Source organism: Lissotriton helveticus, chromosome 7 (genome assembly GCF_964261635.1).
Source record: "Lissotriton helveticus chromosome 7, aLisHel1.1, whole genome shotgun sequence".
Taxonomy (NCBI): domain Eukaryota; kingdom Metazoa; phylum Chordata; class Amphibia; order Caudata; family Salamandridae; genus Lissotriton; species Lissotriton helveticus.
This window is the reverse complement of record NC_136068.1, coordinates 99,027,947-99,316,304: the sequence shown is the minus strand read 5'-3', so window position 1 is coordinate 99,316,304 and position 288,358 is coordinate 99,027,947. Positions and strand designations below refer to the sequence as shown.

Sequence of the window (288,358 nt, the reverse complement as noted above, 5' to 3'; positions counted from 1 at the left end):
TCGCCGTTTTATCAGCAGTTTCCTGCCGATAAAACGGCGATAATTTTAACACCGGTCCTTGATAATATGCCCTGTAATTCTGCCAATGGGAGCAAAATAGGCATGTCGTACTGCAAGCGCTACAATTTAGCGCCGGTAGTGCGAGCTGCACTGAAAATCAGCACAAACAGCACCATGCACTCCGCAAGAGCCCATGATATTTGAGTTGATTTTTCGGCTGCTCAAATAGAAAATCTACTCAAGTTACGGCAAATCTACTTGAACGGCGGACCACTTACTGCGACCGCTCGTGAACACTGGCAGCCAACTACACTAGAAAATCACACTAGGGGATGTGAAATTTCGCTCACGCTCGCCAGAACGCATAGTCTGGGGCCTCACGGAGAAGAATTCCACCACAAAGCGATTAGTGGAATTTGTCTAGGATGCCACAGTAAAGAGGAACTCTGATTGGACAAAATTCCGCTAATTTCACGGGCAGAACAGGACATTCTGCCCATCATTATAAATGACACATTTGCATGTGATTTTGAGTACTGTTGGAGAAATTTTGCATAGTGATGCAAAAGCAAATCATGCAAATTCCACACACCCCTACTAGTTTTTTAACAATACTTTACAAACAAGTATTGGCAAAAGCCAAGGACTTAATACTCGCATTCGAAAGGCATATTCTATGGGATTTGCTGATGTTTGTTTATACCTCACCTGCTTCCCACCCCGAGCTACAAAACTCAGCAGCAAGGGCAGTTGCCATGGTCCCCAGATGGAGCCATGTCTTTCCCACTTGCAAAAATGTCACAAGCTGCCAGCTCTTGCATGAAGTTCTCATTCTTACATAAATATGCTTGGTCTTCAGCCCTAGTCCTTCTGAAGAGTCTTCTGACAGGCAGAGATTTAAAAGCGCCACTGGGATTCTAGACCCAGAGCCTCCCTGTGCACTATGGTGATGACAACCTAGCTACATGCAGTACCAAGTGCTATGTTCCACGCAGTGCCTAATTTTTTTATGGAATGAGTGTCGGTGCCCAAAGCTCTGCTCTTAAACCTGCGACCGGTGCAATTAAATGTCGGCGCAGCGAATACCAAGGCTGCTATTGTTGAATCTACTCACTCCTCTTTAATTCACTACCAGGTACTCACTGTCCTTTTATATCACTCCTACAGGCTTCTGCTCTCTTACTTTATGATGGTTTTCCCATCTTTCTCTTCCTCCATCTTGCTGCTTTTTTTGTTTTTCCATCTCTTGCTCTCTCAAGCGAAAAAATAGGTGGCAGTCTCCAAAAATAAGTGCCAGGGCCACCCACTGGCAACCACCAGCTCAAATTAAGCACTGGCTCCAAGCAGTCCAGAACAAGGGCAGTCTGCAGCACTTGCTGCACTTAGAAGCTGTTTTAGTTGTAAACATGTGCTGTTCAAATGCCAGTAACAAAGCATCACTAACTCTGGCTCATCTGCACCATTCAAACACACATATCCCAGTCACTTGCTTCATGCTTCTACACAGCAAATCAGTGGATTTCTAACTCTGGGTGCCCTGCGTAATGAACATAAACCCCTAACTCCTGAGGCATCTGAACAGAGCGTAGAAACTAATCCTTACCTTATTATCCTTCCGTGCAGGGAATTGATGGAAACCCAGTGCTTTAAATGGGCCGGTACTCACCGGTACTGAGTACCGGCACTTCTGAATATTTGGCCCTCAGTACCAGCACTTCTCATTAGCCAGGGAGAGTACCGGTACCCTAATAGATGGCACTGCAAGCTCTGGTTATGTATCTCCTCTAGCACAAGGTAGATGCCGCTCTACTTCTTAGGAGCTTGTAAGCATGCCAAGCGTCTTGCAGAGTCTGAAATGAAATGAATTCGTACTTGTATAGCGCACTTATACCCTGAGGTGTCTGGGCGCTGTCCGCATACCGCTGTGGAACCCTTCCTGGCTTTTCCCTGTGAAATGCCCACTCCTGGGCACCCCCAAGGTGAAGCCAGGCATCCCAGCGCTGTTGGGGCCGTTGTGGAGATTAAGCAAGCTATTGCCCAGAGTTGCAGAGTGGGACCCATGATTAGAATAGGCACCGAAGCGAGAATTATCAGGTCCGAGGTAATTGAGCCCAAGACCCGCCGAGGCGGGAAGTGAACCCTGGTCCCGGGCCAGACCTCTGCATCAGGGTCTGCCGCTCTAACCATTGAGCCACGCTGGAGAGTCCAGCAGCGCCCATGTGAATGGCCCGAGATGCAGGGGTCTAAGAGGGCTTGCCGTGAGTCACGCTGTGATTACCAGTGCAGGGTCTAGACAGACCCTTCACTCTTGATCAGGTGCCAGAGAACTACTCGGCTGAAAGTGCTTTAGCCTCACCCCGCCCCTCTCCATTAGGTGTGAAAATGGGTTCGGATGGGCAGTCAGTTAGTAATCCAGTCTTATTTAGGATATTGATTGCACTGGCCGTTCTAAAGCGAGCGACAGCCCAACAAAATCCTCTGCCCTCGCCAAAGCCGGTTCTCTTATCATCTTTTTGTTCAGCACAGGAGCTGCTTCTCTTTATGGACGGGAGGAGTAGGAATGAATGTATAGAAGTGAGGGGGCAGGTTAAGGTAAGATTTCCACATATTTTCAGATAAAAATACCAGATATTTGAGTTTTGAAATCATGAATCGTCTCAGAAATGCTATTTTAACACACATTTATGTAAAGTCATAAATCTGGTGCATTTCTGAACTTTGATTTTCCAGACGGCAAATTTAGGGGATGAGTAGAGCATGAAGGGGAGAACAGGAGACAAGTACGGAAAAAACAGGGAGAAAATGTAAGACTTGTGGACAGTAAGCAAAAGGTTAGAAGCGGGGTAAAGATTAGAGGCAAGTGGAGAGAAAAGGGAGAGAATCAGGACACTCAGTAGATTTTAGAGGGAATGTGGAGAGGGAGAGAGAGAGAGAGAGCACATGCGTGCGTGTGTGTGCAGGCTTGAGAGTATATAGTATTGTGCCACATAACAGTATGGCATTAAGAAAAAGCAAATATTACAAAACGAGAAATTGTTCACATATCATCCTTTTAGGGTTTCATTTTGTGTAATGAGTTAACCTGTTTCGTTTACATAAACACATTTCTCATGTGTTTTTCATAGGTGCTGCATTATGTATCGTCATATGTTGCCCTAAGCCCCACCCCTAGCCCCGCCCACTCGCCTCGCTTCTAGCTCATATTAATGAGTACCTACACTTATTTTTTCTCATTTAAAGCACTGTGGATACCCAAATCTGGGTGCCCTGCATAGTAAGACAGCAAAAATATTTGTCTCTTAGGGGGGCCCTGTAGACTGCCTTGACCCCACTACATTGTGCCTGCCCATACCATATATGCACATTGACACGTCTTATAAAAAAGGTTTGCTAAGAATTATTTATTAATTAATTGCACTTGTAACACTTTTCTTTTTTATGTAAGAGGTTTTTAATTTATCATCTATAACCTAATCAATATGTTCAACTCATTTTAAATGCACTTAATGGATTATTAAACCTTTAATTTAAACCTAGTACATCTCATGACTCTAATTCTTTATTTATTTTAAAATGTATGTATTTTTCATGCCAACCCTAAACCTATTAATAACATAAAAATCTCTACATTATTATTCAATTAATTTACTTTCTTAAATCTTATTTTTATGTTATAGTAAACCCAGCTTTAATTATGGTACAAAGTATTTTAATGACATTAAAAATAAAACCTGTAAATAATGTATTTAGGGGCACCCCTGGACCACTTTATAAAATTTACATTTAATAAATTCTGCTTTATTTATTGTTTTTATAATTTTTCTTAACCTATTTTTGTTCATTTTTGGTTGCCCTATATCTTTGCTAGCCCTTCTTCTTAACTATTTATTTCAATGTTTAAAAATAATAAATTAAATATGTAAATATTATATTTTGTGGAACCTCCCTAAAATGTTGTTATTCTGTTTTATTATTTTAAACAGATTTCATTATTAAATACATGTAATTTAATTTAATAAAAAAAATTACTGACTTTAAACCCCAAAGAAATAATGGTGTTTCCATTTTATTACGTATTGGTCAATGATGTAGTTGCTCTAGTGATTTAAGTGAGTTGCTGCATAGACAATGATCCATAATTCCTGGGGAATAATTGACATCCGATTACAAGTCCGGCCCTGATAATGGGGAATAACATGCAGATTTGGGTGGCTCCTATAACAATATGTGCATGCCATGGTAATTAGTGCACATTTCCCCCCCCCCCCCCCCCCCACTAATTTTGGCAGGCTTGACCTGCTGAAATGTATCCAGGGAAAACTGAGAGTGCAGTATTAGCCAGCAAACTCATATTTTCTGTATGTGTGGTAACTACTGTTATCTGCTCGTCACAGATTTGAAATAACAAAGAACTGTTTAGAGGGCTAAAATGCCCTCTGCAAAGTTGCACATGTAACAGTGCTTATTTTGAGCTGGTAGCTGCTGTTGCTCAGCACCTGCACTTAATTGTCAGCACCAGCTCTAGTGACAGTCCACCTCATGGTGGCGCTGTCTATCCAATTTTGAGTTGAGCACCACAACAGTGTTGAATAAGTCAACATACATTAAAAAAAGTATAATACCTGTAGCTCAAGCCACTATTACAGCTTTGGGGGCCTGATATAGTCTGAATTGTCACTCGTGTAGCAGTGTGATGGTTAGTAGTTATGTTGGTACTATCATTGGCAGCGCTGGTAGGGTCAATGGGCGATGCAGGCTGGAGTGGATCCCGGAGAAGGGGCCTTGACTTACCTTTTTACTTGTCTTGAGTAAGATAAAACTACAAGTTTCAGTCATAGTAAACTAGCTCAGTGTGTTGCTTCCCCGCTAAAAACATCTACAGTTCGCCTGTAAGGGATACATTCACATCCTTGTTTGATTAACCTCACTATTTTGTTCTTTTAAAATTGTTAAATAAGTAACATTTGATTGTCCAGTAATTATTATCCATTAGTAAGTGATAAAAGCATCTCATTTTGAACTGTGTGCTGTGTGAATGGCTATTAGTAACATAATTGTACCCATTCTCATATGAGCATATGATAAATTATATATTTTCTGTACCAATTAGACATTTTGCTTTTTTCCCACTCCTTATTTTAGTTGCCTTCTTACATTTGCATCCGTCTTCATTGAAAAACATTTGACTTTTATTAGAGAGCTTGAAAAAGTAGAATCATTTCTTATATCAGCTTGTCTCTTGGGCTGCTTGTTAAGTAATTTGCTAAGCACATCTCTGTTTCCCCTGATGGGCTGCTGAGTCTGAAGAAAAGATGTGGCAAGATCTATCTGGCTCCTTGTGACTTACAGCACATGCACCCAACCAGGACATTCTAATAACATGAATTACTGACTGTCCTTGAAGTGAGGCATTTGGAGCAGGACACACTGGGATGCAGGGAGGAGAGGTTTGGGGAGGGTGAAAAAATTCTTATTTTCCTGCACACCGGCTGTAGGTTAGCGCAGTGCTACAAATACTGAAAGTGCACGTGTCTGCAAAGGTCCCGCCACAAATTGAACGTGAAGGTAACTATATGTAGTCAAGCATAGATTTACTATTCTTAACACCACAAATACATACCTTAAAGATATTTATGTTGTCAATGCACATATATGTGGAGTTCAGTACAGCACATCTATATTTAACTATATATATACTTATCTTCGTGATATGTTTGAAGTTGCTATTTTGGTTACAATATTCTGGCAGTATACCCAAGCAAGAGCAACATATCTCTGTAGAAGTGGCAGCGGGCCTAGCCTTGGCTTGGATGGAGTGACTGGTGCTAGGACACAGTATTGAAATCCAAAATGGCTTCTAAATTCTAAAATGGCTCAAGAAAATTCTGTGGATGTTGCCTGTTTCCACCCAAAAGACCGTAGTGCACACCCTTATCACATCAAGACTTGACTAAGGCAACATTCTCTATCTAGGGTCAAACAAAACCGAGGTCAGTAGACTGCAGCTAATCCAGAATTAGGCTGCCAGGTTGCTTTGCAGGATTCCAAAGACCTCCAGCATTTCGGGATATCTACGTGACCTACATTGGCTCAGGGTGGAGAACCGTATCAAGTTCAAAGCCCTGAGCTATCTGTTTAGGATAAAAGCAGGTACAGCTCCTCAATATCTCCAAGCCCTAGTACATCCTTACGTGGCTTCCCGCCATTTAAGATCTGAAACCTTGGGCAACTTTTGTGTGCCCAAGGTTAAACTCTCCAGAATGGGAGGGAGATCATTCTCCTATCCGGGCCCCTCCATCTGGAATACTCTTCCCACCTTGATCCATAAAGAAACTAATTACAACGTTTTCGCAAAAACCGTAAAACCTGGTTGTTTGATCAGTAATGTCAACTGAAGGACCCGCTTGATGCCTATGTCCGTCCTGGCGCCGGCAAACCCTTTTTGGGTAGCTGAGTGCCTTACAAACTCAATAAATAAATACAATAAATAAAGCTAAACTCGACACCAACAAACTGGGGATCCAGCACATATGGTGACATCTTCATGTGTTTCTCAGGAAGCAGTGGCTCCTCAGAACATTTCACATCACTTCTATGACTTAGATGGTATATTTGAATGAGATGGGTTCAGATTAGATCCATCTAGCCACAGGTGCAATGAGATGCCCTTGTCTTGGAGAAATGTATCCGGGAGAACCTCAGAGATGGCTTCAACCAGAATCACAACAGTTAAACCTGGCAGTGATGACTTTGATTGGCCTAATGTTGAAACCTTTATGCGGAAGAAAAGAGTTTGGGCCCACTCCGCACCTCAAACAAGAACAGAGTGCTTTCCAACCCGAAGGTTCAGTGCATCATTTCATCCAAGGACTGCCAGAAGAGGTTCCGTCATTGGAAGAGAAGGTCTATAGTGATCTCCGTTTGGATTACTTCCAATCGCGCCTAGACTACTGTAACAGCCTCCTGGCAGGGGTTAATAAATCAACCCTGAAGAGGCTACAGGTTGTGCAGCACGCAGCAGCCAGATTGGTTTTAAAACTTTCCCGTAGGGCTTCAGCCTCAGCAGCGCTGACATTTCTTCACTGGCTCCCGCTACACAAGAGAATTTTATCCAAACTTCTTCACCACCTTCAGAGCTATCTGCCGACTGGGGCCATTATAATCTTTCCACAAGAGTCACACCATACACTACAACGAGGACACTCAGATCTTCGTTTGCAAACCTACTCAAACCGCCTGGTTTTAAACTTAAAACGCGGGGATGGAAAACTGCAACCGTGTTAGGTGCAAAGGCCTGGAATCTTATGCCAAATAAATTGAGATCAATAGAACCTGAATTACAGTTTAGGAAGGCCCTAAAGACCAGGATTTATGGAACATCAGACAAACTCTGTCAAGCCCTCATCTAGGTCTCCATTGCTAAGTTTATTATCTGTACAACGCCAGGAGGCTCCTTTCGGAGTGACAGTTTGCGCTTTATAAATATTACATTTCATTTAATTTTCTGACTACGCCACTCTTCAACTTGAAACCATCAAACCCTCTACCCAAAAGGAAACAGACCCTCACTCTGTGCCATCTGAGTAAGCTCAGTCTTTGCCTAAGTGAATAACCATGGAAAATGTTCGAAACTCTCTGAACAAAGGTCGGGATATGCCATTGGTCCTGCTCAGATGGAAAGTTTCAGCCGATCCTAGTATTTACCCAATCAGCATCCCCCCTTTAGTCACAAGACTTCTCTCTGTTTGCTGGAGTTGTATTTAGACAGAATATCGAAAACACAAAGATTGTGGCACAAAATATTGCATAAAAAATATTAAGGACAAAAATATTATCAAGAAAAGTTTCTATAGGTAAGTAAAGTTTTACTAAATGTAACTCCACATATATGTACCTTGATGATATTTATATCTTCATGGTATGTAGATGTGGAGTTGAGAGAGAAAATCTATACTTAAATATTTTAGTCCTCGATTTTTTGACACAATATTCTGTCCACACGATATTTTTGATTTCGATATTCTGTCAGTGTTTCGCTGGAGACAGGGAAGAGAGACCCAGCCTTTTCACCAATATTGGATCCACCATAATTGCCTGTGGAAATTCAGAATCAGCTCTCTTCAACTGGGGGGACAATCTTGCCATACACTTGATAATACCCATCTTGCCTAAACCCTTCCAATATTGGAGGAATATGGCTTGCTGTTGTGAATGGTATGGTACCAGAACATTATAACAAAACTATTGATTACAGGACTAATATGTCCTTGATATCTATGACAAAAATATTGCCCCTTTGGAGGTATTAATATCTAAATTCTATAGATCACTTTTTTTGTAAATATTATTTAGGACGTTATATCGTCATCTGCCAATAATTTTGCCAATGATATCCTGACATGCACTGGTCCAATATTGCATAGAAAAATTGACTGCCACAAAATCATTAAGACAAGTGCATATAGTAAGTTCAGGCTTACTATTCTTAAGTGCTCAGCTACATACCTCAGTTATATATATCATCTAGGTACATAAATGCGGTATAAATAGTATATCTTTGTGCACCTATGTACATTTACATGTGCAATATTGTTGTAGCTGATTTTGGGGCTATGATATGGTAGAATGATATAGAAACATGATATTCTGGTACAATACAACTTGAGGTTCTCCACCACGGTGTAACACTCTGTTCTACATTGCTGCATTCTACAACGCTGCATTATACACCGCTGAATTCTATGCCTCTGCACTCCACACCAGTGCACTCTATGCAAGTATATTCTGCAACACTCTACGTGGATGCACTCCACTCCAGTCCACTCTACGCGACTCCACTCTATGCCACTCCAGTACACGACAATCTATGCCACTCCACTCTACGATATTCTATTCTACTCTTCGCCATTCCACTCTACCACACTCTACACCACTCTCCTCTATGCCACTAACTTTTAGCCATGCTCAACAGCAGCCACGCTGGTGTTTAACATGGCTAAAAACATTTCCAAAGCCAATAGCTCTTATATAGGCATTGCCAATGCTTATTTTTCTTTACCATGTGTGGCGAGACATGCCTCACTTTCGCCCCACTGAGTTTCGTCCTTTTGATATTTTTCTGTAGGGGGTGCTGCCCCCGGCCCTCCAATGTATTGCTATAAATCGTTTGCGAGTAGAAGGGCTATATGGATAAATCGGTTGCTTTCTTGCGTCTGGGTCTTGTAAATTGTCCAACAAGGCATGCTTCTGGTAAATGTACACCTTCACTGTTTAATAGCCTTTCCCGCATACCTTGCTATCTGTTTACTGGTCTTTCCATCCACATATCGAAGGATAAGGACATTTATAAAGCACATTGATTCGGGCACAGCCTGCAGTTGCTGGTCATCAGGAATGTATCTGTAGCAGGGAGGATGGCTTAGGGCCTGATCTAAATGTTAGCGGAACTGGACCCCCCGTTGCTTTTTCGGTGGTTGTCCCATCCGCCGGCTTGGTTGCACACCTGTTGTATTTAGATGTTGGTGGGTTGTTGGAGGAAAGACGGTCACAGTCCAGCCGCCTTCGCCAGGATCCTTTTACTGCGTCGATAGAATCAGAGTAAGAAGCGGCTTTCGGAGGGAGTGCCAGCAAGATTCCCTCCTACCTGATTACAATGTGCCTCGAGGCAACTGCGGCGGGGAAACCTCCAAGCTTGGGTTGACAGAAACGATGAAAAAGAGGTAATAAAGTACTTCTTTTCGGGTTTCCACTTCCGTTTCCATCTAGAATGCCATAGTCTAGGTCCTTCCTGCACTGCTGCCACTTCATCATGACCCTCAGCCACCCTGTTTTCACCGGAATCTAAAGGTGTGCTTCTGTGTGACTTGTCTCACTGTAAATCGTGTGGTAACATTAGCTATCTCCTTGTGTGTTTTTGCAGAGCTCTTACAATAATTTTGTTATGTGTACTGTATAAGTGTACATCTTACCACTTATTGTGGTAAATGTACCACTTATGTTTATAAAATGCACATCTTAGCACTTATCGTGGTAAAATGTATTGACACATAAAAAAATATTTTTGTAGTGGTAGTGGTAGTGGTTGTGGGTGTTGTGCCTGTGGTGTAAATGCAATAGTGTGTTTATGTTGTTGTTGTTGCGCAATGCTAAATGTACATTGCCTCCATTTACATTATGACACATTCAGAACATATGTATGTGTATTGAGATAATGATGAGTAGTACTTACCTGCCTCCACACCACCATTGCCTCACTACATAAGGCCTTTGCCGCCAGCACACCACCAGCGTATCAGGAACATCTAAATCATCTCTGTGAAAACTCACCAGCCTGACGGCGACGGAGTACTACGTGCCAGCTGAGAAGACCACCACAGAGGCGGGAACCTGTCTATTGCTGCAACATCTAAATACAGCATGGGTCCGCCATCAGCTCAATGGAGTACTTGGGACCGCGGCCACGGCAGGATGATAGTAATCCCACCAAGATACAAATCAATCCCTAAGGCTTGAAAGTGTTAGGCTGGCCCTTGTAGAAATTTTAAGAGAGGTAGAATTCTCTAGTTAAGTCTCCAGTGTTCGATCCTCGTAACCCCAAAAGAACCCCCCAAACTCCTTCTGTATTTAAAAGTCCTGGCTAACTGCTAGAACTCTATGTACCTATATCTTCATCCATTCACCTGTACAGCCATTTATATCATCTTGTCATCCACCCATCTGACATTCTGCCCATCTTTTCACTAACCCATTGCACCCATCTGCTCATTAACATGGTGAAGGAAGCTGGCGCTGTATATACTATAGCAAAAGAGGTATAGTGTGCAGAGTCCAGAGAGTCCCCAATGGTATGGCAGAGGTATTAGTAGATAGAACCTTACTCTCAATTTAGTGGTGACTGGGCTGAACAGTTAGGTTTATCAGAGGGTAGTGTTTAGCATTTGTCGTACAAACTCAGGCAAGAAATTATGTCACACACTCCAAGACTGAATCCAGACCAACTGTTTGTATAAAAAGTTGCTACTTTGTTGCTTTTATTACTAGAACCAAGAATCACTTAGTGCAGGTAAGTTATACAGTTTGTCACTGGCAAGATTTTTCAGGATTGCAGTATGATGTTGTAAATGCAATAAATACTTTACAGTGTTAAGAAAGATTTCTGTACATGTCAATCAAATACAGTGTTAGACCTGTGGTAGAGACTGAATTGTAAGATTTCCAGAAGAAAAATGGTCAACGATTCCTCATAGTTGTTGTTCAAGAGCATCCACTCTACCGCCTCGATACCCTCTCCGTGGGGGAATTGATGTATACAATGCTGAAACATCTATGGTTCCTAGCCAAATTTCAGTGTCCGGTGATATTACAATTTGTTGTGGTTTATTGAGACAGTCTGTGGTATCCTGTACGTAAGTCACCCATTTCTGCACCAACGGTTGAAGATGATGGTCCAAAAATCTTCCTATGGGCTCGTGCAGAGATCCGCACCCTGCCACTATTGGTCGAAACGATGGATCATCAGGATTCTTATGCATTTTGGGTAGCATATATAAGTGTGGCACCATGTTCATCCACATAATCTCTTGCAAGTCGCACGTCATATAACTCCACCGGTATTTTAGTATCACATCCATTTTTTCACGTGTCTTATTGAAAACAGCACATATTGAAAAGCACTAAAAATAGGGTATTTGATCATGGCACTTCTGTTACTAATTTATGTATTGTTAAGCTGGGGAACCAAACGCAATAATTGTATTGATACATTAAGTACTTGTAACATTTGTTTCATTGTATGGAAATCAATCTTTGAATTGACTATATTTTGAACATTTGTAAAGCAACATAATTGCATGTATATTCTTGCAGTTCCCTTGATGAAGGTGGCATCACCGAAATGCATTGGTAGATATTGTTGACTCCACTGAAGCATTGAACCATGAAAAGTTTTCCAAATATAAAAGAACTGTATATGAGGACGCGTTGATTTCTTGTAGTGTTTCATATTTTCTACGCTGTTTCCAGCATTTAATGCATATGTTTCTTTTGCTTAAAATCTGTTTTCTAAAAAAAAAAAGCAGTACACTGAAACAAGAGTGTATATCTGCAGTTTAGTTCATTTTCGTGTTTGATTATAATAAGGTTCACATTTTTGATAACACAGATACGTTTTTGATATACATTCCAGCACCCTAAGGGGCTAGTGAATAGTGCACCTTGGTATTTAAGCAGATTCTGTTTGCACCTTCGTTTGTTATAGTCACCTGACAGGGGTTGGTCAGGGATTTTCCAGGGTCGCACCAATTGTTTAAAAAACTGATTAAAAACATTTCTCTAAAAACAAAGCTACTGCCTTTTTGAATCAAGAAAAAATAACAAATAGGTGTGCAGGTTAGCGATTCTTTGATTTTGTAGCAATGATAAAGATATGCCATGCAATGTTATGCTACACTTCGATGTATTCCTATAGGGGAAAACAAGGTTAGAGACTTACAGATAGTACTCGGTTTTGTAGTTCAGTCTCAAGCTGGTAGCACTTACACCGGGCAGGGGTCACGTAGGTAACGAGAGTGCACCCTCACGGCACAGGGGCAGCTGGGTGCAGAGGTCAAAGGAGAGGTTGGGGCCCAATGTAGGGCTATGGAGACGGGGGTACTGAGAAGAGCACCAATCACAGGTAGGTACCTGCAGTTTCTGGGTCAGAGTCCAGGGATCAAAGGTAGGCGCAAACGGAGCCACAAGTAGAAGTAGGCACCAAATGTGCTCCTCTACTGGCACTCCGGCAGCAGGGTGCAGGGTGCTATTTAGGGGTCAGGCTCCCAATGCAAACTAAAGGAGGACATTGGTTGGGAGGAAACACTGCAGGCTTGGACCAGGAGGCTGGACAAGGACAACCAGTGGATGGACAGGTAAATTGGATAGCGGAGGGACACCTGGGCACCATAGGCTGTGCTCCCTAATGTCGGGCCGGAGGATGCATGGGTGCCTTTTAGTGTCTGGTTTCCGTAGCTGAGTCCGGTCCCGGTCAGGGGGACCCTTCAAACAGAAGCTGCAGGTATCGAGGAGGAGTCTTGGAGAGATCAGGCACCGGTGCCTACGAGGTCAGGATCACCGGGGAGACTTCTAAGGGTAAGTGGTTCACTCGAACTCGGGCTGTGGGCATCAGGTGCATTGTCACGGATCTACACAGATCCAGAGACTGGGATTGCTTTCTTTGCTGAACATATCCGGTGTCCACTGGAGACAGGAGTCTTTGTCGAAGACAGCACAGGTCCTTTGGGTTTCTTGAAGTTGCTAGCTGTGGGCCACTCCAGTTTCTGGAGGCAGGGTTGCTGGAGGAAGAAACAAGCCAGTAGGGCTGCGGCCAAGTCAGTCGTCGTCTTCTTCTCTGCTGCTGCACAGCTCTTTGGTCTTTCTTCTTCCGAGGTGGTTGTATCTGAAGAGGCAAGGTTCTGGAGTGCACCTAAATCCTAGATTTAGTGGTGTTACAGGGGTTTGCAGGTCGGGATCAATGGGTTTCTTCCTGAGGATGTCTAAACACCCTGGTATGCCACCTTCCAGTGGTAGAGGGACATAGGCCTCTTCCTGATTGGGTGAGTCCCCCTCATCTTAAAGATGGAGGGAACTGAGATGTGTGCTTCACTTTGCCTTCCCCACCTGAGGGTGGGGTTGGCAAAGGTGGGCACACCTCTTTTCCTGGTCAGGTTTTCCTGCTGGTTCTTGCGCACACATGGGGGTCAGAACCAGCGGGAGCCAGTTGCTGATAGTAGCAAAAGGCTGGGGGGTAGCTAACAAAGGCTGTAGGCCTTTGTATCTTCATCTTCATGGACCCTGCCCATCCTGGGGGAGGAGGTATTACACCTCTGCCCAGGATTCGCTTTGTTCCAGGACCCAGAGAGCGGAGGACTCTATACCCAAGGGTCCAGAAACCGTCTGGTGGTGGCAGATAGCTGGGAGCCAATCGGGAACCACATCAGAGTGGTTCGTTTTTCCTGGGTCATCTCTAAGATGCCCTCTGAGTGCATTTTTCATTTAATCCAATACTGGCATCAGTATGGGTTTCACTGGTAATTTGGTCCCCCACTTCCTAGACTTTACTAAAGCCATCATGGAGCAGTGGAGTACATGTTGACAAACTCCCAGCCGATGTACTCAAAATGGCTCCCCCACACTTACAATGTCAGTGAATGGCACAGACTTTGTTATAGCATATTATTGATACAGTTATGCCCTGTGGTATGGTGCACCCTGCATTTAGGGTTGTAAGGCTTGCTAGAGGGGTGGCTAACCCATGCCACAGACAGTGTTGGTGGGCATGGCACACAGTGTGCCATATCGACTCCTGTTTGGTCTGCACCAAAACACGCAGCCTGCAATGGCAGTGTGTGGATGTTAAGGTGAGGGGACTCTGAGCATGGCACAATATGTGCTGCATCCCTCAGAAGCCCTCTCCAGTCACAAGGGGAACCTTTTAGAAGTGACTTGCATGTGGCCCAGAGGTGTGCCAAATGTAAAAACAAAGGTACAGTTTTTGGAAAGAACACACATGATGGGGCCTGGTTAGCAAGATCCCAGCACACGCCCAGTCATGTTGGGATCAGGTATCTGACAAAATGTTAGGGGGTAACCATGCAAAAAGAGGCTTTCTTTTTGTTTATCCGTCTGTATGATTGTCTGTCCAGCCATCCATCTTCCATCCACCTGTCCTTCATTTATCCATTAACTTAGCATCCCATCTGCTTGCCCTCTGCAACTCCTTGCATCAGTCCGTCTGTCCATTTGTCCCTCCATTCATCCATCTATCCATCCATCCAACTCTCTAATACTAGTCCTGCCCACGGCCTCATTGAGGCTGGGACCGGATCAGTTACTCCTCCCTAAGTATCCAGAGTCTGCTTGTGTCATGGTGGCGTGCTTTGGGAGTTCACTGCATTCCTACAGCGACAATGATGCCCAGGAATGCATTCTAAAATCTAACAGGCTCTGATGGGTATCAATGTGCTTCAAGAATTAGCATGAGAAAGTTCTGATTCTAACAATTTCTCCCAGACCTTTCCCTGGGAATCAGGATTAACTGGCTTAGCTGGGCTGAATGTTGCATAGCATGCATCTCTCTGACATAATCAGTGCTCGAGAGAGAGCTTACCAATGTCCCACGCTCCTTGCAACTGATTGGGTGTTGAGTATTTTCACTCTTCCACCAAGAGATGTAACAAGCATTGGCAAAGCCCTTGATCTCGCCTTTGAAACGTATTGGCTTTGCCAATTGCTAATATCCACGTTGCACACCATCTCTGATGCTTTGCAGGCAGTGCTTAATTTGTAAAACAATAAGTGACAGGGCTCTCGTCAGGAGTCCACTGAAGCTTGCATTAACCATTGCCGCAATATCACACACAGTTACTTCACTCGAAATCAGGTACGTATTGTTATGCTATGTTGTCAGCAGTAGCCTAGCACATTGCTGCCGTTTGTGGGGCCTCACAGCACTTTTGACCATCCAGAGGGTGCCTTTCCATGGAGTCGTGTTGCCAAGTTATAGCTGTGTCTGGTCTGTGTATCAATGAACCTATTCTATGTAGTGTTTCTATGGTTAAGGCAGTGATACTCAAAGCACGGCCCAGGGGCCGCATGCGGCCCTCCTGACCTTTACAAGCAGCCCCCTTTGTCAACAGCAGCTGTTGACTTGACTGAGCACTAACCAGTTCAATGTACTAAACAGGCAGGCATTGATTTACAGAATAATTTAAGTTAAAGAAAGGAAGTAACTAAGGTGTCCTGCACTGCTTAACTTTAGAAGCACCTTCACCTTAAAAGAAATCTTACAGCAAAAGTGAAAAAGTATGATAGAGTCTGTTCAAAATAAAAACATGTATAACATTAACATGAAGAACCGTTTCACCATAGTACATCATACCAATTGATTGAAAAGCATTTATTTAAAGTGATAGTTTTCAAACAAGAATTTAGAAACATTCAGTTCAGTTTAGTTCAACTTTATTCGGATACGAAAGTACCCATAAAAGCACCAAAAAAAACACAAATTCATCACAATGATTAATACAAAAGATTAAAATTACATATACATATAACCAAAGTGCCTTGTGCAAAAAATAACCATCATGTTAATATATACAGTTATTAAACAATTCGAGATTATGACATACAAGATCAGGGGTCCATCACAGATCTTCTCGCCCTTATAGCAGTTTTAAGGAAAGTGCCAGTGCGGAAAATCAATTCAACATCATCTAAATCTAGTATTGATCGGTACGCTGCCTCAAGAGTAATTGGTCTTCTCTTGTTAAAATATGGATAAAAAAACAGTTTGGAGTATTTAATATAATATTTACCGAAAAATATAAAGTGCATGATAGTTTGATCACTCCTCCCGTCACAAGAACACAAGTTTAAGTTCAAATTTGGGCTATACTCAAGTGGAAAACAAAGTGCAAATCGAATTGAGCCAGCTCTTAGTCGAAACAGAATGCTCATTTACCCAACGGCTAATCGATAGAGTCAAATACGTGTGAAGCGGATAACAGTACTGTTCAATAGCCATATAGTTACGCACAGTTGATTTCGTAGACTCCACCACCTCCCGCTCGTTATTATATAGGGAGTACAAAGTATTCTGCAGTTCCTTTTTTGGGACTGATGCTGCTAATATGGGATCCAGGAAGACATTTTCTCTGTTCACACTGCGTTAGCTTCTCAACACACCGCTTAGCCATGGGATTTCTAAGCCTTTATCACAGTGTAAGCAATCCTTGATAATCAGCTGTGTCAAAGATGCCGCCTCGTTCTTCCACACTCATACCCACATAAGTGCCAGTCGTGCCCGAATAAAATCAGTTATAAAATTAATGTTAAGCTCCTTGTGACATATATATTGTGGGCAGAAATTGGGGTGCTCAGTAATTTTCTGCAAAACCTATTTTCTTCCTGCTGGATTACTGAGCAGTTGACCGTTCCCCAAATCTCGGCACCATATGTGGCCACCGGGGTGCACTGAAGTTTATATATTTTCTGTATTGCTGAAAGAGCTCCCATAGTTTTAGGACGAGATAGACTGTTGGACTTTGGCCCTTAGGGCAGGTTCACCCCTAGACTTTTTGCTTTTAAATGGTGACCTGACAATGGTGATTTTTGGGGTTCTGCGCACTTTCACTGTGTCCCAGTGGAAAGTGCGTGCGCACTTTGAGTGCATGTGCTGAGATAGGCCTGCCCGCCCATAGGAATGCATGGGGAATGTATGTGTCCCTGGTAGTTCCTGATGCGTGGGGTGTACAGGCTCGAGTTTGGTATGTGTGAACTCGTGGGAATGAATGCTGCGCAACGGTATGTGCGGCTTGTATGTGTCTAGTGGGGAAGTGTCATTCCTAGACATGGCTGTACGTGTGCAGTGAGGGTGCTGGAGTGTGATTGGCTGGAGCTGGCTGGCATGCCAGGCTCCAGGGAGTCTGGATGGGTCTGCCCGGTGGTGAGTGGGAGATTAGCATGCTGATGGGTGGGGAGGAGTGTACCTGTGTCCTGAATGAGGCTGGGTTTTCCCCTGACAATGCTGGCTCCGCCCCCCTGTGGTGCGTCTAATGACCCAAGCCCTGCCAGTGAATAGAGAGGGTGGTTGAAGTAAACAGAGTACTCAAGAACCAGCTGCGACTGGTTCCGCCCCACCCTGCACCTACAGACAAAGGAATATGGTGTATAAAAATGGGGCTGTGTCCCCACAGAAGTTGTTCTCTTCCAGGATCCTGTCTGAGGGGGCTGCTGCTGTCGCTGGGCCAGAGGACCGCCACTTGGAGTGTCTCCCTGCCTGGAGACCCAGTGTGCTGGCTCTGGGCCCAGCCTTGCCCCCCTGCCTGCCTAGAAGGACTGTGCTGGGCTTGTTGGCCCCTAGCGCTTGGGAGCGCTTTGGATTGCCTTTTGGCGCTTGAGAGCGCTCTGGGTGCTTTTGCCGGTGCCCACCCGGCATCTTTTGCCTGCGTGCTGTGTGGCTGGCCGAGCGAGTGCCCACCTCGCTTCATATTTTAACTGGAAGCCGGTGCCCACCCGGCATTGCCCCGTTTTATTGAATTATTTACGAGCCGGTGCCCACCCGGCATTTCGTGCTTATCCCCCGCCTACGAGTGCCTGGAACGGGCCGCCGCGCTGCCCGCGACGACCCGGAAGTGGTTGGCCGGCCGGCCAATCAGGGAGCAGGCCGACCGGAAGTCCCGCCCCGCAGCCGGCGTCCCTCCCCCGGGGCTCCCGAGGACGAGGGAGAGCCCCGGAGCACAGCGAGGAGCCGAAAACCGAAAGAGAAGTGTGGGGAGAGTCCCGAGGAGCGGGAAGCTCTCCTCCGACTGCCGCCGCCCAGGAGAAAGGACCGGAGTCCCCCACGAACTGCCCGGTAAGTGAAGGAGGGCTGGTGGGGGCTCCGTGACTGTGCAAGACTCTGGGGGCAGTTCCTATTTGTTCGCCGAGCGGCCCCAGTTGGCAGAGGGCCGCTCCAACCCTTCAGGCGGCATCTTCTTTTCGAGCCAGAGGCTCAGGGGGCAGAAGTGTGCTCGAGTGCCCCAGAGGGGGGACTCCAACGGCGGGCCCCCTTGTAGTAGAGCCCTGAGAGGGCTCCGTGGGCCTATTTGTTAAAAGAGCCCGGAGAGGCTCATGGGGCAGTGCTAATCCCCGAGTCCCCAGGAGGGGGGACTCCAACAAAGCGCCACAGCTGTCTAGAGCCCTGAGAGGCTCAGGGGGCCAATTTATTTCTTGAGAGCCCAGCGAGGCTCCCACATTGGCCCCATTGTTGATTTTGAGCCCTGGAAGGCTCAAACCTTGTTGCACCAGTTGCCCAGCACTTTGTTGGCAACTGCTATGTTTAGGCCCCTGGACACTGGGACACAGGGCGTCCTAGCCCCAACGAGGCCAGTTGGCCTAGGGACAGTCACAGGTGGTGACTAATGTGAGTTTGGCGCTATTGTGTTTTCTGCACCTCTGAATGTGTTTTCACGCGTCATGTGCCTCGTTTTTACACCTCTGAATGTATTGTTGATGCATCATGTGTTTTCCTTCTTTACACCTCTGAATGAATGTTATGCATTGCATCATGTGTTATGTTCTTACACCCCTACAGGTATTGTGATACTTAGGTGGTTGTTTTCTCCCTAGTACAGGTGGTGCTAGTGAGGTCCTGGTTACCAGTGATTACTGGTTGTGTGCTATTTTTGTGCTAAAGTAAATTTATATTCTAAGTGCTAATTTCTGAAAGTGTTACTTCTGATTCCTGACAGTGGTCCAGGTGGCCCTGTCTTGTACATATCCCCTGTAAATTCTGCCCGTGCCTCTGGCACATTGTAAAGTGTGTGTTTTATCTAATGTGTTTTGGTGTAATAGAAAGGCTATTTTTATATAACCTTGTGTGGAGTTTCCTTTGTGGTGGGTCCTGGATGTTGTTGCTGGGGTGCGTGCGCAAATACTTAACTTACATCGCCTCCAAGTTTAGCCTTGCTGCTCGCGCCACGTTACCTAGAGGGTGAGCAGGGGTTATCTTGGCGTGTAACTCCCTTGCCCTGACCTTGGGAATGGTGGTCTCTGACTGACTTTGGCGAAAGCCCTGGCCAGCCAGGGATCCCATTTCCAACATTGGCGGCAAGCGGTGAGGATAAGGATTTGTGTTTGCGTTGTACCACAGTAGCGGCTGGCCGCACTTCAAAGCTCTACATTTTTAGATAACCACATTTGGGGATTATTGTTTTTGGTGAAATTCCATTGTTTCTTCTCCTGAAGAGTGTCATTTTATAATTGTGTCCTGTACATTTGTCCCCCGCCCTGCTTCCAGAGTTCGGTACCTGTGTCACTTGTGGTCAGGTTGAGGAATCAGGGGTGGTAGAAACTGCCTTACCAGTCCGAGGGGAGGGCTGTGTGTGGATGAATGGTGTGTGGCACTAGGCAAGTGAGTGTGAGTTCTCTGGGGTAGAGAGCTTGCGGTATACCTTGTGAATTGTGTACTCCTGTGTTAGCTCAGACCCCTAGGTTCCCTGTGTAATCTTGTCTCTAGAACGTCCTGCCAAGATGGAGCTTGTCTTTGATCTCAGTGATCTAGTTTGGTACAATACGCAGGAGTTGGAAGGGTTCTGTAGAGAGAGAGACATAGGGGTGGATGGGTCAGATACTAAGTACGAACTTAGGAACTACCTGGTCCAATGGTGTAAGGTACAAAGGGATCTTGAGCGCAGTGAGGAAAGGGCCCGGGCTTCACACCAGGAGGGTGGTGGGTCTGTGGGGAACCCTGAAGATTCAGAAGAGGATGAAGAAGATGACAGCACCTGGACGCCAGTAGAGAGTAGAGACCCCATAGATAGGGAGTCCCTTGCTGGGTCCAGCGTAGGAGGCAGCGCCTCATCCCTTTCCCTGTCCCCAGAGGAGCTGGAAGATAGGAGGAGAGAAAGGGAGCACCAGCTGGCTTTAGAAAAGCTCAGGTTGGAGCATGCCCAGGCTATGGCACAGCTGGGCGTTAGAAAGCAACAGCTAGAGACCGAGAGGGTCTTAGCGCAGGAAAGGATAGAGGAGGCTGCGAGGGCCTCCACCAGAGGCAAAGTAGCTCTGGAGGGTAGACTATCGCCTGCGCGCAGTTTTAATTTTCTGGACTCCCCAGGGAGGGCTGAGTCCAGTGGTGGCAGCTATTTAGACTTCAGTGCAGGAAGTCCCCTACCCAGTGCCCAACGTATGGTCCCTTGTTCCCAAGAGGAGGAGTTAAGGTTGAAGTTCAGGGGCAGTAGGAAACTGCCTCACCAGAGTTGGTTTTTTTTTATGGATGACTGTTCTGATGCAATGTGGGATTGGCTGGAGGCTAGCTCAGATGATGAGAGAGACGGAGTACTGAATATGTTTCTCAAAGAGCAGTTGCTCAGTGTTGTTTGTCCAGAGTTGCGCCAGCACCTGTTGAAGTCTGAATCCCTTAGTCCTTGGGCGCTTGCTGAGGAAGCAGAGAGCTGGGAAAGTGCTAGAGGTTCTCCAGAGTGATTGGTGAGTGACTCCAAAAGTAGTGGTTCAGGTATCTTCCAGCCCAGCGTGGTGGAAGAGGCTCAGTGTAGCCCACCTAGGTCCCAGGATAGCGAGGAGGGTGTAGGGGCTCACTGCCTGGCTCAGTGGAGCAGGAGTGAGGGGGAGACCGAGGTTCCCCAGACGCCCGAAGCCCTGCCTCAGGACTTGGATGGTTTCTGTAGGGAACACCAGGTTGGGGACCTAGGCTGTCCTGTTAGTCCATTTGAGGGAGATCTCCCAGTGAGTAGAGGACCTGGAGCGTCTGTAACCAGAGCTCCTGTGGTTCTAGAGTCTGGCAGTACCGCTCCGGTAGGGAGGGTACAGGAGTCCAGCGTGAGGAGTGATTGGGGGATGAGTTTCCCAGTGGATGCACCAGTGGACCAGGGACTAGCCAGTTGGGCTAGATCTTCTTGGGGGGACCCGGGTGGCGCCATTTCTGGTCTGGGGGATCGTCACGCACTGTCAGGTGGACAGGGGACGGGAGATCTGTGCCAGACAGACAGTCACGCAACATATGTGTCATTTGTTAGCCTCAGGGGGATTGTGTGTGAATCCCCAGAAGTCCTGGAGTGCCAGGCAATTGTTCCACCGAAGGTTGTAGACCAGAGGTTGGAAGGCCAGGTTCAGGATCAGCCTGACCTGAAGGGTAGGACGACTGTAACCAGTGTCCTGACCGGTTCTTCTTCCAGAGGAACTTCTCCAGTTGGGAGAGGGCAGACCTCTGGAAGGGGGTGCAGAGGGTGGGAGAGCCCACCTCTGACCCCGGTGCAACTTGAGGGGTGAAACCCTGGGTTGGAGTGGCTTTGTAAGGGTACCTCTCGCAGGAGGAGGAGGAACCCTAGAAGAAGAGGTAGGGGGAGGACAGCCTTCCCTGAGACTCCTGGCCCACCTGAGGTTGTAGGCCCTAGGCTGGGGAACCAGTGGCAGTCTAGTCCTGTCTTGCAGACAGGAAGAGTGGAGAATGGCTCTTATGTGCCAGGGGTTACTACCCCCCGCTCTGTGAATTGGCAAGGACCAGTGGCACCTGGGTGGCCCAGGGCCTGGTCCTGGCCGCAGACAACTTGGGAGTACCAGTGGGGTAGCCCAGTTGGTCCAGACAGTGTGTTTAGAAGGAAACCCATGGGTTCACCGTGGCGTAGAACAGGAGGGTGTCCCTGCAGTTGAGGGCCCGCGTCCGTGTTCTATCGCCCCAAGCAGGGAAGTCCATCATGGTGGTGATTGTTCTACCCTGCGTTTTGGCTGGAAGGGGGTTGTGTTGGACTTTGGCCCTTAGGGCAGGTTCACCCCTAGACTTTTTGCTTTTAAATGGTGACCTGACAATGGTGATTTTTGGGGTTCTGCGCACTTTCACTGTGTCCCAGTGGAAAGTGCGTGCGCACTTTGAGTGCATGTGTTGAGCTAGGCCTGCCCGCCCATAGGAATGCATGGGGAATGTATGTGTCCCTGGTAGTTCCTGATGCGTGGGGTGTACAGGCTTGAGTTTGGTATGTGTGAACTCGTGGGAATGAATGCTGCGCAACGGTATGTGCGGCTTGTATGTGTCTAGTGGGGAAGTGTCATTCCTAGACATGGCTGTACGTGTGCAGTGAGGGTGCTGGAGTGTGATTGGCTGGAGCTGGCTGGCATGCCAGGCTCCAGGGAGTCTGGATGGGTCTGCCCGGTGGTGAGTGGGAGATTAGCATGCTGATGGCTGGGGAGGAGTGTACCTGTGTCCTGAATGAGGCTGGGTATTCCCCTGACAATGCTGGCTCCGCCCCCCTGTGGTGCGTCTAATGACCCAAGCCCTGCCAGTGAATAGAGAGGGTGGTTGAAGTAAACAGAGTACTCAAGAACCAGCTGCGACTGGTTCCGCCCCACCCTGCAACTACAGACAAAGGAATATGGTGTATAAAAATGGGGCTGTGTCCCCACAGAAGTTGTTCTCTTCCAGGATCCTGTCTGAGGGGGCTGCTGCTGTCGCTGGGCCAGAGGACCGCCACTTGGAGTGTCTCCCTGCCTGGAGACCCAGTGTGCTGGCTCTGGGCCCAGCCTTGCCCCCCTGCCTGCCTAGAAGGACTTTGCTGGGCTTGTTGGCCCCTAGCGCTTGGGAGCGCGTTGGATTGCCTTTTGGCGCTTGAGAGCGCTCTGGGTGCTTTTGCCGGTGCCCTCCCGGCATCTTTTGCCTGCGTGCTGTGTGGCTGGCCGAGCGAGTGCCCACCTCGCTTCATATTTTAACTGGAAGCCGGTGCCCACCCGGCATTGCCCCGGTTTATTGAATTATTTACGAGCCGGTGCCCACCCGGCATTTCGTGCTTATCCCCCGCCGACGAGTGCCTGGAACGGGCCGCCGCGCTGCCCGCGACGACCCGGAAGTGGTTGGCCGGCCGGCCAATCAGGGAGCAGGCCGACCGGAAGTCCCGCCCCGCAGCCGGCGTCCCTCCCCCAGGGCTCCCGAGGACGAGGGAGAGCCCCGGAGCACAGCGAGGAGCCGAAAACCGAAAGAGAAGTGTGGGGAGAGTCCCGAGGAGCGGGGAGCTCTCCTCCGACTGCCGCCGCCCAGGAGAAAGGACCGGAGTCCCCCACGAACCGCCCGGTAAGTGAAGGAGGGCTGGTGGGGGTTCCGTGACTGTGCAAGACTCTGGGGGCAGTTCCTATTTGTTCGCCGAGCGGCCCCAGTTGGCAGAGGGCCGCTCCAACGCTTCAGGCGGCATCTTCTTTTCGAGCCAGAGGCTCAGGGGGCAGAAGTGTGCTCGAGTGCCCCAGAGGGGGGACTCCAACGGCGGGCCCCCTTGTAGTAGAGCCCTGAGAGGGCTCCGTGGGCCTATTTGTTAAAAGAGCCCGGAGAGGCTCAAGAGGCAGTGCTAATCCCCGAGTCCCCAGGAGGGGGGACTCCAACAAAGCGCCACAGCTGTGTAGAGCCCTGAGAGGCTCAGGGGGCCAATTTATTTCTTGAGAGCCCAGCGAGGCTCCCACATTGGCCCCATTGTTGTTTTTGAGCCCTGGAAGGCTCAAACCTTGTTGCACCAGTTGCCCAGCACTTTGTGGGCAACTGCTACGTTTAGGCCCCTGGACACTGGGACACAGGGCGTCCTAGCCCCAACGAGGCCAGTTGGCCTAGGGACAGTCACAGGTGGTGACTAATGTGAGTTTGGCGCTATTGTGTTTTCTGCACCTCTGAATGTGTTTTCACGCGTCATGTGCCTCGTTTTTACACCTCTGAATGTATTGTTGATGCATCATGTGTTTTCCTTCTTTACACCTCTGAATGAATGTTATGCATTGCATCATGTGTTATGTTCTTACACCCCTACAGGTATTGTGATACTTAGGTGGTTGTTTTCTCCCTAGTACAGGTGGTGCTAGTGAGGTCCTGGTTACCAGTGATTACTGGTTGTGTGCTATTTTTGTGCTAAAGTAAATTTATATTCTAAGTGCTAATTTCTGAAAGTGTTACTTCTGATTCCTGACAGTGGTCCAGGTGGCCCTGTCTTGTACATATCCCCTGTAAATTCTGCCCGTGCCTCTGGCACATTGTAAAGTGTGTGTTTTATCTAATGTGTTTTGGTGTAATACAAAGGCTATTTTTATATAACCTTGTGTGGAGTTTCCTTTGTGGTGGGTCCTGGATGTTGTTGCTGGGGTGCGTGCGCAAATACTTAACTTACATCACCTCCAAGTTTAGCCTTGCTGCTCGCGCCACGTTACCTAGAGGGTGAGCAGGGGTTATCTTGGCGTGTAACTGCCTTGCCCTGACTTGGGAGTGGTGGTCTCTGACTGACTTTGGCGAAAGCCCTGGCCAGCCAGGGATCCCGTTTCCAACATAGACTTAAAATTGAGTTGGTGGCCTTTGAGAACTTGCTACTGGCATGAGCTAGATGCTCACTCCAGGAGCCGTTCGCAGCAAAGGCCAATTCCAAAATAATCGAAATAACTTACCGAAGTAATTTTTTGGCCATCTATCGTGATCGAGCCTATTTGGCGCTTCCCCGGGCCACTACTCATCAGAAAGGATTTCTTAAAGTTTACCCGCAGGTCTAACTTTTTCATATAGTTGTTAAAATTTAGGACAAGAAGACGCAGTGAGTTTGGGGTGCGGCCTATAAGAACCGCATCGTCTGCGTAAAGAAGCACAGGGATGGGCTCTTCATTAATGTATGGGACATCTTGTGTAGCCGTTTTCAGAGAAGTGTTGAGCACATAAATATATATAATAAAGAGCAGGGGGTCCAACACACAACGTTGTCTGACCCCCCTGCCAATATCAATTGGCCCTGAAACCTCTCCTCCCGTCCCAATCCTTTCTTGGGCCTTGAGGTCTCTATGTAAATATGCTAAGAAATTTACCAGTGTTTCATCCAACCCACCCGCCAAAAGGATTGCCCACAGCTTTGTCCTATTCACTAGATCAAAAGCTCTGGACAAATCCATAACAGTCATGTAGATGGGGACCTCCTTGCAATAGTATATTTACCAACTATTAAGTTTAGGTTGAGGCATTGTTCCGTTGTACCGACCTTTCCCTAAAACCCAACTGACACAGGTCCAAGATAGCATTTGTTTCTGTCCAATCCACAATTTTATTATACAGGACTCTTCCTAGGATTTTAAGGGTATTATCTATTAGGAAGATGGGTCGATAATTACACGGAAGAGACCTATCTCCCTTCTTGAAGATCGGAACTATTATACTTCTTGTCCAAGTGTCAGGTATTTTCGCCAAAGTTAGATTATTAAAAATATTCAAGAGCAGCGGGGCCCAGAAGTCCGGGTTCCACTTAATTAAATCAATAGGGAGCCCGTCTGGGCCCGGCGCTTTATTACCTAAGCTCTGGTTAATGGCTTCCACGACTTCTGAGATGCTAATTTCTATGGGTACCGGGCTACCTGGATTAAAAGTTGACTCACATGGGGATGGAGGGGAATAAATAGCTGAAAAATGATCAACCCATACATCGCTAGCGATGTTACAGCTGATCGGCGTCGAGGACTGGCCCATAGAACGGACCTCCCTGACTTAGAAACATTCATTCAACCCCCCCTCCCAACCCATCCACCCTCAGAACAATGCCAATAGTGAACTAAGAGGCAAGGCAGTTGTTATGTGCACTCTTTGGGTGGGCTGGGTTTCTGTTATACATGAACAACATTATAGTTCCTAAATCAAATGCAGGACAAGGTGTTGTACAGCACACAGCCTAAAGTCATGTATTTCAAGGTCTTCTTATGAAGAAAAATGAGGGTAAGTGAAATAAAACTATTGCCTATGATCACACAATTTGGTTAGTTGGAGAAGCTGGGATTCATTCCAAGTTTTTGGTTTCACATTGTGTAATTCAGAAACAAGCTACATGCTCTTTGCTCCCTCTAACACCCAATTCACCTTCCTGCCAACCCACTCCCAACCAGTGCTTAATTTGAGCAGGTGCTTTCAGGTGCTCAGCACCGGCATTTCTTTCACAGGGCCAGGGCTACAATTTCTGACCCTGCAGGTGGTGTTCTCAATATTAATTGTTCAAATAAAAAATAAAAAGAACAACATACATTGCATGGTGACTGGCTGGTAAATGTTCATAGACAGGCCAGCATACGGCTGTCCAGGCAGGCATGATTGTGTTTCACCATGTTAGTGATGATGTCATCACGCCGATCACAAATCCAAGAAGTCATCGATAAACTATGTATTGCATTCTATTCCCTGAGTCTGCGGCACCCTGCCACTGCCAGAGCCTAAGCCTCCCATTGGATAATTGTTGCTGGGGGCTGGCTCATGACGAAGTTGAAGCAAGGAAGCTGCGAGAGCGCATTTGGAACTTGGGAGTGAGGGCTCTTGAGGAAGAATAAACGAAAGTAAGTGTAGACTTTCCACTTGCTGTGTAGCCAGAGAAGCATATCCTGCAGCCCTGCATTGCTGCTATACTCAACGTGCTCGATGCGGCTCTGGCCCAACACAACTTTTGTGCGCCATGGCATCACCTGTAGAATCTGTGTGCTGCACTCCAGCATGGTAATTGCTGAGCGTGAGTGAGTCCAGTAGGCACCACAGCCATTCTTACCAGCATTGGCAGCATTACTACTGGGGACAATGCCTGTGCTGTAGCAGGCAGGATCACAGCAAGCTGAGCAGTGGATGCCGATGCCGTCACCTTCCCTGGACCTACTAAGTACAGGCAGCACTACTAGTGACATCAACTGCTGTGCTCGAGCAACTACCTGTTCTGCAAATAACCCAGTTATACTGCACTGATTAATATATGCAGAAAAAGCATTTTCATTTGGTGTACATTTTGTTTTTGCACTCGGTGTAGGTAAGAAAGTAAAACACGTCATCTTCCTCTTCTTTCGGAAAGACAACTGGAAAACGCAGAGTTCAAAGTAGCAGATACATGTACAGGCTGACGACAGGGGTCACAGGCAGCAGCAGTGTTATAGATGAGAGAGAGAGCAGGAGTAAAGAGGAGAAAGAAACAACAAGAGAGGAGAGAGATAAGACAGAGCTAAGTAGAAGAAAAGGAAAGCAAATCAGATACAAAGAGAAAGCAGCCATGATGTGAAGAAGAGAGCATTAAGAAGAGAGAATGAAAGGATGCAGAGGACAGGACAGAGGAAAAAAAGCAGACAAATGATAAAATGGAGACATAGCTAATCACTGCTAGAAGAGTGATCGTAAAGAGCCAAGATCGAGGGGAGAGAGAGCTGAAAGTATGGATGGATAAAAGTGAAGAGGAAAAAGGGTAGGGATAGAATGAATAGAGGGCAAATCAGAAATGCAGGGAATAAGGTAACACACCAGGTGTGACAAAGATGATAGAAAACAATTAGAGAGGTGAGAGGAAAGACTTAGGGGACAGATAACAGATTAAGGTTAGAAGATAGAGACTGAGGCAGTGAGAGTGTTGAAAGTGAGGCTCACCGGAGGAAGAAGTGAGCTGTGGACACCTTGGCAAAATGTATAGCACCTGCATTTCTTTTTTTTACAAACTAAGCACTGCGTCCCAACCCCCATCGGTGACCACCAGCCTGCTGACACCAATGCAGCTCTCGAGCACATCACAGATCAAAATTGATGGCTCTTGGGAAAATGTTTGTGAGTACCCTTAGTTTAAGGGGCCCACCCCTGTGATGCCCTATTGAGTCTGGCCTCCCCTGGAGCCTCTGAGGAGGGTGTTGCTGCGTGCGCCTGCGCAGTTGAACTTTGAACGCTCTCTCGCACGTGCTAAGGTGAAGCTACAAACCTGGTTAGCATCTGGTGCTTGAAATGGCTCTGGGTTAAGATGGCCCCCTGCCCTCCCTTGGAGATCTTTCATTAAAGCACCCCCTTTTTGTTCCTCACTGCCTCTGAACATCAGCAGCTCACAATGTCAATCACACCAGGAGTGACCACGCCCACTCGGCAGACACGCAGGTCTCACATTTAAATGTAGCCGGGGCTGACTCAGCCCTTCTTTCTTCTGCAGTCGGTTAAATTGTTAATACAAAAACCGATCACCAGTGGAAACGGGTAAAAACACGTGCAGGATGAGCTATAAAATGAGTTATTTCTGTTGTTATTGTTATTTGTATAAAGCAGCGGTTGGAGCAGTATCCGAAAATCGTAGTGCTTGTTATTGCATGCACCTGCTCCTGTTTTTCACTTCTCCAGCTTCGAACAAAGGCGGCAGGGCGGCTCCAGCATGTGTGTTAAGTTATGAATGAACACTGCACGAATAGTGCGTTCTGTTTGGGCAATAACAGCTGGTGACGAGTACACAGCAGTTTTCCGAATAACAATGGCACGTGAGGTTCGTGCTGGAACGGGTGCCAGGGAAGGTGTGAGGCGCCCTCCAGTGGACAGAATAGGGAACTGAAAGGAAACAATGGCTGACTCATCGTTCGGCCCTCTACGTATGGCGGTGTGTTGAATAGCAAGCAATAACGAACGGAAGGATGAAAAAAATGACAGTTAAATAAAACGGCCAAGAAAGTCGACAGACTAGGAAAGGGGTGAGCTAATGACTGATCTTGCAACTATGTAAAACACTACGTGACAGTCGAGCTCTAGACAAAGTATGTCAGTCAGTCAGTCAAATTAACTTATTCGATTTGATAAAATCATACAAAGTACATAAAAACAGAATTTTTTACAATTAAAAATAGATTAAACAGTTACTTTGTAAACAAGTTAATTTGGCATAATTTTCCATTAAAATCTTTAAAAGCGAGTTATATACACTGGTTTGGCAAATTCATAAGTCTTCTAGATCTGGATGCCGCCACTAGGAAATTGGCCATGGCAAAAGTAATGCATATATTTCCTAGGGATTTTAAATATAGCATGGCTGGTCTCACCTGGGAGAAGCCAGCTTCTCTTAAGACTGGTAGCAGATGTTTTTTCCTTTGTGCAGAGAAGAAATCACAAAACATAACAAAATGCATGGTGTCCTGAACTGAAAAATTGTCACAAGTGCAAGGGGAAGCAAACTCAGGTTTCATCCACATATTAAAATTACCCAAATAAAAATGAATAAGGTTAAATCTAAATTTAGTTAACAAAAATCTATGAAAGGGGTTTGTGACAAAACATAGATAAGGTTCAATTGCTAATGACTGAATTGACAAATAATGCATTCTAACAGCCGGCTTTGATAATTCTGATTCTTCTCGCAACAGGCGTACCCTAGACATAAACTGTTTTTTGTGGAAATCACATCCTGCTTTGTGATGCCAGGAGGGAAGGTGAATAGGTCTGGGCGTCCCAGGTCAGTAAAAGATTTTTTCAAATACGCCAACCAAGGAATCGTATGACTATTCTCCTGACTCATCACGTCCCTCATGATCATGTGATTTAACATTAATTCGGGGTTTAGCCAAGTCTTAAGCCAATATATTAGTGGTGCCAATCTTAGTTTATCCTGAACATAATCCAAACCGAGTTCTGTATGAATAGAAAAAACCGGAGAGGATTGGGGGAGGGACAAAACGGATCGTAAGAATCTATTCTCTACTACCTGGATATTATCCAGGCGCACATAGCCCCATAGAGATACACCATATAAGGCCACAGGGAGGGATTTGCTATTATATACATTGATGATGGCCTTCATAGGTCTATGACCCAATCTTTTTGCAAAACCTAAGATGGCCATAGATGTCCTTGTGACCGCTAGGCTTTTGGCACGTATCTGGGGCCCCCAGGTGCCCCTACTATCGAAAAGAACTCCCAGGTAGGGGAACACAGGGACTCCCGAGACTACCTCTCCTTTACAAAAGAAGGTTTTCGTCTTCGTCTTAGCCTTTTTCCCCTGTGGGCCTACGACCATGGTGTGGGATTTAGAGGCATTAACCCTCAGGTCAAGCCGGTCCATAAAGATCCCAAATGCATCTAGCAGTTTTTGGAGGCATACCCCTGTGCGTGCGATGAGTACAGCATCGTCCGCGTATAGGAGAGCAGGGATCTTAACTTCTCCTACACGCGGTACGTCACTTGCTGCCCCAAGTAAATGCTTGCCTAGGTCATTTATATATATGGTGAATAACAGGGGGGCTAGTATGCAGCCTTGCCTTACTCCCCGCAGCGAGCTGAAGCGTGAAGTGCATCTGCCCTCTTTGGTAACCCTTACAGCGGCAAATAGTTCCCGGTGCAGGGATGCTATGAACGCCACCAAATCTGCATCAATCCCCATCTTCAATAAGATTTCCCATAACTTGGATCTATTGACCAAGTCGAAGGCCGAGGAGAGGTCCATAAATGCTAAATACAAGGACCCCTCCCTGGCCACCGTATACTTGGCAATCAAAAGATGCAAGTTCGAGCACTGTTCTATCGTGCCTCTTTTTTCCCTAAAACCATATTGTATATCGGCCAAACCCCCGCACCCCTCCACACTATCTCTTAACCTGGCCAACAGGACTCTGCCCAAGATTTTAATAACAGAGTCCAGAAGGGATATAGGGCGATAGCACCCTGGGTCATCCCTTTGACCCTTTTTAAATATAGGGACTATTGTGGAGGTGGCCCATGATTTTGGGGGGGGCGAACTTCAGCCGCCTACCTTGGTCTGTTGGGCGAAGGGTAGGTCCATGTTTGATCTGCCTGGCCTAGGACCCATAGAGTCCCCCCACCGGATGAACAAAAGGACAGGATTGTGATCACTGAAGGGAGATAACACAGTGCCGTAGGAAATAATACACTCGCGGATAGCAAAGGTCACAAAAATATAATCAATAACAGTCCCCGGGGATGCGCCCTTAAACGTCGGAGTTCTATGGACCCCCTCCCCTGCTGGAAATTCAAGGAGGTTAAAGTTGGCCAGGAGGTCCTCCAATTCCTCGCCAGCCCTAGTATGCCAAAGTATGTTTTCTGGTTGTGTTTCTAATCAGTGGTACTGGAACAATTTAGGGGAGTGTGTGGGAGGCGGGGCGGGGGGGAGGCGTGGGGGGTGGGGGTGGGGGGAGTAGGAGGTTGGACGGCCATCAATGTAACTTCACTGAAGTCATATGGGTTGTGAAAAATGCAAGGGCCTCATTTATGAAAAGTGACGCATCGTTGCGTGAAAACAGCGATGAGTCACTTTTCATTGCGCCCTCCTTCTGACATGCTGCATCATGCGTCATATTCACAGTATGACGCATCATGTCGCAAGGAGTTACAGATACGTCAGTATTTCTGACGTATCTGTAGGCACAAAAATGACGCATTACTGGAGTGTGTCACAAAAGTGACGCAACTCCAGCAACGGGTCATTACACATGGGCAAGTCCCATGTGAGATGTGCTTGCATCAGTCTTAGCCTGCCATGAGGCAGGCGTAAGATATAGACGCATTTGCGTCCTAGAAGTGACGCAGTGCAATCGCATAGATTTCACTGTGTCACTTCTACGAGGCTTACTTGCGTCAGAACGCCCACCCTGCATACATTATACCTGGCGCAGGTATAGATGCGTCACTTTGTAAATATGATGCAACATGGCACATTTTTTACCCTGCTGGTGCGTCCCAAAAAGAGACGCACCGGTGGGGCAAAAGTGACGCAAGGGCTCATAAATAAGCCCCTAAGTGTTTCACTATGAACAAGTGGAGCAAATGAGCCTCGTCCACTCAGCAGGAGAGTGGTGTGTACCCAGTGGTACATTATGCAGCACGCTGTTGCAAGTTTATGACTAAGGCATGGTGTGATAGCACACTGATATGTGCAGATATCGCCTTTTAAAGTGCATTTTCAGGCACCGGTGGGAGGCGAAGAACTTTGCCTAGGAGCAGAGCATCGGACGGGCCCTGGGAAACAGTGGTAGCAGGCCCAACTCTTCAAGGAATCCCGAACAGAGCTTCTGGTGGCTCACAGCACTAGAGCGGCAGAGCGGCAGCGTCTTTACCACGAGGGAGCCGGGCCTACTGCCCCAGCAACGTGCAGGTCTAAGGGAAGGAGTGTGGGTCCGGACCTTTGCTGAGGGGTGGCCGAGGACTGTCGCCCGGCCCTGGTGGAGCAGGGGTGCCGTAGTGGCGAGGTACAGATCATAGCGAGGTTCTTGGACCCTCCTACAACAAAGCGATGAACCACAGTACTGTGGGCAGTAACCAGAGCGGCCTCTTATCATGAGCGCAGTAGGGTGGAAGCGCTCAGCTGACCTTTCAGATTTCACACCTGGGTCCGTGAAGATGAGTGGCCCGGCAGGGCCCTGGGAGTGAGTGTAGTGCTTTGAGACTCTGGGCCCTCCCGCATTTGCCACAGAGAATTTGCCACCACATGGGGTGCTTAAGCTGGCATTGGATAGCAAGCGGCGACATTCTGCATGGCCTTCTTTCTGGAACTGGTTCAAGCTGCCCCTTGGGACTCCTGGTGGGGCTTAGGCTCGGCTCCTCCAAGCGCTGATTGCCTGCGACCCCAAGCAGATCGGGTTTGGTGGCCTCTGAGAGCCTGGTGTGGATGGGTGCAGGGCGAAAAGTAACAACCAAGGCACTTAAATGACAAATTAATAATATTGATGAAGGATTACACAAAAGAGGAAGGAATGTAAGTAGGTCTGAAGACAAATTTTATTACTAATTCAATTAAAAAGAAAATCACATACAATAATACAAATCATATATATCAAAAAGACTTTAAAAAGAGAGAAAACATTTTTTTCATAATAAAATCAATGGAATCAGAAAGAGAAACATTCAAAACATATTTATGAATTCTCAAACAAATTAATTCTCAAACATAGAATGAGAGAACTTTATAAAACTGTGGCATTAACTAATGAATTCTCTACGCGCGTTTCGGCGACCAGCGCCTTCTTCTGGAGTAGCCACGTGTATCCTGATTGGTGAAAACAAAAAAAGGGGGGGAAAAAATATAAAACCAGATTTAAAAATAATACTAACCTATAACATATGCACAAAAAGTTATCATCTTTAAACAATTTTATAAAAACATTATGTAAATCAACCTACATATTACATCATTTTCATATAGTCAAACAATTACATTTTATTTTTGCCTCTTCTTAGAGGACCTTCATTTCTTTGTGCATTTCAAACCCAACACACCCGATGGGGGGGGGAGGTTGGGGGGGAGTGGGGTGGCGGGGGGGGGCGGGGGTAGCGGAAAAAAGAAGATACTGATATTAAAATGAAACTTTCATGGATGGTGTCGGATATCTTATAAGGGGAGAGATGAAGATACTGATATTAAAATGAAACTTTCATGGAAGGTGTCCGATATCTTATAAGGGGAGAGATGGGCACCCATTCTTCAAAATATACTTACATAAATAAAACAACAGCGTTACAGGATAAAGTCATCAAATGCAGACTCGTTTCTCTGTACGACAATGATCTAAATCAGAATATAAGGAATGAGATACCAAAATTCTATAATTAATAAATAAAATGTTTACTGACAAGAGTGTCAGAAGATGATTGTACTGTGTGATTAGTAATCTTTACCTAATAATGTTTCAATAAGGTTCTGAAATCGTAGATAATTGCTTCAAATTTATAGCCAGGGAATTTGGATTGCTATATCGGATAAGAGAAACATATTTTAAACGGTTGGATGAATGATAGACAGGCATCACTACATTAAGCAAAAAGTATAAAGCTGTTTTTTAAAAAAAAGGATGGGCAGGTGATTAAGGAAGAGGCTAGTACATATAGGCATATGAATATTAGATATTCATCACTACATTAAGAAAAAAGTATAAAGCTGTTTTTATTAAAATATAAAAAGATGGGCAGGTGATTAAGGAAGGGGCTCGTACATATAGTAGTACCTGGATAAAACCACTATGTACCGCAGTATTTTATGTTCTTTGTTGACGGTTCATGTAAAATTAAAAGATCAGTCAGATTCCTATGACAAAAAATAACATGAGACTGAATAAACTCAGAGTTATGAGTGGTCATCAATCAAAATAATATATAAGAATGCTTTTGAATAAGCATCTGCTTTTAAATGGGTACCTGATCAAGTATAATAACGTGCAACACTCGCTCTTCAAAATATATTGGTGAAATCTATAAGTAAAGGAACAAGAAATTGCTCACACAGTCTCAATAATTGCAAAGTAAGTCTTAATTTTACCGCGTTAAAAAGAGGCATAGAACATACCTCATAAAGTTAGAAAAGGGTTCCTAGTTCGTAATTAGCAGAGGAGCCTTCTTGATGAAAAGATCTCCTGTTTGGCAGTGCAATACTGTGACTAGAAAAAAGATACGAAAAGTTTCAGAGTTTAGCTTGAAACTATCCTAAAATAGCTTCTGATTAAAAAGCGGCAGAGATATTAAGCGCTTACCGACTAATTCTGTCCAAAACTGCTGGAAGGTTTGAAGAGCGAGGCGCGGGTTCTCTGGCTTCTCGGATGTGGAGCAACAAGTGAATGGTACACTCGCGGTAAATATAGTGTGCGCGGCACAGTAATTAAGGCGCAAGTACGTGCACCTGAGGATGAAAGGAGGTCATGAACAGAGTGGAGGGACTGGCGATCCCTACCTGTTCGTGCTCCTCACGCTAGAAGGTGCAGGTGATGAACAGCGTTGAGGGACTAGCACCCTCTATACTAAACCTGAAAAACGGACTGTCAGGTAAACAGTCGGATTTCTAAACGCATATGAGTAGAAAGAGGTAATGAAAAAAATTGAAGGACTGGCAATCCTTACATATCCATTCACTTCGAGGGGTTGCAGGCTGGTGGTAAACAGCTGCAAAAAATATAACACTACCTAAATTAAAACTGAAAGACGGACTGTTAAATAAACAGTCAGAATCATGAGCTGGTTATAAGCCATGTACAACAGACTGAAAATAATTAGTAAAGGTCACGGCACGGTAATACACAACCTTTAAGGAGTGCTATCTAGAAAGCTATTTAAAAAGAAATAAACCACTTATTATTAAATAGAACAACTTGTAGGGGGAATAAAATGTCTCATCTATATATATATAAGTGGCCATCCAAAGTCTAAATGGAGAGAGAATCTGGATATTCACATAACCAAAGAAACTTTGGGAATTATATCAATACAATCATTTATTCACTAGTGCATGATAATAATCATATTAAGTAATATTTTATTTATTTTTTCCTATTACAGATTAATTTATTGCAAGTTAATTTATTCCAAACTAGATGTTAATCATATCAAGCAACAAACCTTTCTTTCTAACTGTCATGTGAAAAGGAGGCTGTTCTTGTGGGTATTTTCACTTCAAGGTTTTATAGTTAATGCCGAATTCAAAATGATCCCTACATTTTTGGGTTTAATGCAAGTATAGGTACACTAGCAAATCGCATTTTCCCAAGGAAGGTCGCTATTAAGACCTCGTCGAAATGTATCAAAAGTAAAAATCCAGTATACCTCCCTTTTCTTTCTTATTGCAGATCCACCCTTGGAATCTTGTGTTTGAATTTTTTCCAGTACACGCCATCTTATATCTTCTGGGCTGTGATTCAGGTCTAGAAAATGCTTGACCATTGGTGCAACCATTTTCTTTGTTCTGATAGCAGAACGATGTTCGGTCAGACGCGTTTGTATCATTCTTGAGGTTTCCCCTATATAGCCTAGTTGACAGGGGCATTGTATAAAATAAATGACGTTACTGGATTTACAATTCCACATTTCTTGTGCTTTAGTGGTGTGTCCATTACAGCTAAATTCCTCGCCTGTAATGATACCTTTACAAGATAAACAGGTGGAGCATGGAAAAGTTCCTTTGATCGGGTTATTAGTTAGAATGGATCTTTGTACAGTTTTCGAATGGTCGTGACAATTGGGAAATCGAGAATGCACAACAAAATCCTTAATATTTTTATTTCGTCTATAGGCGAACAGTGGCTTCTCAAGTTTTGTTTGTGCTGTGCAATTACTATTAAGTATATGCCAGTTTGAGCTAATGATCTGTTTCACCTTAGCATTAATGGTGGAATGCTTGGTGATGCAAACCAATTGTTTGTTACTGTCAGTCGATTTTTCTCTTAGAAGATGGTCACGGTCATAATATCTGGCCCTCTTGTAGGAGTTCCTTACCAGCCGGTGAGGGTAACCCCTCTCCAAAAATTTGGATCTCATGATCGCGGCCTGCTTGTCGAAGTCCGCAAGGTCCGTACAGTTACGTCTTACCCGCAAAAATTGCAAGAAAGGAATACTGTCCTTTTGTGTTCTAGGGTGAAAACTCCTATAATGTAGGAGAGTGTTCCTAGCTGTTGGTTTCACATGGAGATCCACCTTAAGTTTATTTTGATCAGTCTTTATTAGTATGTCCAGAAATTCAACTTGATCTGAACTCACATGTGTGGTAAATCGCAGGTTAGTGTCTGCTTCATTGATCCAGGATATAAATTCCTTGAGGGATTCTCTCCCATCGGTCCAGATAAAAAAGATGTCGTCTATATATCTGGACCAATGGGAGATGGATTCAAAGAAAGGGGCAATTTCGTTCTGTATGTATTTGCTTTCAAAAGCCGCCATATAGATATTGGCGACCGAGGGAGCAACTGAAGCCCCCATACTTACTCCTTTGGTTTGGTGATAAATATGGGATCCAAATCCAAAAATATTTTCAGTGAGCACAATTTTTAGACATGCCAGTAAAAAGGTAGACGGACACTCTATGTGATGTTCTTCAATGAACCAGGCGGTAGTTTCTAAGGCTCCTGCAATTGGTATATTGCTATACAAGGACTCTACATCCATGGTGACCAATAAGTCACATGCAGAATTAAAAGTGAGGCCCTCTATTTTAGAAATCATGTGACCAGTGTCACGTACATATGATTTTATTTTAGGAATATGGGGACGAAGATAATTGTCCACGTATTTCGACAGTGGTTCTGTCACAGTTCCTATAGTAGAAACTATAGGACGATACGGAGGGTTGTTTGAATCCTTGTGTATTTTGGGTAGGCCATACACACAGGCTAATTTACCTTGATTGAAATTTAGGTAGTCATATTCTTTATTTGATATGTGACCATTGTCACGGGCTTGGTCAGTCAAGGCTCGTATATCTTTTGAGATTGTCAACGTGGAGTAAGATTGTACAGGGCTATAAAAAGAGGGATCTTGTAGCATCTCTATCATTTTTGTTTCATATAGTCTAGAGTCAATGATAGCAATGCCTCCACCTTTATCGCAGCCTTTTATAGTAAGGTTTTTATTTTGTGAAAGGGAATGTAGAGCTTGATGTTCGTCTTTACTTAAATTGTAAAGGGGTTTTGGTATAAAACGGAGGGCTTGATCTAGTTTTTTTAAAACTACCAATTCAAAAGTGGCTACCTCAGGACCCAGTTGTTCTAGTGCAGGGCTAAAAGTGGAAGGGAGACTAAGACTAGTTTGTATATCAGCATTTGTATACTCTTCTAGAGGACAAGAGGCAAAATATTTTTTCAAGCGAATCTTTCTGAAAAAGGAAATAACATCGCGATGTAATTCAAACAGATTAACTGATGAGTGAGGCACAAAGGAAAGACCTTTTGAGAGCAGTTTAACACAAGAATCATCTAATTCAGATGTTGTTAAATTGAAAACAGGGATTAGACTCCCTGTTTCCAATATTGTCTGCTCCTCGTTTCGCGGACAAATTGGGGCTCCTCCTGCTGGTGATGGTGTTGGGGCTCATAATTCCCCCTGTTGTGTGGTGAAAGTGAACTCTCGGACGTCCTCTGCCCATCCCGCGATTCCCTAAAAAAGGTTGCCGTAAATTACGTCTTCCTTGATTGGGATTATAGCTAACATCTGGTTCATAGTAAGGTTCATTGTTCTCATTCTCAGAATCTGTAGTGTCTGAAAAGGTTTTGACACGCTGTTGTTGATTTTTATTTTCTTCTGAGTAGTGATTGTGCTGATAAAAATCAACATTCAGGTATGGGTAGGTATTTTCTATTGTGCCAAATCTCTTGTCTTTTAGGAGTTTGTCATTCTTCAGTTTTTCTAGATACTTAGAGAAGGACTCGAGTTCCTTGTTGCATTCCTCTATCCCTTTCATCGCCTCATCTATGTCTCCTAACCTTTTGATTTTATCTTCTAAATCTTCTATTTCTAGTCTAACCTCTGCTGCTAATTCTTTTGCTGTTTCTATGATTAACATCATTAAATCACGTGAACATCTGCTGGCAATCATGCTCCACTTTTCTAGGAAGCTTTTATAATGTACAAATAGGCCAGGTATATTTCGTACACGTAGGCCCATTGGGATAATTCCTAAACGGAGGTATGCCAACATGAACTCTCCATGGGCCTCTATACGTTTCAATTTCTTCTTAAGATCTAAAAGTTTCTTGATGTCATCATTATTGCGACTTGAATTATCAGGACGGCTACCAAAGGGGGCAGATATGCCTACTAATGTAGCAAAGTCTTCATCACTGAAGCCAAAGGTTTTCTGCAAGGCCATTCTGGAGGTAATGGATGAAATAAAGGGAGCGGGGGGGGGGGGGGAAGGGCGGGAAAAAGGGGGTTTGCGCTAGAAAGGAGATGCACAAAGAAAATGAATTACAAAAAAGGGGTCAATAATAAACAATATTTGTACTGTCAATTAAAAAAGGTTAGAACAGCCCTACACAGGCAAGCTGTGGGAAATGGCATAAAAGTAACAAGGACCCCCTGAACAAATTGATATTGTAAGTCCTAGGTCAGGGATTAACAGAGCGAAAAGTAACAACCAAGGCACTTAAATGACAAATTAATAATATTGATGAAGGATTACACAAAAGAGGAAGGAATGTAAGTAGGTCTGAAGACAAGGTAGCGCTCTTGAGGACTCCTGGCTGGAGATGCTGGCTGCAATAGCGTCTTGCATATCGTGTTCACCTCTTTGCGGACCCGTGTGGAACTCAACAATATGGTCTCCAATAAGTCAAAAAAAGATCGCACACTACAGGATATGCTTGTCAAGGCTCCCGGTGAGGCCCCTGGTGAGAAGTCAGGGATAACAGAATCGGGATCCGGGGTCTCTATTTGGCTCCCTCTGCGAGGATCTCCAGGCAGTGAAGAAGGATCTCTCCTCAGACCTGAGGAGGGTACGCAGGGATTTGGATGAGGTGGGAGAACGTGTGGCTGCCCTGGAGAATGGCTCCACAACGAGAGACATGGAAACCGAGAGCTTAGACCAGGAAGTAATTTGCCTCCAGGAGCAGCAGATTGACCTACGAGCACAAGTGAAAGACCTGGAAAACAGGTCCAGGAGGAACAATATACGGATGCAGGGGTACCCACTGCCACAGAAGAGTCGGATCTAGGCCAATATGTCCAAGCACTGTTTCACTTGGTTCCGGGCACCCTGGCAGTAGTGGAGATAAAACTTGACAGGTGCCACCGAGTTGGGGTGCCAAGAGCGACAAAGCAACCGCCAGCGGATATCCTGGTTTGCATCCACAATTTAAAAACTAAGGAGGCTGTCCTACGCAAACCGTGCAATGTCCATCCACTGCAGCTTCGGGGCCATACTCCCCAGCAAAATCAGGATTTGGCGACGATTGCATTGTAAAAAGAAGGGATTTGCGCCCTTTCACATCTCACCTAAGGAACGCTGGAATTCCCTACTGCTGGTGCCATCCCTTCAGACTAATGTTATGACTGGAGGGCAAAACCTCTGGCTGAAGCTTGCAAGGTCCTTGTCATTGATAATTCACAGCAAGTGACGAAGTCCACCCCCTCAGGGATCATACAGTTGCAAGTGGGCAGCGCAGTACCCACCATAGATGTATCCCACAGGGCCTTCATCCTAATTTGGATACTATTGCACAGGAGTGTGTAGCTGTTCTTCGCTCCCTGTCTGGGGATGGGGTGGACACTGCCGGATCTTGACCCTAGGAGGGTTGATGGCCAGCTTGGTTTCAGTGGGTGGACTTTAGAGGGCTTGGGTGGGCGACAAGGCCTATTTAGGACTTGTTTGATTGATGTTCCTGCTGTTGGCACCATCTCGCTAATGTTTCCACATTTGATGGACTTCTTATCTGTTTTCTTTAATTGCTTTTTATTGTTGGGGAGTTGGGGTTTTCTACAGTTCCTTCCTTCCCTTTCTAATGCACACAACCATAGGAGATATCTTGCCTAGTGGTCCCAGGCGTCTCTTGGAGGCCTGCTCATCGATTCCCATTGTCTGACTAGCCAGGTGGGTGGCCTGAACAGAGCAATTATCGCCCACACACTCTCTATGGAGCTTAAATTGCTAAGCCTCAACATCCGCGGCTTAAACAACTCCACTATACAATTAGCTGTCCTCTCACTCCTTGAACACATAGGTGGGGGCATTTGTCTCCTTCCGGAGACCCACCTGATGTCTAAAGATGTCCACAGGATGCAGGTCAGGGGTCACCTCTGGGCCCTCCAATGACGGGGGCACCTAGCAATTCGCCCATGCCAATGTTTACGCACCTAACGAATAGCAAGAGAGCTTCCTGATAGAATCTCTGGCTAGAGCCCTCTAAACTCCGGACACATCTGTGGTAATAGGGGGATCTGAATCAGGTGATAGATTTGGGGCTGAACCATTCTAGTCAGAGATCTGCCAGACCAAAGCTTTCTGACCCAAGGGTCTTCTGTGGCTTGCAGATTGCAGGTTGAACGACCTGTGGCATTGATCACACCCAGAGAGCGGGATTATATCTTCTGCGCACAGGACGTATGCCCAAAATGACCACTTCTTAGCTTCTGCAGATCTGTTAGAACATGTGGCAAATACCACTATTGAGCCCTGTTCTCTTTCTGACCGCGCACCTATAACCCTGATGCTCCAACTGCCTTCCTCCCCCACTCAGAGTTCGGGTTGGCGACTTCAGGATACTATGCTTCAGTCCCCCACTATGGTGGATACAATTCGAGCAGTGCTTGAAGACTATCTTGCCCTTAATGACAATGAGGCGATGCCACTAGCTTCGGTCTGGGAAACCCTAAAGCTAGTCACCCGGGGAGAGCTCATTGCTCCTGCTGCAGCAGATAATCATGGGCGATGTGACAAGCTGGGAGATCTAGAGAGGAGAGTCTCCGAGCTAGAGGTCATCCATAAGAGAGCGGGTCTCCCCAGGGTGGGGAGGGAATTGAAAAAGGAACGCTTGCAGCTGAGGTGATTGGATGTTGACCAGGCAAATTTATTTGCTATGTTGCGGCTTAAACACAGATTCTACCTGAGTATTAATTGGAATGATCACTTATTAGAGCACCAAATTAACAGCAAGCAGTATGCTGGTTCGGTTCGAGCTGTCGCCACCGACTCCAATGTCGTGGTTAGATATCCTGAGAGTATTGCAGCGGCCTTCCAGGCCTTTTATGCCTCATTGTCTTCTACAGCGGAGGGGCTGGCCGTCGACTGTCTGGACTTCCTTAAAGGTACTACTCTTACTCCCTGCCAGCTACTGAGGCAAACAGGCTTGATTGGCCAATCCGCATGGAAAAGGTGATCTCGGCTATTGCCCGACCGAAGCTCTTGAATTCTCCTGGCCTGGACCGCTTCAGCTCCTCGTTTTACAAAACCTTTTGTGGTCATCTAGCGTCTTTGCGCAAGCGACTTTTAAACTCCTTCTGTAACCCGGGCACTCTGACAAAGTCTATGCTGGAGGCCACCATTTCAGTGATCCCAAAGCCAGGCAAAGACCCGACCCTATGTGGGTCCTATAGGCCCATCTCGCTGCTGAACATAGATGCGAAACTCTTCTGTTCTGGGTCACCATCTCAATCCCCTTATGACTGGATTCATCGATCTGGACCAGTTTGGCTTCATTCCTTCTCGTCAATGCAGTGATAACACTAAATGCATTTGCCATCTTATAGATGAAGTGCACCGGTCAAGTAAAGAAGCATTACTGCTTTCTATCGACACAGAGAAAGCGTTTGACCGCGTACACTGGCCATATATTTTCAAGACACTGAAGTGGTTTGGCATTGGCAAGAGATTCTAGAAGTGGATTCTGTGTATTTATAGTGCTCCCCGAGCAGCGGTGAAGGTTAATGGAGCCTGGTCTAATATTTTCCCATCTGTAAGGGCATCCGTCAGGGCTGACTGCTTTCTCCATTCCTTTTTGCGTTATACATGAAGCCATTTGCTCAAAAGCTGCAAAATAACCTCGCTGCCACAGGAATCCCATTAGGCCCTGAGCACCATCTGATCCGCGTATATGCCAACAATGTTATTTTCTCGGTCATAGAACCATTGGCCTCGCTCCCAGCTATCGTTGCAGAGCTCCAAGCGTTTGGCTTGATCTCGGGGCTTCGGGTCAATATCCAGAAGTCGCAGATTTTTCATCTCATGGTTACCCGGGAGACATAGCAAGTTTTGAAAGCACTATTCAGTTTTGAATGGGTGACCAAGGGCCTTCCGTACCTAGGCCTCTCCTTGGCACAAACGTTACCTAAGACTGTAGGGGTGAACCATGCGTCCCTACATAAAGACCGACCACTATGGAACCATCTGCCCATGTCCTGGATGGGACGGGTTGCAGCATTTAAGATGTCCATCCTTCCCCATATCCTCTACATCTTGCAAACTTTACAGCTGAATCCGCCTCCCAGCGCAGTTTGCTCTCTCCAACTTGACATTCACAATTTCATATGGGCGGTAAGAAGCCTCCGCTGCAGAGACACCAAACGTACTGTGCAACGATGGAGGGTGGGTTGGCGGTGCCCTTACTGTCACACTGGTATCAAGCCTCCCAGCTTGGCTACCTCATTGAGAGGAATAGATCCTTTTCTGAGAAACACTGGGTCTTCATGGACCAGGCTGTGGCTGGCACTCTAATATGGAAGGAGATGTGGCTCCCCCGCAGGCACAGAGCTTGGGGACTATACTCATCACCTGTGACAAGCTTGGCCCGGAAGGTATGGGACGCGGTGGCAGTCAAAGCGGGCCTGACCACTTTTCCCTCATCCATGGCACCTCTTTTTACCAATCCAGGATTTTCCCCTGGGATGGAACAGGGTGGCTTTTGAAGATGGATAGAAAGGGGCTGTAAGCGCCTAGGCTGCTTATGCAACTTGAATGGTCTCTTTCTGTTTGACCAACTCATTCTTGGCTACTCCCTGACGGAGGCAGACTTTTTCCCATTCCTACAACTTCGCCACTGGGTGTTGGATCCTGACACGCAACGGGAGGCGGGCCATCTGATGACTCCATTTGAAAAGTGGTTGTTTCTCGAAGCAGATGACAAGCGATTGGTCTCGGAGATCTATGCTCTTCTAGACAGGAATGGGCTTCGACCCTGAACTCCGGGCCAAAGGAGATGGGAGGCTAAGATGGGTAGATCCTTTCCATATAAGGAGTGGGAGGACATACACTGTAGGGTTCACCATTTATTTATTTATTCATTTATTATTTATATGGCGCACAAATCATCCCCAGAGGGATCTCTCAGTGCCCGAGAGGCAGGCAGCATTATTCAGACGTCCATACACTAGTATAGCCATGTTTTTAGTTTTTTCTTAAAGGCCATAAAGGTGGGACAGATCCGCAGATCTTCTGGTAGGGCGTTCCCATGCTTAGGTGCAACATAAGAGAAAGCACGCCCACCCATCCTGTTTTTTTTATTCTCGGTATTTGGAGAAGCTTATGGCCGCTTGATCTAAACTGACGGGAAGGAGTGTACCATATTAATTTTTTTCTTAAATATTCTGGTCCTGGCCCGACCACCGCTTTAAAGACCAGACACAGGAGCTTAAAAATGTATTAAAATTTTTAATACCATACAGCGCATACGAAAATAAACCCCCAAAAATTGCTTCATATTGGTACTACACCTCCAGTCGCATGCAGAATTGGAATCTGGACCATTCCGAGGACTGTTGGAGAGGCTGCGGGAGTGCCGGATCCTTGCCTCACCTCCTATGGCATTCTCCAAAACTTACTATTGGGAGCGAGTATTAGATGACATCTATTTGGCCTTGAAAACTACCATTCCATGATTTCCAGCATACACTCTTGGGGCTGTTGAATGCGTTGATGTTCCCCCTGCGTTCCCTGAAAGGGTGGTAGATGGCCCTGGCGCTGAACGCAGATCGCGGGCTAATTCTTCACTCTGGGGCGCAGACAAGACACCGGACCACACTGCCTGGTTGCATCAACAATGGTCCCTTTTGGGAATGGAGAAGCTATCCTTGGCAGGTACTCCTGAGGGTTCCTCTTATTCAGAGCTGGGGGCCCCTTTTATCTATATTCTTTCTGTGGAATTTCCAGAATTGACATGCCCGTCCTATCTCCGAATTTTACCATTGATCCCCCAGACCTCCCCCCTCTGAGAATTGATGGGCTTTTTTGATGTTGACTGGATTGGGGATCCTTGTTTCTTACTATTTGACCACTGCTTGTATCTCTTTTTGTAAATAGCATTGAAATAAGGAGGGTGAGGGGTGGTAGGAGGGGTTTCTCTTTTGTCTTGTCTAATTTAACATATTCAAATCTCAGTCCTGTTCCACTTCGTTTACTAAAGCCAGTGGCAGCGAATCATAGCGTCATGTGAACGTGGCCAGCCCGGAGGGGTTGTAGGCGGCATGCTGTGTTACCCTATATGATGACTGTGCTAATAAACAGAATTGATCCTAAAAGTATCTTTATTGCTCATTCACATTCAGAGCCAAAGCATGTATATTCTAGAAATGTGCAGCAGCACACCATGCATCCCTACTTCCAAGGCCTAAACTTCTAAGGTGAATGTAACCCACTACATTGCTTTAATAAGGCCATAAATACGTTGCAAAGAAATTATGAATTGAACTAACATGAATTGATTGGTTGATTAGGTCTAACTGTGTATCTACAGATTACAATAATTGGTTTTCTGCTTTCTTTGCTTCTGTTTTTGTTTCTGAATGTATGTGTCAATGACATCTTTGAGTGGGAGAGCACAGGAGTTAAGAATGTGTGTGAGAAGACAATTTGAGGTCTGTTCACAAAGGCATTTTCAAGTACATAAAGTACTACTCCTATAGTACTTTTTTACATACTTTTAAATGCTTTAATACATTTGCTACAAAATATGAAAAATGGGATTATTCAGGAAGTATTTGTATGCCATTGTTAGTGCTGGGTGTGAAATTCTACTCACCTCGCATAGTTTGCAGAGTTTTTCCCCCTCCACATAGCGCGCAGAGTTACGAAAAACTCTGCTCTGAATAAAGTTGCAGAATTTTTTCCTTGCTCGCGCTCACCAACAGTAAATTGGCAAGTGAGGAAAATCTTACCCCAGACCACCTCCTGGCGAGATTTCCAATGTGGGAGGTCGCGGAAGGCTGCTACTGCTCGCGTTGAGACACCTTCCGTTCGCGTTGAGGCAACTGCCGCTCCAGTACTCGAGCGGCACAAAGGAGTAGTTTTCTCTTGCGCTGCGCATGGTGCCATTTACGCTGATTTTGCAGCACAGGACAAACACCTGGTGCTAAAAGTCAGGGCGAACAGTGAAACCTAAGGCACTCTACTACTTGCGTAACTCTATGTTGCTCAGCAGAGTTGTTTGGTCACCGTGGGGAGTTCCGCGAACTCCGCCCAGGCCTGGCCATTACTACATGTAGAAAAGCCAGTGCTCTCTTTTACTAATAGGAAGTTGGGAGTTTCTGAGCCAATTCTCTATGACATGTAAGAGTGCATAAAAGAATACTCCCATTGTACTACTTCCTTACTCATAAAATATTTTGTGAATCAGCCCCAAAATCCACTCTGTGTGATGTGTCAAAAACCTGTTCTGTGAACTATTTGGTGCGATTTGCTGGAGCTATCAACACACACCTGGTTTTGTGCAGTCCCCCGGCTACAATGCTTATGTAAGTTTCCAGAACACAGACTGGGCATGTGTGTATACTAAGAGTCTCAGGGTCCAGCAACAGCTGGACAGTTGTGAACTAAGAACTGTGGTGGCTTTGTTCTCAGTGCTTTCATGTTTAGAGCATTTTTTTATGAAAAAACATTCAAAGGCACAGAGATACCCCTTTTTCGTCAGGGGTTGACAACAATTTTATGGAAATATAAGCTGTTGGACAAGACTTTTACTGGCCAGTGAAGGCCAGAGTGGGGCACTTCAAGGTGGAAACAGCTGATGTGAAGCAAGAGGAAATAGGAGCAACACTTTCACAATGAGAAGGATCTGAACAGGTGCCCTTCATCTTTGTCCCTACCCTTGTCTTTATTATCAGTAGGAGGACTACAAGGAATTACAATGATACTTGCATTTGTATTAATATAAAAAAGTTGTTACCATTATTCTTATGTTGAGGAGCATTCGTATGACTCTTGCTGTCATTAGAAGTAGACAAATTATCATCTTTATACACATCTTCACCACTTAAATGTATTATTATTATCTGAAAGGGAAGCGCGGCCTCAGACTGAAGGCCACCACTAGCTGAGATAGTCTAGTTTGTCCCAAGAAATAAAGCCAGTTGATTTGGTTTAAAAGGGAAATACTAGTGAGTTATTTCTTCCTTGTGGAAAAAGCCATTAACACCAACAAATATTTGCACGAGTCAAGACGAAATTCAAATTGCTGGAGCTAAGTCAATATCGCCATGTAGTTGATTTGCAAATGCCAATCAAACTTGTGGGCGTAGCCATACACAGGCAGAGATAACAACATGATCTCAGGAAAAAACAAGATTTAAATTGCAGTGTATTCTCTTTGAAACTGGAAAAAATCACATGACAAGACATCACGTGACCTCGAAGGCTGCGTATGTATCTGAGTCAACAAAGCATCATGGTTGTAAGTGAGAATGAATGGTACATGTGGTCCTAGAAAACATTCAGTTTAATAAAGGGACAAGGTGTAGGAGGTTAAATAATCCAGGAAATCCAGTAGGTTAGAAGAAGAGTTTATTAATAACCAACTCTCCCTGATCGTCGCCAAATGTAGGAAGTTAAATAATCCAGGAAATCCAGTAGGTTAGAAGAAGAGTTTATTAATAACCAACTCTCCCTGATCATCGCCAAATGTAGGAGGTTAAATAATCCAGTAAATCCAGTAGGTTAGAAGAAGAGTTTATTAATAACTAACTCTCCCTGATCGTCGCCAAATGTAGGAGGTTAAATAATCCAGGAAATCCAGTAGGTTAGAAGAAAAGTTTATTAATAACCAACTCCATCCAGCGTACGGAGCATCCGCACAGCGGGAAGCACGAACGGTCACTCAAGACATCGTTCGAACCACCACCAAACGGATCCACCATGCGTGAGCCACATATTCAAAACATAACAAGATTTATTTACTGTACATGAAACATCACACGCGTATAGCGCGTGAACAAATAGAATACAATAGAGCATCGCGCGCTACCCGTGCAATGCACGCTAACCACAACACAAGGTTATAGAAAAAGAGAAATTCTGGTGATCTTGTAGTTAAAGAAACATATTGATAGAAATTACTTTTTAAACAGAAAGGATGTTCATTCACATGCCTCAAACAGGGGCTTACAGCGTAGTGTCCCAGTAAAAGAAATACAATCACGGGATGCACTACAGCTAATTTGTCAGAGGGAGGACTGATTAAGTTATAACAACATAAAAACAAGTAACATTTAGTTGGCTTGAGTCCCCAGGGCCATATTAGGCTTGTGGCCCCCCTTTTATGGATGGAGTCCCCATTGCCATGCCCAGTAGCCAACCCCCTCGGTGACCAATGGCCCTGTGCAGTGTGGTAGTTGGCTACCTTTGGGGGGGTTGGCCACAGGGCTTGGCTGTAGGCCAGGCCTTGTCGACAACCATTCATTGCACACAGTAGAATGCCGTGTGCAGCGTAAGGTTGGCTGCATGCAGTGGGGTTGGAGGCAGGGACTTGCTGGAGGCCATGCCCTGCTAGCCAACCCCTGCCGCGCATGGACAAAGCCGTTGCACAGCAGGGTTTCAGATTCACGTATGGTAATTAAATATTACTTTGCGTGAAGAAAAACCTAGAAATTCACTGAAAAACACAACTGTTAAAGTAACATTATATTTAGTAACAACGTAACGTTTTAAACTCTAAAAACTACTGAAATTCACCTGTTATAGTTATTTGAAGTACAATATAACTTGTGCTCTATGGTAGCTATAACTCGCCATGCGCTGATAATTACCCCACATATTACATCACTCATGACATCTTCTATGACATCATTGCTAATATTACTGCAACATGTACGCTGAAATTATTGATGAGAAAACTGTGCGAGGCAGGGACATAAATTATAGTTACCTTAGGGCATGTGTTATAGTTACTTAAGCTAACTATAGCTAGTGAATTACAGTGGTTTTAGAGTTACAAAAAAAAAAATATATATATATATATATATATATATATATATATATATAGATATATAGATAGATATATAGATATATATATATATGCAGACCCAGAAGTTTCCGTGAGTAAATTAGTTTATTCTGCAACACACGGACAGCATAACGTTTCGGCCACCCAGAGGCCTTGGTCACATGGCATTCCAGGGCGGAATAGCAGAAATTTAAAGTGCACATGCATATGGCAATAGCCAATCAACGTAGAGATATGTACAACGGTGCAATAGACATGGTAAACATACTATGCGCTACCATGATGTTACAAATAACATTGCATCGTAACCATCTAAACGAAAGTTTTGGGATGAATCCCAGAAAATTACCAACAGCCAGTAGTTGCATTTGACAAAAACCCATGTACTGGCGTAATGCCAGATTAACTGTAATAATATAAGAACAGAAAAAAACACACATAGTATCTGGATAAATCCATTGATCAACAACCCAGTTTATGATTGTTAAATTACCTATGACTCTCAAGTTAAATAAACCTATGGGTCATGATCAGAACGCCTGTCATATAAAACCATCAAATTGTTAAATTCATAGCCGTTAACTGTCAAAAACATGTACAAGCGTTAGACCAATATACATTCACATTCCAAAATTCATTATATACATTGAAATAATTCATGTTATAGTGGTCACTGGACAAAGACAATACTCATTAACATGCGACCAGTGAGTACATTGGTCTGATCTATACAATTATGGATTTACTGGCCAATGTATAAGAAATCACATCTCTACGTTGCATAATAAAATTACAGTAAAATAAAGTGCTGGGTGATATGGATAAAAACAAGACCAAAACCTGATCACAGACGTGAAACTAACTGTGATCAAGCCTGTCTATCGCAGTGGCAGGACTGCTGAATGTTGTATAGAACACTGTGACACCAGTCAGAGAAGTTAAAGACACATGGCAAGCTGGAATTACATATGAAGAGCCATATAGTGTGTCTATTAAGGTAATTCTAAAGTGGTGTCATTAAAGAACAAAGGGGCAATTGTGGTCAGGTAGAACAATCTAAAGACAGGTATACAAGTCTTCCGATGCATTAAGCCCATTCGGTGCCTTGCTGTCTAACATGAGGATGTACCTAGTTTCCAATTTCCGAAGTGCGGCTTCTCTGTTGCCTCCCCTTCTCATGGGTGCGATGGAATCAATGACATAGTACTTCAGTAATGCACTGTTGCTATTATGTTGTTCCCTGAAGTGCCTGGCCACAGGATACACCGGGTCGTTGGTTTTAATGGCCCTAAGATGTTGTAGGACTCTTTTGTGTACCTGTAATTTAGAACTGCCCACGTATCTTAACCCACATGGGCATTCCAACACATATACTGAGAAATCACTTTTGCAAGTAAGCTTCTTACTGATCTTGCATGGAACATCGGAAAAAGGAATACTGTATTCTGTCTTGTTCACTCCATGTGTGCAGGCTTTACACGAAGCACATTTTCTGAAACCTTTGCTACCTGTCAGCCAATCTTTGCTTACTTCTAATTCAGGGCTAGATTTAACTAATGCATCCTGTAAAGAATAAGCTTTCCGGTAAGTGATTGCCGGTTTTTTGGGCATACTATTGCCGATGACAGGATCGCATTTCACCAAATCCCAATGTTTGTTAATTATCTTCCTCAAGGCCCCATGCTGACTATTAAAGGACCATATTAACCTGACTGGTTGTTGCACAGGTGTTACAATGAGATTGCGTGAGCTCTTCTGTAATAAGGCTTCAGAGCGAGGTATTCCGTTGGCTTTGCGTATTGCTGCAGCAACCACATTTTCTTTGTAGCCACGAGCCAAAAACCTCAATCTGCACTCCTCTTGTGCTGCTCTGTATTGAACCTCAGAGCTGCATGCTCTTCTAATCCTCAGCATTTCCCCGTAGGGGATGCTTCGGATTAGATGTGGTGGATGGTGACTGTGAGCATGAAGCACTGTATTGCCTGCTGTGGGCTTCCTAAACAAGGATGTTTCCAAGTGCCCATGGGAACAGTCCAGCCCGAACTGCCAAGCCATGCCTTCCCTGGACCGGAAACAAGCTTCCGAGGACCGGTTTCTGGCATTACAGCCGTCTTGGCAGTTCGGGCTAGACTGTTCCCATGAGGCACAGGGTCAGACTGATTTGCATATAGCCATGTCTGAACTGGGGTGGCAGAGTGGGCTAAAGAACGGTGATGGATTAAACCCAGATCTTTTGACTGGGTGTGAGTGTTTGATTGATTCAGATGCTCCGTCCATCACCACCCCCTTTTGTACCGCTTTTGGCCGCCATAAGTGTGGCAGGGTATGCTCAGACGTGAGTCCCTTGCTCACTTTGCCACTGGATTCAAGCAAGCCGGGCTGAAGACGGCTGGAATGCCAGAAACCGGTCCTCGGAAGCTTGTTTCCGGTCCAGGGAAGACATGGCTTGGCAGTTCGGGCTGGACTGTTCCCATGAGGCACAGGGTCAGACTGATTTGCATATAGCCATGTCTGAACTGGGGTGGCAGAGTGGGCTAAAGAACGGTGATGGATTAAACCCAGATCTTTTGACTGGGTGTGAGTGTTTGATTGATTCAGAAGCTCCGTCCATCACCACCCCCTTTTGTACCGATAACCTTGAAATCAGCAATCATCAGAGATTCAAAGGCATCAATACTGCAGGTAGGTAAGGAGGGGTTAAAGGTGGACTTAGGTTTGAAAGGATTGGGGCAATTTAGATTCGTGGTGAAGCCTAAGGTCTTGGCATCAATTGGGTCAGTTTCAGGGGTTCCAAATTCCAGGCCTTTGAGAACAATTAAAGATTCCACTTCATTAATACTTTCACTGGCTGGTTTAGTAATTGGAGGAGTGGAAATCGCATTTTTCACTTTAAGTTTATTCCACTTGTGTAACCGCAGTTTCCTTGTGAATTTGAAAAGGTCTATGCGTTCCTGTGAATCGCAAAAGTTAGAGGTGGGACAAAAAGATAAACCATATTGCAATACATCATGCTCGTTTTTTTAGAGAGTACGGGATGATAAATTAATTACATTTCTTAAATTCATTTTCCTCTTCTCTTTTGACCCCGTGTTTCCACTCCCATAGGGGTTGTATTTCCACTTGCAGCCTCCGCCCCGCCTGATTTGTGGCTGGTTGTGGTTGCGTCTTCTCCTTCATTTCCTCTGCCTCTGCCTCTTCCTTTGAATCCTCTGCCTCTTCCTCTGCCCCGATCTATCTGCCAGTTCTTCTGCTGTTGCGTTTGATTCATTCGCTTGAATTCTTCCCAAAAATTTGTTGATGTAGTGCGGTTCTTGGTTGTTTTGTCTGTTGTTCCTGGTGTTTGTCCATCTTCGGACACATCACTTTCCACCACCTCATCTCCAGATTCAGTTTCCACCTGAGTTTTATCAATATTAGCCTGCACTCCTTTCCTTGTCACATAGTCATATTTTCTGCTGAAGGTAAACACCCTTCCAGAGCTATAATCAATTTGGTCTCTTAAGAATTTTCGTTCTTTTTTGGCAACTATTTCATCTTCATGTTTGCCGATTCTTTTGTTGATCTCCTCCATTTTTTTGCAGAAATCCTCCGCAGTTTCATCTTTACCTATCTCGTCTTTGAGATCTGAAATTGCCTTCAATAATAACAATCTATCCTTCCAAGCATGTTTTATTAGGATAGATAGCATCCTATTTGAGCAATCCATCAGGTTTTCAGCCCACTCTTCTGCCAGCTCCATATCTGGTTCCTCATAAGAAGGAGCTATCAAAATTCTTAGTCCTCTAGGGACTCTTTTTTCTTCTTGATATTTTTCCAGTGTAATGGCTTCCCACCACTTTGAGACTTCTTTACGAATTAATTTCTCCAATTTATGATATTTGTTTTGTAAACTCGTGGGTGCTGACTGTGGCTCTTTACTGGACTGATATGTGGCAGTGTGTACAAACATTGTCTGTGCCCTGAGCCGCCTGAGAGACTCGGTGTCCTCATCCATGATACCGTATGACATGGCACCTTGGTGAATGAATTCTGCTGTGTATAAACACTATTCTTATTTGAGTGTATTAATTTGTGTGATGTTCTTGAGCTGGATTTGTTGCCCCAATTATGCCCATTTACAGAATACAATATTTAGAGCCCCAGCGAGACAACGTAGAACCTCTGGTTTTTTAATATGGTTGTTTTAAATTATCACAATTGATTTAAGGTGTAGGCACTTTTCATGGGACAAATAATGGTAACTTGTGACGAGTAGCATACAGTATGCAGTTTTCTGATAGGTGTGCACTTTCTCTTTTTTTCTCCCATTTATGCACAAGACCATGAAGGAGCACTATCGGGTGTGGAATATGTTATGATCAACTACATATGATATCCCATGTGAGACTTTCCTTTTTCGTCTCCCACTGGGGAAGTTCAGGTCATATTCGAACAATTTCCTGATGGACATTAGCATGATGAACTGGAATTTCACTATATGAACTCTTACCCCACTTGGGATGTATTGACATATCGATACATTTAGACTCACTTGCGCTCAATATTTTGAATAAGATTGTTATTCACATAATTTTGAAATATATGCGTTTGGATAAAACCATATGATTGTTGAAAGATTGCAGGAGAAAGTTACATACTACAATTCACCCCAATTCGGATGATAGGGGATCATTAGTTGGAGATATCATGAAGTTTGTAGTATCATTGACGATAACTTTATTAAGACACATACAATAGAGAATGTGTCCGCTCTACATGGGATGAATTTGCCACTTGGAATATTATTTAATATATAATGCTATAGACATTATGATGTAATAATGTGAGAAGAACTAAGTCTGGGAATGATTCACAAACAAATGTACAAACATTTCATTTTGCGCTACACACCATTACAAGATGGCCGCCATTGCTAAATGTTCCATGTCCTTTGTTTATTCTTACACGTGCACTTAGTATCACGATAACTTTATTTAAAGGTTCATTTTCGAAAGCACTAATTACCCGTGACCAAGGCGAGTGTGTTTCGCCGAAACGCGTTGGGTTTTGTGATTCCGATTGATATCATGCTGGAACCGAAAGAATAAATCTGATTTTTAGCGCATGCGCTTCCTTGTCTGGATACTGTGAAAAGCTGTTATTGGAGTGCATTGGCATAGCGGCTGCTTTGCTGAGTGAGAAGGAATATATATATATATATATATATATATATATATATATATATATATATATATATATATATATATATGCATATATATATAGAATTCCACAATCCTGTAGTGAAAACAGCCAGGCACGGCTCCGACACAAAACCAGGTACAGACCACAACGAGAGTTTCGGAATTCAAGTGAAGTGCTTTATTCCATCGATGGGAACGGCAACATGACGCGTTTCGTCCAGGAAACCCGGACTTGATCACATGAGTATATATATATATATATATATATATATATATATATATATATATATATATATATATATATATATTTAGCAGTTATAGTCAGAGCCACTGGAATTATGCGGCAGGGGAGGGCCAAATTATGCAGCAGGGTTGAGTAAATTATGCAGCAAGAAAAGGCAAGGTGCGTGGTGCAATGCTGCACGTTTTAAAGTATTATTTCATTATTTTGTTCTTTTTACAGCAAGGTGAACAGTCAACCTCTGCAATAGACCTTCCACTGCGTCTTTAGTAACTTTTGAACCGTTTGAGAGGGAAACAAAGTCTTTTTTTTTGTTGCAGATGACAGATTATGTGGCAAATGTAGCAAATACAGCAAATCTATAAATATGCCAAAATCGTGCACAATCGTATAATTCCAGTGGCCCTGGTTATAGTTACCTGAGCTAACTGTAACTTACGCCCCAGCAATGTACTGCTTATGACCTCACATATTACGTCACTCATGACATCGTCAGTGACATCACTGATGACATTGCAAATGACATTACTGATGACATCCCTAATTACATCATCCAGGGATTGTGAGTGTTTTCTAAAAGTTTATGAGTGTTAAAGATATATAGGAAGATACTACAAATATTAAATTAGTAAACTTTGTGTACTACTAATGAGTGATACTATTTGTAACACTAATTATGTGAGTGGTTGTGTAACTGTGTGCATCCATGTGGGGGTAGGTGTTTGAGTGGTTCTATGGGTGTGTGGGTGAGTGAGTGGGTGAATTGGTGTGTGAGTGGATGTACATGTGAGTGAGTGGGTGTGTCAGTGACTGTATAGGTGAGTGAGTACATGTCTTAGTATATGTATGAGTAAGTGAATGGGTATGTATTTTAATTTTATTTAATTTATAAACTTGTAAAGTGCCCTTACCACCCCTGAAAGGGTATCTTTGCACTGGAGCAGTCCAAGACGTAGTGTATGGGGCAGTTGATTCCATAACAATGGGGCCAGATAAGAAAAGACTTTGCCTCCTGTACAAGATTTCTTGAAATGAGGAATGGTAAAGAGACATTTCTTTCCAGACTGAAGGTTCTAACCGGCTGGTAGGGAATGAGTTTCTCGACCACTGCCACTTAAGGGTTTATGTACAATGCAGCAAACTTTTAATTTAATTCTTAGGTGAATGGGCAGCCAATGCAGATGTTGCAGGAGGCGGAGAGGGGCCATTCTAGGAGGTATATTAGTAACAAGCTGCAATGCCGTATTCTGTACTATCTGTAGTCTATTCAACAATGATTCATTGACCCTGACCAAAAGGGCATTACAATAGTCCAGGCAACTGATGACCAGTGCCTGAACCAAGGTTTTACATACAGTTAAAGGAAGGAGGGGTAATACTCTGTGCACAAGAGCATCACATGGAAGCAAGTCCCAGCAGTAGATCCCAGTTGGTCCTTCATAGACAAGGTCTGATCTAAATACACAACTAAATTTGTAACCACTGTTTTAGGGATTGGAGCAGTTTTCATCATCACCAGCTACCAATCATGGGCCCAAAGTATGTTGGCATTACCAAAGAGCATAATCTCAGTCTTTCCATCATTTAGCTGTAGGTAGGTATCCATCACACATTAAGAAATAGATTTCATGCCCTCTGAAAAGCGAGATTTTGTGGTGAAGGAACTTTAGTTAAAGGATAAGAGAAGTTGGGTGTCATCCGCATAAGAAATGGGAATGAAATCAAATTCTCTCACAATCTTTGCATGTGGGCCACATATATGTTGAACAAAAAAAGGGTTGAAACAGTAGCCCTGAGGCACTCCCTTGGTGAGGTACATGACGCGTGACAGGAAGGAGCTTAAATTGATGACCTGCGTGCGGTGAGTAAGAAGACTCATAAACCATTGAAAGGCACATCCACAAAATCCAATCTCCTCCAGTCTTCGCAATAGGATTCAACGAGACACTATAGCAAAAGCTGCAGAGAGATCCAGCAGCACTGGCAACACAGCTTGATTATTATCGAGAGAGCATCTGATGTGATCTTATACCGCAATCGGTGTCGACTCCGTGCTGTACATAGGCCTAAAGCTGGACTACGAAGGGTCTAAACAATAAGTTGACACTATGTGTTCTGTAAGTTTTTTATTGATATATCCTTCCAATAATTTGCTCATCAGAGGGAGAAGGGAAATGGGGCGGAAGTTAGACAGAGCCAATGAGGATAGGTTGGCCTTTTTGCAAATTGGAACTACCTGAGCTGCCTTCCATTCATGGGGAAGTTGGCCTTCACTCAACGAGAGATTTAATACAGCGCAGATGGATGGGGGAAGCTGAGCAGATAGCAATGCAGCAATCTTGGTATGATATCAGTAGGCAACCCAGACTTAGCGGATTTTAACATTTCCTCCACTGCATGTACTTGTAAAGGGGTGAAACTATCTAAATAAAGAGCATTTTTAATGTATATATATATATTTTTTTGTAAGACCTTTATTGACCTTTGTTAAACATACATGGCCATGAGCCTACAACCCTGGGGTCGGCTGCGAGTTATAGCGTTGATTGACGTTGAATTCACACAGCCTTGGAGCCGACAACGCTAGGTCCGGCGGCGTGATGCAGTGCATGAAGTCTTACATTTTCTGATATTTGTAGGTTACAACAACAAACAGAGGACCATAACTTAGAGACCAAAGATACATCACAGTACATTTAGCAGCGCTAACAGTTCTAACCTGTCGATTCCCGTTGTGCCTTCCTGACTGGGCTTTACGGCACACTACCCTCACAATATCCGCCCTCACCACTCAGTAATTATAGGTATCTCATTCATCCGTGTCCTTTTGCAATGTACTCATGTAGTCCGTGAAGTAACTCCAAATGTCCTTGGGTCTCGATTTCGCTGGGAGCTCTTCCTCATATGTTAATAACTTATCTCTACAACCTGACATGTCCTTCAGCCATCTGGATGTCTGTGGCACTTTCCTACTGTGCCAGCATTGCGCAATCTGTCTTTTGGCCAACAATAAGGATATTACACAAAATTTGCGTTTGGTGGCTTTTAATTGCGGTACTATTCCCAGCAGGCAGGCTCTCATTGTGCATTCTACCTCCACCTCTATCATAGTTGAGATCGTATTGGTGATATCTGCCCAATATTCCCGTATCTTAAGACAAGACCAGGCTAAATGTATGAAATCTGCGCCCTCTTTACCACATCTCTTACATCTGTCGTCCTCCTGTAGGCCAAATTTAAAGCATACGCGCGGGCGTGTAGTATGCTTGGTGTATAAACTTAAAGTGTATAATTCTAAGGTTGCCATTAGGGGTGAGTATGTGTGTTAATGCGCACGTTTGCTGCCATTCTAGATCTGTCAATGAATCTACTAAAACCATATCCCACCTCGCTCTAGCTTTATCAGTGTTGTGTGATATTTCGGCCTGTGCTGAGGAGTATAGCCTTGATACTAAGTGCGATAGATCCTGGGTGGTGATGATCATCTGCAGAGTGCACAGACTCTCTGGTTCGTCGGGAAATGTCGGATAGTGTTCTTTCAGCGCCCGATTCAACCTGTAATACGTGAAATAGAACATGGGCGATTTATTTTGGATATATGTTAGGTTCTCAATGTCTAAGAATTTGCCCTCCTGGAATAGATCCCCCATTCGACCTATCCCTGCACGTTGCAGTAGTGACATGCCCACTTTCTCGCTCGTTACCGATATCGCTTGATGGTAATGCAATGGCATTGCAGGTGCGTATAGCGGTGTTTTGTGTGCAAGGTGCCCCAGTTTCTGCCAGGCTTTGACTGTGGTATCTATAGTGTTGATGTCTTGGGCATGAAGGGGCTGTCTGACATGAGATAAGATTGCTGTCAATGGGACGGGTTCCGCATCGCCCTCTTCGATAGCAGTATGTGTGAGATACGGTATCTCATGATACCAATAAGCCGCGTATTGTGCCTGAGCACACAAATAATACAATAGAAAATCTGGCACCCCGAACCCTCCGCGTATATATGGAAGAGTCAGTGTTTGAAGATCTACGCGAGCCTGTTTGCCTGCCCATATGAGCTTCAGCACAAGCGACTTTATGCGGCGGAAGACCTCTCCAGGGGGTGTGATAGGGATGTTATTAAAAAGGTACAATAGTTTAGGCAACACGTTCATCTTTACAATCGCTATACGGTCTGCCAAGGACAATGGAAGTTGTATCCAGCGATGTATTTTGTCTTCCAATTTGGAGATGGCTGATCCATAGTTTGACCTTATTACCTCCGCAGGGTCTCTATGATACATTACGCCCAGGTATCGTATGGGATCATGCTGCCATTCCAGTGGGTATTCAAGGGCAATGGGAGTTGTCGCATCCGTTAGAGGGATGATGGAGGATTTGGACCAGTTTATGGCCAATCCCGAGTGACCCCCAAATTTGATGTATTCCCTGAGCAGACTGTTGAGGTGTGTGTCTGGGTCGCGAACATATAGTAACATGTCGTCTGCGTATAACGAGATATGAAGAGGTCTGGAATTGAATCGCAGAGCCGATTCTTTGTAGTTTTGTCTTATGAGGCAGGCCAATGGTTCTAACGCAAGCGCAAAAAGTAAGGGCGACAGAGGGCACCCCTGTCTTGTGCCTCGCTCTATAGTAAAGACGTCTGACACATATCCATTTACACGAACCCGGGCGCACGGTTTGGTGTATATTAGCGCCACCCATTGCACGAAGCGTTTGGGGAAACCCATTCTATTCCAAATGGTAATCAGTTAGCGCCATTCAATGGAGTCAAAAGCCTTGGCGGCATCAAGCATGACCGCTGCCGCTTTCATGGAGGGCTGGAGTTAGTGCGATAGGGCAAAGAGTGACCTAGTGTTGTGCGATGTTATTCTAGTAGGGATAAAACCTGCCTGGTCTGGGACGACCAGTTTCGTCATCAGTGGAGTCAGCCGAACCGCAAGCAGTTTGGCGAGTATTTTGGAATCCACTTTTATAAGCGATAACGCTCTGTAAGAGTCACACATCGCCGGGTCTTTGGAGGGTTTCAAAAGGGTGATTATCACTGCCTCTCGAAGTGTGGGGGGCAGCTCTGATTGGTCAAAAGACGCACCGCACATTTCTACCATATAAGGTGCAAGGACATCCGCATATTGTTTATAAAATTCGTTTGTGTACCCATCGGGCCCAGGTGCTTTTCCATTAGGAAGCGATTTGATTACGTCAGTCACCTCCTCAACCGTGATAGGACGTGCCAACCATTCCCTCTGGCCATCTGATAGCCAGCCTATTGCCACATCATTCAAATAGCTGAGTATCTCCCCCTCTGATTGTATTGGCTGTGATTTGTATAATGTCCCATACGTGTCAACAAAGCTATTCAGTATGTCTGTAGCATGTGTCTGTGGTGTACCATCTTTTGACTTTATGCGCAGTATAGCAGTGTGTCCCTTACCCTCGCAAATTTTGTTTGCAAGTGCGCCGCCAGGTCGACCTCCCTCACCGAATAACCTGGCTGTGTGTTTCCTATCTAGGTATTTTATTTCATCTTCAACAAATGTTTGATGTTCCGTGTGTATGTTGCGTAATTCCCCCAGTAGCATAATATCCTGAGTGGACTCATAGGCCACCTCCAATTCTGTCATTCGTGTCTCGCAACGCTTTATCTGTTGCCTAATGTCCCTCAATATGCCTATTGTGGTGCTCATGCACACGCCCCTTATCGTGGCCTTAAAGGCCTCCCACAGTAGGCCTGGGTCTTCGATCACTGGCGCGTTTATCTGAAAGTATTCTTTAATCGCTGTATAGATGGTGTCAGCGTAAACAGTGTCAGTTAGAGCACGGGAATTGAATCGCCAGTGAAACGGGGGTGGTGTGTAGTACGGTATCGTGAGTTTGAGCAATACAGGGTTATGATCTGACAGTGTCCTTGGCAGGACGCACAGATTCCGTGTCCACAATGTAATGCTATCTGTGCCTAGCCAGTAATCCAGGCGCGACCAACTTTTGTAGATCGCAGAAACGTGAGTGGCTCCTGGTGTGTGAGTATGTCTATGTCTCCATATATCTGTTAACGACAGGTCCGTCATCATATGATCTAATTTCGCCCTTGCCTGTTTGTGTTGTTCTGATGAGTGTAAGGAACGACCCACCCCATCCACCCTAGTCACGTTCCAGTCTCCCCCACATATGATATGTGTGTCAGTGAATGTCTGTAATTGCCCCCACACTTCTTGAAAGAATTCTGGCCATCCACATTCGGACCGTATACATTGAGGAGCGTTATCCGTTGTCCACGTAACATACCGGACACTATAACGTATCTCCCATTAGGGTCCTGAAGCACATTGTGTACCGTGAAATGCATGCCCTTTCGGATCAGTGTTATCACTCCCCTCGAATAAGAGGAGTACGTGGCAGTGTAAGACGATTCCGCCCATCGTTTGCCTATATGCTGGTGTGTATTAAGCGCAATGTGGGTCTCCTGCAGTATAGCCACATCTACATCCCATCTGTTCAGATAAGCAAACACCTGCCTTATTTTCTTAGGTTGTGTAAAGCCTCTGATATTCCACGTTAGGAAATTTAAGTGTGTTCTGCCTGTAGTTTTACCTGCCGTAGTCATTGAAAAGGCCATACAGTACATGTCAGGAGCAGATAACAATCAGGATCAGAGTCCAAACTCACTGCAGTGTGTGAGGCCATTCGTGGCCGATTAGCCCTTTGCCAAGCAATGCACAGGATCGCATCAGTGTTCAAATTTCTTGGTCCCGTAACATGAACAACATCCCTACTCCCCCCCCCACCCACTCCAGCAACCCAGACCTGCCGAAGTCATATTCCCATTTGAGACTCACCCTTCAAACTAGCGAACTTCAGGTCAGTGCCTGTCATAACCAAAACTTATGTGGGGAATACCCTTGTGGAGGGGGGCACAACTCAGCACCCAACTGAATGGATGCGGACGACTCTCTTGTCTATCTATGCATACACGTTTGGTGTGGTAGGCTGCCCTTACCCCATACACCTCCAAAAAGAAACTCGAGTCCGGTCTGAGAACAGCAGCCCCAGTACCCATGCAAGCAAGGCACTCATGTCGGCAAGCGGCCACCGATTCAGGAGCGTCCATCTCCCGGCGGTGTCGATCAGGTGCTCCGACCCACACGCTAGATTGGTAATAAATTGTGAGGTTTGCAATTACATGTAACATTTACACCTGTAATATTGTAGTTTTGAGGATATCAGTGATAGTACAGATGACACAAACTACGCATATCAGCGCCTCTGACCCGCCCAGGAACACGGCACTGTTTACGTGCGTCGATAGTCCGGACAGTGTGGCATAGTGTTCCACTCTCCCAGTGCAGCACATCACAATAAGTGGTCCGTGGAAGGTCCGGAATCAGTGAGTTAATGCCTCCCTGGACGGGACTTTGAATGCATAAGAGAATTCAGGCCACGTTGTGGGTGAATACCATGTTCAATGACTTAAACGCTACATCAGTTCTACGTGACCAAAGAATCAGTGGGCTTATTTGGTGGGCATAGTAAATATAGAATGTTCCTTGCAGTGCATGGGCCTCCATCCTGATGTGGGAGGTAGCACGATCCAACTGTTAATGTATCTCGCAAGGACATCACCAAACCCTGAAAGCAAGCATGTGATATCTTACCGCATTTCACCAGTGGTCCTTACCAGCACCTTCATTCCGAGTCCTGATGCTGCTCCACCCTAGCATTAGTCTTGTTGTGTTTCAACACTTTTTTTACAAACTCCTGCGCCACTTTGGGAGACGACAACAGCACCGCCTTGCCTTCCCATGTTACACGCAGTCTGGCCGGGTACAACATGGAATAAGTGATGTTAAGATCTCTGAGTTTGGCCTTCACGGATGCAAATTCCTTCCTCGCCTGTTGTACTGCTATGGTGTGGTCCGGGTAGAATTCGAGAGTGTTACCCTGGTAGGTGATTTTTCCTTTTTCACGTGCCAGACGCAAGATGGTATCCCTGTCGCGATAATTTAATATTCTCGCTACAATTGGTCGAGGCGCAGCTCCAGGTGGTGGGCGAGGCGCAAGAGACCTGTGTGCGCGTTCCACTATGAAGATCTGGGAGAGCGCATCTTCACCGAAGAGGTCCCTGCATAGTTTCTCTACGTATACTTCCATCCTCCCAGTTTTTGTCGACTCTGGAAGGCCTGTGATGCGCACATTATTGCGTCTCGAACGCGCTTCCAATTCCTCCTCCTTCGCTTTTATCACTTCCAGGACGCGTTCCATGCCGGCGCATTTGGTAGTTGTTGTGCACGATTCATCCTCTATGGCTGAGATGCGATTTTCGGCCGTGTCCAGTCTCTCGCCATGTTTTTCTTGTCTGGCAGCCATGCTGTCCATCCTGCACGTCAGATTATCCAGTTTGCCGTTGATGTCCTGCAGGTTCGCCTGGATAGACAGCAATATCTTTTCTATATTGCTACTCGGCACTGGGTCTGCCGGACCCCCGCTGTCCGCCATTTGCTCCGAGGGTTTGGGTGTTTTTTTTACTCTCTAAGGATATCTTTTGCTGTTGCCTGTCAGGTTTTACCATCGTTACTGGTAGCGACGTTGATGGTTTCGCAGTGTGGCTTGAAGACCTGGTGACTCTGACTGACGTCGCCGTCCTGATTCTCAGGTCGGGGTATGCGCCTGGAGGCTACGTGTATGCCCGAGGGCGAGATGTCCTTCCTGCTATGGCCCGGTAACAGCACCCTGCTAGTAGATGCATGCCACAATTCGATTGATCCCCGAATCCGGCTCCGAGGCCTTACATGCAATGCCTGTGCTCCCAGTTTCACGGTGCATACATCGGGGAGAACGGTGGGCAGTCGCAGTAGAAAATGAGGAGCTTCAGAAGGGTGTATAAGCGCCCGGTATGACGCTCGTAGTGACCCCCCCTGGTCTGACCCCCAGCAATGCGCACACGTCACCCTCTTCTCATTCAGGGCGCTCCAGCAGATCTACCAGGAGTCGCGGGCTTGTCGATAGACGCGGCATATGGTTTCACGTCATTTTACCAGCCTTTCATCCGAAGCAGCATTATCCATTCATGCCACGACGTCACATTCTCGTGGACAAAACCGATGCACACAACGGACCGCATAGTCACCAGTGAGTTATGTCCTGTTTTAATTACTCGTGCATGCCGTTGATGGTTATCAGAAAGAATGTGTACACTTGTTGGGCATCGGCCACTCGGGCGCCGCCATCTTGTTCCTGCGCATATTCGGTTGCCTAACGGACATCGCAGTACGGCACCCGTGAATCGGTACTCGTTTTTGAAGCACTGAACGTGGCCCACGCATTGCAGCTTTTTCTGCCCCTTCAGCGTCCACTGTGATTTTGTGCCACGCTGTACTCACTGTTGCGCTGTGGTGGTGTCCGAGACGGTAGCCGCGTCCTCCGCCATCTTAGACTCCGGGCAGCCGCGCTCGCAGACCCAGGCTGTTTTCTCCGCGTTGCGTGCAGTGATTCAGTTCATCGCTGACCCGAACGTGCACGGTGTGTTTACACACCTTGGGGAGTGGTTATCTGGTACTTTAGAGGAGCCAGAGGCAGGTACAGGCCATAACGCTGTCGGTCGTCCTGCGGAGTTGCGGATCACCCAGCCATTCCGCTGTGCGCCCCCTAGTGCCTCATTTTTAATGTATATGGGTTCAAATGGAAGGGTCTTTGGTTCCCAGTATTTTGGCATAAATTACATTTATTTTGTCTTCTAAGTGGTTAGCGATGTCATCACAAAGTGCTTGAGAAGGAGTGAAATTATCAGCTGCAATGGGATTAGTGAAGGATTTGAGAAATACAACTCTTTAGAAGAATTATCCGCTTGACTGACTTGGGAGGCTATACCCCTTTACGTGCTTTTCTAATGTTTTTATGATAAAGGGGTAGTGCGCCTTTACAAGTTTCTCTCTTCGTTAAATTCTGAGATGAACACCAATGTCTTTCCAATCGTTTACCCGCAAATGTATCTTTACCTGACTCCGGTGAATACCAGGACCTCATCTGTTTTTGAGTGGATTTGTATTGTTTTAAAGGAGCAATACAGTCAATAGCAGATTTTAAAGCCCTGTGATAGTTCTCCAAACTTGAATTAAGATCCCCTTGTTCTGTTCTCAGAGGAGTCCAGAACTTCATTTTTAAAGCGTCCTGAGTAATTCTGTACCAATGACTCTTAAAACTGTGTGAGGTAGTGTTGTAAGGAACATCCACAAGCGTTCTAGTTATCTGTAAGTCAATTAAGGCTGGGTCTGACAACACTACCTGGCATGGATTTGGAAGTGAGGGGAAAGAGGTCCCAATCCCTTACTCGCCAGAAAGTGAGAGTGGATTTCTTTTTCTTGGTTCTTGCCTTTGACAGGGGGAGTGCCCTTAGCCCCCTAGGGTAAACAGATTTTTGCAGGTTTGTCTGGGCAAGAATTGTTATGTCCCAGGTATCCTGGAAAAAATTCAAATTTTGCAATGGTTTTTGTATTTCTTGATAGTGAGTTTATTTGTACTCTATTCATAAGAGTCGGCGAAAGAGAAAAGAGAAACAGCCAGCACGTGTTTCGCCCTCTTACATGGCCACCCGGCCTGGGGCTTCCTCAGAGCGGGTAATTTTTTATTTTAGTTTTATCAGCATCGTCGGTTATTTGAAAAGAATAATTTTCTGAGGTTCTCAAATTCTAAGCACGATGTGACCAGACCGCCGCTTCCGCCCTGGCATTATGCTTAGAATTTGAGAACCTCAGAAAATTATTCTTTTCAAATAACCAACAGCGCTGATAAAATTAAAATAAAAAATTACCCGCCCTGAGGAAGCCCCAGGCCGAATGGCCATATAAGGGGGCGAAACATGTCTTGGCTGTTTCTCTTTCGCCGACTCTTATGAATAGAGTACAAATAAACTCACTATCAACAAATACAAAAACCATTTCGAAATTGGAATTTTTTGCAGGATACCTGAGACATAACAATTCTTGCCCAGACAAACCTGCAAAACTACCTGGCATGGAGCCTTGGAATATAGATGAGGAGAATTGGTTAGAATAAAATCTAACGTGGGGCCAGCAGAATGTGTAGGGCCCACATTGGTCTTTTCCAAACTTAAAGAGGCCAAATCAGGCAGGAACTGAACAGCTTCACAATTGGAGATGTTTTCGCTATGTATGTTGAAATTACCCTAATAAGACAAAGTGTTTTGATGAAATATCATGAATGGCAATTAGATCCAGCAGTTTAAGGGTGAAATCTTGGAGAGAGGATTGGCCTAAGCGTTAGCAACTTGCGCTACCTGGCAGATGGGGAGCCTTTACCTGCGCTCTCCAGCCCCAGCAATGCAGCTAGAGCTGGAGAGAGCTTCACTGAGCATGAGGGCTTGGCCGGCCTGAGGCGGCTGGCCAAACCCTCATGTGCAGTGAAGGTAGTGCACTATCACTCCTCCACCAGCTGTGTCATCCCCTGGACCCGCCCCCAAGACTCGTCAGAGTCTTGGGGACAGGTCCAGGGAATTTAAAAAAACCAATAATAAAACAGGTTTAAAACCTGTTTTATTATCGTTTTATTTGAGGGTGGTGACAGGGAGTCGGCACTCCTCCACCCTAATGGTGGAGCCGCCGCTGGTATTTATATGTGTTTCACAGCACCTACTTGTAATACAAATTTCTGATGCTAATATGTAAAAAAAAACTGTTTTTTGTTTTTTATATTCTCTTTTTGGGCCATATGTATCAAGATACCCATTTGCAATTCTCAAATAGCGATATTTAAGAAATCGCTATTTGAGTATCGCAAATGGGTATGTATGTACAAAATCGCATTTTTTTTGCGATTCCTTAGAATTCCTTAATTGCGATTAGCAAATTGCGAATCGCAATTAAGGAATACTTTCCTGTTCATTTCTATGGGCCAGGAGGCCCATAGGAATGAATGGGAAGTTATTCTCAATTTGCGATTCGCAATTAATTTCACGGGTGCAGGGGTGTCCAAAGGACACCCTGTTGCACCCCTGAAATATGCATGGGTGCACATGTGGCGCACATACATGCCCTAAGGGCTTGTATGTGCGTCACAAGGCACTTTGAAAAATGCAAACATTTGCATTTTTCAAGGCATTCGCAACTTACCACCAACTACAAGTTGGTGGTAATGTGCGATTCCTTAAGGGCATTTTGCTAATTTTTTTTGCTACATACATTGCATTCAAGGAATCGCAAACTTTGCAATTCCTTAAATGCAATTGCAAAATAAGGAATCGCAAATTTTGCGATTCCTTTTTTTGCACCAGTTTTGCTTCATACATTCCATTTAGCAAATTTGCATTCGCAAAGGCCGAAATTCTGCTAATTTCGACCTTTGCGATTACGAATTTGCATGATACATATGGCCCTTTGTGAATTTGTTAATAATGCCCTGAAGAAACTCTGAATTGGGCACTGCAAAACACGTTTTGCCCATTTTTATCTTCACTTCAGCGCCTGGATACCCTCACGAATGACACGAAGCGCTCTACAAATTTACTGATTAATTCAAAATCAGCTGACTAACGTTCTCTTATGGAATCAACTTGAGAACCTTGGATGACATGCTAGGTATAAGCCACCATTTTGGAAAGAGCCACTTATGAGGCCTGGACATGCCACTCTTCTGAAACTCCTGGTGTTGCTTACGTACAAGAAGACGCATAAGTTTGACATTGTTTGCTCAGAACTGAATTCTGCAGTCCCACCACCACATTCATGCCTGGTGCTTCATGCAGGGCATGGAACACTCCTCCAGGTGAGTGTGAGTGCGGAGATGTCACCGCGGTCTAGGGGGTGCAAACTTCACAACTCACTAAGCACGGTGTCCAGCTCGTGCTGGCTGAGAGTGCGAGGAGCATTCCTTCTTCCCCTTGACTCATACAACCTCTGCTAAGCTCTTGGCACAGCTCTCAGTGCAGATGGAACACTAACATGGACCAATGATGGTCACCCCTGATTTAAAATAAGTCAATTCACCACACAGGTGTGGGAAACAGAGTGAGTGGTTGCAGGCCTTGTCAGCAGTTGATAAGTTCTTGTCAGCACTATCACTGATTTTGGATGCTGAAGCCTAGTTTTGGCAGTACACTTGGATTAAAATCAATCAGGGACTTATAAAGCATGACTACTCACCTGTGAGGGTCTCAAGGCGCTGAAAAGGATGTCTGTAAACATGGGGTGACCGTAAGCACCATTAATGCGCCAATCACTGAATGCAAGCTTCTAAATCAGCTGCAGCTGAATAGAAAAGGTATGTTTGAATGTATTTGACTACTACATTAACTCCATTGCCGTGAACCAACAATTACATCTACTTTTTAAAAACAAATTAAAATGATCTGAAGTGAATTCAATTGGATTAATAATGCCATGGTTAACTCTAACCTTTAATGATTAAAAAATATTATGTGCTTTAAGAATGGTTAACCCTGAATCTTTTTTTTTTTTAATTAAGTGAACTGGACCATACTCTACTCATACATTTACATTTCATTAAATTCAACATTTGTCCTCTAATTTTAGTTACTTAATAAAGTTAAATCAAATTAAATAAAGATCCCTAACCTAAATATGCTAGTAGCCCTACCGTAGTCCTGTCTCCATCCCTAATGTAATTTTATTTTTATTACTTTAACTATGTAAAACAACTTTAATCTAATCACTAACATGAGAGAACACAAGAAGCAAGTATAACCTGAGAGCACAACACTAACACAAGATGATGAACGGAGCACTGAAACTTTTAAGACACTCACCCCCAATCACAGAACTGGGTTGAATCTATCATTGTTCTTTAGCTCACTTCACCATCCTAGTTCAGAACCAGCCATGTGCAAATCATTCTTGACCTTGTGCCTCATAGGGACAGTCCAACCCAAACTGCCACACCAGGTCTTCACTGGACCGTAAACGAGCATTTTGGGACCGGTTTCGGGGTAACAGCCCTCTTCACCAGGCTAGCTTGAATCCAGTGGCAGGGTCAAGACTGATTTGCATATGGCTGGGTCTAAACTGGAATGGCATTGGGAGCACAAAAACCAAAGGATTTAGGCCCAGATCTCTGTACTGGGATGAGTGTTCGACATTGATCAGCATTCCGGCCATCAATTGTTCTTTTTGCATTTATTACCCCAAGTGGGACGGGTATGCCCAGATGTTGGTCCTGTGCTCTCTCTGTGCCACTGGGCCAAGCTAACCTGGCTGATGAGTGGTGATGCCCCAAAACCGGCCCCAGGACGCCTGTTTCAGGTCCAGAGAGGACATGGCCTGGCAGTTCGTGCTGGACTGTTCCCATGGTGAACAAGGTCAAGACTGATTTGCCTACTGCTGAGTCTAAACTGGAATGGCATGGGGACAAAAAAAAACGATGGATTTAGGCCCAGGTCTCTGTACTGGGGTGAATGTTTCACATTGATCAGCATTCTGTCCATCAACGTTCTTTTTAACCTAAGAGCACACAAATGACATCACTAACTTGAGAGCACACAGCTGACTTCACTAACCTGAGAGCACAGAAATAGCCATACTGGACTGGATTGTTAATCCATAGCCAATAGAAACCTAGGAGCAAACAAATCAACTCGCAAACATCTCTAACCTAGGGGCACACAACTGACCTCACTAGCCCGAGAGCTCAGAACTAGTCTCACTGACCTGAGAGCGCACAACTAACCTCACAAAGCTGAGAGTGCAGAACTGTCTTCACTGATCTAAGAGCGCACAACTGGCCTCACTGACCTGGGAGCACACAGGGGCAACAAGCGCTATATAAATACAAACCTTTGTCCTCCTCTATCCTTCTGCTATCATTCCAAATCCAAATAACTGACTAACCTATCCACCACTTAAAGTGTACTTGCATGTTTCACTATACTAATTCAACACTAATCCTCTATGGGTCCCGGAGTAGCGTGCTACTCGCCGAAAAAGCGCTTTGACGCCTCGTCAGGGGTAGTAAGCGCTATATAAATGCAATTACAATACAATACAATACAATACTAACCTGGGCAGAGAATAGTATATATATATATATATATGACTCATTGTTTGCTACTGTTTATTCCCTTTGAAAATGTAATAAAGAACTGACATAAAAAAAAATAAAACGCCATTACTAACTAGTGTGCAGACAGCTCAGCTGTCCTTACTAATCTCACATCAAAGTGCCCAATCGGAACCAGGATTAGTAGCACGTTTACAGACATGAGTGACGCGAAAACACGGCCCCGCCTCGGTAACCCACGAGCCTGGACCGGTGTAAACACACTGTAAAGATGAAGCTGAGGCGGATAAGATGTTCAATGAATGGTTTATTCATTCCTTAAACCATAGACCCACCGGAGCAGCTGGGCAAACGTCCCGACTCTCCAGAAACCAACCGCCTTCTCCCAACAATACACCAAGCTCTAACATTCTAAATTACATCACTACATTCTAACTATGACATATGCATGTAATACAGTTTGATTGGACATTACATTTACATTGACTCTAATAAAAGATATAGTCAACTACCACATGTCTCTTTTATACAAAAATAACAGAATGAAATAAATCAAACATCTAAGATGTAATCGTCAAATTTCTTAGGAACTTTAGGAATCCTCTTGAGGGGTAAATGATCAACCTGAGCAGATGTTCCAATAGACTCCTGAAGATTGGAACCACCCTCACAAACACTGGAACTCTCCGAAGAAACAACAGTTCCAGTGCCAGCATCGTGAGTAGAGTCATCAGAGAACACATCAGCCACATCAGCAGCATGAAACTTCCCATCACAACCAAGGTCATTCCAAGTGCAACCACCATCCTCATCTTTGTCAAAAAAATGTTCTTGCCCAGGTTTGAGAAGAATAACTGAACCCTTGCTCCACCAACCCTTCTCAGCTAACAGAACAGCAGACTCAGTTACCCCTTCAACCTGAAACGGATTGGAAAACTTGGAAGAACCTTTGGGAGACATGGTAGGTTTCACCACACGTACCCAGTCACCAACCTTGATGCATTTATCTTTGGACTTGAGAGAAGCATCATGATAACTTTTACCAGTGATGCGAGACTCCAGAATGTTTTGTTTGACTTCATCAATGATAACTTTCATGTTAACTTCCTCCCCCACGCTTTTAACAAAGTTGGGCCTTAATACAGATTTAGCTTGTCTGCCTCTCATCAATAGATATGGAGAAAAACCCGTGGAGGAATTTGGAGTGATGTGGTAACTCCATAATTTATCCTTCAAGAATTGCAGAACATCCAACTTGCTCTCTAAGGCAGCCTGAATTCCCTCCTTAATAAATCTATTGGCCCTTTCCGCTTGGCCATTGGCCCTGGGACAATACAAAGGAGTGGTTTCAGACTTTACTCCAAACTTTTCCAAAAATTCTTTCATTTTCCTGGATACAAATTGCACCCCATTGTCAGATAATATGAAATTTGGAGCACCCTCCAAACTGAAAACAAAATTCAAAAAATCAATAACAGCATCAGTATTGGGATGTTCCACAAAGGTGTAATAAATCCATTTGGAAAAATTATCAATCAATACAATGGAGAATCTTCTCTCCCTTCCCAAACATTCAAAGGGGCCAGAAAAATCAATAGAAATTCTATCCCAAGGGCCAACAGCTCCTTCTTTAAGAGACAAAGGTTGGGTTGAAACCTTCCAGTGCTTATCTGCTCTGACACTAACAGAACAGTTGTCAATGACCTTCTCAATACCAGCATCCATACCAGGCCACCAATAGTGGTTCTTGAGAATCTTCTTGGTACCAGAAACACCAGGGTGACCAACATGAGCAAGCTTGATGAGTTTACTTCTTAAACCATCAGGAGGAATAAACAAGTGTTGACGCAACAAAATATTCCCTTCAATGCTAAGCTCATCAGCAACCTGGGCGAAACTCCTGAAACACTCCTCCAAATTCCTAATAGGAGGCCAACCATTACCTACAAAATTGTTAACTCTATTGAGTACCAGATCCTTGTCCATGGCCTCAATCCAACTTTCCTCTGAAATGCCTGATTCAAATGTGCTCACAGCATCGACCAGTGCCACTACACATTCATGTTCATCCAAAATATCATTGTTATCTTCCTCACTTGGAGGAAGCCTGGACAAACAATCAGCGGTGAAATTTTTTCCGCCTGGAATGTGCTGCGTTTCAAAATTGTATTCTTGAAGTCTGGCAATCAACCTCACCAGTCTGGAAGATGCTTTGCCGCTCTTTACACCATCCATCATAAATACCAGCGGTTTATGATCCGTGACAAGTACAAAAGGCCTGCCCCACAGAAAACTCTTGAATTTTTCAACGGCCCAGACACACGCTAAGGCCTCCTTTTCTATAGTGCTGTAATGCTTTTCAGCACCCCGAATAGCTCTTGAAATAAAAGATATTACTCTCTCTCTGCCCTCAACCATTTGAGAAAAAACAGCACCGAGACCAACAGTACTGGCATCCACGGTGACGAAGGATTTGCCCTGAGGATCAAAGGTTTTAAGACCCGGTGCTTTAGAAATAAGCTTCTTTACATTGACAAAAGCTTCCTCATGGCTCTTGTCCCAACTAAACTGAACCCCCTTTCTAAGAAGCTGTCTAAGAGGCTCCACCACTAAAGCGTACCCTTTCACAAACCTTGAATAATACTCTCCCAAACCTAAGAAAGAGCGCAAAGAATCTTTATCCTGGGGTGTACTGATGTTATCTAAAGTGTTGACCAAATCCTCTTTTGGAAAAATGCCATCGGCCGTGATTTTGTGCCCCAGGTAATTAAGTTCTTCAACTAGGAATTTACACTTTTCTTTGCTGACTGTCATGCCTTTACTACCAAGAATATTGAGAACTTTGTTGAGAATAACATTGTGTTGTTCACAAGTCTGGGCAAAAATTAAAATGTCATCCTGGAATGACTGAACACCAGTGATGCCTCGAAACAAATTCTCAATGAGCTTTTGAAACACACTGGCTGCAGACGCCAACCCAAATGGCATTCTTTTAAATCTATACAACCCATAGGGAGTAGTGAAAGTGGTCAGATCTTTCGAAGAATCATCCAGGGGTACCTGATGGTATGCAGATTTGAGGTCTATGATGGAAAAATACCTGGCACCATTGACCGCTGACAACATATCCTGAATGCGAGGTAACGGATGCGTGTCAACGACAATGTTCTTGTTGAGAGACCTCAAATCTACACATAGCCTCAAATCTTGATTCTTTTTAAGTGCCAAAACTATGGCCGACACCCATTCAGAACTATCAGTAGTCTCAATGATACCCTCTGAGCATAACTTGTCCAGATGGACCTTCAGTTTCTCACGAATGCCCAGCGGAACAACACGCACTTTGTGTTGAATGGGAATGGCATCCTTCTTTAGCTTAATTTTACGCATATACCCTTTCACTTGACCAACAACATTTTTGAACACATTGGCATGTCTCTTTATAATCATATCTAAACTACATTTGTCCATGTAGATATTATTAACATCAAATTCTCTGAGTCGCAGGGGACGATCAGAACCAGGACACAAAATTACTCCCAGCCTTCCTAAGTCAAACCACCCAACTAAATTCTTACCATCAATGGCAACATAAATTTTGGTAAAAATTTTCCTAGACTCAAACTGAAGGGAATCTTCAAAGTAACCTAACATGGTGATATCAAAGTTCCCAAATGCTTTGGGATTGATGTCAGATTTATGGAGAACAACATTTTTCCAATTGTCCCTAAAAAACACATCAGACAGGATGGTGATCGGTGAGCCAGAATCAGCCATGGCTTGAAAAGAAATATCACCAACTAAAACCATGCCTAACGGTGCTTTAAACGGAAAACTGACATTGTTTACAGAATAGTCAAAAACACAGTCATAAATGGTTAACAACATATTCTGCAGATCTTCATCAACAACGTCAACATTATTGACCCCCGAGCTTGAAGAACTAGCACTCCTCCTAGGTGCATGGCAAACAGAAGAAAAGTGGCCAACTTTCCCACAATTAACACATCTTTTTTTTACAGCAGGACAGTTGACATTGTTGGCAAGATGTGCTTTGGAACCACACCTATAGCAGGCAGATTTATTGACAGCAACCTGTTTAGAATTTGACTTTCCTTTGTTGGACAATTGCACAGCACATACCGAAGAAGCAGAAGATGAAGAATTGAAAGACTTGGCATTGTCAGCAGAAATGACTTTAGAAGATAAAATGGATCTTTCAATCCCCTTCGCTAGATCAACAGCTTCACTTAATGTGGGATTTCGACAAGCCAGAAGTCTTTCTTGGACCTTTTTTGATTCACATTCAAAAATCAATTGATCTCTAATACAATAATCCACAGTTGCCCCATAGTCACAATTAGCAGCTAGCACTCTTAAAGCAGCCACATATTCCTCAATTGTTTCATCAGGAAATTGTTTCCTCTTATGAAATGCATGTCTTTCAATAAGAACATTTGGCTCATCCTGGAATTGTTTTTCGAGTCTGGCTACTGCTTCCTTGTAAATATTCCAACCATCACCACCTCCACTGGGTGGAGGAATGGGAATCAAGTTTTTAAAAATCTCAATAGCTGCAGAACCCAAATAACTGAATAAAATGGCTTTTAATCTTTCAGCTGAAAACTTGGACCCATCAATAGCCACAATATAATTTTCGAAACTTTCAAACCATTTCTTCCATTCTAATTTAGGCTTACCTGGAATTTGTAGAAAAATTGTGGGCTGATTGCAGATTTGAGCATTTGCCATGTTACAAGTCTCTGAAACCCTGAATAAGGAGATAAAGTTAGTAGTGGCACCCACCTCCTAAGGAACTGTAAATTAAATAGACCGTGGAACTAAATCAGAATTACTCAGAATAAACTCTGAAGGAGTAAACAATGCGCCAATCTCAGAAATAGCTCAGGAAGACCAGCATATCAATTACATTGAGCATAAAAGTGAACATGCATTTGAGTGAAAGTCATCAAGTTGTTAAAGTGTGCGCATCATTGAAAACGCGCTGTTCAAAGAAATTAATAGTGTGCGTATTACTGGTTAGGAAAAGCTAATGAAGTAACACCTTGAAATTTGAAGTAAGATGTCAAAGTGCGCGCATCACTGAAAATGCGCAAATGAAGAAAATGGCCTGAACCATGCAGTAACACAATGACTTAGGATGAAAGTGTGCGCATCACAGAAAATGCGCTAATAGGCAAAAGCACGGAAGCGTGCGTATGTCTATTGCTGACGTAGTAATCGATCGGAGCCACAAGAAGAGTCTCACCGTTAATGATAAGTAAATAGCCTTGGATAGATACGCGAGGCAGCTGGACTGATCCTCGGTGAATTGCAGAAAATGGCCGTCAAGCGTGAGCACGTGATGACGTCACTGAAGCGCAGACAAACAGCAAACACCCCACAAGATGGCTGAAGCAGCGTAGTGACGTTATCAAGTCACTGACGCACGCTGAAACGCACTGCGGGGTTATTGATGACGCTGTCAAATGCTGTGGCGGTTACTCACGCGCTGGAACTCCGGGCTCGATTTGAAGTTAACGATGTTAACTGATCCCACGAAGCAGGTAGGAGACTTCCAAATTAGATTAAAATGAAGTAACAGTACCTGGAAGATTGTAGAATGCAGCTGAAGTGATAAAAAAATTCAGATGAAAGAATTGAGTCTTGGGTTAGAATCTCCGGTAACTGGTGGCAAAAATTACCGAAAGTGAAAATTCGCCGATCAATCCAGTGGGTCTAGTTGAACCATTTCCCTCGTCGCCAATGTAAAGATGAAGCTGAGGCGGATAAGATGTTCAATGAATGGTTTATTAATTCCTTAAACCATAGACCCACCGGAGCAGCTGGGCAAACGTCCCGACTCTCCAGAAACCAACCGCCTTCTCCCAACAATACACCAAGCTCTAACATTCTAAATTACATCACTACATTCTAACTATGACATATGCATGTAATACAGTTTGATTGGACATTACATTTACATTGACTCTAATAAAAGATATAGTCAACTACCACACACACTCTCTGCCTCAGTAACCTTAGGGCAGACGCCTAGGCTTGCTTTCTTTGAACAGAGGACGGGTTAATTCCCTGTGTGCTAGGCCTTACTGGCACCCCTCTCTGCCTTTAAGTGCAAAACAGGCCTCCACTCCCCCCGCCCCCCCCTGTAGTGTTGGGCCCTAGGCCCACATGGTGTAAGGAAACAGGACACACGGACACCAGTTAGGGATAGCAGATCTGGCCACGAGCACGTGCGCTCTGGCTCTTTTATTGGCAGCGTCACCTGACCCAGTGACGTCTGTGGTGGGTGGGTGTTTAGTGTAGGGTTACATCTATAACAACTAGACTGTGTCCTAGCAGGACACTACATTCCTCCCCAACTTTAATGAAAGGAAAAGCGAATGTCCAACCTGTAAGAAAACAGAACAATAACGGTTGATAGCCTCAACAGATCTTCTTCAGGCGATCAGCTGGGAGAATGTTGAAAGTTCCAGGACTACAAAGTCAGTCAGATGAGCTTCACCTCGGCGGTGTACTTCAGATCATCCTTGTCTTGCTGTATTGACGCTTATGTACAGTGTTCTCACTTTGGGAGCAGAAAGGGTGTGACCCTTGAGGGGTCTCGCAGGTGTTCCTAGTCCAGTGGATGACCACGCTTGTTGGTTGTAGGAGACGATCATGGCACGAGAGGTCTTTCTTTGGATTTGATGATCTTGATGCCTTCACATCTCCGTCCGGCCAGGTAACTTCCGACTTGCCTTTCTTGCTGGACTCCTCTCTCACGGGAGCCTTGAAGACTGGCCTCTCCTGCTTGGACTCTTCTCTCACTAGAGACGCTGGGAGGACCCTCTTGCAGGACACGACGGGACCGGGTGGGCCGTGCGGGCTTCGCATGAGCCGCGCAAAGGCGTCGCTGCCGAACTGCCAACGGACTCACCGCCAAGTCTCTCATGATGTCCTCGGGGGTGTTGATGTCATCCGCCAGGATGGTCTTGCCGTTAGGACATGGGTTCAGTGTCTTCAACCGACCATTTCTCGGTGCCAGGAGATTACCTGGGGCCTTCATGCTTCCTGTTGCCTGTCGTGGAGCTGCCGCTGCTGCACCTCTCCCATCCGGATTCCTCTCTCACAGGATATGCGGCCGAGGCCCTTGTCCCCTGGACCGCCACTTGATCGCGTGGGCTGTACGGGTCGCTGCCGAACTTCGGACATGGCCACAGTCGAGTCTTGTGTAGTCCACAAGGGTGGATTGTCTAGTGCTCGGGTATGCTCTGCTTCGGTAAGCTTCAGGTTCACGGGGCACCCATGCAGTTCATCAGTGGTTGGTCTCTTCGAATGCAGGTTGTAGGGATTACTGGGATCCACGGATGTTGCGATGTTCCTTGGACAGCACCGATGTTCCTGTGTGCTGATTGTTACGATGCTCCTTGGACAGCACCGATGTTCCTGTGTGCTGTAGTTCTCTCTCCTCCTCTGTGGAGTGATGTGATTCTCCATTCTTCCTCTTCGTTCACTTCCTCGACGCGGTCCGGTCTTCTTTCTTGCTTTCTCATGCTAACCAGGATTCTCCATGTAGCGGGCCCTCTACATGCCGTCTCCGTGGTTTTGTCCATGTGGTAGGACACTGTCTTCACTTGGCTTGGTGACTAGACCTGTCGTCGTATCTTCTCTGTTGTTGCTTTCCTTTCCTTGGTGACCAGACTGGGTGGTCGGTTTTCATCTTGGGCATGAGTTGTCATGCTGTGCTATTTTCTTTGTGGTCGCTATTCACCGTCACGGTGTTTTGGCGTTGGCGCGCTTTGTCTGCGCGGAGGAGGGTTGCGTCACCGCTCCTGGTGCAACTCTGGTGCATGCTGCCATGCGTGCTGACGATGGCGCTCCGGTTGCTGCGAGACATGGCTGTCTCTGTTGGGGACCTTTGTGTGCTGTCCCGTGGCATTGGCGTGTCGCTGTGTAGCGTCACTTTGGCGCCCTCGATTCCTGGCACGTTCCGGCGCAGTGCTGCGCAGTCCTGGCGTGCGGGTGTGGAATTCTTGGACGCTTGTTGCGAGTCGTTGGGTACTTGCTGCTTTGGCTGGTGTCAGGGACTTGCTGCTTTGGACCGTTGGCGGGAGTGGTTGATGCTGCGGTGAACACCTGTGGCCACAAGGCGTCGCTGCTCTCTCCGTCGTTTGATCTCGGCACTCGTTTTCCCTGGACGTTCTTCCAGTGCTTGGCAGTCGTTTCCTCCAGACGTTCTGTTAGTGCTTGGATGCTTAGTGAGGCGTTCGTGGCTCTTTTCCACGTCGCGCTGGAAGTGGCATCTGCAGACCCTTTGCTGGTGTGTGTGGGTGTCTTCCGCGTGGTTGCGCACTTACTTGCTGCGTGGTAGTAGATTCAAGTGGTCGTTGTGTTGCGTTGCGCATTTACTTGCTGCTTGGTTCCTTGGGGCGTTACTCAGTCCGTTGCCCCTTTTGCTGCTATTGACCCATCGTGGGTTTGTGCAATGCTTGTTTCTTCGGTGTGTGTAGGTGTGATGGTGCTGGATGGCCACCAAATAGCAGGGGGGGCTCCTCGGCAATCTTCCAGGATCTGCAGGGCTCTGCTGATTGAAAATGCCGGCACTGGGACGTGTGACTCTGTAGTGTGGGAGTCCGACCCAGTAAGTAGGTGGCTTGCAGATTCACTGATTGCACTGGGCCCCCCAGGGGTCCTTGGTCTGTACCAGTTTTGTGTTTCTGGCGCGTTCCTGCGCCTCGTGGCGTGTTACTGCGTTGCTGGCTTGTTTGTTCTTGTGGCTTCTTTCGGGTGCAATACCACCTAGTGACCACTAGATGGCAGTGTGGGCTGGATTCCCTTCAGCAACAGCTTGCCTCCTCTTGGTGATTTTCCTTCCCATGTTGTTAGGGAGTGCAGGACTTGCTTCGGCTCTGGAGTGTGCAGGAGGGGCTGGAGTTACTGCTGTCTACAGGTAAGTCCCATTTCTTTCTTTTGTCCTTTTCCAGTTGGGGCAGTCTGCAGCTTGCAGCTGTAGGGCACACCAGTGTTTATGGTGCAGTCTCTCTCCCTTGCCCACTGTCTTTGTATTGGGCGCAGTGATGCACTTTGGCCACTAGATGGCAGCGCTCCGACGGACCCCCGGCAGCTTCACACCCGCTGCTGACGGCACTGCCGGTGCAAGGCTTCTCTCTTGGGCTCCCTCCTTCACGTCCTCGGGCGCAGGCACACCTAGACCAGGTAGGCTCTTTCCGCTTCTCTACTCCCGCCTGCAGCAGCTTCTTGATTAGCACGCTGCGCGGCGGGGAGTCGGTGTGGTTTCAAACGGGGTGCAGCAAATGTTCACAGGCTTTGGGGGAAGGGGGTGACTCTGATGCTCTGTGTGGGTCCTGTCGGCTGCTCTAAGCCTCACTCGTTCTGTGAGGCGGGGGTGACTCGGTGCTGCAGTTGAGGCACTGTTCTATTCGTCCTCCGTGTATTCTCCCCTCTCCCTGCAGCATTTACGTCGTCCGCCTGCTGCGGTGTGTTCCGTGCTGAGCGGGTAGGCTCCGCTTCAGCCGTGCTGGAGGGTGTTCAATGCCTGATTCAGGGCGCGATTCAGGGCGCCGCAAGACGGCGCGGGCGGCCGTTTCTTTGTCGGCTGTCCTCCCTGCCCGCGGCTAGCAGTCCTTGCGCGGGCGGGGGCGATGCAGGGGTCTTCGTGTCTTGTCGCGGGTGGGCTCCGCTTTTAAAACAGTGTGTCCGTGCGTCAGGCTTCACTTTTCCCGGTCTCCCGCCGCCACCATTCACACACGCGGCGGGGACAGGGAGTGCTCCGGGCAGGCCGCGGGTAGGCTCCGTGAGTCCTGCATAACATGTGGTCTTTCACCCTCGCGGCGGGGGACAGGGGCTATCACAGGCAGGCCGCGGGTAGGCTCCGCTGGCTCTGCATATTTGTCACAGTCTTTCACCCCTCCGCCGCGCTTCACACACGCGGTGGGGGAGGGGGGCGCTGCAGGCAGGCCGCGGGTGGGCTCCGCGAGTCTTGCTTTGATGCAGGGACAATGGCGGGCACCCCTCGCACAGTTTGGGGCACAGTTTGTGTTTATAGCGGGTGGGCTCCGCTTCGGTGCACAGTCTTCCGGGGGGAGTCACCTCCCGCTCGCGGCTCACCTTCGGCCGACGGGCCAGGTCCTGGGCTGCGGTCGTGGCGGGTGGGCTCCGCCCGGCCGGTGCACTTCTCCGGTGGGGGTCTCTGCCTCGCGGCCGTCTCAGGTGGGCACTGGGCGGTCCGCTCGTCCCTGGAGGTGCGTGTTGGTGGCGGCCGACGCGGGTGGGCTCCGGTCGGCTCGTCCTTGAATGCAGGTGCGGTGGGCCTCACGGTCGCTGCAGGCTGCGGGGCTCCGACGTGCCCACCGGCTTCTCGGCGCTGCTGCGCCCTGCTACGGGGGTGCCCTGCAGGCGGGCAGCTCTCTCCCCCTTTTCTCAGGATGATGTGGCAGTGGCACGCGTGGCTTCACTACCGGCCTCGTCGCCAATGTAGTGTTGGGCCCTAGGCCCACATGGTGTAAGGAAACAGGACACACGGACACCAGTTAGGGATAGCAGATCTGGCCACGAGCACGTGCGCTCTGGCTCTTTTATTGGCAGCGTCACCTGACCCAGTGACGTCTGTGGTGGGTGGGTGTTTAGTGTAGGGTTACATCTATAACAACTAGACTGTGTCCTAGCAGGACACTACACCCCCCAGTCCCCCTTAGACCTCAATAATGGTCTCTTCCTTTGATAGAGCCGGCACCTGCCCCTATCGGCATTTGTGCACCGGCCTCTCTCCCTTCGAGCACGGGCGCGCGCTCATTCCCCTGTGTGCACAATGCAAGCCTCAGTCCCTCGTGATTCGGCCAGTGACTGACTGCCCTTGGAATGTGGTCTGTGCAGTCCGGCAAGGTGTGTGTTTGTGTTCACAAAGAGAGGGTATTAGGTCTGCGGGGCGTGTGAAGTGGACTCACGTTACACCCGCAAGTTAAGAGAGCAGAGAAGGTCAAGATTGAAGGAGGCATCGGCCAACAAGCAGGCCTATTGGCTTTGGCAAGTTTTTGTTGCCATGCTGTGCAGACTCACGGCTGCAGTGCAGCATGGCTAATTATTATTATTATTTTTTTTAAATAAAAACACAATGACACTGTCGCCATTAATTTGAAGGCGGAATACATGGGCGCACCCTCAACATGACAGGTTACGTTTTATTTAATTTAATTAACTCATCCAAGGCAAGGTAAATAAATAAAAGAGCACACACTGCTGTTTTAAAACCAAAAAAACCACAGCGTGAAAGCGCTTAAAAAATTAATTAATTCATTAAAAAGGATGACGTGGTGGTGGTAAGAAGCAGCGCGAGCAAAAGACAGTAACACACACTGCACGAGGGAGAAAAGCACGCTGAGAGAGTGCAACACACATGGGGAGGGAAGCACATGGTTGAGAGAGAGTAACATGGAAGGGGTTAGAAAAGCACATGGGAATACAGCTGGAAAGCACATCCATTCTCATGGAATGCTTAAAGCAAAAAAAAACTTGGTTTCCTAAAAGCAAGCAATGGAAGCATTGAAGCCATTCAAGCAAAGAGATGGCATAGAGGCTGTGCTCCATGGGAGGGACAAATGCAAGACTGAAAAGATGGATTACGAGTAATAAGCAAGCAAATGAGAGTGACAGGAAGGCCAACCAATCGTAAACAATGGGTGGGCAGCAAACCCTGCATGTTCTTGGTAAGCCCTTAATATGGCTTTTGCACGCAGACAGCTTGCAGTGGCTGGTAGGCTCGACCTAAAAACAAAGGCAAGAGGGCATGCAGGGCCCAAGGAAGCTGCACCCAGGAGCAGGAGGAAGGTGCATTGAGGGGCATCAGAGAAAGGTACCTGCAGAACAGATAGGTTTGAATTCTGCATCTTATGGGAAGGCCTGTTTGTGCTGGGACTGAAAAAATGTCCACTGCATGGCTCGGGAGACCATGCCTCCCAACATGCGTTCATCATAGCAAGCTTTAAAGTTTTTACCCCACACCTCAGCACAGACGATGATCATGCCTGTGAGCTGGAGGCATTTGTGACACGGATTGGTACCCAGAGCAGGACTCTGTGGTTAGGAGGGCCAACCAATATCCATCGTGATTCACAAGCATGACTTCCTTCAGCTCGTCAGGATGTAGAGGACAGATGATGATGTGATGTGAGAGAGATTTATATAGCGCACGAATGCCCAAGGGCGTCTAGACAACAAAAAGAGGTGGCAAAGCAGTCCTTTCTACCTGATCCACATGCCTCTCTCATGGTTTTAAATTGGTCTGCCAGTCCCCTGTTACAGGGACTTTGCATATCCTTGTGGAACATGGATTTCACGTGTGTACCTGTCTGTGTGTATCGAGGCCGCATGTATGGAACATCAGTGACAAAGGTGGACATAGCCATAGTTTATTTCCATTTTTATATTTGATGCATCCAAGTGGTACCTAAGATGGAGGACTGGAGACACCTCAGATAGCAGATGTGACTTCCTGGGCTCCTCCAGGGTATATATATGACATTACGACATAAATAATTAGAACGCATGCTTTTACAGCGCAGACATCGCAATCATTGCATGATTTTACAACACATGCCATTACAAAACATTTTTTTAAACTACCATTACAACGCATATAATTACAACGCAAAGCATTACAACGCATAACACTTTTAGGGCAACAGTAGGGTGTTGGATAGTGTAGGGGTAAAAATGACTATTCCTACTCCAGTGAGTGCCACAGTAGGGAAAGTGTTGGATAGTGTACGTATACCAATTACTATTCCCATCCACTCCAAAACCCATACCCATCCTAAAACTACAAAATCTCCATTAATTACCTTATAATGCGTTGTAATAGCATGTGTTGTAATGGTGTGTGTTGTAATGGCATGCATTGTATTGACATGCGTTGTAATGGCAAGCGATGTTAATACTGTTGCATTGTAACAGGTGCGTTGTAAAAGCCCTGCGATGTAAAGACTTTGTTGTAATGGATGTTTCCCCCTCCAGACATGCCAGTGATCATTTGGAGTCGGGCAGATATGTGGGTGCGGAAGAGAAGAAACAATGTGCCCTTTCTTGGCCCATTGTACACCACAAGGGCTACCCTCCATAGGTTAACAGGTAGTTAAGCCATACAGGCCCCTTATCCTTTGTACCCTTGTTTTAGCTCACTGCTGATAGGTGACTCCCATCTCCAAACCACCTTCCTGTCGGCACTTTGTTAAGAAACATTGATCAGACCATTCTGAATAAAATACGCGAAAGAGGCAGAATCGCCTAAAAATGATCTCAGAGGTGATCTTGGAATGCATAACCCCTGTCTTCAACTTTAGTATAAAGATGGGCAGAGCCTTTCAGCTTATTTTCCATGAATTCACTACCAGAACCTATGGTCCCACACCAGTAGCGACCAAGGACAGTTTTGTGTTTCGGGGCAGGGAAATCCATCAACTACTCTCCTTGTCAGGTTCACACCTGAATCTGAGGAAGTTTGACAGATTGTGAAGAGAAACTGCTTTCAAGCCTACTCAGGGGAGTGGAGTTGGCCTAACGGCTAGGGCGGTCTACCTCGAATCTGGTGGAACTGGGCTCGAGTCTCAGCAATGACACTGAACATCCTGTGATTCTGGGCAAATCACTTTATCTCCCCGTGCCCAACAAAAATGAATATGTTCTCATGTAACGCAACTGGTGCCATGTAAAGCTCTCTGTTACCCGATTTGGGTCAAGTTCGCGCTATATAAAACTTTTTTAATACCATGAAGAAAAGAGCTGACGACTACTGAGAAAAGGCGCTGGAGGTGTAGGTCCATGACGAAGATGCAAGGAGGTTAGTGAAGGAGCTGAGGAGGTGGAGAACTCTAATGGTCACCGCAGCCTGCAGAAGATCTGCACTGTTCACACTAACAGGTTAGTTCCTAGTGAGCCATGTGCTTCTGTAGTGTGCACTGTCGTGTGGAAAAACCCAAGACCAAGGGTCTCCATCTACACCTGCAAAGTGCTTAGAGGGCCACCCCGTTGCAAGGAACTAGCTTTTAGAAGCATGAGGTGCTCACCCACTTACGTCAGTTACATCGGACTAAGCTGTGCAAAAGAGAAGAGTGGCCCCTGTTCAAGTGCATATACATTGGACGTTGCCTCCCTCATTGCAACCTGGATGGACTCTTAGGTTTGTTAGTGTGGGGAGCTGTTGCCTAGGTCTTAGGAGTGGATGTGACCTCACAGCCAGAGCTGCCGACTTTGGAGCTGGGGAACCAGGTTCGAACCTTGACGTCGGCTCAACATCCTGTGATTCTGGGCAAATAACTTAATCTCCCTGTGCCTACCAAAAATGAATGTCGCTTTCTGTAACGTAACTGGTGCTCATGTAAAGCGCTTTGATATCTTCGGATCGAGTTCACGCTATATAAAACTGCAACAACAACAAAAAAGAATCCATGGAGCAGGACTGACCCGTTTGTGAGTGGCGTGGCCGCCGATATACCAGTACTTTTGCTGTCCAACGCTTCCCTGACCGAGGGCACACTGGAGCATCTATTGCAGACCACAACCAACGTGGGCTGGCCCAGGGAGAAGAGAAGCCGAGCCCCACATGGTGGACGTTAATGCACTGCGTACCCCCTGGAGCGGTCAGGCCACAGACCAGTGACGTATTGCCATCCTGGCAATAGGTCAAAGGACAAAAAGGTACTGTGTCATGGTGACCCAAGCAGTGTGGGGAGAAACAATCCTATATTTTAGGGTACTAGGGGCCAGATGTAGGTGGCTAAATACCGGTTAGTAACGCAGAAATTTGGTAAATTTCAGCATTACCGACTGGTATTTAGCCATTCCTAATGTAGGTAAGGAATCAGTAAATAAGGAATCGGTAAATACCGATTCCGTATTGCTCTTGCATTTAAGGAATCGGTAATACCGATTCCTTAAATGCAATGTAGGAAGCACATTAAAGAGTGCTTTTGAGCCTTAAGAAATCGGTAATTACCACCAACTTCAAGTTGTCGGTAATTACCGATTTCCTTTAAAAAATCACTTTTTTGGTTTTTGTTAAGTGCCATGTGGCACACATTCATGCCGTTAGGGCATGTATGTGCGCCATATGTGCACACATGCTCATTTCAGGGGTGCAACAGGGTGTCCTTTTGACACCCTGGCACCCTTGAAAGTGCTCCTGCTATTAGCGATTCGGTAATACCGTAATAGTGAATGTCTTCACATTCATTCCTATGGGCCTCCAAGCCCATAGAAATGAACGGGTAGGTATTCCTTATTACCGAATCTCAATTACCGATTCGGTAATAAGGAATATTAAGGATTCAGTATTTTTTACCGAATCTTTACCTACATAGGAAATACCGATTTCTTAATAGCGAATCGGTAAAATTCGCTATACAGAAATCGGTATTTCAGATTTACCTACATCTGGCCCTAGATATGATAAACTCTTTGGCAGAACTGATCCACAGAAACACCCCAATGAACAACTGCCCTGAATTTCACTTAAGGGTCAAAGGCCAATGGACATTACCACTGAAGCACTGCCCAAAGGGAGCACTTTAGGCTGTCCCGCAGCTTGCTGCACTTTCTAAAATACTTTTGGTATATCATTACCGAGCCTTTAACACCAACTTCAGGAGTCAGCCTTGGACTGCTCAACTACACTCTCTTGAGAGTTGAGTGCTAAAGGGTGTACTTTGGGCTCAGTTTTGGGTTCAATAGTAAGTAAAGCCCCAGGGCCCCTGTGGTTGAAGGTTCTGGTGGTTACATTTGAAACAGGTGATTGCCTTGGGACTCCTGAAAAAGGTCACAAGATGTGATACATGGATGGGTGGATGGATGGATGAATGGATGAATCGACCATAGTTCTGCAGCACAATGTGCAAAAAAACACAGGCACGACTGGCAAACACACACTAATCACCAATTGCGAAATCACTCCTGAAAATAGCTCGCTCTAAGCATCACTGCAGCTGAGATCCTCTGAACAGCTCTGTCTATCCAAGGGTTGCCAAATCATGCCTCTTAAATAAACAATTAGAGGCATCCCAAACAACCTGTTTGGAGTGAGATAGAAAAAAGACTCGACATGTGGAGAATCATGGGCGCGGTAAGGAAGTGAGTGGGATTCTTGGAACTGAACTTGAAATGTGTGAGATGTTATTCCACAATTGCTCAGTGAACCCCGGACATTGATCTGTTGAACGCTGGGGTTCCACGCGGCCCTCATTGGGGGACATTGGTTTAGAGAAACGTACATGCAAGAGCTGGTCACAGATGAATACACAAGCTGGAGAAAACTTTATGTATATAGTAGGAAATGCATGCAGGACAAAATTAAGGCACAAGCAGGAACCAGAAAATGGGAATGGTATGGCTTGTGTGAGGTGCACCAAGGAACTGGGAAAATGTGAGTATAATGACTTGGGTGGGATGCATGCAGGAATTAGGAAAATGTGTATCCAATGACTTGGGTGAGGTGCATGCAGGAACTATAAAAATGTCAATACAATGACTTGGGTGAGGTACATGCAGGAACTATGAAAATGTCAATACAATGACTTGGGTGAGGTACATGCAGGAACTATGAAAATGTCAATACAATGAATTGGGTGAGCTTACATGCAGGAACTATGGAAATGTGAATACAATGACTTGGTTGTGGTACATGCAGGAACTATGGAAATGTGAATACAATGACTTGGTTGTGGTACATGCAGGAACTATGAGAATGTGCATACAATCACTTGGGTGAGTTACATCCAGGATCTAGGAAAATGTGTATCCAATGACTTGGGTGAGGTACATGCAGGAACTATGAAAATGTGCATACAATCACTTTGGTGAGGTACATGCAGGAATTGGAAAATGTGTATCCAATGACTTGAGTGAGATATATGCAGGAACTATGAAGATGTGAATTAAATGCCTTGGGTGGGGTACATGAGGGGACTATGAAAATGTGAATACAATGACTTGGGTGAAGTACATGCAGGAACTGGGAAATGTGTATCCAATGACTTGGGTGAGGTACATGCAGGAACTGGGAAATGTGTATCCAATGACTTGGGTGAGGTACATGCAGGAACTAGGAAAATGTCAATACAATGAATTGGGTGAGCTTACATGCAGGAACTATGGAAATGTGAATACAATGACTTGGTTGTGGTACATGCAGGAACTATGGAAATGTGAATACAATGACTTGGTTGTGGTACATGCAGGAACTATGAGAATGTGCATACAATCACTTGGGTGAGTTACATCCAGGATCTAGGAAAATGTGTATCCAATGACTTGGGTGAGGTACATGCAGGAACTATGAAAATGTGCATACAATCACTTGGGTGAGGTACATGCAGGAATTGGAAAATGTGTATCCAATGACTTGAGTGAGATATATGCAGGAACTATGAAGATGTGAATTAAATGCCTTGGGTGGGGTACATGAGGGGACTATGAAAATGTGAATACAATGACTTGGGTGAAGTACATGCAGGAACTGGGAAATGTGTATCCAATGACTTGGGTGAGGTACATGCAGGAACTGGGAAATGTGTATCCAATGACTTGGGTGAGGTACATGCAGGAACTAGGAAATGTGTCCATGTGGCACACATTCATGCCCTTAGGGCATGTATGTGCGCCACATGTGCACACATGCACATTTCAGGGGTGCAACAGGGTGTCTTTTTGACACCATGGTACCCTTGAAAGTGCTCCTGCTATTAGCGATTCGGTAATACCGAATTGCTAATAGTGAATGTCTTCACATTCATTCCAATGGGCCTCCAAGCACATAGAAATGAATGGGTAGGTACTCCTTATTACCGAATCTCAATTACCGATTTGGTAATAAGGAATATTAAGGATTCAGTATTTTTTATCGAATCTTTACCTACATAGGAAATACCGATTTCTTAATAGCGAATCGGTAAAATTCGCTATTAAGAAATGGGTATTTCAGATTTACCTACATCTGGCCCTAGATATGATAAACTCTTTGGCAGAACTGATCCACAGAAACACCCCAATGAACAACTGCCCTGAATTTCACTTAAGGGTCAAAGGCCAATGGACATTACCACTGAAGCACTGCCCAAAGGGAGCACTTTAGGCTGTCCCGCAGCTTGCTGCACTTTCTAAAATACTTTTGGTATATCATTACCGAGCCTTTAACACCAACTTCAGGAGTCAGCCTTGGACTGCTCAACTACACTCTCTTGAGAGTTGAGTGCTAAAGGGTGTACTTTGGGCTCAGTTTTGGGTTCAATAGTAAGTAAAGCCCCAGGGCCCCTGTGGTTGAAGGTTCTGGTGGTTACATTTGAAACAGGTGATTGCCTTGGGACTCCTGAAAAAGGTCACAAGATGTGATACATGGATGGGTGGATGGATGGATGAATGGATGAATCGACCATAGTTCTGCAGCACAATGTGCAAAAAAACACAGGCACGACTGGCAAACACACACTAATCACCAATTGCGAAATCACTCCTGAAAATAGCTCGCTCTAAGCATCACTGCAGCTGAGATCCTCTGAACAGCTCTGTCTATCCAAGGGTTGCCAAATCATGCCTCTTAAATAAACAATTAGAGGCAGCCCAAACAACCTGTTTGGAGTGAGATAGAAAAAAGACTCGACATGTGGAGAATCATGGGCGCGGTCAGGAAGTGAGTGGGATTCTTGGAACTGAACTTGAAATGTGTGAGATGTTATTCCACAATTGTTCAGTGAACCCCGGCCATTGATCTGTTGAACGCTGGGGTTCCACGCGGCCCTCATTGGGGGACATTGGTTTAGAGAAACGTACATGCAAGAGCTGGTCACAGATGAATACACAAGCTGGAGAAAACTTTATGTATATAGTAGGAAATGCATGCAGGACAAAATTAAGGCACAAGCAGGAACCAGAAAATGGGAATGGTATGGCTTGTGTGAGGTGCACGAAGGAACTGGGAAAATGTGAGTACAATGACTTGGGTGAGCTTACATGCAGGAATTAGGAAAATGTGTATCCAATGACTTGGGTGAGGTGCACGAAGGAACTGGGAAAATGTGAGTATAATGACTTGGGTGGGATGCATGCAGGAACTAGGAAAATGTGTATCCAATGACTTGGGTGAGGTACATGCAGGAACTATAAAAATGTCAATACAATGACTTGGGTGAGGTGCATGCAGGAACTAGGAAAATGTCAATACAATGACTTGGGTGGGGTGCATGCCGGAACTAGGAAAATGTCAATACAATGACTTGGGTGAGGTGCATGCAGGAACTATAAAAAATGTCAATACAATGACTTGGGTGGGGTGCATGCAGGAACTAGGAAAATGTCAATACAATGACTTGGGGGAGGTACATGTAGGAACTAGGAAATGTGTATCCAATGACTTGGGTGAGGTACATGCAGGAACTAGGAAAATGTCAATACAATGACTTGGGTGGGGTGCATGCAGGAACTAGGAAAATGTCAATACAATGACTTGGGTGGGGTGCATGCAGGAACTAGGAAAATGTCAATACAATGACTTGGGTGGGGTGCATGCAGGAACTAGGAAAATGTCAATACAATGACTTGGGGGAGGTACATGTAGGAACTAGGAAATGTGTATCCAATGACTTGGGTGAGGTACATGCAGGAACTAGGAAAATGTGAATACAACGACTTGGGTGAGGTGCATGCATGAACTATAAAAATGTCAATACAATGACTTGGGTGAGGTGCATGCAGGAACTATAAAAATGTCAATACAATGACTTGGGTGAGGTGCGTGCAGGAACTATAAAAATGTCAATACAATGACTTGGGTGAGGTACATGCAGGAACTAGGAAAATGTCAATACAATGCCTTGGGTGAGGTGCATGCATGAACTAGGAAAATGTCAATACAATGACTTGGGTGAGGTGCATGCATGAACTATAAAAATGTCAATACAATGACTTGGGTGAGGTGCATGCAGGAACTAGGAAAATGTCAATACAATGACTTGGGTGAGGTACATGCAGTAACTTTGAAAATGTCAATACAATGACTTGGGTGAGGTGCATGCAGGAACTATGAGAATGTGCATACAATGGCATGGGTGAGGTGCATGCAGGAACTAGGAAAATGTGTATCCAATGACTTGGGTGAGGTACATGCAGGAATTGGAAAATGTGTATCCAATGACTTGGGTGAGGTACATGCAGGAACTGGGAAATGTGTATACAATGACTTGGGTGAGGTACATGCAGGAACTGGAAAATGTGTATACAATGACTTGGGTGAGGTACATGCAGGAACTGGAAAATGTGTATACAATGACTTGGGTGAGGTACATGCAGGAACTGGGAAATGTGAATACAATGACTTGGGTGAGATATATGCAGGATCTATGAAAATGTTAATGCAATGCCTTGGGTGGCGTACATAAGGAGACTATGAAAATGTGAATACAATGACTTGGGTGAGGTACATACAGGAACTGGAAAATATGTATCCAATGACTTGGGTGAGGTACATGCAGGAACTATGAAAATGTGTATCCAATGACTTGGGTGAGGTTACATGCAGGAACTATGAAAATGTGAATGCAATGCCTTGGGTGGGGTACATAAGGAGACTATGAAAATGTGAATACAATGACTTGGGAGAGGTACATGCAGGAACTAGGAAAATGTGTATCCAATGACTTGGGTGAGGTACATGCAGGAACTATGAAAATGTGTATCCAATGACTTGGGTGAGGTACATGCAGGAACTATGAAAATGTGTATACAATGACTTGGGTGAGGTACATGCAGGAACTATGAAAATGTGTATCCAATGACTTGGGTGAGGTACATGCAGGAACTATGAAAATGTGTATCCAATGACTTGGGTGAGGTACATGCAGGAACTATGAAAATGTGTATCCAATGACTTGGGGGAGGTACATGCAGGAACTATGAAAATGTGAGTCCAATGACTTGGGTGGGGTGCATGCAGGAACTATGAAAATGTGAATGCAATGCCTTGGGTGGGGTACATAAGGAGACTATGAAAATGTGAATACAATGCCTTGGGTGGGGTACAGGCAGGAACTAGGAAAATGTGTACACAATGACTTGGGTGAGGTGCATGCAGGAACTGGAAAATGTATATCAAGTGACTTGGGTGATGTATATGCAGGAACTACCAAAATGTGCATACAATGACTTTGGTGAGGTACATGCAGGATTTATGAAATGGTGCATGCAACAGGAGTTGAAGTTGACGCAAGCGAAGCACACCTTTTTTGAGAGTAAGTACCAGTCCGGCTGTGTCCAGTGGATAAATCTGACGAAGCAATGTCTGAATGTAAAGGTCAGCAGGAGAGTGTCCCTCCCAAGGATGCCATGTTTTCATGCTTGGATGGTGTTGCTGGGTGAGGAGAAGGTGGGGTTGGGGTGATGCCTGATGCTCCTTTCTCCCCCTAGTGCAATGAAAGACCATTCCCCACTAGGAGCTGCCCTATGATGACATATATGGTCAATGAAGGTGGGGGGTCTAGTATATAATACCTGAGTGTGGACATCATTAAAAGGCAATTTGCAAGGTTTATTTTTTACATGATTTAATCTTCCTTTAAAACCTGGATCATCAGCAGTGCGTAGCATTGTATGTTTGTTCTCTTTGCGCTTATGCAGGTCATGCTAATTTAGCAAAAGTCATGGCTGGAGCAAAAACTGTCATATGTGAAACTGGTTGTGTGCAATGCCTATATGCGCTCCCCTAGCAATGCCCATTGATTAACTTTACAAAATGCATGGGCTGGTCACTTGCGTGACTTATGTAAGCAATGGGATACGCTCTATATAGTGCTCAAGCAGTTGACCGCCCACTCTTAATTTTCATGAAAACTGCAATCGTTGCAAGAAATACTCTTTCATGGATGAAAACAACAAAGAGTTTCCGAACACCTATAGTGACAATGTGGGTGCATGTGTTCCCTCACCTATAGCTTTGGTGGCCTAACGCATCATTCCAGCGACATTAATTCTGTGCCTCCATTTTGTAGGAGGACAAAGAAAGTCATACACGCCCAATAAGCCCCCAACTTATCACTAGGCAAACAGATATGGACGACATTGTCTATATAACAAGGATCTTTGTCAGGTGGGCTAAGCCCAACTGGGCCACAGACCAGGAGCAAGTTATACAGGAGACTCATTATCCCTACAACCGACATGCAAGTGGGGTTCATTCCTGCATCCATTCCTACCTTTGTAGCACTTGCCAGTGAAACCCAATAAAGGCCACTTGAAGAGTCATATGAGGGTTTGAGGGACTTACTGGTCTGTGTCCCTTATAAACCAAGCAAACCGTAGACATCCGCTAGCTCTATCAGTGCGACCTACATCCGACTCGACACCAGGCCGCCCGCAGGACTCAGACGTGGCTCGTGGGCTTCAGATATGGGTATCTGGATGTCCTGGAGGCTTCCCTCTCTTGCTCTTGTCTTCCAGTGAATCGCTAACTGGATCACCAAGATTTCCTGGTGAGTTAAGTGCACTCCCTGCTACAACCTGCGAGTCACAGGTTTCAATACAAGGAAGTCGTACTCATCGCTGTGAGGTGGGTAAATTGAGTAATATTAAATTCACTAATAGTAACACCTATTATTTATAGCACTCATAAATGGCATATTTGCCGTACGAAGCATTGTATAAAAATGTATCTTTATACTAAATATTATTATTATTAATATACTATTCTGAGGCATGTATGCACTGGAAAGAGAGACTGCCAAACTCCTTTGACGTAGAGGGCTAGCCCAATTAATCTTCATTTTTTAATTTTAATTTGTATTTTACGAAGTTTTATATAGCGCGAACTTGACCCGAAGGTATCGGGTATCAGAGCGCTTTACATACCACCAGTTGTGTTACTTCTCTTATTTGATGGTGCAGCGCACTGCAGAAGTGCAGCTCTTCATCTTCATTCCACCCACTTGGTGTAGGGTGTCAAGAGTCCAATCACTGCTTCTTGTCCTCGTCTGCACTATCAGAGCCCTGGCTGAAGCCCAGGCTTTCTCTCAGTCCACACATCCACTGTGCAAGCTCTTGTCTTATCACACATTGATCAGACCAACGCCCTGCTCATCTGACTCCACCCTCATTCTCTGTTGTTTTGTACTTGGGATCGCATTATATAATTCACAGGCATGCATACACACACCTTCCATGCAGCTAACCGCCTTATCACCTGTAATGTGTTTTAACATGATATGCCCACGTGATTGCTGGAAAATCTGACACTCCTCTCAGTCTTACTGACCAAGTTACGCCCCTGGGAAGCAGGCTCGAATCGCAAGCCTCCGCTCCAACACCGTGTGATTCTGTGCAACTAATTCATGTCACATACTTTAAAAAAACATGTAACCTAATCTGCTTCCTTTGCAGAGTGATCTAATGCCCTCAGGCCAAGCCTGTGCTATATAAAACTGTAAACTAAAACAGGCAGCCAAGGAAGAAGTCTGGGCTTCGTGTTATCTTTCTTGGCAGTTCATATCTGACGTGGTCGAGCTACATTGCAGACTGATTGGCTTCTGTAGTGGCTTGTGCTTATTTATCATTTAGGGCATTTACAGAGTGCAAAGCTAGCTTTGATAGGCGCTGTACACAGTGGAGGGGTGGGTGTGCAAACAATACAATAGCGCACTCTAGTGTAGAACAGGGACATTTTAATGATTTTGGGGGCCCTGGGCCAAACATATTAGGGGGCCCATTTGGGAACAGATTTGAATTTATGATCCAGCTTCAGCTCTTTCATGCCCTCTTTGGCCAGGCCACTGACAGTACACAGGCACACTCCTCTGCATTTTAAATGTGTTTACAACTAATATTCAGGGGCAGTGATGTGAGTTTTCAATAATATAATAAAGCAGCACGTCACCATTAGAATTATTGCAGGTCATCTTGTCAACCCCCTCCCATTACTCATATGCGAGCTTCTAACCCTGGGCGGAGCTGGCATAGTAAAACTACGCGGAGGTCCACGGAGTTGGAGGGGGGAAACTCCGTGGAACTCCGCTACGCTATGCTCCGCCACCCGCCACCACAAAAAACAGTTACGATTATTTTATGGTTAAAGTAGTTTTTATTGAGTATGCATTAAATTCGTAACAGTACACTCACCTACAACCACCGGCCAGTGGGGAACCTTCAGTCAAATTCAAACTTTTATTGATAGAAAAGGAGAAAGGACGAGAGCACTCCTGTAAAGAGTATTAAGAAAAATAAGAGAACAGAAGGGGAAAGAAAGAAGTTCCACCCATAGAGTATGACAGGCTCGGTAGGGATCTAGGATTGTGGAGCTGGCAAGGGGGCCTTTGGGTCTGGCAATGGGCCTGCAGGGAAGCGTAGGACTTTGAGGGATCGAGGGCAGGTGAGCTCCACAAACTCGGAAGAGAGGTATGCCACCAGGGAACCCCAGGTCTTATCAAACTTAGACAGTGTGCGGTGGATCCCAGCAGTGATTCTTTCCATACCCACTATGTCCCACATTTTGTGTAGCCAGTCTAACTGAGGGGGAACCTCCACTGTACCCCATTTAGCAAGGAGAACCTGTTTAGCCGCCCCAGTGCTAAAGGGTAAACAACGTTTACCACAAAACCTTTTCAACGCAGGAAATCACAATGCGGTCGTTACAACAACCGCGTTGTGATTCCGCATACCATTACTCCGCAAGTCGGAACAACGACTTGCGGAGGGGGGGGGGGGGTGTTGGATTTAAAATCTAACACCTTCCCTAGTGTCCGCACAGACTGGAGTTGGAATAGTAAATTATACTATTCCAACAAACAGCGCCCCTTCCGCAAGTCGTTGTTCCAACTTGCGGAGTAATGGTATGCAGAATCACAACACGATTGTTGTAACAACCGCGTTGTGATTCCCTCCGTTGAAAAAGACTGCGGGATAAGAACACACATTCCTGCTAAAGTAATTGCCCTGCCCCTACAGAACCTAAGAGGGTATGTGAGAGGATTGGACAATCCCAGCAGGATGTAGCTAGGGAACCTGGGGAGTTCTGTCTGGTATATTCTGTCAATTATAGGTAATATGGTCTCCCAGAATGCTTGGACTTTGGGGCACTGCCAGAGAATATGGGAGAGAGTACCCTCCTGTCCGCAGTTACGTCAACAGAGACTGCTACCTCGGGGTTTCCATTTCGCAAACCTCGCCGGGGTATAGTACCAATAGTGTGCAATTTTTAGGAGCATCTCCTTTCCTGAAGTGCTGCATGAGGATGCCCGGGCCCTGTGTACAATGTCCGCTCCCTCCTTAGGTGAGAACTCTCGACCCAGCTCCACCCCCCACCGATGCTGCGCAGGGGTCTTTGTCTGGGTTCTTGCCCTGTTGAGAAACCTGTATATGTCTGACAGAAGGCGCTTGTTGGAGGTGCGGGTAATATGCTAGATCTTTAATTTTGTGAGGAGTCATCCCACGTGCGGGCGAATCTGTGGCTGTGTGACCCGGTGGCACAATGCCAAATATTGCCAGTAGGCAGCCTTGGGGATGCCATAGTGGGCCACCAACCGGGGGAAGCCCAAGATCCCTCGCTCATCAAAGAAATCCCCAATACGTTTACATTGTGCATCCTGCCAAGGCAGGTAGGAGTCACCCCTCAGGGCGGGGGCGAAGTCCGGGTTCCCGACAAAAGGGGTCAAAGGAGAGACCACGGAGGACAACTGGCACCTCTCCTGTACCCTGTCCCATGCTCTCATAGTGGCATGGAGAACTGGGGAAAGATATGCCCCCAACGGGCAGTAGCGTAGAAGGAGCCAGGGAACTTTCCGAATGTGCATCCCTGCCACTCCCCTATCTAGGAAGCACCAGTGCTTTTCAGATTCAAGTTGATACCACTCAACCATCCAGCGCAGTTGCGCCACCTCATAGTAGTGCCCGAGATGGGGGAAACAAGACCACCCTCGTCCTGTGATAGATAGGTGAGATGGTAGGCCATATGCAGCCCTTTCCCTCCCCAAATGAAGCCCTTGATCAATTGCTGTATTTGAGCCAACACCATGGGGGGCGGACAGAGAGGGAGTGTCTGCATAATATAGAGCAGACGGGGCAAAATCATCATTTTGACAGCAGCAATTTTACCCAGCCATGAAAGGGCATGTTTCCTCCAGGTGTTCAATTTGCTGTGGATCATTTCTAATGCCTTCATTTAGTTTACCTGTGCAGTCTTCATTGTGGTGGAGAAAACCCTAATCCCCAAATAAGTGATATCTGAGTCTGCCAAAGAGAACGGAAATTGAAGCGAAAGCTGACGGTGCTCCGCCGCTGGTATTGTAAGATTCAGGCCCTGAGTCTTATTCAGGTTGATCTTAAACCCCGACACCTCATTAAAAACCTCCACCTCTGCCAGCAGAGGTGGGAGGGACCCCTCCGAATGAGTTAAAAAGAGGAGCACGTCATCCGCATTCACGGAGATCTTATACTTCCTATCCCCCATACAGATCCCAGTAACAGTAATTGGTGCACTCTCTCCGCAAACGGCTCCATAGAAAGCGCTAAGAGGAGGGGGGAAAGAGGGCACCCCTGCCTCATACCGCGCTCCACCCAGAACGGCCGGGAAGCCACTCCGTTGACTGGGATACGGGCTTGCAGGCAATGATATATCCTGCCTATCCATTTCCAAAACCTCTCTCCCAGCCCAAAATGGCAAAGAACCTGTCTCAGGTAGAGCCAGTGGACCCAATCGAATGCCTTTTTGGCGTCCACTGAGAGGAGTATTGTTGGAGTCTGTGTCTTTTGCGTCTTGTCTAACAGGTGACACAATCGTCGTGTCCCGTCTCCGCAGTTGCGATCCAGGATGAAACCCGATTGATCTGGGTCCGCAATGCCCGGCATGTGTGGGGGGCGAGTCGAGAAGCCAAAATACTCGTGAAAATTTTCAGGTCGACATTAAGTAAAGATATAGGGTGGTACGAAGCACATTCCTGGGGTCCTTCCCTGGTTTGGGGATGACCACCACTTCTGCTATGTCCATCGTGGGGGTCAGCTCCCCAGTGGAGTTGAAGGAGTTAAAGAGTCGCGCCAAAAGAGGAGCCAGGTCTGACGCGAATACTTTATAAACTCGACCGGGAGGCAGTCTTCCCCCGGAGCTTTACCAACAGCGAGTCTCTGGATGGCTCTCTGGACCTCATCTGGACCAATGTCAGCCTCCAAGTCAGTCGCAGTGTGAGCCCTGATGGAGTCACTGGCGCCGCCTGAACATAATCTCTCACCACTGCGGGATCCAGGTACTCCGCGGAGTATAAGTCTTGATAAAAGGACTCGAACTCAAACGCTATGTCCTCATTCTGCCACAGGATTTCCCCCTGTACATTTCACAATTCCGCCACCCGACGCACCGCTGTTTCCGATGCAAGGCATGTACCAAAAGCCTCCCCGCTTTATTACCACCCTCAAAATAACGCATGGTCGAGGTCCAGTGCTCGCAACTGCTTCCTAGCCGTTGTAAGGTGCCGCCATGTTTGGACCGCCCCCATATACCATGCCCTTACTTAAAGTGATGATTATGAGCTTATGATTATGGTGAACCCCCTCCAGTTCCTTGATTTGATCCTCCAATTCCGCCCTCTTTGCTCTACGATCCCTATTCAGGCCCGCTGTTATCGCTATTCATCTTCAGCGGAGGACTGCCTTCAAGGCATCCCATAGAGTGTTGACCCTCGCAGAGCCGTTGTCATTAACCTCCAAGTAAGCTTTAATAGCCCCTCTCAGCTCAGTGACGTTGGCGTCATAGGTGAGCAATTTGCGGTTCAACCTCCAGGAGCTCTGCTTGGAAGGACCTCCTGGAAGTAGCAGCTTCAGGGTCACCGGTGAGTGATCCGAGAATGCCGCCGCTCCTATAGCCACCTCTACAGTAGATGCCATAACCCCGGGCGAGGTCCAAAAAAGATCAATGCGGGCGTAGGTCTGATGAGCAACAGAGAAAAAGGTGTACTCCCGCGCTTTCGGAAAGTGATGACGCCACGCATCCACCCTGCAGGCCTCCCCTAGCCTCCTGAGCATGGTATTGGAAATCGAGCCCGAGTGTCCCACCCGAAGGGTTGACCTGTCTAGATCTGCTACAGGGACTAGGTTAAAGTTGCCCCCAATGATAAGGTCCTCGTCTGGAGATGCCAGAATGGAGGTAATCGTGTCTCGCAAAAAGATTTCCTGACGTTCGTTAGGGGTGTTGATGGCGGAAATTGTGTGTATACGCTCCCCCATCAGCACCCGCAAGGCCAGGAGGTGCCAAGCCACCTCCTCATGTGTACCCACAACTTTCCCCTGGAAGTGCGTGGCCAGTAGACTTGCCACTCCAGCCATTTTCCCCGGACCCGAGGAAAAGTATTGCCTGTCACACCATTTGGTTCTGAGTCGCTTCCAGTCCGCCTGCATCAGGTGAGTCTCCTGTAGGAGGCAAATATCACATCCAGCATCTCTCAACAGGGCAAGAAGTGACCGCCTTTTAACAGGTAGTTTAAGGCCTCTCACGTTGAAGTTCATAATCATCACTTTAAGTAAGGGCGTGGTATATGTAAAATGGTGCTAACATATTCAGGTCTGACCCCCAACAGGGTAACCAGCAAGTATAGGGCAGCCCCCTCTCAGCCCGCCCACAGGCTCCACCTTCTCTATCTCCCCCTCGTAATTGTGGCATGTAAGGTCTGTATAAAGCAGTCCCGCCGACACCGCATACGTGTGTGAAGGCGGGCCCCGAGATCCAACCCAGCGCACCTCCCAACTCCCGTTAAAAAATACACTCCGGACCCACATGTCGCACTGCCCCATCGAACATGATGATCTCGCCCTCCTCCCAAAAGTGGTACCCCATGTCTTACCCCCCTAGCCTGTTTCCGCCCCCCAAGACGTTGTCGCTCCCTACCTGTCTGAAATCCAGTGGTATATTCCTCTGGGGTGGAGAAAGGAGACAGAGAATAGAAAAGAAAGAGAAAATGTTGGATATATTCAGAGACAAACATGAGAGAAGATCAAAAAACTATTTCCAATGGAACTTGTAGGCCCAAATGTGCAAGGGTCCATGGATCCGATGGTCCAGCATCGACTCTCCAGGGGTGGAGCTCCCTTCACCAAGACCGCTCACCTGTCTTATGATGTCGGCCCGAACCTTCTGCAAGCATGTCTAGAGTTCATGTCCCCAAGATCCCTCATTCTCCGCCACCGTCCGTGCCTTCCCGGTTCTGTAGTTCTCACAACACTGCCTCCCTCTCCTGTTGGCGCTCCTCCTCTGTCCGTCTCAGCTGAACTCCCCTCTTGGGGCCTCCTCTCTTGCTGGTACATGGGGGCCTCCCGTCCCGGCGACCCCCTTCTGCCCCCTCGGGGTTTCCTGTCGCGGCCAGGGCCTCGCCCAACACTTCCCTCGCTTCTTGTAAGCTGCAGACCCCACAGGTTTCGTTTTGTCAGATAAAGGAGAGGCAGAACGGGTGGCCCCCTCGATTGCGAATTCTCTGATCACAGAGGAAGGATGTTACTGGTCGCATGTCCCTGCGTCGTTGGAGGTTAAGACGGAGAAGATCCTGGAAGACCCCCACTTGAAGACCTTCAAACTCTGGCATGGTGAGCAAAAAAACGATGGATTTAGGCCCAGATCTCTGTACTGGGGTGAATGTATGACATTGTTCTGCATTCTGTCCATCAACCAGGGCACAAGTCCAAAAAAAAGAAGTGGGGGGACGCTGACAGGAAGTGATGTCACGAAAGGTGGCTTGCACCATCAAACTCATTGCCTCCCTCACTCACCCCTTAGGTGCGATTGCATCAGAGAAGCCAGCGCGTGAGCAGTGTTCGGAATGAGCTCCGATCTCGCCCCAGAGAGGCCAAAGAGTGACTGTGTGGCCCCATTTGCTCGAGTTATCGAGCTCCCAGTAAAATAAGTGGGGGGACGCCGTCCACCCGCGTGGTACCCCGACTCGAGCCCTGCCATTAACTGTTGTTTTTAGGTCTCGTGACCTATCAATGCGCATGCGCATTGAGAGAAGCGAGACTATAGGGCTTTAAACAAAGTTTAACTAACTGTGGCGATTTGGTGCTGTGCCCGTGGCTTTTAGGTCAATGCGCAAGCGCATTGACCTAAAATGCGCGTGCACATCACCAAATCGCCGTCTGTTCCCTCAGCCGCACTCCTCCCACACCTTTGAAGTGAAGCTTAGCTTCACTTCAAAGGCCCCTGCTGCTTTCACACCCTCTCCCCGATCCGCCCCCTCCCCTGCCCGCCGTGTCGCATTTCTCCTCCCCCCCTTCTCTGCCTTCCCTCCGTCACTCGGCCCCCTCCCCTGCCTGCGTTTTACGGACTTCCTGGAGGAGGGAGAGAAACATTTGCTGTTTTAGGCTACCAGCTTTGAGGGACTGGTATACAGAACATTGTACACCCAGTATGCCAAAGTTTTCGGTGGTAAACGTGATTCGTCCTATATTAATATTTTAGGACAAGCTACACAGAGATTTTAAGAGTAAAGAAGGCAGTTGCTTAAATAATCCATACAAAAGGCTTTACGATCTCCAGTTACAGCTTGCAATGCCGTGCTGCATAGCTTTGTACTGAATCACAGGCCCGTTGCATGTGCAGACCCATCCTTCTAGATAAACACACTTTCGAGCGGGGATCTCTATTTGTAATGTGCCTTTCACGCACTCAGCTGGCCAGAATTGCTGCGCAAACAGCCTTTCATTGTCAGAGTAAACTTTGAGGAAAATTACACTCCACCAGTAGGAATACTATACAGATAAATGCCTCTAAACGGCGAATAAAAATTAAACTGGCTAATGTCGCTGAGCTGTTACCACTGCGCCATTCCGTGTTTCTTTCTTTTTTTTTTTATTACTTTTACTCATGCTTAGATTGGAATTTCTGAAACCGGAGCATGACTTCAGCATTTCACTTCCTTCCAGAGATGATTTTTTTTTCCATCAGCCTACACTCCTGTGCCTCGCGATTGTGACTCCAGCAGGAAATGGGAGGCAGAAAAAAAGCAGCTTTTTAACTTTGTTGAAACAATGAAAATGTACTTCGGAGTTCCTTTATTTAAGTTCGTATTCGTAGCCGCGGGAGCACTTTGCACAAACCGTATAATTACGCTCAGATGGCGGTTGAAAGCATGTGCGTCTAAAAATAAAACTGCTTACCTGGTGATTGGTTACCTTACTTCCTGTTTGCACGTGACTGGATAGGTAATCCTGGTAGTGGGATTTTTCAACTGGCCCCCTATGGTATCTGAACTTGCAATCAAATATGATGGCTATGGTTTAGTAAACTATACATTTACGGAACGCTTTACTTGTATCCTTTCTTGGGCCGTGCCCCCCCCCCCCCCCCCCATTCCGCTGGAATGTCCAGTACTCTGGGGGCCCGGCGATCAAAGTAGACCTGGCGTAATATTTCATGTTAATGATTTACTGCACTTAAATGAATATCTAATTAGCAGTTTTTAGAAGTTGTATGATCCCCCTCATCAAGGCCAGCACTTTTAAACATATAAATAGTATTCAATGTAGTCTGTTTAATAACATACTTTGCAGCTAAATTTCCTGGGTCTGCACATTATTCCTACACTTGTACAACCGACTTATCAAGATGAGACGTTGGTGAGTACCTCCTAAAACGTATTTATATTAATGTAGATTTTATTTTAAATATATATATTTGTACTGATTTACCTTGTAACATTACATTTGTGTTGGTTACAGTGCATAGGCTCTCAGTACTTAGATCATGACACCATACCTAAATGATGTAACTCACAGACCACGAAGATACAATGTTACTCACAGATGACCCGGGTAATAAATGAAAATACATTTGGACTTCTAAAGGTCACATTTCGCTACCTACATAATATTAGTGGCACTCTCCAATATTCCCCATACGTGGCTAATAAAACTGTGGCAGCTTGTAATATTGCAACCAGAAGGAGCCTTCTCATACAGGCTTATGTTGATACTTCTGACAAGGAAGAGGAATTCCAACACACAATACATTTCAGGATGCCACAACCACACCCACCACCACTACATCCACCACCACATCCACCACAACCACCACCCCATCCACCACCACCACCACATCCACCACCACATCCACCATCACCTCCACATCCACCATGACATCCACCGCCACATCCACCACATCCACCACCATCACATCCACCACCACCACATCCACCACCACCACCACATCCACCACCACTTCCACCACCACCGCATCCACCACCACCACTGCATCCACCACCACCACCGCATCCACCACCACCACCGCATCCACCACCACATCCAGCGCATCCACCACCACCGCATCCACCACCACATCCACCATCACCACCACATCCACCATCACATCCACCACCACCACCACATCCACCATCACCTCCACAACCACCACCACCACATCCACCACCACTTCCACCACCACCGCATCCACCACCACCACATCCACCACCACTTCCACCATCACCGCATCCACCACCACCACATCCACCACATCCACCGCATCCACCACCACATCCACCACCGCATCCACATACACCACTTCCACCGCATCCACCACTTCCACCGCATCCACCACCACCACATCCACATCTACCACCTCATCCACCACCTCATCCACCACCTCATCCACCACCGCATCCACCACCACCACATCCACCATACCCACCACCATCACTTCCACCACCACATCCACCACCACTTTCACCACATCCACAACCACCACCACCACATCCACCATCACTTTCACCACATCCACAACCACCACCACATCACCACATCCACCACCACCACATCCACCACATCCACCACCACATCCACCCCCACATCCACCATCACCACCACCACCACATCCACCACCACATCCACCACCACCATATCCACCATATCCACCACCACCACATCTATATGTGTGTGTTTAGGTGCAAATGCAATGTTCTTGGATTTTCGTCACAATAAAATACACTGAACATAATCTTCACAAAAGTTATTTACAAACATTTAAGCTATTGGGATATATGACGTTACAACGCGTTCTTTTACCACGCAGACCATTACCACGCATTTTTTACAACGCAGGACCCTTTACCACGCATACCATTACAACGCTGGTATTTACAACGCAGGTACTATTACAACGCATACCATTACAACGTAAGTATAGGTAAGTAAATAATATGGTAAAATAATTATTAATCATATTTTTTAAATTAATAAATTATTATTTTAATATTTAATATTTTAATTATTTATATTAATATTTATTTATTAATTTTTAAATATATATGTTAAAAATACCCCTGTACCCCAAAACCCAAACCCAGCCCTAAAACCTAAAAATACCCCTGAACCCCAAAACCCAAACCCAGCCCTGAACCCTAAAAATACCCCTGAACCCCAAAACCCAAACCCAGCCCTAAAACCTAAAAATACCCCTGAACCCCAAAACCCAAACCCAGCCCTGAACCCTAAAAATACCCCTGTACCCCAAAAACTGAAAACTGACCCTGAACCCTAAAAATACCCCTGTACCCAAAAACTGAAAACTGACCCTGAACCCTAAAAATACCCATTTACCCAAAAACTGAAAACTGACCCTGAACCCTAAAAATACCCATTTACCCAAAAACTGAAAACTGACCCTGAACCCTAAAAATACCCCTTTACTCAAAAACTGAAAACTGACCCTGAACCCTAAAAATACCCATTTACCCAAAAACTGAAAACTGACCCTGAACCCTAAAAATACCCCTTTACCCAAAAACTGAAAACTGACCCTGAACCCTAAAAATACCCATTTACCCAAAAACTGAAAACTGACCCTGAACCCTAAAAATACCCATTTACCCAAAACCCAAACCTAAAATATTTTAAATAAAATTATATACTTACCAATACTTACGTTGTAATGGTATGCGTTGTAAAAGTACCTGCGTTGTAAATACCAGCGTTGTAATGGTATGCGTGGTAAAGGGTCCTGCGTTGTAAAAGTTGCGTGGTAAAGGTAGGTCGTGGTAAAAGTTGCGTGGTAAAGGTTGTAGACCAGCTATTGCCATTATAAATTACAATAACTTTTATTTAAGTATTAATTATTTACACAATTAAAAGCCATTGTTATTTGTAATATCAAGACATATAAGTCACGTACATACAACACACATTGCATTACAAATGCTATAGGTGTCACATTTGCAAAAGTTAAAACTATTGACATTGTAACTGACAAAGCTATTAATTTTGCTACTTTCAAAACCAACACATAAATAAAAAAAGTGTCATTTACAATACCAATAGCTCAAACTTTCCTAATGCGAGACCTATTGCATTTCCAATGCTTGTTGCATTTGTCACCCCGAGTGGGACGGGTATGCTCAGACATGAGTCCTGTGCTCTCCATGCCACTGGAATCAAACTATCCTGGCTGGTGAGGGCTGAAAGCCCGAAACCGGTCCTAGGATGCTTGTTTCCAGTCCAGGGAGGACCTGGCTTGGCAGTTCGGGCTGGACTGTTCCCATGGGGCACAGGGTCAAGACTGATTTGCATATGGCCAGGTTCAAACTGGAATGGCATGGTGAGCAAAAAAACGATGGATTTAGGCCCATATCTCTGTACTGGGGTGAATGTATGACATTGTTCTGCATTCTGTCCATCAACTGTTGTTTTTGCGGCCTTCAAACTCCACCGTGGTGCAGTCGCGTGTGGCTGCCATGATGAGCTCTTTCTGGCGGTATGATTGTAGACAGGTCAGGATGTCCTGAGGTTGGCCTGGGCCAGAGGCAGGGCGTCCAGCTCGATGTGTGCGGTCCAGCACTATTTCCTTGTCTCTGAGAGCCGGAACAAGGTGTTTGATAAACCGGGTGATCCACTCCTCCAACTTGCCTCCGTCCACCTGAAGTGGTACGCCTTTGAGATGGACGTTAGAGCGCCTCTGGCGGTTCTCAAGATCTTCCAATTTGAGGTATAGCTCCTTGTTACGCTCTCGCAAGTCTATGAGTTCTCTGGCCTGTGTGGTAAGCTCCTCTTCGTGGCAGTCCCCATTACGTTCCAGGATGTCCACTCTATCCCCCACCTCGGTGAGGTCTGACCGGAGCTGTTTGATGTCGGAAGCCAGCTATGGATATGGACAATAGCATAGGGATTGCACAAATACACACAGAAATTAGCGTATTTTTGCCAAAGCAGACCAATACGAACAAGCACCTCTCAGATTGTTTGTAAAGTATTGTTGCACTGTCACTTTAACACGATTAAAGAAAAGCAAACACTAAAAAAATGGTATAAATAACATCAGCTGACGTTCAAGCGTGTCATGTGATCCAGGCTCTTCATAGCCGAAACGCATTATGGCCGACATACCAAGGGGTGAATAAACCATTCCGATGCACCTTATCTGTGGTCCGTGCTCCATTCTTACGGAATTGAAAGTCTAGCAGGAGTGACTGCTGGAAGTGGAGTGATATATGTATATATATATTTTTTTTTCTCTTATATATTTATATATATATATATACATATGGATATATATATATATATATATATATATATATATATATATATATATATATATATATATATATATATATATATATATATATATATATATATATATATATATATATATAGATATATAAATAAGAAGCCCTGAGACCTACTAGGACATTTAGTTTCTATGTCTGTGCCGTCGCGGTTTATCATTCTGAAAATATGGTCCCCCTACTTACGGGTCTCTGGTGTAGAGCTATTACTGGTTTGAAAAGTTGAGGTAGAGAGATGGACGTCTATCAGGCCATGTACGCATGAGTAGGAGGAGAGGGAGCGAAACTCTTCAAACAGTGCTCATGGTTCATATCTCACTGTGATACCCAGGGGGGTGGAAGAGAGACGGTCCAGAGTCCTAAACAAGAGTTAAGTGCAAATCAAATGAGGGTAGAGGCTATTGAGACCGCACCTGACAAAAGAAAAGTGTCTTCAGGTAGCATATAGTGCAACGAACCAAGGAGCACTCCCATCTATGCCCCTTAACAAGGAACAAGTCCTATTACAACATTAAACACAAGAGGGTTCAGCACTATTCAAAGAATTATAAGAATTTCGACATCAATTATTCATGAACCAGTGAGCACACAAAGAATGTCCTGATCACTGATGTGATTTTCTCAAAAGAATGTTCTCTTTATTTCATATTTTCATGAGAATGGAAGATCATAGCCGACGCGTTTCGTCTCTACAAAGAGACTTCTGCAGGGCTATTAAAAAAACATACAAGTGCAATTTAAAAGGTGTTTTCATACATACAGTGAGACACAATCAATACATTTAAAAGAAAACACACATATTTACATTAATTGCTGTGGGAATAACAACTTTGTAATAATAGACAATGTATCCCTTTTGACTAGAAAAAGGCCTATTTACAATGAGCTATACGAGGATAATTTGAATAGGAAACGGAGCTACAGTACGATACAGTTCCTGATTTAAAGTACTCAAGGTGGTCGTGAAGGCAGGTCTGTTGACTTCTTGAGTCTACCGAACATGGGCATGGCTACTCGGGTGTGAAAAGGGGAGGGGGGGAATTGGCTCTGTAAACAATGGGGCAGATTTATGATAACTGGCGCATCCCCAGGGATGCGCCAGTTATTTTGCGCTGCTGCTCCGCCACCCATGGTGCGCCGCATTTACAATGCAGCGCACCATGGGGCAAAAACGGCACAGATGCGTCGCAGCTCCAGCAAGGCTCGGGTGTGCCCCATCTTTACAATGCTGCGTCAAGACCTACGCCTGCTTCAAGCAGGCGCAGGGTTTTGACGCAGCATTGGCCTGAAAGTGACTGAGTGAAATCTTATAGATTTCACTCAGCCACTTTTGCGAGGCGCAACTGCCCCGGAATGCCCACCCTGCGCCGGAACGCCCACAAGTGGCGCAGGGCTTTACAACGTGACGCATCTGCCTAGATGCGTCACGTTGTAAATGGGTCGTAGGGATGCGCCACGTTTACGCCGCAGTTGCGTGACGCAAACGTGGCGCATTCCCAACATAAATCTGCCCCAAAGTGCCCTGGCCAGGGCGCTAAAATGTCCCGAGACGTCCGTGCCTGGAGAAAGATTGTAAACTGAGCTTGAGAAGGTGTTTGTTAAAAAATCTTTGGACTGAAATCGGATTTGCAGGGCGATGTTTCGGATTATAATCAGCTCTTAGAATGTGTTTTGCATTTCTGCTCCCTAACCGTTGCAGATGTTGTTACATTCATTATTTTACCTTCCCAGCACTGAATTCACATCTTTTTTCCCCGCACCTCAGTACCCAAGGGCGGATCAGTGCTGTCCTCCGTTCAGAGTTCCCCCGGTTCTTTGCGCCCCGGGCCAGGTGTCGCCTCTTTCATGTTTGAACGGAGCCGAGGCTTTGATCCTGTCATCTCTAGTTTCTTGCCTGTCAATGCATGTTTCTCCCCGCGTGGTTGTACGTATTCAACGCTTGCACGACGCGTCCTCGCCAGACGCAGCGTTGTCAAAAGGTCGAATCCTTAAACATGACTCTTTCTTCCACTGTCTGTATCCAATGAGGGTCGGACTGGCCTGCAGGGCTACCGGGCACTTCCAGTCGGGCCGGTCTGAAAGGTCACTGTGTGTCCCGGTTATTTGGCTGCTCGTGGGCCGGTTTTATGGTCGATTGGGCTGGTTGTTATCGCTAATTAACATGATATTATAACAAACCTTGCCTGCAGCAAGCTCAAATCCATGCAGTCTTCCATATCTTGCAAAACACTTTGCAAGTACAAAACGGTCCCAATTTGCAACTATGGAGCACTGTTTCAGATTTCCAATTCACTAGTGGGGGACACTTTTGCTTTTTAGGGCCCGGGTCTATTTCCTGTCCAAGTCCGACCCTGTATCTACTTTTATTAACGTACAGAAACAATTCTTCGACCTACAAAAAGCAACGCACCAGAAGACACAACGCACTGGTTTCCGGGCGAGCAAAAAGTTAGCCCTCGGTTGCCAAGTGGAAGCTGAGTCAAGGAATACACCCAAAACCACTTCAATCAGTGCACCAACCAGACAGCAACGCGCCAAGAGCCGGGTCTGCTCAGACCTCCTGGTTCCAGCTGTTGAGGAGCCAGGAAGAAGAATGGTCACTGCGGGGGAGTATTGCTGGACCCTTCAAGCCAGAAAGGCGATCTCCATCAACTTTCAGCTACAGAAAAAAATCTGAATTTAACCATGTCCCTCTGTCCTCCACAACTTCTCAAAAAGACTTTAAATTAGTCGATAGGACAGCACTCAAAAATGTGATCTGTTAATTATAATTACTATAATTAACAGATCATGGGGCATATTATCAAGAACAGAGTTGAGATTATCGCCGCTTTAGCGGCAGTAATCTGCCGCTAAAGCGGGGATAATGGGCTTGTTCACACAAGAACATGGGCTTCTATGGGAATTCACAAGGGCATATTATCAAGCCCATTATCGCCCCTTTAGCGGCGGTTTCCTGCTGCTAAAGCGGCGATAATCTTGACTCCGTTTCTTGATAATATGCCCCCATATTCTTGAGTGCCGTGATATCTGTTGCGTACATGTTACGAGCGGTGTCCTTTTGTATCCATTACTCTTTTTGTGACACCATTGGTGGTAGGGTGTCTGATATCAATTAGCAACACGTTGCTTTCCTGTTCCTAGCTGCATTTTTTCATTACCCATGTAAATTTGGTTTTTTGTAGGATGTGCAGTATTATTAACCTCTACTACAGCTTCACATACATTTAAATTAGTTGAATCCTGCTGTACCTATTATGTATAAACTACTCTATGTATTTTCTTTGTGTGTACTGTTAAATACTCAAGCTCTCTTTAGTTGCTTTCAGCCCCATGTAGTACTTTGCAAGAGAATTTCAAAGCATGAGTGATTACAGGCAAGGTAAGGGTGTAGGCTGCAGTGATTGTCTCCACGGTGCAATGCAATACTGCCCTTTGTAGGTTGTTTTCCTCATGGAGTTCACAGGTCAACTTCCAAAATCAAACTTCTGAGCCTTTAGGGCAGCTTTATCCAAGCTTGGTGGTGCTTGCAAGGACAGAGCATAAAAAAAGATCACATTCTTTGGTGTGGGCTCCAGATCTGCCCATGCCACTGAGGTTCAACCCTTCCTTCCCTGAATCTGTGTCCGCGTACAGAGGAACTAGGGCCTGGCGCCAAGCATGGGCCTCTCCCCGTGATAGAGCCATACCTGTTCCACCGCTCCGAGCAGCCTGGTGCAACCGGTTCGACAACTTGCAATATGGTTCACCTTGTTTCTGCTTCTGGGCTGGAGGAACAGAAACTGGAATGGCCGGTTCGGCGAAGAAAAAGAGAAAAAAAATATTCAGATATTGCTCACTGCTTGTACAAGTTCACTCGCCGCTCACTCACCCTATTCCCAAGTGCGCGTTGAGGGCTTCTTCCAGCCGCCCAGCGTTAACCTTGAAGACTGGACATCAACAGGAGAAGGCAGACTTCATAGGTGAGTACCACCAATGTGTTTATTAATCCAGAGATAATGCCCAGATAATCTGAGTGTGGACAACTGTGCTAGCACAGTCACCGCAGCATGCAGCATGCAGCAAGCGCGAGCATGCTCGCCCAGTGAACCTCCTGCACACCAGGGCATTCTCATAAATGTTCTACAAGGCTATATTGAATATGAGATCTCAAATAAAATCCCAGTGTACTGTAGGGTCTTGGTTAAATTGTGTTGTGGTGATAAAGTTGAGATTTGGTTTTTGTGGTTAAGCTCAAATCTGTTCCATTGGTTGCTTAGTAATGCTCTAGTGATTTCATTCAGTTTGCCCTGTGATCATATTGAGCTGTGGTCCAGTGGTTAAATTAAGGTGTGGTTCAGTGGTTATGTTAGATTGTGAACTAGTGATTAAGTTTAGATGTGGTCCAAAAGTTAGTTTGAGCTGTGTTGAAGTGTTTAAATGTAGTTGTACTCTGAATTATAGCATGTCCTTTATTGGGAAGATTGATTAGTGGTCTAGTGTTTAAAGTGAGTTCTTTTCTAAGGGTTAAGTTGAGATGTAGCCTAGAGGTTAAGTTGAGTTGTGACCCATGCTGAGGCTGAGTTATGATCTAGTAGTTAAGCAGAGGTGCTTTGAGATAGTTTCTAGTGGTGAAGTTGAGGTGTGATCTTGAGATGATGGTGACCCGATTGACATGAAGTCTATGAGTGAGGTTGTTGACCATGCAACTTAGAGATATTAAACTTGTCAACGCACCTCTGCTTTACCACTCAATATTGGGTTGTTGTACTCTTAGAGGATCGCACTGGTGCATTGTCGGACAGAAGAATTTTGAGGGCAGGTGTTAGGGTTTTGTGGCTATTAAGCGGCTACTGTTGGGTGTTGTACACCCTCAGGGTTGCCTGTGGTGAAACAAAGTAAGTTCTATCAAGCAAAATTATTAAAGAAACTTCAGTAGTATACCTACAGGTTACAGATCCATCCGTAATCACAAAGACCAGGAGGAGTTAGCACAACCCTGCGGCTGCAACACCTTCCACCCAAAAGTATCTGCAGGGTACGGAGACCATTCACTCTCAGCACAATTTGTATCATGATATCATTGTTCACTTGCACATCAAATTGTGGTATAACACATCCCTCCTGACAGTCACATCTATATTAGAGGAACTACACTACCAATAAACTAAATACTACGCACTTTCTTCCTTCACAGCGAATCGCATCTTAAATAACAAGCATTGGCAAAACCACTGAGTCTGATTTGCATTTTGAGTCCGATTTGCATTTTGAGTCCTGACTAATTCATTAAAAAAGCATGTCACAGTTAGCAAAAATAAATAAGGATTGCTTTTTTATTTATAATGCATTTGTGAGATAAAGGATTCAATGTGCGATGATTGAGTATGCATTTAAGATGTAAAATAGTTTCTCATGCATTGCAAGAAATGTCCTCCTTAGAAGGAGGAATGATACACCAAGTTCTGTCAATCAAGACCCAAAATCTACCCAAAGATAGAAACCTATATAAATGGATTATCCACACACAAATTAACACAACTACTGCACACATCAAGTCCATAGAGCAATAGGGTTCATGACAAAATGTTGTGAATCTGCAGTAAACCATACAGGGCACTGCTAAAACACACACTATATCGCTCACCTTGTCGAGTGTTTCATTTGTGAAAGATATAGGTGCAAGGATTGAAGGATTTTTGTGTGGGTGTGACACAAGTACGGTTGAATGGAGGGGTTCCAAATTACCAAGACCACCTCGGCTTGATTTCACCTCATATCTATTTCCTCCATCATCCTACGCATTTAGGTCCGATGTACATTTGTGTTTTCCACATTATATTTCTTTGGAGAAATGCGTTGATCATAGGAGCCTTTACCTCTATCTCACTCTATCTGGTTCCTTTTCATCCCTGATTTATCCTCTTTCCCGTCTTCCTTTTGCCTTCCCATTCGCTCTCTTGCTCCGAGTCGAACTCTGATGATCAAGGATATATCCTGTCCCAACAAATTGAGTGCCAGTGCCCACCACCAGCAACCACAGGCAGAAAGTAAGCACTGTCTTGTCACACATAGCAGCCTTTTATTGACCCTAGTAGCCAACTTTTCATTGGGACCCATCCCAGGTTCACACTTTGATATCTCCAAGATGGCTGCATGGCTGGCATTCCTCTTGCCCTTCTCAAAACTTCCTTGTAGGGGGTTCGACTCGCGCCTGAATAAGATCTTCTACCCACCAATGCAATGAAATTATCTCCAGGAGTAAGTTTGTTATATAAATTATCTTTATAACACTTGCAGGTTACAGAGAGGTTAATATACATACACCCTGCAGAATATAGCTCCCCAGATGAATGTATGATGATACAACGCGTACCATCACAACGTGGTACGTTACATCACGGTCTTGACAAAGCAAGTCATTACATCGAATTGCGTTGGAGGGCGCTGGACTTAGGAATAGTGTGAATTACTATTCCAACTCCAGTCTACATACAGTAGGGAAGGTGTTGGAATAGTAATTCACACTATTACTTAGTCTAGAGCGCCCTCCAGTGCAAGTCGATGTAACAACTTGTGTTATCAAAACCACGATGAAACCATACCTCGTTGTAATGGGTGCATGGTAAAGGATGTTTCCCCCCCAAACTGCCCCTCCCCAGAAGGTATAGACACAGATCTTGCCAGTCTGTCTATGCCCCAGCAGATATGGGCACTGTTCAATCCAGAATGTCCATCAACCTGCATTTATGGACATAGTTCACCTCTATTGCTAGAACAACACACCTTGATACCTGCGGACCAGTTTTACTAATATTATGAGGCAAATAAAACTTCTTTATCCTACATCAACCGTCTTCTCTTGCCTCCAAGCTGAAGATCTCTGGAGGCCTCTGTAACACCTGCAGCACATCTGCTGGCTGCCTGTTGGAGCATCCCTCTGGCCAGGCAGGCTTTGGAACTCCCTTTCACAGACTCTTAGACTTGCATCAACACTTTTAGGTATTATAAAAAGCATGAAGACATTTAGCTTGCTCAATTGTGTTCCCAGATCTATTGTTTTTGTTTTGTTGTTATTTTTTATTCAGCTGTGATTAGATTATTGTAATTGTTGTTCAATACTTCCTTGGTATAGTACCAGAATATAGGTGCCAGAATATTGTCTGTACGTAAATATTGTGTCCTAAATAAAGATTACCAAAAATATCGCCCTATTTGAGTTAATAACAGAAAATCTACACCTAGTGGAACAATGTTTTTGTTATGTATTGCTCTCATAGAAAGCCACTACAGTTTATTTCAGTTTACAAATGGCATAACTCACTGCTATGACGTAGAAACAGTTGATGACAAAACTAGTTACCCACTGTTGCTCTGTCATTAAGGCCTATCAGTACCGGCTGACAGGGTCTCTGAGAGCCTGTCGGCGAAGCGCTGCATGTCTGCTTTGACTGAAAGCAAAAAGCACAACTGCAGGAGTGGGAAGGAAGGTAGAAAGTTGGTGGATGTAGTCAATGGATAGCAAGTACTTTTATTTTTTATTTTTTATCTTTGGGACAGGGGCACATAACAGAGCCCATGTTATGTATGGCTCCTCCATTATTCAATAAAAACCCAAATCACATCAGTAACCTCGACCTGCCATCACCAACTTAGGAAAATTAAGAAAATCAGCAGGTTGCTCACGTGAGAAGCACAAATACAGGCTGTTCTTGCCATGGTGATCTCCCATTTAGACTATGCCAATTCACTTTATTTGGCATACCACTGTAGCTCATTAAGAGACTACAGTTGGTTCAAAATCAGGCAGCTAGGCTGGTCTTTCAACAGCCCAGGTGGGAACATGTCTCCCCCTTATGAGGAAGTTGCATTGGCTACCCATTCTACAACGCTCTGCTTTCAAAGTGGGCTGCTTGATTTTTAAGTCCCTCAATGGCCCAAGCCCCAAATTCATGTCCAATCTCATTCAAAGGCACGTACCCGTGCGCAACTTGCGGTCGTCTCACATGAACTTGCTAACCATACCCACCTATAAGTGGAAGCGACAAGGGGGTTGTGGATTTGCAGTGTTGGCTCCTGGCTTCTGGAGCTCCCTGCCTCCCGCTCCTACATAGCAACTGAAGGCAGGAGCAGACGGTTGTGGGACCAGACATAACATACAATTCTAGATAGATAAAAAGTGAATTACTAAATGTAAATTGATTCTTGTATAGCGCACTACTCACCCGCAAGGGTCTCAAGGCGCTTGTACGAATACCGCTGTGGAACCCATCCTGGCTTTCCCTGTGAGGTGTCCACTCCTGGGTACCCCCAAGGGGGAGGCCAGGCATCCTTAGCGTTGTGGGGGCCGTTGTGGAGATTAAGCAAGCTATTGCCCAGAGTTGCAGAGTGGGACTCAGTGATTGGAATAGGCACCGAGGCGAGAATTATCAGGTCTGTGGAATTTTTGAGCCCAAGACCCGCCGAGGCGGGGAATTGAACCCTGGTCCCGGGCTAGACCTCTGCATCAGGGTCTGCTGCTCTAACCATTGAGCCACCCTTCTCCACTCATTGAGCCACACTTCTCCACTGGGGTGTTTTTCACCTCAAAGTTCTGAGTGACATCATAGAAGACTCAAGCTCTTGTTGTCTATTTGATGTCACTCAGAAACCCTCGATGAAAAACATCCCCGTAGTTCATAGTTCCCCATCAATAATTCTATATGTAAATAATATTTAGGACACAATATTTATGTCAGGCTATACTTCTGTTGACTATATTCTGAAGTATTACAACTCCTCTGCTATGGCAATGTTCATTCTATATAAGATGGAAAGAGTGCCATGTTGCATGTTGCCATAAGATGGTGGATAAGGGAAATTTGGGGGTAGCCAAGCAGGGTGCTGATGAGGTGGGAGAAAAGAGGTCTTGAATGTTTGCAGCAGCGTGTCTTTTTGTAGAGTGTGGGCCACTTTCAGCTTCAACGGATGGCTATCAACACCTCCATGTGCAATTGCAAATCTCTGTTCTGTATTCCCACATTCTGCCATGCCTTACGAATGTGTTGATCCACTGTGAGGTGTGATGGTAGTCATAGCTGAGGCATATCAGCTCTACTTCCCAAAGTAAGACTTCTTTAAAATGCACTGCAAGCAGTGCTCAACCTGTGGCTGTGGTTTCCGATGGGGATGATTACCCCAATCTGCCCCCCCGGGGGAGCAGAAAGACCACTAGACACCAGAGACATGAACAAAATATAGATGGGGTGGTGATCATACACCAGGCCACCAATAAATATGCTGGCAGTCTTTCGGAGTGACCCCCCGCCCCCCGGAGGGCAGATCGGGGTGATTACCCCAATATACCCCCCACTTAATGAAAAATAAAAAAAACATATGGATGGGGACTGTCCATCATGGGCATCGCCATTCCACCATCCCCAACAAGATATGCAGGCAGTCTCCCTGCCGCCTGTGGTTGCAGATGGGGGGGATTTCCCCCAATCTGCCCCCAATGGGGGAATGTAGCCAGCATTAGGAATAAGATCCAGAGCCCAGATTGGTTCTCCTTTGTTAAGCAGTTTCAGATCATGTGTTTTTTATGGAGTCATGTACCGCTGACTGTCCCCCATATTAATGGTTATACCTTAAATTTACCCCAGCAATACCTTTTGTGGCAGGTAGAGCAAAGCCTTGTTAATTATGATCCACTTTGAGCTCAGGGAAGATTTGAAGCAACAAACAAAAAAATTGATTCCCTCTACTACCAAGTCATTGGCTTTAACATTTCTAGAAGCGTGCATTTATATATTTTTAATTATTATAACAATATCTTTACCTGAGAGAAAGGAGTTGTGGTTGGCAGTATTGCAACATATTTGAAAGCAGTTTGCTCCACAAAAGGTGCTGATAATAATTTGATATGGGAAGGGGGGCTTTATCACTCACCTTTGCCCCTGCATACCTAGAGAAGTATGTGGATATGTGGACCATACTGATTAAGACATTTCTCATTTTGGCCATGAAGGATATGGTGAAAAAATAAATAAGGTACTCCTTCATTTTGACCTGGTTTCTGCCAATGAGGCCTGTGTAGCACGAGCCCCTTTTGAGGACACTTTTATGAGCAGAGACTGCAGATAGACAGTCAACTTTATTTTAGCCAACAGTGCACTGAGGTTCTCAATTTTAAGAGACATCTAAATGGCCTAAGTGATCACAATGGCCAGAGTTTCAAAATGATCTGCTCAAATAATGAGTTGAAGGCTAACAGAGCAGAATGCAAACATGAGTTAGAAGTGGCCTCTTGAGATGGTGTCAGTGTTAAATGGACTAGAAATATTCTTGAAGTCTCTCTTTCAAATCTTGTGCAAGAAAACTTCTCCTAAGTGAATATCTGTCTTGATGACGGTGCAAAGGATCAGGACATCAAGAATGCTTTTTAGGGATCACTAGATATGTCAAGGAGACTTTGATCGGCAATACCCTGCAGACTAGAAGGACTCATAAAGGTTGTTTGACCACATGTGTACAAAAGCCTTAAAATCACTGAAGATGGCATTTGGCAATAAACAGATCACCCAGAGCAAATAATGACGTAGCCGAATGCAGGCGGGCCTACAAGACTGCATTGACCAGTAGAAGCAGGAAGTAAAAAATGATTCAGGGGCAGCATTAATTATTGCCAGCAGGCGAAAGGACAGCTGTGCTTTTTGGCAAATTATTAATAACCCTTACTTTAGAGAGCTTTCTGCTCACACAATTGAAGTTGCGATATCATAAGAAGATTGAGTGTTAGAAATGGGGGGCCCGATTCACAAAAGTAATCTGAGACAAAATCCTACCTTTACGACTTTCGGTATTCACAAAAGGCATTTAGGAGTAGTAAAGTTAGGAATCCTAACTTTACTACTTGTGCACTTTACTAGGACGTATTAGTAAATCAAATATGGCAATCAAAGATAAACAAATCACCAATACACTTTACACGAGGAGCACTTGCACTTTAGCACTGGTCAGCAGTGGTAAAGTGTCCAGAGATCTAAAACCGGCAAAAACAAAGTCAGAAAAATACAGGAGGTTCTTGGTCTACTTCTTTGATAGCTCCAAATCTCAAGAAGAGAGATAGGGTAGGTCCAAATTGCTATTAGCCAATCACCCTTCTGGATGCATTTTTTAAGGTGACTGGGAGAATAATACTGTGTAGACTGGAGAATTGGGCAGAGGAAAATAAAGTTTTGCCAGTGACTCAGTACTACTTCAGAAAGGGGGGGGGGGCCTAAAGCAGTCTCTCAGTTTAAATGTACTTAGCAAGGGAAGGCGCTGTCTATTTGGCACTTATGGAGCTTTCCAGCACTTTTGACTGTATACATTTATACAAATTATGGAGTATGATGATTAAGATGGGTGTCAACATTAACTTAGTGAATTTTATGAGGAACATCCACTTAAATACCAAGGTGAGAATCAGGTTTGAAATAAATGAAAAATGTACAGTAGCCTAATATCAGACACAGGGTACAGCAGGGTTGCGTCTTGGCTCCATTTCTACTTAAAATGTACATTAACAGTAGGGTTTTGGAAGAAAAAAGTTATGACGTTTCCCAGATTGGGCATAGACCCTTACCAATATTATTATATGCAGATGATGCAATACTTATGGCGTACCACAAAAGGTCGGCAATCCTTGATCGACCATTTTGTCGAATATATGGCCCATTTAAATTTGAGAATTAATTTGTCTAAAACATTCATTATGAAATGAGGTTAAAAAGTTGACAAATCAAACCAATTCAAGGTGGGATATACTAACTTTGCACTAATTTCCATTTTATCCCTCTTGGACGGTTGTTTGACTCTCGGGGCTCTTGGGAGCATCTGGTTATATCCAGAACCTTGCAGATGAATACATCCACTGCTGCGCTTAACTGATGTGCGGCCAGACGGGGGACGAGGCCACTCAAAGAGCTCTCTGGTTCAATATAAGGCTTGTGTTTGGGGTTTTCCCAATATAGAGAAATGACAGCTTGCAGAAAATGCAAGAATGGTTCTTATTAGCAGATCTTATTGAGATGTGACCCATATCAATGGAGAACCATGTGAAGAAGGCACAATAGCAATTAGAGGAAAGATAGAACATAATATGTCGATCTCCAAATGGGATATTTAGATCTTTTGAAGAAATGGTACAATAACCAGCTCTTAAAATGGGATGTGTTGCAATTTCTAAAAAATGAAACACTCACAGTTCCCACTCTTATTTGCTGCCAAAAATTCATAAGATCTTAGATAACCCTCCTGGGACGACCAATCGCCTTGTACAAGAAAAGTCTCCTTGAAAACACCTCTATTCATGTCAATTATTTTATTTTCCCTTTTGTTTGCAATGTAAACTCATGTGTAAGGGACACTAATGATTTTATAATAAAGATACAAAATCTCCGATGGGAACAAACTTGCACAATGGTGTGTCTTGCTGGACAAAGTCTCTACATGAGCATACACCACAAGGCTGGGCTCAAAGCATGTATATATTTCTTATGAGCGTGGGGATAAACTATTTGGAACATACACACATGTTACTGAGAATGATAGAGGTTTGCTTTTCTGAGACTGTTTTATGTTTGAAAATGATTTCTTTATACAAATACAAGGCACTGCTATGGGTACCTCCTTTGCCCCCAGCTATGCCAATTTGATTATAGTCTGATGGGAGGAGCAGGTGACAACTTGGCACAGTGGACATACACAATAAGTATTTGGCTAAGATACATCAATTATGTGTTTTTTTATCTGAGGTGGTAATGAGGATAGTCTAAAATTGTTTAGTAAGGCTTTAATAAGAATAACTTGAATCTCCAGTTTACAATAAATTACAGCCAAGATATGGTAGATTTTTGGGACTGCTAACTTATAGTGAGAGATGGAACCCTGGTAACTTTTCTGGAAAGACAGTGTTGGGAATTCGATTTTACATGCGACAAGTAGCCATCCGCCGAACTTCAGGTGGAGTATTCCTTTTGTGTATATCTACATGCCAAGCGTAATTGTAGCTTTGAGAAGAGTTATCATAAAGGGAAGGATAAGGTGACTGGAAAATGAAAATCAAGGGGTTACCCTAAGAAAACCGTAGCATTTGCAGGCAATCGTGCAGACAGGATCAATAGAGAGGAAGCATTATTTAAGCCCACCCCAAAATGACTCTGATTGAGGAAAAACCTGTATGTTTCATTACCAGATACACACAGGAATCTTGGAGGTTAAAAAGTATCTTGAAGAATAGGTGGGGCATTTTGGTACAGGACACTATTTTAAAGAACAAGATACAGACAGTTCCCTCTGAAGGTATCAGAAAAATGCATCCTTAAGAGACCTCTTGGTCCATAGCCATCTGTCCCCCAAACAAGCTAACTGGCTGAAACAGGTAAGGGCTGTCAATTGATGTGGCCAGTGCAAGGCTTGCAACCATAGTGTCATTGTACAATTCTATCATGTGTAAAGAAAAAATGGCGAATACCTAAATATATCATTTGTAAAACTGATTCATGGTATATGTTAATACATGCCTGTGTGGGAAGTGGTACATTGGCTCAACTACTTTTCTGGCTAAAAACAGGTATTAGAAGACTGTAGAGCCATCATAAATAATGATTGGAGCTATAGCACTGTAAAACACTTCAGTGCGAGCCATGAAGGGGATTGAACAAAAGCTACACGCTTCGGGATTGAAACAGTACCCAAACAACCCAGGGGGTGGCGTGTGGGGGGGTTGGACAGAGAAGTATCACTGCTCAGATTGGAATCCAGGGTTATCCTGGAATCAGAATGTATTACTCGAACAGGGATGAATGCAGACAAGTTCTCTGCATATCTGTAAATTAATTGAAAGATGAGACTTTCAGCACACATTTTAGATTGAGATTTGTTTTTTAGATCTTTTTTTTTTGCTGGGTGTAGAGTTTGTGTAGACTTAAGTTATGCATGCTGATACTTTTTGAAGGATGCTTTTGACGAGGATGAAGCGTATATCCAATGAGAGCATATAAATATGAAACAAAAAGGATGACATATGTACTTGATGTGTGGAAGATAACATGGCAATTGCAAGTGGCTACTGTAGCCTTCGGCTATCTGAGTTTCCCAATTCAAGATGAAGAAGTAGAGCCATTCCTGTCATATAGATTTCTGTTGGAAGTGATATTTTCAAGTAATGGATGTGTCATTACTCATTTGTACCTTATTTTTTATTGCGTTCTTCACATCCTAGCTCGTATTTATGTCCCTGATTTCTTCTTCAAGTAGTTGGAACTTCTACTAGATCGACTTTTGGATACTTTTGCTTTTCCCTTCATCTTGCCTGGTGTCAGGAAGAGTTTGGTGCCTAGTTAATAACTTTTTGTCCTTTTCTTGCTTTTTCCTCCATTGGAAAGTCTTAACACCTTCGGTGCTCATGAAGAACTGAGCTCGTCATGAGCCACGGCGCTCCGGTGCTCATGACGCGCTCAGCTCGTCATGGCCCGTGGAACGCTCGCATGCGGGGAGAATTCCCCTGCTGTGCTGAGGGTTCCATGGGAGCCAATGCACCTGTGACGAGCTCAGCTCATCATGAGCACCGGAGCGCCGTAGCTCATGACGAGCTGAGCTCGTCATGAGCATGCGGGCGCTGTGCGCGCCCCCTCCTCCCCAGCACAGCGGGGGAATAACCCCTGCAGCGATGGGGTTAAGGTAACATTTAGACCCTTTCACATGTACTGTTGAGTGCAGCGAGATGAAGAGACGAGTCACCCTTTCTTTGAGTAATCAGGAAGGGGACTCAACAAACCTCCCCAGCGTCTAAACCTTGACAGCAGGCAGCAGCCAGACCGGCTTTGTAGAATATCCACATGGGATACATTTATGTAGAAAAATGTAAATGAGAATTATTTAAATAGTGGTTATCCTAAAAATGTGGCACTGTCCCAGTTTACATGTTTTATGCTTGCAAATGCCAAAGCAGTACTATCCTCGAAATGACAAACGCCCACCCTTAAAGTTGGGGAACCGGGTTTAAGTCTCAGCAAGGACACTCAACATCCTGTGATTCTGGGCAAATCTCTTAACCTCCCCATGCCTAACCAAAAGGAACATGTCTGTCTGTGACACAACTGGTGCTCATTTAAAGCGCTCTGATACCTTCGGGTGGAGTTCTCTTTATAAAACAAAAAAAAAAAGAGGAATAGAATGTTAACAGTCCTGCAATTTTTACCTACAAATCATTGATTTCTAGTGTGTTAGTCTAATTAGTTCAATGGAAGCAAAATAAAACTACAAAGCACAGAATGCATTAAGCTACCACACAAAAGTCCAGGACTGGAAACAGTGTTCATAATGACTTTATGGGGTGTATTCATCTATTTATAGAAGAACTTCGCCTAAATGCGTATTCAAGAAATCAAACTATGAAAATAGAAGAATGTATGTCATACATATGTTGTGTCATATTCATAGAGAGTTTATGGCCCGATTATGTTCGCTCAACGAGCTGAACAGTCATTGAACCAAAAATTCAACATGGGTGTACTTACGCGCCCACCTAGTGAACATATGTATCAATCAATCTTCAGGTATATTTTAACAAAATGTCCCATCTTGAAGTTGAACGGTTGATTTCTATGCAAGCTCTGTCTAACTTACTTTGTGTAATGTCTTATTTCTCTCTCGCCGGTTTTCTATATTTTGTAATTGGTTACAGAATGTTCCATTCGATCTGATTGGGCCGAATGTCTCATGTTACTTACCGACTGCATGGAACACACTGCAATACTTAGAAGCACAATTTCTGTTATGCTGGCATAAATCTTGCTTGATTACGGTAATTTCTTGCTACATTTGTTACATGAAATTCCTGCAATTATGCCATTAAGCCATATCACATAATTAGACGCTATTCACTGCAAAGATTTAGTGCGAGCGCACAGGAGGAGCACACACTACTAGAACGCGTGTGACTGCGATTTGTTGCACTGCTTGTGATTTTTGCATTTATTCTTTAGCACAAAATGCACTCTCACATGCAAGAATAAAGTGCCCAATGCCAGTTTTGCATTCGCATAATTACACATAATTTCACATAATATCCCCTAAATTTGGAATAATTGCACAAAAACAAATTAGGCAAATTGCCCACACCCATAATATTTAGTAATCTGGGGATTATCATGATTAATCTGGCTGAAGTGAGAGAGAGGACTCCGTCGAAGCCATCAGGTTTAGCAGCCTCTCCTGTGTTACTGGCCCAGATCTCTGTACTGGGGTGAATGTATGACATTGTTCTGCATTCTGTCCATCAACTGTTGTTTTTGCATTTGTCACCCCGAGTGGGATGGGTATGCTCAGACGTGAGTCTTGTGCTCTCCACACCACTGGAGTCAAGCTATCCTGGCTGAAGACGGCTGATAGCCAGAAACCGGTCCTAGGATGCTTGATTCCGGTCCAGGAAAGGCATGGCTTGGCAGTTCGGTCTGGACTGTTCCCATGAGGCACAGGGTCAAGACTGATTTGCATATGGCCATGTCTGAACTGGGGTGGCTTGGTGAGCAAAATAACGATGGATTAAACCCAGATCTGTGACTGGGGGTGAATGTTTAGGCATTGTGCAACTTTCCGTCCATCATCTTGTGTGTTTTGCTACTGTGGACATTTAGCCTGTGACTGGCCAGCAGTAGCAATAAAGGATTATCCAAAGTAGATACAGGTTGTATTTTCTTCTATAGAGTGTGGTAAATGCATTTGTGGGTTGAGTGTTATCCACATGCATCCTCCTCCAAAGGCTGAACATGCCTTGTTTAAATGACATCAAAAAGAATGTATCTCTCTAGCCCTGGGAGGCGACTGATTGAATTGGATCAGGAGAGTTTTTGTGTGTTTAACTCTCAGCAAGTTGCTCATTACCAGCTGCAGACCTGCACAATATCAACATAGGAGCTTTATTGGTTATAATCTGTGCCACTGCAATTATGCGGACTGGATGACTAAATAATGTGGCATGGCTGGCTAAATTATGTGGGATGGCAAAGACAAATTATGTGGCAAGAAAAGGCAACGTTTATAGCATCTTCTGTAATAAAAAACAATTATGTGACATGTTCTGTAGCAATACTATCCAGCTCTTGGATGAATTCAAGATACTTTGATACAAAAGGGATCCCCAAACCACAGAAAGTAAAAAAACATTATGGTAAAGTAGAGATATGGTACTGTAGGAACAGGAAACCCTCCTGGGAAGGGGATTGCATAAAAATAAAAGAAACAAACTTCATAAATATAATGAAAAATGTAGTAAAGATCTGTTTGTAAAGGGTGCGTTAATGAGATTCCTAATTGCGATGGTGCTGCCTGTGCATCACTTATTTGATGCACCGGCGGCACAGTGTGTTTGCCCATATTTACAAGACCATGTGAAATCACCCAGCTTGACTTTTCATGGCCTTGTAAATATGGCGCCCTTTAACGCACTACTCTGCATGAAAGGGGTTTTTCCATGGGGTTGCTGTGGACGTTCCAACGCAACGTGCATGGAAGCTGACACATTCTCACATTTGCAAAGTTTTGCAAAGCTGTGAATGCTTCAAAATGATATGCCTCCCCAGGGGAGGAGTAGGAGTCGTACAACAAGGAGAAATACTTTTATACTCCCTGTTTTTTCCTCTTTCTACAAGCGCTGCATTCTACAGCATGTATAGAAAGAGGAAAATGCCACCACTTAATGTTTTTTTATTGCGGGAAGGTGTCCCTTCCTGCAGAAAAACAATCATCCCTGCAACACAGGCACCCTTGCAACATGACTCACGGTTGCCTCGCTAGAGCATGGCGGCCAATTGTGCGCCAATGCAGGGGAAAGCACACGGATGCATCATATTGTTGTTATTACGACTCATCCCTGCTGTGCCCTTAAAACCGGTACAAAAGGGGGTGGTGATGGACGGAGCATCTGAACCAATCAAACACTCACACCCAGTCAAAAGATCTGGTTTTAATCCATCACCGTTCTTTAGCCCACTTTGCCACCCCAGTTCAGACATGGCTATATGCAAATCAGTCTGACCCTGTGCTTCATGGGAACAGTCCAGCCCGAACTGCCAAGCCATGCCTTCCCTGGACCGGAAACAAGCTTCCGAGGCCCGGTTTCTGGCATTTCAGCCGTCTTCAGCCCGGCTTGCTTGAATCTAGTGGCAAAGTGAGTGTTTGATTGGTTCAGATGCTCCGTCCATCACCACCCCCTTTTGTACCGTGCCTTTAAAACCAGCAGCTGGGCACAGCAAAATGGGCTTGCAGGGCCTCGCTGCATCCTTTTTTTGTAAATGAGGCCCGTAGTCTTTTAAGAAATATCCCAATGTGTTTAGTGCCGCTGCTTATGAGACCCTTTCTCTACATAGTGCTGAGAAACTCCATGTGAGTTTATTTTAACATAACAATGTAATTTTAGGAGTATGAGTATCCATTGATGAGCACAGAACCCAGTATTATCTTAAGTACGAAGGCAGACGTGACGTCAGGACGGAGGATGATCAGGGTTTACAGTAATAAGCAGTCTCAGAGGTATCTCTAGGGAAGGACAAAAGATGGGGTGCCACGTATCCACCCCTTCTTCTGAAAATGTCATTAAACATGAGTCACAGCTTCCTCAAGGCTTAGGCCACACCAGACAGAAGAGTGCCATAAAATTTACAACATCACTGCCAGTGATTAATTTGTAAGAAAATGAAAAAGAAAATTATATATATATATATATATATATGTATGAAAAAAAGAAGGAGAGAACTCTGGGTAGGTCTCAGTTTAGGTGGAAAGCAGCTCCTGTTAGAGGCACTCTCAACACCAGCGACACTCTAGATCTGCTCACCTCAAATGTCTGTTTTTCTATCAAAGTTTTTAAGCATAGGATTAGCACAGTGCTATCCATGCCGAGATAGAAAATGACAAAGTCTTTTCCCATTTAAACAGCAAAGTCATTAAGCATAGGACTAGTACAGTGCAGTCCTTGCCGAGCTGTAAAATAACAAAAGACATTTATCACTCCAGGCACAATATTACAGCTTTGAATTGGTAAAATACCAACTCAAGCCAACCTGAAATTAGTAAAAGCAACCCCTGACACAGTGTTTCGCTCTAATTAGAGCTCTTCAGAGAGGTATAGCTTTGTCCAGACACAAGAGAGCACCCACTATTAAGTCAAAACAAAACCCTTTCAGGCATAGAGTGACGCATAAATTATGCAAAAAAGAAGGAGAGAACTCTGGGTAGGTCTCAGTTTAGGTGGAAAGCAGCTCCTGTTAGAGCACTCTCAACACCAGCGACACTCTAGATCTGCTCACCTCAAATGTCTGTTTTTCTATCAAAGTTTTTAAGCATAGGATTAGCACAGTGCTATCCATGCCGAGATAGAAAATGACAAAGTCTTTTGCCATTTAAACAGCAAAGTCTTTAAGCATAGGACTAGTACAGTGCAGTCCTTGCCGAGCTGTAAAATAACAAAAGCCATTTATCACTCCAGGCACAATATTACAGCTTTGAATTGGTAAAATACCAACTCAAGCCAACCTGAAATGACTAAAAGCAACCCCTGACACAATGTTTCACTCTAATTAGAGCTCTTCAGAGAGGTATAGCTTTGTCCAGACACAAGGGACCACCCAGTATTAAGTCAAAACAAAATCATTTCAGGCATAGAGTGACGCATAAATTATGCAAAAAAGAAGGCGAGAACTCTGGGTAGGTCTCAGTGTAGGTGGAAAGCAGCTCCTGTTAGAGCACTCTCAACACCAGCGACACTCTAGATCTGCTCACCTCAAATATCTGTTTTTCTATCAAAGTTTTTAAGCATAGGATTAGCACAGTGCTATCCATGCCGAGATAGAAGACTTTGCTGCTTAAATGGCAAAAGACTTTGTCATTTTCTATCTCGGCATGGATAGCACTGTGCTAATCCTATGCTTAAAAACTTTGATAGAAAAACAGACATTTGAGGTGAGCAGATCTAGAGTGTCGCTGGTGTTGAGAGTGCTCTAACAGGAACTGCTTTCAACCTAAACTGAGACCTACCCAGAGTTCTCTCCTTCTTTTTTGCATAATTTATGCGTCACTCTATGCCTGAAAGGGTTTTGTTTTGATTTATATATATATATATATATATATATATATATATATATATATATATATATATATATATATATATATATATATATATATATATATGTATATATATATCCGCCGTTCGAGAAATGAATCGCCTCAGCTGGGCTTCCACCAATGGAAGTGAGATGGAACATTTGTAAAGCGGCAGGTGTCAGTCTTTGGTAATTGGCATATGATTAAGGCACACATACCGAAACGCGTCATGCCTCCTGTGTTGCAATAAAGCTGGTCTCCTTGGTCTCCTGCTGTGTCCCTCTGGTTCTTTCCTTGGCGGGGAGGAATCTTCGTGTGGATATACATACATAATATATATATATATATATATATTCCAGTTGCCACTCAGTAGTTATAGTTAGGACCATGTCTCCATAGGAAATACAATTTTTGGAAACTTTCCAAAAAATGTCACATCTATTTCAGCCTCTTTCTGCAAAGTTTGAGGTGATCCGTCAAGCAGCATCTGAGAAAAAGTGGGGGTCCCAATACACGTTTCCCCAATGCCATTTACCATGGGAAAATTGAACAGTGATACCGCATGCGCCCCCAACACCCTGAGCCATTTGCAGGTCATAGGGGAGTTGAAAAGTCTGATCAAAGATCTTACAGCAAGGTCAGGTCTCCTAGTTCTACTAAAGACAGCAACTGAACCACTCAGCCTCATCTCCCCCCTCTCCCCTTTCTAGGTGCTTCTTACTTTTTGTTTCCTGATTCATACAACTCTATTTCTTCATTTATTAAAGCAGCAGCAAAAAGTATTTTGGCAAGATATGCTGTACATAGTTGCAGTTACATGGTACATAGGCAATAATCAGTTAGGATAGGGACATATAGAAGAGGTAAAGGACATTGGTGAGGCGTGGATGTTTAACGCAGTCGTGACAATCCAAAGTATACCTATTTACAGTGCGTGTTTATTGTTTGACACCAAGAGAAATAATCACATACTAATACTAATAACCTCATAACTTTTTTTCCTAGTTAGAGTACGAGTTGGACTGGGAAAGAAAAGAAGCTTGGGCCCCAAAATAAAAGTAGTCCCCATTAGTGATCAGATAGCTAAAAAAAGTGGCCCACGTTTGCAAACCAGGGCAGTTTTCAACTTGTACAAACACTCTACATGGGTGTTTTGCAAGGTATGCCTAGGTTTGAGCTGGCTGCAAGTACTGTTTGTGGTAACAACAGGGAAATCAACAGTAAAAACTCCCCCACCAGACCATCAAACAAACCCAAAGACAGCCAAACAAAATGTCCCACACAGTGACTTGTCAGGCAACTCTTCTGACACTGTCAAATTACCCTTTATGGCAGTCCAACCCCAGTGAGAGTGCAGTTAATTCTACTTTTGCATTAGGGACAAACATCATAATTAGGCATTGGCATTTACAATAATATATGTTCATTAACTCTGGGAGAGACTACATTTCCTCCCAGCCTGAAAACAGGCCACAAATCAGTTCAGAGAGGCCCTCTCTTGGCCAAAGCCCCATTGACTGTTCAGCTTGATTCACAGACACCTCTGTTTTGTGACTCTGTCTTGAGTACAGTTGAACACATGTCTCTGGCCAGCCTTTCTTTGTGTCATCAGAAGCTCAAGGTGATCCGCTTCGGAATGTGCCAAATCCCTAATTTGGTCTCCTCCTCAGAACCCCACCCAGAGATGATTCAGTCTGTGTTGTGTGCGTTACCAGCGACTAACACAACAAAACATGAACCATCACTTTTTAAAAGACTCTCAGCACGAAAGGGGCATCCAGCACTTAAAATCTGTCGAGGATCACACCTTGCACAGGTCTGAATATTTGTCGGAGTGACTGCTTCGCCAGTAGAATTTGTGCAGAGAGGGATATCTCATCAGGAAGTGAATTAAAGATGGCATGGGCTGGCACTGTTGCCCCTGGCTTACCCTTTGACCCCTGGTACTACCCCTGCAATCCCTGATCTCAACCGTCATCACAAAGGCACCATCTTTAAAAGAAATTAAAAAGGAGAGTGTGAACTCTGTTTACTTTCTGAAAATTCCACTTTTTGCTCCTCTATAGCTCCTCTTTGCAAATAGGAGGGGCACAAGAGAAACAATTAATAGGAGTGGCCTGTAAGGAATTGTTAATTTGTGAAATGAACTGGACTATGAGAAACAAGAAATGCTTAGAAATAGCCATGAAAAATCAGAGAAGTCCTTTTTTTTTGCAGCAGCAGCAGAACTGGTGTGTTTTGCTACAGCACATAGAATTTTGTGTACGGAAATCTCTAAGATAGGGGTCTCCAACCATTTTAGTAATAAGAGCAACTCATGTAGAATGAAAATCATCTGGGACTGCTAACATTATCGGTGTTTTAACAGTGACCACATCATACAAGATTACATTACTGGCCACCATATTCAGGATTACCAGCAGTGATCAGCAGTAACGTAAAAATAGCTTTGTCAATTTTTAATGCCTTTATATGGGTAATACATAACAGTCATAGCTGTAAAGTCCCTGGCAACAAGTTAATGAATTAGGTACAAATATCCCCATGCCACATGATTTATCACTCAAATATAAGCATTTAATATATTTATGTACCAGTTTTCCTACAAACATTGCTTATGAGTTCCGAAAATCATTTTAGTCTTGAATACACTGAGTTTTGATATACTTATATTAGTTCAACCATGCAAAACCACATAATTTAGTAGGCTGGGCTGCACACACGAGAGCTACTTCCAGGTAGCTGGAGAGCAACCGGTAGCTCACGAGCTACTCATTGGAGAAGCCCGCTCTGAGGGTCACCGGTCATACGAAAGGGCGATGGGAGGGTTGATTGCAAAGAGCTCTGTATAGACTTGTTATCTTTGATGTGAACATACTGTTGTAAAGTGCCCTGATACCTTTGGGTCTGGCTAGCACTAACATTTACTGTTGTAAAGCACTCTGATACCTTCCAGTTTAGCTGGTGCTAACATTTACTGTTGCAAAGCGGTCTGAATCCTTCGTATCTACCTAGCGCTATATAAACTCCCAAAAAGTCTAACCACTGACAAGCGCCGAACGTAAAGCTTGTGACTTTAGCAACGGTATGGGCAATACATTGTGCTGGTTTCTTGCATCCTTTCTGCATGCAAGGTCATAACTAAGGCTTCCTGTTTGCCGTTTTTATGGATTTTTACAGATAAATACAGACAGAAAACAGTGTGCTTTCAGGTCGTATTTATTTTCGAAAGTGAATAAATACAAAAAACGGTGCTCTTTTTAAGTGACTCTCCATGCTGTCTTTGATGAATTATAGACCAACATCTAAGAATGTGGACAGCATGCCAAATTAAAAAACAGGATGAAATTTCTGTAAATAATGGCATATGTCAACAAATATTCATGGTATAATGCTAATATTTACCAGTGGATGTATTGGTATAATATTTGACAGCTTAAATAGCTAAAACACACCAAACATCAAACTATGAGTGCGCCTCTATCAGTTAAATAAATATGGAAATGTACAGTTTTTCAACTTCCTTTATATGAAAAACACAAAACAAATATGGATAAATACATATAAAATGGCCAGTAAATAAATATGGATAAATACAGACGGAAATGTCGAAAAAATAAATACCATAAAACCGTGTGCCCTAGTCATGCACAAACATTCCGGATGACTTCCCATGGGAATTACATGTATTTGAGGGAAAACAATATGCGACCTGGTCCACCCGAGAGTGCCACCTCCCCCCCTACGCGTGCACCAGTAGCGTCCAGGCCTATGCTGTTCTCTTACAAATGATTGCTGTTATGTGATGTAACCAATTCGGTCAATGGAAGCAAATCAAGACTACAAGTCCCAGAATGCATTATGATGTAAAACTGCCGGCTCGGGGCTGAAAACAGGCTGCCCTGGAGATCTAGGAAAACAAACAACAGATCGTACTGTAAATAACAGGGCCTAGCTTCACAGAATGTTCTATTTTATGTACTTATGTGAAGCACATTCTCTAATTATAAATGACTCGCGGCGCTCATCCCATCATTTACTCTAGCAAATCAAAACCAGTATGCCACATCGTCATCACATGTCCTTACTTTTGTTCTGTAGCGCCTTGAATCGTTCTTAGGCCCAACACGCTATGACCACAGACATATTTGGAGTAAATGTGAGCTCTCATCAGGTGACCCCTGCTTGTTTTCAGAGCTTGCGCGGTCTATTTTCAAAGCTTCGAACACACCCCGTTTTCAGACAGAAATGGACTTTCCCAGTTTTGTTTTCTGGGAAGCTTGCAGCCCGAGTGCATTGTTCTCCGCTGTTAATTCTCAGAAGTGGCGGTGCCCGCCCTTTAAGCGCCCCACGGCACGTTATCCTTGCCCAAGGATAGCCGTGTGGAGCCGGTGCTGGGCGGGGAGGGCAGCAGTTATGTCTGTATTTATTTTCCCGTGCCAAGCGCCTTTACTGCCACGTCATGCACCCTGTAGCGCCTGCTGGTGCCAGTCTTCAAGGCGCCCCGCGTGTGCCTCCTCTGAACTGAGTAGGTGGCGTTGGCGGTGCTGAGTTTTTTGTTTTCTGCAGGACTTTGAGTGGGATGAAAAAATGGAAGATTAGACATGACAAGCACATACACAAATGCATTTCTGTGATTCACACTGGGTTCCACTTGATCAGAATTTTGGTTCCTTTCAGCTTTCTGTTATTGCATCTGTAGTGTGTTGCAAATATTTGTATAGCGGGACCCTTCTGGTCCCTGAAGGATACTGTAGGAATGACGTAAGCGTTGGGGGTAGGGTTACCAACTGGCATGGTGCAAATCCAGGACGGTCAGTGTAAAAATTCAGGACAAAGGGTCAAAATTCAGGACAAAAATTCAGGACAGAAGGTCAAAATTCAGGACAAACATTTGGGACAAAACATAAGTTTTACAGACATGTCGGAGGAGGTGGTACAATAATTTATAAGTAAGTAAATAGACAACCAAAATAAATACAAGTCAAAATAAGTTTATATAAGGTTGAGCCAATCGTGCACTTCACATTTTTCAGTATGCGCGCAACTTTGCAAAGCGACATCGGGCCCTTTCTGCAATCAAGATTTGTGCTAGTAACAATACAGCTGAATAAATAGTATTTTTTTATTTGTATATTGAAATCTGTCTTTTAAATGTACAGTGAAAACGCTGTTAGTTATTTTATTTTTATTTTCTCCAGCATGGCGCCAAGAAAAAAGCAGAATGCTTTGCCATAGACAGTCCCATGCAGGAGAAGGCACCCCACATGCTGTCCCTACCATTGGGCCCATTGTCATTCTATAAGTGCTAATCAGCTGCAGAATGACAATGGGCCGCTCCACAGTCTGCACAAGGGAGGTGTGGGAGGGGCCTCTGCAGGCAGCCTCTTCAGTTTAAAAGATAACTGCGAGAGGCCCCGAGTGAAAACTTTTAAATTCACGGGGCCTCTCGCATGGGAAACTGCATTCCTTACTCAGATTTCCCATTTCGATTTTAGTATGATGTCTGTAAGGCGTCCGTAATTTGAGATCCCCAAATTACGGACGCCTTGTGGACATCATACTAAAATGACGGACGGTCCGTGAAATTTACGGACGGTTGGTCACCCTAGGTGGGGGTGTGTCTAGGTGTGGTTAATTAAAGTTGATGACGTATTGAGAGTCGGTTAACGGTTGCACCCTGAAGAATAAAGACCTGCACTAATGAGTTCCGCGTGTGACGTAGCCATTTGCATACTACCACGGTGCCAGGGAGGACACTACAACTGGCGACGAGTCAGGAGGATCTGTAACCTGAAGATTCAGGAGTGCTCTCCCAGAGAGTTTGCCGAGATCCAGCATACTGCTCTTGCGTGCCACATGTGACTTAGTTGAAGTGAAGATCAATGGTTGGGGTATGTGGAGCCTTAGCGCCAGCGAATGCGATGTTTTGGAAGTAGGCAAAGGCCTTACAGAAAATTCAGTCAGTCCAGTACCTGCTGGTAAGGCCGAAAGTAGAGGTTCTGCGCCATCACACAACATCGAACTTTCAACCGTACATAACAAGAAGCGCAGAAGGCGGTGAGAGCCAGGTGCAAAAGCATGCCTAAAGTTAAAGCACACAGACGCCAAGAAACGCTAACAGCAGTGAAGCACAGGTACAGTGCACAAGGTTGAGAGCAGCGATGAACGTATGCAAGATATAAACCCGCCACTTGCCTACAATGATGAATAAGGGGCCATTCGACATCATGGCAGTCGTAACAACACTGGTGCATGCACGCGGCCGGGTTCTAGAGATGGTATGAATGGAGCAGGTCCTAGTGGGCAGCAGACAGCACTGGAGCAAGCCCGGCTCTCAACAGCAGGAAGATCCACAGACCTTTATGGTGCCGGCGCCTTTCTGAAACTGCTGCTCCCATGGGACACTGTCAAAATGTTGACAATTGGTGGCAGATGGACTGTGTGGATTGAGAAGTTCGATTATTTCATCAACTTGCTAGAAGAAACAGATGACAAGAAGATCCTAAAAGTCTTAAAGAACCATGCAGGTGACAGAGTGAAAGAAGTGATAAAGGAAATACCACAAGCTGATGAAATCTCTTATAGACAGGTTAAAGCGGCTTTAGAGGTCAAATTCAATCCAATGCCGAACGTTGACTTTAAATGGTACATCTTCAACTAAGCTAGATAGCAAGCAGGGGTAACGATGGATGATTTTGCTGAAAGACCTGAGACTCTCATCAAGCATTGCAAGTTCAATTAACTCAACAATGAAGAAGCCAATCGTCTCTGAGTAAACAATGGGTGCCTGTCTGACTCGTTCAGGGGATGTAGGCGGCATAAGACACTCAGTATGAAGAGAGTGCTCATGCTGCGAGAGCGGAAGAACCTGCTTATCGTCAGCCAGTGGAAATGGAAGCTGGAGTAGCCCAGAATGAATCACCATTGAACATGAAAAGTAATCAGAGAAACAAGGTCGAGGGCCATAAATTGATGTCTCTGAAGAAAAGTAAATTGTGTTTTCGATACAGATTTTCCTTTCCGTGCGCAGGTAAATATCCCACCATTGGACAAATATGCAAGGGCTGCATGCAAGAAAACCATTTCATAATGGTTTGCGGAGTGAAAGAGAAACCAACTCGTCATGTCAAGAGGAGAAAATGGATGCCAGAAAGTATCAGAAGCACTCTAGCCATGCCCATAAGGCCAAACTGCAACATCAAGTGAGGCAAGTGGAACTGAACGAAGGCGATCGTCATCCAAGTCATCATCCACAAACTCTTTGACATCAGTGTTGAATGACTGAAGAAATTGGTTGTGCGATGATTGTGTCTACGAACAAATGACTGGCAGTTGTAGGTTTGGCCTCATGGAGAAAAGAGCCCAAGTCCAAGAGAGCTCTCCATGTGGAAAAACCACATTTCTTTGGATGGTACCCTAAGTTCACACTCAAAGTGAATGGTTGTCCTATACCTTTTATCAGTCAGTCAGTCATTAAACTTCATTCGATTTTAAGTAAAATCATAAAAGTATACAACAGATTAAAAAAATCAGCATGGCATCGCAGAATGCATATGTGTAGAATACAGTGAAACATTAGCTATACTTGGGATAAAACCTGTCTCAGTATTACATAATGCCAAGATCTTCTTGTTTTAGGACCTAAAACCATAAAATATGATTTATTAAATGTTGTGGATAAATTCAAGCTGTTCATAAAATATATATATAAAATTGAAAAGATATTGAAGGCTCCTGGCTGTAAAAGCAATTAAAATCCCACCATCTGTGTTTAAAAAGGACAGGAATGGGTCTTCTTCCAGCTTTGGGGACATCTGCACCAGTGTCCAATAGCACCTTCTCTAACTGATTTATACATATATATATAATACAAATGAGGCGTGGATGCAGACCTGCCGGACACCTTTTCAAAGTTCGAAAGTCTGGGTGATTTCACCTTTAGGTCCGTATCTGAGCACCCCTGTTAGGCCACTATGTAGAGCTCTCATGAAAGATACAAGGACTTGACCCACCCCCAAAGACCCCAGCTCAGCCAGAGGCTTATCTCTGCTAACACCTTTTATCATTGACAGTAGTGCATCGATAAACATCATGCTAGCAGAAAAATAATATGGCCTGTCTCCAGTGCCTCGTCTTATGCCTTCAAAGAAAAAGGTTTATACGTGGGCTGCTTCCACACCATTACAGAGTCAAGCATCATTTGTAGCAAACACGTGGCACAAGAAGACAAAGGTACAAGTGACAATAAACTTTCTTGAAGAAACTTCATCAAGCGCATGTTTCAACACAGCTGCAGACATGCTTCTGATTTCTATCAACCACAACGTACATGAACATGCAGACATAGTAAGTCAGTTCCCATCCTTTTTTCATGGACTAAGAAAGCTTAAAACCATGAAGGTACAGCTTCACATTAATGATGCCATTTGTCCTGTTGCTCAACGACATTGGCAAATGGCTTTTCACTTGCATCAGGCTGTTGAAGAAGGACTGGAAATGCTGTTAAAGCATGATAACATTGAACACTCTACTGGTCCGACGCAATGGTTCTCACCCATAGAGATAGTGTCAAAGAAGGACGGTGAAGGTGCCATGCGCATCTGTATTGATAAGCACCAGGCCGACAAGGCAATCGAGTGAGAAAGACATCCAGGTCCACACTTTGCACATATGATTACACAGCTGAATGATGCCAAAGTATTTTCCTGCCTTGATCTGAACAAAGGGTACCCTCAACTCAAACTGGAAGAAAATTGCAGGTGCATTATGACTTTTTTGACCCAAGTTGTTTTGTACAGATATAAACACTTATGCTTTGGGTATTGTCAGCTGCCGAATTCTTTCGGGATGTAATTCACCGCATAATACAGCCTGTCATACATGCCTTTAATTACAGTGATGATATACTGGTGTTTGAAGCCACTTGAAAGAAACATGACAAAGCCCTGGCACAAGTCTGCCGTTTACTTGCTGATGCAGGTCTCCACATTGAACACAGAAAAGTGTGAGTTTCACAAAACAAAGCTCAATTCTTCAAACATGTTTTCTTTGAAGAGGGAATGACATCAGACCTGGCTAAAGTACAAGCTTTGTTATCCACTGGTCCCCCACAGGATGTGACCATGCTGCAGTCCTTCCTTGGCATGGGCCGTTCCTGTTCCAGGTATATTCAAGATTTTGAACTGAGGGACTTGGCAAAACAGAATGATGTGTTTAGGTGGTCGTATGAATGTGATCACAGCTTCAAGAAATCTAACATACGAATAAGAAGACTACTGAAATGGCCTATTTTCATCCAAAAATGCATACTTAGATTGTGGTTGAGTAAATCCGGTGGGGTTAGGTGCAATCCTGGCTCAGCACAATGTTTTTGAAAATGAACAGAGAAGCATTATGGCTTATGTGAGCAGGAGTCTGTCACAAACTGGACATGCTTATTTCCCCCTGAAAAAGAAAGCCTAGATGTGGTGTGGGCTTGTGAACACTCCTATTTGTTTCTATACAGAAATGTTTCACCTTTGTTTGGACACCAGGCTTTGCTCACCATTTTTGGGAATCCAAAAGCCAAGATACTCCCTCAAATTGAGAGACTGCAAGAGTAAGATTACTCTACTGTGCATGGCCAAGAAAGATCAAAATTCTGCAGACTACTTTTTGCAAGTGCCATTGCAGTGCCATGATAGAGTGTCTAAAGCAGCTAATGCCTATGTGAACGTCAAAGCCAGCAGGCCTGCGGCTCTATCAGTAGAACATGTTCTGACTGCGATAAACACAGATCGGGATATTAATATTTTCAAAGACATTATCTCACAACATTCCTGGGGGGAATATACTAAACCCTAACTTAATAACTTTAGATATCAAAAGTTTGAAAATATCAGAGAAAAACTTTCTGTTAATCAAGAAGATATTATACTACAAGGTACGAGGATTACTATTACTGAGAGCCTGAGGCAACAAGTTATTGAACTGGCTCACAAGGTCGTTGTGGCATTGTCGCATCTAAAAGAGCTCTCCGAGATCAAGTGTGGTTTCCTCGCCTTGAGGAAAGAGTTGAAAGAGAAATAAAGGCCTGTCACTTATGTAACGGTCTAACTCCCATAACAATGCAGCGCCCATTAAACATGTCTTATCTTCCAAAACACGCTTGGGAGCCAGTTGCTGTTGATTTCTTAAAAATCACAATTTATATGAAAAAAAGTATTTTTTGAGAAAAGAGTAATATGCGTGTAAGGTCAAAGCCTACCAGACAGCGCAGCTGTTTGGTTTGCTAAACACATCTTGGGGACATTCAGACCTCTTCCATGGGAATGCATTCTGCCCGTTGCTTAGCATTGGCTTTGTGGTTTGCAACTCACATGTTTTGGGTTTCTGTTTGATGGCGTTATTTGTTTTAGGCTGTCCAGGTTCAGTTCATAGCACCCAATGACCAAAGCTTTTTCAAACCAATTCTTATTGTATTCTTCCACAAGTGCTCCTTTCTGTAAATAGGCCTGTAAATCTTGTTCTTGTCACACTTGCTGTGCATTGAAAGACAGAGATCAAATACTAGGCTCTGTCTCCTGAGGGAGCTTGGTGTTTACTTTTCTTTTTATGACTTCAAAGGGAGAGGATTTGTATTAAAATGTTGCTGGATACTGGGAATAGAGGAAAGTCTTTTTTCTAGCACACAACATTTAAATGGGCTGTGCAGGTATTTCAGAATATATTAGAATTAGCAAAGTATAAACAATGCAAATTGTTGTTAGTTCTGCTGGGTTAGAAAGAAATACTTTAATGTGATCAAACAAATCAATACACTAGGTGATGTCATTTCCAAACAATATTGTGCATGCGCTGTATAAATCTATCAGTAAAACTGTATGCCTGTGCAAATGTAATGGTCATTTCAATTGAAAACGTGTTGTCTGTAATGGTAGTGTCCTGCCACGCCATGCATACTCCACACTATGCCACTCCACTCTATTCTGCACCACTCCACACCACTGCACTCTACTCTGCACCACTCCACTTTACATCACACCTCAGCACTCTGTGCCACTGGACTCTCATCCATGCTGTACCACTCTACTGTGCATCACTCTACTCTATGCCAATGCACTCTCCACCCGCCACTCTACTTTACACCACTCTAGTCTAGGCCACTCTACTCTACTCTGCACAACTCCACTTTACACCACTCTGGAAAACTGCACACCTCTTCACTCTATGTCACTTCCCTCTATGCCAGTACACTCTCTGCTACTATCTGCCAATGTACTCTACTCTGTACCATTCCACTCAACATCCCTGCACGTTATGCCAATCCACTGCATGCAACTCAAATCTACTCTGCACCACTGCACTCTATGCCACTGCAGTCAACACACTTTATGCCATTGCTCTATGCCACTGCACTCTACCCTGCAGCACTCCATTCTACACCACTTCACTCTACTCTACTCTGAAACAGCCGACTCTATGCCGTTGCATTCTACGCCACTGAAATCTACTCTGCACCACTGCTCTCTTAGCCACTGCTCTCTAAGGCGCTCTACTCTACTCCACTGCACTGAATGCCAGTACACTCTACGCCTCTCTATACCGCTGCACTTCACAATACTCAACTCTGCAGCACAGTACTCTCTGCCACTGAACTCCAAGCCACTCTACTCTGCACTCCTGCACTGTACGTCACTGAACTCTGCAAAACTCCACTCTGACACTGCACTCTATGCCACTGCACTCTATGCCACTCCACTCTATGCTGCTATACTCTACTCTGCACCACACTACAGCATGGCACTTGATGCCACTCTACTCTGAACCACTCTATAACACTGCACTCTATGCCACTGCACTCCATGCCACTCTACTCTGCACAATTGCACTCTACACCGCTGTAATCTATGGAACTGCACTATGCACTAGTCTGCTCTGCACTCCTCCACTCTGCACCACGGCACTCTATGCCAATGCTCTCTACTATGCACCACTCTAATCTACGCCATTGCATTTAACAATGCTGTATTGCACGCTACTGGATTCTGTGCAACTGCACTCTACGCCACTGCACTCTTCCCCACTATTCTCTGCAACACTCTACTCCAATGCACTGTACACCATTCCACTCTTATCTATGCCACTCCACTCTCCTTCACTGTATTCCACTGAACTCCACTCTGCTCTGCACTACTCCGCTCTACCCCACTACAATGTATGCCACAGCACTCTATGCCACTCTACTCTACGCCACTCTACTCTATGCCACAGCACTCTATGCCACTGTACTCTACTCTGGCCCACTTACTCAACTCTACTGTGCTTTACACCCCTCTACTCTACACCACTCTTCTCTACGCCATTGCACTCTACGCCAATGCACTGTACACCATTCCACTCTTATCTATGCCACTCCACTCTCCTTCACTGTATTCCACTAAACTCCACTCTACTCTGCACTACTCTGCTCTACCCCACTACAATGTATGCCACTGCACTCTATGCCACTCTACTCTACGCCACTCTACTCTACACCACAGCACTCTATGCCACTCTACTCTATGCCACTCTACTCTACTCTACGCCACTCTACTCTACACCACAGCACTCTATGCCACTCTACTCTACTCTACGCCACTCTACTCTACACCACAGCACTCTATGCCACTCTACTCTACGCCACTGTACTCTACACCACAGCACTCTATGCCACTCTACTCTACACCACTCTACTCTACGCCACTGCACTCTACGCCAATGCACTCTAAGCCGCTCCACACCACCGCACTCTTCAACAATCCACTCTACGCCACTCTACTCTGCACCACTTTATGCCACTCTACTTTGCACCTTTCTGTGTTACTGCACTCTATGCCACTCTACTCTACTCTGCATCACTACACTCTGTGCCACTGCACTCTATGCCACTCTACTCTACTCTGCATCACTACACTCTGTGCCACTGTACTCTAATCCACTGCCTCATGTTGCGAGTCAGTTTACCCGTAGATCAGGCGAGACAGTCTGGTGACCGTCGGACAAACTCTATGGTAACGCCTACCCGCTGAATTGTGCTAGAGACATCCTGTTGCAGAAGGAGCAGAGCAGGACTCACTAATTCACTCATTGTTTTAAAAGGAAGCATGCTGGCGTGCAGATGAGCAAACAAAGAGAGCAAATACCTGTCGATATGTGGGGTTCAGCAGGGTTTCCTGAGGTTAACTCCGGCTCACTTCCGCGTGGGACAGTGACACCAAGAGGCCTTCAGAGATCACACTGACGTGACATTGCTAGAGAACAACGACAATGCTCTGCCCTAGTTGCAGGACGGCCCAAGGAATGGAATCAAGATGGCAGTAGAACAGGCGAGCTGGAGTCCTTGTGCAAGTGCAGGATTTCTTGCAACTTGAGAAAGGACTTTCACCAGTAGAGCTGGTGAACGTTTGCAGCACCAGCCAGGTAGTGCTCCGAACGTTCAGCGGCCAACGGCAGCATCAATGGGGTTATGGGGTGTGAAAAGACCTAGGATATTGGCACTAGCCTCAGCAAGTATTTTGTTTTGTGGGGAGAGGGCTTGGGGGCAGGGTAGGGTTCAAAAGGGCCTCATAGTTACTATTCGGCACGAGGCACCGCCACCTTCAAATCCCCAGAACCTCCTCACACGTTGAGATTGTTCTTCAAGTTGGCAGGTACGTGAGAAGGAAATTAAAGAAGGACTGGTTTGGGGAGTGATGATAAGGGGATATAAATAGTCTAATCTATGAAGGGGTAAGTTGACAGATGTACAAAGCACTTTGCAGTCATAAACTCTGTGATACACAAAAATGACCCAATCCAATTTTGCGAGTATGAAAAGCCTTTTCAACTCACAAGAGAGGGCATTGAGAATCAGAATTGGAAGGGGCGTCAAAGCGGTGTCCTGTCCTAATTGCGAGTCTCAACGACATTTTATTTATTTATTTATTTATTTATAAAATTTCTAGAAGCGCACAAATACCTTGCGGTGTCTCGGCGCTGGAGTTCGTTAAGATTACAGGGAACTCCTACAGGGACTTACTGGTTGAAAAGCCAAGTTTTTATGTGCTTCCGAAATATAAGCAAGGAAGAACTTGATCTGATATTAAGGGGGAGCTGATTCCACAATTTCGAGGCAGCAACTGTGAAGCGTTTGTCACCCCATGTTGCTTTCCTAGTGCGTGGAATATCAAGTAGCTGAGATGCCGCAGAGCGTAGGGAACGATTGGGTTTATGGAAAGTGATAGATTTTTTTAGGAAGTCAGGTCCAGTATTGTTCAATGTTTTATAAATGATGCACAGCGCCTTAAACTTTGTGCGGCTTCTGACAGGCAGCCAATGTAGTTGGCGAATAATGGGAGAGATGGATGAGAATTTCGGTGTACCAGTTAAAATTCTCGCAGCAGCATTTTGCACTAGTTGTAATTTATTCATGACTTGTTCCTGTGCATTCAGCCATAGTCCGTTGCAATAATCAATTTTTGAGAGGACTAGCATAGACATTAGGGTTTTACCTGAGTTTTGAGGAAGAAACGGAAGAAGCTTTTTTACCATTCTCAAGGTATAAAAGGACGCTGAAACCACTGCATTGGCATGGCTAAGGAAAGTAAGCTTATTATCGAATAGGACTCCGAGATTCCTACCTTTTAGCACCGGGAGAGGTGGATCTCCCAGCTCTGCTGGCCACCAAACTGGTGACCAAGACGGGGTCAGTTCACCGAAGAGCATGACCTCCGTCTTATCGGAGTTTAATTTTAAGCAGTTCTGGTCCATCCAGGTGCAGATCGCTCTCATTCCTTCCTGAAAGTTAGCGGCCACTGCAGCTCCATTTCTATGAATAGCCAGGACTAATTGAGTGTCATCGGCATATGAGGTTATTCCTATGCCGAATGACTTAATCACCCTTGCTAAGTCCGATACATAGATATTAAAAAGCGTCGGACTTAGCGAGGAGCCCTGAGGAACTCCACACGGCAAGGTGAAATCAGGGGAATAGTAGCTACCCATTTTCACAGACTGTTCTCTGTCTGATAGAAAAGATGCCAGAAGAGTCTTAGCTTTGCCTTGGATGCCCATGGCATTGACACGGTCGATCAAGATGTTATGATCGACCGTGTCAAAAGCAGCCGATAGATCTAATAGTATCAAAACTGCTGTGCCGCCTTGATCTAAAATTATTCTGACTTCTTCAGTTGCTTTTATCAGGGCGGTCTCGGTGCCGTGCCCCTTTCTAAACCCAAATTGGGTGACATGTATGAGTGGTTTGAGGCCACCACTGCAGACCTGCTGCCCCGATGTTTTCCCAAAAGGATATTTTTGTATCTGCTCTAGTGTCTTTAAGGAACATAGGCTGCTTTAAAAAAAAAATCGGTTTTGGAATGCAATCACAGGAATGGTGATCTGCTTTTCCTTGCAGGCAACCATCCTTGCGTTCGCGGGTGCCAAGAGTGGCTTTCCTAATTAAAATTCATGAGGCAGGTCCTTCTGTGAACCCCTGCAACAGTGACATATTAGCACATAGGTCGCATCAAAAAATTAAAAACCGGTCTCAAAAATTCTGTCTGCAATTTGTGACCATTTTGTGCAACCATTTTTTTTATACATCCGCCCCATGTGTCAAGTAAAGTGTCCACATCTAGGGTCCAAACACAGTACTGAAGTTGGTCATGCGAGTCTGAAGAGAGTCTTAGAGGGAAAGAAAAAAACTATAAGGGGCAGATTTACAAGCCCCTTGCGCCTCTTTTATGCCGCCGTTGAGTCACTTTTGTGACGCAGCGGCGGCGCAAAGTCAGCGCCATGGTGCGGGGTACTTACAACATGACGCATCTGGGAGATATGTCAAGTTTTAAAGCCCTGCGCCAGAAGTAGGCATTCCGTAACGGGGGGGGGGGGCGTTCCGGCACAGGAACGCCTCCTAAAAGTGGCTGAGTGAAATCTATAAGATTTCACTCAGCCACTTTTAAGTCCATGCTGCGTCAAAACCTTGCACCTGCTTGAAGCAGGCGTAAGGATTGACGCAGCATTTTAAAGATAGGGCACCTCCGAGCCTTGCTGGAGCTGTGTCGAGCAATGCGCCGCCTTTACGGCAGCAGATGTGTCACGCATCTGTCCATTTTTGCCCCATGATGCACCGCATTGTAAATGCGGGGCATCTATGGTGGCGGAGCCGTGACGCACAATAACGGGAGCATTCCTGCTGATATGCAGGGATGCGCCAGTTATTGTAAATCTGCCCCTAAGTGTTTTCCGCAGAAAAGAAGTGGGAGAAATCCAGCAGTGAGATGACGCAGCTGAAAGACATTGCGTATGGGTAGAAGTTGAGGTGGTCCAAGGAATGACTCCCCAAAGATGCCCAGAGGGAGTGGAGCTGTGAGAGCACACGTACATAGAGGAGAACCATTAACGGGTGCGGACGAAGAGTCAGGAGAGAGTACCACTTTAAAGAATTGCCAAGAGCATATCCCGATAGTCACTATTACAGGTGGTGACGTAAACAAAAGCGCAGCAGAAAAGAAAGATGGCTGTGGTGGGCCCTGGGTCTTCACAAGTGGCAAGGTCTTGAGGCCAATATCATAATGGGTAACTCCATCACTGAATAAACAGTTAATAAAATGGTAGTTCTTCTCAAATTCCCATCATGAATGAGGTAGAATAAGAGGGATATTATACTAAGTGCCTGATTGGGCGGGTGTGTGGGGCAAGTGTCTACAGTCATGCAGCACAAACCTGCTAAATGGGAAGATTTGAATCAGTCTGAACAACACACTGTGTTTGAGAATGTGTGGTTCAGATACAGGTGTGTCAGAAAAAGAGCAATAGGATGCCTGGAAATTCCCTGCCACTGTTGCCATGGAGCTCTCCCTTTGTCCGCGGCTGGTATCATGTGACGCGGTAATCATGTCGGGCAAGCAGGGGCTACCCAGATGGTAAAAACATGTTTTAGTTAAGTTGGATTATGGAATTTGTATTGTGTAAAAAAATAGTGAAGACACAATACATGCTCAGTCCATTGGTGCAGATAGAATTAGTGTTTGCTGCATTGAATTACAATATTCTGCATCGTCATCTCCATCCACTGTCTTACTGATTCTCGATTATTTTTTTTTGGTCTCTGGCAACCTACTTATGGAAATGTTTCTGTTTCTGGCTCATCCTAACTCTAGTATCACTGCACATCCCAGCTCCTTTGAGTAGAATATTACCAGTTCTTCTCTGGTTGGTGCCCCTTGGGGTTGTCCTCACAACATTTTCGAGATCTAAGCTTGCAAGGACTGCCAAGGGCACACAGCATCGTCTGAGTGGAAAAATACAGAACACTCGCTAAGCCACTTCACCTCGTGATGAGGTAAAACCAGTTGTTCCAGTCAGTTTGGCTTAAGCTTAACACCAAGAGGTCCACATACCTTTCTTACTGTCACCTGGACTCGTGTGCCTTCTTGTTGCCTTCTTGTTGTTTACCACCAGCGGGCACGACAGAAAATAGAGTTTGACGGGTCCCTGGTTCTCACAAAACTAGCCGACCTCTTAAAGGCGCCGTCCTGCTTATCACTCTCACAATTTTGATATTGGGCGTTTGCATGCACCACATGAATCAGGTGACCTTATCTGAAGTCCATCCAACTTACATTTTGGGAAATTTGTTGGCTTTAATACATGCTGAGTAATTTTACCTTGTTGGGATTATTTATGGACTCAGGGGATCAAATAGTACTTAATTCACTTGTTACTTTTTTACATTTTTTAAAGAATCTACACACAATTTTGTGAATTTAAATATAGTTTGGTTTATACCTTTTTTTCTACAGCTTGAATAAACTTTAATGAATAAAACATATTTGACTAAAGTATAGCTGTTGCTTTTCCATCCGTTGCCTTCTGATGTCTTTTAATACTGTTAAAAAAAAAGAATTTAACAGTTGTCTGCGTCACTCGAAGAACATTGTTGGACAACTCTGAGAACAGGAGGTCTTGAGCTCCTTTTTTAACTAAAATTTAACTAGCGGAAGCCGAGGTTTGGTGCTCCTAGCTCAAAAACACTAGAAGGTTCTTCCAATATCCAAAAGTTGCCTAATCTAGAAAATCCCTACATAGGTAAGAAACTCTCCAAGAAGGTCATGTTCTTTGCCTAGCTCTTTCTCTTATGCAATGAGGGGTTTGCACTGCCAAACCAACAAGGTGGAAAAATGGTTAGATCCGCAGGGATATGGAATAAGTGAGGAGAATAATCTAACTATTGGGTGCTGGGAGGGACGTATTCTTATTGATTTTCAGAATCTTAAGCGGTCGCTGATAAATCTAGTGATGGTTGTATGGCACTATATAGAGGTGAATAATATTAACTTAAAACAATATTGTACTCACTATGTTGCCTACCACTACATCTTCAAGATAGGTACGTAATTCCGATTAGTAATTTCTAATCAATTTCCCTACACTTACCATATTATGTAATGGTTCGATTGTTGTAGTGGTTAGGATATTATTGTCATACAGTATAACACATGCAATATGGTAAGTTATGCCCAAGCATTAAGAGGTTATGAATTCCAAAAGGATAAAGAAAGTCCATCTTGTGCAGAAAGACTGCCCTTTTTTAATCTCTTCCTCATCCATTTTGTTATGTAGGTGACTAGGCTCAGTGGACAGAGATTGAAAAATATAGACATGTCCTCTCACCCAGCTTGTTCAAAGATTGAGCTATATTTAAAAATGTAGAACAATGGAGGTCCGATATTCAGTCAACCATATTGTCTTTGTACGCAAAGACTACAGACATGGAATGTATTTACACTCAGCATTACCTAGACTTCATCCAGTATTAGTAAGGGGTGTGGCTCAGCCTCTAGAGTGCTGTCAAAATAATCCACTAATCCTTGTATAATCATTACCATGATGTCAAGGAGCATGGCCTCCATTTACAGCCAATGATCTGTGAGGGGAGAAACAAAGAAGGGACTTTCCATTTCTCGTTTTAGAAGAACTAGACTGGGTGGAAGATGCTTCTCTGTGCTTGCTGCTGAGGAATGGAATTAGCTGCCTCCTTTCCTTAGATTAATTCCTTCACGCTCATTGGTTGTGTAATGGATAAAGACTATACTTTTTCCCATAAATGGTAATATGTGAGTTTTTCCAATAACAATAATGTTTGATCTTCAATGCCATGAGATAGTAATGTGTGAGTTTGCTCCATAAATCCAAATGACATGTCATAATTAAGGCTTCTAATAGAATTGAATGATTCGAGCACTGCAGGATATAGTTGGGTTTAGAAAGGGTTACTGTGCTCCAGGAACACCCTCTACTCGCAGTAAGAAGCACAGTAACCCTTTCTAAACCCAACTATATCCTGCAGTGCTCGAATCATTCAATTCTATTGGTCTTCAAATTATACCTACTCAGTAGGTTCGAAGCACGCTATCAAATAATCATGCAATATGAAGAGATCACACACATGACAGAGAGCAGAGCAGATACGTTCGCATTTGATGCAGAAGCTAGCTCACACATATACTCTCTGATACAAGAAGACACCACCGATTTTGCCACCAACAAAACGAAAGAACAACAAATTAAGCAACTGCTATACCTCACGAGAAAAACAATAAACCAGAGACTCCATGCGAGTACCTTGATTAGGTACCACAAATCTCAACGGATTCCAAGAGGACTCAGAATCCCTCTGAAACCCTCATTATGCAAAAATAGTAAACAATTCGTCGACAAATGGTACGCTATTTTAAATAAGTGTAGTCTTGATCTAATCCTGTTGATCATTGAGGAACTCTCGAAGATACTGGAAGAACTGAGCACGGAAATCGGGGGAGTTAAAGAAGAACTGAAAAAATTCATGAGCCCTGAGGAAATTACGAAAACATTAGAAGACATCAACCAACAATTAATAAAACACACTCAAGAAGTTAAGGAGCGTAAAATCAGAAAATACCGTCGAGATACCCTCGACTATAAACTGGAGGAAGTGTATTCATGGGCGGAAGTCTATGCCAAAAGAAGGCAAAACAAAGGACAAACATCTCAAACAGATACTTCTTCCACAGGGAGCGATACGTCAGCACAAACTAGATTTCAAAACACACAAACACAGAGATCAAAGGACGCTGCAACAACCTCGGGCCAGACGCCTTTTTTAGAGTCAGGCCCAAACAGAAGGGTAGACCCAGGAGGGGACACAAACACAGAAAAAGAGAAAGATCCACCAACGACGAAAGAAAAACCCAAGAGGAAGAAATAACATCTGCAGCAATGAATGAGAATAACCTAGTTATTAACATATCGCATAAATCCCTTACCAAAAAAGAAATGATCACATTGCAGAAAGGTATGTCCTTTATACCCACCACAGAAACCGACGTCCTTGAATTGGAAGTCAGCTTATTCAAACTTACTCGCAAACTGCGACTCAGAAACTTTTTTGACAATATGGTGACAGACGTAAGAGCAGAAGAACCAGATCAGCTCAAGGGCCTCAGAGCACAGAGTAACTATATGGCACCGGTAAGCCATAAGGCCATAGACCTCTTTGAAACTCTTTGTAAACAGGATTTACAATCAATCAACCTTCGCCATAAAAAACACACGAACATATCATTGGGCGAATTGAAGATCATCAAAAACATTAGTCATGATGAATCCATTCTATGTCAGAAAGCAGACAAGGGCGGAGCTTTAGTTATAATGGACCGGTCATATTATGAATTACAAATCAGAGAACATTTGGATGACACCAATTTATACATGAGTATCTCATATAACCCGACCAAAGAAATCCAAGACATCCTCGTTAAAATTTTGAAAAAAGCAGTTGATAACGGTACCATCAAAGAGAAAACCAAACAATATCTAACACAGATGGATCCACGAAGCCCGTCATTTTATATGACACCAAAAATCCATAAAGACCTGTATAAACCACCATGCACACCCATAGTGTCCACCACTAAAAGTATTCATGAACCCGTAGGCAAATTCCTTGATAAATACCTCCAACCGTTTGCAGTCGAAGCCCAGTCTTATATCAAAGACACCACAGACTTTTTGAAAAAATTGACAACTATCAGAATCACCAAGGAACAACCCATTGTCATGGCGACTATAGACGTCAAAGCGTTATATACGTCCATACCTCATTTATCAGGCTTAGAGGCAGTAGAAAAAGTACTGTTACACAGCAGCTATGAAGACACCATGAAAATCTTCCTTATGGAACTATTAGAGTTTACCTTAATGCACAGCTACTTTAAACATGACGAATTGTGGTATATTCAGAAGAGTGGTACATCCATGGGCAATTCTGCTGCTCCGACCTACGCTAATATCTTCATGAGGAACTATGAAGAGTCCAACATTTTGAGTCAAAACATATGGAAACAACACACTAAACTCTACGTCCGTTTCATCGATGACATTTTTATTGTTTGGGAAGGTGCCAAAGAAACGTTATCAACAGAGATTTCAAAACTGAATTTGATAGACGAACGTATCCAGTTCACCTGGGATATTCAAGAAACCAACATTAATTTTCTGGATGTGAATGTCATCCGAGGAGATTCCAATTTTGAAACTACCCTACACAGGAAAAACACTGACCGAAATAACTTATTGAGTTATGATAGTTTTCACCCACCGGCCCTGAAAAGACATCTACCATTCTCACAATTCATGAGGGTGAAACGAGTTGTCTCGGAACCGCAGAAAGCAGAAATTCAAATGATTGAAATGTTCACACGATTTCAGAAAAGGGGCTACCCTCCATCGATCTTGAATGAAGCCACACAAAGAATTAGAAACATGTCCAGAGAATCGCTGCTTACCAAGAAACCAGCTTCCAATGAACAACGTATAACATGTGTGAGCAAATTTTCCACAGCCAGCCAATCTTTCAAAAAAATTATCAGAAAACATTGGTCGATACTTCGGATAGAAGTAGACTTCAAGGGAGCATTTGAACATGAACCACTGTTTGCACACACCCGGTCTAAAAACATGGGACAACTTTTGAAATCCAGACCTAAAATCAATCCGTACTCTATATCAAAAGGAACATTGCCTTGTATGAACTGTAATAACTGTGGCAACATTATGAAAGGCAATAATCTATCACCACCAGAGTTCAAGGAAACCATTAACTTGCAAGTAAACGGTACATGTGACACCATGAACCTAATTTACATACTGAGCTGCCCTTGTAAATTACACTACGTTGGTCATACTGAGCGCAAATTAAAAATCCGGCTCAATGAACATAAAAGCAACATTCGTACAAAAACGCTCAAATCTACCGTTGCCACACATTTCTTGGAAGCAAAACATGACATAACTGATCTCAAAGTACGAATTCTGGAAGTTGTTGATAAATATGAAGGTACTAACAACAAAACACAACTCTTAAAGAGAGAGAATCACTGGATTTATCGTCTTAAGACTTTGAAACCGTGTGGTCTTAATGAAAGGGTGGAATTTCTGTGTTATTTGTAAATGCATTCATTACCCATTGTACATGATCCTCGCATGAAGTTCGCTGATTTATTGTATTGTGTATTGTTGTCATATAATACAAGTACCACAATCCTTTGCGCAGCGCGCAGACACAAACCCCACCCACCTACTTCCTTTATACACCTTCCGCCACTCCGTGATGTTTGAATCGGAGCGTAGCGGATCCCTGAGAGCGGCTACCTGCTTTTCCTGGTAAGCGTAGTTCATACACGGCTAATGAGAGTGTCGCGTTCCCCAGCGCGTAAACTTTATTGTTATAGAGTGTTGAGCGGATTGAAAAAATCCCGTATTTCAGACCGCCGAGCCTTCTACATACTGGTAGTAGGCACTTGTGTATTAGCCATCTCTCTCCTTGATGTAGTTGCCGCGTTAACCACGCCCCACTTTGTAGCTACCATGTATTCTTTTTAATTTCCAGCACCACGTTTTCACTATATTTCAGAACCACTTGTTGTCTACCTATTCATCTAGCGTTCGCATAATTTTGCCACGTTAAGCATTAGACTGTAAGACTTTGGTAACTTATGACAGATTTGTTAACGATTGCAGTATGCATGTAGTTTTGTTGGTCGTTCAGGACGTAGTGTTAATTACCGTCATTTGAATTTACAGATCCCTTGATAAAGGCGCTGGCTTGCGCCGAAATGCATTGGGAGGCCATGGAAGGCCAGAGAAGCATCAATTAAATCTATGTTATCAGATCATTAACCTTTTGATCAAAATGCAAGATGTGAATTAACATTTTGGAAGTTGATATGAACTATGGATTATAAATAAAAGAAACTATTGCAATGAAGAAGATATAAACTGTTTATTGAAATACACGCTGATTTCCAGCACAAACTTGTGCCCAGGTCCACAAGTTGATTAAGAACTTGTTTCCATTTGTCTATAATTAAGGCTTCCTCTTTTCCGTTTTTACGGATTTTTACAGATAAATACAGACAGAAAACAATATGTTTTATGTGGATAAATACAGAAAATTGTGCTCTTTTAAGTCACTTTCTGTGCTGTCTATCATGAATTGTAGCCCAACAGCTGAGCAGATGGACAGCATGAGAAATTAAAAAACAGGATGAAACGTCTATAAATAATGGCATATGTCGACATATGTTTGACAGCTTAAATAGCTACATCATGACAGATATAAAAGTATGAGTGGATGTCTATCAGTTAAATAAACATGGAAATACAGTTTTACAACTTCATTTATACACAGAACACAGAATAAATATGGATAAATACCGATAAAATGGCAAAAAGAAATATGGATAAATACAGATGGAAATCGCCCAAAAATAAATACCATAAAACCGGGAGCCCTAATCATAAAATATTACCAGCAACCCCCACAGTGAGAGGCCTGTAAGGATCATGGGCCCAGTAACCCTATTATTGCCCCATCAGAAATGATTAGGTCGGCAGATCTATCATGGACCTTACATGTTAACCTCGGCTAATTCAGAAGCTGAATAATGCGATGGAAATGAAGATTTACTGGACGAATTGAACATGAGATTACTGATTCTGCAGGTAATTGCTCATTTGTCTATAGACTTTCATTATTCAACCCACAATCCCAGTTAATTCCACACCCAGGCCTTTTTACCCCCAATGTTTCATTAATTCCAGGGATGCTGAAGTAACACCTCACTTCCAGGGACCTTCTAAATGAGGCCTAGGAGAAATTTCCATTACTCTGGTGTATCTTGCATAATTTTGGTAATTTTGTGTTCCACTTCTTATACGAAATTCCCGAAAATGCAACCTTGTGTAATGTCATTTAATTATGCACCATTTGGTGTAAAAATTTAGCTTAAGCGCACTGGAACAACAGGAACGAGATGAACGCGTGTGGCTGCTGTTTGCATCGCTTGTGTGTTTTTGTGCTTTCTTTAGCGCTAAATTCGCCCTTGTGTCCTAAATCATTGCGAGGACACATTTCGCACTAAAATATACCACTAAATGCCAGTTTTGCATTGCACGTAATCATGTGTAATAGTACATAATTTTCCCAAAAGTTCAGGTAATTACGCGAAAGCAAATTACGCAAATTTCACATACTCCAGCTCTAAGTAAGGCAGTACGGGCCATATGTATCAACAAACCCTTTTGCGATTCCTAAATAGCGATTTTTAAGGAATCGCTATTTAGGAACTGCAAAATGGTATGTATGAAGAAATTCGCTTTTTTTTAGCGATTCCTTAATCTTCCTTAATTGCGAATTCGCCTTTTGCGAATTCGTAATTAAGGAATAATTTCCAATGCATTCCTATGGGCCAGGAGGCCCATATGAATGATTGCGAAATAATTCTCAGATTGCGAATTCGCAATTTGCTAATCGCAATTTGAGAATTATTTCAAGGGTGCAGGGGTGTCTCAAAGACACCCTGCTGCACCCCTGAAATGTACATGAGTGTGCATATGGCGCACATACATGCCCTATGGGCATGTGTGTGCATCACATGCCACCTTCAAAAATGCCAAATTGTGCATTTTTTGAAGAATTCGCAAGTTACCATCAACTACAAGTTGGTGGTAATTTGCGAATTCTTAACCATAATTCGCAGCCCAAAAATGCTACATACATAGCATTTAAGGAATCGCAAAATTGCGATTCCTTAAATGCTATGGCAAAATAAGGAATCGCAAATCTTTGCTATTCCTTATTTTGCGAATGTATCATACATACCAAAACATGCAAAAAGGCCTTTAGCGATTCGCAAAAGGCTTGATACATATGGCCCTAAATGAGGAACTATAATTTGGCACCAACCTAAGCCACCACATGTGGTGTATTGTATTGTAATTGCATTTACAACGCGCTTACTATCCCTGACGGGGCGTCGAAGCGCTTTTCAATTAAGGGCATCCCTTCTACTTCTTTCCTACAAATGCATTTTGTAAATGCACTTTTGATCAAAGGATTTGCACTGTCAGAGGAGATTCACAAATGCATACTCAGGACAGAAATCTTGATGGGCAAAAATCCCTTTAAATTCACTTTAAAAATTCACACATGTTACTTCACACCAGGAGCCATGTTTGTGCAAAGTATCTCCACTCCTTGGAGTAGGCTGTGACGTTGGACACTTGATTCCTCAGTCAAGGAGGCTTATTTGTCTGAGCTGTACTCGTGCCCTTTGGCGGACAATGACCAGGGGGCACCACTTATCACAAGAGGCCTTGTTTGTGTATGTCATGTTCATTCTTTCAAGCAGGTGCTGAGAGGGGACACCTGATTCCTCACACAAGCAGATGTGTTTTTGTAAACACTGTTAATTCATTTAGAGAGGTTTTGACAAGGCGCTGTTAATTCCTTGCACAAAGGGGTCATGTTTGTGTACTCTGTGTCAATTCCTACTGGCATATCATGACCTTTGAACCCTACAGACACCGTGGTGAGGTCCATTTTGTTCATTCATTCGGGCTGGGTGGATGTGTGGCGTTCTCTTTGTGTAAGCCGTGTTCACTCCATGCCACCGTAAGACACTGTACTAGTCTCATGAGTACCCTTCGTTGTGTAAGCTGTGCTCACTCCTTGCAGCCACGGGACACTGTACTATTCTCACAAGTAGCCCTCTTTGTGTAAGCCGTGCTCCCTCCTTGCTGCCACGGGACACTGTACTATTCTCACAAGTAGCCCTCTTTGTGTAAGCCGTGCTCCCTCCTTGCTGCCACGGGACACTGTACTATTCTCACAAGTATCCCTCTTTGTGTAAGCCGTGCTCACTCCTTGCAGCCACAGGACACTGTACTATTCTCACAAGTAGCCCTCTATGTGTAAGCCGTGCTCAGTCCTTGCAGCCACAGGACACTGCACTATTCTCACAAGTATTCCTCTTTGTGTGAGCTGTGCTCACTCCTTGCAGCCACGGGACACTGTACTATTCTCACAAGTATCCCTCTTTGTGTAAGCCGTGCTCACTCCTTGCAGCCACAGGACACTGTACTATTCTCACAAGTAGCCCTCTTTGTGTGAGCTGTGCTCACTCCTTGCAGCCATGGGACACTGTACTATTCTCACAAGTATCCCTCTTTGTGTTAGCCTTGGTCACTCCTTGTAGCCCATGGGACGCTGTACTATTCTCACGAGTAGCCCTCTTTGTGTGAGCTGTGCTCACTCCTTGCTGCTATGGGACACTGTACTATTCTCACAAGTAGCCCTCTTTGTGCAGGCCGTGCTCACTCCTTGCAGCCATGGGACACTGTACTATTCTCACAAGTAGCCCTCTTTGTGTGAGCTGTGCTCACTCCTTGCAGCCACGGGACACTGTACAATTCTCACAAGTATCCCTCTTTGTGTGAGCTGTGCTCATTCCTTTCAGCCATGGGACACTGTACTATTCTCACGAGTAGCCCTCTTTGTGTGAGCTGTGCTCACTCCTTGCAGCCATGGGAAACTGTACTAGTCTCATGAGTACCCTTCGTTGTGTAAGCTGTGTTCACTCCTTGCAGCCGTGGGACACTGTACTATTCTCACGAGTAGCCCTCTTTGTGTAAGCCGTGCTCACTCCTTGCAGCCACAGGACACTGTACTATTCTCACAAGTATCCCTCTTTGTGTAAGCCGTGCTCACTCCTTGCAGCCACGGGACACTGTACTATTCTCACGAGTAGCCCTCTTTGTGTAAGCCATGCTCACTCCTTGCAGCCACAGGACACTGTACTATTCTCACAAGTAGCCCTCTTTGTGCAGGCCGTGCTCACTCCTTGCAGCCACAGGACACTGTACTATTCTCACAAGTATCCCTCTTTGTGTGAGCCGTGCTCACTCCTTGCAGCCACGGGACACTGTACTATTCTCACGAGTAGCCCTCTTTGTGTGAGCCGTGCTCACTCCTTGCAGCCACGGGACACTGTACTATTCTCACTAGTAGCCCTCTTTGTGTAAGCTGTGCTCACTCCTTCCTGCCATGGGACACTGTACTATTCTCACGAGTAGCCCTCTTTGTGTAAGCCGTGCTCACTCCTTGCAGCCACAGGACACTGTACTATTCTCACAAGTATCCCTCTTTGTGTGAGCCGTGCTCACTCCTTGCAGCCTTGGGACACCCTACTATTCTCACAAGTAGCCCTCTTTGTGTGAGCCGTGCTCACTCCTTGCAGCCACGGGACACTGTACTATTCTCACGAATATCCCTCTTTGTGTGAGCCGTGCTCACTCCTTGCAGCCATGGGACACTGTACTATTCTCACCAGTATCCGTCTTTGTGTAAGCCGTGCTCACTCCTTGCAGCCACGGGACACTGTACTATTCTCACGAGTAGCCCTCTTTGTGTAAGCCGTGCTCACTCCTTCCTGCCATAGGACACTGTACTATTATCGCGAGTATCCCTCTTTGTGTGAGCCGTGCTCACTCCTTGCAGCCACAGGACACTGTACTATTCTCACGAGTATCCCTCTTTGTGTGAGCCGTGCGGACTCCTTGCAGCCACGGGACACTGTACTATTCTCACGAGTATCCCTCTTTGTGTGAGCCGTTCTCACTCCTTGCAGCCACAGGACACTGTACTATTCTCACGAGTATCCCTCTTTTTTGAGCCGTGCTCACTCCTTGCAGCCACGGGACACTGTACTATTTTCACGAGTAGCCCTCTTTGTGTGAGCCGTGCTCACTCCTTGCAGCCACAGGACACTGTACTATTCTCACAAGTAGCCCTCTTTGGATAAGCCGTGCTCACTCATAGCAGCCACGGGATACTGTACAATTCTCACAAGTATCCCTCTTTGTATTTGCCTTGCTCACTCCTTGCAGCCTCAGGACACTGTACAATTCTCACAAGTATCCCTATTTGTGTGAGCCGTGCTCACTCCTTGCAGCCACGGGACACTGTACTATTCTCACAAGTAACCCTCTTTGTGTGAGCCGTGCTCACTCCTTGCAGCCACGGGACACTGCACTATTCTCACAAGTAGCCCTCTTCGTGTGAGCCATGCTCACTCTCAGCAGCCACGGGACACTGCACTATTCTCACAAGTAGCCCTCTTTGTGTAAGCCGTGCTCAGTCCTTGCTGCCACGGGACACTGTACTATTCCCACAAGTATCCCTCTTTGTGTGAGCCGCGCTCACTCCTTGCTGCCACGGGACACTGTACGATGCTCACAAGTAGCCCTCTTTGTGTGAGCCGTGTTCACTCTCAGCAGCCACGGGACACTGTACTATTCTCACAAGTATCCCTCTTTGTGTAAGCCTTGGTCACTCCTTGCAGCCACGGGACACTGTACTATTCTCACAAGTATCCCTCTTTGTGTAAGCCTTGGTCACTTCTTGCAGCCACGGGACACTGTACTATTCTCACAAGTATCCCTCTTTGTGTAAGCTGTGCTCACTCCTTGCAGCCATGGGACACTGTACTATTCTCACAAGTAGCCCTCTTTGTGTGAGCTGTGCTCACTCCTTGCAGCCATGGGACACTGTACTATTCTCACGAGTATCCCTCTTTGTGTAAGCCGTGCTCACTCCTTGCTGCCACGGGACACTGTACTATTCCCACAAGTATCCCTCTTTGTGTGAGCCGTGTTCACTCTCAGCAGCCACGGGACACTGTACAATTCTCACAAGTATCCCTCTTTGTGTGAGCTGTGCTCACTCCTTGCAGCCACAGGACACTGCACTATTCTCACAAGTATCCCTCTTTGTGTGAGCCGCGCTCACTCCTTGCAGCCACAGGACACTGCACTATTCTCACAAGTAGCCCTCTTTGTGTGAGCCGTGCTCACTCCTTGCAGCCACAGGACACTGCACTATTCTCACAAGTATCCCTCTTTGTGTGAGCCGCGCTCACTCCTTGCAGCCACAGGACACTGCACTATTCTCACAAGTATCCCTCTTTGTGTGAGCCGTGTTCACTCCTTGCAGCCACGGGACACAGTACTATTCCCACAAGTATCCCTCTTTGTGTGAGCCGTGCTCACTCTCAGCAGCCATGGGACACTGTACAACTCTCACAAGTAGCCCTCTATGTGTAAGCCGTGCTCACTCCTTGCAGCCACGGGACACTGCACTATTCTCACAAGTATCCCTCTTTGTGTGAGCTGTGTTCACTCCTTGCAGCCATGGGACACTGTACTATTCTCACGAGTAGCCCTCTTTGTGTGAGCTGTGCTCACTCCTTGCAGCCATGGGAAACTGTACTAGTCTCATGAGTACCCTTCGTTGTGTAAGCTGTGTTCACTCCTTGCAGCCGTGGGACACTGTACTATTCTCACGAGTAGCCCTCTTTGTGTAAGCCGTGCTCACTCCTTGCAGCCACAGGACACAGTACTATTCTCACAAGTATCCCTCTTTGTGTGAGCCGTGCTCACTCTCAGCAGCCACGGGACACTGTACAACTCTCACAAGTAGCCCTCTATGTGTAAGCCGTGCTCACTCTCAGCAGCCACAGGACACTGTCCTATTCTCACAAGTAGCCCTCTTTGTGTGAGCTGTGCTCACTCCTTGCAGCCACAGGACACTGTACAATTCTCACAAGTATCCATCTTTGTGTGAGCCGTGCTCACTCCTTGCAGCCACGGGACACTGCACTATTCTCACAAGTATCCCTCTTTGTGTGAGCTGTGTTCACTCCTTGCAGCCACGGGACACAGTACTATTCTCACAATTATCCCTCTTTGTGTGAGCTGTGTTCACTCCTTGCAGCCACGGGACACAGTACTATTCCCACAAGTATCCCTCTTTGTGTGAGCTGTGTTCACTCCTTGCAGCCACGGGACACAGTACTATTCTCACAAGTAGCCCTCTTTGTGTAAGCCGTGTTCACTCTCAACAGCCACGGGACACTGTGCTATTCTCATGAGTATCCCTCTTTGTGTGAGCCGTGTTCACTCTCAGCAGCCACGGGACACTGTGCTATTCTCATGAGTATCCCTCTTTGTGTGAGCTGTGTTCACTCCTTGCAGCCACGGGACACAGTACTATTCTCACAAGTAGCCCTCTTTGTGTAAGCCGTGCTCACTCATTGCTGCCACGGGACACTGTACTATTCTCACGAGTAGCCCTCTTGGTGTAAGCTGTGCTCACTCCTTGCAGCCACGGGATACTGTACTATTCTCACAAGTATCCATCTTTGTGTGAGCCGTGCTCACTCCTTGCAACCACAGGACACTTCTCATCTCACGAGTAGTGTAAGCTGCCTTCAGTTCTGTTGACAGCCAGTGACCACCATTCTCACACGGAGCAGCGTGTTGCAACCCCTGCTCGTAGCCTGGAGCCGACGTGAGCGTGGGATCGGATCCCTGCACGGGCCGCCTCGTTTTAAGCTGTTTATTCCTCCGGGTGCGCGGAGCCGGTCCGGCGGGTTCTCCGGGCCGCGGCTCCAGCGCACCTTTCTCTAATGATTACCTGCAGGAGGAGGCGGGGCCGCCTTCAGGAGCAGGGGTGAGGAGACGCTGCAGAGGGCGTAGGAGAGGACCCCGGCAGGGCAGAGGTTCATAGGGCTGCACCGCTTTGGAGAGACCCCTGAGAGGGCAGTTAGACAGGGCGCTGCACGCAGTGGGGGTGGTCCCAGGGGGTCCCAGGGAGGGCAGTTAGACAGGGCACTGCCCGCTATGGAGAGAGAGGCCCCTGAGAGAGCAGTCAGACAGGGGGCTGCACGTAGTGGGGGTGGTCCCAGGGGTTCCAGAGACGGGTGGTAGAGAGTGTGTCCTCTCAGACAGCGGCCTGCACGACCCGAAAGGATCTTGCATTAAGAAGCGACCCAGAAGACTGACCCAGGAGCTGCGAAGCAGGCCAGGCATGGACAACTACCCACAGCGGCGTTTCAGGGGTGCCATGGGGCAGGTGCACGCACTCCAAATCCCCCCCAACCCCCAGTTACTGCTGGACGGCTACTAAACTACAAACTTACAGAGGGCCTGGGCCCCGGTGCCACTAAACCTGCTGTTTGTGGCAGCCACGCCTCCGTCCACCCTAAGTTTTCGTTCTCCGTGAAAATAATTCATAAACCTGTCACTTGACAACCGTGTTTAACGGTGGCGGAAGGTTAAAGGTGGCTAGAAAATGGGTCTCCTTAGGTCCAGCTGGCACCAAAAGTCAAGAATTCAGTTACCATCAATGACTGAAGCAGCTGCTTCAACGAGCCACTCACAGCACCAGGCTCCGGTGCTACTGCACCTGCTGCACAAATAGCACCCACATCCCTGGAATCAGATATCGTCTACTCTGCTTGGGCACACCTGGGCACAATTTCGCAGTCGCGTCAGTCATAGAATGTTATGACTTTAAAGCATTCTGGGGCATATCAGCAAGGGCCGGCGATAATTATCGCTAAGCGCACTTAGCGCGAGTATAATTATCGCCGGCTAACACTGAATTCTATCGCCGAGATAGCGTGCTATCAGCAACGCTTATCTCCAAAGCGATAGAATTCAATGCGCAAGCTGCCAAATGTGCGATTATCGCTGGAAATCAGCGATAATCGCACAACGCTTTTCGACAGCTTGATGATAGGGCAGGTCAGACTTATCCATTATATCCACCTTCCATTGGATATAATGGCTAAGTCAGATGAAAAGCAGGCGTAAGGAAAGTGGCGATAAGCGCAGTTAGCACTACTTTTCTTATCGCTCGGCAGGTTAGCGTGAGGCTAGATAATTTGAGAAATGTCGGTTAGCGACATTTCTTCCATAATTTTGGGGAGGAACGTCCACTTTGCATCTCATTAGAGATGCAAAGCTGGGCATTAAGGGAAAAGGCACTGAGGCATGGATTCACGCGATAGCGTGACCTTGCTAATAGTGTGATACAATTATGCAGCATAATGTGGCATATTTTGTGACACTACTACTTCATTGTTTTGTAATTTTTTCACCTGGCAGCAGTGTCTGGAAAAAAAGTTCACCCTAGTAGTACCAATTTAACACCCAAATGCAGCAATAAGCAACTGAAAGATGACCAGTCAGCCATGGCACAAAGCCTTCAGGTGCGCAGGAACCACAGTCGCCATATTTTTTTGCTACTTTTGATCCGTTTGACCTAGAAACAATATTTTTTGCTAAAATCTGCAGACTATGCAGCAGATTATGGATTATATGGCAAATCCATAATTATGCAAAAATAGTCGCGGCTGCAGAATCACATAATTCCAGTGGCCCTCGGTGTATCAGTCCCACTGTGCGAGGAGGTCAGTGGCTCACTCATTTTTTTCAGCACCTGTAGGTAAACACACCCACTTCCCCAGGATGTTATGTTATATTGATTTGCATAGCGCACTAATCACCTGAATAGGGTATGCAGGCACTTGGGCAGATGTCTAGGTTTGTGGATGAGAATTGCTCAGCGGTAACATTTCCTTGTGGCGCCTTGGATGATAGATTAAGCATCAATGAAAAACCAAATTAAGCTGCATGGAGATTTAACTGTATCTCAAATAAAAAGGTAACATTTGCTGTATATTATGTGATTATAGAAAAATTCAGTGGCTTTATTTTCCAGCCATTTACACATTTTAACCCCAAATTGACACTACAGAGATTAAAATTATCTGAAAGCGTGTAGGTTTCTCAAAAAATAATACAGTGCACGTTCAGCAGATCTTATTCAATCTGTTACTCACCTAAAATTAATGATTTAATCTCGTATAAAAGTGCAAAAATGCCATGTAATGGACACTGTCTTTCTTCACCCAAGAGTGAAATAGTTTGTGTAAAACAAATGCAATGTAGCACTCATCAAAAATATGCCTACCTGTACAAGTCTCAATAAGGGGACCTTTAGGGTTCAAGACATTGGATGATTAAAAAATGAAACTTGAATAATTTTTCTAAAGTTTGAATTGCCTCTTGAAATTCCTTCCTCTTCCTCTTTGAGGACACTTTCTGAAACAACTTCCCCTTTGAGAGAAGTGTATGTGAGGTAAACATGAACACTGAGGGGCCTTCTATGTACTTGACCATCCCCATCAATGCCTTCAACGGGGAAAAACAAAAATGCTTTTTTCAGATCACCTCTGTACACTGAGACTGCACATATCTGACACCCCATGCGCCTTACGGTCCAGTGGGGCACCCTGACTGCAGCGGCTACTCTTGCACTGTGTGCTCCTGGGCATCTAAGACACACTCAACCTAGCACGTCTTATCTTCTGAGCACTGTGGTGGTGAAGATATGAATGAATCCTTTGGAATATACTCAGACCCATCAATATACGCTTCTCGTGTGTAGAGCCGCGTGGATTTCAGAACACAACCAGACTTACACCCTCCCCAGGAAAAGTTTCACAGAAGAAGAAGCATTGTACACAGACATTGGGGAAAATGAGTATGTGGGTAGATCTCCCCAGCTGCGCTGGTCCAAGCAGGTTGGTGAAGTCCTTCAATGAAAATCCAAGATGGCCTCCAACCAGTTTTGACGACATGTGAGTTGGATAAGCAGGAGTTTCTCTGCGAGGTGGAAGGACTTCGCCACTCACAGAGCAGAGTGTCTAACAAGTGGTCCTTCTCGGGTTGTCGAGCAGGTCAGGACATAGTTCTGCTTCTAATCAGCTAACGTCCTGGATCTGAGGGCCCTAAGAAGCATTATCATGGCCCTAGAACTCTACAGAGAGCTTGGGGTCTGTTTTGTTGAGAACTCTAAGGTGATGGTTGCAGCACCACCGCACACTTGCTTCCGAATCTTGAGTGCACAACGTTGTTGAGAGGGTCTTGCGGTTTCATGGTCAGCGTCTTAGCCGCTAGGCCGGAATGCCACAGAGGTCTGAACCCTATGCAGCAACCGGGTAACAAACAGTGACCCGGAGACCTGTCCTTGCAGACCCCAGCCATGCCGGTCAAACAATGCTGAAATATCTCACTCACTCCTACCCGAACCATGAGGCTACAACACTTGAGGGATCAACATGATCTGTGTTACGGAAACTTTGCACCAGTGCAAACTCCACAGGAAATGTATTTAGACCATCTTTGCTTTTTGTGTAATTGAGCAAGGATGAGAATGTATCTGTACATGAAGAGACATGGCACTGCTTGTTTTTTTTTTTTAAATATCTTTACTGCTTTTAATTATTTCTGGTGCAGTAATTCACAAACATCAATGCAGTTCCCCGTGGCGATAACATCACTTTTTCTATAACACAGTGTACGTAAATTAGGGCATTTCCTGCTCACAATTTCAGTGTTATTCGTGTTCATAGTGTAAGGTTACTCATGCATTTGTAAGTTGCCTTGGGCTCCTACAGCCCACACAGTCTTCCATCTCCAATCGAGAGTCAGAGTGAAGGGGGCTTATTTATGAGCCCATGCGTCACTTTTACGCCGCTGGTGCGTCACTTTTTGTGATGCACTAGCGGAGTAAACAATGTGCCTTGTTGCACCATATCTACAAAGTGACGCATCTAGGTAGATGCGTCACTTTCTAAACCCCTCTACCACATTATACCTGCGCCAGGTATAATGTATGCAAGGGGGGCATTTTAATGCAAGAAAGAGTCATAGAAGTGACGAAGTGAAATCTATAAGATTTCACTGCGCCATTTCTTGGACGTTAATGCGTCAAAATCTAACGCCTGCCTCATGGCAGGCTTAAGACTGACGCAGGCACTAACAACATGGGATTTGCCCATGTGAAAGTACACATTGCTGGAGTTGCGTCACTTTTGTGACACACTCCAGCAATGCGTCACTTTTGCGCCTACAGATACATCAGAAATACTGACGTATCTGTAACTCCTTGCGACATGATGCGTCATACAGTAAATATGACGCATCGTTAGTGTCCCAGGGAGAGCGCGGTGAAAAGTGACGCATCCCAGTTTTCACGCAGCGATGCGTCACTATTCATAAATGAGGCCCAAGGTGTTTAGTACGCCTCTTCATAGTTGCGAACGACATTGCGTGAAAACATCAATGTGGATAGACCAAGGTTACTCATATTTGGACTCAGCTCCTGAATTGCATCAAAGACTGTTTCATAATCAAATGGTACTGAGAGGAGGGGGTCCCAGTGTGAATGTGATATAATATAAACAATTCAAAGGAAATTATTTACACAAAATGAATGCATCCACACTGTTTTATTCACAATGGGATTGAGTATACTGAATATACAGACAACTGTTCAATAATTCTAAACGGTTGTACAGTGCCCCAGGAAAGGAAGGGGGGTGGGTTTGTGATAAGGTGGGGATATTGTGATGGAAGGGAATTCGTGACAGTAAAATCAGACAGTTAGCAAAACTATGTTGGCGAATTATATATAAAGCAGACAACCATTGGTTCAAAACTAGAGTCAGACAAAGATTCGTTTTGGAACCTTTTCCTGCAAACTTCTCCATCTTCAGACGCTACAAAGCTGGTCCATCAGCTCATGCTGCCAAACCTTTTCACTTGTCCATTCTACCAGTTTCCATCTTGCTCTTCTCCTGGAACCTCTTCACCTGTTTTTGTGTTTTGTTTTTCACCTGAACTTGAAAATCTCCAGTGTTTCCATGTCTTGTAAATTCTTGACCAGTCATGCCGTCTGCATTGTGAGACTTGCAGTATCACTTGTACCATGATAAATATGATCTATTGTGTCTTTATTGACTTTACAGGCAAAAAGACAGTAGCTAAGATAATAGCTCTCACTTAGGCAAGATCTGTTGGTTTTGCCAATGCTTTTTCTTTTTCTATCTGCCTGCCTCCACTTTAGCCATTGCTCACTGTAACTGTCTCCTTGCTGTCATTCTCATTTTTACTTGTGTGTCTTCCTTGTTACCTTTGCTTTCTGTCTGTCTTTTCTCATTTATTATCTACCTAAATATTTTCTGCCCACCTATTGTGGTGCTTCAGCACTCTGTTTCTTTTTCTGTACTGCCCCTATGCCCATCTTTTCCCATTTTCTATATGCACGCCTTCTTTCTTTTCCACTTTACTTGACTTTTTTCTAGCACTCCAACTGTCAGCCTCCTCACACCCCCTTGCCTGTTCATATGTTCTTGTTTTTTTCTCATTTTATATTCATTCTTGTGTCTAATTCTCCCCTCTTATTTTGGTACCTTTTTCTATACATTTGTGAAGTTATGCCGTCTTGTCCCTGAGCACTTTGGTAAAATGCACATAGATGCTTAGCAAGTGGCAGTACAGCGAATATCGCTGTTTATAACGCATGCGAATACATCGCATGCCATTACAACGCAGTCGTTACAAAGACCGCGTTGTTAGAGCGCTTACCATTACATCGCAAGTCATTACAACGACTTGCTGTAAGGGGGGCGCTGGACTTAGGAATAGTATTATTTACTATTCCTACTCCAGTTTGTGCAACAGCAGGGAAGGTGTTGGATTTTAAATCCGATACCAGTGCACCCCTTACAGCAAGTAGTTGAAACGACTTGCGATGTAATGGTATGCATGGTAACAACAAGGTCGTTGTAACAACCGCGTTGTAATGGTACCCTGTTGTGGAGACGTGTTGTAAATGCTGTTTCCCTAGTACCACAGATGGGCTTCTGCAGTGGTTGACAAGGCCCACGTCTTGGGTCAGAGGGAGCTGAAGAATGGCAGGCATTTCACAGCGCAATATGTGCACACACAGCGTGCATCTCCACTCCATGCAGCAAGGACTCTGCAGAGCCAGCACGCTGGTGGTGGATCCCTCCGATTCTAGGGGAGCAAGAGATACTGATTAGATCAATACGTCATAAGCGCCTTCTCCTCCCAGCATCTTATGTATATAGTGCACACACTTTCATTGGTATGGACCATACTAGCTTGAGAAGCAAGTGCAATAACTCGGAATAGCACATGGATGTGAAATAGTGGCAGTATGTGCTGAGACATGCAACAAAAGGTGTCAAATTGGCTCTCAGGTTCCAAAGATGTGTATATTGAGACACACACACACACACCTGCTTTATGTTACAATCTGCTACTTTTGTTATTCATCCATTCGCCCGCTCATCCATCCACCCACCCTCTGTCCGCCCAACAGCCACCTCTGCCTGTCTGTCTGCCAACTAGCCCGTCCAACAAATACCTCCATATGTCTGTCCATCCACCCTCCCACTGTCCTTCAAAAACCTAACTCCCTACATTGGTTCACCTACGCAATGTCCTTCCAACAGCCATCTACATCTGTCCGTCCATTTACCCACCCACTGTCTTTCCAACACCCACCTCCGTCAGTCCATCTATTTCCCAAGCAGGTGTATAATATGCAAATGTAGATGTGTGTCTAATGGGTATTAAAGATAAGTAACATGCATGCACTATATTAGGTAGCTAATATACATTTAAATACATGTATCAACAATGTAACAAAACACACTCATACACAAGTACACACGCGCAGACATCCAGTTGTGTTTAGTGCATTCTGGAGCCAGTACTACAACCATTTCAGGCTTCTATGAGCAGTGTAAACTTCTACATCCAGCTGAAAAGAGGATGTATGTGCGTAGATAGACAGGATTGCAGCGTGAAAAACTACATTTTGTTAAGGTATATTGTGGTTTCGCTCTTTTAAGCAAACAAATGCCACTTGTTTACTTTGCTTCACACGTCATGTGCCTGCAATTTGGCATGCACTTTTTATTTTGTGTGCAGTTTATTATCTTTTTCTGTAAGTGGATACAATTTGGGCTTGATTTAGCCTTACACATATTCAGGCATTAAGCTACAATTGAACTACCCAGGTTAATGTGCTGCATGGCTAAACACTTATAAGGCCCAAAGGGCGAGACCTATTGGCTATGCAAAGGCTTGTTTATCTTTTGAAGACAAGGGAGTCTACCTCACAAATATTCAGTTGTAAGTAAGTGGGACTCCATCTTGTAGTACTCCTGACTTGCCCCTGCTATACAAAAGTGATATTTCTGGATGACTAATGGAATTCAGAAGTGCTACAAAATAGGTAACAGTCAAATCTTTGTGGAGCTCTGCCCTTAGATGCTCTTTGTGCTTGTTGTGTTTGAGGGTGTGGCTCAATGGCTGATGTGGCTGACTGAAGCTGGGGAAACAGGTTCGAGTCAGGTGGGAGGCTAAAGCAACCTGTGATTCTGGGCAAATCACTTAATCTCCCAGTATCTAAAAAAAACTATAAATGTGTCCATCTGTAATGCAACTGGTGCTCACGTACAGTGCTCTGATACCTTCGGGTCGAGTTTGTGCTATAAAAAAATACTTTTTCCCCAGAGACTCCCTAAGCACATTAGCTTAGTTTTTCAGGGGGTTTTTGTTGCCAATTGTACAAAGTTTTGCAGGCAGTTAGTGTATTCCACAACTCCTCTGAAACTCTGTAATATGTATAGAATCACTTCAATGAAACATCAAAGCAATGTGTTAAAGACACACCTCTATGAGAGTTAGAATGATTTTAGACATCTTTAACCCGTTTACCGCTGCCGCGATTTTGGTGTGGCACTTCCGCAAAACGGGCGGGCCCGCGTCGGCCATTGGCCGACGGCAGCACTGGGGAGGTAGTGCTGCCGTCGGCCAGCACGGAAGATGTTAATTCATGGCAAATATTCTAATCACAGAGCAATTTGTGGATTTTGTTCTGAAATCTCCTGGTGAGCAACGCAGCTTGACCATTCCAGAATTGGAAAAAAATACAACATTGTACAGTGCCCTGCTGCCATAGAAATATATCACTTCTGGAAAGCAGTGTGACTGCGGAAGAGTTGGTAAAGGCACAGATGAAATAGATTGCTTTGGTGATGGTGTGATTTTGCACTGACATTTTTGGATAACAGAGAGCGCACTGGTGCTTCCCAAAATTTGCAGCATTTGCACCACCTGAAATCAGAATTTGCACCATGAAAATCATTTCGAAACCAGTCATTTGCACCAGTCCGTCAATTCAAATGGCATTTCCAAATTGAGCCAGTGCAATCAATGTAGCTCAAGAATGACAATGCCGAAAGGTAATCCGAAGCCTTGAAGGCCCAGTTCATGTTTTAAAGTGTGACATAAATTCTTTTGAACATATATTCATATTATGATGTTGCATATGTCTTTCTACTCTGTTTTCGTAGAAGGGAGTACAAATGGGTCCAGCCAAGCTCAGAATGCTTCAAATTGCTACTTATAAAAGCCCCCTTTTTATACCCTTAGGCTTGGCTGAGGACGCGAATGGTTGACGCGCTAGTCACGGTGGCCCGAGGGGGAGCGCCTCTGGCCAGGACGCAACGAGGTGACCATGGAGACCTTCACTGAAGCTTGGAATAAACTCAAGGATCTCCACGAGAAAGAAGTTGTAGGTGAGAGTTACAAGTGTACATGCAATATTCCTAGCATAGAGGCAGAAGTTAGACTGCACCAGAGATGCAAGTTGAAGCAAAGACTGGTTGTTGGCTTTGTGACTTCAAGGGTGTCTCTTTGCTGCTATTCCAAACTGAAACTCCCCTTTTAGCCTCAAGCTAACCTCAACCCAATCCCCAACACTTGTTCCACCATCATCCCAAAATCAAAATAGGTGGGAACCTCACACTCAACACCAAAATTGATGACATAAGTAACATTTAGGTTAACCTATAGCCTGTCAGATCAATAATCACCAGAGGGTTGAAAGAGGGACCATCAGATCTTTGGGTGGTCAAAATAAAAGAAGAATGGAGTGCTTTCTCCTCATCCTTCACAAACTCCACTGGCCATCAGACAGCCCATAATCCATTCAAAATCCTCTGTCTTAAATTCAAATTTCTCACAAACACCAGCCCACCGGCAACAAATCCCCACCCTAGCAACCAAACAGGTCCTTCCGCTCAGGCAGTCTACCGTTCCACACAGCTCCCACCACCAAGCATGCTCCCAATCTTTACTAAAATCCACCTTTCTGTATCAGAATCCAACCTGCCTACATTAATTTCAGGAAATCCCAAAAACCTCCTCCTCCCCAGAGACCAGTAACCTAGACAACATGCAGAGGATCTCTTCTCCCACCCTTGACCCTCAGCTGATCACTCCCAGAACCACATAATCCTCACTGGACATAGCTACCTCCCTTCAGGAACCTGCAATATGAAGCTCAATTATTCGAAGAAGCGCCTGGAACCTCCAAGGGCCTTCCTTTTATAGGAGAAACCTGTACTTAATGTGCAGCCAAAGCAGGATTTAGTTTATAGTTTCCCTCAACATCATACTTTCCGCTACTTTTAACCATAAACCAACCTCTAATTCTAATCTTACTCGTCCCTGCCACCTTGAACGCAACCCTGAAACCCAATCGTCCCCTTAACCCCAAACCTCTTAACTCAGACCCAACTCACTCACAACCTTAAACAGTTTATAATAACCCTGAAATAGCCCAAACAATAATCCCTTATATTTTACTATTTAACCCTTCCCTTTAATAACAATTTTTTAACTCTGGTCCTTTACCTGCATCCCTTCAACCAAATTATCTTATCCCCAACCCTTTAACACTAACTCCTTGGTGGTACGCTACTTATTTAATTTAGAAGAATTTACAGCGGCCATCCCCCTCCCCGATTATGTCATAGGAGCATCGTCCCCCCTGCAGCCAGTGCAGCAAAAGTGAAAAATAAAATGGTAATAAAATGAGTCACTGTTTTATTTTTCACTGCTCCCAGCCTGAGCAGTGGTGAGGGCTGGACACATATGTTGATACACAGACGTGTGGTGTTTGCGTAGAGTGGTAGTGTGCTGGATTGTGCCATGCTCTATTGCACCAAATGTCAAGAGGTGAGTGGTGTACTGTGTTTACAACAACAATATACAACATCTCCACCGTAAACTGTGTATTGTGCTTTACTTAAGGTTTATGGGATGTGGTGGGCATTTGGCGTGATGTGTGGTTTATGGCATGAAGTGTGGTCCGTGATTCAAGTTGTAGTTTACAGGAGGACGTGTGTCTATCTGGTAAGAGGTGTGACCTGTGATAGGAAATGTAGTCTGTAGCAGGATATGTGGTTTTTGACACTTGGTATGGCCAGTGGTAGGGGCTGATTTGTGGTAAGTGTGATATAAAGGAGGAATTATGGTGTATAAACATGAGGTATTAAATCTGGTATTTGGTGTGGTCCAATGGAAACGGCCTAGTCTGTGATAGGCAGTGTTGTTTATGGTAAGAAGCCTAGTATGTGGTACAAGGTGCGGTCTATGACAGGAGGTGTTTTTCATGATATGAGGTTTGCCAGTGGGATGGGGTCTGGCTTAAAGGAAGAAGTGTTGCATAATGTAGGATGTGTGTTATATGGTAGGTGGTGTTGTCTTAAGCTGGATGTGTGGTCTGTTGCTGGGGGTATCATCTACATTAAGTTGATTGGGGTATACACTAACACTGGGCAGTGAACTCTGCTCCGTTTGCGGAGTTTACCGAGTTTTCCGTACTCCGCGCTCCACGGAGCACGCAGGGTTCCCAAAAACTCTGCTCCGCAGACCATAGCAGAGTTTTGCCCTCACTCCCGCTCATCAACTGCAAGTTGGCGAGGATGTAAAATCTACCTCCCAGCGATATTGTTCCTAACTCGCTCGCCAAGGTCTAGTTGGTGAGCGAGGAAAATCAACCTCCTAGCGAGATTTCTGTACCCAGGCGGTCAGATTTCTCAATGCGAGTGGTTGCGGCAGGTTGCGAACACTCGCATTGAGAAACCTTCCATTCACGTTGAGAAAGCTTCCACTTGAGTAGAAAATCTATGCGAGCAGAAAGGAAGCTGCACCCTCTTGTGCTGCCCATGGTGCCCTTCATGATGATTTTACAGCATAGGACAAACACCCGGCGCTCAAAAGCACCACGAATGGCATGACCCTAACACACTCCTCCGCTTGCGGAACTCCATGTAGCACGGTGGAGTTTTTTTGCCACTTTGCGGAGTTCCGCGGAACTCCATGAACCCCACCTAGGCTTAGTATAGACAAGGTTTGTCCACCAAAAGAGGTTATCTTGTGGTGCAAGGGTTGTATGCCTCTTTTACTTATCTTCTGGCCTGCATTAGCACAACTGTATTTCCAGACTTGGTAAAAAGGGTTTTTTAAGTGTTGTCTTTTCCTCTTCAGTTTGGTCCTTGGATGCTGCAGTGCCTGTATGTTTTATTGTATGTGTGCTATATAGTGGTTGTATTAATGAGAAATGATGTATTATATAGGAGAAGGTGTGCTTTACATGAGGAGTTGTAATCTATGATATAAGGCATGTTCCACTGGACGAGGTATGATGTAACAGGCATGGGCTTTGGTTGGAGGTGTCCTTGATAGCAGAAAACAGGCTCAATGATGTTCAGGGTAATTACAAAATGAAGAGGTGAGGTCAGTATTCTTGTGTTGGTGTCCCAGAGTCTGTATCCCTGTTTCCGTCCCGCCATCGTTATTCGTGTGCAAGTGTTGGTGCCCCGTGTTGGTGTCTCACCAGAAGTTTCAATATGTCAGTGTCGGTACTCTAGTGCCAGCGACCCTGTGACACCGCCTGTATGCTGGCACACTTGTGGCATATTACTTCCTAGTGTCGGTGTCAGCATCCATGTTTTAGCATTGCTGTGCTATGTCCTCATGCTAATGTACAAATGTCCTTCTCCCAGCATTAGTGGTTGTACACTTATCAGTATTGACGGCTCAGTGTCCACAACTCAGTGTGGGTGCCCATGTGTCAGTGCCCCTCTATTTGCTCCACCCTGTCAGTATTCAGCAATTATTATCAGTGTACCTTTTTCCATCTACCAGTGTACCAGTGTTAGAGTGCGCTCCAGTTCTTCTGTGCCATAGTCCATGTGCCAATGTCAGCATCCTGATGCCAATGACCACACACGTCTGTGTGCTCTTGTCCCAGGCAGCGAGGTCCTGGCAGTAACCCTAGACAGTAACAGTATTGCAGTGCTCAAAGTCCATGGTAGTGTTGCAGTGTCTGAATCAATGCGCAACTGTGGGACCTCCATTGACAGGCTGCCTGAAAGGGACATCGTAATCTCTACGGCGATGCCTGAGCAGGCACTTCCCCATTGTAGGTGATTACTTTTCGACTGCTGCCGCGACGGGCTCCTTGGACCCGTCGGAAAAGCAGTGGCCAGTCCCTCTGCCCCCTGCCTCCGACCGCTGCATCATAATGCGCCAGTCAGACTGCATAGCTAGATCTCAGTCGGACTGCAATCGACACTCCGTCGGTTGTAGTCCGACCGACATCGTAATTAGGGCCCTAATGTTTCCATGTCAGTAACCTTGTCTCAGTATGGCAGTGTCAGAAACCTATGTCATTAATGACAGGTCAGTGCCCCAGTGTTGTGTTCCCCTGGTCATGTCGATGTCCTGGTTTTGGGTCCAGGACCTTTGTAACTGCCGTATGTCATTGTCCCATCATCAATGTTTGGTCTCTGTCAGTGTTCCTATGTCGCTGCCTCCAAGACTATCAGGTAGATTCATGAAAGAAAATGCGTCTCGCAAAGGGCCAGATTCGCAGAATCTGGCCCTTTGCGAGCGCAATTTTTGAATTTGGGATTCATCATCCCAAATGCAAAAATCGCTATTAGCGAAATCGCATATTTGCGAGGAATTGCATTTAAGGAATCTCTATTTGTGATTCCTTAAATGCAATTCATTAACCATTTTTAAATTGGGATTTCGCAATTTTTGGTCGCTATTTACCACGAAGTCTGACTATGTGGTAAATAGCGAAAAAATCGAAAAAAGCACTTTAGTGCATTTTTCTCAATTGCATGTTACACACATGAGAGAGCACAAGTTTGGAAAAAAATGTATAAGTACGCCATATTTACAAGCACGTAGTTAGTTAACATGTACTTTGCACCAGAGTGTTTATATTTAGAAGTGAAATACACCGAGTGTCTTATATTCAGTGGTGAAATGCATAGAATGTGTAAGTAGAGTAACAATAATCATAACTGTGTGAGACTAATGTAGAAATGTTTGGGATGAATATGAAAACCTCACGTTCTCATGTTACAGGAATAATGTAAGAGTTGAATGTAACTCTAAAACCCAGTATTTTGTGTAGGCCTCATGGCAATTCACAAGCAAATCTAAACGTGCTGCTAAAATAATGTGAGACAAGGTTGACATGGTTCTTTCAAAATGTACTATTGAACTTAGGGTTAAAAGTATATGCTTTATAGATGTGTTATTTTAGAAACGTATGCTAGTTAAGAATGTTTGCTGTTTAAATCAAGTTAACGTTTTAAGAGTGCAGGAACCTGCTGCATGTAAATCAAGTAGGCCAGAGCAGATAATGTCATGTAGTTTAAATCGTCATGTGCTCGTTAGAGGAGAGGTCGTGAGGTGTCCAGTATGGAGCTCTGAGAGTGTTTTATGGCCTAAGATATGGTGAAGTCTGGAATTTGAGGCCCACTGCAGGACGAGCTGTATGCAGGTGCGAGGGTCCTAATCAGCTCGAATGAAAGGGACTTTGTTCAGTGGCGCCTTGCGCAGGCCTGTAGGAGTTTCCAGGAATTTCAGGGGGTATCAGCGCACGGAAGAAGAAGCCTGGGAACCAAGGTCAACTATAACGAGGGTCTTCAAGAGTACCATCATGGAGTTGCCGCGGAAAGATGTACCACGTGAGGGGCGTCCCAAGGGGCGTTTCTATTGGAAATGTGATGTGGTATTAGGGAAAGTGACCCGGGAGGAGGGCAGAGCAGATGATTTTGGGAGCCTAAAGAAGCGGATGGGTAGGCAGATAGGCTGATCAGGAGAGACCCATTATCAGAGAAGAGACAAAGAGAAGTGCGTGATCTTCTTAGGAAATCACCACGGCTGACACCTAGAGGGTTAAGATCTTGTTAAGTAGGGATGTCATTTAGTGTAGTGTAGGGACAGACTAACCTTAATTTTTCTTTCTGTAATGACTTTGAGGTTGCAACTTGTATTCATTTTGGCAACGCTCATGTTGTTAGAGCTTGTACTTATTATTTTGTTCTTCAGACTCAGACTATTCAAGAAGTTCATGTTCATAGTGATACCGATATACCTTTTGAATCTCATTTTGAGAAGTTTGTATCTTCAGTTATCTTTGACTTTATATTAAATCTTTAAAACTTAATTTTGGTCAGTGGTCATTTAGAGTGGTGTAAGTTCTTAAATTGATTTTTATTGTGAGATTACCTTTTACTCAAGACAGGTACCAACGATTCAGTCGACAGGAAATGGGATTTGGTAAGATAATTAGTAACCAGTAATCCCGCGTTAGCAGTTGGTAGCAGAGTGAGGATGGTTCTTGAGGAAGGTAATCTAGAGAGGTTAGTTTACCCCAAGGCCCGAGACGTCGAGAGACGAGCAGCGGAAGAATCGTGTGCCGAAAGGTGCAGACGGTGCGAGAAAAGCAGCAGTATCGGAGAGTGAGTATAAAAAGGGTCATGCGTGAACAGATTGCGGTGTTTTGTGTTGTATTTGTATTGTAATGTCTTGCGGAGTTGAATGCCTGTAGTGTGAAAGAGAGAAGGTTGTGAGCGCGCGCAACCTGGTAAACTGGTAACCTGGTAAACGGGTGTACTGGTGAAATCTTAAGTTCAGGCCAGAGCTTAAGTGGTTTTGGGTGTATCGAACATCCAGGGTAGTTGTCGACCATAGTACGGAGGTCACGAGGTACCATTGACCGCCGTGGATCCAAGATAGGGGGAGTGTAAGAGTGAGTGTATGAGTAACGGACGCTGGTCGAAAGTTACTGTGTGTGAGTAACCTATCGGAGAAGGCGATTGTCTGGAAGTAATCGGAAAGACATTTCGCCAAGTTAGGGTGACAACTACAGAAAGACTGTGGGCGTACAGTCAAAGAAAGGTGATCGCTTGGACGGAAGTAATCATTTTTCAGAGTATGAATGGGATGCGTGCATGACCGAGGAGACGAGCTGAGAAAGGAGGGGAACTGCTGCGAAGGGGGACGGGTGACGTCGGCTAGAGCCGCGCTCTGATTGAGCGGTTGGTGTGACGTTAGCTAGAGCCGCGCTCTGGTTGGGCGGCTAGAGTGACGTCGGAGGAAAGTCGCGTACGGATAGGCCAGTTAGTGAGAACGGCGCCGAGATTGGTGGAATATCATCAGGAAGTAAACAAACGCGGAGAAAAGAGAAATCATGAAGTGTTTTAAGTGTTTGAAAGGGATTTTTAAACGTAAACGAAGTGAACATTATTACGGGGAAGAGGCTCCCCCAGAGGGTACGCCAGCTCATTATATGGCAACGAATGTTGGGCTGCATACGATATTGTGGATTGGGGCTTGGAATAAGCTTACGGAAGGAAATGAGGAAATGCAGTTCCCGAAGTATGGAACGTTTAAGTTAGAGGTGTTACATCGGCTAAAAGCAACCATGTCCTCATTGAAACCCTCACCTAGACCAACACAGTTTGAGGCTCTTAATGCATGGATTAAGGCTGCACACGACCGAAATTTGAACAGGCGTCAACAAAGGCTGACGCGATCGGTAAGGGCAGTGCGAGATTCCAAATGGGATGAGGAGGAAAAGCGTTGGAGGGTACAGACTATTGAGGTGGAGAAAATGTATCCGATGAGGGAGGTGTCAGGAGGAGGAAACCTCATGGAAGAAGACGAGGAAAGCGAGTCGGAGGACAATCTGATAAACAGATTGTTAATGGATAGACCACCTCCGAGAGTGGGATTGATAGAAGATAGAGGGCTCGCAAGGGAAGACGGGAATGAGATAGAGGGATATACACCACTCCCTATATCGGAATGGACACCTAGCAAAGGCGGAGAAACACCTCTAAACAACACTGTACAGAGTGTAGTGGGAAGGGTTGTGGTGCAGAAAACGCCAACCACAGAAAGGGTTGAGTCTGTGGGATTGCCAGACGCTCTTCAAGTGCCTGTTACCATAGGACCCATAGTTTCGATCTATAATTCTGAGAGAGATAGAGGGGAACAACAAAGGCAATTGGATAGGGAAAGGATTGAGATGGAAAGGAGGAATAATGTGACGAATGCATGGAAACAATTACCAGGTTCGGTAACGTGGAACACCCCATTAGACACAACTGTCGGTCCCAATTCAGAACAGGGAGGTCCGAGAGGACCAATGGATCTAAGGGGACCGCGGCCAAGATCTTTTTCAGAGTTAAGAGCTGATTTGAGGGAATGGGACGGGTCCATAGTATCTCCGAGTAACAGGACAAGAACGGAACCAGAGTGGGAAAGCAGGGGTAACGGGACTGTATCTCATTGTGGGGCCAGCGAGAGTAGTCAGAGCCGGGAAGGCCAAAGTCAAGAGAATAGAGGGGATGCATGTCCTACAAATCAGAGAGAACAGCCGGAACAAAATACTAGGATTGTAGAATGTGAGGAAATGTCCCGTCTCTGGGGGAACGGAGGAGATGAGGCGGTACGGGCTTTCCAGAATAGGTTTAGGTGCCTTCATCATACCCTTGGGGAAGACGTTCAACATTGGAGAAAGGAGAACAGCGATAGGTCCCGCCACGCCTCGAATACTCAGGAAGCACAGGGAAGTAGGGAAGAAAGAGGGAGTAATAGAACCTCTTATCCTCAATCCCGTGAAACTAGCCAGGATGGAGAGAGAGAGGCTGGGAGGCATGAAGGAGTGTTTCACCACCCACCCCGAGAAGACGGAAAGGCATGGGACTTAGAGAGATGGGAACAGGGGAGGACTCCCTATAATTCACCAATACCTAAACGTAGATCTCGGAGCTGGGATGGGAAAGATGCAGATGGAGGAGCTAAATTGAGTGTCTTGAAAGCTGAAATAAAGGCAAAAAGGCTTGATGTTACCAGTTTAAAATCAGATGTTGATGAGATAATAGATGGAACATTGCCTTTGGAAAGGATAGAATTGTATGAACAGGATGAGTTATTGTTCATGGCAAAGGATATTACTAGGAAAGCTAGAGCGTTTCATGAAAAACTGACTGATTTGGCAGACAAGTATGCCGTGGATTTGTCTAGGACAAGGGCATTGCAGAGCAACCACAGATTACAGTACGCAGACCAAGATCTAGATGAGAAGAGAACTACTGGATTAAAAACACACATAAGAGAGTTGGTAACAGGGATAAGAGTGTGGAGAGAACTGGATAAATGGGAAGAAAGGTGGTCGAAAAAGGGCACAGTTAGGCGAAGTACAAATGTGATGACCCCTGAGGGAAGGGTAATGCAGATGGAGGCATTCCCTTTGCGAGAAATATCAAATGGAAATTATGTACATGTGCCCTGGAGTAGAGGAGACTTAGCCGCATTTACCAACTCATTTCCGAAGTTGCGGGACAACCCAGTCGAGTGGTATAAGCAGGTAGAGAGGTTTGTTAAAATTTCGAAAGTACTGTGGATAGATTTGAACACGTTGTTTGACATCGTGGTCCCATCTGATTTGTGGACCCCGTGCAAGACTAGTGTCGAATGGCCAAATGCTGAACCATTGAGGGATGTTCGAACAAATGGACCATCTGAGATTGTCATGCGAAAGTATGAAAGGGTAATAGCATGGCTGAAAGATAAGGTACCACCACAGGATATAGATTGGGTAAAAATAGACCGAACAAGGCAGGAACCCAAGGAGACAGTTCACGAGTTTTATGAAAGATTGTTGAAAACATTCAAGCAATACAGTGGACTAGATGTAATGGATCCCAAAGACATAGGGCAGTTCGTGTCAAAGTTTGTCTTGGGGTTGAGGCCTGATATTTGTTTGATGATACAGCAACATTTAATCTGTTGGCAGAACAAACCACTAGATGAGATTTTACGCTATGCGAGGTACTGCAGTGACGAGATAGATTCTAAAGCCAAGAATCTAAAGGAGAAATTGATGGTGGTGCAAATGCAGTCCGCTGGGAAGGGTGGTCAGCAGAAGCAGGGGATGGGACGAAAACCAAATGGTCAGAACAAGGATAATGAAGAAGGGCAGAGACCTAGGATAGACTTTGCCACTTTAAAGAAAACGACAAAGTGTCATCTGTGTCATCAGGTGGGGCATTGGCGACGCGAGTGTCCCTTTAACCCTGAAAACGGAGAGCAAGAAGTAGAAGAGCAGGTCCAAGAAGACCCAGTGCAAAAAGTGACAGTCCCAAGCAGTAAGGTGGCCAAAGGGGGGACTTCGGCTCCACGGGCCCAATTCCCACAGCCACCGAAGATAACAGCTGGAGGAAAGGTCTTTAAACAAATGCCTCTGTTTATTGAGGAAGAAAAATGTTATTACATTGATCCATTGACAGGACAACGGGTGAGCAGTGAAGAGGACTGTACCCTCGGGGCAGTTCTAGAAGTGGATCAGAGAGGGCCATTTGTTGAGGCAGAAGTGGCAGGGTGTCCCACTACGTTCTTAGTGGACACTGGGGCTACTCGTTCGACTCTGAGATCAGCAGTAGTTCCAGACTTGCCAATGTCAGGGGAAACAATTCAAGTGGTAGGAGTCGCAAATAAAAGAATGACTAGTCCCTTGACAGAACCAGTGTCTGTGAAAATTGGAAACCACATGAACGAACATCAGTTTGTGGTTTGTGACTCGAGTCCGGTATGTCTGTTAGGTAGGGATTTGTTATGCAAATTGAATTGCACCATATACTGCACCCCACAAGGAGTGGAGGTACAGACTACCGACGATGATGCTACCTTTAAGGTGGCCAATTCAAAATTCTGTGTAGAACTATATCCTACTCTGACTGTAGAAGATCTTCCACAAGACTTAAGAGATGCAGTGGCGTCAGAGGTGTGGGATTTCACAGGAGAAGATATAGGATTGATTAAAGGGGTAGAACCGGTAAAAATTCTGGTAAAACCAAATGTTGAGTTTCCAAGAACGCCTCAATACAAATTGTCCCAGGAAACGATTGCGGGAATAAAGCCTGTGATCGAGTCAATGATACAGCAGGGAATACTGAAGGAAATCGTGGGCAGTCCTTGTAACTCCCCGATTATGGGTTTGCAGAAACCTAGTGGGAAGTTTAGGATAGTTCAGGATTTACGAAAGATTAACAACATAGTCGTTTCATGTTGTCCCGTGGTACCGAATCCATCAGTAATATTGTTTCAAATACCATGTCAAGCAGAATGGTTCACAGTGATAGATCTTTGTCAGGCTTTCTTTTCAATCCCATTGGATGAAGAGAGCAGGTACCTTTTTGCGTTTAAAATGGAAGATCGCGTTTTAACATGGTGTCGAATTCCACAAGGATTCACAGACAGTCCATCCATCTTTAATCAGTTGTTGAAAAAGAATCTTGAGAATCTAGTACTGCCACAGAACTCGGTTCTGGTACAGTACATAGATGACCTACTTGTTGCGTCAGAAACAGAGGAAGCTTGTAAAGTAGATTCAATTGCCTTACTGAATCATTTAGCTGAAAATGGACATAAGGTATCTCCGAGCAAGTTACAGTATTGTCTGACAGAAGTACAGTATCTAGGGCACAGGTTAGAAAAAGGGAAACGTAAGGTGTCCCCAGAGAGGATTGAGGCGATAATGAAAATGAATGCGCCTACAACACAGAGAGAAGTTAGAATGTTCTTAGGAATGGTGGGTTACTGCCGACAGTGGATAGTTAACTTTTCACTGAAAGCAAAGCCCTTACAGAAACTGACGCACAAGGAGGTGAGTGATCCGGTACCATGGGATGAAGAATGTCTGGTGGCGTTTTTACAGCTGAGAGACGATTTATGTCGTGCTCCGGCTCTGGGAATGCCAGATTATGAAAAGTCGTTTTCACTCTATTGCTGTGAGAGAGAGGGATGTGCTTTGTCAGTCTTGGCACAGACCCACGGTAATGCCCGTAGACCAGTTGCATACTTTTCGGCTACATTAGATCCAGTAGCCGCAGCGTTGCCCGGATGTCTCAAATCCGTTGCTGCAACGGGTGTCAGCATTGAAAGGAGCGAGAGTATTGTGATGGGACATCCAGTAGTGGTGTATGTACCGCATTCAGTTGAATTGTTAATGACCAGGACGAAGACGCAGCATCTGACCAATAGCAGGCTCACGCGTTATGAGCAAGTTATACTTGCCGCAGAAAACGTGACTCTCAGGAGATGCTCTGTCTTGAATCCTGCTACTTTGATGCCATTACCTACGGTAATAGAAGGCGAAGGATGTGAAGACCACGATTGCCTTGATGTGACTGAACTATGCACGAAACCCAGACCAGATATAGTGGATGAGCCATTGTCTGACCCCGATGAAATTTACTTTGTTGATGGCTCATGTTTAAGAGACGATACTGGTCGGTTAAGAGCAGCTTATGCTGTTTGTACCATTACTGGAGTTGTGGAAGCCGCTTGCCTGGAAGGAGTACATTCCGCACAGGTAGCAGAGATTATTGCCCTAACTCGTGCCTGCATAGCAGGAAATGGAAAGAGAGTCACCATCTACACGGACAGCCAATATGGTTTCGGTGTGGTTCATGATTTCGGGCAGTTGTGGTCTCAGAGGGGTTACATGACCTCCTCTGGTTCGCCCATTCGAAATGGAGAATTTGTGCGATTGCTGATAGAAGCATTACAAGGTCCTGTTGATATTGCAGTGGTGAAGTGTGTAGCTCATACTAAGAATACGGATTTTGTGTCACAAGGTAATAGATATGCTGATGAAGTCGCACGCTATTGTGCGGAACAAAGTTATTCTTTCTCAAAGGTGGAAATAGAAGGTGCAGAAGAAAAGACTGAATTAAGTATGATGTTAGAAACTGTAGACACTTGGGAGGATTTAAGGATAATGCAGGAGAACGCACCTGAAACAGAGAAAAAGGCATGGGAAATAGCAGGCTGTGTGCGAAGTGAAATGGATTTTTGGGTTTCAGCAGATGGGAGAGCTGTGTTACCTGAAGAATTAGCTAATCCCATGGCGAGAGAAATACATGGTCCAGTACATCTAGGAAGGGATGCTATGATGAGAGTTTTTAGGCAGACTTGGTATTGCCCGAAATTCAGAATAGCAGCAGAATCAGTATGTAAGCGATGTGTTACCTGCCAACAACTGAACGTAGGCAAACAAACACCAGTCACACTGAGTCACATTGGGAGGTCAGGGGGGCCTTTCAATAGAATGCAACTAGACTTCATCGAAATGCCAAGAGTCAATCGCCTTCGGTATGTGTTGGTGATTGTATGCGTATTTTCCAGATGGGTTGAAGCGTACCCTACACGTAGGTGCGATACTCTCACAGTGGCTAAATTGTTGCTCAGGGAGTTGATACCGCGCTTCGGGGTGCCTGCCTCTTTGGAATCGGACAGAGGAAAACATTTTAACAGCGAAATAGTGAAGATGTTGTGCTCCACACTGAATATCGATCAAAAGCTGCATTGTAGTTATCGACCAGAAGCTTCAGGAATTGTGGAACAAGTGAATGGCACTTTGAAGAATAGATTGGCTAAAGTAGTGGCATCCACATCTTTGAGTTGGCCAGATGCTCTTCCATTGGTGCTCATGAGCATGCGCAGCACACCTGATAGGAGGACAGGTCTCTCTCCTCACGAGATCCTGATGGGGAGGGCCATGAGACTTCCTACAGTTCCAACTACTGCTCTATTGAATATTACAGATGATCTGATCTTGGATTATTGTAAAGGACTGTCTGACGCCATCCATTCTGTGTCCCTTCAGGTGCATGCGGCTGAAGTTCCAGCAGCGAGGAACCTGTGTCATGACCTGAACCCAGGGGACTGGGTCCTGGTTAAAAAACACGTCCGGAAGAACTGCCTAGATGTTCGCTGGCGTGGGCCCTTTCAGGTAATCCTGATCACGAACACCGCGGTGAAGTGCGGGGGGCTGCCAAATTGGATCCATGCATCCCATACTAGAAGAGTTCCAGCACCTCTAGAAGGAACAGCTCCCATCCCAGACGAAAGCCCGGAAGTGGGAGAAGAGTCGCAAGAAGGGATTGAGGCAGCTGAGGAGGTGTCGGAAGAAGTTGGGAACGCATCGGATTCAGAAGAAGAGCGAAGGCAGGACGGCAGTGAGACAGAAGACGCAACTGAAGGAGAGAGCAGAAGTGAATACGACTCAGACTCAGATCCGTATCGGAGCGACCAAGAACCAAGTGGGAGGACAAGGAATAGGAGAATAAGGCTTGGAGCTGCCACTTGGCCAACAAGAAGAAGAAGGCTAAGTTTGAGGTCGGCCCAAGAAGAAACGCTTACTCCTATATCCGAAGACTCAGATCCAGAAGAAGATATCCAGGATCAAGCCGAGGAGGGTCTTAGAAGATCAAGTAGGGTGCGAGTGCCTAGCAGAAGATACTCTACTCCCGATTGGACCTACCTCGTTGCAGATGTCTGGGAGACACAGAACAGGGAGGATCAGGGAAGTGGAACTGATCAGAACTGACCCGATCATCACAGTACAAATAAAGTTTCTACTGCCAGGAGCGGAGACCGAAAGGTTGCTGACACTCAACATCGTTCATCCTGCTCTCCTGAGTGGAATAAGAAAATTGCTTTTAGAGACAGTTGAGTTTCCAGTTTGCTGTTCACGATATCCAATATTGGAGGGAACTCTTCTTCGTTTGGAAATGCTTGAACGAGTAGTAGAATTGCTAGGAGTGCTTATTGTTGTGGACTAAAACCATACTACGAATGTCTTCAAAGGGGTGCAGATCTGGAAAAGTGAAGAAAGTGATCTTGATTAGAACGGACCCCTTTGTAATTGTGGATATAGAACTGATAGTACCAGGATTGGAAATTGAAAAAACGCTAACTCTCAATTTCGTCCGTCCACTTGTCTTGAGCGAAATAAGGAGAATAATCCTAGAAAAGGTTGACTTTCCATGGTGTGGTACGAACTGTCCAGAACCTGAGGGAATGATACTTCGGATGGACGTTTATGAAGAAGTAGTGTCACTCCTTGAGTCATACATAACTTCAGACGAAAATAAGACTTTTGAAAAGAAATTGTAAACTTGTTGCAGGATAACCTAGCGCCGAGTGGAAGAAGAAAAGTGATAGGGGTTTCATTTTAGTGGATGGAGAAGGGCTAGGGTTGTCTATTTCTACTGGACTTTGAACTGTTTTGCGGAAACAAATTGTCAAGCTTCCAAGTGTTTCAAGAAAGACATTGCAAGAGAGAAAGACTTTGTTTGAAAAGAAGAGGAAGTGAATGCTGGAAGAAAGTCGAAAACTACACTGTTTGAGAACATGGAGGCTGGCAACCCGAACCGCAGGGCAAAATGTATAGCTGTTACATTTTTAGGAGTAGTGGTTTCTCTTATAATTCTAGTGGTAACTGTTTCATTCCTAGCGGGACATGAAGGGGATGGAACCACAGTTAAGGAGGATAAGGGAGTGTCAACACCGAGAACTACCACAGTTAAGGAAAAGGGAAACATCAATGAGAAAGACAAAGCGTTGTTAGATGCAGAAGTAAAAAGGTTACACATGGATGAGTCACAGGGGAATTACAAGTCAAATGCTTATGCTAAGTTGCTTTATGAATATGTTGATGCCATGGAGGTAAAGGACTGCTATGTATGTATGCAATTACCAATTTCGGTGGAGGAGGGTATCAAATACCATCATCTCCCGTTGACATATGGAATAACGTGCAGTTTATTGTTAAGTATGTTTTATGGACGAGACGGATTTGAGTATTACTTCTCGAATTTCGACTCGACATTGCCAGAGGTTCCGAATTTCAAGCATTTGAACAAATGGGACTACTACAAAAGCGAAGACAGATTACACAAATGGTTTATTCCATGGAGAACGTTAGATACCTCACATGCTCGAAACAACAATCTGACTTGTCAAATATCAGAAGTTGAGAAAAAGTTTATAGCTCAGGTAGATACTAGATACAGAAAGCAGAAGGCATTGAAGGCATCAGGACAACGGGAAACAGATTGGACCAAGGAGGAAAGGGCACAACAACGAAAAGGAAGTATTGGTCCAATTGCTTTGGATAAGGAGAAACGGGGGAAACTGTGCATTCACAGGAGTTACTCCTACTATGAAAACGTTTATGTAGGACAAGTCAATTGCGAACATGCTTTTCAATTGGAGTACTACTCTAAGAACTTCATGAAAGGGATGCAAGCAATACCAAATGTATATTTTGTATGTGGAAGATATGCCTATGTGAAGTTACCAGATAATTGGTACGGATCATGCTATCTGGCTGTTGTCTTCCCTAAAATATATCATGTTGAGAATTTAGACACGCCTAAGAAAGAAATATCAACTAGATGGAAGCGAGGGCTGGGTGCAGCAGAAGTAGTTGGAGATGTAATAGGTGCTGCATTCCCTTTCTTAGGATTGATAATGAATGACATTAAGATCAGGAGGTTAGCTACAGTCGTAGATAGACTGTCTGCCAGTACTGCAAGATCCTTGATGCTGATAGAAGGGGAGATGCAATCGATTAGGGCAATGGTTCTTCAGAATCGACTTGCTTTAGATGTTCTGTTAGCAAAAGAGGGAGGAGTCTGTAGGGCCTTGAAGGTTCAGGAATGTTGTACTTACATTCCAGACAATTCAAAGCCTCTAGAGAAGTATATACAAAACATCACTGCCATACACTACGAAATTGAGGACCTGGCAAAGGTAAATGTGTGGGAAAAAGTGGGTCATGGAATGGGTAAAGTTGGAAGTTGGTTTGCCAACTTAGGAAAGGGTATCGTTTGGTACATATTGAAACCCATCATCATAGTAGTGATTTGTGTAATCACTTTGTGGGGATTGGTGCGTTTGTATCAATGGTATAGAGCAAATAGGTTACAGAGAGCTATGAAGAAACAGGAAGAAGAGTTGACAGCGATGCAGGACACTCAATATAAGAGTCTGAAAGCATTAGAGAGTATGAAAAGAAGTGGTACTGCCCTGTCTTCACTTTAAAGGTTCTACATTTTTAGTGTCATGGTGATGATGACCCCTGAAGGTCATCAAAGGGGGGACTGAGAGAGCACAAGTTTGGAAAAAAATGTATAAGTACGCCATATTTACAAGCACGTAGTTAGTTAACATGTACTTTGCACCAGAGTGTTTATATTTAGAAGTGAAATACACCGAGTGTCTTATATTCAGTGGTGAAATGCATAGAATGTGTAAGTAGAGTAACAATAATCATAACTGTGTGAGACTAATGTAGAAATGTTTGGGATGAATATGAAAACCTCACGTTCTCATGTTACAGGAATAATGTAAGAGTTGAATGTAACTCTAAAACCCAGTATTTTGTGTAGGCCTCATGGCAATTCACAAGCAAATCTAAACGTGCTGCTAAAATAATGTGAGACAAGGTTGACATGGTTCTTTCAAAATGTACTATTGAACTTAGGGTTAAAAGTATATGCTTTATAGATGTGTTATTTTAGAAACGTATGCTAGTTAAGAATGTTTGCTGTTTAAATCAAGTTAACGTTTTAAGAGTGCAGGAACCTGCTGCATGTAAATCAAGTAGGCCAGAGCAGATAATGTCATGTAGTTTAAATCGTCATGTGCTCGTTAGAGGAGAGGTCGTGAGGTGTCCAGTATGGAGCTCTGAGAGTGTTTTATGGCCTAAGATATGGTGAAGTCTGGAATTTGAGGCCCACTGCAGGACGAGCTGTATGCAGGTGCGAGGGTCCTAATCAGCTCGAATGAAAGGGACTTTGTTCAGTGGCGCCTTGCGCAGGCCTGTAGGAGTTTCCAGGAATTTCAGGGGGTATCAGCGCACGGAAGAAGAAGCCTGGGAACCAAGGTCAACTATAACGAGGGTCTTCAAGAGTACCATCATGGAGTTTGCCGCGGAAAGATGTACCACGTGAGGGGCGTCCCAAGGGGCGTTTCTATTGGAAATGTGATGTGGTATTAGGGAAAGTGACCCGGGAGGAGGGCAGAGCAGATGATTTTGGGAGCCTAAAGAAGCGGATGGGTAGGCAGATAGGCTGATCAGGAGAGACCCATTATCAGAGAAGAGACAAAGAGAAGTGCGTGATCTTCTTAGGAAATCACCACGGCGGACACCTAGAGGGTTAAGATCTTGTTAAGTAGGGATGTCATTTAGTGTAGTGTAGGGACAGACTAACCTTAATTTTTCTTTCTGTAATGACTTTGAGGTTGCAACTTGTATTCATTTTGGCAACGCTCATGTTGTTAGAGCTTGTACTTATTATTTTGTTCTTCAGACTCAGACTATTCAAGAAGTTCATGTTCATAGTGATACCGATATACCTTTTGAATCTCATTTTGAGAAGTTTGTATCTTCAGTTATCTTTGACTTTATATTAAATCTTTAAAACTTAATTTTGGTCAGTGGTCATTTAGAGTGGTGTAAGTTCTTAAATTGATTTTTATTGTGAGATTACCTTTTACTCAAGACAGGTACCAACGATTCAGTCGACAGGAAATGGGATTTGGTAAGATAATTAGTAACCAGTAATCCCGCGTTAGCACACACACATGTCCTTTGGACATGTGTGTGCGCAACACCTGTGTAAATTTGCATTTCAGGGGTGCTACAGGGTGTCCTTTGGACACCCCTGGCACCCTTGAATTCGCATCCTTATTTGCGATTAGCAATTTGCTAATCGCAAATAAGGAGGCTGTAGGAATCGCAATAAATATTGCGATTCCTACATGAATCCCATTTTGCGAGTCTGTAATAACGATTCCTTATGAATCGCTATTAAAGACTCGCAAAGCGGGTCTTTGATGAATCTACCTGTATATCCCTGTGTCAGTGTCCATGTATCAGTGTCCCAGCAGCAATGCCCCACAGTAGGTGCCTTTGTGTCGCTGTCGCCATGTGATTGATGGTGCTGCTGTGTCGGTGTCCAAGAGTCAGTGTTGGTGCTCCTGTGTCAGTGTTCTAGTGTCTGTGTCTCAGTGGCAGCATCGTGTCTTCATGCCAGTGCCCTTGAGTCAGCGCCCTCTGTCGGGGTCCACATGTCAGTACACTAGTGTTGCACCCCCACAGACAATGCCCCATTGTTCTTGTCCCTTTGTTGAGTCACTGTTCTGGTCCTAGTGTCTCTAACTGTGTGTCAGCATCCTTGTGACCTAGCATTCCATAGTATGTGTCTCAGTTAAACTGACCCATGCTATTGTCCCAACACAGGTGTTAGAGCCAGATGTGAGTGGTGTACCAGCATACCTTGTCCTACATCAGTTTCAGGCCTGAATGTCATAGATCCTTATGCCAGTGTCCCAGTTTCAGGGTGGGTTTACCTGTGTCAGTGTCCTGATGACAATGCCCACTCACAAGTGACCGTGTGTCATTGTCCCTTTGTTATCATCCGAGTGTCAGTCCTTCTTGGTCACCGATACCCATTTCAATGTTCCCATGTCACTGTTGGTGCTCCTGTGGCAGTGTGTCTGCTACAGTTTTGGAGTCCCTTTCATATTGGTGCCCCTGTATCAGATTCTTCATGTCATCATGGCTCTCCCTGCATCAGCTTACTAGCCTTAGTATCCAACTGGATGTCACTTGTTTGAACTATGTGTATATTCTTAAGTCCATTGCAAAGCTCCAAGGGTTTAAATGAGGGAGAAATGTGATGATCTAAAAATGAATCAGGCATGAGGAGTATTTCAGGGTGGATAACTTGAAAAAAAGTGGTGAAATAATGTTTTGTTAGAGAGAGGTCAACTTCAAACAAGCCTTTGCAATGCAATCGGTCTCGCCTTTGGGACCTTATATGTATTTAGCTATGCAGCACAACATGCAGCTGAAACATCTACTGTTTTTTAATAAAAAGCCAAATTGATACGAGGCGACAGACCAATCGGTTTGCACTTCACTTTTTCTCTGCTGCCTTGTCAGGCTGGTTGTGCACAATGATCCGGCACCTGTCATCCTTTTGTGCCTGTGATCACAGATTCTCCCAACGATTTAAACAAATGGAGGTGCACCAAACATATTGAAAAAGAGTCCAATATTTTCTTTCTTTTCGTCTTTTATTTCTTATTCAATACCGTTGCCCAAAGACAGCCAACACGTTTCGTTCCTGAAAATGCAAAAGTTCTTGGAACTTCATCAGGGCTCATTAGTGATTTTGTCTCAAATTACTTTTCTGAATCGGGCCCTAAGTGTACATTTCTCACTTTTAAATTTTTAGTTCATTTACGATTAATATCACATGTATATCATATAACTTTTGCTTTATTATAAAATTGATAGTGCATCAATTTCTCATATACGTGTATTAATGTGATTTTTAATGAGGAATGTGTAAAAATGTAACAGAATTTGTATGCCAATTCTTACATTTTACATCATTCATCATGAGGTCAGGCTTTTTCATAATAATCAGAGAAGAGTATTTAAGTCTGACAAAGACACATATTTGGGGAGAAAACGTTCCAGCTTTCCTTCGATGCGTCTTTGGCAGGGTGGCTCCTTCGCTAAGGCGGTGGTGCGTTTCCTCACTGATTTAAGAGCAATGAAGAGCAAAAATATAATGATAAGAATGGAACGTTATTGTCGTTTTATTTTTCCATTGCGAGGGGTGGGGAGGGGCGGGGCTTCCCAGACCAGGGGTCAGAGGGAGGAGTGTTAAGCACACTCTACCTGCAGATGACTGGTTGTCTGCCCGGCCAAACAGTCATGCACACTTTGCATGTTCTCCACCCAGGCTACATTACAACCTGGGTGGGGACCATGTACAGGCTCCCCGCCCCTCTCAGCACTTTAAAATGGTGCTCAGACCAATCACAACACTGCATTGCAGCCTTGTGATTGGCTTAAGGGAGCCCGAGTGCTTCCTGCGATAGAGAGGCAGCGGAGAGGCGGCGGCTGGTGACGCGACCAGCAGGTACGTTTTTTAATTTTTTTTCCTATTTTTTATTTTTTACCCTCTCCCCTGTGCTGTTTCCTACCAGCCGCTGCTGTTCTTTGGAGCTGTGTACTGCAAACATCTTCAGTGAAAGTCCTATGCTTTCGGAGACAGGGCTTATCTACATATTTTGTAGCTCAGGAATGCCATTATAGAAGTACACTTTGACCTTCTCAAAGTACCATAGTTGATTGGAAATAACTCTGTTATTCAGCAAAGGTATGCAGGTTGAAGGTCACCTTGGTAACTCGAATGGGTAGTTTGGTGGTAATAGAATTTCGCTAGGAGGTAGAAAAGGGAGGGGGTGGGTTGTTCACAAACACTGATTTGGTCATTTAATGCTTTGATTTCATAAGTGCCTTTTAAATACCATCAAATATGTTGCAATTGTTTTTAACATATTCCTTAATCGTCTTTCTGTTCACTTTCATTCTGTTTGTTTTTATAGTACCATCTATTCACATAATCTGCACACGATTTGGCTGAATAAAGTCTTTTAAAATATATTGTGTGAATTTCTTGTGTCTTTACCCATGGGGAAAGAGGCTATAAAACTCATTAAAATAAATAATCCTGTTGTCTCCCGGAGATGATAGTTTCCCTATTTGCACCATCCTCAAGGTATCCATAAGGGGCTTGTGGGAAATAGTCCCTCAGAATTCCAGGCTCTTGTTGGAAGCAAGTTCAAGCCTACACCTTCCAGAGGGTTTTGAACATCTAAAACTGTGCCATATTTTCCAGAAGGCCTGCAAAAGTGTATCTTATCATCAGGCTGTAATAGATGCTATGAAAGATGTGCATAATGAGCAAATGTTTCAATACTTTGTATGAGCCGAAATAGAGAGCTATTGAGAGAGCTCTACTGGTGTCCCTGTAGTGGGGACAAGGTGAAAATCAGGCTAGACGTGCCCCATCAGAGCTCTCAGAAAGTCTCAAGACTCGAATATAAGTGTATGGTACAGGGCAGGACAGAGGTTTCTCTTTAGAGCTCTGATCATTTCTCAGTACTTAAATATTAGTTCATGGTGCAAGTCACAGTGCAGGTACAGAATGAGAGCTCTGTGTATGTCTCAGTATTGGGATATTTCTGGAAGGTACAGCCATGTTAGAGAGGCATTGTGAAAGCTCGGTTAATGCCTCAGTAGTGAGATAGTAGTGTATGGTGCATAGCCGTATTGTAGTGCATTGCAACCAAGAATTCACTGTGCGCCTACTCACGTTTCTGCAAAACCAAGAACTCACTCTGCGCTTAGTGGTGCTTTTATCAACAAGAACTCGCTCTGCATTTACTCATGCCTATGCAGAACCAAGAACTTGCTCTGTGCTTGCTCTCACATCAACAAACCTAAGAACTTGCACTGCCTTCACTCAACATGCTTCGGCAGATTCAGGAACTTGCTCTGCATTTACTGGTAAGTAAAAACTCACTTTGCACTCATGCATCTTCAGAACCAAAAACTTGCTCTGGGCTTACTCACACTTCAGCGTAACCAAGAACTTGCTCTGTGTTCACTCAGGGGCATATGTATCAAGCTAAATTGCGATCACAAACGCAAAAATTCGCAGAATTTCAGCATTTGCGATCGCAATTTAGCTGTGTGCAATGTATGAGAAAGAAAGCCACTCGCAAAATAAGGAATCGAAAATTGCGATTCCTTAAATGCAATGCAGGAAGCACAGAAAAAGTGTGATTTGGCCGTAAGGAATCGCAAATTACCACCAACTTCAATTTGGTGGTAATTTGCGATTTCTTTGAAAAATGCACTTTTTTGCATTTTTCAAAGTGCCATGTGGAGCACATACATACCCTTAGGGCATGTATGTGCGCCACATGTGCACACATACATATTTCAGGGGTGCAACAGGGCGACCTTTTGACAAACTGGCACCCTTGAAATTGCATTCTCAATTTGCGATTCTCTAATTGCTTATCGCAAATTGAGAATGCCTTCCCATTCATTCCTATGGGCCTCCTAGCCCAAAGGAATGAATGGAAAGGTATTCCTTATTTGCGAATCTCAATTTGCGATTCGCAAATAAGGAATATGTGGGATTCGCAAAATTATTAGCAAATCCCACATACATAGCATTTTGCAATTCTCAAATTGCGATTAGTTGAAAATCTCAATTTGAGAATCGCAAAACATAATTTTGATACATATGGCCCTCATTCTTCAGCACAGCCAAGAACTTGTGCTGCAGTCACTCGCGCTTCAACACAACCAAGAACTCACTCCCTTTATTTACTCATACTTCTGCAAATCCAATAACACTCTGCGCTTAGTCACACCTCGAGGCAACTAAGAACTCCCTCTGCACTTACTCATACTTCAATGCAGCCAAGAACTCACTCCACATTAACTCATGCTTCTAGAGAACCAAGGCCTCGTTCTGCACTTACTCACGCTTCTGCAGATCCAAGAACTTGCTCTGAGCTTACTCACATTTCCGTGCAGCCAAGAACTCACTCTGTGTTCACTCACGCTTCAGCAGAACCAAGAACTTGCTCTGAGCTTACTCTCATTTCAATGCAGCCAAGAACTCACTCTGTGTTCACTCACGCTTCAGCAGAACCAAGAACTCACTCTGTGAATTCATACTGCATTGCTATCCCTTCTACATAACCAAGAACTGGTTCTGTGCTAAATCATCATTCAAAAGGACTAGGAACTCGCTGTGCACTATTGGTATTTTTACATAAGCAAAAACTCACTTTGCACTAATGCTTCAGCAGAAGCAAAAACTTGTTCTGCTCTTACTTTCTGTTCAAAGCAACCAAGAACTCACTCTTATTCAGGCTACAGCAAACTCACTCTGCATTTTCTCACTCTTCAACGCAGCCAGGAACTCGCTCTCCACTTACTCACTCTTCAACGCAACCAAGGACGCATTCTGCTCTAATTCAACTTCATAAGAACCAAAAACTCTCCCAGCATTTACTCACACTTTAGCAGAACCGAGAACTTGCCCTGCATTTACTCACACTTCTGGGTTCACTCATGCTTCAAAGCTACAAAGAAAAGACTTTTGACTCGTAAAAGGCTTTTTTTTTATTCTTTAGCATACTCCACAGCATTGGTGATGCGTTGTCACATGGATAAAAATCATTGACAAAGCCCATAGGTCCCAAAGGCAAGACCGATTGGCTTTGCCAATGCTTGTTTCTTTTATAAATGCTAGCCTACAAATACCAGAATGCAAAGGATCAGTAACGCTGGATAATCTATTCACATTAGATGTGGAACAACTGGAAAGGATCCATCTACATAAATGTGGAAAGCTGCATCATTCAAATAAATGGAAAAATGTAGTGCATGTATTGGTATTTCTATAGCGCTACGTGAGATTAGCTAGGATCAAGGAGCACTGCATAGGAATTACAGAAGAGGATTGCAAGCTAAGGCATGGTTCAATAGGGGTCAGTGGGCAGTGCTGGCAGCAGGCGACACAGAGTACAATCACCTAAGAAAATCTTAATCAATTAATTATTTGTCACAGGCTCTTTTCTGATGCAGTTCCCCCATTGAGTCACCCAGTCATTTTCCTTGACTGCCCCTTTTCTTCTGCATACTTCTCGATATGCGCACTAAGGGGCATATTTATAAGCCCTCGTCACCACCGGAGTGTCACCTTTTTTTTACTCTTTCGTGGCAAAGCGCCAATTTCCATATTTACAAGGTGGCGCTAAGCCACTTTGCGTGGCTTAACGCTACCTTGTAAAATGCCCCTTTCCACCGCAGCCCTCTACAGCAAAGGGGTGTGCAGTGGGTGCTACTGTGGGTATTCCACCACAACACCCATTGCTTTTTGATGCTGCCCCAGAGTCATATGGCTGGGGCAGAGCCAAAAACTGACGCTATGGAATACCAGCCATTAGAATGGCACAACGAGGAGAAATTATTAATTTAGCCTCGTTTTTTGCTCCTTCCATGTGTGCTCCATTCTGCAGCACATCTACAAGGTGCAAATTCCCAATATTGATTATTTATGTGCAGGACGGTGTCCCTTCCTGCACATAAACAATTGTCCTTGCAGCACGAACACCCTTGCAACATGGTGGCAGGAGGCCTGAGCTGATGCAAGGCAGCTTTTTTTTGTGCCAGTGCTAGGGGAAGCACAGGGGTGCACCGGATTCTTGTGAATACGGCACATTCCTGCGTTTTGAAAATGTCGGAGCGCGGCGCTGCCAAATTTGGCAGAGCTCCGCGCTCTGACATTTTATTGTAAATATGCCCCTTAAGCTCCCTCCTACGTTCATTAATGTGTTGTTCATTTATATTGAACAAAATGCCGTTCAGCGGACACTCCCACTCAGAGAGTTGTGCCTAGATGTGAGCAAGATCAAGAATTCATAGGACGAGCTGAGCCAGACCCGAGCCGGGGGGCCGGCTTGACTCTTATCACTAGTATATGCAGTAGACCTTTGTACTCTCTACCATTCCTATGTGACTCATAGAGTTTATCCATTTGTATCTCTTCCTTGAGTGACTTTACTATTTGTACTTTTGCGATTTTTCTTTCTGTTTGTATCTCTTCCCTGTGTGACCTTACACACATTTGCAATTTTTTCTGTTTGCATCTTTTATGTACCGCATGTAATCCCAAATCCTTTTGTTTTGCAACTGGTTCTTATGTAAAGCGCTCTGACACCTTTGGGTAAAGTTCACGCTATATAAAATCGCATTAAATAACTAAATAAATACATAAATACGAGCCAAGTCAAGAGAAAAAATCTGTATGGGAACTATGAAAATGGTACTCACAGTTTCCAGCCCCACAAAAACTGAAGAAAGTGCAGGGCATGCTGATTATAAAGTAATTTACACAGCCCTGCCCCTGGGGCATTGGGCTGGGAGTTCATGATGATGTGCTAAAAGGTAGCCCCTTCCTTCTTGCTGTGGCTCTTTTTGGAGTTTCAGCCTGTGAAAACCAACATTCTGTTACAACTTTAAAAAACACCATTCTGTTATAACTTTAAACAAAACATTTCAAATAGGTCTCGTATTTGCGAGAGTTTAAGCTATTGGCATTGTAAATTACAAGGCTTTTTATTTATCTGTTTTGATAATTAACAGATAAATAAAAGGCATTGTCATGTACAATGGCAACAGCTGAAACTCTTGTAAATGCGAGACCTATTTCATTTCAAAGAAGCGGCCGCCGTTGTCCCGGGCTGCTTGGAAAGTGAAAGCATGCATGCAGCGCTGAATGTTGCAGGAAACCTGTTGAGCTTGCAGTAGGAGAAACTCATTAAGAAAGTAGTGCTTACAGACTAAATAAGACATACAGTGTAACAACAGAGGTAAAAGTGATAGAGCGCGCGAGGCCACCCGGCCAACAGTTTCCGCCGTTTCCGGCTTCAGGGCCCATATACTTTTCAAATCACCACATACATCGATCGGGTGACTTCACGAGCTCTATCAAGTTGGTGTGTGTGTGTTCCCTGCTACCAAATTTCAGTGCACCCGACTTACCATCCACCGATGCGGGTGCCTAATGACCACAATGAATCAGGGAGCTAGCTGTAAAGGAAAGGCAGCAAAATACAAACCCAACCAATAATATTCAAATACTGTTTAAATGACCACGGACAACTGGAAGGTTTAAAATGTTTATCTAAATTCAATATTTTCTTGCATGAGGTACAGTAAAATAAGGCAATCAATAACCAAGATAACGTAAATCACATAGGCAGAAAGAAATAATGACAAAGTAATCATCAAAGTACTAATAAAATGTAACGAGAAAAGATACTATATAAGTCAGTATTATCTAGACAGTGATAGACTAAGTGTGTGTGACTATAAAAGAACTTATAATGAATAACACGCTTCACTTAAGGAAAAAGGGCCTTTGAACAACCTAGGCAACGAAGTTCTAGACCATATCAGAAAATGACACACTGCTATGCAAAATATAATTTCTAACAAATGAGAAGACATAGGAATAACTTTGCAAAATTATAAATGACTTTCAATAGTTGCGGAAAGGCATGGAAATATAACATATGCAATGTTTAACTTTATTGAAGCAAAAGTTAGAAATTCAGAAGGTGCAAGAATTTCAAGAGGTTCAGAGTAATATTTACCTAGAAACGGTGTGGAAACCAAACCCTGGCCACGGGTCAGTTAAGGACGGAAAACCCTCAAGGAAGGATACCCCTTCAAGGGACAGCAGGTGCAGAATGGACACCCAGGATAGGACAGGATACCCTCGGAAAAGGAATCAGGACAGGACCCTCAGGACGGGACAGCAAACCCTCAGGACAGGACCCTCTTCAGGACAGGACCGGAACCCACAGTTCGGAAGCAACGCCTGCGCTCCACCCGCTCTGCAGCTATCGATCAAGACCCCGATTGGGTCAGCGAACTCCCAGCTAAGTGCCTTGCCAGCACTTTAAGGTTCAGTAAAACCTTAGTCTATGGTCAAATTCGGACAGAGTGCTCCGCAGCGCTCTGTATCTTCAGTCACCTATTGAGTACGATGGGTCAGTGACAGGTCAGCTAAACCAGACAAGTCGGACGGTTCACTAGGTGAACCCAGGGTAGATATACAGTTTGGGGACAGTGTACCACCCCCCAATGTTGCAAAGTGTCAGAATCCCTCAATTTCGATTGGTCCTAAGGTAGGGTTTGGGTAACACACCAATCACAATACACGATTTGAAGCCTTCATTTACATATTTGGGTACCGCCTAGCAGGTTTGGGGTTCCCATGAGCTAACAGTAGCGCAACAATACAATGTAACATATAAGAAGCCACATTCGCTGTTCTCGCAGGGCAGAGGTGACTTTCTCAGGAGCATCTCGCCCATCACTGCCAGCTGGCTATGTTCCATCAGCCAAGGTCCCTCGTGCTGCCGAATGTCGCACAGGCGCAGAAGGGACCTCCAATATGGCTCTCCTCTCACTCAGACCCCCATTGCCCGCGGTACATGAAAAGTAAGCGAAAACAAATTAATACATCATAATGTCATTATGAAAACACATCACATGGTTTGTACTTTTAACTCATCATCAAGAAATAAACTTATGCAATTAACTGTTAGCTACATTTAGACGAAACACAAGAGCAGTGGCACGAGCAGTACCACATGATAAGCACAGCTATGAATTACGCATGCGCATAACTTTCCCTCCACTTCTGCAGACACGTCAGGACACGTGAGTGTGGCTGACGCATGCGCAGTAACTAAAATACAAGCGGCGGCCATTTTAAAGGACATGGATTAATTTCATTAGAAATACACATAGGCAAGCGTCTTAAACTTTACTCAAACTTAATATAAACGTTAGTAAAACATACACGGGTTACCTTATTACACATAAATGAGGTTCTTGATTTCGGCAAGCCGCAAAATATGCGAAGCTTTGCTTCATCAATCCCCTCTTTGATGATATTTACTATCATCACAAATTATAATGGAACCAGATGCCAACTTTCTTTCACACTTTATAAAGTTCTATTTCTTCCAGCAACCGTTCTAGCTTTTCTCATTCAGTTTTAGCAGGGTGAGAAGTCTTCACCTTTTTGTATATCTGATCATTCACTTCCTCTAATTCCATCTCATCCACACTTCGTTTCACTCCTCTTGCATTAACCTCGTGCTTTCTGGTGCGCTTGCGGTATTTACAGCATAAGAAAATGGAAAGTATAATAAGACCTATAATACCAATTGGCATCAGAATTTTGAACAATAAGCTTTTACCTATGCCAGCAAGCCAATGACCTACATTTGAGAGACCATCTACCAGTCTCTTCCAGGCACTATCAACCTCGAGTGGTTTAAGTTCCTTTGCCAAATTAGTAATGTTTTTCACATATCTTTTGATCTGTACACTTTTGTCCGGAATATAAGTGCAACAATGTTGCGCCTTCAACATCCGGCAGACTCCGCCCTCTTTCGCTAATAAGGTGTCAAGAGCAAGTCGATTTTGTAAAACCATTGATCTGATCGCAACCATTTCAGTATTGACCAGCAGAAATCCATGAGCTGTTTCAGTAGACAACACATCTACTATAGTAGACAATTTGCAAATTCTGTGAGTGTTCAGAACCACTCCCACTCCAGGTATCAGTGCACTGAAAATACTACCCATAATTTCACCTATACTTTCTCTTTTACTACGCACTAAGCCATTAGTCTCTTCATTGCTTCCAGCTTTTCCATTCACATGGTATACTTTCGGGAAAACAATGCCAAAGTAGCAGCTCCCATACCAGTGATCCGGCAATTTGAAATAAGCCTTGTTCCCACAAATATAATAAATTCCAGGAAACACAGGCTCTGACCCATTTTTGAAACCCCAACCTCCAATTACCTTGTAATTATGTTCGCATTCACTGGAACCAATGAAAACATTATTATAATAGCTAGTCTTCTCGCGGTGAAGACATAGCTTGCCTTTCTTTTCAAAATCCAGCAACAGAGCAGGACCCGCTCCACCAGATGAGGTGCCTTCCATGTTTTCTGCCCACTTTGGCTTTTTCTGACTTTCGTCATTAGCCTTCTTCTGAATTTTAATTCTCCTTTTCTCTGCCATGTTCAGGAACATCTTTTCCTGCTCACGCAAAGAACAAGTCAAGTTATCTCTGTGTGCGTCTGCTATGTCAATGTTCCCTATAGTCAGAAAGTAGTCTCCCATATATCTTATGGTGTCAGTTTTGGTATGTACAGGATTCAGGTTCCCACGTATAGGCAGTTCAGAAAAGATCACGTCATTGTTAGAGTAATAATACTGTAACGGTCCCCTTTTGTAAAATAAACTAGCTAAAATGCTACAGGAAATTCCATATGTTAATGGCAGATGATGGTATGTCACGCCTTCAGCCACCGAAGTAGGTAGCTTCATGCAGACATAGCAATCTTCAATTTCCATAGTCTCTACATAGTGTATTAACAAGTTTGCGAAAACATTCAAATGTGTCCTGTTCTTCATGCCATGATAATGTAGTCCTTTCTCATCTGATGCTTCTAAGTCTCGTTTAGTTTGTCTCAATGCTCTCTCATGTCTTTCTACACTCTGTGTTGTCAGCTCCTCATTGTCAGTATTTACAACTTCAGTAGGGACAATGTTAGTATCTTTACTTACAGCAAAGGGAATGAAAATTGTTAATCCTATCCAGATAACTATCAGTACTACTATACTACATATACACACCTTGCAACACGTCTTAAAACGGCTGCAACTAGGTCTACCATTCACTGTTGAATCAGACATTTTAGCTCAGAAGGAGTGTTCTCACCCCTCTTTTTTACTTTTTTACACAACTAGCTTACTTTGTGCAAATTCACGGTGGCTCGTCTTCCTCTTCAGCTGAGTACTCTGGGACAGGTTCTCCGTCGCTCACGTCAGTTATATCAAGATCTTCAAGTTCTTCCAAAACCAGTGTCCATTCAGGAGACTTGTACTTTTTGTTGTGTCTTTTTATTCGCTCACTCCTTCTTTTGGAAGAGTCTTCTTCTTGCTCTGCTATTCGAGCACTTCTTCTTGCTTCTGCACGTTTTTCTTCCACTGTCTTTATTCTTAGTCTCAGTCTCTTTACAAACCTAGGCTCAAGGTTGTTTCTTTTCTTTAGTCTCTTAGTCGGTACTTGGACTTCACTTTCTTTTCTTCTTCTCTTGTTCTCTTTATCTTGTGGTAATTCTTCTCCACTTTCTTCTCCTACTTCCCTTATCTGACTAGTTCCAGGGCTAGCATCAAATTCTTCTGCCTGGTTGCTAATCTGGCCTTGTTCAGGAATATTTTGTTTTTGGCTTTCAATTGTCTCTGTTTCTGTTTCTGTTTCTGTTTCCTGAACCCGTTTTTCTAACCCTATCTGATCCTGTTCAAGCACTTCGATCTCTTGATTTTCTTCTGCTCGAACTATTACTCTAGGTCTAGTCTGTCCCTTATCCACATCAGGAGTTAGCGGAGGAGTATCAAACACTTGCTCTGTATCCTGCACTTGTTCAGTGTCGGGTACTTGTTCAGTATCCTGCACTTGTTCAGTATCGGGTACTTGTTCAGTATCGGATACTTGTTCAGTCTCGGGTACTTGTTCAGTATCGAGTATTTGTTCAGTCTTAATCACTGGATCTGTATCAACCACGTGCTCTGTCCCTGTCTGACCTTCTCCTTCCTCAGTTTTGATTTGAATCTCAAGTGGCTGAGGATCTTCGCCTGTGCCTTGCTGTTCCTGACTAGTCCACTCTCTACCTTCACTAAGTCGTTCTCTTGTTCTGATAGGATCTTCGGTCAGATCAATCATCGGTATCCATTCTTCTGGCCATATGCTTGGCAGCTCGTCTTCAGCTACTCCTGGCTCAGTTTCCTGGACCTCTTCAGCAGGCTGGTTTCTTGGCAGTTCGCAGTCAACTACTCCTGGGCCAACGTCTGCTGTTCCTGCAACCTGACTGGTGCTGGGCTGCTCGTTGTCAGCTGCTACTGGTCTGGCTTCTTCAGGGTCCTCTGCTGGTTGCCCTGGTTCTTCAAATCCTCTGTCTGGCAATACCTTCTGGGTGTGTCCGGCGTGGATCCACCGGGGAACACCTGCGACTTTCACTGCAGTGGTTGTCACCAGGATTACTTGGCGTTTCTTTCCCCACCTTGGTGCCAGACAGCTTGATCGAGTGTGCTTCTTTATTTTGACCCAGTCTCCTGGAACCAAGTTGTGGAGAGGAGTCGTTGGATTAAGGATGCCGTCGTCTCCAATCTGGCGAGAGATAGAACGCACTTGGTCACCCAATCTTCTGCAGTATTCAAGCACCAAATCATCAGTAATACTCAACAGTTTGCTTCCTGGCACCCATGCTTGTCTCATCACTCTTCCCATAATGATTTCATGGGGACTTAGGCCTGTCTTGCGGTCTGGAACACTTCTCAGTCCCATCAGGACCAGGGGCAGGGCCTTCACCCAGTTCATGCCAGTAGCATCTGTCAACTTTGCTAGTCTGTTTTTGATAGTTCCATTTACTTGTTCCACTATTCCAGAAGCCTCTGGGTGGTATGCACAATGGAGTTTCTGCCTTATCCCAAAGGCCTTACACAGTTCAGCCAGTATTTCATTCTGGAAATGTCCACCCTGGTCTGATTCAATAATGTATGGTATGCCGAATCTAGGTATCAGTTCTTTTAGTAAACACTTCGCTACTGTCAGTGCGTCACTTTTGGGAGTAGGGTAAGCTTCTACCCATTTCGAAAATACGCACACAATGACAAGGACATATCGCTTTCCTTCACAATGGGGCATGGTGATGAAATCAATCTGTATTTTTATAAAGGGACCCCCTGACCTCCCAATCTTGCTCAGTTCAACCATTGTCCTCTTGCCTGGGTTCATCTGTTGACATGACAGGCACCTCTGGCAGAGGGACTCTGCTACCTTCCTGAATTTCTTGCTGTACCAAGTCTGTTGAAATACCAGAATCATGGCATCCCTACCAATGTGTGATCCTTCATGTATTAATCTTGCCATTGTGCCAAGCAAGTGTCGGGGTAACACAGGCATACCAGTTGGACCTATGATGACACCATCCACACGTCTCGGTCTACATCCATCCTCTTTCCATTTCTCTCTTTCTTGCCAAGGAGCCGACTCCTGCCACTCTCTCACCTCATCCCATGTAGGCACTTCCTCAAACACCTGAAGCTGGCAGCTGGTTCCTGGCCCCCCTCGTTTTGGATTTACAATATACCGATCTTTGGCACACCATTGAGCCACTCGATCAGCATAATCGTTTCCCAATGATACTCTGTCCATGCTCCTTTTATGAGCAGCACATTTTACCACTGCCAGTTCTTTGGGCAACTGGATGGCCTCTAAAAGGTCATGAACCACCTTTGCATTCCGAATGGGAGTACCTGAGGAAGTCATGAATTCCCTCTGCAGCCATAATTGGCCAAAGTCATGCACAACGCCATAACAGTACTGACTGTCAGTATACACTGTTATGCGTAAGTCCTTCCCAATTTTGCAAGCCATTATCATGGCTATCAATTCGGCTACTTGTGCAGACTTGATGTTATATAAGTAACCTGCTTGTTCAATTTTTGTGAAAGACACTACTGCATAAGCAGCACTCAAGCCTCCTAATTCATGTCTTAGGCAGGACCCATCCACAAATAGTTCTTTATCATGCACAGGCAATGGTACTTCCTTTATGTCTGGGCGTGGCTTGGTACTGAACTCTGTCAGATCAATACAATCATGTTCATCATCATCCCTACCTTCCATTCCCAAGGGGTCGGGGAGTAAGGTGGCAGGGTTCAGAATACCGCACCTAACAATGCTCACATTTGCTGCACCCACAAGAATCCTCTCGTATTTAGTCAGCCGACTAGGGGTGAGATACTGTGTTTTAGTTCTGGTCAATAGAATTACCACTCCATGTGAAACATACACAGTCACAGGATGTCCCATGACAATGGACTCACTCTGTTCCAAACTTGCACAGGTAGCAGCTACTGCTTTTAGACAGCCTGGTAACCCAGCAGCTACTGGGTCCAGTGTGGCAGAGAAATAGGCCACAGGCCTCCTGGTTGTGCCATGTTCTTGAGTCAGGACTGACAATGCGCAATTATCGCGAGTGTCACAGAATAGGGCAAACTCTTTGGAATAATCTGGCATTCCCAACGCAGGGGCTGTACACAGACAATTTTTCAGTCTTGTGAAAGCCATTAAACTTTCATCGTCCCACTCTACAACATCTGGCATTCCTCTCGTGGTCATTTTTATCAAGGGCCTGGCTAAGGCTGCAAATCCCAGAATCCACTGCCTGCAGTACCCTAATACACCCAGGAACATTCTGACTTCTTTTTGAGTACGGGGCAACTGCATCTTTTGAATTATTCTCACTCTTTCTGAAGTGACTTTTCTGACACCCTTTTCTATCTGGTGTCCCAGATACTTCACTGATTTTGCACAGAACTGTAGTTTGTCAGGGGCCACTTTATGCCCTTTCTCACACAGGTGATTTAGGAGGGCAATGGTGTCAACTACACAGTCCCTGTGACTTTTAGACGCCAGTAGAAGGTCGTCTATGTACTGCACTAACACAGAGTTCCCAGGTAAGGTCAGAGTCTCTAGACATTTCTTCAAGATCTGATTAAAGATAGAGGGACTCTCTGTATACCCTTGAGGGACCCTGTTCCAACAATACACGTGACCCTCGAAAGCAAATGAGAAAAGAAATTTGCTGTCGGGGTGCAGGGGTATCGAAAAGAATGCATGACACAAATCAATCACAGTGAACCACTCAGCATCCCAAGGAATTTGGTACAGAATTACTGCAGGGTTCGGGACAATAGGGCAGCAAGGAACTACAATTTTGTTAACCTTTCTCAGGTCCTGCACTACCCTATACTTGCCACTAGGCTTTTTGATGCCCATAATCGGTGAGTTGCATGGGCTGCTCATCACTTCCTGTATGATGTTTCCTTCCAATAATTTTTGTATTTCCAGAGTGACACCTGCTTTCCCTTCAGCATTCATTCGGTAGGGCCTAGTGTTAGGATATACTGCATTGTCTTTGATGGCTATTTGTATGGGGTCCACATCTTTCATCAACCCCACATCCTTTCCAGTGAAATCCCACACCTCTGGCTTTACAGCTTCCTGTAGTTCTTGGGGCAAGTCCTGCAGGGTCAATCTTTTAATTTCTGAGTCAGGTCTAAGCAACAATAATTTATAAATGCCGTCTTCATCTGGGGTCTGTATTTCAACACCCTTTGGTGTGCAAAAGATGGTACAGTTCATTTTGCACAGCAAATCACGTCCCAGTAAATTTACTGGACTGGTGTCACAGACGACAAATCTATGCATCTGTTTAAAATTTCCAATTGAAATCTCCATTGGTTCGGTAACAGGAGTACTAATCAATTGATTAGATACACCCACTACTTGGATATTTTCTCCCGAGAGGGGTAGGTTTGGAACGTCCACTGTTCTTACAGTAGAACGGGTAGCGCCAGTGTCCAACAGAAAGGTGACATCATTTCCGTCAACCTTTCCTTCAATATATGGTCCAGACTGGTCTACCGGCAAGGAAGCGCCAAGTACGCACTCCTCGTCCTCCCCTCTCAGGCCCCGTCAGTCCTGATCATTACAAAGGAAGGTATCATTCAGCAGATACTGCGAAGTTGCTGTATTTCTGTTCTCCCCGCTTTCCCAAACCTCTATCTCTTCATTTTCTGCCTGTCTTCCCCTGTATACCTGTTTGGGTGCTCGAGGCACCTGAACTGTTTTTACCTGGGGTTGAGTCTTTCTTGGTCTTTCTTTCTGCGTCTGTGGAATTAAATCAGGAGTTGTCTCATTAACATCGACTAATTGGGGACACTCGTTTCGCCAGTGTCCAATTTCGCCGCACTGATGGCAGGGAAATTTTTTCATAGCCTCTTCCCTGCTAAATTTGGGCCGGGGCTTTCCTCCACCCCCTCCCCCAGGACTTTTGTTCTCAGCATTTTTAACCATGTTACTCAATTGTTTTTCCTGTTGTTCTGCGAGCTTCACCTGAGCCCACATAACCTTCTCCTTAAGGGCCTTTTTCTTTTCTGCCATCTCGTCCTCGCAGTACTTAGCGTACCGCAGGACCTCATCCATTTTCTTAGTATGCCAACAGATTTTATTGTCTTTTATCCACTGACAAATTTCAGGTCTTAAACCATTTACAAACCTGTAAATAAAGTGCGTCATATCCTTCAGGTCGATGTTGTCAATACCACTGTATGTTTTAAATACCTGCAATAACCTCTCATAGAAAGAGTGCACTGTCTCGTCCCTTTCCTGTGTTGTTCTATCTATTTTTGTCCAATCAGTTTCCTTTGCGGGCACCCTTTCCTTCAAGTGCTGAATTACCTGGTCATATTTTCGCATGACATCCTTTGATGGCTCCCCTGTTTCCTTGTTTCTGGGATACTCTTCACTGGGCCAATCTATGGCTATTTTACACTGGGTCCATAAATCTACCGGAACCACAATATCGAAAAACCCATCCAGGTCTTTCCACAGACATTTCTGTACCTTCACGAACCTTTCCACCTGCCGGTACCAGTCAACTGGTTTCTCTCTTAATTTTGGAAAATCGTTCGTGAAGGACACAATATCCTGCCTAGACCAGGGGACATGCACATATTTCCCCCCTGGAACTTCGCGCATGGGGCATAACTGTTCAGGTTTTTCTACCTCTCTTAAAGCAAACTCGGGAGTCACTTGTCGGGAGCGAACCTCTTCCCTCTTTTTCGCCCACCTGCTTCTCCATTTCTCCACATCTCCCCATTTCTGCAGTACTCCCATTAATTCTTTAATCTGCAACTTCTTCCCTGCCACATTCAGGTGTTCTATATCTTTGTCTGAGAAGTCTGCTCTGTACGGTTTCTGTAAGGGCTTGGATTTTGAGATATCTACCCCCATACTAACTGCCGTTTCGGTCAGTTTTTCGTGGAGCACTCTGGTGTTCCTTGTAAAGCTTTTACATATGAACGACAATTCTTCTTCAGAGTAGGTATTCAATCGATCCAACCCCACATTTCCTGCCATTAATTCTTCTATTTCAACCCTCAGCTTGTAGAGGTCTAAAGGCTTTGTTTGCGGAGTCTGCTTCTCTAATTCACGACTCCAACTCTCAATTTCATCCGCAGTTACCAGAGAGACATTCCTAGTACCTGTTGCTGTCTCTAATTTAATTTCTTTTGTATTAAAAGGATTATACCTCTGCTGTATTCCCTTTCCGGTCTGTTTGTTTGGCAAGTCCAGGAACGCAACTTCAGACTCGCACTCACTGGACTGATCATCTATGATGATTGGTTCCTGTCTCGGGGTTGCTATGACTGGAGTCATGACTGGAGTAATCGGATTTCCCTGACCATTTCCGTATAACGGGACCACCGGTCCAATAGTTACTGGAATGGTCAATGCCTCAGGACTGGTATTTATCTGAGAAATTTTCTGAATTATTTCTGTTCTTTGTCTAGCTAGAGCCTCTTGCTCCTTTTCCACTAGTACCCTTCTTAAAGTTGTGTCATGTAATATCTGTGGGGTCAATGGAGGAGTAAAACTCGGGGCAGTAGGCAGAGGAGTAAAACTCGGGGCAGTAGGATGCGTTTCACTTGGTCCTCCACCATAATTTGGTTTCGGGAATAAAGTTCCAGTATTAAAGGACCTGCGCTCTTCCCCATATGGAGGTTGAACAAAAGGCAGTCCTGAATTCGATGGTTTCTCTTCGCTTTCATACAAGGGTCTGGGGAAAAAAGTTTTCGTACGTGGATATTTTTCTTCCTGACTTGCGGGCACTTTGGGATATATATCCCTTGTTTCCGCCAGTTCGGGTTTTTCAGGATAGGGCAATACTTGACCACCCCCTCCCAGTCCCAGGGACCTGTCTTCTTCCTTTAGGAAGGGGCGTCGGGGAACATCTCCTACACTGGAAGGTCGGGTTCCCTCACTGTAAGGTGGCGGACTTCTGGTACAGATGTCATCTATTAATTCATCATCTGAATCCCCCAGGGCCCCCCAATGCTTACATTTTTCAGTACTTTTCTCACCCGCTGCAGGGTTGTGACATGCCGGCATCATGGGAAACAGACCCTCAACAATCATGCTCTGCCTCCACTGTTTCATCCTTTTATCCCTGGACTCCTGTTTCAGCCTGGGGTACCACTTGGTCAAACCCTTGTCCATTCGGGGTCTTTCTCTTTCAAAAGCCTCAATCTCCCATTCCTCTAATGCCTCATACTGCGTTAGTCTCGGTCTGGGATGCAGTTCATTCATTCGGGTTCTTAAATTAAATAAGATCCTACCATTGAAAGTACCATCTAACGGAAAAGCCAATACTCCGTCATCTTTTGTGTACTTCACCCAATTCTCCAGCCACACACAGGTATTGTACCCTCGGTCAAACATCATGAATGAGGCGGGAGTATTGGGTGCTGGGACAAGAACACCTTCCCTAGATTTAATCGGTTTGTCCATTTTAAAATAATTTTTCACCTTATTTACAAGGGACATTTTTCTCTTAGTTCCGTACATAATATCGTATCTGTTAGCCTTCCACTGATCCCTTTCAAAACCTAGATGCCTTGGATCAGGTCGCGTCTCTGTAGTCCGCGAGTGCCACATACGACTTCTGCGCTAACTTTGTTTACAAACTACCTCCAATCAGAATGCGTTTCAGAAAATTCGCACAACCAATGGGTGCGCGACACAAAATAAGCTCCGCCAATGGGTGCGCGGCCCCTTCGTGAGACAGTTCCCACGCTCCGGCGCTCACCCCTCCTTTACAATTTCAGCTCCGCTACCCGCCCGCTGCTTCTACCAATCCCAGCGCGGCACAGAGTGACGTCAGAGGCGCTTCGCGACTGACTCCCTCCCTTCACAAGGTAACGGAAACTTTCTTTCTTTTAAAGTGCTCAGTGCTTGGTTATTTTACAACAAATACACATTCGCCACAGTGCTCAAGTGTCTAGACAGAGAAAGAGTTCTTTTACTGCAAGTAAACTACTTCCATTTACTTTTCACTCGCTGCGGGCAGATCTCTTCCGCCTACCCTTCACTCTAGCATCGGTGAACCTGTTATTCCCCTAAACTCATCCACTTCTTTCCGGGATATATTCCGAGTTTTAAGGTTTCTCAGCGGACCCCTCTGCTTTCACGCTAGCTCCGAGGAACCTGCTACTCTTCCGATGTGACCCTTACTAGGTTACGCCACTATGGGAATTTTGCCAATGAACCCCGTTACTGTCATTTATTCACACATGTATTCAGAAAACCCTAGTTAGTGCTTCCCGGTTATCCTAACCTGCACCTAACTTTCCTCGAACCTGTGACCTCAGGACAATGGATTCTATTCACCACTTGCCCTTTCAATTCCCCGGGGAGTTCCAGACAACATATAACAATTACGAACGCATGGGTTAATACATATATCAATATAACAGTAAGAAAACAGTTTAAAACATTTCATGAATTTTCAAAGCAAACATTTCAAGTGGGTGATCAATCCTCCCGAAGTGCCTACTCTTGTAGCAGCATCGATATACTAGCAGCTTCCGACTTAACTAGCCTAACTAGTCCCTGCCTTACTCTCAACTAGTCCCTAACCATCCTCTGATCTACCAGAAAACTGATAGAGCGCGCGAGGCCACCCGGCCAACAGTTTCCGCCGTTTCCGGCTTCAGGGCCCATATACTTTTCAAATCACCACATACATCGATCGGGTGACTTCACGAGCTCTATCAAGTTGGTGTGTGTGTGTTCCCTGCTACCAAATTTCAGTGCACCCGACTTACCATCCACCGATGCGGGTGCCTAATGACCACAATGAATCAGGGAGCTAGCTGTAAAGGAAAGGCAGCAAAATACAAACCCAACCAATAATATTCAAATACTGTTTAAATGACCACGGACAACTGGAAGGTTTAAAATGTTTATCTAAATTCAATATTTTCTTGCATGAGGTACAGTAAAATAAGGCAATCAATAACCAAGATAACGTAAATCACATAGGCAGAAAGAAATAATGACAAAGTAATCATCAAAGTACTAATAAAATGTAACGAGAAAAGATACTATATAAGTCAGTATTATCTAGACAGTGATAGACTAAGTGTGTGTGACTATAAAAGAACTTATAATGAATAACACGCTTCACTTAAGGAAAAAGGGCCTTTGAACAACCTAGGCAACGAAGTTCTAGACCATATCAGAAAATGACACACTGCTATGCAAAATATAATTTCTAACAAATGAGAAGACATAGGAATAACTTTGCAAAATTATAAATGACTTTCAATAGTTGCGGAAAGGCATGGAAATATAACATATGCAATGTTTAACTTTATTGAAGCAAAAGTTAGAAATTCAGAAGGTGCAAGAATTTCAAGAGGTTCAGAGTAATATTTACCTAGAAACGGTGTGGAAACCAAACCCTGGCCACGGGTCAGTTAAGGACGGAAAACCCTCAAGGAAGGATACCCCTTCAAGGGACAGCAGGTGCAGAATGGACACCCAGGATAGGACAGGATACCCTCGGAAAAGGAATCAGGACAGGACCCTCAGGACGGGACAGCAAACCCTCAGGACAGGACCCTCTTCAGGACAGGACCGGAACCCACAGTTCGGAAGCAACGCCTGCGCTCCACCCGCTCTGCAGCTATCGATCAAGACCCCGATTGGGTCAGCGAACTCCCAGCTAAGTGCCTTGCCAGCACTTTAAGGTTCAGTAAAACCTTAGTCTATGGTCAAATTCGGACAGAGTGCTCCGCAGCGCTCTGTATCTTCAGTCACCTATTGAGTACGATGGGTCAGTGACAGGTCAGCTAAACCAGACAAGTCGGACGGTTCACTAGGTGAACCCAGGGTAGATATACAGTTTGGGGACAGTGTACCACCCCCCAATGTTGCAAAGTGTCAGAATCCCTCAATTTCGATTGGTCCTAAGGTAGGGTTTGGGTAACACACCAATCACAATACACGATTTGAAGCCTTCATTTACATATTTGGGTACCGCCTAGCAGGTTTGGGGTTCCCATGAGCTAACAGTAGCGCAACAATACAATGTAACATATAAGAAGCCACATTCGCTGTTCTCGCAGGGCAGAGGTGACTTTCTCAGGAGCATCTCGCCCATCACTGCCAGCTGGCTATGTTCCATCAGCCAAGGTCCCTCGTGCTGCCGAATGTCGCACAGGCGCAGAAGGGACCTCCAATATGGCTCTCCTCTCACTCAGACCCCCATTGCCCGCGGTACATGAAAAGTAAGCGAAAACAAATTAATACATCATAATGTCATTATGAAAACACATCACATGGTTTGTACTTTTAACTCATCATCAAGAAATAAACTTATGCAATTAACTGTTAGCTACATTTAGACGAAACACAAGAGCAGTGGCACGAGCAGTACCACATGATAAGCACAGCTATGAATTACGCATGCGCATAACTTTCCCTCCACTTCTGCAGACACGTCAGGACACGTGAGTGTGGCTGACGCATGCGCAGTAACTAAAATACAAGCGGCGGCCATTTTAAAGGACATGGATTAATTTCATTAGAAATACACATAGGCAAGCGTCTTAAACTTTACTCAAACTTAATATAAACGTTAGTAAAACATACACGGGTTACCTTATTACACATAAATGAGGTTCTTGATTTCGGCAAGCCGCAAAATATGCGAAGCTTTGCTTCATCAAAAGGACCTGTCCTCATGGAGGGTTGCAAATAAAGACAAGGTGGTACTAAGGAGGGATTATCAAGCCTATTATCAAATCAGAAGCCAGCATTTACAAAGGACAATGAGTCAAGCCAATGAAAAATATGGGCGGAGCTTCAACTCCATACTCGAATACAGCATGCCTCGCAGAGCAGCACATTTTAGGTTCGACCTAAAAACACAAACTCGTGTGGCACACTATTTTTTATATACACGTGCTAAAAGGCATTGCGTACGTGTTCGTGTTTTTAGAGCTGTAACACAACGCTGTTTTTCAGGGCTTGTGAAAACCAACAAGAAGTTACAAATAAAAAAAAATTAAAAACACTAAAACGGGCGCATTGTTTATTGGTAAAAGATGCCCATAGACAATGCTGAGTGTTTGACCGATGAATCACATCGCCACGAGGAAGACGCCGTACTCGGGACTGGACAGACGAACAGGCCATTGTGGAGCCATTTGGGACTATTGGAGTGACACTACCAAGTTAATTTGTACATCGAATCAATCATTGACGTTACACCCACGTCTGTCCAGACCTCTATACCGGCTTTTACTTACCGACTACACCGATACAGCGTTCCTATGTGACTGTCCTTCCTCACCCGCCGAACAATCTTCAGATACCCTTAATGGGTTGGAATTATCACCAGTTGTGGGGGATTTATTTTTTCGTATCTATTAGGATCTAGCCCTGAAGAATTGGAGTGTACTGTACTCCAATGAAACACGTGTCGGCTGGCAAAACAACAAGATCAACAAGCGTCAACTGCTTTTCTCTTCTAATTTCGCAAATTGTCATATTATATGTTTGATGGTTATGTGTGTGCACAGGTTTCCTTCACTTTAAGTAGATGTATGCGTAGCATTACATTTTTTAAGGGGTTGTTAGGGTCACCCCTTTCCTTGTAGCACCACTCGAATAGGACTTGACCAGTTAATTTGCCAATTATCCAGCGGAGCGCAACCACTCCCTCATACTAAGAACTCTCTTCTTTGGTAGTAAATGCTGAGTGTTTGTGTTTCTTGACTCAGGTTTTGGGCTGGGCACGGATCGTTTTGGGCTCGAGGGTCTATGAGGGTCCCGAGCCGAGCCACTGCTGGACATCTGGCTCGAGGCAGGCTCGGGCTTTTAAGGGCTCGCCCACCTCTAGTTGTGTCAGTATTTGTTGCACCGGTTCAGGTACGTTTGTGCATGCCCAAGCACGAATGCAGAATGTTTGAAATGTCTTCCTTGGGGTCATATGGGTGGGGCGAGGAAAACGGATTGGTGACTCTGCTGTCTCAGCTCAATAACCCCGCTGATTTATGGCACCTCCTTTTTGACTAGCTTGTGATTCCTTTCAGAGAGTTATCTACAATTGGGCCATGAGAAAAAATACTGAAGTTAACGCTAGTGAGTGTTGGGCCGACTAAAATGCTGATGGATATTAACAACCTACTGTTACAAAATATATATTTTCTTTTGTGCTTGCTATGAAGCCTTCAGACTTGAGAGGTGCTATAAAATTACTTTAAATAAAAAATACTCCCGTGGCACGCTCTTGTCAATTCATCTGCTCACCTTCTAACCTCAGCCATGAATTTAGTCCTCGAGCACTCCCCAAACGCTTTTGTATGTTTCATAACATTCTCTAATCTCCCCATACCATTATATGAATCCGGATCCATCTAAATCCATTCTTTTAATTCCTGTATTAGGATTCATTTCCTGAGGACCACGTATTTAGGGCCATATGTATCAAGCCCAAATGGGTTCGCAAACACCGAAATTCACAGAATTTCGGCGTTTGCAAACTCTTTTCCGCAAACTGGTATGTATGAAAGAATTTGGGCACAAAATAAGGAATTGCAAAATTTGCGATTCCTTATTTTGCGATTACATTTAAGGAATCGCAAATTTTGCGATTCCTTAAATGCAATGTATTAAGCCAAAAAAATTTCAAAAATGCCCTTATGGAATCGCAAATTACCACCAACTTCTAGTTGGTGGTACGTTGCGATTTCCTTGAAAAATGCACATTTCAGCATTTTTCAAAGTGCCATGTGACGCACATACATGCCCTTAGGGCATGTATGTGCACCACATGTGCACCCATACTTATTTCAGGGGTGCAACAGGGTGTCCTTTGGACACCCCTGCACCCTTGCAATTATTCTCAATTTGCGATCAGCAAATTGCGAATCACAAATTGAGAATAAATTCCCATTCCTTCCTATGGGCCAGGAGGCCCATAGAAATGAATGGGAAAGCATTCCTTAATTGCCAATTCACAATTTGCCAATTCGCAATTAAGGAATATCAAGAAATCACAAAAAAATTGCGATTTTCTTGATACATACCAATTAGCGATTCTGAAATAGCGATTTCTTAAAAATTGGTATCTTGATACATATGGCCCTTAAACACAACATTAACCCTAACTCCCTTTACACAGGTCCTTTCATTACCACTCACTCTCAAACTCTCTCCCAATTTCCCTTGTTGTCCCGTGTTCAACAGCCCCTTCTTTGACCTCTGAAGGCACCATTATGTCCCTGGACCATTGCCTGCCTCCATCGACAATGCGATTTTTTATAGAGCGAACATTACCCGAAGGTGTCAGAGCGATTTACATAAGAACCAGTTGCGATACATAAAAATTAGGATTACATGCGTTGCATACAAGATACAAACAGAAAAAAATTGCAAATGTACATGTTATAGAGTCACACAAGGAGGAGATACAAACAGAAAAAAAATGGCAAATGTAAAGGTAGTAAAGTCATTCAAGGAAGGGATACGAATGGATATACTCTAAGAGTCACATAGGAATGGTAAAGAGTACAAAGGTCTACTGAATATACTAGTGATTAGAGTTATCTCTATATACATAGGCAAGTGTTACGGATGGATATACTCTAAGAGTCACATAGGAATGGTAGATAGTTCAAAGGTCTACTGCATATACTAGTGATTAGAGTTATCTCTATATACATAGGGAAGGGATACGAATGGATATACTCTAAGAGACGCATAGGAATGGTAGAGAGTACAAAGATCTACTGCATACACTAGTGATTGGAGTTATCTCTATATACATAGATATACAAATAGATTTTCTCAGGTCAAGACCCCAAAAAACAGGAGAGCAGAGTTCCATTAAGTGGGGTCGGAGGGGGGACGCAGTCACAACACCAAGGGAGGGATACAAGGGTATGGAGAAAAGGCAATGAATGTGCAGGGCACGCCCACCGGATACCTGTCACTCTTTTCCTGGGTCCCAATCATGTTTGTGCTGCACGTTCAGTTTCACCTCTTCTCCCATGTTTCTAATTGTCCCTTGTTTTTCCAGGGCTGCAAGCAAAGCTGGCCGAGCTGACGATGGAGAAGTGTCGGTGAGTCTGAGAGAAGTACAGTTACAGCATAATTTTCCACATATTATGGATTTACTGGGTTTACCGCATAATCCACCATCTGATGCATAATTTGCAGATTTCAGCAAAATGCCCTCCTTAGATGGAGCAAACGTTATTAAAATGCTCCACCTGAGTACCCGTGTTAATCCTGTATCTATACATTGAGCTACTGAGACCTCTGATAGTGGTAAGATCCCTTTTTGATCACTTACAAGTAAGATGTGTGTCTGCAGCAGGAGATAAAAACCCCCTACATGTAAATGTGATCAAAGTTGGGTAGATAGGAGAATCCTTTCTTTGTCATTAAAAGGTTTTTCCATTATTCAAGTGAATTCAGGTTTAAATCAGTATCCATGAGCAATCTTTACATCAAAAGGGCATGTAGAATACAGAAGCATCTCCCAAATTATCTATTATTATTAAGAGGCACTATTTTAGGTTTTAGGTGCAGCACCTGCATAATAAACGTGTAATGTACAATGCTGTTCAGCATCGCTTTTCCTTATTGAAAACAGGTGCTTCCAGAGGAAATAGCCGAGGTAAACACAGATTAAAACCAACTCAAGACAAGATTTAAAACATGGCGGTGATGCACAGAATAAAAGAAGCACACCTTTTATTACCCGTAGACAATACACATTGACTAGCTTTGTGCAGAGTGAACAATTGCATATGATTTACAAAAACTATTTTACTCTGAAGCGTAGACAGGACACTGTTTTTAACATGGCATTCCTCATACAAGACAACACCATTAACTGCTGGTGAATAACATTTTAAATATGATCTACGTAATGGGCTTGGTTTTCGTTTTAAAGACACGTATATTTTATAGCACTGAGATGCCTTATGCGTGTCAAAATGCCAGATAAAAATGCTACAGAGTATGCTGGATAATTTGGATAATTTCATAATATGCTGTGCAATTTGCCTTTCCCAGTCACATAAATTAGTCAACCTTTCCCCATAATTCGGCCACAATTCCTGCATAAATCCAGTGGCCCTGACACACATACATCAGAATGATTATGCTATTGCAAATGTCCTACACAACTCTCAAATGTTCGCGTGAATTGCTCATATGTCTAAAAGCTGCCTCGTCCTTGAATTTGCAGACTTACCCCCAGATTCATCATTGTCCTCTTTTGCGAGTCCTTAATAGCGATTATTAAGGAATCGCTATTAAAGACTAGCAAAACGGGATGCATGTAGAAATTGCAATTTATTTTGCGATTTCTACTGCTTCCTTATTTGCGAATGGCTAATTGCTAATCGCAAATAAGGAATGGCTTTCCACATTCCTATGGGCCTCAAGGCCCATAGGAATGAATGGGGAGTCATTCCTTATTTGCGATTAGCAATTAGCGAATCGCAAATAAGGAAGCGATTTTAAGGGTGCCAGGGTGTCCAAAGGACACCCTGTAGCACCCCTGAAATGCAAATGTACACTGGTGTTGCGCACACACATGTCCAAAGGACATGTGTGTGTGTGTAACATACAACTTAGAAAAATGCACTAAAGTGCATTTTTCTAAGTTTACGCTATTTACCACGAAGTTACACTTCGCAGTAAATAGCGGCCCCATATTGCGAATTCGCAATTTTAAAAAGGTTCATGAATAGCATTTAAAGAATCTCTAATTGAGATTCCTTAAATGCGATTCTTCGCAATATAGCGATTTCTAGTATAGCGATTTTTGCATTTGGGATGATGAATCCCAAATGCAAAAATAGCGCTCGCAAAGGGCCAGATTCTCAGAATCTGGCCCATTGCGAGCCGATTTCAGTATGATGAATCTTAGAGCCTACCACATGTTAAATAAAATCCAAAATAACAAGGTAAACAATTGTTTTACCCCCGTAGCACATCCGGTTTCCTCCCCTCTCTCTACTTGCCCCCAGGAATGGTGGTGGGAAATATTCATTTCTACCCATATTGGGACTCCTGTAACCATCCACTAAGAATAGAAATCTGCATAGGGCCTTGCTGTGGAAGCAAAGTAACCTCAAATCTTCACCCACCTCTCACCCCAACTCCAGGGACACGCAGAGAATTGAAGAGTTGTTTGGAAAAAACCATCTCCTGAGGGAACAGCAGAAGGTCCTGAACGAAAACGTGAAAGTGCTGGAAAATCGGTAGGTTGGCGACCTACAAATATTTGTGTTTGATTGTCGTGGTTCGTCAAACATCTGTATTGTGCGCATTATCTTATGTTAAGGGGCATTTTTAGACCGAGGAGTACTATGGTGCATGTCCTCTTGCTGCAGTTGGTCTTAATTTGTTTTGTTGGTTTAACTCAGAGCAGGATGTACCTGATGAGGGTCTAGTGGTGTGAACTTTCACCAAATGATGCGTGTCCTAACCACCATTCCCCCACATTGTAGATCTTGAGTTGCCTGCTGCTGATTTAGAGTGATTGTGTTTATGAGTTTTACCGCTATATGTATCAAGCTATTTAGCATTCGCAAAGGCCGAAATTCTGCGAATTTCGGCCTTTGCGAATGCTAATTAGACAAATGGAATGTATCAAACTAGTTTGATGCAAAATAAGGAATAGCAAAATTTGCTAATCCTTATTTTGCGATTGCACTTAAGGAATTGCAAATTTTGCGATTCCTTAAATGCAATGTATCAAACAAATAAAATGCAAAAAATGCCATTAAGGATTAGCAAATTACCACCAACTTCTAGTTGGTGGTAATTTGCGAATTCTTATCAAAAATCTTTTTTGATAAAAACCAAAGGTGCCATATGACGCCCATGTGCGCCATATGCCCCCAAATGTCTTTTTCAGGGGTGCAGCAGGGTGTTCTTGAGACACCCCTGCACCCTTGGAAACATCCCTAATTTGCGATCAGCAAATTGCTAATTGCAAATTGCACTTTCATTCCTATGGGCCTCCTGGCCCATGGAAATGAAGGGGTAATTTGCGATTGACAATTTGCTAATCTCAAATTAAGGAATGCTAAGGAATCGCTATTGGAAAGCGATTTTGTACATACATACCGTTTTGCATTTCCTAAATAGCGATTCCTTAAAATTCGCTATTTAGGAAATGCAAAATGGTTTGTTGATACATATAGCGGTTAATCTCTATGCACAGGGATGATGTGTTTTGTTGTGTTCATCTAGATGCTAATTCCAGTGGTCAACACCAGAGTTTCTGTTCAAAAGTATTTATTAGAGCAACAACAAAGAAAAAACCATCCGACACGTGTTTCGTCACACATGGGAGTTTTCCTGTGACTCTTCAGGGCTGTATGGCTATGTGGAAGACCGGTGCGGTCACTACGCCAATTATGGGTCAGACTTCGGAATTTGGTTGGACCCAGTGTCTTACAGTCCTGCAACACTCCATACTTCAAGTTGGTCGGCGTGCCACATGTATATTCTCAAGGAAGGCCTGGTTTTTTGAACGAATGATGCTAGGACTGAACAAGGGATCCCTCACAGAAACCAATGGGTATGGTGCTAGGCGCTAGATTGGTTTAGCTTTGTTGGACCTACATCAAGACTGAGGCTGCTCTCCCCCACAGTTTCACAATCCGGATTCCTACACGGTCTTTTCAACTGCTCATATACGTGTCTAGCATCGCGAAATACGCATTGCAGTAGTTGTGTGCATTTCACTATCTGTTATCTACAAAGGTGTGGCGCCGCGGCCAGGGTGACTGACGCTGGAATCTGGGGATCAGGGTTCGATCCCTGGCTCCGGCGGCAGGTTAGCCCAGCACCATGCGACTCTGGGCAATAGCTTGCTTAATCTTCCCGACGGCCCCCCAGCGCCTAGAGACCCTAACGGGTGTTGTACAAATGTGGATTTAAAAAAAAAAAATTTTTATAGTACATTTCTCAATGACACTTCCTTGAAAAGACCTGTTTCCTAAGAGAGTAGTCCTTCACATTTATCACCTACCAGACCCATGAGATGCATTGTGTTGGCAGCTGCTCTGGTGCAGAAGGTTCCAGAAGGTACTCTTTGCTTAGAAAAGGTGTCTCTCATCCAGGATGTCTCTTCGCAACCTGTTTTTTCTTCTCTACCGCACTGAAAATCGGTTAATGAGTTGTGGAACAATTATTTGGAAATAGAGACTGAGTGGGTGAAATGTGAATAAAATGTAAATCTGCATTTGTAAAGCACAAACTACTCATCGTGGAAATTAAGTGAGCTATTGCCCAGAGTCACATGGTGCTAAGCTGAGCTGCCACCGGAGCCGGGGATCGAACTGTAAACCCTGTGCTCCGCAGGCAGCTGCCCTGGCCGCTGCACCACACCTCCCCACCTCTGGGTGAAAAGTAGGTGTCAGGTTGCAAGCCAAGTGGAAAATTACAGGTGGGACAGTTAAAGGGGGTGCAGTGAAAATGCAGAAGGAAGCAACAAAAAAAAATCGGAAAGAAGAGAATAAACTTTAAAAAAAAAAACTATCCCATAAGGGTCTCAAGGCACTGGGGCCATTTGGGAGATTAAGTGGGCTATTGACCAGAGTCACATACTGCTTAGCTGATCTGCCTCCGGCGCTTGGTATCGAACCGTGTGTCCCGCGCTTCGGAGTCAGCCACCATGGCCACTGCGCCACACCTCTCCCTCAGCAGGTGGAGTGGTGTGAGGGGCCACTGCACCAACATTCTTGTTGCCTTTTACTATCCCAACAGGATGATGGGACATTTTCTTTGCTTGTATTGTACTGTAATTGCATTTATATAGCACTTACTACCCCTGACGAGGCGTCGAAGAGCTTTTTCTGCGCTTGGCACTTTTGCTGTGCAACTATGAAGAAGAGAGGGAGGTGAAGGGTGACAGGAGGACAGACGAAGAAAAGTTATAAAACTGTCCCAAGTCAGGTGCGAGAGGCTGGTTTTATTTTAGTTTTTTTGTCAATTAAAAGTGCAAAATAACAATTACCAACATGCAAAGAAAACTGGACGGAACAGCATGACATGGGTTCACCTAATATTTCTGGTGGAAGAAAGACGTCAGAAGTGAGTCACCAGAGAGTGAGGAGAGGAAGGGAGCAGGCGGCCTCGAGGGAGGAAGGGAAATGACTAATATAGTGGGGAAGGCAGGGCGGGATGGAGAAGAAGTGGGAGGCAGACGTCATGGGAGGAATAGAAGGAGAGCAAGAGAAGTAAGGAGAGAGAGCGAGAGGACATGTAGGAAGTGAATAGGAGGTAGACCTGAGGGGTGGGAGAGGTATACAGCTAGATTCATCAAAGTAGATTCGGCTCGCAAAGGGCCAGATTCTCAGAATCTGGCCCTTTGCGAGCGCAATTTTTGCATTTGGGATTCATCATCCCAAATGCAAAAATCGCAAATTGCGAAATCGCTAAATTGCGAGGAATTGCATTTAAGGAATCTCTATTTGAGATTCCTTAAATGCAATTCATGAACCATTTTTGAATTGCGAAATCGCTATTTTTGGCCGCTATTTACCGCGAAGTCTGACTTCGTGGTAAATAGCGAAAACTTAGAAAAATGCACTTTAGTGCATTTTTCTAAGTTGTATGTTACACACACACAGGTCCTTTGGACATGTGTGCGCAACATCAGTCTACATTTACATTTCAGGGGTGCTACAGGGTGTCCTTTGGACACCCCTGGCACCCTTGAAATCGCATGCTTATTTGCGATTAGCAAATAGCTAATCGCAAATAAGGAAGCTGTAGAAATCACAAATAATATTGCGATTTCTACATGAATGCCGTTTTACGAGTCTTTAATAGCGATTCCTTAATAATCGCTATTAAGGACTCGCAAAACATTACAATGATGAATCTAGGGGATAGTAGGACTGGGAAAGAGGCAGATGCAAAATAACACAGGACAAAGATGGTTGATGTGGCATAAACTATACATTTACTTTTAATATTGAGTAGACTTTAGAGCTTCCAAAAAACAGAAGACAGAACTCCAGTTAATCAGAGCAGCCAAGTTCATACCGACACATAAAGCTTGAATCACTACTTAACACAAGCTGTTACACCCCAGATCCTTTCATAGGGCACCATGACTTTACTTCATAAGAGGTGAGTTATTCATTCCTGGAAATAGCCTGTAATTTTTGTTTCCTGGTAGAGGATCTCGTCCAGGAGGTGCAGCAACACTCAGTTCTGCAAAATCATCTTCTGAGAAACCAAGCTATTTATATATTTATTTGTTTATTGCTTGTTTGTTCGTTACTGTGGAGTTTTGCTGTTTCATACAGAGTTTGGGATAGAAGGTGAACACGGAAGAGTGCCCTGTCCACGTCACCGAAAAAGGTGCTTGAAATATCCTTTGTTGTCACAAAGTCCTGCAACAATTGACAATTACTCAACAACTATTCTTCCTGGGATCTTAATAATACGTGTACTTCATGTTATTGCACTATCAGATGTAATTACCTTGGGTTAAATAAAACGTATTTATTTTATATTTCATCATATTCAATTCCTTTCAAATTGTCTTGCTTAAAAATGTATTCATATTACTCCTTCAAATAAATACTCAATACATTATCATTAATAGTTCATAATTGTCACTCCAAAATAGCTCTTCACTCATTTATTTTCAGAAATCACCTCTCTTTTGCCCATTTCTTTACTGAGTACTTGCCAACACGTTTTGCAAGAAACCCTCACTTCCCAGGGCTATCTTATGCTTTCCATACATATAATTTTTCTTGTGGAATTAGACCTCTTTTTGCAAACGTTATCCTTCAGTAATGTGCTTCTGATAGAAATTCCTATTCTTCATGTCCACTACCCCACTGTGTAGCATTCCCACATTATCCGGATTACAGGATTCACTGCTGTCATCCCTCAGCCGCAATCACTCATTCCTGACAGTGCGCACCGCTCGGCTCGTGTTGTCCACAAGCAAAATAAATAAATAATGTATGAATCTGGCAATATTTTCAGCTTTCAAACTTTTAAAATATGTTCTTTTTAAGAAGTTTGAAAGTTGAAATGGTACCAATAACAACATGTAGGCCAACGCCCCACCGCCCTTATGGTAAAACCGCCACTGGGATTGCATTCCCACAGATTGTGTGTAAATTGTGTACAGTGAGTTAGTGACATGAAGAAGGTGCAAATCCTGGGGAAGCATGATATGTATGGGAGAGATGAACTGACAGACTGAAAGTAATTGAGTGAGGAGCCATTTGAGGTGAACACTAATGAACTCTGGATAAAACCGTATAGAGTTATTGGAATGAGCAATATATTAAGCAAGATAGTTGAATAGGAATGAAATATCCTATGGGGTGAAATAGGCAGGGCTTGAATTAAACAGAAAATAAGCCCTGAAGTGAGTAAGTTTGTTTGTCAAATAATATGTGGTAAGCAGGTAAAACTCGAATACAATATTAATAGCACCGTTCCACACCACAACGATGGGTGCAGAGCAGATCTACACAGTGTTGCCAATGTTGGAATCTTCTCCCAGGCTCCTCTCATCCCAAAATTCATTGTATCTAACATTCCTGGTGGCTCCTAGGCTCCATAAAGCCTTTCTCTTGCTGTTTTATTCCAGGTTGCGAGCAGGTCTCTGCGACAGGTGCACAGTTACTCAAGAAATGGCCAAGAAAAAGCAGCAAGAGTTCGAGAGTTCTCACTTCCAGAGCCTCCAGCACATCTCCTCCCTCAGTACGTAAAGCGGCGATGGGGTATATCATCGAGAAATGTTCAGTGGGCGACACAGGACTACGATATGTTATTAAGAAGTATTCCGCATTGGGTGATCTGGGAAATCGATGTGTTAGCGTTATAAGGTTACAAACTGGGTAAGAAGCTCTGGGTGTAATTTACAATGGAATCATTTTTAAGTAAACGTTGGAAATCTGCAATATGAAGATGCCACATGGTTTTGAGTAAACAATTTAGGTAAAGATTTGTAGAAGATGGTCCTGCCTTGACCTCAGCCATGTTGATTAAGGTCCAGAAACCCACTAGAACAGGCTGTGATTGCCTGGTATTGAGTATTTCCACCATAACACCTATGGGTCATCAATAACTCGCTGAGAATGGACAACACAGCGGGTTGCACTACATGAAGGGACAAATGAAATACAGAACAAAAGCCATTCTTTAGTGCTCAGAGCCTTGCAGTCAGAGAGGCATATAAGAAATAGCTCATAAACTTATAAATGGCTCAATTCTTTCAATCTTTATTTCGATCTACACGATCATAAAAGATGTACAAAAATTAATAATCCAGTTAAAAAAGATTGAAGTAACACTGCAACATTAATCTAAAAAGTTACATTATTGTTATCCTGCCCCGGGAAGCCCTCTTTGCTGTGTGGTAGTGCTACGACGCCCTGCAGGCACTTACCTCTTGCTCCGGTTATCCTGGCTGCTGTGTATCCGGTGCGGTGCCCCCGATCGTTTCGGGGAGTCGGAGGCGGACTGGCCTGGATCTTCTTGCCGGCTCCTGGGCCGGACGGAGCCCGCGGGTCTGCCCTTCGGGGCGCGGTGGAGGTGGTCGGAAGGCCGTTGTTCGTGTGGGCCGGAGGTTCTTCCTGGCCGATTCCCGTGGGGAGGAGGCCTTTGGTGGAGGCGCTGCCTTCCATTGTCGGAGCTCCTCGTGTATCTGGCTTGCTCCCCCTTTGTTCTCCGGTCCGGCCATTTTGATTTTGCCGCCCGGACTCGGAGAACGGGACCGGCGGAATAGGGGAGCCGGCGAGGTCCCTTTCTTCTGGTGGCCCTCCTTCCTGCCCGGTGTGCTCTGCCTCCGGTCGGCGGGACTACATTTGCCTTGACGTCGCCCCGGCGGAGGTTGTCGGCCGCGCGGCCTGGTCGGGCTCTCAAATGGCGGCCGACCCCAATTGTCTTGGCCGGGCCTGGACGAGCGCTGGAGGCCCGCCGCATGGCCCGGATGCCGGATACTGTAAAGGTTTTCCTACACTTAAGGAGGTCCTGGACGCCCTGCTCTCCTGGCGACTCTTGGTGGCCGCGCCTGTCATAGCTTCGGAGGTGGTTCCTCGCTGCGGGCCTCCCGGGCCCCCACGGCCGGATGTGGCTTTGCCGTCGCGGGGTGCGGCTGGAATTATCCTGGCGGAATTGGCCCCGGCTACGACCGCGTCTGCGGGTGTGCGTAACTTGATGGCACCTCCTCCTCCTGCGCTACCTCCTTTGCCTCTGGCCCGGGAGCTGGATTTTGCTTGGCCTGACCTTCATGACTCTCCCGGTTCCTTTCGGCCGCCGCTGCCCGGCGATCTCTCCTGTGCTGGCCCAGATGGGTCGGTTTCTCTGAACATATCCTTGGACCTGTGCCTGCATCGTTTCCTACTCTTCGTGACTTTCCTGGATCTTCCGTGTTTTGCTTCACGTGTATTTTTCGGACTGCCGTTGGATTTTCCTGCTGTCTGCCTTCAGTTCTTCGTGGCCTGGTCCTCGATGGATCGGACCGTTCCCACTTTGGACAAACAGGGACAGGGATGATGTGCATTGGCCTCTGCGTGCGGTAGTCCTGTGCTGGTTTGGATGGTCAACGTGGTTTGGTATGGTTATATGTGACTGGTGGGTGCTCCTGGACTGTAACCTGATAATCTTTGGCTTCCCGGGGACTCGGACCTTCGACTCAGGCGGGTGGCTGGGTGCGTTTCCTCCTGTCTCCCGGTCCTCCCCCTGTGTGTGTGTGTGTGTTTCCCATCCCGTGTTCCCTTCCCCTTCCCTTCCCATTTTTGTCTTCTCATTCCGACTCAACTTTGTTCCGCTATATTTCGGGTTCTAATTAGGGCGACAGGCACGCTGCGGGGGGGTAGGCCGTAGCCTTCTGCAGGGGTGCAGGGTGGGCTTTAGGGGTGGGTGGGGGGGGTCTGTCTGTGTTTGGGGGTCTTTTTCCCCCCTTATTTCCTCCTTTTTTGTTCTATGGCTCTTGTGTATTTACTTTTTCGGGACTCTGTCTCCTCATGTGTCCCCCTGGGGAGTTTCTGTGGCGTTCGTATTCCGGTGTTTGTCTGATTGTGGCCCACTGGTTATTTTGGTATCGACTTTTTGGTATATCGATTGCCGGATTATGTTGTCCTGTCTTGTCTCCTGGGGGTGCGAGGTTTGGTGGGAGTCCCTTCTTTCGTCTCCTTTTTCCCTCTTCCCCTTCCTCCTTTATGGGGGTTTCTTTATTTCCGTTGGGGTGCATATCGTATTGTCTTTGCAATGGGGGCCTTTTTGATTATGTCTCCTCTATTTGGGTGAGGGCGGTGCTGCTTGAGCGCGGTTTGACAGATGCCATTGTTGCTTTTTGTAATCCGATTATGTGTATATTCTTTGGTTGCTATGTTTGTATGGCTTCTTGTGTCATTCTGTGTTCATAAAATGGCGGCTTGCCGCGGCCCCTCCCTTGTTGTTTCTTCACGGCCCGTTAGTCTTCTGTCCCCCCGCCCGGCATTAGAAAATTAACCTTGTATTATCCTGTTCTTGCTGACTGCTCGATGGCCTTTGTTGTTTCTCCTGTGCTCCTGGTGTCAACTCCTGTGAAGAACTTATTCTCCTTTGATACGCTTTTTTACCGTGTGGTGGCCAGCCCGTGGGGTTGTAGGCCCGTATTTGTGAGCATTCTTTGCACAATAAAGGTTTTAAAAAAAAAAAAAAAAAATGTTACATTATTATTAAATAAAATTCATTTCTAAAGTAGTTCTAGCCAACAGTAAAGTGAACAGTTATCAAGTATCTCCATCCACCTGCAACAGGCGAGTGAGAACATGCCCCATTGCTGTTAGGTATTTTGCCATGGCAAAAACAATCGGCGGAGATAGTTCAGTCTTTAAAAGTCTGTACGCAGGAGAAAACCGTCTAAATCCCAAGTTTTTAAGGAGGGGGACAAGCCAGTATTTTCTAATGTTCCGATAGGCTTCACAGAAAAAAAACACATGCAGATCATTCTCCTTGTGATAGGCGCAAGCTGGGCATTCTTCTGCAGAAGAACTGCGGGACCATGATTTAGTGAATGACCTGAGAGGAAGTGTCCCATACCTCCACTGTAAAAATAACTTCCTTGTTAAAACAGGAGTCATGCCATCCAATACGCATTCCAGGTTATAAGAGTCTTTGTTCTTGATAAAAAGATTTGTTAGGGATCCTTCACGGGTGGTGTCCAGGGCAAGAAAAAGCATATGGTCGTAATAAACTTTGGACAACACTTTTTGTGGGATCCTACGACTTGCTCCTTCCGGGTCAGTCCATAATTCGGGTAGTCCCAGACTCTCACAGGTTCTCTTTATATAACTTAACCAGGGCACGTTGGTGGCGTTTGGTAGGGACATAAATTCCTGTAGCTCAGATCTGTAGGTAATCAGATCTTGGCTACTCCAGAGTCTTCGCCAAAAAGTTAATGGTTTGAGGCCGAATTCTTCTGCTATTGGCCTCAAACCTAGGTCCAGTCTCAGGGGCAGGAGCGGGGTGCTAGAAGGGAGAGCTACCAGCTGCCTGATAAATTTATTTTCTGTTATCATCAGGTTCTGGGATGAAATGTGCCCCCACAGCTCCCCCCCGTAGGTGACTGCACCCCGCGCCTGGGATTTGTATATTTGGATGGCAGGGCCAAGTGGTCGATAAGGTGATTTACTCGCAATCCTGGAAATGCCACATGCTATCTGGACTAATTTCATATTGGCTTTAGTCCGGTGTGCTCCCCACGTCATGTTTTGGTTTAGGGTTACCCCCAAATACTCAAATGTGAAGACCCTCTCCAGCCGCACAGAACCTAGCAAGGGATTGGGGCGTTTAGAAGGTGTCGGGTTTAGGATCATAAATTTGGTTTTCTGTGGATTGATCTCTAGACCCCTTTCGGTGCAGAATTCGAGAAACCCGTCCAGTACCCGCTGTATTCCCATAGGGGATTTGGACAGCAGCAGGGTGTCGTCCGCAAACATTATAGCGGGCACCCTGCTGCCGTTCAGTTTAGGAGCGTCAATATTGGCGATCCTTGTCAGGTGAGCGATTACCCCGTTCACAAAGAGGCAGAACAGGGTCTGTGCAAGCACACAACCCTGTCTCACCCCTCTGCGAACGGGGAATCTTTCCGTTAAGTTACCACTCCTCCCACATCTGACACGAGCAAAATTGTTCTGATGTAATTTTATCAGGATGGAAAGGATGTCTCGGGGAACACCTAACTCAGCCAATACACTCCACAGCTTCGATCTTGGCACCAAATCGAAAGCGGCACGCAAGTCCACGAAAACCGTGTACAAGGTGCCGCCCTCGATCCGTGCAGTCCTCCAATAAATGAGATTTAAGCGGAATATCTTCTAAATCCCGCCTGGTATGGGCTCTGGGTAGCCGTTACCTCGAGCCAGTTCTGTAGTCGATCTAATATTAGTCTACCAAAAAGCTTCTGTGACACGTCAATGAGACTAATTGGTCGGTAGTTGGCTGGGAGCAGAGGCGAGCCCTTTTTGACTGTGGGGACCACCCCTGCGCCCAGCCAAGTACCGGGAATCTCCATGCCCTTGAGGACAGCATTGAAAATTATCAAAAGGTAGGGTGCCCACACTCCTGGCTCTTATTTGAATAAGTCGCCCGGGAGCCCATCCAACCCCGGGGCTTTGCCTGTTGACAGCCCTGCAATGGCTGCCCGTACTTCTTTTTCTGTAAAGGGCTCACACTCTGCCTCATTATTTAAAATACGGGGGTTGGAACTCGGATCCTCCTCCTCTGCTGCATATAGGGACTGATAATGTTCTTGCCATACACTCGGGGCAATATTTGGTTCTATGGCCGACGGAAGCTCATCTGATCCAGTATTAACTACCCGCCAAAATTTACGCGAATCCCTGGTAGCAAGTGCACCAGCGAGTTCCTCCCAGTGGTGTTGATCCCATTCGATCTTAGCGTTTGCGAGCAATTTCTTGTACGCCCGTCTTCTGGCCTGTATCTCCTCTCTACTTTTCCCCACCTTAATGGCAAGTAGGAGTTCTCTTTTGGCAACCCGGCATGAGGCGTTATACCAGGTCTTGTGATGTGTTCCACCACCTCTGCCAGTGCCCTTAGCGAAAAGATCTAGATCCATTGTTACTATTAGCTCCTCATGTATCAGCCATAACTGGTTTCGAGTTTTTTCGTTGCTAGGTTTCTCCCTAAGTATATTAACTTTTTCCAATACTGGAACAATTCTGGCGTAAAGCCTGGGAAGCTTTTCTCGACTTGTGGCCAATTTTTCCCATCTGACTCTCCTTCTGTTATTCTCTAGGAGGAGCCCTGACTTGGGCCTTGACTCCCCCAGACCTTTGCCCACCTTACAAGGGAGGTCATAATCCATTTCAAGGGCGTTATGGTCACTGTCTAGTCTATCTATCACCCTGAACTCAATAATACATGACCAAGATGACAGTTGGACTAGGACGTAATCCAGTCTTGATTCCTTCCCCAGCTTGTTAAAAGTATGCTTGCTTGGGATGTCCGATCGGATACGCCCATTACACGCCCTAAGGCCATGTTTTAAGGTAAGAGCTGTGATCGGGAGAGCTAGGGGGGTCCAAGCTCTATGCGGAGGGGCCTCCGTCGCGGGTACCAGCCATCTTGCATCCTCCTCCAGGGAGGGTCCATCGAGGAGGCCTCGTAAGGGCTCGAAATGTGAATTGAGGTCCCCTCCCACTAGAAAAGGGAACTCATTGGAGATTTCGCTCAAAAATACAGAAAGTTCCTCGATGGTGGACGACTCTTGTGCAATGGCTACCGGTCTAGAATAGACATTTATTACTGCAAGTTTGCAGGAGTTCGGCCATTCCAGCAAGACAGCTAGAATGTCCTCTGAAGCTAGGGGAAGGCGTGTAGCCTGACAACCGAAATGGGAAGCTACCCAAGTTGCGAGCCCTCCTGACGGACGGCCCCTCCCCCCCCATTTTGCAGGAATAGAGAATACTGCAAAACCCTGGCGGGTTTGCTCCTGTCTTACCCACGTTTCCTGGAAGAGGCATATACTTTTAGATTCAATAAAAGAGACCCATTCCTGAGAGTCCATTTTGTTAGCCAACCCGGCTACATTCCAGGATATCAGCTTCACAGGTGAGGACCTTGTAGTTGGGACCATGATACCAGAGGGTTGATTCTCGGATGAACCAGACATTACTATATGTTTATTAATCAATGCACCCTTCCCATCCCCTGAATTCCTACCCTCTCCCGGTAACTCACCGTGGGTAGATGCAAACTTTAGATGATGCGGGGGCACTCGAACTTTGGCTATCCCTACCCTGGAGGCCGAAGTTTGCCCACGAGGATTGATACATTCCTCGTTGACCTCTCTGTGTTGGTTTTGAGGATGCTCCCGGCCTATTGACTTGGACTGTCAATCCACCATTTCAAGGCTGCTATACCTATTGAAAGTAGGAAAATATGCTGGCAAATATGCTTGGTGTTGGTTTCTGTAGGGGCGAGGTACTCCTCTCTCTCTTACCCCCATACACCACCCCTCCTGCGACTGACCTCCCACCACCCCTCCTGCGACTGACCTCCCACCCTTCCTCGTCACTAAGAGATGGCAGATAATCTTGGACTTGTCTCCCAAGGTAATAAGGGTCCTTCCTCCCACCGCAGCTACTCTCCCACCCTCCCCCCGTTTCCGTGGGATGCCCCCATCTCTGTGGCTCAATTAATCTATGACAACTCCAGGCTGAGATGGTGAAAGCGAATTACGCCAAGATCTTATCTATACTACTATTATAAAGAGAGAACTTGCACCTTTTGGCAAGGTAAACTCGGGAACCACAGCGCCAATCCACACACCCAATACGTTGATGTAATCCTCAGGAAGTGTAGATGGACATAGGCTGCATAAAATAAAAAATAAACGTAAATTAAAAAATTAAAGTTTAAAAACAAAGTAGTGCCCTAAAACAAGCGCCGGCCGCGACGTAGCGCTGACCGTGACCTACACCTGCGTGATGACGACAGGCGGGGAGGAGCGGTCACGAGCGGCGACGTGCTGCGAGGAGTGACGTGCGGCGAGGAGTGGCGCGGCGGCTCAGGTAAGGGGAGGCGGGAGGCGGTCCGGGCAATGTCGGGCGGGGGGGCCCGGGAGTGGGGGCTAAGTCAGAGCGCGGCTGAGGTAGAGCGCGGCTGAGGTAAGGCAGAGGCAGGAGGCGGGAGGCGGGCGGGAGGCAGGCGGGCGGGCAATGTCGGGTTGGGTCGGGTCGGACGGGGGGGGGACCAAACAAATGCTCAAAATGCAGCCCCCAGCCCCCTTCTGCCCCCGGGCAACGCCGGGGCGGGCTGCTAGTACATAATAAAATGAAATGCAGTGGTAATGTCCACGCCTGGTATTGGGACATTTTCTCAAGACTGAGTTTTTTTCTTTGTGGGCTATCCCTGAAACAGATAATATTATTTTTTTATTTACTTAGTGCTGGTTTGTTAGGTGAAACATGCTGCTCCCGGGCCGCTGTATCACACAAGAGTCTCGCGATCTGATTCATGAAAATATGGCCATACCCTGGAAAGTCAAACTTCCCCTCCTAAATGTCTGGCTGCATTTTCAAAACCTACAGGTCCCACTTCACAGGCGGGCCCTATAGGAAATGTGGCCACACGGGCTAATGCTTCCATAGCAAGGTAAGTCCATCGGTTGGCCAAGACTACACTTGTTTCACAAAAACTCATGCATAATATACATACATAACAGGGTTTGTGGTCAACGGGCCACATCCATTGGCCGATGAAATCGTCAAACTAGCCCTGATGAGGGGCTGAAGCACTTTATGGCCAATAACACACTATTCCGGAACCTTAGGTTAGTGGCTATTCCAGTGGTCAATAGTTATTTTTGGTTATTATGAGTTATTGGGATTAGTTTTGTGCTCTCAGAATTGACCCACGCATTTCTTCCAGTTTCCTTGTGGTAGTTAAGTTAATAGGAGATAAGTATGATCATTAGAACGAGCACGTGCAAATGGAAGGTGTGATGAATAGGTAGTATAGAGAAGGCTAGCTATTGCTAGATTGCAATGAATGGTTACACATAACAAGAGTTTGTGATTTGTGAGGAGAGGTATGGCCAGTTTGCAGACATACAGTAGAGAGTGAGGTAGACATGTATGCAGCAGAGTAGGGTACACTCAAATACAGCAATGCAGAGGATAGGGGGTAAGAAGAGAATCGTTTGATAGGGAGAGGATGTGGAGTAACGGCCAGAGCTGCCAACTTTGGAGCTGAAGAACGAGGTTTGAGTCTCGACGTCAGCTCAGCAGCCTGTTATTCTGGGCAAATCACTTAATCTACCAGTACCTTCAAAATATGAATGTGTCCTTGTTTGGTCTTTTTTGCCATTTATTGCTCTGTGAGTGGTGCATACTGGCCTAATAGAGGATGTTCTTGAAATTGGAAGCCAGGGTAGAGCTTGCAACACTGAAGGGATGTGGGACTAAGCTTGGCTGGTCTCCTATTGGTTCTAGATTTTAGGGCTAGTGTTGTGATTGGATAGTGTTAGGGCTAGCGTTCCCATTGGCTGAAGGGAACACCTGATTACTAGGGCTATAAAAAAGGCCAGGCTTAGGGCGTCTCAGCCCGGGCGTCGAGGCTAAGGACAGAGAGGACAAGGGCAGTTTCCTGTTTGAGCCTGTTAAGGGCAGAGAGGACAAGGGCAGTTTCCTGATTGAGCCTGTTAAGAGCAGAGAGGACAAGGGCAGTTTTCTGTTTGAGCCTGTTCGAAACTGGTCAGGACTGGGGCCAGAAATACTGCCCAATATACATACCTCCTTAATGTATCTATATTCGTTCAATGTACTCATGGATCAATATATTTATCACTTTCTTCTAATTATCTTTTCCAATGCACTTCCCTATTTCTCAGCCTATACATCACTCGATATATCTTCTAGCCCAACCTTCTGACTCATCTCAAACTTCTTTCTAGTACTCTTTCCAGTGCACTACCCTATCTCTCATCCTATACATCAATCAATATATCCTCTACATGCACTCTCATTTATCCCAAAACCCATACCACTACTATGATCATAAAAAATAACCCTTTCTAGACTCTCCCCTACACTACCCCTCATTGCATCATCTGACACTTCTTTTACTATACCGATCCCCCAAAGCAAACCTTTCTAAACTCTTCCCTCTTTTCTACCCCTCCCGAACCCTTCTCAATCCAAATAACTGACTAACATATCCACCACTAAAATTACTTTGATGTTTCATCATACTAATTCAACACTAATCCTGATGATGATGATTACGCTCTTGTATAGCGCACGACTACCCGTAGGCATCTCGGCGCTTGCTTAGGGAACCCGTCCTGGTATTCCCCTGTGAGATACCCCGGCAGGGTGTCCACAAGGTGAAAGCCAGGCATCCCGCTGCGAGGGGCCGTAGTGGAGATTAAGCAAGCTATTGCCCAGAGTCGCAGAGTGTGACCCCTGACTTGAGTAGGCACCGGAACGAGAATTATCGAGTCCGTGGAATTTTTGAGCCCAAGACCCGCCGAGGCGGGGAATCGAACCCTGGTCCACGGCTGATCTCAGCTTCCGGGTCTGCCGCCTCTAACCACTGAGCCACGCTTCTCCACATCATCTTCTGGGTTCCTAAGTAGCGTGCTACTTGCGCTTCAAAACCCCATCAGGGGTAGCAAGCACTATATAAATACAAACCTCTTTCCCTTCACTATCCCGCCACCTACTCTTCACTACCCAAATAACTGAATACCATATCAACTACTCAAATTAATTCATATTTTTCTATACTAATTTTCAACACAAATCCTTTATGGGTTCCGGAGTGGCGTGCTACTCGCCAGAAAAGCGCTTCAACATCCATCAGGGGTAACTAGTGCTATATGAATGCAAACATTTCTTCCCCTTCTATCCCTCCGCTATCCTTCAGACTCCAAATAACTGACTAATATCCACCACTGAAATTACTTTCATATTTCACCGTACTAATTCACCACTAATCCTTTATGGGCTTCGGGAGTAGCGTGCTTCAACACCCCATCAGGGGTAACAAGCGCTATATAAATACAAACCTTTTTTCCGCCTTTATCCTTCTGCTATCATTCCAAATCCAAATAACTGACTAACCTATACACCACTTAAAATGTACTTGCATGTTTCACTATACTAATTCAACACTAATCCTCTAAATTATGGAAACAAATTCACCATCCATTGATCAAGAGCTAAAAAAAGATAGATAGAGCCCTGAATTGACAATATGAATAAGGTGACCTTAAAGGAGAAAGCATTTGTTGAAATGGGTGATACTCGTTCATTGTCTAACTGCTTAGACATCTCATCTTCATGGAAATTTATAACCACGCTCCTCGTTGGGATACTGAAATGATACCTCGAGAAGTCAATAAATACCTTATTATAATGGTCATTTGATGTTGTATTCGTTAACTGCTAATTCGAAGTCCTTCAATTACATAATACCATCCAATGGTTTCAAATTACTCTGCAGTATCTCTAAAGCACATGTTGGTCTCAGCCATAAATACATAAAAGCTTTAATTCCAAACTATTCTCCCACTTGCAACAAGAGATTGAGCAATGTAGACCAGATCACTCAGACCAGATTAGGAGTTATTCCCCACGGAATAGGCAATAACACACTTCCCAGGGCCTACAGGATCAAATCTTCCGTGGAAATTTAACGGGCCCAATTTTGAACACATTTACCACCTGACTGGATTAAATGGTAATTGTTGGCTTTTTCTTTCTTCATCTTTTGGTTGTTAAAGGGACTGGTGGTGACTGAACGGCAGAGTTTCTTTTACATTAGCCGGCGGGAATATTTTCCTTCCCTCCCCCATGCTGAAATATGAGTGCAACGGGGGCCTGGCACGACAACTGCCCGTAGGCACAAGAGTTCTTCACAAAGGTCCAGGCCCGGTGTTTCCAGAATTATTGGGTTGTGTACGAGGATCTGATAATTCCGGAGACACAAGAAAATTTGTAGTTGTTTGGAGCTGAATCCCCCACGGGATACCACTCAGTGCAACTTTTGATGAGGGTCTTTGTGGCCTACACCTTTCAATGCCCCTTGCCCGATCAAGCAACTTAGTGAGACGTTCATCAATCCTCGGTGCTGAACACCCATGAAGATATTCATGATCCCCTGCAAATACAGCCCTTCTGTCACCCAGGAAGGTACTCCGCTATCTCAAGAATTGTCTGATCACTTTCATCAGTGTGTCAAATGGGCAACATGTAACAATCTGTATCTTTACAAAACAATTAAAGAAGCAAGATCATGTTGCAGACTGCTCTGTACTGGGTTTGGTTAACGTAAAATCCCATTGGTCCACTCACCTTGGACTTCTAGAGTTGGGACCCTTTCAAGATGATTTTATTTTTTATTTTTCTCTTTCCTTGCCTTCATGTACTGAAAGTTGTTTCTATGTTCTCAACTAAAAACAAATAGAGAATTAAAGGATAAAAAATGTATAAGCAAGAACCTTTCTAGTTAGGGTGGTTACTTTAGGGTAACAGCATGGTGATACAAGATGTTATGCTTAGTGAAGGATCACAGACATTCCAGACACATATTGTCCAGGGTTTCAATTTACATTGGTACTTACATGTAATATATATATATACACAAAGATATGATTATCAAAAATTTACCAATTGGGCTATGAGGTCATTTTTTTACGCTCATTGATTCCTCACCAAAGCAGAAGCTTAGTCATGAAACCCTACCTGGCCCCTTTCAAGTCCTCTATTGCACTATTTTCAGTATACTTACCAATAAGATGCTTTCATTAGAGTTTTGCAGTGAATTTAGGTCAGAATTGGCATCAAAGCAGTTGCTGTTGCCCTCTGCATCAGTAAAGGTGCAGAGTTTGGTTTGGTGTAATCAACATAAAACTAGGGATCTGGATTAAGAGCAGAACAGCATGGTAATGACTGAAAAAAATCTCAAATACAGAATCTGCTGATTTTCCTATTTGTGAGGTTTTTTTCGGGGTGTGAAATTTGCTTAAAGTGCTTTTGCACAATTATGTGAAACTTCCGCATAATTATGTATAATGAAGTGTAATTACACAAAAGGCAAAACTGGCATTTGGCGTGTATTTTAGCACAAAATGCAGCCTTGCGTCCACTTTGAATGGGAGGATGCATTTTGTGCAAAAACAAAATTGTGCAAAAAACAAAAGCACCTCAAACAACAGCCGGTTGCAATCTGTTGCTCACATTGTTCCCGTACGCTAAGGGTAAATTTTCACAGCAAACGGCGCATTTTTGGTAAATATTTACCACACACAGTGCGAAATTACAAGATATAGCATTATTTCATGAGTTTTGGGCAACAAGAGTAACACAATATGACACTAATTACATCAGTGTAATATACATTTTAATCAGCCCCAGTCTTTTCTCTCTTTTAGCATCACAAATCATGTGCCTTGGCAAGAGTGAATTCAGGGGTACCTGAGGCCAAATGACAACTCATGCAATATAAAGTGGGTGTATTAGGTTTTTTTTTACTGAACATCCCTATTGGACCAATATTTCCAATTGCTGGAGAGTATCACAAGGTGCTGACACAACTGAAGAAGTTACGGCATCTACGGACGAAATATAAGGGAAAAAAATATTGTGTGGGCAAAATATTGTGTCAAGAATACTGAGGTCAAAAATATCATGAAGGTAATTTCTATGGGTAAGCAAAGTTGTACTATATATACCTCCACATATATGTGCCTTGATGATATATATATCTTCAGGGTACATAGATGTAGAGTTAAGAATAGTAAATATATACTTACCTATGTGCGCTTTTCTTCTCAATATCTTGGTCCAATATATTTGTGACACAATATTTTGGCCATACAATCTTGTTGTCAATAATATTCTGTCAGTGACATGGGTTGGGGGAGAAATGTATAGAGTACTTACAACCAAAAATATGCTATCCACTAAAACTGTGTCTTACCCAATCAATAACAAGGTTGCAAACGAAGGACATATGAATTGACAGCGATGCATTAGCTACAGAGATCGCATTTGGGATCAGGGGAAAGTGTGGAATTTCCAGAAACCTAATTCATGACATGGTTAGTTCTCAGGTGTGGCTGGGGTTAAACACGCTGGATGACATAGTTGTGACATGTGGTCTAAAGTAGAGTGTAGGGATAGGCATTGCCTAGTAGAGGGAGCAACAGGGAATGGGGAAGCATCCTTAGAGCATGAGACATAGTACAATGCGCAGGATGGACCACAGAGCAGAAGGCATCGCAGGTGAGCTGGAAGGGTGGAACTGCTAAAATTCTTGGGATTTGCATTAACCTATGCCATATGCTAAATTTACTATGACTCCTCAATGATGATATATTTTCTCCTTCTTTTTCCTAGCAAATGAAATTAATGGGCTCAAAGAAGAAAACAAGACTCTTTTGGAGGAGCTGAATGGGGTCAAGAATCCAGAGTAAGCTTCATACATGAATGTATGTAATATTTCTGTAGAGTGTGGACCAAGCTAGAGAGCAGATGAGTACTGAAAAGATTGCTTAAGATCGGAGAATAAGATTTGTGAGAATCTACAATGAGGGAGATTTTTTGGGTTGGCCGAGAGGTTGGTTCTTATGATTGGATTTGATTTGATTTATAAATTTATAGAGCGCGCGATTGCCCGTAGGCGTCTTGGCGCCAGGGGTAGATGTGAGAGGGATTGCCGAAAAGGTGATGAGCTAACTTAAGAGGCAAAAAGCCAGGTTTTTACTGCTTTTCTAAAAGACAAAATCAAAGGGCTGCTTTTTATCGTGATTGGAAGAAGGTTCCAAGTCTTGGCCGTCCGCAACAGGAGACTTCTCCGCCCCACCTGACCTGCTTTAACTTAGGTACCTGTAAAAGTTTTGCGTGGACAGACCTCAAGCTTATAGTACATGGAGGTAGAATTCTCTGAAGTATTCTGTCTTTAGTTCTTTTATGTGTTGCATGTGGTTATGACCACTCCTGATGCTGGTGGAACACGGTTCCAGGTCCTCGGTGTGCCTATGGAAAAGGCCAAACATCTTGTTTGTGATGTTTGTTTGCAATTGTTTGTTTCTAACCTGGTAATATCCTGGCTTCTGTAGTGGTCCTGACTCAGGTGGTTAATTTGTCAAGCAAGTAAGGAAGGGTTTTGTTTTTGATGGCCTCAATAATGATGCAGATGATCTTAAAGGTTATGAGGGGCTGGAGGGGAGCCAGTGCTGTTCCATAAATGTAAGGATGATTTAGTCAGAGTTCTTAATGCCTTCATTAAGGCCTGCTGCAACATGTAGTATGCTTTCTAGTTTGAGATTGTGGTGTCAGTGAGGACACAGAGAAGAGATTTACCTCCATCAGGTGAGAGAAGACTAATGCTTAGGCTACCGTTCTGGTAGGTAAAGTGTATCTTTTGTTCAGTAGGGAACTGGAACTATGCTATTTTGGCTTTCTTGGCAATATGTTCTTTGAAACAGATGTCTCTGACGAAGGTACATTTAACTAGTTTGCCATTGGCTATTAGCTGGCATGTAAATATATTCTAGATCGTTTTTGAATAGACAGTCTTGAATCAGTGGTTGTGGTGTTGTTGACGAGTGTGTCTTGGTTGGTTTAAGTTCAAGGTAGGGCTTTTAGATCTAGTTCTATAAAAGTTTGAAGCAGGTTTTGGGTCATCAAACATCATGAACCTTTGAGAGTTTCAGCTAGCTGTGTTTGACATCCGCATATTGATGGAACTTGAACCTGCTGATTGTATGTAGGGCTCCAGGGGCTCCAAGCAGAAGATGAAGATGATGTTTCTGGTGTTATGAGGCTCCCCTCTAGATTAGTTGGTGGCAGTGAGTAAAATAGGAATTGACTGTGGCAGGGCTCTATCTAAGAGTTAATGTGAGTTCCTAGAGTTCACATTAGTCCTTGGGAGCTGTCTTTCTTAAAAGATGCGGAAAGGTTAAGTAAAATCAATAGGCGGGGATCATTCTTGTTGGGTATAAGGTGGACGTTGTTGGCTATCTGACATTAGCAGCATATGCTACTGCATGGTTTTAAACCAGATGAGTAGCCCTGTGCTAGGTTACTTTTACTGATAATGTCTTGTAGTTCACATAGACTGCTTCCTCAATGATATTTCTGATGAGGCTGGTCATGGGGTAGCAGGTAGTTAATTTGTACCCGACGTGGGAGACTTAGTAGAGAATCTGTCTTGATTTACCATCAACTGGGAACATTTCATAACATTGGGATGATATGACATTATTGCTGAGGGGAATGAGAGCGTATTTTTATAGGGGCTTCAGAGTCAATGATGGAAGAATGCAGGGGTGTCTTTAGTACAGGTGGCGCCCAGTGCAACATTGTTTGTTGGTGCCCCCCCCCCATCCATGGTAGAGGTGGTGACCACCTCCACCACTGATTCCCTCACCACCACCTTTTAACAGTGCCCTTCAGGTCCCCATAACCACTCTCTTTCAGATGCATTTCATTACTTATAAAGCAACACTCACACCAGTATAGGGTGTCAGAGCACTTTGTATCACACACACATTACACAGAGACAATCATTCATATATTTGTAAATCAGGGTATAGGAAATGTTACACATGCCAGAAGACCACAAGGTGTAGGGGTCACATGTCATCCATACTGGTAGGAAATATAGTTTCAGAGTGCTTGGTCTGGAGAAGCACAAACACAGAATTGAAAACTGAACACTATAGTTGGGGGTTCTATTTAATAATAAGAACCGATTTCTACCCAAATGAACCCTTTTTGCAACATTAATCTATGCTCTAACCTATACCTTGCAGTGTTCATGCATTTCCTTGATGACAGGTAATAATTCACTGTTCTATATTAGGACGTTAACTTATAAACTGCAAGTAACAAAAGAGTGTCTCTTAGAGAAGGAGTAACCCACTGACCAATTAACATTATCTGCACTCTGTGATCTGCATGGTACACATTCTTTGCAGCAGTCATGTTAATCCTCTGTGCTATTTTATGATCAATCAAAACCTCAACTAGATAAAACTTGATCTCTCTCCAAGAAGAACATTTATCACTGGAGTTATCTTGACATTTTTATTGTTGCCCGGAAATTGCTGGATGCAAGGAATCCAGCAGCAGGTACTTTTAAAACCAAAATAAACTTGCAAACATGGCGCACCCTGAAGTCAGCACCAGGTGCGGTGCCACTGGTCACACCACCCTAGAACCGGCCCTGGAAGAATATCGTCTTCAAAGGGGATGGCCTTGGGGGACACGGAGTTTAGTGCACAAGAAGGGGTCTAAATCTACTCAATTGATGATGGAGCAGAGAAAGTTTAGATACAGTAAGGCTGCCTGTTTGATGTTGTCAATGTGGGTCTCATTATGTTTATATCTCCAGGGAAGAAGTGACTAACAATGGTTAATTTACTGCTCAATAACTTCTGGCCTGTCTTCTCTCTTTAAGAGGCGGGGCCTGGAATGCTGAGAGTAAATGATGCTTTGTGTTTTTGTGTGCGTGTTGGGTGGATGCCTACAGATGGATGCAGTTGGTAGAGTGCGAAGTCCTGACTATAGCTAGGTACCTAACCCTGCAACTAAGTACCGACATGTTAAAAAAAAGATACCCTCCTCTACCTGATTGGCTCCTGTCTCACGCTTAAAGAACCACCCTCAGGACTTGTCACTGTGCTAGTCCTGTATCGGTGTCTATACTCAGGTCTGAATTTGCTCTTCAATTCTAACCTTCAGCCCTTCCTACAACAAACCCCTTCCTCCTTTAAGGGCTGTTCTAAAGTACCTGAGCCATCACTGTGGGTGTCCCCAGCCTCTGGGGTTTGATGCAAAAAAGAAAGCACAGGGAGGCACACAGAAGTAGAAAACACAAATGCTAAACAAAACAAGATCTATCCGGAATCTTCAATTACGTTTGTCAAGTTTTTTAATAGCTGCTTGAATCACAAAAGTGAAGTACTGATGCAGCCAACGCGTTTCACCCTGAATAGGGCTTCCTCAGGGCTATAATAAACTGTACTGCATATTGTAGTATGTTCTCAGTAGTACGCAGATGGTGAAGAAATCTGTGAAACCTCAAACTGATGAAGTTCATTCACAAATTATATATCCTAGTCATCCAATCCGAATCAGCAATAGAAATGTTCACTATGGTGAGTTGAACATTCATAAGTTTGTTTACTTAGTTCAAGAAGCGCCGTGAGCACATTTCGTGGGACGCGGTGTCTCACGCTTCCACCACCAAAGTGATAGGGGTTTGAACCTGGGGGTTGTAAGCATCTAGAGTTCTATGTTATTAAATTATTCAATCATCAGTGAATGTTGTTTCATCATCATGGTGTTATTTTCTTTCCCTTAGTGATAGAACAAAGACCCAATCAGTATTCCTTCCTGAAACTCCCACTACTCCCAACTCGCCCTTACCTCTGGCATCTCCAGGGATCCAGAAGAAAAGCTTTGAGAAGACCCCTAACAGAGAAGGTGAGGAGCGAGAGGACGGACCCTGTCCAAGGCTGGCAGAAGGTGAGTTTTATCTGTGCCGTCACACAGCATACTATATGACAAACTACTTAGGGGGGTCAAAGGGCTGGTTTACCGACTCATACTAGATACATGCCCTTATCAAGAACATGCAATATAAACCATAGGGTATCTAGGAGTCTAACGAAAGTGAAATCAAATCACAAACGACCATTGTCATGAAAGAATAGGTGAGAGGTGGAAACTACATTCATCAATTGCATCACGTGACAAAGTAACAACACATTCACGAGAGGCACATATTCTAGGTGGACATTTTTCCATCAGTTGTCACACAGCATACACCTGTCAGGTGTCCTTAAGAGACCTCCAAGGGCCAGGCTGCACTTAGGGTCTGCATGTCTTTGGCACGTCTACCCTCAGATCATCCATATGAACAGGATCTCAGTACTTACCGACTGACTCCCAATGAACATCCCTGCTCCACTGATCCTCAGCACTCGACATACAGTCACTCCACCTGCTGTGCACACTGGCTCGGTACTGTCAGCTTCCCCCAGTGATTAGGAGCTCTTTACTTACAAACTGACAAGAAATCACCCGGACTGTGCTCACTTAATAGGTGATCTGTGGTTATAGCTGATTGACTAAAGGAGCTCAGTAATTACAGTTTACTCACAGTGGACATGCACACTTCACTTGCCCTGAGCGCTGTACCTACAGCCTCTCCCATTAACCAAACACTCTGTACTTCCAGCCTCTCCCAGAATCTGTGAGGTGCTCTGTACTTACAGCCTCCCAGGTGACCAGGAGCTCTGTACATATATGGTATATTCCAGTAAATAGGAGCTCAGTACTTAGCGTCTGATTTAGATCTTGGCAGACGGGTTACTCCATCACAAAAGTAATTTGTGGAAGCTGATTTGTGGACTGTTATTGTATTTTGATGTAGTGTTCTTTGAAGAGATACTTCTTCAACTCTCTCTTAAATTTACAACCTCTTCCAGTGACCAAGAGCTCTGTACATACACCCTTAGGCACACTGAACAAGCCTGTTCTTCTGACCATGAGCTATACACTTTAAAGCCTCTCCCAGTTACCAGCGGCTCACTGGGACCATAATCTCGGTACTTACAGCCTTTCCCATTGCCCATAAGTTCTGGACCTATTTGGTCTCTACCAGTGACAACACTGGGCCAGTCTATTGAACTGGTCATTAGCTATGAACTTACAGCCTCTCCAAGTGACCAAAAACTCTGTGCTTCCAAACTGTCACATAGACAACAAGTTCCGTACTTATAGACTCTCCCAGTGACCAGGAACTCTATACTTACAACCGCCCCAGTGACCAAGAGCTCCATACACATACAGTATTTCCCCATGAATAGGAGCTCAGTACTTACAGAATCACAATGGACAAGACTCTTCCACTGATCATGAGATATGTACTTACGCCCTCTCCCAGTTACCAGCAACTCTGCCTTTAACTCCGCTCATGGCGACCAGGAGCTCTGTAATTACAGCCTATCCCAGGCACAAGGATCTCTATACTTACAGACTGACAATATATATGCATGTTCCATTCACCGTGTACTCTGTACTCTATCAGTGAGCAGGAGGACTAAGTGTACAGTCTATTCCAGTGACCAGGAACTCTGCGTTTATCCCCTCCTTTAGTCAAAATGAGCTCTCGAATTACAATCTGACGGCTTCTGGTCTATTCTGCACAAAGTGGCCAGCACTTCTGTGCAAGCACTTGAATATCCTGACCCATTTAAATTATAGGGAAGTGACCTACTATGAGGGCAGTATGAAAGGGAAACACTGCCCACAGCACATTCCAAAGAGGAGTGAACTCAACAGAGCCAACATAAAACTGGCACCTGATTCTGCACCAGAAGGACTGATCCGAGGCCACTGTCCCCGGCAGGCTGGTGAGCCGAGGAAGAATCACCCAACTATTTGGCTGATTCTATGTAAAGACTTCTAATGGATCAAGAGAAAATCACATTTTGTTCTAATCAAAAGCATCTTTTGCAAATGGTTTGAAATTGCTTGCTACTATGGGAATCTTTGGTTCATTGAGTTTGAATTTACATTTGTCTTCTGTTTTTTGTTCCTTTAATCTTGAACCCATCCTTAATACTAACCTATACCCATACTCATACCATAATTTCAATCATAATTCTAACCCTAACTCTATTCACCTTACTAATCCTAGTTTAACCCTAAATTATTTTGTAAACCTATCTCTGCCCCATCACTAACTTTTACCCTCAACTTAAATCTAACTCTAAGCCAGATCCATAAGCTAACTTGATCCCTCACCCTAATCCTAGCCCTTACTAAACCTAACTCTGACTTTCATCTCATTCCAAACCATAAGAACTTGCCAGAACACTGTCTCTTTAAATTTTTTGAGCTTAACTTATCAACATCTTTTGCTTTTCTCACTAATCGTTTTTCAATCTATTTGTTTAGAACTAGGTATAGTTGAAAGGAACCAATGATCTGAACTAATGGTTGATTAGCATCAGACTGCTCAAAGGCCCCTTTAGCAAACAGTCCATCTTTAAAGAACTGAAGTATATTTTTGGGGGAAGGCCAGCCTCCCTTTAAGGAAACTTCCCATTACCATAATAGGTTGTGTTTGTATTTTAGAAAAATCAGTGCCAAGACTTTCTCCAGGACCCAGAGCATCACCTGCAGTAATGGCAACAACAGATAGGCGGTTATACGAACTGGTAAGTTACTGGAACTTACCACCATCTTGCCTACTCATGCAGTTAAACATATAGGGAACTTGCTACACTTTCTGACAGATCATACCTTGCATATAGCTGTTGGGGCTGAGGAGGAGTCAGGCACATAGTAGGCATGTCCTGCAAAATCTCTGAAATTGACCTAGGTCGCAGTCATCTGCTAGGATAAGTCAGATGATCAGTAATATTGGAAAGTGGTGTTATTATATGTCAGTTTAATATATACAGACAACTGGTCAAGGGGAAGCCTTTGAATGCAACACCAGCTAATAGTTGGGATCGAAAGAGAGACAGCAGGTCAAGGCAAGGCTTTTGAAGGTCACAACTTCTAACTTTTGTCCCTCTATATTGAGAACTCGCAGCGGATATCCAATCAACTTCATGGAACGATTGCCGTTGTGCGGCCTGGTTCCAGGCCCTGCCAGAATGAAAGAAGCTCGGATGGTCCAACACAGATACCTTGTAAAGCAACGATGGCAAACTACCACAGCGATGCTGACGCGTATGTACCTCTTCAACGTAGACACTTACATGTAAAGTTAAAAAAATGAAAATGCACTCAATATATAGAGAGCGCTTATAAAAATGTGAATTGTTGCTTTTTGACTGTGGTTCAGCTAAGGGCCTTGTTTGGGGGTTCTGATCTATGTTGGCGAGAGTGCAAAAGGAGGGGAACGCTGCTACATATCCGGCAACTTTGCTGCTATGTGTGGAGGTACTCCTCGGTGACCCTGGCAATGCCGAATCTACCCCCTATACACATCTATTGGCAAACTCATATCTCTATTGATGAGGTAACTGATATTTGCCCATGAGTGGAATCAGGATCCCCTCCTCCAGAGAGCCGAGCGCAGGAATGGAATTGTAGTTGACAATCTCACCTGGTTTCTCCTTCCTCTCCCTGGTCCCCACAGACCCAAAGCAGGCAGTAGAAAGTGGGCAATGCTGTCCCATTGTAAACCTTTTCTCCCATGGTCAACACGGTGCTCTTATAAGCAACATTAACAAAACCAATCTTTAACAATGAATTTTCAGTGGATATTTGTTGTTTTTATGATAAACTGCATCTAACTTCCAGGTTGATATAATGTGCTGTAAATATGTCCCGTGAGTTTGATGCCACCTAACAGCTCTGAACATCCCAAGTGAACTATCACCTGGCTTACAATCAGGCCATGACAGACAATAAAGTTTCCTGTGGCAAAATAACACTCAAACAATAAACATACAAAACTATATATTTATTAAATTATATCACTTATAACTTATAAATCCTATAATCACACATAAGGAATTTATTGATATTTAAGAAAATTACTTTGTAATAAAAACACATATATTTGGCACTTTCTTGCAAACATCATTGGGTATTCAATCCATACATGTAGATCTCTAAAACCAGATGCGACAAGAAATGAGCCTTGTTATACTTTTTGATGCATTTCGATGGATGAACTATAATGGAAACCATCTTCTTCAGGACACTTCAAATATGTATTTTAACCCCTTGCGTGCGGCCGCGTTTCCCCCTCCGGTGCTGAGCCCTAATGAAAACGGGCGTGGTCATGACGGAACGGTTCCGTCATGAGCACAGCTCAACCGTAGCTCATGACAGAACCGTTATGTCATGAGCACCGAAGGGGTTAATCTTTAATTTTAAAAAATCTTGGATACAAAATTCAATTGAGTTGTAAATATATAAGTTCTCCAAGAAACAAACAATAACACTTTACACAACATAAATTTAAAAACATTTACAATTTACATGATTTTTGTTCACTATAAAAATATTGCCAATGATAAGATCTGGAAGGGAAATGGGGTAATATGGCACATAGGGACTGATTACAATGGCGTTTGGACCACAACTGACGAGCCGTCCACTCATGCGGTCAGAGGTAGCGGTCGGAGGGACCGTCCGACGCTTTTCAAAGGGCTTAAGGAGCCCATCGGTGCATCGGAAACAGTTCATAATCCATTAATGATGGAGGCTCTGGGATTATGATATTGATTTCCGACAACCATTCCATGTCAGCCTTTCTGACATGAAAACAGTGGCGTAATGAAAGTTGAAGGGGCCCCCCTGCAAGGTACACAGAGGGCCCCCCTCCGGATTTAACCCGTAGCTCTCTAGCGTGAGTACAGTGCTGAGGGGGCCTCCTGCAGGTCGTGGCCCCCCCGCACTGCGGGTGATGCGGGGGCCTGTGTTACTCCCCTGCATGAAAAGGCTGTCGGAAAGTGACATTGATGGCCCCTAGCAGGGCCCCTTCCCTCCTAGCCCTCTGTATTTGGGCCTCGGGGGCTTCAAAGGATTCCCTCTTAAGCATTCCTGCACAGTGTGGCAAGCGCTGTGAGGTGCCTGCCAACCATGCAAGAATGTTTGAAAACATCTATTTTTCAATGGAAGCTTGTGCCGCGGGCCTTTTCCGCCCGCCGCACAAGCTTCCATTGAAAAATGTATGTTTCCAACTGCCCTATGGGCGTTTGCATCCAAATTGGGGTGTCTGAACCACCAACCTAAGGTCGGGCGGTTCCTTTCCCACAATAGTGTTCCACCCAACATTGTAATAAGGCCCCTAGTGTCATCAAATAGGAAGAAAGGGGGGAAGAGTAAAAGAAAAGGAAGAGAACAAGACCTTTAGACTGTTATCCTTATATATAAGATCAATAAGAAGAGCTTCCTCAAAAGGGTGACAATCATCACTCCTTTTTCTCATCACCATTGACCCAAAAAAACTCACCTTTCATACCCAGGCGACACCTGGTCAAATCATTAGCCAGGCCCATGCCTGTACATTAATTATTCATGTCCTAAGGACCAGTGCATAACTGTAGCTGCTTTTCCAGGCCATCCAAATGCCAATGCATATTAGAAAGGAGCCTCACAACTTCCTCTATAGGACAAATATAATTCTCATTAGGGTATTATCCTCCTAAAAAATGATACAAACCTCAATAGAAACAAGCATTTGCAATGCAATAGGTCTCGCTTTTACACGACTTTAATTATAGGCATTGCAAATGACAATGCCTGTTATTTTGTTTTAAAAACCCAAACATAAATATAAGCATTGTCATTTACAATGTCAATAGTTCAAACTCGCGTAAATGCGAGACCTATTGCATTGCAAATGCTTGTTATATATTGGGGGAGCGAGTTCCACAGTTTAGAGACAGACACTATAAATCGTCTGTCTCCCCAGTTCACTTTCTTTGTTCGAGGAACTGGGAGCAAATGGTCTGAGGAGGAGCGTAAGGCTCTTTTGGGGTTGTATATCCGTAAAGCTTTTTTTAAATAGTCTGGGCCTATATTGTTGACAGCTTTATAAGTGATACAAAACGCCTTAAATTTAGTACGACTCCTGACCGGGAGCCAATGAAGTTGGCGAACAATCGGGGTGATAGAGGTAAATTTTGAAGTATAAGTCAAAATTCTAGCAGCCGCGTTTTGAATTAGTTGCATCTTATTAAGAACTTGTTCCTGGGCGTTTAACAGCAGAGCATTACAATAATCGATTTTCGAAAGAACTAAGGTGCACATTAAGGTTTTTCCTGCTGTAGAAGGAAGGAATGGCAGTAATTTCTTAACCATCCTCAAATTATAAAAGGATGCTGAGACCACTGCCTTAGCATGGCTGAGAAATGACAATTTATTGTCGAATAGTACTCCTAAGTTCCTAACTTTAGTAACCGGAATTGGAGGGGCTCCTAGGTCCGAGGGCCACCATGCTGGGGACCAAGAAAGGGTCAATTTACCAAAGATCATGACCTCCGTCTTGTCAGAATTTAATTTTAAGCAGTTGTGGTCCATCCAGGAGCTGATAGCCATCATGCCTTCCTGAAAGTTGGTCGCAACTGCTCCTCCGTTATTATGGATGGCCAGTACCAGCTGAGTGTCGTCAGCGTATGATGTCAACCCAATTCCGAATGATTTAATGACCCTCGCCAAGTCCGACACATAGATGTTAAAAAGTGTCGGACTTAACGAGGATCCTTGGGGGACACCACATGGTAAGGTAAAAATAGGAGAATAAAAGCCACCCAGTTTGACAGACTGTTTACGGCCTGACAAAAAGGAAGCCAAAAGAGATTTGACTTTACCCTGAATGCCAATATGGGCTACACGGTCGATCAAGATGTTGTGATCGACCGTGTCGAAGGCCGCAGACAAGTCCGATAGTATCAGGACTGCTGCACCTCCTTGATCCATAATGAATCTGACTTCATCTGCTGCCTTTACAAGTGCTGTTTCTGTTCCATGTCCCTTCCTAAACCCAAATTGGGTATCGTCAAGGAGATTATTCTGGTCGATATAGTCTGATAGCTGACAATTTATAATTTTTTCGAATATTTTTGATGGGAAGGGAAGAGATGCAATCGGGCGATAGCTTTTGGGCTCTAAGGGATCGAGATTTGGTTTTTTCAGCAAGGGTTTTATAATTGCTTTCTTCCAGATCGACGGATAAGAGCCCGAAAGAAGCATAGCATTACAAATATTTGTGAGAACTGGAGCAATCAGGTTGGTTACCGATTTTAGAATCAGCGGTGGACACGGACCAAACGGTGACCCTGATTTGATGGTTGTAATAAGATCAACTATCTGCATTTGAGAAATTTGGTCAAATTCACAAAAAAGTGTTGACATGGAGGGGTCGCTACTATTAGGAATACTATTATTAGGGCTTGTAGAGTCAGTGCTCACCTTAGCGGTGATGTTGGAATAAATATCATTGACCTTAGACTTAAAAAAATCCGCCACGTCATTACACAGCTTTTGTGATGGTTCTGTAGTTGTACATAATGGTGGGGTAGAGAGCTTCGTGACAACTTGATAAAGTGGTTTGGTAGAATTTTTAGCTGATTCTATTTGTTCAAGATAAAAATTCTTTTTCTCTGTAATTAGGAGCTTTCTGTATATGGCTAGTGCTTTTTTGTATAAATCTTTATGATTGGTATCATAGTCTCTTCGCCAACGTCTTTCTAAATTTCTACACCGTTGCCTTTCTAGTCTAAGGGTTTCTGAGAACCAGGGTGCAGACGGTGAGTTACGATTGGGCAGCATTTTTTTCGAGGGAGCTAAAGTGGTAAAAGCATTGTTAAGCCAGATATTATAGTTCTCGGAGGCTATTTGTGGATCTGTTGTATCCCTTGGTTGGGTAGAGGCTAAGGTAGACTGTAGGGTTACACCGTCTATATTCTTCCAATCACGTAATTGAATATAGGAGCGATTTGTGATGTGTACGTTTTTGTGTTTTTTAATTAAAAGTTTGAATATAACTGCCGCATGATCTGTCCACGTTAATGGTTTTACTGAGGGGGAGATGATTTGAAAGTTGTTAGTAAATATACCATCCAGGGTATGCCCTGCCTGGTGGGTAGAAGAAGTAGTCAGTAGTTTAAGACCTACTGAAGAGATATCTGAGATAAGAGTTGAGGTATCTCTATCATTAGTATTCTCTAAATTAAAATTAAAATCACCTAATATTGTATAATTAAAATGGGATGCTATAGGTTCTAATAAGGTATTGATAGATGCCAGGAAGGAGGATTGAGGGGTGGGTGGACGATATAGAAGGATTCCTTTAAAGGACTGCCCGGGAGAAAGCGTAGTAGTAAAGGTTAAAGCTTCTGCGGATTCAATATCGACAGGTTCTATTCTTGTTTCAAACTGTTTTCTGTATATAATAGCAATACCACCACCTTTTTTCCCTGGGAGTCTGTCCTGTCTGACCACCTGGTATCCATCCGGGGTTGCTGCACAAAAATCTGGTCCAGAAGCTTGATCTGCCCATGTTTCGGTAATAAACAAAATGTCTATGTTATGATTGGTTATAAAATCGTAGATTTTCACATTATGTTTTGTAAGAGAACATGCGTTAATAAGCGCACAATGGGTATGTCTAGCTTTTGAATCTCCTAGGGGTGGGTTCGGCATTTCTTGCTGACAAAGAGGAGTCAGTGTATACATACAGTTTTGGCATTGCGAAGATTGTAGGCTACAGAAAGAGTCTGCGGCAAAATGAGGACAGCAAGAACCTCCCATAGTATTCCTTATGTCCCTTAGTTGAGTATTAGTATAAGTAATAGTCTTGTTACTTTGATGGAATCTGGGGGGGCCAGGAGACATGGCGCTAAGCGCGATCTTAGCGCGGACGGGCACCCCTTTGGCGCGCCCGTAGCGCGCGTCCGCTGCGCGTCTGGAAGAGCATGGGCAGATATAGTCTAGCCCCTCCTCCAGCTAGACCGCAAACCTCTGGTCCTGCCGGGCTCCGGGACTGACTCAAGATGGCGCCCTGCCCTCCATGCAAACTGCAATGCAGCCGCGATGGACCGGGGCAGGGGCAGCACAATTCAGCACAGGAAGGTAACGAATATATCAATTGATATCACAGCAGCAATTAGATTGTTAAAACGATGATTTTAAAAATTCGAGTGGAAATGTTAAAAAACGAGCAATTTGGCATACAATAAGCAGAAGAGTACACACTAATAGTAATTATTCATTAGTGCGCCTCGCAGTCTGCCCCTCAGCGTTTAAGCAGAGCAGTAGGAGCTGCCACCACCTACCACTACCGCTTCGCGCCTCAGTTTGTATGCCAAGATATAGTCTAGCCCCTCCTCCAGCTAGACCGCAAACATCTGGTCCTGCCGGGCTCCGGGACTGACTCAAGATGGCGCCCTGCCCTCCACGCAAACGGCAATTCACCCGCAATGGGTAGGGGCAGCACAATTCCGCACAGGAAGGTAACGAATATATCAATTGATATCACAGCAGCAATTAGATTGTTAAAACGATGATTTTTCAAATTCGAGTGGAAATGTTAAAAAACGAGCAATTTGGCATACAATAAGCAGAAGAGTACACACTAATAGTAATTATTCATTAGCGCGCCTCGCAGTCTGCCCCTCAGCGTTTAAGCAGAGCAGTAGGAGCTGCCACCACCTACCACTACCGCCACTATATGGCACAGAGATTGTCCTTTTGTAAAGCGCTCTTATGTACTTGGACCATTATACAATTAAAGATTACACTCATAATGAACAAACATTAAGCATCAACGCACACAATGGAATTAAATTAATGAATGAATGCTAGTGCTAGAAGAGAGTTACAGCGATATATGCCTTAGCAGAAATAACATTCAATTAGATAAAGGCATGAAGTATTGTGAGGGTTGGAAGAAGAGATATTCACTTCTGGAGAAGGCTAGTAGTCCAAGTAGATACAGTAGAGCCAAGGAATGCTATCTCCCTGTAACAGTGAAGTCAACCAGACACCGGAAAAGAAAAGGATCTACTGTGATAGAAAAACAAAAGTATTGTATTGGAATTGCATTTATAAAGCGCTTACTACCCCTGACGAGGCGTCGAAGTGCTTTTTCGGAGAGTAGCATGCTACTCCGGAACCCATAAAGGATTAGTGTTGAATTAGTATAGTGAGACCCTCTTAAGTTTCTGTGGTTTACATGTTGAGACATATCTGACGTTCATCTAGTCCTCACAAAGTCCTAACGATGGCCACATCCAATGGCATGTGACCCATCCAAATTTAATTTTCTTGTCATTAATTAAAGAATAAAATCAGCCAACTTTCAGCCACTATCAAGACACTCTTGAGTGCTAGGGAGAGGGGGCAAAACAGGCAAGTTATATATAAACATGGTATTACATATAGGCATAATACATGATAAATAAGTCTGTAATATGCTGTTTTGTTAAAGATAAAGGATGAAGATCCTTCAATGTGCGTCACTCACAATGGGTTAAGAACAGTATATGATTATTCAAAGAAAGGTAACGACAAATGGAAACTCTGATGAAGGTAACAGTAAGTAAGAGATGACACATTCTTTAGTAAAAGAGGGATGGAAAAGGTGAGACTTTGAAGTAACTTCTATAATGAAGAGCCCTGGATAAGGTGACATCTTCTGCTATACTGCCCTATCTATTGGGCGGATTGCTAAGCGCCCTCTAAGTCTGATGTTGGCACAGAACACATTTTGTGAAAGCCTGTCCACACATTTAATTTGTGCCGGTGAAAACCAGCAGCACTTATTTCGATGCCTCAGAACTTCTCATGCAGTCCCTAGGAGTGTGTGAAGACTGGGTACAAGCCACAATTAAAGGTCCGTCTTGATCTATGCCCAAAAAACCAAGGAGTGCGTTAGCCAGAGGTCACCATTTTGTACAGGTAGCCATATAGCCACAGTTACTAACCTGATCTTCTTGTCCCCCATGATTGCTGCAAGCTTCTATGTAGAGATGTTCACCGTGTCCTTCTCTTTGACCGAAGCACAAATGTGTCCTGCAGGCAGTGGTATCTCCCCCAAACTGCAACAGTCAACTAAGGGACAGAAGAACAGATCATTAAGCAACTTCCTTGTAAACACAAGAATTTTCTGTGGTTGTGAATTTACATATCCATACAAGGTGCAAATGTAAGTAATGATATTGTCACATTTATATAAACAAATGAAATGAGGAAGTGGAATGTAGCCTTAACTTAGCACCATCATCTTCACAGCGCAAAGAAGCACAGTGTACCATAAACTACAGCCGAAGTAAACCTACTTCAAATTAAAACTACAGTGAGCTTCTAAACATCCTTGTATGTAAGGTTATGTGAGTGATCAAACGACCAGTATCTGCCTAGTGTGTGTAAATGAGTAAACATGCATGTAATACAGGTATCAGATGCAAAGCTTGCCTTGGGAGACCCCACTGTTAATGCATGGTGCCATCATTACAAGCAGAGGCTAAATAAAGAGTGAGCGACCCATCAAACCCTGCGGCTGACTGATTACAAGGGACACTTACATAACAAAACGTGGACCCAGCACTGAAGCGCCGACCTGGCGAGATTCAAGCCGCTTTTAAACTCAGTGTCATTCTCTCTCAAAGTACCAGTCTGGACGACAACATATGGCCCAACCCTACTCTCTCCGAGGCTGCGGGATGAAAATGTAGACAGACAAGACCCGAATGCCACTCTTTACTGGCCGTAAAGCAAGAGAACCACTTTTAAACAAATTCAAACTAGTCAAAAATAGAGATGGTTTTACAACTAATACGTCCTTCTACTGTGTTAGAGGCTTGTCACGTCTTCTGTGACTGGGGTCTGTGGGAGATACTTGAGTCAATGCTGTTCACAGCACCAACCACTTACGGTTTTGAGCAAGATCTACAGACTGGCACTGAAACATTAAGATTCCTAAAAGAGAACTCCCACCACCCGAGTAGGCCGCAAGTAGGGGCTGGCAACTTTTTTAACAAGAGACCGAACCTCTACACCCCTATGTATTACTCTGCTCTAGTACCCAGTGCTTTTCTACAGGTGATGAAACAAAATGTGAACTTGAACTCTCAGGCGAAACATGTCTGTTTGTTCATCGTGACCACCGACGCCAGCCAATAAGTTAGATGAAAGCCGCTCTCCATTTCTGACCTCATCTGACCCTGCACCACCAGCTCTACTGGTTGCAACTTGTTTTCTTGCCCAAGGGCTGCTTGTTTGCTGATCATTTTCAATGAATTGCTCGTCATTCTGTCCACCATGCTGACCTTCTACGTCCTTTATTTCGGACATGACTGATGTACCTGACATCAGCAAGCTCACCTGACCGGTCCAAGTGGTGTAACGCACTGTACCCAGGGACACTATGTCCTGAATGAAAGTTGGCATCTACTTCTTCCTACATCTTCATCTGATGTCTCTTTTCAAAAGCAATTTATCTTAACTGTGGTGCCTTGAGTGGTACATACTCAGTGCCGCATCTAAAAGGCACTAGATAAATAAAATAAAACAAGGGCCTCACACCTTTAGCCACTGCGTGTTAGTATTATGTACCTCAGTCAGCTCCGCCCCCTTCTTGCAGTTGAGACCTCCGACGAAGACCATGTTGGGCATGACGGGCCGCGGGTACTCGAACACTAAGTCGTACCTCAGCAGCCAGACTGCGGCTCGGCCATGGAGCTCCGCGAGGCTCACGTCCCTCTGTAGACCTCAGCAGCCAGGCGCTCATACTGGCCGTAGAAGTTCTTGAACAGCAGGAGCTCGAGGTAGCCGAAAACGAAGTTCCAGGCGCGTCGTCCCCCCGCATACCGCAAGTCGGCCTGCAGGCTGCAGCGCGCCTGAGAAGAGGACAGGAGGACAGGAGCGTGACGCGCGTGAACGTGCACGTTGACGTTCCCGCGCGTTCACGGACCTGAGTCGGCTCGTGCACAGGCCAGTAGCGTCACGTGCACAGCCCTAGCTCCCTTGCCAGTGAACACAGAGACTATAGAACTCCCTGGCGGGAGCGCTTCGCGCTCCAACGCCAGCTCGCCCTAAAAACGATGTATTGTGTATATGCACATCCAGGTGTTTAATTCATAAACCTGTCACTTAATGCGTCTGCCCACTTCTAAACCACCGACTTCTTAAAATCCTAGAAGGTATATAAATGATTTGATATGAATACCGCAGTAGAAAAACGTAGTGGTGTTATATACCATCAAAACATTCTCACCGTGGGGGAAAAATACATATAACTTACGTAGCACTAACTCTGGAATACCAAAGCCACAGCAAGCTCGTCAGCTCACTTAAATGTGGGTCAAATGGATTGATTTAACCCTTTGCATGCGTCGGACGTCACAGTGGGCGTGTGCGGAGGACGGCCGAGGGCCGTCCGATCTCCGCCCACTCTTCTTTCCCCAGCACCGCAGCGGAACATGCGCTGCGGTCAAGGGGTTAAGATAGCATTGACTACAACAAACCAAAAGGACTCATCTGTAAACACCCCCTACTCATCCTATTCTTCCAACATATACTGTGGGAAATACTGTCAGAACCCAAACAAAAAGACTCTGCAGCTCACAGACAGGGGCACATACGCTGCTGCATTAGCATGCATTACCAGGAGAATTAGTTTTTGTGACAGGCTCATGTATTTACAAGGGAAAACCATTAACAACGCGGACTAAACCACGCGTACCATTATAACGGAACAGAACATAGCGGAACAATGATTGCTTTAGCCACACATATGCATGGTAAAGGCAGTTAGCGTTTTAGCATTGCAGCAAGTAGGTGGGGGTGTTGGAGACTTCCTGCAGTCGACATTCGATGGAACGGCGGCTTGGTCAGTACTTATTTTACTTTTATTTAGGTTTCAGGGAGGGGCAGTTTTTAGGGCTGCAGTGGTTTTAGGGCTCAGGGTGGAGGGGCTGGGGTCAGGGTAGTTAGTAGGGCTGGGGACGGGTTTTAGGGCTCAGGGTGGGGGGAAGGGGCAGTGTTTAGGGTTGGGGTCGGATTTAGGGCTTGGGGCGGGGGTCAGGGTAGTTATTAGGGTAGGGACGGGTTTTAGAGCTCAGGGTGGGGTGTCCAGGTAGTTTATAGGGCCGGTGGGTATTTTGCAGGAATGGGGGATGGGTTTTAGGGCTCAGAGCGAGGGGACTGGGGTCTGATCCATACTACGCATATGCCTTAACAAATCATGCCTCTACCATGCGTGGTAAAGACACAGCCATGGTTAAGATCATGTTGTTTAGGCATGCGTTGTTAAGGCATTTGTTTATCTTTCATGCAACCATATCCAAGTACACTGAATACCTTATTCATAGTGCACACCTGTTACTTACCCAAAACAGCTGTGATCTCAAATTTTATGGGCATTCTGTAAAATGAGCGACCATGAAATGGCTGCTCTCATACTCTTACCTCATGCTGCCCAATAGTTGAATTGTATGGAAAATCTGACAAGAATAACAAACATCACTAATTCAAGGCCATTCGATCCATACAAAACCTCAGGAAGCATATACGGTCCAAAAAATTTTCTAGAGTGAAAAATGGGCAAAAAACACAGACACAACCTAAGATATGCATTTGTAGACTTTTTAAAAATGGTCGCCATCTTGGAAGGGTCTGAAAATACTTGGCAAGCATAAAGATAGGGCTCCTACCTCACTGTAACACATATGTCTCTGAAAACAGATCTAGGATTCTATCAATATATTTATATACAGATTTTAAGGGGCTAAAACTCAGACCAAAGAGAAGCTTTTGAGAGGATTCGAAACCTAAAAACAGACTGAAACTCTCAAGGTTGTGTTAATGCCATTGTTACAGATGTTACCTCATACAGCCATCTCATTCTTCCTGATTGTTTACCCCAAATTTACATGTCACAAAAAAGGACATAAAGAACTGTTCCCTCAGTTTCCTTACCATGTCACCCCATTCTCAATGATAGCAATATCTTCTCCACTTAATTGTATTCTCATTATGGTTCATTCCCACATAACGCTCAACTAAGGGGGCTCCCCATTTCTTAGTGCGTATGGCTGATCTATGCTCACAAAACCTATTTCTAAAATTCCAGCCAGTCTAATCCACATACCCCTTCCCACAGTGACGTTTTTACTTTTACAAATGGCCATGAATTTAGTATAAGACTTTATTATTATTATTAATATTATTATTATGCGTTCTTATATAGCGCTCGATTACCCGTAGGCATCTCGGCGCTTGCCTTGGGAACCCGTCATGGCTTTTTCCCTGTGAGATACCCGTACTGGGCATCCCCAAGGTGAAATCCAGGCATCCCGCCGCAGGGGGGCCGTAGTGGAGATTAAGCAGGCTGATGCCCAGAGCTGCAGAGTGTGAACCCGTGATTCGAGTAGGCACCGAAACGAGAATTATCGAGTCCGTGGATATTTGGGCTCAAGACCCTGCCGCATCGGGAATTGAACCCTGGTCCCGGGTCTGACCTCTGCTTCAGGGTCTACCTCCTCTAACCAGTGAGCCACACTTCTCCACTATCATTACACGCTATACATGAGCCGCCATTATTTAACTTGCAGGCACTGCATGATTCACATTTAAAATTGGTAACATCTTTGGACCTATCTGACACACTTCCTTGTACTTTCCTATTATTGTTTTTCTATAAGTATGTACTAAGGGATTTCTTAAATTCTCATTCCTCTTGAAAGCAAATAAAGGCTTGTGCATCATTTCTTTCCCCTCACTAGTTAAACGATACCAATTCCTATTGATCAAGTTCTTTAACTAGTTACTGATGTTATAAAACTTGGTGACACATAGAATCCTAGCTAACTTAGTGCCTTTATCATTGGTTTGAAATACATTATTTCTGTCTTAAACATTAGCTCTATTACATGCATGCCGAATCAATCTCCTGAGGGTATCCTCTATACATCAGTTTCTGCCTAATCTAAACATGTTTCTCAAAATCTGCCCTGCTGCTACAATTTCCCCTGCAACCACAGGAACTGTCCAAAAGGGATGTTCTCCCATTGGCTCTTAGGGTGGTAAATCTGATAAAGTAAAATAGTGTTGCGGTCTGATGGTTTCCAATATAATTTCAATTTTAGGACTCCTCTTTCTTCTTCAATTATTAGATCCAAGAACTCACACTTATTATTGCCGCAGGAGTCAGTATATTTCAGATTAGGTTGTCTAAATGTAACCATTCTAGGAATTTAGCAAGTAATGAATTAGTCCCAGTTCAAATGAAGAAATCCTAGTCTATAAACCACAACCAATGTCTAATATTCTCATAAAAGTAGACTAATTCATTAAAAATGTGCTTCACCTCAACGTTCCCAACATACAAGCAAGCCGAGCTAGGAGCACACTTGACTCCCATACTGCTCCCTTTTAGTTGAATGTAAAGTTCCTCCTTAAATAAAAAAATATATTATTTTTAAGGATGAGCCTTACACACTCAACCAAAAAACTCGTATTGGGTATTTCAATATTGCTTTCCTGAAGAAATCCCTCTATCACCGAATGGTATCATTCTGGGGTATATTTGTGTACAGTGCTTCAATATCTAAGGTTACCTTCTATGTTTGGGATCATATTGGTAGTATAGTTCACATGAAGATTTATGCTTGTATACCAATTCTTTAGGGATATGGTCAACATATTCACTCAGAGGTAGGTGTGGGAAAAGAATTCCTCTCTGCCGGCGGAGTTCGTGGAGATTTGTCCACTCTGCGCTCCGTGCGGAGTCCTGAAAAACTCAGCAAAGTGACGCGAAGCGGAGTTTTGTTTCTCAAGCGGCTTACCAATGGTACGTTGACGAGAAAAAATAGCGCACCAGAGCTCCTCCTGGCAAGATTTCTGATCGCAGGCGGTTGCGACAAGTCGTGACTGCTCATGTTGGGATATCTGCCATTCGCCAGCCCATAAATAGCCACTATAGTTAGCTTCAGATTCAGAAAGGATGCACATTCCTCTTCACATATCCAAATCTCTTATTTCACCTTATGCCGTACTATTCAAATTTAATTTTTAAGACTAGACAGTCTACTCTAGCACACTGCTGAGTAATGTTCTTTTACATTCATCCATATCAGTATTTCATATTCTGCTGTGTCCATTACTACAATCCCCCCTCTTTCGTCAGCAGGCTTGACTGAGTCTTTTCACAGCCTGCCTTTGCGCTTTAGACAAATTATTAGCCGGACCTTTTCTCTGGGGTCTTAAGAAGTTTCTCAGCTTCTCTTTCAATTATACTCTCACAAAGTTCACTTCTTTGCCTACCTGTGAGAGGGAAAGAGTAATTGTAGATTTCCATTTCAGCCCAGATCTATTACTAGTTTCTATATTTTCTTTACCTTAAAAAAACCTAGTAGGTCTAATCTTTCTAAAAAAAAAAAAAAGATTTCAAATCCTTGTTTTATTCATACCTGTTGGCCAAGTGGTAGGGTCAGAACTTACCCCTTTCTCTAAGACACTAACTTCTACACTTCTTAGCTTCCTACAAGACACATTTATAGTAGGAGCTTTATCTAATACTCCTGTTGTTACCACTTTCTCCATCACCTGGACCTCATTTATTCCTATAGAGGATGCATTTGAAAGACCCCCGGCCCCTTCCTTGATTTCTCTTTGCTCCCCTGTTATGTCTGTTCTCTAAAAAAAGGAGGGTGAATAGAGCCCATTGTTCAAGGAATATGAATTGATTCTGTATTCCGTTTCATCTTCAGAATCTGTTGCCGAAACAGAAGTATTTGAGTAGATAACTACTTTCATTGATCTATATTGTCCATTATTCCACCCTAGGGTATCAGGCATTACCGAGCATTTATGCCACCCTAAGAATGACTCCTGATCAATGGCCATGCACACTTTTCTATATGCACAGGGATTGGTCTGCTGCAGCATCCCTTGCTGCCAGGCTTATGGCACACGGCGTTTAGCGATATGCAGCAGACTTTAGGCAATGGTCCGGATGACTGAGCTCTGCACCAGCCTCTACGTCACAGTGCTCGCTGGTCATGTTCCACTGTGAATCTTCTTTTTTCATCTTTTTTCAGGATTCGCACAAATAATTTCATATAAAAGAATTTGAATTACATGGGGGGGGGGTTCGGGGGCAGTATCTGTACCTTTTAGATTCCTTCACAGCTTCTGTTGTTGAAGTGATGCCCCATTATCCCCTCCTGCAATTGACACCTACTTTTTCCAGGATGCAGGCTTTGGTCCCTGACACCTTCTAATAGCCTCCATGGAAAATAACTTCAATTTCTGCCAGCCTTTCAGTGATTCAAGGCTCCCAGACTCTCTGAAGCTTTCTAGATCCTGCACTCGGCAATGTGAAAACATGTTCCCTTGTCCAATCAGAGCTACTTTTTCCCCCAAAATGTGGACTTTGAACTGCCAGTTAAAATATACAATTTTTCACCCTTCAATCAACCCTTTGGAGACCACTGACTAAGATTAGGCCTGGGCAAAATTTGTAATTACACCGCAGTGATTGGAGTAATTTCATGTTACTCTTTCCTAAATTTTATACGATTATGCCAGTTTTTGTAGTTTAGAGTAATTTGGACAAAAATGTCTACTCAAGAGCACAGGAACAGACCACAAGCGACTGCTGGCTGTATTTGTACCAGGTTTGTTGCCTTTAGAGCTATTTTCTTAGCACAAAATGCAGTTATGCTCCTCATATAATTCCACATAACTCTGCGTAATTTTACTTTAATGTCATGTAATTACACTATAGCAAATTACGCAAGTTCCACCCATCCCTAATTTATATCGAACTACAAAAATCCCGTATCTGAGTAAATGTGTGGCTTCCGCATCATTGTTATTTCCTTGTTTCCCCCCCTTAGCGCCTTGAGACCCTCCGGGTGAGTAGTGCGCTATATAAATGTCTGTGATTGATTGATTGATTGATTGATTGATTGCTTCTTACTGGCTACGCCCCCTGCTTCCTGCCAGCTGCTCACATCCTCCTGAATTCTTCCTGGGGCTTCTGCCCTGCTATGGAGCACGGACCTATATCAGCTACATGTTTGCAGCCAGTGTTCTTCTACTGGTCGCGCGCTGCTTCATGTACATATTTTTTTTACATTTTGCCATGCACTCTTTAAGAGTAATAGCACTGAACAGTCTCAATCGTCTAAACCATGCATTGCATTTACAACACAAGTCATTACAATGATGTGTTCGGTAAAGCGATATTGGACTTTAAAGTCCAGCGCTTTCCCTTATGTCGCGGGGACTGGAGTTGCAATAGTAAACTATACTATTTCAAAGTCCAACGCGCCCCTAAGGCAAGTCATTGTGACGACTTGCATGGTAAATGGAAGGCGTATATTCGTTGTTCTGCACTCGTTGTTATGGAACGCCTGGGAAAGGAAAGTGTGGTTGTGTCATACAACCATTTCAATGTGCTTGACATCGATTGCTCCAGCTCTCGCTGGAGCGGATGAAGTGTGTGTTTGCATTTGTATATGTACAAAAAGTTAAACTGATTGGGTCACAGAGAACCGCATTTCCCAGAGTTCTTGAGGACACAGTTTGACACAGTGTTTACTACAACCTCAGAAGGAAGATACTGCAGCTATTAAGTTGCTATTTACGAGCAAAGTTGAAACATTTTAACACAGACAGATTATGAAGGGGTGCTCTTTCGAAACACTAATACAGGTACTGCCTCCTTACAAGGAAAATGTATCTTTCTTTTCAACTTTCTCTATCTATTTGTAACAAAGATTTACAAAAACATTATAAAAATAGCATTAGCAAAGTCAAGAGGTTGGCAGACAGCACCAGCCCGATTGGCTTTTCCAGGTTAGATTTTTGCAAAGACCTTCGAATTTTACTAAAATTATGGGGCAGATTTACTAAATGATCACGCAACGCTGCAAGGCAAGCTGTTGCGCTGTGTGGTTGGAAGAGAGCTGAACAGCATTCTATTGACCAAAATAAGGCACTGTTCAACTCTTTCCCTTCTCTGGTGCACCTGTGGCTGCCTAGCACCAACGCAGGCACCCATCTGCCACTACAGAAGGGTGCCTGGGCTGTGGGTAGGATTTTGTGATGGAAGGGAAACCCACATGCACAAAAACACTTAGAGTCATGTTCCTCTTTCCATGTGGGCTGCAAAATTCAGGAAACATGGAAAGAGGAAGCAAGAAGCTGAAATGAAGGAGATGTTTCTCCTTGTTACGCCTCTCTTGGTTAGACGCACCATTTTGGCACCAACCCAGGATCACTGTCTTTAGTAAATTTGGGTTTGTGTCAAAATGCATGGGTGAATGCATGGGAACGCCTATGCTCCCTCCATGAAACAACTACCAGATGCAGTTCAAAGAAACACAATGCAAGGTGTTACTCTTTTTTATAAAACCCACGCAAGGCAATGGATGTGGCCTTGCGGCTAGAGCGGCCGACCTCAACGCTGGGGAACCAGGTTCAAGTCTCAGCAGGGAAGCTCAACATCCTGTGATTCTGGGCAAAACACATAGGGCCAGATGTAGGTAGGCTTTTACCGGTCAGTAAAGGCCGAAATCGGCCGTTACCGACCGGTAAAAGCCTTTTCCTATGTAGGAGGCTTATTTACTGATTCGGTAAATTCCGAATCGGTAAATGTTCATTCGGTATTTACCGAATCGGTATTTACCGATTCGGTAAATACCGAATCAACATTTACCGATTCGGAATTTACCGAATCGGTAAATAAGATGTAGGAAGCAATTAAAAGAGTGCTTCTGGCCTTTAAGAATTCGTTATTTACCTAAGGAATTCCTATGTAAATGCATAAATGTGCATTTACACCTGTGCCATGTGACAGACATACATGCCCTTAGGGCATGTATGTATGCCACATGTGCACACCAACACTAATCAGGGGTGCAACAGGGTGTCAAAGTGACACCCTGCCACCCTTGACTAATTCACAATTTTACCGAATCGGTAATTACCGATTCGGTAATTGACATTCATTCCTATGGGCCTCCAGGCCCATAGGACTCAATGGCAAATACCGAATCGGTAATTACCGATTCGGTAAATACCAAATCTTACTGATTCTATATTTTTTACCGAATTATTATTTACATCCCAAATACCGAATCTGAAATACCAAATCGGTAAAATTCGGTATTTTAGAATCGGTAATTTCGGATTACCTACATCTAGCCCTTAATCTCCTCGTGCCTAACAAAAATGAATGTGTCCTTGTGTAACGCAACTGGTGCTCATGTAAAGCGCTCTGATACCTGAAACCTTTGGGTCAAGTTTGTGCTATATAAAACTCTGAGGAAAAAAAACTACCTTTGTGTGGCTTTGTAAATCAAGACTAGCATTTTGTGTCCTGGACAACCACGATGGAAAAATATTAGTAAACCTGGGGCAATGTGTAAAAACTAGTTAGTTATGTGGGTTTTAAGCCAGAATTCATGCATTAGCCTGTTGTTGTGTAATTCATATTTCTTTCACCCACTCCATCCTGGTGCAATGGCTCAGCCCACTTAAGCCATTGGCTGACTTCATTTTGAGTAATGACGCGCTTGCCCTTTCACAAAGAACACTTCCACACACAAAGTAGTTCCCTTCAGTGCCAGGGACCACTGTGGTAAAGTGTGCTTTTTTGCCTTTAACCAATATATATTTTTTAATTGCTGTGGACGCTCCCAAACAATAAAGGTTTCCAAACACCAAGAGATAACAAAATTGGAATTGCTGACACAAATACTGCCAGCCAATGGTAAACCTTTTGGCTTTGCCAATGCTTGTTTTATTTGGGGGGGCGGGAAAACTCCATCTTCAAATGCTTTTTGTCCTTGAGTGCCTTAAATCCTTTAACTGTACCTGTAGTTGAGAAATTAAAAAGTAGAAATTCCCAAAGAAACATAATATACGGCTAGAAGCAATATAGTCTTTTGTTCTCAATTCGCTTCCTAACACCCCTGTCCTCTCTTTACCTCCTCCAGACATAGCCGAGAATCCTGGGAGAGAGGGTCTCACTATGAAGCCCTGAAGCAGAGCAGCCGTGATGAGCATTTCTATCGCCTTAACCAGCAGTTAGCCCGGCATCGGACTGCTATGCGCAGCCACGCGACACCCATGGACAGCATTGCCAGGTTTTCAAGCCACATACCAAAGGCCAGAGAAGCGGAGCCAGTCCGCAAGCGATCCCAGGACGACGGGGATGAGAGGAGCCCAGTAGCTGGACGAGTAGTGTACCTCAGCGAGCAGGATTTAAAGGGGCGGCTTTCCATTCTTGAGCAGCGAGAGCGACTTCAGTACTTTCGGGTCAGGAAGCAGCAGCAATTCCAGTGGGCCAGAATGGAGTCCCCAAAAGATTCCAATTTACCCCAGACATATCTCAACCAGCAGGTCATTGGAGTGGAACGAGTGCAATGCAGAGACACTACCAATGGGGAACTCAGGTCTCCGGACACTTGTGACCAACAAGACAGGAGCCAGCTTCTTAAAAACTCTAGAAACCCTGAGACTGCTTGGACATCAGTCAGTGGCCTTCCGGACAAACCCTTGGATTTGTCCGATTATGGCAGAGGAAGAGATAGCAATGAGTCCCCGGAGAACAGCTGGCCCAAATTGGGCCAGCCTGAGCCAAACCGCCAGAGTCCAGCATGCAAAGAGGACTGCTCGATACTGGAGACCGTAACAAGTCCCTCCAACACACTAGACAATAATGTTGCCAACCACTGTTCTCGCATCTCCCTTTCCATGATGGCCGAAAGCCAGTTTCGAAGAGAAAATGATACAAGCCAAGCCACTGCAGAGGATGGTGTCTGTGAATCCTCTTTGGTAAGAAGTTGATGCTTTGATGCTTATTCTATGTGGTCTCTTTATGAATGTTGTTATTTGACCTGATCAAGGTCAGGAAAATTCTCAATTTGAGAAGGACTGGTTCTTAAGGATCATTCTGTTTTTAGCTCTCACCTGAGACAGAGGATGCACTAGGCCTTTTTGAGCTCTCCCTGTGTGAGCACTAGGGCTGCGAGCTACTTGGGATCAGTCATACTCACTGCTGCATTTTAAACCTGTTGTTCTTCGTATTTTAAAGCTTTTTACATTTTGTGCTGAAAAATCTACTTGGGGGCATTTTATTCTTTTACTTTAACGGGAATTGTAGTTGAGGCACTCTAACACCCCTCCTCACGCTATCAAGCTCTTTTTCGCCTCGCCTAGCCGCTTTGGTTGACTGTAGGCGGCGGCGGGCGCCATCTTGGGTGTGGGCTGGGGCTGCGCTCTAGTCGCGCTGGCCTCCCGCCCTCCCAGACTATTTAGCTTGCTGTGTTCAGACGCTCGCTGCCTTTTTGAGCTCTCCCTGTGTGAGCACTAGGGCTGCGAGCTACTTGGGATCAGTCATACTCACTGCTGCATTTTACACCTGTTGTTCTTCGTATTTTAAAGCTTTTTACATTTTGTGCTGAAAAATCTATTTGGGGGCATTTTATTCTTTTACTTTAACGGGAATTGTAGTTGAGGCATTCTAACACCCCTCCTCACGCTATCAAGCTCTTTTTCGCCTCGCCTAGCCGCTTTGGTTGACTGTAGGCGGCGGCGGGCGCCATCTTGGGTGTGGGCTGGGGCTGCGCTCTAGTCGCGCTGGCCTCCCGCCCTCCCAGACTATTTAGCTTGCTGTGTTCAGACGCTCGCTGCCTTTTTGAGCTCTCCCTGTGTGAGCACTAGGGCTGCGAGCTACTTGGGATCAGTCATACTCACTGCTGCATTTTAAACCTGTTGTTCTTCGTATCTTAAAGCTTTTTACATTTTGTGCTGAAAAATCTATTTTGGGGCATTTTATTCTTTTACTTTAACGGGAATTGTAGTTGAGGCACTCTAACACCCCTCCTCACGCTATCAAGCTCTTTTTCGCCTCGCCTAGCCGCTTTGGTTGACTGTAGGCGGCGGCGGGCGCCATCTTGGGTGTGGGCTGGGGCTGCGCTCTAGTCGCGCTGGCCTCCCACCCTCCTCACGGCCAATAAATGAGCACTATGACCAGACGGCGCAGCGGGCTGGCGCAGCGGGCGCGCGCCGAAGCCGCGCCAAAGCCAAGCCCGTCTGCGCCCGTCAGCGGCCGGATACGGCCCAGGGCCACGACCCCTGGTCCTCGACTGCATTATTCTCCCTCGCAATTAAAAGAGCTGAACTTAGGTAAGCCACATCATGACTGCATTAATGTGTGTCCTACCGTGGCGATGGGCGCTTGTCCCCCCCCCGTGTCCGGGGTGTAACTATCAACTCCCACGTTCTTACTCATCAGTCCACCCAGACCCTAGTTACACTTTGCCTTATGTTCCAGACAATGTTATTTCTCATAGCTGCCGAGCAGCACTTATTAACACTCGTTCTCTTCCCTCCCATAGTTTCCAGATTAGCGAATTTATACTCGCCCATGACCTAGATCTATTATTTGCCACTGAAACCTGGGCAGATGCCGGGTCAGGGCCGGACTTTTGTACTGCAACCCCTGATGGATATAGTGTAGCCAGACATGATAGACCTATAGGTAGAGGTGGCGGCCTCGCTATTATTTATAGGGATAAATATCGTACCACCTTGGATCCCATAAATTCCGCCAACTGTGAAGCAGCTACCTTTGCTATCAGCATTAATTCCAAACAAGCTCTGAAAGGTATACTACTATACCGCCCTCCTGGCCCCCGTAACTCTTTTCTTTCTACTTTCTCTGATTTAAATCACCACATCATAAGCTCTGAGAAATATATGATACTGGGAGATTTTAACTTCCATTTGGAAGAACAGGACAACCATGACACTATCCAATTTATTGCTGATCTCTCCAATTTGGGACTGCACCAATTGGTTAAGGGCATCACACATCAGGCGGGACATACCTTAGACGGTCTGTTCACCAATGATCCTGACATTTTTGTACTGGACACTATTCCCATCATGTGGTCAGACCATAGGGCCATTACATTTCAGCTAGACATCCGGACCGCAAATCTTTTATTACCCAGGCCACGAACTAGGGGAGGGACCCGTGCCTGGAAAAACGCGGATATCCCTCAGATGTTAGATTCTCTGGCCTTGTCCTGCCCTCAGGGAGGAGATACCCCTGCCCTATCAGCCTCAGATTTCCAGGATTGGATTCGAAGTGCCGCTGATCTAGTGGCCCCGGAGAAACTCACGAGACCTAATAGAGCATCTCCGTCGGCCGCTTAGTACACTGAAGATCTTAGACTTCACCGCCAACACTGCAGGAACCTAGAAAGGCGCTGGAGGAAAGTCTATTGCCCCATAGCCAAACAAATCTATAAAAGCGCCCTCAGAATATATAAAAATGCGATTACTGCCCGAAAAACTGCTTTTTTCTCGGCACAAATAGAGAATTCCGCCAATTCGGCTAGAGAGCTGTTCTCTGTTGTTACGACTCTGTCCACTCCCTCCACTGGACCTGGGGCCGAACCCTCACAGTTTTTCTGTAATCAACTGTCTACTTTCTTTACCACAAAGGTGGCAGATATATCTGCTTCCTTTGAAGGGGATATCAGAACTAAACATAGAATCTGTACTGGGGAAGAAGCAATTCGTGATCACAATCTTGATTGCTTTCCCTGTTTTACACCCACTTCACAGGATAACATTATCAGACTCATTTCCACCATTAAGTCGGGCTCCCCTCTGGACCCCTGTCCTCCTTCTGTGATGGTAAAACTCACAGAAGTGATCTCATGTCCACTCATGGAAATCTGCAACACTGCATTCCACACAGGTCAATACCCCAGCCTGTGGAAGAAGGCTGTCATAAAACCCCTTTTAAAAAAACCTTCCTTAGACCAGTTACAGACCCATTGCGTGTCTGCCTTTTCCTGCCAAAATATGCGAATTCCTGATGAATAGACAACTCTCAGAGTTTGTCGAGGTTCACCAACTCCTCGACGAAACGCAGTTTGGGTTCAGGAAAGGGCATGGAACTGAGACCGCCTTGATAAAGGCTTCTGATGAGATCAGGGCGATTATGGACCAGGGAGGGGCGGCTGTCCTGATCCTTTTGGATATATCAGCAGCCTTTGGCACGGTCGACCATACCATTCTGGTCGACCGTGTCACAGCTCTGGGGATAAACGGTCTGGCCAGGGATCTTATTTCATCTTTCCTGGAAAACCGTACCCAGACAGTTAGGTTGGGAGATTTCTACTCCCCTATCACTGCACTCCCTTGTGGAGTCCCACAGGGCTCCTCGCTAAGTCCCATGCTGTTTAACATTTACGTAGCGGACTTGGCGAGGGTAATAAAGGCCCATGGGGTACGGCTCACATCCTACGCAGATGATACCCAGCTGGTTCTGGCTATCCATAGAGATGGCCCTACTGTGGCAGCCAACTTCCTAAGAGCCATGCTTGAGGTCAGCACCTGGATGGCCTCGAATTGTCTAAGGCTTAACTCGGACAAGACCGAGATCATGACCTTTGGCAGGCTCTCTCCTGAATGGTCGTCTATCTGGTGGCCTGAAAAGCTGGGCCTTCCACCTGTCCCAGTGGAAAAGGCCAGAAACCTGGGAGTGATGTTTGAAAGTAAGCTGTCCTTTGACCTCCACACTAATAAGGTTGTCTCTTCAGCTTTCTTTATTTTGAAAAAAATTAAGAAAATACTGCCTTACCTCCCTACCTCAGCTGGGAAAACTCTGGTCTCCACCTTAGTTTTCTCAAAAATAGACTATGGGAACGCTCTATTGTTACATACTCAGAAGCGTGTCCTAACGAAGTTGCAGTCTATCCAGAATGCGGCTGCAAGGATTCTCCTAAATATCCCTCGCCGCAAGCCCACCACCCCTGCCATCCGCCACCTCCATTGGCTGAGAATCGAGAGCCGCATCAAATTCAAGGCCCTCTGCATTGCCTACAAGGCAGAACATGGCATAGGACCCAGGTTCCTTACTGAAGCTTTCCAGCTCTATACTCCCAAGAGGCAATTAAGATCGGCCAACACCTGTCTCCTCTCTGTACCGCGTACAAGAACTGCCACTTGGGGAGACAGGCGCTTTCTGGTGGCCACTCCAAAACTTTGGAATCTTTTGCCACTGGCCATTAAGACCGCCCCGAACCTGATGAGCTTTCGCAGGCTCTTAAAAACATGGTTGTTCAACCAGTAAGATGATGGTTGATTCTAGTAGCTCCACAGCGCCGAGACACCCCAGGGTATTTGTTGCGCGATAAAAATTTCGAAAATAAATAAAAAATAAATAAATCACTTGTGAGACATTTTCTTTACTTACAGGGGGTTACCATGTGGTTGGCTTTATCATCACTAGTTCTGTGCTTGTCCTTCCTCTGGACCATGACCCAAGTACTGCTTCGTTACCCGCTGTCCTTCCACTGCTTCCACTATTGGAGCTACTTTTTAGGTCTCGCCTAGGCAGCGCTTGCGCTGTCTCTTCGAGACATGTTGTATGTGCATAATGCTCTGCCTGCTTCCCCACCCATCTTTTTAATTGGCTGCAGTCCCTGTCCTTTGTAAATGGTGACTTTTCATTGGTTATTAGGCTTTGTAGTGCATTCTTAGTACCAACCTGTCTCTTTTTGTAACCTCCCATGAGGACATCCCCTATTACATGTGTTGTTATGCCCTAGGTTTTAATTACAACCTCAAGGCACTATTTTCTTAAAGGCTTTCAGACAGGACACTCACTTGGTCCTAAACAAGGTTGGTAGTGGTTACTTTACTCACTAGCACATCTCACATTTATATTAGACCTTCTATAAATTTCCCTTCATCAGCTCCACGCAGAGTACAACCTAATCCAGAATTAATTCTTTTGTCACATTTCAAAGCTACTAATTGTATATATTGAGTGTACTGTGTTACTGTCTTGCATGCAATGCTTTAGGGGAGTACCATATGTGACCAAAAGTTTGATGCTCACTAGGGACTTCTAGGTGCAGCTTGCAGTACTGCACCTACACATCTATATTAGACCTTCAATAAATTTCCCTTCCGCAGCTCCAAAAAGAGTACAACCTAATCTGGAATTAATATAATAATAATTTAGTCACATTTCAAAGCTGCTAACTGTATATAGTGAATGCACTGTGGTACTGTCTTGCATGCAATGCATTATGGGTAGGGTGGATTTACCATATCTTCAAAGTTTATTGTGCTCACTAGGGACTTCTAGGAGCACCTTGCGTTACTGCACCTACACATCTGACATTTATATTAGACCTTCTATAAATTTACCTTAATCAGCTCCACATAGAGTACAACCTAATCCGAAATTAATATAATAATTGTTTTGTCACATTTCAAAACTATTAATTGTATATATGGACATAGATATTTGGATGTATTCTGGTACTGCCTTGCATGCAATGAATTAGGGGAGTACCACATGTGACCAAAAGCTTGATGCTCACTAGGGACCTCTAGGCGCAGCTTGCAGTACTGCACCTACACATCTATATTAGACCTTCCATAAATTTCCCTTCATCAGCTCCACATAGAGTCCAACCTAATCCGAAATAATATATTAATTATTTTGTCACATTTCAAAGCTATTAATTGTATATATGGTCATAGCTATTTGAATGTACTTGTGGTACTATCTTGCATGCAAAGCATTAGGGGAGTATCATATGTGGCCAAAAGTTTGATGCCCACTAGGGACCTCTAGGCACAGCTTGTGGTACTGCACCTACACATCTGTATTAGACCATCTATAAATTTCTCTTCATCAGCTCCACATAGAGTACAACCTAATCCAGAATGAATATAACAATTTTTTTGTCACATTTCAAATCTACTAATTGTATATATTGAATGTACTGTGGTACTGTGTTGCATGGAATGTATTATGGGTAGGGTGGATTTACCATATCTTCAAAGTTGTCCTTGCTCACTAGGGACCTCTAGGCGCAGTGTCCGGTACTGCACCTACACACCTCACATTTATATTAGACCTTCTATACATTTCCCTTCATCAGCTCCACATAGAGTCCAACCTAATCCGAAATTAATATATTAATTGTTTTGTCACATTTCAAAGCTATTAATTGTATATATGGTCATAGCTATTTGAATGTACTTGTGGTACTATCTTGCATGCAAAGCATTAGGGGAGTATCATATGTGGCCAAAAGTTTGATGCCCACTAGGGACCTCTAGGAGCAGCTTGTGGTACTGCACCTACACATCTATATTAGACCATCTATAAATTTCCCTTCATCAGCTCCACATAGAGTACAACCTAATTCAGAATTAATATAATGATTGTTTTGTCACATTTCCAAGCTATTAATTGTATATATGGACATAGCTTTTTGAATGTACTCGTGGTACTGTCTTGCATGCAATGCATTAGGGGAGTACCATATGTGACCAAAGGTTTGTGATACTCACTAGGGACCTCTAGGAGCAGCTAGTGGTACTAGCAGTGGTGATGCTTTGCTCTCTAGGGACCTCTAGGAGCAGCTTGCAGTACTGGCAGTGGTGATGCTTTGCTCTCTAGGGACCTCTAGGAGCAGCGCGTGGTACTGCAACTACCACATCTCACATTTATATTAGACCTTCTATATATTTCCCTTCATCAGCTCCACATAGAGTACAACCTAACCTAATCCGGAATTAATATAATTCTTTTGTCACAATGCATTATGGGTAGGATGAATTTACCATATCTTCAAAGTTTATGATGCTCACTAGGGACCTCTAGGAGTAGCTTGCAGTGCTGGTGCCTTTGCTCACTAGGGACCTCTAGGAACAGCTTGTGGTACTGAACCTAGATATGCAGTGCTGATGCCTTGCTTGCTAGGAGAAGCTTGCGGTACTGCACCTAGACATGGAGGGCTGGTGCCTTGCTCACTAGGGAGCTCTAGGAGCAGCTTGCAGTGCTGCAGCTAGACATGCAGTGCCCTGTGCCTTGCTTGCTAGGAGCAGCTTGCGGTACTGCACCTAGACATGGAGGGCTGGTGCCTTGCTCACGAGGGAGCTCTAGGAGCAGCTTGCGGTATTGCGCTGAGACATACAATGCTGGTTCCTGGCTCACTATGCAATAACTTGCAATGCACTAGGTCTCGCATTACTGAAAGTATGAGCTATTGACGTTACATTATTATTTGCAACACCAATACCTCAAACTATCAGTAATGTGAGACCTATTGCATTGCAAATGCTTGTTTCATTTAGTTGCAGAACTCTATAAGAGTACATATGTTTACAGGCCATCTCCCCTCTTGTCCCACTACATTTCATTGCTTGGCCCCTGCTGCGTTTTTGCTTGGCCTTTCCATCTAGCCCTCCTATTCCGCTGTTGCTTGCCCCATTCCTCCCTAATCCTTTTTTTAAAACACACTTTATTGATTTTGCTTTTAAACCATCATATTCATGAATACATTTTATACATCTTTTGTTGAGAAGCATAGTATCATGCGTTGGTTGGTTACAATATTTTACATCTGGTATTGTATACTGGGTTTGCGTATTTTAAGCCATGTATTCCCATTCCTTAGTTTGGTTGGAGACAAACATTTAATATCAGGGTACATTACATATGTGTTATGGTAACAACTTAAACCTGCTTCCGCCCCCCCCCCCCCTTTCTGGCTCTATTCGGTTTATTCACTACCATGTTATCGTGGCTCAGCCACCTTTGTTACATGTTATGGAATGTACTATGCTGTTGCCTATCTGCTTTGCGCTTGTGTTGGGCTCGACTGTTCAGTGTTAAGTCTGTATACCCCTTCTATGTTCTAGGGGCTATGGGTAGGGTATCAAGTTCCAGGGCTTTAAAGGACCCCATCATTAGATCCCATTTCATAGAGATCTGGTTCTTTTGTAGGCCTCTTGCCCCTTCCCACCTAATGGCTGCGCTCTCGGCTCCACCCCAATGCACCACTTCACCATGCCAATTGTGCACTGTTGGAGGTTTAAGCGATTTCCATCTCACTGTTTTCCTCCTTCCTCCTTTTGCATTGTTGCTTGCCCTGTCGTCCCGGCCCTTTACAGATTGCTTGCTCAGTCATCATTATCTGCTCTTCCACTGTTGCCGGCCCTGTCGTTGTTATTTGCACTGTGGTTGCTTGCCCAACCAACTCCTGCATTGCTGCTTGCCGCGTCAGTCTCACCACCTCCTTTGTTGTTGCTCGGGGCCTGCCCTTCCTGCCACCCTACCATGTTGTTGCTTCACCTGTCCCTCCCACACACCTCCTGCCTTTTAGCATGCTTATCCCTCCCAACAACCCTGTGTTGCTGCTTGCCCCGTGCCTCCCGCTAGCCTCCCACATTGTTGGTTTTCATGTCCCTCCACCCCCAACTCCCACCTTGTTGCTTACCCCCAATCCCTCCTGTATTCTTGCTTGCCCCCTCCAGCGTTGTTGCTTGCCCCCTGCCATCCCACCAGAAACAATTATGCGATCAAGGCACGTGTACAGTAGATGTGTACAGTAATTATTCAGAATTTATCAACTGCAGGCAGCATAAGAGACTTAGAGACTTATTATGAGTCTGGTAGTACACGGACCACCAGGCTCACGGTGGCAGTCTCCCAGCCACCCTATTATGACTAGGGTGATCCGGCCTCCCTAGGACCACTCCAACCACCAGGGAACCACCATTCCCTGGCAGTTGCATGGCAGTCTTGAGGCCGCAATATGCCTGGTGGTGCCATTGCAGCCCCGCCAAACATATTACGAGTTTCCTCACTGCCACGCTTTTCATGGCGGTGCGACCAAGAAAACAAAAGGGCCCCATGATGCCTCATGCCATGTGGATGCAGACAAGGGGTCACAACATGTGCCCCACTGAGTACATGCACACCCGTACCTGCATGGTATGGAATGCAGCAGTCCATGCCATGCAGGTATTGCCTTTGACGTTCCCATTGTGATGCCTATTTCATAGGCATCCCCCTGGGAATGGCAGAGAACTGCCCACCAGACCAGGATAAAACTCCTGATCTGGTGGGTGGTTCCTACACTGGTTTGGCGGTACGGGAGCCAGGCGGTCCAGCTCCCGCACCGCCAAACTCATAAAATGGCCCTTAGTGTACCTGATTATCTGTATGGGCTCATGGCCATACATGACATCACATGTACCTAATTGGACTCACTCACTACTGGTTGAATTATCAAATGGCATCACATTCACCCTCTTAATCAGCCAATCAGAAACCTTAAAGCCCTGACATCTGCTAATAGCAAGATTGTCACATGACCATTCACATAAGCAAATCTATACGGAAATCGCAAAAGACATTCTCCAGTCCAGGAATATTACTGAGAAAGGTGGCTGTAAAATTTGATTTGTGGTATTCTAAATGCAATAGGGTAGTTCCTTTGGGATAATAAACACTTAAACATTAAGCCCAAGAGATACTTCAGGATTGCACTGACTCCATATCCCGTTATTCAACAAGTGTCACCTCTTTTGAATGCTATTCAACAGGACTGGAAATCTTCGCCGCAAGGAAACGACACTAGACAAGTTGCCTCGTGTACCCGAGATGAGTCTTCAGGCATTAGGATGACATTTTCAGTGAGAAGACAGAACCCGGACTTGGAACCAGGTAAAGACATGTTCCTTCAAATCTCATTGAAAAATGACAGATAAGGATGACAAATGTACAATGAAGAAACCCAACTAATGAATCTATGGTTCAAATGGAGACACAGAGCATAGACACATTACCTTGATATGCATTATAGTCTTGAATAACAAATTTCGTTATTACTGAGAAAATTAAAGACCAGATGTAGGACACCAAATACGGGTCGGTAACGGCCGATTTCGGACATTACCGACCGGTATTTGGTGTTTGACATGTAGGAGGCCTTATATTTACAGAATCGGTATATTTACTGATTCAGTAAATTTACCGATTCTGTAAAATACCGAATCGGTAAATTTACCGAATCGGTAAATCCAGATGTAGGTGGCACTTCAAACAGTGCCACAGGCCATTACCGATTTGTTATTTACCATGTAATACTATTGCATGGTAAATAACGAATTCCTGTGTACATGCACATCTGTGCATGTACACCTGTGCCATGTGACACACATACATGCCCTAAGGGCATGTATGTGTGTCACATGGCACACAAGCCAAAATCAGGGGTGCAAAAGGGTGTCAAAGTGACACCCTGTTCCCCTTGACAATTCGGTATTTTTTACCGAATCGGTATTTACCGATTCGGTAATTGACATTGATTCCTATGGGCCTCAAGGCGATTCGGTAAAAAATACAGAATTTTTAGCTACATCTCATTTACCGAATCTAGAATACCGAATCGGTAAAATTCGGTATTTTAGAGTCGGTAAATGAGGATTACCTACATCGGGCCCTCAGTGTATAGTTCTATATTCTTACAAAAAGATTGCTAAATAAAGGAATCAGCAGTTTTGTAACGTTCTGACAAGAAAGAAATGGAGAGAGAGAGAGAAAGTGAAGGACACTAACAAAAAAATTCCTACACATTATTTACCCCAAGACCAATGATACTAAACACTAGGGGCCCAATTACGATGTCGGACGGACCACTAGCGACAGCCTGCCAGTGGGGGCCCGTCCGACATCTGGTGCCATAGTGCGACTGCGCGTTGTGATACGGGCGGTTAGAGGCAGTGGGAAGAGGGACCGACCGAAGCTTCCAACAGGCTCAAAGAGCCATCGGACCATCGGTCGGAGCGTAATACCCTACAATAGGGGCACACCACCAGCATGTACAGGCAGCAGCAACAGAGGCATCCACAGGCAGCAGCAAGAGAACAGACACAACACTGGCATCTACAGGCAGCAGGAAGAGCAACAGACACAACACTGACATCTACAGGCAGCAGGAAGAGAACAGACACAACACTGACATCTACAGGCAGCAGGAAGAGCAAGAGCACAAGGTTCTGTTTCAACCCCAGAACAGGCACAACAAAGGCATGTACAGGCAGCAGCAACAGAGGCATGCACAGGCAGCAGCAAGTGAACTCCCATCTACAGGCAGTAGTAAGAGCTACAGTGCAAGGTTCTGTCTCACTCCCAGAACAGATACAGCAAAGGCATCTGCAGGCAGCGGCAAGAGAAACAGCACAATGTTCTGGCTTGCCCCCAGAACAGGCTCAACACAGGCATGTACAGGAAGCAGCAAGAGTCACAGATCAATGTTCTATCTCACCATCAGAACAGGCACAACACAGGCCGCAACTACAGATATAGATCGGGCCGGAGTATTGAAAACTTTCCTTCCTCATAGAGCGGGTAGAGGAGTGACACAACACTGCAAGCTTTCTGCCCTCATAGAACAGGTATACCTTGGGCAGCAGCAATTAGAAGCTCCCCTAGGCTCAGGACAATGCAAAATGGACAGCAGAACAACAAGCTTCTTTATTTAACCCCTTGGCTACGGCGGCAATTCCGCCGCAGCGCTAGGGGGGCCGCGCGGCGCTCCTGTACTCGTGACGGAACCGCTCGGTCACGAGCCTTGGGTGGGCTGTGCTTGTGACGGAGCGGTACCGTCATGGCCCCGCCCGCTCAATAAAACGCGCCGCACAGCGGGGAGTGATGGAACCGCTCCATCAACAGCACAGCCCACCCGAGGCTCGTGACGGAGTGGTTCCGTCACTAGCATGGGAGGGGTTAATAGGAGGCAGCAGTGCAAGCTTCTCCTTGCTGTAGAAAAGGTACTGCAGGGCAGCAGTACTGCAAGCTTTCTGCCCTCATATAATATGTATAACTTGGGCGCCGTAGCGTCCACCCCAGCCTGGGTGCCCGCCAATGACTATACCACACACTGAGCTTAATAGTACATGTCATTATTCCTCAGCATGTAACCGTGAACTCAACATTATAAAACAAGCTTTCAGTGCTTTCCGCTCTGATACCTACGTCACAGCTCTACGGAGTCCAGTAGGTACCAAAAGGGTTCCGTCATAAAAGCTTGTAAGTAACCCTGGGCGTAGTGTGCGGAGTGGGGCTCCGCGGAGCTACGCGAAGTGGGCACACAACTACGCCCACCCGCGCACTCCGCGTAGCCCCACTCCGCGCCGCCCGCCTCCCTCCCGCCCTCCCTAAATACATATATAAAAGTATAAAAAGCTTTTAAAAACACTTACCTTGTCTGCCGCGTCCCCGGGGCTCCCTCTCGCCGTCCCGCGATTCGCGCCGCCACCGATTCGGATCCTAATGCGCATGCGCGGTCGGCCGCGCATGCGCATTCCTCATGAGAAATGCGCATGCGCGGCCGCCCGCGCATGCACATTAGGATCCGAAATGGCGGCGCAAATCGTGGGACGGCGAGAGGGAGCCCCGGGGACGCGGCAGACAAGGTAAGTGTTTTTAAAAGCTTTTTATACTTTTATTTATGTATTTAGGGAGGGCGGGAGGGAGGCGGGTGGCGGGCGGCTACGCACCGTCTGCGGAGCGCGCGTAGTGCCGCCTGGCTACGCCCGCTACGCAAAATGCGTAGGAGACGGCACTCCGTGCACGGAGTGCACGGAGTGCCGTCTCCTACGCATTTTGCGTAGCTGGCCGCCCACCCTTACTTGTAAGACACTACAGGCAGCAACAATAAATAATAATAATAATAAATCCACATTTGTAAAGCGTACAATCACCCGCAAGGGTCTCTAGGCGCGGGGGGCCGTCGGGAAGATTAAGCAAGCTATTGCCCAGAGTCACATGGTGCTGGGCTAATCTGCCGTCGGTGCCAGGGATCAAACCGTGATCCCCAGATTCCAGCGTCAGTCGCTCTAGCCGCGGCGCCACACCTCTTCTTCATTAAGAAACTTCCCACAGTCACAGGAGAAAGCAAAATGTAAAGAAGGAAAACAAGCTTCCTTCTGTCACAGGAAGCAACAGCAATGCAAGCTTCACCTTGCTGCCCAACGGGTACAGCACGGCAGCAGTACTGCAGGGTTCCTGGTGTAGCTTGGCCAGCAGTAATTGGAAACTTCCCTCAGTCACAGGATAAGGCAGAAAACAACCTTCCTTCCTTTGTGTTCATCTTTTTGTCTCCCATGTCACTATTTTTTCATTCTCTCCTCTCAATTTCTTCTTGTTTCATTTTCATTTCTGTTATTTACTCACTTCCATTACCCTTCCCTCCCACACACTTTCTCTTATCTGCTTCATGCAAGCTCTCCCTCTCTCGACCCCTCCCCCTTAATTCTCTTACACCTACTCTCTCTATATATTTCTATCTCACTCATCTCTCATTTTCCTTTCTTTTTCCTTTCTTTCACCTTCCTCCCCTCTTACTTCCTTCTATCTCATCTGCTAACACAACATTTTTTACAAAACTTATGTAAAGGCCATTTTTCAATACCATATTTCCAATCTAGCAATTGTGCCACATTAACTGTCAACGTGCAATATAACAGGAATATGACAAGAACCTTAGGCACCCACCTAGTATTCCATTCCCTATAATAATAATCCACATTTGTATAGCGCACAATCACCCGTTAGGGTCTCTAGGCGCTGGGGGCCGTCGGGAAGATTAAGCAAGCTATTGCCCAGAGTCGCATGGTGCTGGGCTAACCTGCCGCCGGAGCCGGGGATCGAACCCTGATCCCCAGATTCCAGCGTCAGTCGCCCTGGCCGCGGCGCCACACCTCTCCCCTAGAAATTTACCCTTTCTCACCCACATAAGCCCTGATTGCAAGTGCCTTGGAGGGAAACTGCTGCTTATCGCACCCAATACAATCCGACTCCCTGGGGTTTATAATTTAGCGGGTGTGATAAATTGCACCTATTTCAAGTTTGTGGGAAATAACATTAATTTTTTAGTGCTTATTACACCAAAACTGCACGTCACTTTAAATATTATACTCTTTCCCCTTGTTAATGCTAGCAGGATTTTGCCTGCTGAAACTTAAGAAAGGATCCATATTTTATTCCACCCGGTAACCCCGGATGTATGATAGTACAACGCGATCATTTTGATCGCGGTACTTTACATCGCAGATTTTACAACGCAAGTCGTTACAATGACTTGCGTTGGTGGGCGCGGATTGAGGATTATTATAGTTTTCTATTCCAACTCCAGCCCACGTAACAGTAGGGAAGGTGTTGGAATAGAAAATCACAATATTCCTTAACCAAGAGCACCATCCAGCGCAAGCCGTAGTAATGACTTGCGTTGTAATGGCAGCGTGGTAAAGGTCGTGCGGTGTAAATACCGCGTTGTAAACAACATTTACCATAACCCCGGTGTGCTGTAAATTCCACGCAACTCATAATCCAGACCCGGCGCAAGGTTTGCTCAAGGGTCTGAGAATTCTAGCCCACTTACAATCAGGGTCAGAGCATGACATGCTTCATTCTAAGGCCCTCCAGCTATCTGAGATGCCCAGAAGATAGAGGGATCTGTGGATAGAGGACGGCCATGGGTCATTTCAAATTACCATGAAGAATCAAACTCGTTCTCAAGTCGGCCTCAAGGAGTGGCAGATTCAATTGCAACACTGTAGACATGAGGGAAACACATCCCTTTTCAGTGTTCATTGATGTTAACTGAAATTACCAGTGAATTCTCTCAAATATACTTTAATGTTCAGTTCTGCTGAGAGGACCAAAACTTTTAAAGAGGGCTGAAACATGTTGACTTGGTTTCAAGACCCAAAGAAAATGTACTTATAGCTCTATACGTTTAATCCTGTAAATGGGACATGACAAAATGTTCCTCTAATCATTCTCATAGATTTTTATCCCTGTAGTAGTAAAGTGAATACACCTTTGCCAAGGTAAGTACACATAGATGTAGCTATAAGGGAGACATGATAGTGTAATGCGACACCTACCTTTTTTTTTTTTTCTCTGTCTGCCAAACTACTGACTGCTACAGGGCACATGGACATTCACATGAGTGTTAAAAAAAAAAAGTACTAGGTACAGAGTCCTATGATGACGCGTGCTGCACTCCATGGGTAATGGCTTCAAGCCCCTTTCAATAGATGCATCTTGGGCTAAGGTAAACCACTCCCCTGGCAAGGATTGGACTGTCATTTTTGGTCTTCATGTTCCTCTTTCATGTTGATAAATACCAGTTCAATTTTTGAACAATTTTATTTTCAGATTTGTACTGATTAAAGCAAAGCTGCATTCCACGATGAGGCAATGTCAACCAGAGGCCAAGCTGATGATGTGTGTGAAGCAAATTATGAAGTCAATGCATGGGTGTTTTCACATGGGAATTTGAGCGTTTTATTGATATTTGATTTTTAAAAAGATTTTGGATTATTTCGAAACTGTTAGACTCCATGTTGATCCTTTAGTTTTCTATTGATCAAAGCGAGTTACTCAAGTTATACTGCCATAAACCCATGAGTCTGGTGTAACTTGCATTATCCTCGCCATGATCAGCAACGCTACGCCTATTCCTTTCGACATCTTCCGCCACACATCTACGCATGCACTCGCACACTGACATGTAGGCACGCAGCATTAGCATGCACTTGCACATTCATGCACAAACACGTTCACTATTGCTTGCACATGCACAGCCATGCGTGTTGTTGAGTGATATTAACATATCGTAATCGCAGTTCTGGTTTTGTCTTCACAGATGAAGAAAATGGAGATTTTCCAAAAAGGGAGTCCGATGAGTCAGAGTCTTCCGAGAATGAGGTCAGGTATATTTTCTTCACTTTGTTGAAAATATGAGCCCCAATCCGAGCCCACCCACACCCATGAAGGTTGATCCCAAGCTTCCTATAAGCACCTTGTTCCAGACATGGATACTGCCTTCCCTTGAGAGCATATGATGTAGACCTGATGACCTAAACTCACAGAGAACACCTCCTGTAGTTGGATTTCACAGTTTTTTCAGGTTACAGGAGATGTTTCACAGCCATCTCCTTTCATATTGACTACTTAGGGTCAGATGTAGGTAGGCAAATACCGGTCGGTAACGGCCGAAATCCGGTAATTTCGGCCGTTTCCGACCGGTATTTGGAAAATGAAATGTAGGGGCAACCAAAATACAGATTCCGTAATTTTATTATGAGATGTTTGTAGCACTGTAATCAGTGCTACAGGGCTTTAAGAATTCGTTATTTACCACCAACTAGAAGTTGGTGGTAAATAATGAAAAGCCTTGAAAAAGCTTTTTTTTTTCCTTTTCAAACGCTGCCATGTTGCAGACATACATGCCCTTAGGGCATGTATGTCTACAACATGTGCACCCATACACGATTGAGGGGTGCAACAGGGTGTGAAAGTGACATCCTGCCACCCTTCAATGTTTCCCCCAATGACCGAATCGGTATTTACAGATTCGGTAATTGACATTCATTCCTATGGGCCTCCGATTCGGTAATTTAAAAAGAGAAATTACCTACATCCCATTTACCTACTCTTAAATACCGAATCGGTATGATTCGGTATTTGAGAGTAGGTAAATCGAGATTACCTACATCTGGCCCTTAAAAATCCCTATATGAGCTTCGATTCTCCAGAAGGTTCAATGCTTACTTCGTTGGCAGCCATCTTTGTTCTCAGTCCACTTCAACGAGATGGATCCTTCCTCCCCTTCATGGGACACCCTCCGTGGTTGGATGACCCTGTTTTTATAGGTTGTTGCATTCTCTAATTTCATGGTTAAAGCCAACAGAGTTTGTGAGCCATGACTGACCATTCCAAGTCCGACCTGCCTTTCATAGGCAAGAGCCTATTGCTACATCGCCTATGTGCCATAGGCCTGTTCACCTTGATTGATTTCCTTAGATCCCTTATTCTAGCTCGGGAACTAATCCCCAAACAATTTAGTTCCCAAACTTAATTGTGAGTTGTGTGGCAAGTGTACGCTCCACAGGTTTTGGGCAACACGATTTCCCACATTTTAACCTGGCAAGATTCTTGTGGGTGAATAGCGCAACATTTTTGTTTGTGAAACTTAAAACAAGGTAGAAGTAGCGCAGTTTCCATGTTATTCCCCATTCCACAGTCTGAGTCTTAGAATGGTGTAGTAATTGTTTACATCTTAATTATCACTGCTCCTAGTACTGCATACTGTGGGTGTTATGTTAAAAAAATAAGTAAAGGAATCTCAGTGTTGAGCACATTATCTTTAACCCTGTGATGGGTTCTCATGACTTTGCCTTCCTTACAGATGAATAGTCAGTACAACACTGAAAGTAGCTGTCAAACCCAAGCCGAAGAAGGGAAGTACTTCTGCGTGAAGGACAAGGTGCAGGGGACAGCGAAGAAAAGGAAAAGAAGCCATGACCCCTGGACAAGAGGTAAGTGGCTTTGGACTTCCAAGTACCACCGTAGGAAGAGGGCGACTGTCCATCCCTCACCACACACCATTCTGCCATCATTGGCTTGCATCCCATCACCCTCAGCTGCTCAGGCAGAAGAATGGAATGGAAAGATAGCGCCATGAGGTCCCTTAGAATTTACTGGTGCTAATTTCATTACGGTGCCTGCGAGGAAAGGATGTGTCAGCTCCCATGGAATAGGCAGCAGTGAAAACGCCTCGCCTATGACACCTTCTCCATGTTACAAACAGTAGTAGGAAAAAGTTGGAAACATCTGCTTAGAATTTATTTTTATCTTAAAAACATTTCATGAGAAAGCATTTGGTCTGAAAACAAAGTTTGAAAATTGGACTTAGACCATCAGGAAAACTCACCGTTGCCACAAATTGGCTGCAGCACCCAAAGAGGCTAGGATTGGAGGTAGAACACTAAATTTGCCCAGTTGAGATCTGGTAAATCAAGGCAATGGCCAAAGTCAAAGTTACAGCCACGTTAGTAAAAAGAAAAAGCAGCATTAACATCCTCTTTTTTAAACATACTCTTTGACTAGGATACTGCTGGTAACTAGGTGGTGCCGAAACATGTCTACCGACTAAGTTATTGAAGAGTTATTTTGCTCCTCACAGTTAGAAATATCCCAGAGAGCAGCAGCAATGAAGAATCTGATCACATACAGGACAGGTACTGCAAAGGTAATACCAGTGCAAACCAAACTCTTCTCACACAGAGGATAGGTACACATTGGGCAGCAACAATTAAAACTTGACTCACATCTGGGACAAATATACCATCCGTAGCATCTATGCAAGATTCACTGACATCTAGAAAAGTTACAGCCTGGCGAGTAGTGTTTGGCAGGTGAAGCAGTGTCACTGTGTCTGCAATTGACCATTATGGAGGCCTTGAAGGTCCCAATGAGGGTGGCTGCACCCATCTTGAAGGGATGGGGTATCCTGCGAGTAGCACTGAGTGGCAGTGAAACTGCAACTTTATGCTTCCATGCGGAGTTCACATGCGGTAACCTACAGCTTTCTCTTTGGTAAGGGACCCCTTTAGCCCCTGGGGAATAACAAACAATTTAAATGATGCAGAAAGATTCATGAACAGAAATGAATTATCTTCAAACTAAGGGGCCTATTATAATTGCGTTTTTCCCGCATCCTCCGGGCCGGCGGAAGCCACCGCCGGCCCGGAGGATGCGGGAAAACCGCTGCGGAGCCTCGAAAGACCTACTGCCATATTAGGATGGCTGGTGGGTCTGGCATTCCGTCCGCAGCTTTTCCGCCGCGGTCGCCTTCCGACCGCGGCAGTAAAGCTCTAACATGGCTGGCGGTGTCTATCAGACACTGCCAGCCATATTAGGATGGTGTGACTGACATGCTTTTCCGCTGCGGCTTTTCCGCCGTGGAAAAGCATACGGACTTTCACTTCGGGGGCCCGTTGCGGGCCCCCTGGGTGAAGGGGGGATGGGGGGTGCACACGGGGGGTACCTATGGTACCCCCCCTGCATTTGCGTGCACAAAGCAGCAGGCACTGCGCGGTGCCTGCCGCTTTGTGCATGCAAATGCGATGCATGCATTTTTAACCTTGCGGCGGGTGCAGCTTGAAGCTGCACCCGCCGCAATGTTAAAGATAGAGGATGTGACCGCCACCCTGGCGGTCACATCCTAATATGCTCGGAGGGAACGCCGCAGCCCTTGCGGACGTTCCCTCCTCCTCAGGGGTCGCGGACAGACTCAAGTCCGTCCGCGATCATAATCGGCCCCTTAGAGTCTATTGCAACTTCTATCTCTCAGTAAGCTTGCAACTACTTGTTTTAATTCGCAGGCATCCATGGCACAGTAATGTCGTAGAGTTATACTACTCATTGTCACACACTTTTGAGCATAAACAAGTGAGCAGGGAGGAAAACACTACTTTGAAAAATAAATAATGTAAGGAGCTAAAAGAAATAGTCACACCATTCTTTCATCTTTCAGTAAGGTAGCCCTGAACGTAATCTCAAGCAAAAGAACATGTACAAAGGCACTAATATAAAGGAAAGACAAACATATCAAGGGAAGGTAGCTCGTATGAGCTACATTATGGTAAAGATCAGCCATTCAGACTGTAAAGTCGGGTGGTATAGCTCCTACTCGCCCTAAACATCTTCTAGAAAAACAACATGAAAATAATATATTGAACTATAAAGCAATTCAGCAGTCATGACAGTGAACACAGTTGCACAATCTGAGAAGTGATGACATTGAAAGCAATGACCACTTGAGGACTAGATTTGTCAAAGTCTATGTTGCCCTGAAGCAGCTAGTTCAATAACTCTGTAGCCGAAACACATCAACCCGACCATGAGGCGCTTAATGTGATGAAATTAATTACCAAAAGCTTCTACTAGATATAAAAAAAACTGGATATTATGTCAAAATAAACTTCCAACCATAGGCATATTTGTAATACATATAAAGGATACAGTGTAGGGTTATTTTTAAGCGGTCAGGGACTCTCATATTTTTTGTTTAAGCATATTTACAAGAAAAATGTTTTTGTTTATTAAATCAATGTAAACTAATTTGTATTAAAAATATATAATGATATTAGAATTCTGGAAATCTGTTTTATACCATTGTAATGGGCTCCAGATAATGAAAATAAGTGGTCATAACCCTTCTAGTACATAGAGGATGTGATTACTTCAAAGTTCTCAAATTTAAAGATGATTATTGATCCCTATATTGGAAACTTTACATATTAATGTGACCCAGAGAGTTATGACATATGCTGGAGATGGTATTTTTATGGCGTTTAGTGCAACCATTTTTATAACCCAACTACAGTCTTCAATGAAAACCCTATATTGTCAGCGGACAGGCCTTGTAACTGGGATGTCAGCAGCTATCATTACAGAAAGGGGACTAAAAGAAGACATGATTGTAAGAGAGCAGGATTTATAATGTGTCCATGTGCTTGGGGTCAGAAATGTCTGTCTTTGTGAAATCCCTCTCTGTCTTTCTCAGCTTTAGCCATGTGGCTGGTTTTACTATGCAAACGCTCTTTTCACCAGGTAAGGTGCTGGTCCACCAGGGAATCTGGTAACTCATCAGTAGGCTTTACCCCATGTCAGGGGCCTGGTAAATTAAGGTATATTCAGTACGTTATGCTCAAGCACTGACCTGTACCCTTCTTTCTTTCAAAAGCGCACCGGAGATTCACCAAAGGACGAAAGAAAGGCAAGAATCCACAGTCGCAGCCAGCAACAGAGGAGATAGACAACAGCACATCGTCTAGCAATTATATATTTGGAGGCACATAGCTGTCCACCCTGAACTGTCCACAGGTCAACCACTGGGCCAGTTAAAGACTTCAAATCAGCAGGGGAACGTAGAACTGGAGTCTAACTCCACTCACCCATGCCAGCAGGCAAAACAGGGACAGGCACGACTCCTAGGACTGGAATCGGGGAGTCACACACATGGTTTGGAACCTGCTAGAAGCGGAACACCAAGACGTCACCGGTTGACCAACTCGGTTCTCCTACTGCCATGGTCTGACACCTAAGTCAACCCTTGGTAGACGCAAGATAGCTGGCGAACTGTACCAAGAGTCAAGTTTATCCCATAATGTACTGATCCACATGCTGCAAGGAAAGAGACCAGCATTTATTTTATTTTCGTCCATAACAAGCGTATCTCACCCAGGAAAGCAAAAATATAGTGTGGATTGTGCCATCTGATACAAGTGACTTAAATCCTGATATATTCTTCTGAAACACTCTGCATCATCAGTATGTGAAGATAACACCCCACATCTGTGGCGCACGCTGCACAGCGAATAGGTGGTGTTATTGACAATACGTTATTGACAATACGTAGATGGAACCAGAGCCCATCATCCACAATACGTTTGTACTGTTCAGGCAGTCTGTTTTTTGCATTTATCAAGGTGGGAGGGATGCTTTGACTTCATTTGATGTTTGACATGTTTTTTTTCCACAACAAATTTTTTTTATTTTATTGATCAGGTAAAGCATATATGCAGTCCTCCGCAGTCAGGAGAGCCCTGCCAAAACATCAAAGCATGTATGAGCACAGTACAAACTCAATCAGAAACAACCCCACCCATCCCCAATGTTTGACATGTTTGACGGTGTAGCTTTCTACTGGAGGATCAAAGAAAGGATCCGTAAAATTATAAAAATCCTTCTCCACGGGTGAAATGCACTATTGGCCCGAACACATCATCATAGCTCAGAAAGTTAGAGAAAATAAAAAATGATGTTGAATAAGGAGGACATTATAGTCTTGAAACACAGGAAGGAATGTACTAAAATCTGCCCTGGAAGTGGCTATGATTTCACAGGTAGTTAAATGACCATGGTCAGAGGCAGTGGTAAATGGAGCACTTTTAGACTGGGAGAAGAGCGCGGGTGGGGGACACAGGTGGCCGACTGGGGCTGACATAATTTAACATATTTATTAATGATCTACAGAATGGAATAGAAATTTTAAAAAACAATACCCTACCGAGTGCAAGGGAAATGCAAACATATCTAAAGAGATAGAAACTCGGCTTGGTTGGTGTAAAAGGGGTGAGGTTCCACTCAGAGGCATATAAACTCAAACACCTTCGGGGTACCAAAGTGAAATTAACTACAAATGTGGCAGGATATAGTTGTACTGTAGAAACTCTGAGAGGGATCCAAGTCTTAATGAAACAGCAATACAAACCAGATCCAAGCAGTAGATAGGATTTAGTAACAAAAAAGCATAAGCAATTTAGTACTAGATTGGGATTGAAAAATGCAATTTCAAGATGAAACAAAAGGCAATGGTAGTACCACTTGATAGTTCAATGGTTGGACTGCAATTTTAAATCCCATTTTCAGTTTTTGCCCGCAATATTTTTTTTTAAAAACATACGCCACAAATCAAGAGGGCTAGAAAGTTTAACCTATTGATAAAGACCTAACCACCTTTAGCTGTACTTTAAGGACAGGAGTGAAATGAGAACATGTAAACTTTAAAGGCAGTAATGCAGAAGAAAGAGAGACCCTATTTTATGCAAAAAAACACTAACGCAAGAGATAACAGAAGAACAAATTCAGGTTAGATACGAACACAACCTTTTAGTGCATGGGTTTAGTACCAACGGTTGGATACAATGTTCCTAGTGGACACTGTCTCATCTGAGGATCGGGCATGGTGGCCTATTTGTTCTTTTTTAGCATCTCCATGCTCAAGTGAATGAACTGATGAAGGTAAGGCAAAGGCAGAGCTTGGATAGCCAGAGGTCTAAACCAGGCCTCTTTCCATACCATTTCTATTGTCAATGTCAGCTTCAGCACAGACCCAAACCAAATAAGTTCTTAAGGGAAAAGGACATTCACTATCGTGCTGGGATTCCAGGGAAAAACCTGAGTTCACATATAGTATGCAGGCCACAGTCTGAAGGCACCTCCATTCCTTTAGGTACAGAGGCAATAATTAGATTGGAAGGGTCTGGATACAGAGTAACTTGACGGTAGAAAATTATCTCTTGTTTTTTGAGAAAAGAAAGTTACTTTTACTTTTCACAAAAAAAGCACCGATTAAAAACTACAGCCTGTGGAAGGATTCTCATTCATTGGTGATTTAAAAAATATCTGGAGTCGCACATTCAAACCATCATAGCTAGCATCTGCTTAAAAAGTAGACCACAATCTTTCAATGGTGCTCTTGCTGATTTTATATTACATGGATATGAAAAAAATAGAATATCAAAAAGATATTTGTCATAAATATAAATAAAGTGAAGGAAGGATACATTTGTCCTGTCTTTGTTGTTGTTTAAATGTTTGTCTTCTTATCATTGTCATCCCTGTAAGATTTAACTGTGTCTCTAGTCTCATTCAGGGTCATTTCAGCTAGAGGTTTAAATTTAGATGAATGCTTGCATGAAAAATACTTTGTTTGGTAGATTAATTAGGTCAAAGATTTCAAGCTGACCTCTTTTCTCATTATTATTCTGGTACCTCTGCAGTTATAATTGGAAAGGCCAGAATGCAGGGCAAATGGCCAGAATACAAAGAAAATAAAGGTCTTGCGTACAACATGGGACATCTTGAGATCTCGATTTGGAGGCGCTCTCCATCTACATAAGAGGATTACGCTCTCCATAGGAGTGGACGGCAGCAGGTAGATTTGCCATAGCATTGAATTAAGAGGGACATGCTTGATATAGAATGACTGCTGTCCCTGTAAGCCTTTTAGTAAGACTCGGGATGTAAGACCACTAAATTCTGTACACTGCATGCAGGGAGACCTAGTCTGAAGACTGTTCTCATTTGGGTGTTGAGCATTAGCAATAGTTTACCCTTCATTAAGATCATAAAACCAATGATTAGTCGTCTGTAAAAATAAACCTTACATCTAGGTAAAATTGATTGGGTATCTTTATAATCACCTCAACATGGTTCCTACTATTAAAGGCTTAGTATAAGGGCAAAAGAGAGACGAGGGGTCTGGTTCACAAAGGTAACTTAGACTTTTGAATAATTTAAACTTTTGAGTAAGTTACTACTTTTTGCTTCATCACAAACTCTGAGTGTAAGTTACTACTAAAATAAAAGACAGCAGTATGTCCAGCACACACATGGCCAACAACTTGTACTGCAATGCAACACTCTCCTGTAGAAAATAATGGAGGTATGAAATTAAAATAAAACCCTGTAAGAAATAATGTAAAATTAAAATAATCTTTTAAAAATAAACATCTAAATAAATATAATTTAATGTTTAAAGAATGGATACACATAGAGCATATTTATTATTTAATTATCAATTATTTCAAATACCCTATTTTGAATTTATACATTAAGATACTATAATGCAACCCTAAACGTTACCATGCGGAGATCTCTGGCCTGTCTACCTAGGCTCCCAATGGTAAAGAATAGGGAAAATGTAAATAAATATTTAACTCAAATTTTACTTTTTTTTATTTAGAAAAGCTCACTTGGGTTTAGTTACTCAGGATTCAGTTCTTTTCATTGCTTTGGAAGTTATTATTTTGGAAAGCACTATGTTGTTTTTAGTGCCAGTGGTGCTTTCACTCTGCTGTTACAAAGCGCATCAATTAAGTGTTTTTCGAATGATTGGGAAATGGGTTTCCATTTAATAACGTAGTATTGCTGGGCGTGTTGCTACAGTATAATAAAGAAAGAGTTTTTTCTCTCTTCTTATTTTGTGGACTCATGTGATCAGTCAGAATTCTTTAGTTTTCTCCCAAACTGGTTCTTTTTACAATTGCAAGGAATGTGTCAAGATACCACAATACTGATTGAGACCTATAGTGTGCGATACAACACTGTGCCTGTCAGTCAAGAGATGCTGCCACGGTTAAGAAGGAGCAGATGAGAGGGTGGTAGTAGCTTTTGGTTATGTTTCAGGTGCTGGAACACAGAATTGGAAAATTCTGAGCAGGCTGTGGTGTGAACATTTTACTCAGGAAAGTTAGGATTGCGGAATTTGCTAACAGAATTTCCCAGTCCACACAAGCTTCCAAAGGAATCAACATGATATTTAACTCCTCTTGAAACCTAAAGTTGCAGGAGAAGGTCTCCTCCCCTCCAGGGAACAATGTGACAAACTTGCTAAGTTCTTCATTAATACGGTCAATCTCATTTATGACTCCGTGGGAGGGGATTCAGTTCAGCACTCTGCCGCTAAGGGATGTCTCCTAGAAAGTCATGCCATTCCTACTCTTTCGACTTTCCCTTAACTAAGCTGCAACATCATCAGGGAAGTAGCTGGTACAATTAAATCTGGATCTCCCATAGATCCAGCTCCTTTTGGCATTATGTTGAAAAGAGGAGATATCATTTTATTAGTCTTAACCACCCTGTATGATCTATCGTTGAAGAAGGAGCAAGAACCTGACCGCTAGAAGCATGCGATTAATAGTCCACTACTAAAAAAACCTCACTTAGACCCTCATAAGGCAGAGAACTATAGACTCATATCTCTACTCCCAGGGGTCAGTAAGATCATAGAGAAATTGGTCAACAGTTATTTGTTCGTATTTTTGGAAACCCACAACCTTCTACCCAAACCAGTTTCCGCCCTGGATACAGTAAGGAGACAGCTCTCCTACTGACCACGGAAGACCTCAGGAAAATATTAGATCACTGTGGCTCAGCTGCACTCATCCTTCTTCATTTGAGCGCAGCCTTCGATACTGTTTCCCACACTATCTTTGACACAGGCTAGAGGCGCCTGGAATCACGGGCAACTGGCTGACCTCCTTTCTGGATAATAAGAGCTACCTCCAGGCTCATCCTTGTGCCCTACTCTCTCTAATGAGTACATGCGTCCATTAGCGAATATTATCTGTTCAGCCGGTTTCACTATGGTGTTGTATGCTGACAACACCAAGATCGTCAAATCTTTGGCACTTAACATCAGCGTCACTATGGCGAATCTGTCTACCTGCTTGGAGTAACTGAACAGCCGGATGACAACCAGCTGCCTTAAATGAAACTGTGACAAGACCGAAGTTATGGTAGTTGGGAACAACCCCTCCCTCAGAAGCCATCTTCGCTGGCCCTAATGTTTGGGGGTCCGCCCTTCACCAAAAGCAGAAGTCAAGAGCCTGGGAGTTATCTTGGATAAAGACCTTACCATGGCCTCCCAAGCCAAGAAGGTAGCAGGTACCTACTTTGGCCTTCTAAGAGCCCTCAGGAAGACGATCAGATGGCTTCCTGAGAAAACTCGTAGACGAGTGTTATAAGGTCTCATTTTGTTGTGGTTAAACTACGGCAATTCACTTTATTTAGGCAGTCCTGAGCATGCCACCAGGAGGATGCAGATTATCTAGAATTTATTTATTTATTTATTTATTTAGTTTGTATAGCGCAAACAGCTACCCAACAAAGGGTTTCCCGGCGCTTGTGATTCAGTAAAGTGAGTTTGGACAGCTGACTTAGATGTTAAACAGCCAGGTTTTTATGGCTTTCCTAAAACTGGTGTAGTTGGCCTCTGAGCGCAGAACTTGTGGCATGGAGTTCCACAGGGAGGGGCCAAGATAGGCGAAGGATCTGCCTCCCATGCGTGACAATCTTATTTTAGGCACAGCAAATTTATTCGCTGTTGCAGATCTCAGCGTTCTGGGTGGATGGTAACGTTGCACCAGATTTAGCAGATATTTAGGAGCTTTGTTTGCTGAGATTTTATGCATGAAGCATAATGATTTGAACTTAATTCTGCTCTCAATTTTTAACCAGTGTAATTCTCGTATGAGTTTGGTGGTGGGTGCATGAATAGGGATTTTACCTAGCAGTCTTGCAGCAGCATTCTGCACAGTCTGTAGTTTACGGACTGTGGCTTTGTTGGCCCCTAAATATAATACATTGGCATAATACAATCGAGATGTTATAAGGGCGTTGATGACAGTTCTTTTAGTGTGAGCTGGTAGCATCCAGCATATTTTCTTTAGCCACTTCAAGACGACAAAACAGGTGGCTGATGTTTTTATGGCCTGCTGGTGCATACTAAGAGTGTCATCAACCACAAAGCCAAGGTTACGAGCCTGGTTAGTTGGAATAGGAGGAGAGCCCATTTCTGGGGGCCAATGTTGGGGTCCCCATAGTTCTTTATTTTTTCCTAGAATTATGAGTTCAGTTTTTTCACTGTTTAATTTTAAGAGGTTATTTTTCATCCATCCAGCAATTTTTGTAAGCCCTGTTCTCAAAGTAGAAGGATCTTTATTGTCTGTTGGTGGAAGGGAAAAGAGAAGCTGAGAATCATCAGCATATGAAAACATTATCAATCCAGAGTCTTTAGCAATTTGTGCAAGAGGGCTCATGTATAAATTAAAAAGTAATGGGCTTAAAATTGAGCCCTGAGGGACGCCATGTTTAAAAGTATAGGTATCAGAGTACGAAGAGTTTGAAAAAATTTGAAAAGTTCTATTTTCAAGTAGGGATGTGATCCAATTTAAAGCAGGGCCACAGATACCCATTAGACAAAGGGTTTTTATTAGTACCGCATGTGATACAGTGTCAAATGCGGCACTGAGGTCTAACAGCACCAGTGCCACTGTTTCACCCTTGTCTATCATTTGACGAATATTTTCAGTGACACCTAAGAGAGTGGTTTCTGTAGAAAAACCTGCTCGAAAGCCAGATTGGTGGGGAGGTAACAGGTCATGTGCCGTTATATAATGTGAGAGACAGCGGTGGACGTGTTTCTCTAGAATTTTGGCAAAAATAGGCAGGAGAGATATTGGTCGGAAGTTTGCTGGTACCTTCGGGTCAGCATTAGCTTTTTTTAGAAGGGGATGGATCATGGCATGCTTCCACTCCTGTCGAACACATTCTTCTAGCAAGGATTTATTTAGAAGGTCTGTGATGGTAGATAAGGCTTTCCTGCTAAGTAGTTTTAAGATTGAGCAGGGTAGAGGGTCTTTTGGCGAACCTGATTTAATGGTGTTTAGAAGTTCGATGACAGTGTCAACGTTGAGTGTAGGCCAAGCACTCAAAGAAGGGGAGGTGGTAGTATCAGAGGGGATGGCGGTATTGGTCTCTTCACTGTCTGATCTATTAACATCACTACTGTCATGGTGATTTTCCTCATAATTGTCCTGATTAGGTTGGATGGCTTGATAGATTCTATCAACTTTGTCGACAAAGAAAGCGGCAAGTTTATTGCATTGAGTTTTATGTAGATCAGGAGGGGAAGGTGAGGTATTAGAGCCAGCTAGCTCTTTGACTGTTTTGAAGAGTGTTTTAGCTTGATTTAAAGCTGCAGTAATTTTTAAGCAGACAAAGTTGGCTTTTGCTTTGCTGCACAGCTTTTGATATTGATTTAGTTGATTTTTGTATTCATTTTTAGCTTCCGAGGAGTAGGACTTTCTCCATTGACGTTCAGCGTTCTTACATTTAGTTTTTTCATGTTTTAAAGAGTCATTGAACCACGGAGCGGGAAGACGTTGATAGATGCCTTTTAACTTAGTCTGAGGGAGACAGGAGTCGATGGCTGTTAGGAGCCATGATTGAACAGAGATGGATAGATTTTGTACTCCGGAGATGGTACATGGTATTGTATCTTCTAGCAAGGAATTAAGAATATTAATATCCAGCTTTTTCCATTTTCTCACCATGACGGGCATTGCCATAGGAGGGGTATTTGTTGTAGGCGTTTGAAAGGAAAATTTGATGGGAAAATGGTCGGACCAAGGAATAGGTAAAGCTGGGAAGGTGTTTAAATTCAAAATATTAGAAAAGATTGGGTCAAGTAGATGACCAGCAGTATGGGTAGGGCCAGAATTTTTAAGAATCAAATTGAGGGATAAGAAGTCATCGATAAGTTCCGTAGCTTTAGAGCAATGTTCATTGTCCAGGTGAAGATTCAGATCACCAATCACTGTAAAATTGGTAGTATTCATGATGAACGGGCCTAGAAGTTCTGAAATATTGTTTAGCCAGTTTGAAGCAGCACCAGGTGGACGATATATGAGTGCGCCGGAAAAGGTAAAGTTGGGTGAGAGTATGATTTTGAAAGTGGCGCCTTCACACCCTGGACATGGGAGATTTGTAAACTCACAGGTATATACTTTTTTAAAAATAACAGCTATGCCTCCTCCAGTTTTTTTAATTCTGTCAAGGCGTATAATTGCGTATGAGTCAGGGAGGGCCATGGCCACATCTGGTCCGGAGCTTGCATGAAGCCAGGTTTCAGTGATGAACAATGCATCAGGGGCCTCATCCAGTAGAAAATTAAAAATTTCTGTTTTATGTCTTGGCAGAGAGCGACAGTTCAGACTAAAGAAGGTAAATACTTTAGAGTTAGATGTCGCACAAGTAGCATTGGTTTGGGTCTCAAGCCTTTTGATTTTAGTGGCATTCGTTGTCAGAGAACAGCCGTGACAGATGTTATGGTGTCTGTATACATCTAATAGGCAGCAGTCCGGTAGTCTAAGCGTTCTTAACGCTAGGAGTTGTTCTGAACTATATTTTATGTAAGGAGTGATAGTAGAGGCACTAATTGTCTGATTACTGTCACCTACCAGTAAAGTCGGTTGGGGAGTAGGTGTCATGGCCGCTGGGCGCGTCCGAGGCGCGGACGGGTGCAGACGGGCTGACTCAGGCGTGACTCCGGCGCTGGTGCAGGCGCGTCCACAATTCGCGTCCGCTATCGCGGAGAATGTACGTTTCCTTATGTAGTGGTGGCTAGAGCGCTGTTAGGCTCACGCCCCTACCCAAGATGTCCGCCGTATTTTCACAGCTTACAGGTGAGAGATCGGTATTCAGCCCGAAAATCGGCTGTCACCGAGTAAATGCAGGCTCACGCTCTATTTTGTGCAAATATTAGGCTAGTGCAAGTGAGGTAGGTAAATTAAAATATTCCGATTTTAAAATGCTCGTTTTCAGCAAACAATCTCTGCAATGCTGCAACCAGAGTCCTGCGGAGCATTCCAAGATCACAGTCTGCACCCTCGTCCTTGGTTAGCCTCCATTGGATACCAGTAAAAAAAAAGGATAGAATTTAAGACGAATATAGCATGCTGCAACGCAGGCAAATACATTGCGTTCCGTAACAACATGATTGTTACAACGACCGTGGTCGTTACAACGACCGCATTGTTATAACGCGATGCCATTACTACGCAAGTCATTATATCGACTTGCAGTAGATGGCACTGTAACATTAGGAATGTATAATTTACTATTCCAACTCCAGCCTACTCAACAGTAGGGAATAGGGAAGGTTTTTGCATAGTAAATTATACTATTCCTTATGTTAGAGCGCTATCTACTGCAAGTCGAAGTAATGACTTCCGTAGTAATGGCATTGCGTCATAATAACGCGGTCGTTGTAAAGGCATCGTGGTCTAATGACTGCGATGTAAAGGTTGTTTCCCATTCAAGACACTTTGAATGGTACACAAAGTAAAACATACCCAGAGCCACATATCCTGAAACATCTCATTGTCCCGTACAACAAAGCTCAAGCTCTAAGGTCAGACAATCATTTTCTTCTGGCCACCCCTAGAATTGACAGGGCCAGAATTGGAGGGCGGTCTTTCGCCTATCTATCAACTAAGCTCTGGAATTGCCTCCCTACTCAACTAAGAGCCAACAGCAACTTGCTAAGTTTCAGAAGGCAGCAAAAAACCCATTTGTTTACATAACCAGCGTGAATATGACTCTTTACTACGCGAGTCATTACATCGCGTGGCATTACAACAAGGTTGTTACAACGACTGTGTTGTAACCATGCAATATCATTACTACGCAAGTCATTAAATCGACTTGCAGTAGATGGCGCGCTGACATTAGAAATATATAATTTACTATTCCACCTCTAGCCTACGCAACAGTAGGGAAGGTGTTGGAATAGTAAACTATACTATTTCTAATGTTAGAGTGCCATCTACTGCAAATCGATGTAATGATTTGCGTAGTAATGGCATTGCGCGCTAACAAGGGGTCGTTGTAACGACCGCGTTGTAATGGCATCGCGGTGTAATCACCGCGATGTAAAGGTCGTTTTCCAAGCAGCGTATGTTTACTCACGTCTCCTGTTAGCGCTGGGAAGCCTGTTCTGGGAAGCCATGCGCTCTAGGAGAACCGTTAACATTTTCCTAGTCACATGTTGTCAGGATCCTTTTACCCTTCTATTGAATGGTGTTTCCTGAAGTTATGCTGTGATGTTGCCTCCCATTTGGAATGTGCGCCCTATATTGATATTCATTCACAAACCTCCCTAATGTAATTTGAAACCAGATCCAGTCCCTGCTTCCGGTCCATTGTTTACTTCCCAACTACGGATGCACTCTGGGTTTTGCATGCCATCCCTCTGGCATAGGAGATCTTCACGCAATCTAATTATACTTTGGAACATGAGCTAACCCATCATGTATGTCACCAGCCGACTGGACTACGGGAACACCCTCTATGCAGGAACCACAGCCAAACTACAGAAAAGACTCCAGCGCATACAGAACGCCTCCGCACGACTCGTCCTGGACATCCCCCGCCACAACCACATCTCCGCCCACCTAAGAGACCTGCACTGGCTCCCAGTCAGCAAGAGGATCACGTTTAGACTCCTCACCCACGCACACAAAGCTCTCCACGACCTGGGCCCCAAGGACCTCAACAACCGCCTCACCTTCTACACACCCACCCGCCAGCTGCGATCGACCAACCTCGCCCTCGCCACCGTAGCACGCATTCGCAGAGCCACCGCCGGAGGAAGATCCTTCTCCTACCTGGCGGCCAAGA

General features: G+C 44.6%; 1 protein-coding gene across 1 annotated transcript; it reads left to right on the top strand.

Annotated features, from left to right (window-relative positions):
* The first annotated feature begins 108,534 nt into the window (after positions 1–108,534).
* Positions 108,535–277,408, top strand: RBBP8NL (RBBP8 N-terminal like). Its single transcript, XM_078650424.1, has 14 exons — positions 108,535–108,646; positions 164,331–164,476; positions 208,404–208,446; positions 210,508–210,603; positions 215,982–216,094; positions 229,750–229,822; positions 233,723–233,886; positions 236,506–236,588; positions 236,960–237,108; positions 255,849–256,689; positions 266,293–266,413; positions 272,406–272,467; positions 273,951–274,080; positions 277,293–277,408. Exons 2-14 carry the CDS (start codon positions 164,416–164,418, stop codon positions 277,406–277,408), a joined length of 2,052 nt encoding a protein of 683 aa, XP_078506550.1. The 5' UTR covers positions 108,535–108,646; positions 164,331–164,415.
* The last annotated feature ends 10,950 nt before the right edge of the window (positions 277,409–288,358 follow it).

Excerpts from the sequence above, each read along its gene's own strand:
- RBBP8NL (XM_078650424.1), top strand. The coding sequence starts at position 164,416 with ATGGAGACCTTCACTGAAGCTTGGAATAAACTCAAGGATCTCCACGAG. Across the intron at positions 208,447-210,507 it reads CTGACGATGGAGAAGTGTCG|GGACACGCAGAGAATTGAAG; the intron begins GTGAGTCTGAGA and ends CCCCAACTCCAG. Across the intron at positions 266,414-272,405 it reads GAACCCGGACTTGGAACCAG|ATGAAGAAAATGGAGATTTT; the intron begins GTAAAGACATGT and ends TTGTCTTCACAG.